Genomic DNA, 222,540 nt, shown 5'->3' with positions numbered 1-222,540 from the left:
GGAGTCCGTGGACATTTTTAAGTCAAGACTTAAAACCTATTTTTATTCTCTTTCTTATGAATAGTTTTTATTTTTTTTATATCTGTTTTATTCTTTTCTTCTGTTTTTAATTATGTATTTTAATTTTGAATTTTTTATTATTTATTTTAAATTTTATATTGAACTGTTCTATGTGAGGCGCCTTGAGATGGCTTTTGATATGATTTGGCGATTTATAAGTTGATTACATTGAAACTGAATTGAAAATTGATAAACATGCAGAAATGTGGAACAATATTGTCACCACCTGGTGTACACAGGCCTCAACAACAGCTGAAGAGAAATTATTATTCCAACCACAATGAGACTTGATGCTATCATACATGATGTAGAATCAGTGCCACTTTTTGTTTGTGTTTACAGGTCAATTTTAGTATTTACATTCTGCAAATAAATAACCATGTACATATAAAAATAACAAATATATAATAAAATGCATATAAGACATGGCGTGGCCGCTTTAAAGGCCATGTGGAGGCCAGAGGTCCATGTACACGGAAACGGTACAGGCATGTGTACTCAGCTTGACCCCAGTCGCTGAGGACACATAAGTCCACAAAACGATAGACCACCTCACTGAGTTTCTGCAGAAGAGAAGAGAAAGTAGAGAAGAACAAAAAACAAATGCGGTTAGAATGTGAGTAGGTCTGAGATACAGCAGACTGCTGCCTTGTAGTAAATATCAAAGGTATTAAACCTACAGATTGTAAACTGCAATCAAAACAAGACCAGTTTCTTTGAACTCACTGGCAAATGTCAAACGTCTGTGTTGGATCAGCGTCCTTATTGTAACTGAATTTCCCCAGTAGAGTCCCATTGTCTTCCTTGCTGACATCCGCTGATAAAGACAGAGAACACGTCAGAAAAACAAACTCAAACAAAGTACAGAATTAAGATAACTAATACATTGAGTTTGTCAGCCAACGCATTAACAGGATATCCAGGAGCACAAAATATATTCAACAATTCTGTGTGTAAAGAAACATGGCAGCGCAGTTTTGTTTGAACCGCGATGTGATATCGCGGGATTTTACCACATATGGGGACAGCCGACACAGAGATTAATCCCCGGGCGGAGTGTGGGAGTTTCAGCATAAACCATTCAGCCCGGTTTGGTAAACTTAAAAGCATACTCGCTGTGACCTAGCGGATGTGTCAGTTTAAAATGTGCCGGTTTAAAATGGTTTCCGCTGAAACCCCCATCCTCCTCTCACACTCCACCCGGTGATTAGTCTCTTCCCACAAACAGTGTCAATTCTAACAGGAAAATGGCAGAAGTGGGAGTAAGTCACCATCAAGTCATTCTCAAGTCATCAATTAACAAGTCCCAAGTCAAGTCTCAAGTCAGCTTGCAAACAATTGGTGCTCATTATGACTTGAGACTTGACTTGAGACTTGCTGATCGATGACTTGAGAGTGACTTGATGGTGACTTACTCCCACCTCTGGAAAATGGTGTACTGTTTTGTTTTCAGCCGCAATCACCAAAGCTGTCGCAAAAAGTGCAGGGTTTTTTTTCAGTTCCCCGTGGAGAAGGGAAGATGAAGCAAATGGGAGCAGTCGTGTTGGTAGCTGCGTTCTCTCGCCTGCACAGCCGCCTCAACACGTTTGAGCTCCGGGTCATAAACAAACCGCAACACATGTCCACTTTCCACCGCATCATCACTTTTTCTTTGCATTTTCACTTTGCTTGCATGTAATTTGCCCAAAAACTCAGAGAAAGTGCCGTGTTTCTGTCCCCAGAAGTAGAGAAATTACATCATATGTGTCATATTTGACCACTTTAGCGCCTGCCCTCAAACAAGACTGCGCTGCCCAGTTCGTCATGCAGTTCCACACTTCTTTTCCAGATTCTACATTGTGATCACTCACATAGATCTCAAAATCTTTTGGGGCTGAGTCGATGCGGCCACTGGGGGTGCTGTAAGGAGACACATGGTCGAGCGTCACGTGGGTGATTTTCACTGGGTGGGAAAGAGAAATGAAAAATGGTAAATGGTAAATGGACTGCATTTATATAGCGCTTTTCCATCTGCATCAGACACTCAAAGCGCCTTACAATTATGCCTCAACATTCACCCCGATGTCAGGGTGCTGCCATACAAGGCGCTCACTACACACCGGGAGCAATAGGGGATTAAAGGCCTTGCCCAAGGGCCCTTAGTGATCTTCCAGTCAGGCGGGGATTTGAACCCATGATCTTCTGGACTCAAGCCCAACACCTTAGCCACTAGACCATCACCTCCCCTAAAGGTGGGGAAAAGGCACCCTGGAATGCCCAACACCTCCCTGGGAGCACCCTGCTCAGTGTACCGCTCTCATTGGAGCGTCATTGCTGCTATTTTGGCATTGTGGGATAGCTGGCCCACAGATTGAGTTCGTCAGACTACTTTCGCCTGACCCAGTTTCCGGTTGTTTACAAAATGGTGCTGAATTAGCCGACATGAGAAGATGCTGCTGGATGAGGGTGAGTATTGACTTACGATCATTTAGGCGAAAAAACACACGAGATACACAAGTTCTTGTGCCAAATATCACAATTATCTGGGAACTACTTTTTGTGCAGGAATTCATCAAGGATGTCGGCCACGGGCGCGTACTAACACAGAATATACAAAAACTGTATAGAAGCTCAGCCAAAAGCACCCACTTTTAGCTTGCCATAAGCTAAGATAGTGGCACTCGTGAGAGTGTGCCCTGGGAGCAAGTCAGAGAAGTCCTGAAATAACAGAGACAAAGTCAGCATTAGTGGGAAAATGTAATAAGCTCAAAGTGGACAAAGCAAAATTAATAAAACCCCCACCCACCATCAACATTTATAATGAATTTCAACTGAATTGCAAATCACTCAAAGGAATTAAAACAGACTAAAAAGCTGCTGAAATGAAAAGTTGTACAAATTAATACACACAGAAAATCACTAACCTTTAACTAATAAGAAAGTTCATTTTATGTTAATGTATTACTTGATCTTTATTTGTTGTAATTTAATTTTTGTCACATCATTTTTGTTATTTAGGTTGTATTTTTAGATCTTAAATTTTTAAGTCTGTTTGTTTTCAAATTAATGCTTTTGTTTTAATTTGATTTTTTTGTACTCTGCTTAATTTCTTACTTCTTAAAACAGTGAATGACTTTTCTGATTGTAAGTTAATGTGCAATTAAGAATGAAGAAAAATTACATACACATTGTATTAAAAACTTTCAACTAATTTTCCTCCTGCTGCACATATTCCATCTGACCAAACAATGTGTGTGCTTCATCTAATTTATTTAGCATTGTTCAATTTTTTAAACATTTTTATGCAATCAGAAAAATTAAGTCATAGCTCTTTTCCTAATTCTAACCCTAAACCAACACTTTATCTTCCAGCTGTATCAGTTGGAACCTGTAGGGAGCAAGTACAGATCTTTCTCTTCTCATACAACCCTCATGTTGAATCTTCTGTCCACTGAGACAAGACGGTCTGATTCTGTTCAGTCCTTTAAATTCAGACTAAAAACTCAGCTGTTCTCTTCAACTCATAATTATCTTATAATTACTTGTACTGTACTTCATCAATGGCTTCCCTTTGGACTCTGTTAGTCTCATCACCCATGTGGAAGGATTCAGTCCAACCAAAGTCTATTTCTTGGAAGCTATTCAGACTTCATTGATGTAGAGCAAGTAGCTCAGTGGTTAATGAGCTGGACTGTTAATATGCAGACCTGGGTTTGATTCCTGCCTATTCTTGTGTCCTGAGAAAAGATGCGCACACACACAGTTTATTAGAGGTGTAAAATGTAAGCATTTGTCTCCTGAAACACTCAACGTGTTCCTGATATTTCCGTAGTAACATGAGAGCAATTTCAATTCAATTTGAATTTATTTTCATTTATATAGCGCCAAACCACAACAAAGTTGCCTCAAGGTGCTTCACACAAGTACAGTCTAACCTTACCAACCCCCAGAGCAAGCACACAGGCGACAGTGGTAATGAAAAACTCCCTCTGATGATTTGAGGAAGAAACCTCAAGCAGATCAGACTCAAGGGGGTGACCCACTACTTGGACCATGCTACTGACACAATTTACAGAACAATTCACTAAACAAAATTGCAGGAAATGTTGCCATTGTGCAGGAAAGGAGGGTATAGAAACAGAAAACAGACACCACACCCATCTCTGGATGGAGCCACACCTTAGAGAGAGAGAGAGAGAGAGAGAGAGAGAGAGAGAGAGAGAGAGAGAGAGAGAGAGAGAACAGAATCAGGCATCAGAAAGACAGCAAATACAATATAATTTTCAGCATTAAGCAACAAGAAAAACAAAGGAAATTCTAAGGTGACCACCGGCCACTAGCCCTAAGCTTCGATAAAAGACCCAGAATTTAGACTACAAGTACTCGGAGAGCGCAAACCTCCGCCAAGGCCATAGGGTCACTGACGTCACATGGAATACCCTTTGGCAAAGAGACTTATTCCACGTCGTTTCACGCATCTACCGTCATGTTTCAGATTCAGTGGTTAAACCCTTAGATCTTCAGCAAATGTATTTATAAAGAGAAACTGCATGAACTACACAAGTTTTTTTATTTTCTAATAACAAGTTTATTCAATGAGGAGAACCAAATGCTAAATTATTGTTGTGTTGTAATTTAATTTTTGTTCAGCCTTTGTGACCCGTCTTCATGAAGTTAGATGCAAAAATGTTGAAATTGGCCCTATCCTGCAATGATAAAGAATCCTTAAAAAATTGGTGGATCCAGATCATTACCAAAATTGAATGACTTCTAAGTTAGGCCAAGATACACCCCTGGTAAAAATTTCATTGAAATCCGTTGAGGATTTTTTGAATAATCCTGCTAACAAACCAACCAACCAACCAACAAACAAGCAGACGCGACCAAAAACATAACCTCCTTGGCGGAGGTAATAAAGTTGAGGCCACGGTACGCTCTGTTTCCTAATAAAATGAATAAAAACAGTAAAAAGCATAGAAACATACTATACTAGTATGCTAGCCATAGGAAATGGAAAATAAGTGCGTCTTAAGTCTGGATTTGAAAGTCTTTACAGAATATGATTGTTTTATTACCGTGCCCCTGTTCTGTGGAGATCATTCCACAGAACAGGGGCACGATAAGAGAAAGCTCTATGACCTGCAGACTTTTTATTCACCCTAGGGACACAAAGTAATCCTGCACCTTGAGACCACAAAGCCCGGGCCGGTACGTAGGGTTTAATTAGGTCACTTAGGTAGGGAGGTGCCAGTCCATGAACAATTTTATAGGCTAGTAGCAGAACCTTAAAATGTGATCTCACCAGGACAGGAAGTCAATGAAGAGATGCCAAAATAAGCACAGGTCCACAGTGGCCTCACAAAAAGTAGGCTCCATGTAAATCATTATCTTACGAACGCCATCCAGTGTAAACCTGTGACAAATCAAAATCACTTCACAGAATACACCTGATGGGACAATCCTGGCAAGAAGGTGCTTTAGAGTTATAAAGTTGGGAGAATAGAACTTATAAGATGTGTATGAATGCATTATTACATTATTATGTCTAAAGATTGACTCCATTGTTTGTTTGTCTGTAACAGTTTGAATTTACTTTTTGGATTTTCTGTTGTGCTGCGGATCATGAAGCTGCTTCCAGTGATTAAACATCTGCTGCTCTAAAGCTGTCTTAAATCACTTTGGATCAAAACATGCACCATAAACCTTATATAAATGTACCTGCAATAATATGTTTGAGCGCTTGGTGTCAGTGTTTCCTTTTTACACAGATAAAGAGAAGCTCCTTTACTGTCACTTCTGCAAACTAAAATTAAGATAAGATAAAATAAGACTTTATTGATCTCACAGTGGAGAATGTTCACATGTTACGTCAGCGCTTAAAAAACACACAAGATGGGTGCGAATAGAGGAAAATGTGCAAGGGTAAGCAATAATAATAATACTTGTAACAATACAATAAAATAAGAAAATGAGGTAGAAATAGAAAAAAAATATATATATATATTACAGCCTGATATTATCGGCCGACATAAGCCCTTTTTAAAGTACTCACTATCGGCTGAAATTTTGCTGATAGAACGCCGATAATTTCTCATAAACAGAACAGATACTGAAATAATGTTTGTGTCGGCAATTTAAAATGTCCTTGCACCGTTTGTCCAGTAGATGGAGGTCTGACTCCATTCAACTGAGAGCTGATTACACCCCTGCTTAAATGTGTTCATCACCGGCCCCTGTAGTTTGCCGTCACACTGCACTGATCGGCTGACAAAAGCATACAAGTAAGTTTATAAGGATGTTGTTTAAAATAACTTTGTGATTACATTCACCCCACATTTCTCCTGTTTCAGTTCAACTCAGTTTGATTAACTCAGTTTATGTAGTAATGTGTCAAATGTGCTTAATTGTGTCGGTCACAGCCCACGTTGTGTAGACCTTATTTCTAGCATGAAAAACGTTTGTTTACTGCTAAGAGGTTGAAACATTCAGATTCACTGGTCGTCCGGAAGGGTTCTGGGAATTACTTCTGTTCGCCATTAACCCTCTGGGTCCGACGCCATCGTATACGATGTGTTATGTGTCGGACGCAGCTCGGAGAACCGACCAGCGTTTGAAGGACCCAGTATGAAATAAGCAGAGCACGGTACAAAGGCTAACTGAATTTAATACATAACAGTGATAATACAAAAAGGTGCGGTCTGGTGTGGTGCGCTCCCAGCAGCGCTAACGGTCCGGAGCCAGAAGCTGTTTCGGACCCAAGGACCCCGCCGACACCCCCCAGGTGGCCGCAACAACCGAGTCTGTGAAAGAAGGAACCATTATGTGAGTCCACACTCTACACACAGAACACTTAAAGGTGTACAAACAGCAAACACTTCCTGGCTTGATTGCTGATCAGCTTCCAACCTGCAGGCATGGAACATCCAGTTCACAAAACTCCACCGCAGTGGAAGCTGATACATGACTAACAAACAGCTCAATACAATAAGGTGTGAGGGACACCACATTTACTGACTGTATAACTGTTAGTCACAAAATCTAACGTACCTCAGGAAGTGTGCTGACGAGCGTGAGACCTCACCCCCTCCTCTTTCACAGACTGTGCATCAAACCTGGACGTTTCTCAGCATCCGCTGCTGATGAGATGGCTCCCGAGACGACGATCTCACCCGTCTGGTCACAAGGTCGAGTCTCTGGCAAATACACACTGTGCACTCCAGTCTTAAATGCCAACATGCTCCAATCCATCCAGATGCACCTCAGCTGTGAGTCCTGACGAGTCGCAGGTGATCAGGGTGAGGTCCTGACAGCCTCAGCAACACAGCCACTCAGTCCCAAATGCACGCCACCTGGGAGGAAAACAAAAAGACAAACAAACCGGCAGCCAGGCCCCCCCAGCCATATAACACGATGGCTGGGACCAAGCTTTACTAAATTGTAAATAACTTTTTAATGATATGAGATAGAAACTTACTCTTTTTTCTGAAAGTTTAACTACTCCTCATAGAAGATGTGTGATGACGTGCGCAATGTGAGTGTCCAGTCGTAATTGGTTGTCCGTCACATGGTTTTCCAAAATCCAATCGTAGGGCAGATTTACCTCCCGTGATATGGCAAAGATCATTTTCAGGAGTGATATCTTACTAGTTGGCCTGTTTGAATAGCCCCCTAACTGCTCCAATTGCATTTTTGCATTTTTTGAACTTGAAAATTCTTCTCTGTTGTAAAGTTAATCAATATGAGGACAAAGCTTCCGCTTTTAGCTCATACCTTTTTTGTTAAGGGTCCAAAAAAGAACATTTTATTAATTAAAAAAAATATTGGCCGATTTATCGGCTATCGGCAAATCAGCCGATTTATCGATTATTGGCATTTTTTTTTCGATTCAAATATCGTTATCTGCATCGGCCTCAAAAAATCCATATCGGTCAGGCTCTAATATATATATATATATATATATATATATATATATATATATATATATATATATATATATATATATATATATATACAGTAATGCTTTACTTTGACGTTTCTGTGTTGACATTCTATTTTTCTCACTGAGAACCACATCTGTTAACAACAATAATATGTCACTTCAGAGTAGAAATGTTACAAAGTACGTACTGTGCATAATAAACATTAGGGAATAGCAGTTAAAGAAAATTTTGCATTCTTAAGAACAATTTATAATGGAAATAAGAGGAAATGACATCAGCAGCAGATATACCTAAAATAAAAATAATAACATTCAGCTAATTATAGAGAGCAGAAAATTAAAAAAGACTTTAAAATAAGCCTGCAAACATTCAGTTGCATTAGATTTTGTCATATCAACAGCCAAACTAGGAGCATGATCAACAAAAGTTCTGAAGCCAAACAGGACATGAGGACACACATAAGGTCAAACATTTCAGTAAGGGAAATGCATTTCATTGCATTTTTATTATTTTTTTATTTTATTTAAATGCATATTATAATAAATTCAACCTTGAACTTGAAAATAGCTAGGAAGCCAGACCAGGTGTGATGTGATCAAATCTCCTGGTTTTAATCAGAACTAGCATGAATCAAACTTTCCACATCCTCCATAGACAGGGTCTAATCATTGCTTTGCTACACATATACGTAAATTGTAATCATTTGGATGTTGAAATTCTGAAATTCACCCACCAGACACTTTATTAGGTACACCTCTTCAATCGCTTGTTAACACAAATAGTTAATTAGCCAATCACATGGTAGCAACTAAGTACATTTAGGAATTCAGATGTGGTGAAGATGACTTGCTGAAGATCAGGAGAACGGGCAGACTGGTTGAATGGACGACTGCGTGATGCCATCATGTCAATCTGGACCAACATCTGTGACAGCTGTTTCCAACACCTTGTTGAATCTATGCCACAAAAAAATTAAGGCAAAACAGGGTCTAAACTGGTACTAGCAATAGTGCAGCAAATAAGAGAAAATTTAGAGTGGAATCCTGCAAATGGTGATACAAGCATCAAATTTGGCACTAATATTCCTTAGACATTACTCTTTTGGAAAAAACGATTGGCCATTTGATTTTTCAGTAGGCAGCCATTGAAGAATTACACAGGGGTCAAAATTAAGAGATGCTCCAATCATATTGAAAACTATACCATATTATTTGTCCGATCACAAAGATTCCAAAAAGGTATAGTTTGGACTATCTGTGACTGAATTAGTTATGGGAGAAAATCAGTAAGAATGGTGACAAAGGTCAGTTCCAGTTTGTACAGGGGTCAAAAGTTAAAGTTGCTCCAATTTTGGTAAAAAGTAATGCAAATTATTAGTTGAGTTAAGAGGGTTTTAAAAAGGAATAGTTTGGACCATGTATCATGCTTAGTTATCACGTTACAGGGTAACATGTCACATATCATAGAATCCAATGGACATTGACCTTGTTTGACCTTTACTTTGGAGACCAAGTATTCATCACTGTCAAAACTATTGCATTTATTAATACTTTTGTTTCAACCAATAATTTGCATCACTTTTTTTCAAATTTGGAGCAGCTTTAACTTTTGACCCCTGTACAAACTGAAACTGACCTTTGTCACTATTCTTGCTGTTTTTACCGCATAACTCAGAACATTCAGTCACAGATAGTCTGAACTATACCTTTTTGGAATCTTCATGATCAGGCTAATAATGTGGTATAGTTTGCTATATGATTGGAGCATCTTTTAATTTTGACCTCTGTGTAATTCCTACCTGACCGCCGATTGAAAATTCAAGTGGCCAATCATTTTTTTTCAAGAGTAATATCTAAGGTGTATTTGCTCCAAATTTGGTGCTTGTATCACCATCTGAAGGATTGTTTCAGTTATCTGCTGCATGACAAAGTGTATACCTAGTGAGTCTACGTTGTATTGTGAATGGCTCCAAGTGCATGTTGATGTAAAACATCTTTTCCTCAATGACTTCCAGATCAAAACTTGAAAAAGAGGAATGTGTCGGCATTCATTTTGGGAAAATACTGCAACACCATTGTAAGTACTGTGTGTACTGTGTAAAGCTTTTTGGAGGGATTGACTTCTTTTCTCTCACCACAGAACAGAGCTGTGTCTGCAGAATGGCAATTTGTTTTCCGTGGAGGCTGGAGGTTTTGTCTGCAATTTTTCCCTCTAGTTCCCTTGCTGCTTGAATGATTTTGACACAATGTTTGTTTGTAGCCCTTTATGTGTCGTGTTTGAGGACCAGCTACTGCTGCTGCACAATACTTTGTGTGCAATGAAATGTACCCAAAACTTTTACACATTATTTTTTATTGTTTACAACTCTATAATACGTGTGGGTTTTGTGACTGAATGTTCAGCCGTGTTCTTCTGTTTCACTGATAGAAATAAACCCACAGCGTAAAGACACTTAGCTTTTTTTGCTTCTAACAACTGTGAAAGTTAACAAACTAACAAATAAACAAAACCAACATTATGATACTGTAATTGTTCCCATATGCATTCCAGGTCCTTTGTCTGATTTCTACCAAAATCAATATGGGGATGATAATTAACTCCAGCATTGCACATAAAAGCTTGTTTGTTTGTTTGGGCACAGGTGAAGATCATTGGGGTTAAAGGTCAAAGTTTATATTTTCACTCCAGTGCCCACCAAACTGAGCACATACTGTGTATGTAAGCAGGGGTGGGATGAAGTCACCATCAAGTCACTCTCAAGTCATGAATCACCAAGTCCCAAGTCATAATGACCACCAATGGTCATTATGACGAGGAGTTGTGGAAAAAAACAAGTTTTTTTTCCACAAGCTGTGATGATTCTGAACGGCACACTTTGAATTTTGGATTTGCACAATGCACTTTATATAGTGCATTTTATTTATTTATTTATTTATTGCACGTTAACAATGCGCTTTGATATTTCCATTGTTTAATTTGTTTTTAATTTGCTTTTTTTTTAATGAACTCCTTAATTTTAGATTTGGACATATTTGTTTTCCTCAGGCATTTGGTTGTTTTCTTGTTCGTGATATAGTTTTTAGATCTTTTAGAATTTACATGGCATTTGTTCACCATGTGTGTCTGTTAAATTGTTTGTTCACGTTTTGTGGTATAGTTTATAATGTCAACAGTGCACTTGAGCTTCTTGCACCTTTTTTTTCCAATGTGGTTTCTGTAACTGCAATGGCCAATAAACTAAACTAAACTAAAAAACTAAACAATTGCTTGCAAGCTGGCTTAAGACTTGACTTGGGACTTGCAGATTGATGACTTGACAGTGAATTCGTCCCACTTCTGTATGTAGGTGGGTTCTGGAATTCCCTAGGCGATATCAAATTTACCAATTTCCACCAAACTTGTAACACATATGAAGGTGGGTTCCACAATTGTTAAGGCAAAATGAAATTCACCAAAAAAAAAAAAAAAAAAAAAATCAATCATTGTGGTCAAGGTCATTTGTGCCAAAGGTAAAAATGTTTAAAAATCTGATTTGCACCAAACGTATCACACATATGGAGGTGGACTCTGGAATTGCCCGGCAAGCGCAAATTCACCAAAGGGCAATCATTGGGGTCAAGGTCATGTCTGCCTTTTTCTTGGTCTACTCCTGCCAAGTCCTTTTTGTGATTTCTACTCATCCCAGTGTGCCAATGAATTTTGACCTCAAAATTGCCCTTAAATAATACATTTTGACAAAGGTCAAGGTCAAGAAGTTTGACTTTCACTCTGGGCCAAATATGGCACACACTAATGTGGACTGCAGAATTGCCTTGGCAAGGTTATCCAGAGGTCACGGTGAAGGTCACGGACACTAGGGTCAAATGTCAGATTGCTGTAACCCTGATTGTCATCATGCATACAGATACTATGACTTAATTTTAAAAATTATACTCTGTTCTGTGTCTGACTCTTTACAGAAACTTTCTCTTTACACAGCAGCATTATTCAGAGCGTGTGAAGTGTTTATGCACATTCTGTTTCACTCTCTGACGTGCACTGGTTCAGTGCTCCAAAAATGACACAAGCGTCCTCGGTCAAGTGTAGCAACTCTGCTGCTCGCAATTAATTTGCTTTTATGAAGAAGCAAACAGAAGCTGCAGAAGTTATCTGTAGCAGTGCTGGCCCTGGTGCACAGAACGCCAACAATGGCACTTTAATGAACCAGCCGCAGTCATCATTTGTTTCCAGCTGAAAGCAGATTAGTAGCAACAAGAATGAGAGAATATTCTGTGTCTGAAGTCACTGGGCTGAAAATGCCAGCAGAAGTTAAAAAAGTGAGGGTGGAACAGAAGAGAGGAAGAAAAATGCAAGTAAATCAGATGCAAGTGTTTGTGAATGAAGGACGATATGGACCGATGATGGGAAGAATAAAGATCTTTTCAGGGTCAAACTGTGTTATCCATGACTTGATGTGGAAGCAGCCTTGCAGTCATGAAAGGATAAAAAAGTAAGATACAGAACATTCTTCTGTTCTACTTCCATGAAGCCGATTTCCTCTGGGAGCTTTTCGGTATCAGCGGAGGTTCACACGGTGCAGCAAATATCACTCCAATCTGCTCCCAAGGTTGAGGTGTGATACACGTTTGTCCAGTGCAGAGCCTTTTCGAACAATTCCAAGGCTGCACTTTATATTCCAAAATCATGTGTTTCTAAGAGTCGAGTCAAGCAAGAAATGGTCTGGATTTTTACAGCGTGGCTGCAGTGAAGGCATCTGCAATCGCTACGGATGACATCACCGTCACTAAAAAAATATTATTCATGAAAACGTTCCCATAGAGCCAACTAACACATGCTTTACTTTGTGATGGGGTGTGGTGGTCCAGTCTAGGAGGGGTCCTAATGACTACTTGGGGGGTGGGGTATAGAACAATATCATGTAGCTTCTTGAGTCCACAGCCTTCCCACCTGACCCCGTATTGACCAAAACTTCAGATTACTGAAAAATTCTTTTTCCATGTGTACACACCTTTGAATGACAAATATGAAATAGTATTATAAGCATACCAGATATCATAGTTGATGTTCAAACATATGCAACGTTATCTAGTTTTATTGATACCTGATAATTGTTTAAATAATTCAACTCATGATATTAAGTATATTCAATATGAAGGGGGAAAAATTCTAAAAGCTAAAAAACCAAAAAGAATTATTCAGTTAATAGGATGTTGACTCATGGGGAACCACGGGTTCTAAATGTGGTCATTTGTACGATATACAGAGGACAGCAGACCTTTGGGGAAAATCAGTTTACAGTTTTGCTACATTTTTTAAGTGTTGACATAGAAAAATTTCTTGGGTTTTATGAAAGTCTTTATTGAAGGTTCAATCTGTTTTCAGTTGTCTAAAATTATTTTTTTTCCCATCAATAAGTTTTTTCTGAAGCTGCTTAACCAGTACAATACTCCATGTAAAGAAATTACAAATGACTCAAATTTATATTTGCGCTCTAACAGTGTTCACATTAGATCAAATTTCTTTTCTTTTTTTTTGGCCTATGTGAGGCACTGTTGAGGCACAATTCTGCTGTTTCTTCCAGAGTGTGAACATGTTAATTCTGGGTTTGGAGTCACATGCACACAGAAAATGTCCAGATTTGAAGCTGCTGTCTGGGATGTTAGAGGATGGACAGACTGCTTAATTCTGTGAGAGCTGGAGCAACCTCACAGACTTTTACATGAACAGGCTTGTTTTCAAGAACGACTGACTTCTCAAAAAATATTGGTCTGATCACCTTACTGGTGTCACAACTTGAATTCTTATGAAAAAATACACAAGTATGCCAAAGCATGAAAGTCAGCTCTTTGTGGATTTCAATTGATGCTCTGGATACACAAACACACTGAGACCACTTGCATTTGATTATATGAATTTCAAACATTTTCAGAGTAGAAATAATTATTTCCTCAAACATTAAACAAGATAAAAAAAAAACATTTTGTTATGTCCATACTGTCCGATTTGTATTTTGTTGAAACAAAAATTACAAGTCCTCAACATAGATGGCATTTAAGACCATGAAAGTCATCTTCCTGAGAAAACATGAGAAGGATGCATTTGGTAGCATTGTTAGCAGCCATTTTGGATATTGGCGGCCATATTGGATTTAGTCATTTTTGTGTGTGTGAAACTGAGAATGAGATATGATATTTAGTATGTTATTAGAATGGTATCTAGATATTCTATTTAACATTTAAAAGCATAAAACATAAAATTTCAATTGATAGGGGTCATTTGAGAGGCTGTAAAATTAACAAGCTGCATGATAATTCTATCATACACTGCTTTCAGAAAATATAGTAAGTAGTTGCCCTAATGAATGTAATTTATGGGGTCAGGTCCATACATGATTGGGAAGGTGTAAACTGGTCACCCGACCTCCTCATGGCATGGCCCAGGATGTGTGCTAGTCACTCTGGCACTGAGCTTCATAGATTATTCTGAACACAGCTTCTTCGAACACTAAACAAAGTTGACTGATGATAACAGTTCTCATACATGAATGGGACACTCAAGGGCTTGCACTAACATTGTCTTCATGTAACCCTTGTGCATAGAAATGAGTGTGTTCTTGTTACAACATTTATGTGTGTACAGCAAGAGGATATGAAGGCATGACTTCAACTTTATGCACGCAACAGTGCACAAAGCAGCGTGTCATTACTCATTTCCTGCTAACCCAGTTGTTTTTTCACACCCAGTGCCCATATTGTTTAAGCAGTTGGGTCATGGATCACCAAAAACCTGTTCGAAAGATGAGCCCAGAGATTTTCTGCTATTTTATGCTGCAATATTCAGATTCGTCTGACTTTACAAATTGGGCTGTGCACTACCAAAACATACCTGAAATTTATTAAGTACCAAATACAACCACGTTTCACCCTGCACCCTACTTTGCCATGTAAATGAAGGGGAGTTTGTCATGCACTAAATACACTTGCACTCTGCACTTCAGACTTTACGCTGTAGATCGTCCAGATAAGAGTCATTATGTCTGTTTGAAATACTGCAGGTCTAACTAAGTACCTGCATTTTTTTAAAAGTTCTTTTTTACAGTACCACTCAAAAGTACCAGTAAAACTTTTAACTGATAGTGTAGGCAGCTGAAAACATCTTTTAACAAGTTAAATGTCATCACAAAGACAACAGACTCATTTTTAAATCACAATGTTTATCATAATCAGGTCCATGTAAATACATGCATAATAATAATAATAATAACTACAATAACAAACTTAATCTGTTAAATTCTTTTTAGATCAGTTACTGGATATCAAAATTATTTGTATCAAGTCAATAATACTTCAGTTTGTATTTCAATGGTTTTGCAGATTTTCAAAATATAATACTCAAATTCCAGTGTGACAATAACAGAAGTGCAAATTACAACTCAGCCCCCCAAAACAACTAAACAAAAAGCCCCAAAGCAAAAAACAAAACAAAACAAAACAAAAAAACACAAAACATAAAAACAAAAGAACAACTGGACGACCAGCATTAACATTAAAATAAAACAAGGCCACTCCACTGCAAAGTAAACAATTACATACAGTAAGTTGCCATGTTTTAAACAAGAAAACAGATGCAAATGTCTGTACATTTAAAAACTATTTACAGTTCAGTATCTACAAGAAAACTGTTTCTTCAGCATATTCAGCAGCAATGGACAATCACAACCACCAAAGACAAACAGTATTTCGCAGTTTATCCTCAAACTACAAAAATGGGTAACATTTAGAACTTTGTTCCCAAGTAAACACAATGCCCAGGGTACTACGACATTAAAGGAGACACAAACATAGACTAAGTGCAAGAAAAAAAAAACACGGATTATTACCACAACAGAGAAGACAATGTCCAATGCAAGGAGGAGAATAATGCAAATGTCATTTCAAAGCCCTTTTTTCACTGGACAGAAGAAGAAGAAGAAGAAGAAGAAGGGGGGGGGGGGGGGGGGGGGATATATCACTGATGGAAAATATTTCCCTTTACAATCACCTCCATCTTCAACATGTTACATGCAGGGATAAAAACAAAGAAAAACAAAAAACCCAAACCCTGCATAGGACTGAAAATAGGTTATGAATGACTCTCATGCATTAATGGGTTAATGTGAAATGACTAATCTCGGTCTGCAAACCGTGTTAAGCTCAACGTTCGCGAAAACCTCAGTGGCTCTCCATGTCACTGCCGGTGTCACACCTGAAGTGACAATGCTGAAACTGACGATTCTCCAATCCACATACGTATGTCCAGACAAAAATAAAAGAAAACAAAAATATTTCACTTCAGCGAATATACAGTACAATAATGTCAATGGCAGTGGCACCAGCAAATTTAAAAACACATGCAAACACATGGACACAGTGAAAGAGAAAGTCCACAAGTAAACAGCAGAGGGCACCTGTTGCAAAATGTTATACAAGTTCAACATTTTAACCATCCTGAATTTATCTTTTGAGACTTTATTCCAATGTAAAGGTTTACACAAATAATAAAACCAGTGTACATTAGATTACAGTATCATCAGCATACAGTAGGATGTATCTCCCCCTCCCTGTCCAACATTTGGTACAACCCACTACCTGCAATAGGGTTGATTTCTTCTGTTCACTCGCAAATGCAATTAGCACCAAACTCTACTGAAAATTTCAGTAACAACTATTAAGCAGCTTGAAAACTTGACCGAGTTCAACACCAAATCTCCTCAAGCACAGCCTCGGTGCACTCACTGCATGTCAAAGAACAGCACAAGATGGGTAAACTTGAGGATATTCATAATTTCTGGAAGGTCAGCTAGACCCCGGATGCCCCAGCTGCCATGTGCTTAGCTCAGTGTGACATGGGTAAGCCTGGTGGACCTCGGCATCCAACTTTCATGCTGAACACAGAATTATCCTAAGATATCATGATTTGAGGAAACAGTGTACTCCAAGGCTGCCTGGCATTACGTTGAGTTGTGTCATGCCTTTCTTGGGTCAGACTCAGCTGAGTGTGGGTGGGATTGAGGTGCTTGGGAGTCCACTGACAGATAAATACCACTTCTCCAACTTTTGCCAAGTGGTGAAATCAGCTAGGCTGTACCAAGCTGCAGCTCAGCCCGTTATGGAGCCAAATTTGGCTTGGTGGAACAGCAGCTTAACCTTTCTGCCTTAAACAAGTCACAATTTGTCTAAAGGGATAGCATTATGTGGATGGGAATGACGGCACTTGGAATTACATTAGAATGACCACATTTTAAACCCAAAATGAGGAGAGAAATTGAGAAGGTACAGATATGTTGGATTTGTATCTTTTTCCTGCAGTTAAAACCATTTGCAAGAGATAATTTCAGTAAGTCATGCAGTTTAATGTTCTGCACACTCCCGTTGGAATATAGCAACATGCCAGCCATCATCTTAGGGACACTTTGCAAAAAGAACACAAAAATTGTCATTGCTGTGGATTAACGTGTTTGCTCCAGTGTATCATCCTTGAAAAGGAGCATCATCCATTGTCAGCAGCAACACAAATTTACACATCAAATTGTTCTGCATTCAGAAGCAGCAGACGCTGTGTGCCCCTACGTCTGGAGCCGGAACAGACTGAGATCATGAATGCTTCACACAGTTGCTGTTCAGTGCAGAGAATACGGATGATGAGCTGCCTCATTGTCGTGAGCAGTGTTTTTTTCTGGCTTTTCTTCTTTATGCAAGTCCTTTTTTATCAATCAATCAATCAATCAATCAATTTTATTTATATAGCGCCAAATCACAACAAACAGTTGCCCCTTTTTCCTTTGAAGTTGGAACTGGTAAAGGTAGTTTTGCCTTGGCTGCATGAAAGCCATGTTCGAAATGTTCCCTTTAAATTCATTTGACCCTTTTTAATCTCCAATGGTGCAGACATGCAGTCTGCCGGTAAATAGTTTAGCACTTTTGTACCTCCCCTCCAACTCAAATTTAAGTTAAATTCAAAGTGATGTTAATTAATGCCCATAGAGACAGGTATAATTTTTTTATTAATCTGATGGAGAGCAGACTGTAAGTTTGGAGCTAACTATAGTTGCCATAGTTATTGATTTGTTCACAAGGGTCAATTTTTGTGCTGTATCACTAAATATCAGCAAAACAAATTCAACCAAATAATTATGATCCTTTAATTACCCTCGGAGGAGGAAACCAGTGTGTTGGTCACTTTTGGCTAAGAAGCAGCTGGTTAATTTGGCACAGTCAGTTGTAATTTCTCAAACAGGGGTTTCAATCAGCCAAGCTGTGTTGTTGTGTTTATTTGTGCAATTTTCACTGTCAGATGCGAACTGGAGGCCCACTCGGGGCTGTCAGGGGCACTTGGGAGCCGCAGTCGTAGTCAAGCTCAGCCATTCGCGAGCGTCTCATCATTCGACTGTGAGAATAAGCCCGCTTGTCTGTCTGTCTGTCCCTGAAACTTCTGATGTAGCTCTGTGGACAGAGACATGTTCCATTGTTGTTGTGGACAGTACATGTACATTACATACACACAGCGACGTAAATATGACATAACACGTTATGACAGTGACATCTACAACCATTCTGATGCAGTTATTCTTTATATAATCGTTTAAATAGGAAAGGTGGCACAGTGGGACAAGTATGGACTTGTTTTGCATTGTTTGCATATGATTTGTGAAGCAATGTTGCTAATTTCACAATGTTGATGGCCAAGAAAGCCACTGTTGGGTTTCTTAAGAGAGTCAATTAATGACAGCATCTGATCTCAAATAACAACATGGTTTCTGCTGGATTCAGAACACTACCAGCTGTATGAAACCCAAAGCATCAGGGGCTCATGTACAATGTGTGTGTGCAAACAAAAATATGGCATGCATACATCCATCTCCATGCCAATGTTCAGATGTATCAAAAGTGAAATAACCGTGGCAATGTGCGGTGCTTCATGCAAAAATCCTGGCTGGCGTTCCCATGTTTCAATAGCTATTGTTCCACTGCCAACATACAGAGGTGATGCTGGGAAACTGTCAACAGTGTGAAAGCATGAAGCCATCATAGTGATGTGCACACCAGAGACACACTTATGAACAATTAACACATCCACGTGTTTGCAATTAAGTGGGTGGATATAAAAGCATGCACAAAGTGATGAGGAAAATGGCACTAACAATGTTAACGTTAGAGGACCTTGTGTAAATAGTGTATTCTAATCCAATTACATTTTTTTCTGCGAATCTGATTGGTTAATCGTGAGATTTCAGACCATAACATATCGCATAAATGGTGGCAAAATATTAAAACCATTTCACATGTAATGTATTAGTCTGCACCCTGATCACGCGCTGCTACGCAGATGTAAATCATTGTGCTGTAAACTGGAAAGCGACAGAAACAAGTGCAGAAAGGATGATGCTGAACTGTGTGGATTTAATGGATTTAACTGGATTGATTGATTTGCCGTGGATTTAACTCAATGCAACTGACGAGGCGAAATCTGTGGGTCTGCTCACAGAATTCCTAGTTTGGCATTAAGACGCTGCTGCAACGGTAAGCTTTGATGAGCCGACCACCCCCTTTCACAACGATTCGCTGACTGAATTACTTACAGAAAAATAAACCGTGCAAATGTTGGAACTGGAATAGAATGGGAATGACCCCCTTGTGTCTGATGATTTGCGGCCGTTAATGCTACGTTCGCAAATAACCATTTTAATAGCCAGTAAAACTCATTTTACTCAATTTGCGACCGTAAAATCCAGCATTAACATCTTCAAATCATCAGACACAACAGGGTCATGCCCTAATCAGTGTCAATGTTCCGAACGACACATTTTTTATTTAATCCTTATTTAACCAGGTGAGTCCCATTGAGATCAAGACCTCTTTTGCAAGGGGGACCTGGATATTTCACATGTGCACATTCAAATATGTTGTTTTGCTATTATTATCAATGTGTTTTCTTTTTCTTGATGGTGAGACTCGAGCAGCAGATTCTTAACAAGCCCCAGACTGTCTCGCTGTGTTCAGAATTTGTCAATGAACGCTTGTGTAAAACTGTGAATGTCACAGACCGTCAGTGGCCACGCACCTCACATTTTTAACTTCAGTGCGAGTCTGTGTGTGTGTGCTGTTCTAAGCTGACAGCATTTACAGCCTCACACACACACACACACACACACACGCGCGCACACACACACACACACACACACACACACACACACACACACACACACACACACACACACACACACACACACACACACACACACACACACACACACACACACACACACACACACGATAATTTAACCAGTTTCATGATTATTTCATTTAACAGGGTACCAAATAAACTATCCCTGGGTGTCTCCACATAATTTCCAGTCATCTGTAGCTCTTACTCTGTATAAAATCTTTTCTGTGTTCATGTTGTCTGATGTGACGGCGTGGGGAATCCCTGCTCAAAGGGCCTATTTACATTAAATTGCATATTTAAATAGGGGCATGGCCAGGGCGGTATTTGGTGCGTGTGCCTGTGCATTCAATTCCGCGTTCAGTGGGATGTACAAACGAAACATGCTTGGATACATGTGTACGTACACTTTGAATATTTTTGTGCTTATGCCACTTTCTGGGTTTTAGTGTATGTTTCAGTAAGAAATCCATGCAAGTCTGAACATGAGGCCCAGGTGAATGTGGACTGTTTTGCACAACCTTTATTTAATCTGAATTGATTAAAAAGGATACAACTTCAAAACATCTTTAAAATGAAGACATACTTTCATATTAAATAGGAAATTGTACCCACATAAATACATTTTTACTTTTGGAAAATCCAATTTTTAAAATCTTGAAGTAGAAAAAAAAAACCTTTTTACCCGATGCTTTACAGAGGAAATAATTCGATAAAATCTTCATGACGCAGTTTAAGTGAACAAGGCAGAAAATTCTAATTTAATCAGAAAAATTACTGAGAAATGTCTCATCGTCTAGTTTGAGTCTGTTAGACAAAGGATGGATTTTTTTGAGGGGGTATTTTCAACTGGTAGGATTCATTATTACAGTGAGGATGGGTCTTACCGGGGACAGCACGTCTCCATCAAAGCGCCTCTTGGAGTTGGCCTTGCGGTGGTGTCCAGGCTCAGTCTGGGGAGGGGGCACTTTGGACAGCTGAGAGCTCTGGGTTTGGTGGTGGGGATGTGGCGCTCCCGGGTGATGGTACTGCTGCTGGTGGTGGTGGTGATGGTGGTGGTGAGTATGGGCCTTCTGCTTGTGGTTGGTCTTCTGGTTCTGTCGTTTCTTCTTCTTCTTGTTCTCCTTCTCCTTCTTCAGCCTCTCTTCCCGCTGGTGGATTCGCATGAGCTGGACCCGTCGCTGCTGTCGACTCAAAACAACTAGAGACACGGACAAAAGGATGTTAGTCAAAAAAATCCCAAAACAAAAACAGCATAAATGCCCCATTTAAATAAGGTTTAAAACAACAACAAAAGATAGCCATACAATCAGGTCCATAGGTATTTGGACAGTGACACAATTTTTGTGCTTTTGCCTCTGTATACTACTACAATGGAGTTGAAATGAAACCATGAAGCTGTCTTCTGACAGGCAAGAACTGATTCAATTTTCCATGTCATAGGTCAATGGTCAAAGTCAGGAAAAATCCCTATCTTTAACACTGAACGAATTTTCAAAACTCCATAACTCTATCAAGAAAGATAAAATTTCTTTCATATTTGAGAGTTTTGTGTAGGATGGTATCCTTTAACGACTGACAAAGACTGATCCAGATTACAGATTTTGTGGTCATTTAAATTTAACATGGAAAACCCCATTTAATGTGTATTTTACGTTATAGCCAAAACAAACATGTCCCAATCACTGTCATATTTGAAAGTAAGGTGCAGACTGGCACTCACTATCACCTGACGAAGTTTGATCTGGATCTGATCCGGACTGTGGATTTTGTGGACATTTCAATTTAATATTGAAAAGCCCATTTGATGTACATTTTGCATTATATCTCAATCAAAAGTGCCTCAATCACTGTCATTTTTCTGTTATGGATTTATCTACACCACCAAAATTGGATGGAGGTTCCAATTGTATGCCTGTTTGTCTATTGTCCAGTTATCAGTCAGAAACCATGTGCCAAAAAGCAATGACAAATTGTGCATAGTAGAGATCACAAATGTTCTGCGAAAATTATCTGAAAAAGAATTCACTGAAGAAGTAAAAAAAAAAAACCTGACAACACTAGAAAAATTTCAGTTCAAGTGCATGAACTAAATACATACTCCTGACATTTGATCACATACAATTTATGTTCTAACAGGACTTTGACCTTGAAATTTTTTTCCAAGGTAAAAATTTGTGGAATTGGAAACTAGTGTTGGCGGAGGCTTGCACTCTACGACCATGGTGCTCTAGTATGTTTCTATGATTGGAGAAAATGTGCACAGCACAACTTTTGTTTGTTTGTTTGCAGCACCATTTATATACAGCCTCATGGCAAAGTAGTGCAAAAAAGAAGATGCAAACTTTCAAATGCATGGGAGATTTGAACCTAGATTAGATTTATTTTAAAGTTTGAAAATCCTTCTCTGCTCCACTCCACTATAACTAGTGATGCAGCAACCAAATGTTGCATCATTAAAAGTTTTTCTCCATCAAAGCCACAGAAGCCTACAACTCCTTCAGAGTGGTGAGGTTCTTGGTGGCATCCTTCACTACTCTGTTAATGCAATATTTTTGTTAAAAAATGCTGAAAGCTTTCAATATATGAACATCTTGATTATTGCATTTCAACGCTATAGTATATATTGTGTACAGTAGTCTAGCACAGCCAGACTAACTCTCAAATTGAGAATCAGACATTGACAAAACTCTTGATGCTATTGGACAGACATAATACAACCAAGCAGAGCAACAAAGCATGTGCGGTAGGCAGTGACAACCAGACAGCATCAACAAATATGCAAAGATGGCATGCAGCGTCATAGGTATGCTGGTGAACAGTTGTTGGTTTTGCTGTAAAACCCTGAAAGTCCATGGTGATTTTACTCTTTCAAAAAATATTTTTGAACCAAGCATGCAGTAAATTTGGTTTCCAAAAGACCTGCTGATGTCTGCAGTCCTCAGTCAGTCATCACATAAAGCTCACTCCATATGAGATAGATGCTTGTGACTGGCCCAGCCTGTTTGCAGCCGCGAGTAAAAAGCAGACACAAGAAAATTTCTTTGCAAAGTAATTTTGAGTCTGGTTTACCAGGCGAGGTGTACAGAGGCAAAAGTACCAAAACATTATGTCACTGTCCAAGTACTTACGGACCGGGCTGTATGTCAGGTTGAAATGTTAATGAGAGGAACCGTGTAGTTCCTCCTTTCAGCTGACAAATGGGTAATTTGTGTTCCTGAGCTGCTCAGGTGCCTGACATATTGTGTGTGGGTGAGTGTGTTTCTGTTATTTTCACACCCTTCCCAGCAAAAAGATGATGATGAAAGTCCACCCTGTTTCCATGCGTTGTCTCAGCGCCTGATTAAATGTGTGACAGTTGTCTCAGTCGTTTGATGCATAGTTGCTTCAGATGTTTTTCACCTCTATGATCTAACAGCCAAAGGGTCCAAGAACCCTGCTGCACCTCACGAAATCAAATCGTTTGTTTGGTCTTTTGTTTCTGACTGGCTAACGGGGCGCCATCTGTGAATGACGCCACCCCACCCCCCCCACCCCCGCCTCTGGCCACATGCTCCTGTGTGCCTGTGTGTTCTATGAATGTCCAGACGGACAGACTAAACAAAAAAGACAAACCAAAAACGTGCCGGTTAATTCATCCCTGATAATGTTGCGCATGTTTTTCAATCAGCTGTCAGACAAATGAGTCCCCTCTCTGCCCAACTCGGGTGCCCCAGTTTTCATCCATCCTGTCCTGTCCGCCCATAACCTTTCTCGGGATACCCGCACCATGGTGTCACCGCTATACTCTCATCCTTTTTTGATCAGTGTGGCACATGTCTTCAAATAAGGATTGTGTTAAAAATATACAGAGAAACATATATTCACCTGTTACATTTAAAGCTGCAGTGCATAGGATTTAGTGTCATCTAGTGGAGAGGTTACACATTGCATTATACCACTGAGTGTCACCCCCCTCCACATTTTCCCTTCTTTGTTTATTAGGATTCCTGCTCCATTGCCTTCTCTTGTGATAATATGTGTGATCTACGGAAGTGTATTGCATTCACTGGACAAAAAAAAAAAATAGACCGCTGATCTCGTAATTACAGAATTATGAGAATAAGTCACTTTGTTTGGACGTGTTCCCTGTACCATGCTAATCTACAGGAAAAAGACAAATTTTATGTAAATAACTTCAGATATTTTATTGTTTGTGAGCCCAGTTGATACTTTGAAATGTGAGTAGAGAAGCTTGAATCTTCGACTGGACTGGGTTGCTTGACGTGAGGACATTTCGCTTCAAATCACAGAAGCTTCCTCAGCTAAAATTCTTGCTCTGGTAGTCTGACTTCTGTCTTGACTCTTGTAGAGAAGAATAAACCAGAAGCCAACCAAAGATGGAGTTTTTTAACCTAACCAGACCCCACCTACCGAGAGGCTGACTGCTATAGGCTAGTGACTAAACAATAGCTCTAATTAGCACCTATTGTGCTCTAGTTAGCACTCTCCTAATGACAGGACGGAAGCCTCCCCTGATGGCTCCCTTGACGACTCTCTCCTGATGACGTGAATTACTCATTACCATGAACAAAAGACTGAAACTGCTACCACATTGTAAACAGGGGACAAAGCGTGTCTGAGACCCGCTCTGCGGTTAAGGCTGGGTTTCAACTGTTTTACAAAGAATGCTTCCTTGACACCTCTCTCAAACCATTTCTTCTCTCTGGCTAAGATTTTAACTTCCTTGTCCTCAAACGTGTGGTTAGTGTCGTTCAGGTGGAGATGAACTGCAGACTGAGGTCCACTGGCGACCTCTCTGCAGTGCTGGTATAGCCTCTTGTGTAAAACTTGCTTCGTCTCACCTATGTAGTGTAGTAGCTGAGGAAGCTTCTGTGATATGAAGTGAAACATCCTCACGTCAAGCAACCCAGTCCAGTCAAAGATTCAAGCTTCTCTACTATGGAAACCACCTGGACAACTGAGAGCCTACACAGAAACTTTGAAATGTGAGCACAGCTCTGTGAGCACTTTTGATTTAGTTTAAGTGAAAGTCACAAAGCTGTTAAACTTTTTTAAGGATGCGTCACTTGAGTGTCTGTGGTACATTTTTAGACACAAACATCTGCTTTTAAGACTCTTGGTAACCTATATGGACTGAAAATGTTCTCATGTCTTGAGCAGGAATATCCGTAATGTTCATGCAACGTTTTTGCACTGATTACCGAGTTATCAATTTATTCCTACCAGCAAAGCATCTTGTGCAGCCATCATGATACCCAACATTTCTGTGTGCACCAGCTTAGGAGCCACATGACTTTCTCTTACGTGTCCAGATTAATCTGGTTGTAGGAAGTGGGGACTGACGGACGGACAGACAGACAGACAGACAGACAGACAGACAGACAGACAGACAGACAGACACACACACACACACACACACACACACACATATGCATTGGTGGATCCATTTATTCAGGATTGGCAACTAAATAAATAAATAAATAATGATGGTGTTAAATGGCTCACCAACTGATATACACAAATATTTAGTGACAACGGAAAAAAAATCTATTTCTCTTGGTTTCAGTATCTCTAATCTCTGAAAAATCGCCACCTGTCAGGCATCTAACTGGAAGCTGGATAATTAAATAATTACCCATGATGCATGAGCAGCTAGCACTTTGCCACAACTGCACATCATGAGCCATCTCTCCACACAAAATGAAAAACAGATGCAGATTATCTTTATTATACATAGTGTTTTTGCTCCAAAGCAATTTAAAATTGAATTATTGGAAATGGAAAAAGGCAGTGAGTCTGGCAGAAAATGTGAGTGAAAGAAGGAGAGTGAAGGAATGAGGAGTGCACGGTGCTTCCTGCACGGAACCATTATACAGTGGAATTTGCCTGCAAAGATCGGCAATATTTGTGATGAATGTATACAAAGGTACACAATGTAGGTAGAAACATATAAATGTGATTGTTACTTTTATAGTAATCACTGTATGACAGACAGACAGACAGATAGATACAAAATAATATTCAAGCACTGCAATTCTACAACCCCTGGCAAAAATTATGGAATCACCGGCCTCGGAGGATGTTCATTCAGTTGTTTAATTTTGTAGAAAAAAAAAGCAGATCATAGACATGACACAAAACTAAAGTCATTTCAAATGGTAACTTTCTGGCTTTAAGAAACACTATACGAAATCAAGAAAAAAAAATTGTGGCAGTCAGTAACGGTTACTTTTTTAGACCAAGCAGAGGGAAAAAAATATGGACTCACTCAATTCTGAGGAATAAATTATGGAATCACCCTGTAAATTTTCATCCCCAAAACTAACATCTGCATCAAATCAGATCTGCTCGTTAGTCTGCACCTAAAAAGGAGTGATCACACCTTGGAGAGCTGTTGCACCAAGTGGACTGACATGAATCATGGCTCCAACACGAGAGATGTCAATTGAAACAAAGGAGAGGATTATCAAACTCTTAAAAGAGGGTAAATCATCACGCAATGTTGCAAAAGATGTTGGTTGTTCACAGTCAGCTGTGTCTAAACTCTGGACCAAATACAAACAACATGGGAAGGTTGTTAAAGGCAAACATACTGGTAGACCAAAGAAGACATCAAAGCGTCAAGACAGAAAACTTAAAGCAATATGTCTCAAAAATCGAAAATGCACAACAAAACAAATGAGGAACGAATGGGAGGAAACTGGAGTCAACGTCTGTGACTGAACTGTAAGAAACCGCTTAAAGGAAATGGGATTTACATACAGAAAAGCTAAACGAAAGCCATCATTAACACCTAAACAGAAACAAAACAAGGTTACAATGGGCTAAGGAAAAACAATCGTGGACTGTGGATGACTGGATGAAAGTCATATTCAGTGATGAATCTCGAATCTGCATTGGGCAAGGTGATGATGCTGGAACTTTTGTTTGGTGCCGTTCCAATGAGATTTATAAAGATGACTGCCTGAAGAGAACATGTAAATTTCCACAGTCATTGATGATATGGGGCTGCATGTCAGGTAAAGGCACTGGGGAGATGGCTGTCATTACATCATCAATAAATGCACAAGTTTACGTTGATACTTTGGACACTTTTCTTATCCCATCAATTGAAAGGATGTTTGGGGATGATGAAATCATTTTTCAAGATGATAATGCATCTTGCCATAGAGCAAAAACTGTGAAAACATTCCTTGCAAAAAGACACAGAGTCAATGTCATGGCCTGTAAATAGTCCGGATCTTAATCCAATTGAAAATCTTTGGTGGAAGTTGAAGAAAATGGTCCATGACAAGGCTCCAACCTGCAAAGCTGATCTGGCAACAACAATCAGAGAAAGTTGGAGCTGGACCAGCTCTACACGCTCCATCGGGTGCTCGAGGGTTCATGGGAATTCGCCCAACCAGTGCACATGTGTTTTGTGGATCTGGAGAAGGCATTCGACCGTGTCCCTCGGGGCACCCTGTGGGGAGTGCTCCGGGAGTACGGGGTCTGGGGTCCTTTGCTAAGGGCTATCCGGTCCCTGTACAACCGCAGCAGGAGCTTGGTTCGCATCAAACCTGTTTCCAGTGCACGCTGGCCTCCGCCAGGGCTGCCCTTTGTCGCTGGTTCTGTTCATTATTTTTATGGACAAAATTTCTAGGCGCAGCCAGGGTGTAGAGGGGGTCTGGTTTGGGAACCACAGAATCTCTTCTCTGCTGTGTGCGGACGATGTGGTTCTGTTGACTTCGTCAAATCAGGACCTTCAGCGTGCACTGGGGCGGTTTGCAGCCGGGTGTGAAGCGTCCGGGATGAAAATCAGCACCTCCAAATCCGAGGCCATGGTTCTCGACCGGAAAAAGGTGCTTTGCCCTCTTCAGGTTGGTGGAGTGTCCTTGCCTCAAGTGGAGGAGTTTAAGTATCTCGGGGTCTTGTTCATGAGTGAGGGACGGATGGAGCGTGAGATCGATAGACGGATCGGTGCAGCATCTGCAGTGATGCGGTCGCTGTATCGGACCGTCGTGGTGAAGAGAGAGCTGAGTAGGGGGGCAAAGCTCTCGATTTACCGATCGATCTACGTTCTGATCCTTACCTATGGTCATGAGATTTGGCTCATGACCGAAAGAACGAGATCGCGAGTACAAGCGGCCGAGATGAGTTTCCTCCGCAGGGTGGCTGGACACTCCCTTAGAGATAGGGTGAGGAGCTTGGTCACTCGGGAGGAGTTCGGAGTCGAGCCGCTGCTCCTCCACGTCGAAAGGAGTCAGTTGAGGTAGCTCGGGCATCTTTTCCGGATGCCCCCTGGACGCCTTGCTGGAGAGGTGTTCCGGGCAGGTCCCATTGGGAGGAGGCCCCGGGGAAGACCCAGGACACGCTGGAGGGACTATGTCTCTCGGCTGGCTTGGGAATGCCTTGGGGTTCCCCCGGAGGAGCTGGGGGAGGTGTGTGTGGATCGGGAGGTCTGGGCGGCTTTGCTTGAGCTGCTGCCCCCGTGACCCGACTCCGGATAAAGCGGAAGAAAATGGATGGATGGATGGATGGAACGGAGCATTCATGAACAGGTACAGTAAATCTTTCTATAAACTAGTATTCTCTGGGCTGGTAACATTATAGCAGTGGGTTAGTCCATCTCTGCCAGCTTATGTACACAATAATTTAAAAAACAATAAATGTTATTATTTGTAACTCACCAAATTAAAAGAATACATAATGATGACAAACCTGACTGCTTTTGGTGAACTCTGATGCACAGGCTCAATCAAAAAAGTAATTTTGTTTTGCCTACATAACATCCTGTAAATGTGTCTGCCACTTTGGTTAGTGGAATTATTGAAAATTACAAATTATGTGGCTCTACATACATGAAGTTTTTCTGCCTCCTCAACAATGGGCATGCAAAGAGTTCATCGCTGCACTCCATCCAGCTAATAACAATTTATGCTAACAACTGTGGGGAAAATGTTTGATAAATAGATAGAACATTTTGCTGGGGATGGTACCAAAACTTTCTGTCAACACAGCAGATTAACGTTGGCTAAGTGGAAACACTGCACTATGAAAACTTTGCCTGTGTTTCAAAACATTGTTTGGCATCAAAAGGAAGACATCAGATGCTCAGTGCCTCAATACATCTCCACCTGTTTCCGAAAAAAATGTTTTGAAATGTTCCAGTTGATATGCTGTCTCCCCCAGCACACAGTCTGTATGTGCAGAAGCACAGATGTTGCTTTTTCCCCGAGTTTAGTTAATAAAGTTATGAAATAATGAAAGGCATCAGAGGGCTGATGCATACCCGCCATGCTCTACACACCACAATATAAATGTACTATTATACATATATATATATATATATATATATATATATATATATATATATATATATATATATACATTCACTAGCCACTTTATTAGGGACACCTATTCAATTGCTTGTTAACACAAACAGCTAATCAGCCAATCACACGGCAGCAATTCAATGCATTTAGGTGTTCCAGACGTAGTGAAGATGACTTGCTGAACTTCAAATTGAGTGTCAGAATGAGGAAGAAAGGGGATTTAAGTGATTTTGAACATGGCACGGCTGTTGGTGTCACACGGACTGGTGTGAGTATTTTGGAAACTGCTGATCTACTGGGATTTTCACACACAACCATCTCTAAGGTTTACAGAGAATGGTCCAAAAAAGAGAAGATATCTAGTGAGCAGCAGTTGTGTGGACAAAAATGCCTTGCTGATGGCAAGCGGTCAGAGGAGAATGAGTAGACTGGTTGAATGGGGGGCTGTGTGATGCTATCATGTCAATATGGACCAGCAATTCTGAGGAATGTTTCTAACACCTTGTTGAGTCTATGCCACAAAGAATTAAAGCAGCTCTGAAAGCAAAAGGGGATCCAACCCAGTACTCGCAAGGTGTACCTAATAAAGTGTCCAGTGAGTGTCCAGGAGGTCTGCAATGGCTTTTTTTAAAAAACTATATATGACATCAACATTATGAAGTAATTCATAAAAATAAGTCACAAATGGTGATCGATATCTGCTTCAGATGATCCATTTAGGCTTCTTGGTTGCTGAGATATGCAAAACATTTTGGATCATGTTTTCCTTAACCTGTGACCAACCCCCCCCCCCCCCCCCCCCCCCCAAAAAAAAAAAACAAACAAACTGCAAAATCTAATCAACTCTAGGTATCTATCCATGTAATATCCCCATCATGACATCAAGACTGTAACCACAGCAACACACATCCAGTATTAATATTAACACAGCACAGTGTGGCACTCCCCCATTCATAGATTTTTTTCCATTGTCTTATCTTTTGTCAAAAAGCAAACATTTTTGTGTCTGTGTGCACATACAGTATGTGTGCAATGGTTGCATGTATGTATTATAAACAAGGCCATGCCATCTGTGTTGTGGTTGCTTTTGGAGCAGATTAAGCCTGTTTCCGTCAATAACACTTTGCTGGCAACACTGTTGTCGATGCCTACAGACTCCGCTTCCCACCCACACACATGCAAACGATGCTTCAGTTTCTCATATGATTTTGGAAGCAATCAGACTGCTTGTTTAATAATGTGACGGGCTTATCAGATCAAATGAAGCCAGCTTTTACTGCAGTACCATCGTATCATTCTGTGTACCAGCTACGGTCTCCAAGGCTACCATAAATCAAAAGCAGAAATATCAATAGATATAGTGCATTCATTTATTTTTGCTTCCTTATTTTTATTGGATGTATTGTTACTTAGTTTTTACCAACACTCTGACCAAGATTCAACAACAGTTTTAAATGTATTCATGTCTCCAGAGTCTGCGTCTGGGTGCAGTGGCTCAGGGTTGTTATTTAAATACACTAAAATGTTGCATGTGTGTGAAGCAGCGTCACTTACCCTCTGCGTGAGAAAATCCCTCTGCGGTCACTTTCCATTGGATCAGCACCCCAAGGAGGCTCAGGACAGGCCACACCCCCATAATGACCCACGTGAACCAGCACACTGGCCTCTTCGGTGCCACCTGCAAATGTTCATTATGATTCATTGCAATGTACATCAAAATTTCTAATGTAAATATGTTTTGTATTACAAAACTGGTGTTTGATAACATTTCACCCACCAACAGCAGCAAAGTGATTCAATTAAATTTATTACATTTATATAGCACCAAATCACAACAAAGATACATCAAGGCACTTCACACAAGTAAGGTCTAAACTTACCAACCCCTAGAGCAAGAACACAGGCAGCAGTGTAAGGAAAAACTCCCTCTGATGATTTGAGGAAGAAACCTCGAGCAGACTGCTACAAAACAAAGGCTCTTTAAAGAGCAACTACTTTATTATTTGAAAAAGCTGTTTCCTTTTAGATTTTAACATTAAATAAATGAATGAATCATTAAATATGTCCATGAAGTCAAAGTTCAGTCAAAAAGACATTTGCACAGGCAGAAGAAGCCCCACCCCTACTGTGCATAATTTCAAAGTCACAATCACTACAATAGTCAAATTCATATTTTAGAAATTACTCTGTTCTGATTACAACATTAAAAGCAATCACATAGTTAACTAAGACATAATTAATGTTTAACGAACATTAATAATTAACGAACACCATGTTCGAGCACAAGGGTGTCCATAAGTGCACGTGGCACCAGGACACCCTGAGCCGGAGGTCGATGATCGACTTTGTAGTCGTATCATCTGACCTTCGGCCACGTGTCTCGGACACTCGAGTGAAGAGAAGGGCAGAGCTGTCGACTGATCACCACCTGGTGGTGAGTTGGATCCGCTGGGAGGGTAGGAAGCCGGTAAGACCTGGCAGGCCCAAACGTATCGTGAGGGTCTGCTGGGAACGACTGGCGGAACCCTCTGTCAGCTTACAAGTGTTGTTAGGGACATCTATAGTGGCTGTAGCACTGTCAGATGAAGAATTGGACAATTTTCTATCACGATTTTTCGTCGGATTCAGAAAAGCAGATCCATGCTTCCACACGCATACGCTTCAGTCCATAGTGACTCTCACTGGCCTCAGCAGTGTGTCAACAGATTGCTTATCCCACAGTTTCCTGTTTCAAGAAAGTAACTGTCTAATTTTAAGCAAAATATCAAATGACAAGGATCTATTTAGGTGTAATATAAAACAAATAATGAATGTTTTCCATTTGTGCAATGGAAAGAATACTGTACTTTCATTCAACTCATGCAAATATTCTTTTGAATTACACAGGGGTCAAAATTAAAAGATGCTCCAAACATATTGAACATATTGCATCACTTTTTACTAAAATTGGAGCAACTTTAATTTTTGACCCCTGTACAAACTGAAATTGACCTTTGTCACCATTCTTGCTGTTTTTACCCCATAACTCCAAAACATCCAGTCACAGATAGTCCAAACTATACCTTTTTGGAATCAGACAAATAATGTGGTATAGTTTTAAATATGATTGGAGCATCTTTTTTGTGTAATTCTTCAGTTTACCTCTACCTGTTTGCCTACTGAAAATTCAAGTGGCCAATCAGTTTTTCAAAAAAAGTAAAGTCAAATGAGTACTTGTGCTGAATTTGGTGCTTGTATTACCATTTGCAGGATTCCTCTGTGAATATTTGTTTATGTGCTGCACTATTTTCAATGCACAAATGGAAAGCATTCATTATTTGTAACATAGTTACTGTGCTAGTAATGCATGAAGTCATGCATAGGTTGTACATGAGTAGCTCATATACTCTTACTGTAAAATGTTACCAGTAAATTTTGCACATTCATGTATTCATTCTGATCCTACACATAAAGCCTGCTGCTGAACACATGAAGCAGCGGTACAGTTGGCTCAGCTACAGTCAGTGGTAGCCCGGAGTTCACTATCTAGTATCTACTTCCTCTGCAAGGTGAACAGTCCTGTAACATATTCAGTAGCACTTATTTTACCTTTCTCTCTCTCTCTCTCTCTCTCTCTCTCGGCCAAAGCAAACAGCTCAATAATATAATCCAGGGGCACACTAATAATGTTTGTTCTGAAAATGCACAGCCAAGCTCCCCTTACTTTGAGTTGTTTGAAATGAAATGAGTCAGTGTGAACTTCAAATATTACAAAGTCCTTCATCTTTCAGTTTTCTGAACAGCAAACACACCTACCCACAGTCTCTCATAGACGTAGTGCACCAAGGCGAAAAGCTCTATAAAGTAATCCACAGTGACGGTGATGATGGCAGCGCCAAAGGTGGCGGTGGAGAAGGTGACAAAGCACCGCTGCCATTGCAGCGTGAGGACAGCAAACAGTGTGCCAGAACCAAGAAGGATACCCAGAGGAACCCACACTGTCTTAGGATGGTAGAACTCCTCCATTGCCTGTGAAGGAGAGCAATGCAGAGGACAGCTGTGCCTTAGCATTAATGCAGTGTGAAATCGAACATAACTACATAAAATTTCAAGTGGACTGCATTTCTATAGCACTTTTCCATCTGGTGCTCACAGCAACTTACAATGATGACTCACTTTCAGTCATTTACACACACAGGTGCATATTAGTGGCATTATATCCCAGGGCTCTCTTCAAGATGGTGGCCGTTCCCATAATTGCGGATATCTGCACCTCATGAGCACTTGGGTGACCAGGGATTGCCTCGAGGTATGTGCATATTTCTTGTCACAAAATTTCTGCTACAGTTTTGCAGGAGGCACATAGGAGACTGAAGCCTAAATTTGACTTTTCTTGAAGGAAAATTGCTGTGACTCTTGATGAAACAGACAAAAGTTGTAGTGTGTTGTACATGGGGCGCTGTGGTAGGTCGCTTGAACGCATGCGCAGCTTTTGTGATACCCGGATGTAAAAATTGAGACCCGGGTAGTTTTTGGCTTTCCAGAGCTTGGAGGTCCATGTCGTTGCTCTGGGACATGTCTGCCACTGAAATTACAGATTACACTTAAATTTGATAAATATTTAGAAATAATTTGATTGTCGATATGCCTGGGTACTGCTGGGCATCTGACTGCAAATCGGACACAAGGAAACAAAAAACAAAACAAAAAGCAGGCCTCCTGCAGCAGAGATGGCTTCATGGCATTACATTTCACCCATTTCTACACAAAAGTCGTCAAGCTAAATTAAGATATCAATGGGTGAAGATGTGTCATAGGGATGACAAAAAACAGCCAACTTACATACGAACGACTCGCCATTATGGGCAACTGTTCTACGTCGCTGGTATTCCCGATCATGATTGCCGTCTTCTCTCACCAACAGGCCAATCTCATCTGCTCTCTCCACCAAATCTAACAGCTCCTGCTTTCTGTAATCCGTAATCAAAACATTCTAATCTTTTTGATACTCTCTGATGCTTTTAATCATCCATTTCACAGCCATGACGATGCTTCATCTACCTAAACATAGATTCCAAATGGCGCCGTGGTTTGTTGTGCCCAGCCAGACATGTTGTTAGGTTGGGCGTGCATGCGCAATGCTGTGACGTACTGGAGCGCCCCCTAGTATCTTCGAATGCGGCTATTATTTTAGAATTGTCATGGATGGCTTGATGGTTTCCCTTACTGGTCTCCTTTTTGCATGGTCACATTTTTGGTAACTGCGTACTCCAGACAGATTTACCATACAGTACCCAACCCTCATGAGGTCCAGCTATGCATTTTTGTCCTGTGTAAGGTACAAGAGTTTCACAGCTTTATTTCAAAAGAATTATTCAGTTAAAACTAAATCTTGTTGCCCACTGCAAACAACATTCCATAAAAATAAATAAATAAATAAATAAATAAATGTTTCTGATCAAAAAGAGAAAAGAAAAAAACCTGCTGTGGTGTGTTGTTTTCACCCAGGACAATTATATATGGAAAAAAGCAAAAATTGCAATACTTTTGTTTTTATCGTTCTCAGGAGGATACTGTTAGTATTTCTTATTGACTGACACATATTCTGGATACTGGACATATTCAGTGAATTTTTTCTGTCTTAATCACCAAACCTGTCAAATAAATAAATAAAAAAATTGATGTTACTGAGCAATAACAAAAATGCTTTCAAAAAAGCATTTTGTTTTGTTATTGCTCAATAACATCACATTTTTTATTATTTAAATGTCATTATACAAAATATGGCGGAGCTGGGGCCCCACCCTGGAACCAGGCCTGGGGTTGGGGCTCGCGCGCGAGCGCCTGGTGGTCGGGCCTTAGCCCATGGGGCCCAGCCGGGCTCAGCCCAAAAGAGCGACGTGGGCCCGCCCTCCTGTGGGTTCACCACCTGCAGAGGGGGCCACGGGGGTCGGGTGCAGAGAGGATTGGGTGGCGGTTGAGGGCGGGTGGCCCGGCGGCCCGGTCCATGCTCACAGCCGCTGGCTGTTGGGACGTGGAATGTCACCTCTCTGGGGGGGAAGGAGCCTGAGCTTGTGCGGGAGGTTGAGAGATACCAACTAGAGATAGTCGGGCTCACCTCCACGCACAGCTTGGGCTCTGGTACCCAACTCCTGGAGAGGGGCTGGACGCTTAATTTTTCTGGCGTTGCCCACGGGGAGAGGCGGAGAGCTGGGGTCGCAATGCTTATTGTTCCCCAGCTCAGTCGCCATGTGTTGGAGTTCACTCCGGTGAACGAGAGGGTCGCGTCCCTACGCCTTTGGGTCGAGGACATGTCTCTCACCGTTGTCTCGGCCTACGGGCCGAGCAGCAGTGCAGAGTACCCGACCTTCCTGGAGTCCCTAGGAGGGGTACTAGATAGCGCTCCGACTGGGGACTCCATTGTTCTCCTGGGGGATTACAATGCCCACGTGGGCGGCGACAGTGAGACCTGGAGGGGGGAGATTGGGAAGCACGGCCTCCCCGATCTGAACCCGAGTGGTGTTTAGTTGTTGGACTTCTGTGCTAGTCACAGTTTGTCCATCACGAACACCATGTTCGAGCACAAGGGTGTCCATAAGTGCACGTGGCATCAGGACACCCTGAGCCGGAGGTCGATGATCGACTTTGTAGTCGTATCATCTGACCTTCGGCCACGTGTCTTGGACACTCGAGTGAAGAGAGGGGCAGAGTTGTTGACCGATCACTACCTGGTGGTGAGTTAGATCCACTGGGAGGGGAGGAAGCCGGTCAGGCCCAAACGTATCATGAGGGTCTGCTGGGAACAACTGGCGGAACCATCTGTCAGCGAGGTCTTCAACTCCCACCTCCGGGAGAGCTTCTCCCAGATCCTGGGGGAGGTTGGAGACATGGAGTCCGAGTGGACCATGTTCTCCACCTCCATTGTCGATGCGGCTGCTCGTAGCTGTGGTCGCAAGGTCTCGGGCGCCTGTTGCAGTGGCAATCCCCAAACCCGGTGGTGGATATCGGAAGTAAGGGATGCCGTCAAGCTGAAGAAGGAGTCCTACTTATCTTTGTTGGTAGGTGGGACCCCAGAGGCAGTTGACAGGTACCGGCAGGCCAAGCGTGCCGCAGCCCGTACGGTCGCAGAGGCAAAAACTCAGGTCTGGGAGGAGTTCGGGGAGGCCATGGAGGAGGACTACCGGTCGGCCTCGAAGAGATTCTGGCAAACCATCCGACGCCTCATGAGGCGGAAGCAGCTCTCCACCAGCACTGTTTACTAGGGGTGTCGGAAAAAAAATCGATTCACGTCCGAATCGCGATTCTTATTTATTACGATTCTGAATTGATCCAAAATGTCCAAGAATCGATTTTTTTAAAAGCATTTTTTAAACATAATCTTGCTTACTCGCTGCGTGTACTGTTTGTCAGGCAACAGCTTCCGTACTACAGCATCCCTGCGAGGGGGGGGGGGGGGGTGGTCCGGCGTGCTTCAAACACTTGTGCGCTGCAGAGTTCAGTGGCTGTAGCTTAGCATCGTGGACGAAGAGCTAATTCAGCCAGCACCGTCTTTGCTGAAGGCAAATGTTGCGGCGCACTTTGGATTTTATTATTTGCTGCATAAGAAGGAGCTTGACATGACTTATGTAGAGTGAAGAATCTGCAAAATGAAAGTCAAGTACTTCGGAAAAACTTCACATCCGCAAGCCCACATGCTCCGCTATCACCTGGAGGTAAAAGAGGGGAGCAGCAGTCTCTGCAGACTACTGACCATCGCTTCGCTAAACTGCCAGCCAGCTCTGAACGAGCAAAGCAGATAAGTAAATTTACATCTAGAAACACTTGATTAACCTTGTAAAGCTGCATTTTCTTAAACATAAACATTTTTTAAGTAATATAACTATTTCTCAGAGCTCTTTGAATCAAAAATCGATTCCGAATGGAATCATCACCCCAAGAATCGGAATCGAATTGAATCGTGAGTTGTTGTACGATTCACATCCCTACTGTTTACGGTGTGGGTGGGGAGCTGTTGACCCTGACTGGGGATGTTGTTGGGCGGTGGAAGGAGTACTTCGAGGATCTCCTCAATCCCATCGTCACGTCTTCTGAAGAGGAACCAGAGACTGGGGACTCAGAGGCGGACTCATCCATTACCCAGGCCGAAGTCACCGAGGTGGTTAGAAAGCTCCTCGGTGGCAAGGCTCCTGGGGTGGATGAAATCCGTCCTGAGTACCTTAAGTCTCTGGATGTTGTGGGACTGTCTTGGCTGACACGCCTCTGCAACATCGCGTGGCGATTGGGGACAGTGCCTCTGGATTGGCAGACCGGGGTGGTGGTCCCTCTGTTTAAGAAGGGGGACCGGAGGGTGTGTTCCAACTACAGGGGGATCACACTCCTCAGCCTCCCCGGTAAGGTCCATTCAGAGTACTGGAGAGGAGAATTCGACCGATGGTCGAACCTACGATTCAGGAGGAGCAGTGTGGTTTTCGTCCTGGTCGCGGCACACTGGACAAGCTGTACACGCTCCATCGGGTGCTCGAGGGTTCATGGGAGTTCGTCCAACCAGTCCACATGTATTTTGTGGATCTGGAGAAGGTGTTCGACTGTGTCCCTCGGGCACCCTGTGGGGAGTGCTCCGGGAGTACAGGCTCCGGGGTCCTTTGCTAAGGGCTATCCGGTCTCTGTACGGCCGCAGCAGGAGCTTGGTTCGCATTGCCGGTAGTAAGTCAAACCTGTTTCCAGTGCACGTTGGCCTCCGCCAGGGCTGCCCTTTGTTACTGGTTCTGTTCATTATTTTTATGGACAGAATTTCTACGCGCAGCCAGGGTGTAGAGGGGGTCTGGTTTGGGAACCACAGAATCTCTTCTTTGCTGTTTGCGGACGATGTGGTTCTGTTGGCTTCGTCAAATCAGTACCTTCAGCGTGCACTGGGGCGGTTTGCAGCCAAGTGTGAAGCGTCCGGGATGAAAATCAGCACCTCCAAATCCGAGGCCATGGTTCTCGACCGGAAAAAGGTGCTTTGCCCTCTTCAGGTCGGTGGAGTGTCCTTGCCTCAAGTGGAGGAGTTTAAGTATCTCGGGGTCTTGTTCACGAGTGAGAGACGGATGGAGCGTGAGATCGATAGACGGATCGGTGCAGCATCTGCAGTGATGCGGTCGCTGTATCGGACCGTCGTGGTGAAGAGAGAACTGAGTAGGGGGGCAAAGCTTTCGATTTACCGATCGATCTACATTCCGATCCTCACCTATGGTTATGAGATTTGGCTCATGACTGAAAGAACGAGATCGCGAGTACAAGCGACCGAGATGAGTTTCCTCCACAGGGTGGCTGGGCGCTCCGTTAGAGATACGGTGAGGAACTCGGTCACTCGGGAGGAGCTCGGAGTCGAGCCGCTGCTCCTCCACGTCGAAAGGAGTCAGTTGAGGTGGCTCAGGCATCTTTTTCAGATGCCCCCTGCACGCCTCGCTGGACAGGTGTTCCGGGTGCGTCCCATTGGGAGGAGGCCCCGGGGAAGACCCAGGACGCGCTGGAGGGACTACATCTCTCGGTTGGCTTGGGAATGCCTTGGGGTTCCCCCGGAGGAGCTGGGGGAGGTGTGTGTGGATCGTGAGGTCTGGGCGGCTTTGCTTGAGCTGCTGCCTCCACGACCCGACTCCTGATAAAACGTAAGAAAATAGAAGGATGGATGGCATTATACAAAACTGATTTGCTTGCATTTATTTCTGAACGTTTTAAAAAGTCAATATCGTGCCTATAATCCTGATGCAGAATGTGCGTATTTTGCAGGTTAGCAATAGTCAACACCTTTAGATTCATGCAAAGATATGATCCATGCTGGTGTAAGTAGCAGTGGCTGAGTTTGAGTAATGGTGCAGTTTCTGAAAAGTTTGCTCACCACCAGTGAAGCCACTCCCACCAGCAGTCCCAAAAGCAGGCCGACCATAAATAGTCCCACGCTGCGAACCAACATGGTCACCAGGCCGCACAGCGTCCCGATACCCAGGCCGATGCCTACTGAGGCCTCCACACTCAGCTGGGTGTCCATCACCCGCTCCTTGTAGCACAGCATGAAGATGACCACGGAGCCGAACATAAGGCCCGTGAGAAACAGTACAGCCTTGAAGCATCGATAGCCTGAAGGAAAAACACAGAAACAGGCTGGTGACATATTTATAACACAAAGAAACACAAGAAATAATAATAATGTTCTTAATTTTACCGAAATTCTGTAAAGTTTATTTCCATGGTTACACGATTTTGTCCAAATTAAAATTGTTTGAACATCAGCCGTTTTAATCTCCTCACCCACCGCTTCCACATTTATTAGAATTTGTGTTCATTTTTTTCTCTCCATCTCTCCCTTTCCTTCTCTGACTGGACTCCAGGGGACCCGACAACAGATTGTTATCTTTGTGTAATCAAGCACTGCACAGCTGAGACCGACTATCCTCTTCTTGTCCAGTCTTTTGTCTGCACTCCTCTATTGTTGCCCCGTCTCATTCATTTGATGCAGCTCTTCCAGCTTCTTTTAATCTGTTCTATCCCCTCATGTTTGTTTTCTGGATGTCATTTCAGTCTCCTTGAATAAAAGTAAAGCTAACAGTCGCTGTATGTTTCACAACTGTTGTATTTAGAGCAATTTAGAATTACTAACTGATCATACAATCTGCAGTGATCACACAGTTGTCATCTTGATTTTATCCTGTAGAAAAGCTGACATTCTGTTCCTCTGGTTTGTTCACACAGATGCAACATTCAGGATCTGTATCCTTCCACGTATGTGTGAGGATACAGTTGCTTCCATGTAATGTTGTAATTTTTGTTTAATTTTGAGGTCACCAAACTGCAACATCAAGCCACTGAATGAAAGGCATCAGAGGACTGACACATATCTTGCACATCACAATATAAAATACAGCTAAATATACATATGTCTCTCCAATCACATATTTTGCTGATCAATATATGTATGTCAGCCTGGGTGTATTTCAGACAAAATTTTCTTTTACCTTTTCTTTGAGCTTTGCCCAAAATACCCAAAATCTAAACATAGAGGGGGACTATAAATGCCTTTTTGGAGGAAAAACAACTGGTAATGCGTTTAAATTAACTTTTATTTTACAAAAAGAAGGTATCTAAACATTTGTCTCTGTGATTTTGCTGCTTGTAACTACTGCCATTTTATGAAATGCAATGATTAGGCTCAAAATCATTATTTTCCAGAGAATGTTCAATATGCATCCTTGTATGTCAGACACACGTAAGGCTATTCTCATTCAGCCATTGTCAGGGAAGTTGCTCCATGGCAAAGCAAAAATCTACCAGCGTCACTGTAGATCTGTCCTTGTGTCTCTGACTAATAGGGCATTTCTGGTCCTCTTGCTCTCTGTGGTATTCAAAAATCGACTTGAAAGATGTACAATAAGGAATGAAATGAAATAATTTAATTCACATTTTGAAAAATGAAGAGTGAAGATTTCAGGTTGAACACCCTAAACGACTGCTTCGTTTGGTCTGTCAGTGTCGATGTCAATTATGCTGCAAAGCTAGTATGATGTGTGATCTGCCTGCAGACAAAAAAAATATGGTATCTTGATAAAATGTAAAAAAATGCTGGTTAAATACAGCCACCTGTGACTTACAATGATGCAAACAATATAATACATGGAGAAACCTCCACCAACACTAGTTTCTAATTCCACAAAATTTTATCTTGGAAATTTTTTTTCAAATTCCTGTTATAAGTGGCGTTTCATAATCTAAATTAGATGTGATCAAATGCCAGGAGTGTGTATTTAGTTCAGGCACTTGAATCGCGGCCTTTTTGTGGTGTTTTTTTTTTTTTTTTTGGTTTCTGAATTATTTTTCAGATAATTTTCACAGAACATCAGCTATCTCTCTTTTTTAGCACGTGGTTTCTGACTGATAACTGGAAAATAGACAAACAAGCATAAAATTGTAACCTCCATCCAATTTTGGTAGTGTAGATAAATCCATATCAGAAAAATGAGAGAAAAATTTCCTTTGGCTCAGAGCATTCTCCATATTAATGTGATCTTCCTCTCCCCTGTCCCTCTTTTTTTAGACATCATTCCTTTCTGTGTATCTGTTTTCTTCAGGCTCTACACTTCACCACTCTTTCTTTCACTGCTCATCTTTCTCATCATCACATCATCCTACTGCCTTTTCTTTTGTTTGCATGCTGTCTCCTCCAGCCATCACAAAATCCATCTCGTTTTGAACTCAGTGTGTCTTCTGTCTCTTTTTTCTTTTCTCCTGCATGCTCCATCTTTCTGTAAAAGAGCCCGGCATTTCTGAACAAACTTTGTATTTCTGACTTGATTAAATGACAGCAGCAAGAGGGAAATTCTTTTCCCCACCGACCCCCATTAAAACAATGCCACATGCATGAAATGTGACTGTGGGATTTTTGGCGATTGCTACTTATGTGTGTTTCTCATTTGTAGAACAGAGATTTTATTTATTTTTATGACTATTTCCACAGCTAGAAAACACAGTCTGGCACTCACAGTAGAAATATATTAAATTATTATTTATAATTATTTTCTAGCTTTGTAGCTGAGATTTAAAAAAGTATTTTTTCTGAATTAGCTATCAAACTAAAAAAGACAACAGATGGTGAAATCATGCTGTTCTGCTTTTGACATCTTGTGACATCTTCACAGTTAAGACTTGATGTTAGTAGTTATAGAATTCAGCTTCCACACTTGTTTAAACATCAGAACCAATTTAACGTTGGCAGCTGCTTGAAATATTAAGTTTTTCAAATTTATTTATTTATTTTTTTGATGAGCTATGACAGATCATTTTAGTCCAGCATTAAGACTAAATAAAAGCACAATAGATGACTGTCAAATCACTGTCAAAAGGGGGAAAAAAGCTTTACATAAAAAAATACATTCAGAACACAGCTACAACCAAATAAAAATAGGGCTAAATAGAAACAATCCTGCTCAAGTGAGTCTGAAACATCTTCCTTTGTACAGTGTCAACTGATCTCAAGTCCAGTGGAAGAAGGTTCCAAAATGAATCAAGGAGTGATGAACCACCAAGACACCCACTCAAAACAAACAGATGAAGGTTCCATAAAGAGGCTTCTGACCATACTGAGCCCTGAAAGTGGTTATCAAAATCTAAAAATGAAGTCGGAATTCATGGGAAACCCATGCAGAAAAGTCAAAATTGGTGTCACATGGGACCTCTGGGAAGACTTCCTTTTGTCCAAGGAGGCCTTAAGCTTCTTTCCCATTTCTGATTTTTGATACATGAAAGAAAAATGGGTTGCCTGAAATCGGGTGGTAAAAGTAGCATTTTTAGAACATTATGAGCAATATTCATAATGTTGGGAAAAACTGTGATCCAAAAAAGTGAATAATCAAATTTACCTGGTGCAGAGTGTGTAAAAATAGTTGAAAGTGAAAAATCGGGTACAATATGCAGTAATCAGGACCTATTGTTCTCTGCAAAATGAAATCCATGAAAGGCATGTCATGCTCTTCAACGGAAGACAGTTTTTTTGGAAGGTTTAATAGAGAAATATGACCTTTTTGGAAAAGTGTGGGGGGAAAACACGGGGAGAGACATGCAAAAAACCCAAAAACAAAACAAACATAATGTAAATCTTATGTAATCATATATAAAATAGTAGGTAATAGTAAGAACTGTAATTACATGTAAATTTTGGATATGATTTTGAAAACATTCTGCCTGATTTTCTCAATTTTGAAATTAAGACGGAAATTGGGGCCAAATAACGGTAATGGGAGACAGACTTGAGGGCCCCTTCACACATAACACTATTGAAGCCGACGAGCACATGAAGGTGAATCAAATGCCATTCATGAAAAATCAGAGCTGCCTCTAATACCTTGTACACCTGTCGCTACAACCATTTGCGCACACCAGCAGCCAAAAGACGAGAGAATGCCCTGTAAGAGCCCATTTGATCTCTCTCTCGGCAGGTGTCGGCCAAATTTCAGGTGTCATACACGAACATCCATTACCACTTGTGGAGCACTTAGGAAATGTGGTGCCATACACACAATCAGCATGAAAACAGAGAGCAGGTGACTGCTTTTGAGGTAGCTGTGAAATTTGTCTTAAGTGCCCCACGAGTGTGGCATCAGCAAGCAACACACGCGGTGTGCCAGAGTGTTGGCTCCCCCCTCAACACGTGGTGTCCGTGTGTATCGCACATGTGTTGCTCCTCCGCTCCCCCCCACCCCGCAATGTGTTTTGCGCTCCCCCAACACGTGGTGTGTGTGTGTGTGTGTGGGGGGGGGGGGGGCACACTTGCATGAAATGCTGATATGTATGTACAGACATGATCACATGTGGGACGGCCAGCCACGTCTGAGCGCACACAGAACACCAAGGTGCCTCTCAACTGATCGCCACACACTGACAGTTGGAAATGACAATGATATAAATAAATACTACAATAACTACATACACAATTCCATAAGAAATATCTAAAAAAAATTATCACAGAGCAAAGAAAACGAGAGTGACACTTTGTTCTGTGGGATGATCAAAAAAAGTGGGCGTGTCTGTGTGAGCCGCTGCAATTGGAATCTCTGGACCCGGACAACATTTACCTTGTTTTGGAGGACATGACATAACAACTCTACACCATGAGGCGTGTGCATGCTATCCTCATGTAGAAATACATAAAACATACATCGCCTTTGGCATGAGCTGGAGCGGCCGCTCAGCGCGCACACTGGCAAGCTGCTCCATGTAAAAAAGACCGTCTGTTCATGTGAACACTCAGCTGTTGATTTGAATGTCACGTCACCCACGTGAGCTCTGGTCAACATGGTGCGCTGCTCACTAGACACGCACGTGGGGCCGGCTGGACACGCGTGGCCAGCAGATGTGGACGTGATAAGCGCGCACTGCGTCATTCATGTCATTTCATGACTGTACGTCTATGACACGGGTCATCTGCAGAGGAACAGAAGGTTCATACTTGTATTGTTCGTTCGATAAGAGGGATTCAATAAATTGCGGCTTTTTTTTTTATTGGTGTGTGGTTTTTATTTTTTTCTGCACAGCAGCAGCGTGATGTGGTGCAGCACGTTCCAGCTGTTCACACTGTGTTCGTTCATGCGCGCGAGAGTGCAAGAAACAGTTGCCGTGGTATTGTGCACGCCTGCCCAGCCATGTAGGTTTCATGGCTCCCCATTTTGTTTTTGGTTCGTGGATTTTTTTTCTGTTTTCTTCTATTATGTGTGAAAGGGCCCTTAGTGATGCAGATGAGCAATGAAATGCAATACTCCAGACATGACTAAACAAATGCATGTATAATCGTTACCACTTCCGACTGTGATACATATTTATTATCCACTCATCACCTTGGGACACTGCCTAGCATCCAGTTCTCACAGCCATACAGTAAGAGAGGACCCTAAAGATGTGGGCTTTCATTCTTCTACAAAGGTATCAACATCACCAAACACTTCTGTCTGGAAACCTTACAAATACATGAGTTCCTCTCAGGAGTTGGGACATGCACGTCATTGCTAAAATAAGTGAATTTGTCTCCAGATTGAACACTTTAACAGGATATAGACACATTTCTGATGGCAGAGTCCAGGAAGCAATTTGCATTAAGTGACAATTAAATGTCAGATATCCAACAATCTTCTAGTATAGATAATTTGTCCACATTCAGAGTCAAATGCATAATCAGATATTATCTACATAGCAACGGTATGAGACATACTCAAGATGTGGCCAGCAAGACCCCAAAACACCCCATTTTGCAGCATTAAAAGAAGTTTCCTCATCATGCAAACTATGTGGACAAACTCCAAACTAGATCAAAAGTGCTTAGCGAGCACAGCCACACCAAATCCACAACAATGAATGAAAAAAGAAAAATGGTACATGGGTTTTTACACTGTCAAGTTCACCAGCAATAAAATATCTGCATTTATTTCCCTAAAATTGTCCATTTTCCAGTATATTAGCATGGGACCTGGTATTTGACCATGACCTCTGACCTTAGCTGTTGACCAATCCAAACCAAAATGAAATCAGTTCTTTCCATCCATAGGCTCAATCTGCCAAGGTTGATCAAAACTGGCCTAGTTGTTCCTATGATATCTTGCTAAGATTCTTGCAAATATATGGTAGTTACGGTACATAAAGACTGCTACTTTGTTAATAAACTATCTGTTTCAGCCTGACCCATCCTCTCCACCAATTTACATAAAAAGTGCTTAGTTTTAAAGTAATCTGGCTAATGAAATGACAGAGAAATGCAAAAACTACAATTCTGCTTTGTGAAGGTAATTATCATAAGCAGACCCAAGGCAATACAAGGCTTTAATTGTACCTTTTTACAGAAATTACAAGCCATTCTTAACAGAGTCATTATATTTTAGTGTTCTCCTGCTCATTGTCCTAATAGAGATATTTTGCAATTTTACAATTATTCATGTGGTATTTAGTCAATTTAACCATGAAAGCAATTCCAATCTATTTTAATTTTTTATTACTCACTAATGTTAAAAGATAAATCACAAATTTTAGCCACAGTTTTGTACATTTAAGACGACAGTGTGCAGAATTTAGGGATGTTTACTAGCAGAAGTGAAATGCAGCATTCATAACCATCTGTTCATTATTGCAATATCCAATCTACTGGTTGCTAGGGCAGGCTAACACATTTGAGAACCCTCATGTTTGTTAAACGGAGAATCAGAGACATTGCTTATCACAAGAAAAAGCAAGCGAGCATGAATCTCTGACGGCAAAGAAGTGAAAAACAGAAGGAAAACAAGATCGTGACCGGCACCAGCATAATGCAATCTGCAACCTCAACACTACAACACCAAACACAATAAATCCTACACACTACAGTTTTATGGATTTGCTTTTTTTTATTGTTATGTATGTCACTTTGCAGCAAACCACATATTTTGCAGTTCTGAACTGTTAATTTACTTAATCATTTTAACAGAGGTATTTTACTTCTGCATGCTGTAATTGAGCAGCAGCCCGATGCAAACAGCTTGTAACCAGGCATCACTGCAGACCTCTTGATTCAATTATTTATGGATTAATCTTGACTCTAATTACTTTACATCCAAGCTCATTGGGATGACAGCAGGAACTTGTTGCCCCAAAAAGAAAAAAGCACCTCATGTAACAACAGAGTGCATGCTTTCAGTGCCGCAGTAGAAAAGAGCCTGGCAGTTATTTACTTTATTCTTTTAAAAGCAATGATGCAATGGTCAGTTTGCTCTGAATGGATAAAAAGAAAATGAAATGTTTACTTCTCTAAGTAACATGACAGCAGGCTGTCCCCTCTCAAGTTTGTGTTTCTTCAGTAGGCATGATGACAGAGAGCTGCTATGGGGGTACGGCAAGAGATATGAAAGTTCTTTGTCATTTTAATCGAGAAGAGTGCAAGATGAATCATTTTACTGTGGTGGAACACATTATGAGGAATATCTTACAGGAATCCAACAGCAGCTTACAGTCAGTAGAATTCATTATCAGCCATGAAACAGTAGAAGCATTCTGCACAGCTCCCAAATCAATACACCAGCAGAGGTGAATGAACCCCACAATGATAGGAAAATGAGCAACAGCAGAAACTTTAAGAATTGTATATAAAGCTCAACTCCACAGAGTTTCAATTTCATATATATATATATATATATATATATATATATATATATATATATATATATATATATATATATATATATATATATATATATATATATATATATATATATATATATATATTAGGGGTGGGCAAAAATAAAAAATCTTAATCGCATTAACTCAATGACTTTCTGTGATTAATCATGATTAATCGCATGGTATATGTGAAACCCAAAAATGAATTCAAAAGCCGCTTAAAAGCACAGTTTTATTTGAAAATGTAAATGAACATTGCATAAATTTGAAAATGTAAATTTCAACTGAAACACACTAATGAAATCAAATATAAAACCACTGGTAGGTCATTTGTTATCCTGTTTCATATCAAAATAACAATATTCATGTCCATGACTAAATGTACTAAAACAAATACATCACAATTGTACACATACCACAATTTGATATGTGTACAATTGTGATGTATTTGTTTTAGTATATTTAGATTTTGTTGTGATTTGGCACTTTATAAGCCAATTAAACTGAATTGAAATTGAACATTTTATTGAGTCTTAAAGTAAATAAATATGAATTTGGTCACTGGATCCTTAAACTTTGTACATAATGAACTCTACATGGTGAATCCTTGATCTCTGGACATAAATAGGAATAAACAAAATCTGTTTTTCTCAAAAGCATTTCCTTTCAGACATTGGCATGAATGTGTTTCCATATATCTGAGCTGAGCTCTTACAGCTGCTGTGCTTCACTTCAGGATGTAATTTGAAAATAAAATACAGCACATTTCATTTTGGGAGGGAAAAAACGTTTTATTCGATTGTAGTTTCTTGTCTGTATTACATTTGGAAAGAGGTGTCATTTTATTTAAAGTGGCGATTCATTTTGAAGTTATTAATTCCGACCGGACTCTGTCTCAGCCGCGCAGCGTTTCGAGCTATGTGAACGGAACGGAGGACGATTCAAAAGTGACTGATGATATTTTAATGGCTTTGCGAGGGGTTAAGAAGTGGCTTGCCGTTTCTGAAGAGCAGCGAATCAAAGAATCAACGAGCTACTGGATCGAAGCATTGCTTCAATGGTTCGTGGTTTCAAAGTGGAGCCGCGCTGCAGAAATAGTTTATTACAGACCAAACCCTGAATATCCGACTTTGTTTGTACGTCCGTATGACTCTGAAACTCGGAAAAATCTGTATAATTTACGGACTATAGGTTGACACGAAAACCACCGAAAAGCTGTGTTCACCGCGGGGACACGTTCGGCTATTCGAGATTATTCAAGATTTTTTTTTTTTACCGATGACGAACGATGCGTAAAAAAAAAATTTGACCGATGCAGCTGCATCAGTCCAAACTGGTCTGGATCCGGGCCTGATCCTGTAGAACTTTGTACCGAAAATGTCCATTCAAAAGTTCGGCGTCTTTCTGCATTTTGTTTTGTTGTGCATTGCATAGCCTGTACTTTTCTCGATCCTCGTATCGTTTTCTGTGTGAACTCAGCTATCAGCAGGAAGCAGCAGCATAAGCTCGCCCCCGACTGACGCTTTCAAAATAAAAGGCAACGAGCAACAGTCATAAAAGGCTAAAAAAACAAACAAACAAAAAAAACGCAGCGTTATGACCTCAATAATTAACGCAACGTTAGCACGTTAACGTTGCCCAGCCCTAATATATATATATATATATATATATATATATATATATATATATATATATATATATATATTTCAAGTTTAAACCCCTGAAATATTCAACAACTTACAGCAGCAGTAAGGCTTTTTTAAGCTTTAAACTAAATGAAACAGTGGTTCATTTTCAGAAGTGAGAGAATTGACCTGTTTGAGTAATCACAGTAAAATATACAACAGAAAGGGAGACTAAAATTGGAATTAATCAAGAGATAGAATGTGTGGCTGGAGACAGTGCCAAAACGTACATCATTACATGGATAAATACGACACAAAACATACATAAGAATAAGAACTTAAACCAGAATGAAAAAAACAAAAACAAAAAAAAAAACAGAATGCATAGCTGGACATCATGTCAAAACTTTCTGTAAGCAAACTCAAACTAGAGTTTGTTCTAGAGTATTTCAAAACTTGTTTCGACACAATGTTCCAAAGCCAAGAATGAAACATCAACATGTGGACAAAGATTAGACAAAACAGACATAATGTGAACATTAAACCAGTATTTAACAAAAGATAGAATGTATGGCTGGAGATAGTGCCAGACTTTTCATAAGCAAAAAACCTGTTTCAAATACCGTCCCAGAGTCTGTATCAAAAAGAAGACATCTTAATGTGGTCACATATTAGCCAAAATCTCCAAGAGAACAGAAAAGTAAAATCAGAATTCAATAATAGATAGAACGTGTGGCTGGAGATAGCACCCAAGCCTTTCAGAAGTGATGCTATCTTGAAACACTGCTCCGGTGTATTTGAAAACCTTTTTCAAACAATTGCTCCAGAGTCTGTATCAAAAGGAAGAAATCACAAACTTTGTCAAACAGGGTGTCTGCACATCATCTGATTTAAAACATATGCTTTAAAACATTCCAGTTGATTTGGTGTTGAAACTTTAAAACACAAGTGAATGAACTGGGATCACACTACTGTATTTCTGAATTTCAGCATCTGTACATGAACTAGCACACAAGGTGCTTGTTGAAACAGGCTGTTCATAAAATCCGGCAAGTGTTCATGGCATCTTTAGAGACAAGCTTCCATGTCTACTGGATCGCATTTTCAAAGTAGAGCTTGGACTGTTTCTTCACTCACCAAAGAAGCAGTAGATGATTCCAAAGAGGCAGCACATGGAGCAGACCACCGACGGCACAATTTCATATCGCCTCTCGATCTCCTGGTCACACCTCAGCCCCACCTCAGCCAGGCCCAGAAGCTGGCTGGTGGACGTCATGGTGACTGAAGTGGTGGAGAGGACAGTGTGGGAGGGGCCAGGTGGTTGGTGTTGCTATGATGGGATCAGTGGGCTTTGCCCATGGACATGTGCGCACCTGAGAATGGAGGAGACAGAGTGAAAGTGATGGAGACAGAGGAACGAGTGATTATCGATTGTTCATTTTAAGCACTCGTCCATAAGCACTGACAGCACATTAAGTAAGCACTATAATTTTGAAAAAAGGAAACAGCACAACCACTCTGACACGCAGGAGGAAAAATGTAAATTTAGCCGTTATTATTCACACTTTCCAATTAAATAAATATGCTGCAACAAATTGCTATCATTATTTTTGAAGTGTTTGAGCAAGAGCAGAAAATCTCCAATAGACAGATCAACAGGATGCATTTGCATAAATTTGCAGTTTGTATGAAGAGTGCAGCAAAAGCACAAGAATGTTTCTGAAAAGTTATTCTCTAAAAAAAACAAACAAAAAAACAAACAAACAAAAAACAAACCAAAAAACAAAAAACACTGTGTCATCCCTTCGGCTGAGTTCTGCTAAAAAAATCTATTTGTTTGTGGCAACCCAAGATGCTCGTCTTATAACGTTTACTGGACAAAGTGTGCTGTACTGCCTGAGCATGTAGGACAAACACTACAAAGTGCCCCTATCAGCCAGAGAAACACAACAGCAAGTATTGATTGTTGAGGCTCCAAGGTGATGGGTGATTTCTTTCTTTTAAAACAAAACAAACAAACAAAAAACTGATGTTTTCTTGTCCAGCCAACTTGGCTATATATGTTTTTCTAGTATGAGTAACAGCTGGCTCACACCATTAAGAATACGTAAAATTGTTGCTGTGTTACAGAATTGCTTCTTTTTAAGACACAGACTATTTTGACTATGCATGCAATCCGAGTGGAGTACCTGCAAACACGGACACACCAAATGACCAGAATGGAATGTAAGTGTTCCAGTTTAAAGGCACCAGAGATTACAATGGAGATGACAGGGTTCAGAGGAGGAGACATTTCATCTCTGAGTTGTACTGCATGGCATGGTGGCAGTTTGTGGTTGTGTATGGAACTGAGAAAGTTGGCTGTGAAGGCACTGAGGGTAAAGAAGGAGGTAGTAGTTGTTGAGGAATCTGTAACCAGGTAACACAACGCCTGTGGTCTAGTGACCTTCAGGCTGCTTACAGAGGAACTGAAGCACTGCATTCATATAAACCTGCACCTCATCCGACCACAGTTACGGCAAGTGACAGCACGGTTAATGGATGAAGTGCATACCACCCAATCTCCAAAGGTGATAAAACACCTGCTTGAGGGTAAAACTGCAGAGATCTGTGGTACTGGGGCTGAAATTATTTTGGTAGGGTAGGTAGGTACAGTAGTGTTCAGAATAATAGTAGTGCTATGTGACTAAAAAGATTAATCCAGGTTTTGAGTATATTTCTTATTGTTACATGGGAAACAAGGTACCAGTAGATTCAGTAGATTCTCACAAATCCAACAAGACCAAGCATTCATTATATGCACACTCTTAAGGCTATGAAATTGGGCTATTAGTAAAAAAAAAGTAGAAAAGGGGGTGTTCACAATAATAGTAGCATCTGCTGTTGACGCTACAAAGTCAAAAATATTATGTTCAAACTGCTTTTTTAGCAATCCTGTGAATCACTAAACTAGTATTTAGTTGTATAACCACAGTTTTTCATGATTTCTTCACATCTGCAAGGCATTAATTTTGTTGGTTTGGAACCAAGATTTTGCTGGTTTACTAGTGTGCTTGGGGTCATTGTCTTGTTGAAACACCCATTTCAAGGGCATGTCCTCAGCAGCATAAGGCAACATGACCTCTTCAAGTATTTTGACATATCCAAACTGATCCATGATACCTGGTATGCGATATAGGCACAACACCATAGTAGGAGAAACATGCCCATATCATGATGTTTGCACCACTATGCTTCACTGTCTTCACTGTGAACTGTGGCTTGAATTTAGATGTTTGAGGGTCATCTCACAAACTGTCTGTGGCCCTTGGACCCCAAAAGAACAATTTTACTCTCATCAGTCCACAAAATATCCCTCCATTTTTCTTTAGGCCAGTTGATGTGTTCTTTGGCAAACTGTAACCTCTTTTACACGTCTTTTATTTAACAGAGGGACTTTGCGGGGGATTCTTGCAAATAAATTAGCTTCACACAGGCGTCTTCTAACTATCACAGCACTTACAGGTAACTCCAGACTGTCTTTGATCATCCTGCAGCTGATCAATGGGTGAGCCTTTGCCATTCTGGTTATTCTTGTATACATTTTGATGGTTGTTTTCCATTTTCTTCCACACTTCTCAAACGTTTTAAAGCACGTTTTAAAGCATTGGAGATCATTGGAGATGAACAGCCTATAATTTTTTGCACCTGCGTATAAGTTTTCCCCTTTCCAATCAACTTTTTAATCAAACTACACTGTTATTCTGAACAATGTCTTGAACGTCCCATTTTCCTCAGGCTTTCAAAGAGAAAAGCATGTTCAACAGGTGCTGACTTCATCCTTAAATAGGGGACACCTGATTCACACCTGTTTGTTCCACAAAATTGATGAACTCACTGACTGAATGCCACACTACTATTATTGTGAACACCCCCTTTTCTACTTTTTTTTACTAATAGCTCAATTTCATAGCCTTAAGAGTGTGCATATCATGAATGCTTGGTCTTGTTGGATTTGTGAGAATCTACTGGTACCTTGTTTCCCATGTAACAATAAGAAATATACTCAAAACCTGGATTAATCTTTTTAGTCACATAGCACTACTATTATTCTGAACACTACTGTAGGTAGGTAGACAGATAAATAGATAGTAGGGGTGTAATGATACACAAAAATCATGGTTCAATACGTACCTCGGTTGAGTTCATTTTCAGTACAGTATGGGAACAAAATGCAAAACCAAAATTTGCTTGTTGTTTAAACAAACAATTTATTGTAACATTATACAAACAGAAAAATAAAATAACTGCACAGTGGTTCCTGGCAATAAGTTAAATAAAATGTTCTCAAATAAACAACAAATGTATGAAATATTACAAAAATAAGTTCCTAGTAAACAGCTTTTGACAAAACCTTTCCACAAGTAAAGTGCAGCACAGCAGTTCCAGCATGAAGCCCTGTTCAATTTTATTCAACCTTCATATTTTTTGCCAGAAAAATTAACTTGTCCAAAACTGTCACATTCTATAAGGAATTTTTTAAAGAGAATTAATGTTAAAGAATCCCTTTACTTTTGTAAAATTTATTTTATTTTATATCTCTTACGATTTATAATAATACTGGAATATTATTGTGGCCTTAACTGTTCATTTAATGTTTATTAATATATCTTTTTAAATAAAGTTTTGAAAACAAAAACATTTTGGGATAGGCAAAAAAGTGAGTAAAACCATCTTAAAATATTTAGAAACACAAATAAACTTGATTCTTGGTTTGTTTATTTATTTTGCCAAAAAAAATTGGCCATCACGTATTAAAATAAAATAACTTCTCAAGGCCAGGTCTTTTCAATCTGGGGACTATTTAATCACAGCGCAGCAAACGAGGTCAGTAGGCTGAGCGAGTCTGAGTGAGGAGGATTGTAGATATCCCTCTGCTCAATGCTTTACAGGCTGCTGCAGGCAGTGGAGGAGGGGGACACCTGCTGCCACTTGGTGACAACAGAGACTTTCACTTTTAGTCACCAAACATCAGAAAAGTCTCTGGTAATGCCAGGAAAAGTAGCTAGATTTGTCGCTAGTCGCTTTGGAGAAAATAAATCGTTGAGGGTTTGGAAAAATCGCCAGATTCAGTGAGAAAGTCGCCAAGTTGGCAACACTGAATGTAAACACACGCAATGCAAACTCATCCGTGAACAGCTCTGTACCGAACCGAACGTCCCGTACCAAAACGGTTCAATACAAATACACGTATCGTGTTGACTCTCTCGAGAAAGTGAAAGGTGTCTGATTGGATTGCACCAACTCCAGGTGTAACACTGCTCTCTGTATTGGCCAAGGTACTTGCAAGGGTAATTCTTATTAGGATTCAGTGCCAGCTGCTTGCTGGTAGGCCACTGCAGCAGTTTAGATCATGGCCAAGAAATAAACCACTGCTGCATCTTAGCTCTGAATGTCAGTAGAGCTGAGTTGGTTTATTCAAAGTGTTTGATTTGGTTAATCATGTTACTTTTTTCAGGCTGAGGATTTGCAGAATCTCCAATAAGTTGTTTGATACCATAGCTGGCCTACACATGAGGACTGTGAGTGCCATGTGGGGTGCAGGCAGAGTCTCCGGTAACTTTTTCAGTGTGGACTTTGACTTGCAGATGATAATTTGATCTTTATGAAATCAACGGCTGCCCCTGACTGCAGTATTTCAGAAGGTGAATCTTGCATCCAGTCTTTAAAGGGTTACTGGACTCAGCCATCAGCAAGTGTTTCTATTTGTGGTGAAAGTGTCAAACTCACTGAGTGAGAGATTGTTTATCTTTGCAGCGATAATCATGTCTCTGTGAGCTCAGCATATGAGCTTGAACAGGGTTGGGTATTGTTAAGAAATGATTCGATCCACCGATATCAATAGTCTTTTTGCTTAACGATTCCCTTATCGGTCCTTCAGAGCAGCCGTTGTTTTTGAGGGTGTTTGTCGACAAAATGATAATTTCTCTACACTGATTGCAGACCCTGCAGTGGATCTGTAATCAACCACTTCTGCAGTGCGACTCCACTTTGAAGCGTGAACCAATGAAGCAATGCTTCGTTCCACTGGCTCGTTGGTTCTTTGATTCGCTGCTCTTCAGAAGCGGAAAGTTCGCTTCTTAACCCCTCTCAAAGCCATTAAAATATGTCAATCGTGAGTCACTTTTGTGTGGATTAAAGTCACTAACTAGGACTCTTGTTGCAGTTAAGAAACGAGAATCATCCTCCGTTCCGTTGGCACAGCTCCAAACACTGTGTGGCTCTCTGCCGAGACAGAGTCCGGTCGGATTTAATAACTTCAAAACGAATTGCCACTTTAAATAAAATGACACCTCTTCTAAATGCTGTAATACAAACTACAATCGACTAAAACATTTTTTTTCCTCCCAAAATGAGACATCCTGCATTCTTTATGAATTACATCCTGACATGCAGCGCAGCCAGCTGCAAGAGCTCAACTCAGATGTATGGAAAGACTTTCAAGCCAATAATGTCTGAAAGGAAATGCTTTTGACAGAAACTATAGATTTAGGTTATTTCTATTTATTTCCAGAGATCAAGGATCCACCATGTAGAGTTTATTATGTCCAGAGTTTAAGGATCCAGTGACCAAATTCATATTTATTTACTTTAAGACTCAATAAAATCTTACTGACATAGAAAACCTGTAAAGCCTACTTTTAGTACACAGAAAATTCACAAGAGGTATCGATAAGGGAATCAATAAGGAATTGGATCGATATCGATAAAATCTTATCAATATCCATCCCTAATGCTGAATGGATACAACTCTTTTATGCCGGATGCCCTTCCTGACAACTCCACATCAAATGTAGCAGGGGTGGGGTTTGAACCGGGAACCTTCCGCACTGAAACCAAGTACACTAAGCACCTGGCCATCTTAAAAACTGCACAATCACGCACCAATATTCATCAATCAGCCTTTGTTTATGGAAGATTTTTTCCATATTTTAATCACACCTATGATCAGCAACTAGGTGTGTGTGTGTGTGGGGGGGGCTGTTGCAACTCCCTGGTCTCAAATCCTCACCCCACCCCCCTCCAAATCTGTCACTGTCTAGACAATGGAAAAGTTCAAGAGGTTGCATATCACCTGGCTGTGAGAGATATCTACGTACTTTTTGGAGGTTGGGCTCATCCCACCGCACAACACTAACACGTGGTTAGGTTCCGAAGCAGCTCAGACAGATAAATAAATCTGTATTGTTAACATCTGTATAAGAACAAGACAGAATTCCAGGTACTGAATGTACTTTTAACACAGCTTCTTCTTCTTACACCGTCTATCAACATTGGGCACAATGACCAAAAACTTGTAATATGTGCAATCACTGAAAAATGCAATAACATGAACATTTGTCTGGTGGACTGGTGGTCTTCCTGGGCGGTTACCATTCAGGACTCGCTGCAATTCTGTTGAGTTATGAATACAGTGGTCCCTCGCTATAACGCGGTTCACCTTTCACAGCCTCGCGGATTTTTTTAGTCCAATTTTGCATGCTTTTTTTTTTTTTTTTTATTATTGCGCATTGTGTTCTGCATCCTCATCAAGCAGGCCGGTCGTGGCACCGCAAAGGGAGAGTATGCGCATTGTGTTCTGCATGTCTGTTTATTAGAATCTTCTCCTTGCCCAGAAGAAAAAAGAGCACCAACAACTACCCGAACTTCATTCGGAAAAAGACACCTGCATCAAGGTGTGACTCAGCGGAAAAAGACGCGACAGCGGCGAAGAGGCGCGATCAGAGGAACTGTGAAATACTGGTCAGTCACTATTAATAATTTCTTATGTGTCCAACCTCGTAGGTTGATCGTTAAAATTAAATTCTTTAGTTCTAAAAGCCATCATAATTATTTGTAGGAAAACGTTCTATTTTTATTTCTCAAAAAAAAATGTTTGGGCCTGAAAACAGGTTGGTCTTATTTTTCTACTAAGGTTTGAACTTTGAGAGTGTTTACACACGAGAGAAAAGTGAGAAAATGTTAATGCCTGTTTGAGAAAAGTGTATGAAGTGTGTAGTGAGGGGTTTTACAGCCTTAAAACGTCTATAATAATTGTAAAAAATAACGCTGACTACTTTGTGGATTTCGCTTATTACGGGCTATTTTTAGAACGTAACTCCCACGATAAACGAAGGACCACTGTACAGTATTGGTATCAGCCTTACACACCATTTAATGATCAAAGTTAGCTGTGTCTACATCTGACAATAGCCAGAAGCAAATTCTATGGTATGTGGCTGAGCTCTTGGAGAAAGGAGGCGAGGCACTCGTACTCATCACACATTGGATCCCAATCGCTGACTTTACCAATACACCTCTAACTGGCATATGTGCAGCATTACTTTATTCTGTTCCATCATTATTTTCTGAAATATTCTTTCATGCAGAGTTCAGGTTTGCTCATAGTCACGCCATCACTTTAAATCCAGGAGTGCAAGCGAGCAATCTATTTCCATATCTCCACCACCAAATCCTTCCTTTTCTCTCTATTGTGACTGCGGGTTTACTCCAGCTTGACCTGCAGCGATCAATTAATCCTTCCTGTCTCTATTAGGTCAGTCAGTCTATTAAAGTGTTGCAGCGTGTTATACATTATATTTGCACTTCAAAAGAAGTAACGATTTCCAACATCAGGAAAATAGAATGAAAAAAGCGGTCTCATAGGCTTTGTAATGTTAACAATGTGAAGAATTCTAAACAATTTTTACAAAACACCTCGGTGTTATGCATTGATGTGGCATCTAAATTGGGATTATTCAATATGCACACCTACAATGACAATTAGTTTTTCTGTAGCCATGACACGATGGCTGGACGGCTGGACATGAGGGATTTTCTATTTCTGTAGGTTCCCTGTGCAGCCATGGGGCACCGCCCTGCAGCTTGGAGACATATGCTACCAAAATGTAACTCTACACATTTATTCACTTGATCACATGTTTAATTTTAGTCCTATTCACAAATTGAGTGAGAAAAAAGAAAAGGTGTTCTTGTCACACTTGCTGTGAGTTTTCAGTACTGCTCATACTTATGAAGAAGCCAAACCTGTGACTTTCATTTGTGGTATTTCTATCAACATTATTCTCCTACAGATTCCAACAGTGTTAACATATTCTACTGACACTATTAAAGAGTCAATATTTTATCCATAAAACTAAAGCCAGATAAATAAATTTACATGATTTATATTATTTTTCTGGCTTTATGTAATTACATACACTTGAGATTGCCATTTTTTCCACACTATGCAAATCGAATTAACAGCGAGGATTTTGCTGTGAACTTTCATGTCACTCAAATAAACACAATATGCTTTCTAGCTCCCGGAAAATTCATACCAACTGCAAATGTTATGCTATAAATGATAATGCTGTGATTATTCCCTCCAGCAAGCACTCTTTGTTGTTTCTGTTCGTGTTGTTGTCTTTGGCTATGTGACCCTCTCCCCCCCAATTTTTAAAAAGTAATTTAATTGATACACTTAATTTTTAGCAAATATTTTTTCATATAAAGTGGTTGAGTATTTTCAAACGAAACACATTTGTGAAAGAACATATATTTTTGACCATTATATTCAATTTCAATTTCACCACTCCCATCTCTGGATGGAGCTGCACCTCAGAGAGAAAACAGAATCAGGCATGACAAAGACAACAAATACAGCATAATTTGTCAGCATTAAGCAACAATAAAAACAGAAGAAATACTAAGGTGATCGCTGGCCACTAGCCCTAAACTTCACTAAAAGACCCAGACTTTGGATAAAGTTCAGGCCGCGGCCCGCTCAGTTTCCTAATAAAATTAATTTAAAAGAGTAAAAAGCATAGTAACATACTATGCCAGTATGCTAGGGAAAATAAGTGCATCTTAAATCTGGACTTAAAAATCTCTACAGAATCTGACTGTTTTATTGACGCAGGGAGATCATTCCACAGAACAGGGGCACGATAAGAGAAAGCTCTGTGACGTGCAGACTTTTTATTCACCCTAGGGACACGATGTAGTCCTGCACCTTGCTAGTCCATGAATAATTTCATAGGTTAGTAACAGAACCTTAAAAACTGATCTCACAGGGACAGGAAGCCAGTGAAGGGATGCCAAAATGGGTGTAATGTGGTCAAACTTTCTGCTTCCTGTCAAAAGTCTGGCAGCAGCATTTTGAACCAATTGGAGACCCCTAATGCTGGACTGCGGTACACCAGAAAATAGAACACTGCATTAGTCCAATCTAGAAGAGACAAATGCATGGATCAGGGTCTCAGCATCAGGCATAGACAGGATGGGACGAATCTTCGCTATATTTCGCAGGTGGAAGAAAGCAGTCCTCATAATATCTCTAATGTGGAGGTCAAAGGACAACGTAGGATCAAAAATTACCCCAAGGTAAAATGGACTGCATTTATATAGTGCTTTTCCATCTGCATCAGACGCTCAAAGAACTTTATATACTCAACAAAAATATAAACGCAACACTTTTGGTTTTGCTCCCATTTTGTATGAGATGAACTCAAAGATCTAAAACTTTTTCCACATACACAATATCACCATTTCCCTCAAATATTGTTCACAAACCAGTCTAAATCTGTGATAGTGAGCACTTCTCCTTTGCTGAGATAATCCATCCCACCTCACAGGTGTGCCATACCAAGATGCTGATTAGACACCATGATTAGTGCACAGGTGTGCCGTAGACTGTCCACAATACGAGGTCTGTCAATAAAGTATAGATCCTTTTTATTTTTTTCAAAAACTATATGGATTTCATTCATATGTTTTTACGTCAGACATGCTTGAACCCTCGTGCGCATGCGTGAGTTTTTCCACGCCTGTCGGTGACGTCATTCGCCTGTGAGCACTCCTTGTGGGAGGAGTCGTCCAGCCCCTCGTCGGAATTCCTTTGTCTGAGAAGTTGCTGAGAGACTGGCGCTTTGTTTGATCAAAATTTTTTCTAAACCTGTGAGACACATCGAAGTGGACACGGTTCGAAAAATTAAGCTGGTTTTCAGTGAAAATTTTAACGGCTGATGAGAGATTTTGAGGTGATACTGTCACTTTAAGGACTTCCCACGGTGTGAGACGTCGCGCAGCGCTCTCAGGTGCTGTCGTCGGCCTGTTTCAAGCTGGAAACCTCCACATTTCAGGCTCTGTTGATCCAGGACGTCGTGAGAGAACAGAGAAGTTTCAGAAGAAGTCGGTTTCAGCATTTTATCCGGATATTCCACTGTTAAAGGAGATTTTTTTAATGAAAGACGTGCGGATGGATTGCAGCGTCGGCTCGCAGCCACCGCGACGCTCCGCCACAGGAAAAACACCTCCGTTGGAAGCCTTAAGGACAAGTTGGAACATGTCCAGCTGTTAAACAATTTCTCATATACTCACTCCACTGAAAGCCATCAAAAGCCGCCTGGATTTTACAAATGGTTATCAACACGGAGGTGTTTTTCGTGTGCCGCCGCACCGCGCCGGCTGCGTCCCGACGCGCGGACCCGTCCGCACGTCTTTCATTAAAAAAATCTCCTTTAACAGTGGAATATCCGGATAAAATGCTGAAACCGACTTCTTCTAAACCTTCTCTGTTCTCTCACAACGTCCTGGATCAACAGAGCCTGAAATGTGGAGGTTTTCAGCTTGAAACAGGCTGACGACGGCGCCTGAGAGCGCTGTGCGACGTCTTGCACCGTGGGAAGTCCTTAAAGCGACAGTATCACCTCAAAATCTCTCATCAGCCGTTAAAATTTTCACTGAAAACCAGCTTAATTTTTCGAACCGTGTCCACTTCGATGTGTCTCACAGGTTTAGAAAAAATTTTGATCAAACAAAGCGCCAGTCTCTCAGCAACTTCTCAGACAAAGGAATTCCAATGAGGGGCTGGACGACTCCTCCCACAAGGAGCGTTCACAGGCGGATGACGTCACCGATAGGCGTGGAAAAACTCACGCATGCGCACGAGGGTTCAAGCATGTCTGACGTAAAAACATATGAATGAAATCCATATAGTTTTTGAAAAAAATAAAAAGGACCTATACTTTATTGACAGCCCTCGTAAAAGGCCACTCTGAAAGGTGCAGTTTTGTTTTATTGGGGGGGACACCAGTCAGTATCTGGTGTGACCACCATTTGCCGCATGCAGTGCAACACATCTCCTTTGCATCGAGTTGATCAGGTTGTCAATTGTGGCCTGTGGAACGTTGGTCCACTCCTCTTCAATGGCTGTGCAAAGTTGCTGGATATTGGCAGGAACTGGTACACACTGTCGTATACGCCGGTCCAGAGCATCCCAAACATGTTCAATGGGTGACATGTCCGGTGAGTATGCCGGCCATGCAAGAACTGGGACATTTTCAGCTTCCAAGAATTGTGTACAGATCCTTGCAACATGGGGCCGTGCATTATCCTGGTGCAACATGAGGTGATGTTCTTGGATGTATGGCACAACAATGGGCCTCAGGATCTCGTCACGGTATCTCTGTGCATTCAAAATGCCATCAATAAAATGCATCTGTGTTCTTCGTCCATAACAGACGCCTGCCCATACCATAACCCCACCGCCACCATGGGCCACTCGATCCACAACACTGACATCAGAAAACCGCTCACCCACACGACGCCACACACGCTGTCTGCCATCTGCCCTGAACAGTGTGAACCGGGATTCATCCGTGAAGAGAACACCTCTCCAACGTGCCAAATGCCAGCGAATGTGAGCATTTGCCCACTCAAGTCGGTTACGACAACGAACTGGAGTCAGGTCGAGACCCCGATGAGGATGACGAGCAGATGAGCTTCCCTGAGACGGTTTCTGACAGTTTGTGCAGAAATTCTTTGGTTATGCAAACCGACTGTTTCAGCAGCTGTCCGAGTGGCTGGTCTCAGACGATCTTGGAGGTGAACATGCTGGATGTGGAGGTCCTGAGCTGGTGTGGTTACACGTGGTCTGCGGTTGTGAGGCTGGTTGGATGTACTGCCAAATTCTCTGAAACGCCTTTGGAGACGGCTTATGGTAGAGAAATGAACATTCAATACACGAGCAACAGCTCTGGTTGACATTCCTGCTGTCAGCATGCCAACTGCACGCGCCCTCAAATCTTGCGACATCTGTGGCATTGTGCTGTGTGATAAAACTGCACCTTTCAGAGTGGCCTTTTATTGTGGGCAGTCTAAGGCACACCTGTGCACTAATCATGGTGTCTAATCAGCATCTTGATATGGCACACCTGTGAGGTGGGATGGATTATCTCAGCAAAATAGAAGTGCTATCACAGATTTAGACTGGTTTGTGAACAATATTTGAGGGAAATGGTGATATTGTGTATGTGGAAAAGGTTTTAGATCTTTGAGTTCATCTCATACAAAATGAGAGCAAAACCAAAAGTGTTGCGTTTATATTTTTGTTGAGTGTAAATAATGCCTCTGTTGTGTGTTGGGGGGTGTGGCTGGATGTTTTGGTGTTCTTTTCTTTTCTCTTCAGGTGGCATGGAAACTGATTCTTCTGTGGAGAAGGTGCTGGCTGAAGAGTCCTCACCCTCATCAACATCATGTGAAGCACCTGTGACTGGTGCTCACATGCAACCTTAAAGACTTTCAGCTGAAGCAGATAATTGGATGGCGTTCTGCATTTAAGTCATGTGTGATTCAAGCAGAACTGCCGGGAACCCGACCTTGTGATGTTCGTTTGTGAGACGCTGAGGACCGCGCCTGGGTTTGACACATCGAGCCCGTGAAGCAAGGAAGGGTGAGGACACATGCTGTCAGCACACATCAAAGGTGATTAAGTGTTTGACTAATTGTTGATAGTAACTTGGTGTTTTGTTGCGCAGTGTACTTGAATTGTGGTGAGAGTTGTGCAGTTTGCTTCTCACTGCTGTGGCGTGCAGGATAAGTGATCCTCCACCTGTTGTGAGAAGCTGCTCATTTGCATAAAGTTAAAAAAGATACAGACCTGAATGTGTTGCTGATAGCGTGTGTCTTTTGAAAGATGTTGTAACTGCTGACTTACCTCACCTCTTCTTTGCTTCACAGAGAGTCGGTTTGTCGTGTCCACCTGGGGGGTGTTTGGCGGTGGTAGTGGGTCCAGGAGCGCCGGGCTTTGATCCTTGTGGGCGCTGGAGAGCGTGCCAACAGTCACTCCACCAGAGGGATGCTGGTTTTGTTTTTACACCTTTTATGCACAGTGGGGGTAATAAATATATTGTTTTTGGAACCGCTTTTCTGGTTATTTGTAGCGCTGGGTTCCATCTGACGCAGGTCTGCTCCTCAACCCGCGCCGACACATAACAGCCTCACATTCACACATTCACATTCAAGTTTCCTCACTTTGTCAGTGTGATGTATGACACATGATTCTAAGCTAAGCGTTAGCTCATCAAATTGATGCTGACATACCTTTGACTAACACACAATCCTTCCACCATGTTTAATCCATTGAGTCCAAACAGAAGTTACAAAAAAGAAAAAGGAAGTTGGAAAAAAAAAACTGAAGTATATGCACTGCAACTTACGAAAACGCCAGCAAACAGAAAAATGCTGCAAAAGCACACAAAACAAAACAGAAGCTGAAAAAACTAAAACGAAAAAAAAAAAAAAAATCAAAACGATCACAGGAAGTCCTACCAGTGGCTAGTAAATGCTAGCCTAAAGGACAGCACAGAGGCTCTGCTCATGGCAGCCCAAGAACAAACCCTAAGCACCAAATCCATAGAGGCAGGAGTCTACCACAGCCAACAGGACCCAAGTAGCAGGCTGTGCAAATGTGCCCCCAGAGCACAGTCCAGCACATAGTAGCAGGATTGCAAGATGCATGCTGGGACAGGTGATGGTCTAGTGGTTGGGCCTGAGACCAGAGGATCCTCGGTTCCATTCCCAGCCTGCTGGGAAATCACTAAAGGCCCTTGGGCATGGTCCTTAATCCCCTAGTTGCTCTCGGTGTGTAGTGAGTACCTTGTATGGCAGCACACTCACATCAGGGTGAATGTGAGGCATTATTGTAAAGCGCTTTGAGCATCTGATGCAGATGGAAAAGTGCTATATAAATCCATTTGGGACAGAGTACACCAAGAGGCACAGCCAACTGTCAGGAATCATGTACAAGAACATTTGGGCTGCATTCGGATTAGAATTCCCCAAGTCCCGAAGGAAAGACACCACCAAAGGTGGATGAGAACAACAGGGGTAAAGTCCTGTGGGACTTCAAATTCCAGACGGACAAGCAGCTGCTGGCCAACCAACCAAACATAGTGGTGGTTCACAAGGGGGAAAAAAACTGCATTGGTGATCGATGTGGTAATCCCAGCTGACCGCAACATCAGCATGAGAAAATAGAGAAGTAAAGGTAAAGTCCAAAGTGGTCCCAGTGTAAATAGGACCTGCCACTAGGAGCTGTCACCCCCCAAATTGGAAGAGTGGCTCCAGCAGATTACAGGCACAACATCAGAGGTCTCTGTCGAGAAGAGTGCAGTCCCAGGAACAGCTAAGGTACTGCACCAAACCCCAAACTCCCAGGTGTGTGATAGTGGACCCAAGCTTTAGAAACACATATACCTACCACTTGCCTCAGGGGTGAGAGGGAGATAATATATATATGATCATGTTTGACCTTCACGTGTGAGTTTGACTTTAACAAATCACTGAATCCTTCATTGATTCATTCATTCCTCTATGTAAGGTCAAAATTTAATCAAAGTTCTTTGAATCCTACAGTATCTTGACACTCTACAGCAGGGGTGGGCAATTAATTTTTACAAGGGGCCACATAGGGAACCTGAATTATGTCCGAGGGCCACACCATCGATAACTCGGCTGTCTCCCATTACAAATTTTTTACAAAAAATTACCTATTTAATAGCTTTTATAGGTAATTTTTATTATTGTAATAATATGTAAATATTTAAATATACCTAAATAAACCTCTCTGATTTGCAACACACAAGCTTGACATTTTTAATATATGTAATAATAATCACAGACCTCATGAGGGCCGGACAGAGACATGCAAAGGGCCGCATGTGGCCCCCGGGCCGCAGTTTGCCCAGGTCTGCTCTACAGTATAGCACACAGTCTAAAGCATGTAGCCCAAGCAAAGAGTTATACAACTCCACTTTGCCATTAACTGAGTGAAAAATAAACTGCAGGGACCAAACAGTTTGTAGTTTGTCCTTTAATTAATCGTAGGTGTGTTTTGGGTGAAACATTAATTAGATAAATCCCATTACTCTCATTTGTTGCTCCACATAAGAGTTTGTGGGAGCTTGAATCTGCTGCATTGCTAGTTCGACTGTGGACTCAATAGGTGATAGAAGTGAGAGCTTTTCTCTCAAGGGAACAGATCTGCATTCAACGCATGGCAGGACACAGCAGATTATTTCCGTGAAGAGTTCCCAGAGGTGAAGGACTTGAGTGCAGAGTTCGTACAACACCTCCATGTCAGTCCACCCGATCTCTTACATATCCCAGCAGATGCAGACAGGTGCTTCTCCCACACTGTGACAGTATTATTACAGAATTACAAGATGAATTATAAATCTAACAATATGTGGTCAACCAGCCACTTCCAATCCTAGTTGACACTATCAATTCAATCAAATTCAATTAATTTTATTTATGTAGCATCAACTCACAACAAAGCTGCCTGAAGGTGCTTCTCACGAGTGAGGTGTAACCTTACCAACCTCAGTATCCACAGTATTACAGATTTTCTAGTTCACTGCACCATCCACAGATAATTAAGTAGGTGTGTTTGGTAGCTCAAGAGCCATGGGACACCAGTTTGGCTAATCTGGTTTTAGTAGAGGAGAGAGTTGTGCAGCATCGTGGGACCCAAGGACAAGGATTATGCCATATAGAAGACACTGCGATCTTCTCTCTGTAAGAAAACAGGATTGTGTGCATATGGAAAATGGGTGACAACAACAAACAATGTAGATAGAATGTAGATTTTTTTTAACAAAAGCTACATGTACACTGTACCAGTACATCATTTACTATATGGCGATGCAATTTACACTAACCACTACATTAGCAAAACTACACAACCTACTATGTCATAGTATGACACAGCTGAAAATTTGGGTTGTAAGATTAAAAAGGCAACATGTGACATATAAATATACTGTTTATTTACCATTCATTATTACATCACGGCAACTTGAAACATACATGTTCAACTGTTATGTTTATGTCTTCAGTGCCTGGATGCATCAAGAGGTGATTTCAGCATCATTAGGTTGTTCGATACAGGTGTCCTCATTTTCAAAAATGTGTTCAATTGGATTAATTGCATAGATTCAATTCAATTCAGTTTTATGCCAAATCATAACACAAGTTGCCCAAAGTGTTTGACAGGAGCAAGGTCCAACATCAGCGGACCAGGCTCAGTGGGATGCCCCACATCCAGGCTAGCCCAACCAACAACAGAACAATTAAGAATGAGAACAATTAACCTATTAAAACACACACAGGAACAACAATGGATTAATAAGCGAAGAGGTAAAAATATGAATAAAAGTAAGCCCACATGTGTTGTATAATAGAAAGTAGGTACAAGAGATGAAAAGTCTCTGTGACCTGCTGACTTCTTCACCTTTGGACCACATAACAGTACTAAGAACGCAGAGCACAAACCTGGTACATATTGTGTAAGTAAGCCAAACATGATACCATTAATCCATGTCAAATTTTGTTTGATATTAACAGTACCTTAAAATCTGACCTCACATAAACACGAAGCCAGTAAAGGGAGTCCAAACCTGGATAAATATGATCAAACGTTCTTCTCCTAGTTAGGACTCAAGCCACAACATTCTGAACTATGTGAAGACCCATAATGCTTGTGCATGGCAATCCAGAAAACAAACCAGTACATGGTGAATTGTGTTATTTTGGACCTCTAACATGCCAACACTAACACTGACACTAAGACTATTTAAGCAGTGGATCATTATGAGATACGGTATAATGTTCAGAAACACAGGCAGAATATAATATGTGATGTCTAACTTTTTTCTTTTAGTTTGGTGCAGCTTAGTTGGATCATAACCCGATGATGTTGATGTGACACATTGTCCTGTGCAAGTGTATTCCCAGAGCCTTGCTGTTTGTCAAGTACCTCAGATATACATATCTGAAAAATACAATGATGCTTAAAGACAAAAGCTTTGACTGGAAAAACTACATGACATAAATCAATCTTAACTTCACAGAGAAGCAGCTGTGCTGATGTCAGTGATATCTGACAAAGAAATTGAACATCTTCAATGCAAAAAATCCACAGTCATCACATTCATCCCTTTTTGCTGTGTGAAATTCTACTTAAAAACAACAAAGTTCAGAAAAATGAGCTTCTGTGCATAATGCTTGTTCGAATTCTCAGTGGATTCTGAGTGCTGGAAAACACTGTGGTCAGAAAGTAATTTTCAAAAGGAAAACTCAATCCCTTTTGAGTGGCTACAGGACGGCACTCCTGGAGCACAAATGTTTTTGAGTCCAGCTCACAGAGCTTCATCAGTTACAATATTGATTGACAAGAGAAACTCAGCACTCCGAGTGTGGTTTATCTCACATCACATTGCTACGCTGCAGACGTCTGATTGTACGCCACATGACATTTAATATCCTGACAGGCTGATACAGATAAATATTTAATGGCATCACTGCAATCCCCTGTTGTGGAAACAACTTTAAATTCCTGGAAAAGTTCAACTAAAAGGGTCATAGCAGATTCAGTGTTGAGCTGCTCGTTGTTTTGGCACATATTTTACACCTAATGTGCTTTCTGACACGATTGCAGATGTACAAGAAGAATGGATGGCATTGAACTGGGGCCCTTATTGTTTTGAGGAAAATGTATGAACTGTTTCTGGCACTGCATATCAACCAAGATGTATTTCTTTTTTCATGAGGCTCTTTTACATCTCATCCCTGCTGAAGGTGCAAATTGGGCAGCGCAGTCTTGTTTGAGAGCGAAAAAAAACAAAAAAAAAAAAAACACACACACTCGCGACTGCTTCTATGATTGCATCCGAAAACAAAACAGTACACCATTTTTCCACATGAAGTTATGTTGTGTATATATTGCACAATGGGATTGGCAGTCCCCATAAGTGGTCAAATCCCGCAATATCACGCAGTGTTCAAACGAGACTGTGGGGCCCTATTAAACAAAGAAAAGAATTTGTGACAGAAAGAGAAACAAAGTCAGTGTTCAACGCAAATGTCAGCGGAAGAGTAAGTTGTTGGTGTAATATCATACTGCTGTGTCTTAACCCTCTGGGGCCGACACCAAGCTTTACTAAATTATAAATAACTTTTGAATGATGTGAGATAGAAACTTACTTTTTTTTTGCTGAAACGTTAACTCCGCAGACTTTCGAGCCAGCCATCAGCCATCTTTGTACTCCTCATACAAGCTGTGTGGTGACGTGTGCAATGTGAGTGTCCAATCGGAATTAGTTCACCATCACATGGTTTTCCAAAATCCAATCGTAGGGCAGATTTACCTCACGTGAAAAGCCAACGATCGTTTTCAGGAGTGATGTGTTACTAGTTGGCCCATTTGAATAGCCCACTGGGTGCTCCAATGAGTAAATACTATTAGTACATACTCAGTGCACCCTGCGCCATTACGCAGTGATCAGTGAAAGCAGGAGCACACGGAGAGCCTCCGATGACAATCTCACATGCTCAAACAAAGAGTGTGTAACTATCAGGATTGCTAGACTAGTTTGCATGTGAATGTTACTGGATAACTCTGTTGCTTTCTCTGCGTAAAGCAGTTTACCATATCAATGGACAACAAAACGCATAGACCATTTTGTATATATTGTTCAAAATGTGCATTTGTGTTTATTGTTTGAACCTTTTTGTTGTTCAGTCTTTCGCACAAAACCTCAAATTACCTTTATAAAGTGTCAAAACAGTTGTTTATTATAGTTTGCTGTGTGTTTTGAATAAATGTGTGTGGAAAATGTTTGCTTTATTTTTTCCTTGCCTATTTTTGATTGTAAACCTTTATTACACTTATAAAACACAACAAAAACATATTCTGAAAGCACAGGTTGTCCTAAAAAAAATAAATATAAAACTTGATTGTGGGATGCAGGGAGAGCTGTTAACAGCAATAATAAAACATTTATGCCAGGCGAGTGAACTGTCCAAAAAATGCCCTCGGACCCGAGGGTTAAGTGCTGCTGGGGTTCATGTCCATGAATGCATCATCTGACGCAGATGAAAAAGCACTATATAAATGCAGTCCATCATTGAATAAACAATGACTTCAAAGCACCACATGAACGTACAAAGAAGATTCTATCAGTTTGTGTCCTGTGGTCGGCCAAACAGCATTATCTCGTAACCACAGCAACCGCAGACAGATGACGTGCACAGTAGAGATCTGAGCAGGAAGTTCCCAACAAAGAAAAACAAAATGTTATGCAACAATGTTGCATATTGTCTGTTGCCATCACAACCATCAGCGGTGCAACAACTCAGCAATTAGGAAGAGTCGTCGTCTCCATGGCAATATGAGCGTCAGTCCCCAGCCATCTGGACATATTAATCAACTTTTTGATAATCATATGACAGCAACTACAACATACAAAAAAAGTTTTTTTTAGAAAGTTGGAGTGAATTTTGATAAAAAGCAAACAATGTAAAAATATTGAGTGCTCTTCTGTTTTGCAAGATGGTGGGTCAAACCTACAAATATGACAAACTGTACTCTAGGCTCAGCTTTTATAGATCATGACTTTTGAGCACAGTGACATTTCCAGATATAACCTTTTGCACGTAACCATGGCAATGTGTGGTCCCACCCGGAAACTGAACATTCTTTGAATGTTCATTGAACGTTTGCAAACATGGCATGAACATCGGATGAACAAATGAGGACAGGTAATGTTTGCATTCAAACATTCAATGAACATTATACAAACATTCACAAACACCATATGAACAGTTGAACCAGAACATTAAATGAACATTTGTAGAATGTTTGAATGCTAACATTACCTGTCCTCATTCTTTGTTCATATGATGTTTGTGCAATGTTCCTGCTCAATATATCTACAATTTTGTGATTTTTCCTATTGAGAACTAAAAATGTAAAACAAACTTTATAAATGTTTTAAAATTCAACAGGTTTTAGTCAAATAGTAAATTGCAATGTATTCATGGAATTCACATATAAAATCAATAATGCAGAAACTTTTGAACTCACAGATTTAATGATGGAATTCATCTTTACAGAATTAAACATCATGCTCAAAAATAAAGCACATAAAATGAAAAATTTTCAACTTTACAGAAGATTTCTTACATGGCATACCACCGACACTACTCCAAAAGATGTTCAGACAAAAGAATAAATCTTCGAGAAATAATAATGAAACCTAAAAAAAAAAAAAATTCATCTATTGATCTACAACCAACTACATTTTAGGAGCAAAAATAAATTCAGCTTACATCTACATACAGTTAATAATACTTTATGATATTTAAGAGCAAAACTGTGGACAGTTTTAAAACAAGCATTACTCTCAGTAAATTCCCTGAGAAAATTCTTATGAAAGAAATAGAGTTTTTAATCACAGATTTGAAGACTCAGTATGACATTAGTCAGATACGACAATGCAACTTGCTGAACACACATTTTTAAGAGCGAAAATGAACAGTTTAACACAAACACATTACAATCAATACATTTCCTGAGGAAATTCACATGACAAAACACTAAGTTTTTATCACAGAAGTATGAGTCAAATACGACAATATAATTGAACACAATTTTTAAAGCAAAATTGAAGTTTTAACACAAACACATTACAATAAAATTTCCTGAGGAAATTCATGATAAAAAAATATACAAAAATAATAATTTATTAATTTAAATTAATGTTTGCTCACCAGAGAAAAAGTTTCTCCAGAAGTAAAATTAAATTTTATCAAAAATATTCCATGTAGAAGGCAAATTAAATGCTGCTGCTAATCTGCTCATAAGCTTTGATATTATGAAATATAAACACAATGCTAAAATACCCTCAGCCGTATGAGGATTGTCTTCTTAATAGTTACTTAATTGGTATCGCAGTGCAAAGTGTGTGTGTGTATATATATATATATATATATATATGCCCTTTATTGTGTTATCTGTGTATCTCTAATATATTCGCCTCTGTATGTTTATATTGGTGTTGTAGGATAAACTGACATTTTAATGGCATCCAAAGGAGATCATGCGTGTGCACATGCATGAGCTTCTGAAAAATGTGGAAGTTACCATCGACCACAGGATGTGTGCACTGATGTCTGCGAGATGTCTTGTGTTATCAGGTTGTGAAAACAGCATTTTCCGTTTTCGAAGTGTTTTTCAGTAGCTTTACATAATATATGATAGACATGTTAGATTTACACGGAAATTAATCTGTTTCGTAGCAGATTCTGCCATGTTGAATTAGCAGCCAGAGAGAGACCAGACGTCACGGTGCCTCTCTACTGTGACTGGGTGTCACCCCCCCAAAAGACAGATTTGCTAGACTGTTAGTTTCTCAAACCTGTAATCTGGGTCAGGAAGAAGTTCAGGATGGTCCCGTCTATACTTCTTCTGCTTGGATAGGACATCTTCGGATTATGGCACAATTGTATAAATGATGATTGATGTGATATTTATTGCAGCCTCCATAACAACTCTGTAAATTTGTGGCACGTACCTGGCAAGGCTGCCGTTGACGGTTCCTGACTTGCCCTGACTGCTGAAGCACTGCCAAAGATAAACAGGAGCTGTAGCGTACAAGCAGCCCCTGACAATGCTTGTTACCATATTCTTCCCTTGTTCCATTCCAGGGGTGTGTGCAGTCAAGGCATTGATTAGGGCACTCCTCTGGTGCCTGGTTCCCTTGTCCTCGCCATCAAGTCTGTCATTAGCACTCTTGAGCTGCAAGCTGAACATTTCCATTGTTAGTCATAAGCAATTATATATACTTTCCTGTTCAGATACTGTATAATTTGAGCAGCATGGTCATAACTGGTATTCAACTCAACTCCTTATTGGACAGACCCTCTATTTTTAACAAGCTGTTTATTTGCTTGCAGAATTTTTCTCAGGTTAGTTATCAGCGAGGTATACCAGGTGAAAGCAGATCAGACAAAAATGATTAATCCTCTATACCCAACGCTATTTGTGTAAAGGGCCTTTCACACTGCATGCTTTGGAAGTGTCAGAAGCATCACAAATCGGTCTAAAAAGCATTATTTTCAATGAAACACGTAGCTTTTTACAGGCATTAGAAGTGTCGCGTCAAAAGCTGAGCTAAACAGATGCTTCTACCAGGAGTGTGCGCATTCCTGCTTGTCAACAGAATGACATTCAAAGTTCAACCCAATCCAACTTTTGGCGCTCTGAACTGTGACAAAGCTTTGCACTGTCCAATAGAAACATGTTGGGTCCAAACATGGAAGACTCCTGGCAGAAACCACTGATCTCTACAAAACAGAAACGTGTCACAGGACTGCTTATTTATACAGAGCAGTTTTCTGAAGAAAAATCCTTGCAAATGTTTAACCCCAAAAATAATTTGATTGTGAAATCAAATTGCTATATTAAAGCTTTTTCTTGGTTCATCGACACATATACAACATGGTGATCATTCAGCTTTCCTCTGGGGGGAAAAAAAACAAAAAAAAAAACAGTGAAAATCTCAGCCCCCCTGCTGCATGCGTCGCGTCAGGGCGTAGGGAGGCGTTGACAACGTGACTGACGACACACTGGGAGTTGTTGCCTGACGCGTATAAAGCATGCAATGTTTAGTTGCTAGTTTACATAAATACAGCATGTCTATAATACACTGTGTGTAAAAAAAAAAAAAAAAAAAGCAAAACTTTATTGAAGTGAAGAGGACCTAACAAACAGAAAACACATTAACTCACTTCTTTGAGTGACTTTACTGGAAGCCCCATTACTTCCAGGCACTGCTTGTAATTGGTTCAAGCCCACACTTCTGGTTTAGCTGGCCAACCTTCGGATAATCGTGTCAGCAGCGTCCACACTGTTCTCTCTCCTGGTATGTCTGGGAACCGACACTTTCAGGGATGGTCCAAGGATGTAGTGCATCAACTTTGTCATTCAGCTGTTCGATACTGTGAATGATGTCATTCTGCTTCTCCTGAAACACAAAATGTATATAGATCCACATGTTACAACCTTAATACAGAAGTTGCCACTTTTTTTATTAAATCCTATGCTTCACAAATGATTAAGCCAATGCTGTTGACCTTTCATCATGAGCACAGACAAATCTGTGAATGAACCGAGTGATGAAAGTGAGCTATGGGTAAAAAAAACAAAAAAAAAAAAAACAAAAAAAACTTGAAAGATCCTGACAAGGCCCTGGCGGGGTCTGGTGGTTGTAACCCAGAAAAATGTGAAATCTCAAATGCATTCTGGTGCTTACTCAGGTCTATTCCAAAAGAATCTCCAAAAATTAATTTTGTTGGCACAGGTCAGTTTTTCCACCCCAGATAAGGTGGAAACCTCAGTAGTACAGCATAGAAGTCCTCATGTTTCAAGTGTATGGTACCACAGACAGTATGCACACACTATGCAAATGAAACATTATGCAAGGGACACAGAATTTTTTATATAAGAAATTCTGAAACTTTATATTAGCAATAAATAAATGTTTATTGAGTAACAGGGCCTGTAAATTATTTCTTTAAGGAAGGAAAGTTAGCATATACAACTTCATTACTGACAGATTTTACTCTATTTTCAAATTATATCCCAAACAGAACAAAGTATTTCTTGCCAGAAATGTTTGAATATTTTGCTTGCTGAACATGAATTTTAGAATCTACTGGCACAAGACACTATACAATCTTATTTAACCATTATAGTACAAACCTCTGCATAATCGGGCTTATGTGAATCAACTGCAGGCAGACGCTCAGATGGAGGATTCACTGATTAAACAACTCTTATGGCAGCCGGCGTGGTTGCTGTTGGGGGGGAAAACAAGCATCCAAAAATATTATCACAAGCTTATCTTCATAAAGTCTCTTTCTGGGCACTTACATGACTTAAACTTCAAATGCGTCAACACCTAATAAAAGAGTCATGTTTTAGTCAAAATATTAATTAGGCCTGTGCCTCTCTGTGGCTAACGTTAGCTCCATGCTAGTCAAAAATGTGTTGGTTTGGTTCCCATTAATCTATGGCTGGCATAATCAAGCTTCAAGGAAGTTTTATTATTTCTGGCTAAAACGAATTTGTGCTCACATCAGGTTCCGTTACCTTCTTTTGATAGTCACAGCGTCGATATCACGGCACAAAGGCCCAGCCATTTGAAGCTAGCTGCTACCTCATGGGTAGCTATGTGGTGGTTCTTTGTGAGGAATCCCAGTCGACGAGCATCCAGCGTTAGTCTCCTCTTCTGCTCTCAATGGTCTCTTAATCACAGTATAGAGACTGAACAGGCGAATTAACCTGTGGAACACAAACTTCTATTTGCTAAAACAGAACTGAGTTGAGTGCTGTAACTCAGCTAAGTCTTCTTCTTCTGCTGTTAAACAGCGGGTTTTAACCCAACTCGGTGCACTCCTGCCACCAACTGGTTCGTGAGCACCACTGCAAGCAACTGTGAAGCAGCAAGCATATTAACAAAATAATTTAATAGTAAATAGATCTATGTACAAAAACTACTTGAAATAAAATGAATTCATTTGAATTGTATCCTCTGATAATGTTGGTCAAACATGTTTTAAAATAAAGCACTATAGTGTTTCAGACGTTCTGACCCAATTATTATAGTAGTTTTGTGAGACAGCATTTCTCTGAGCTGATAAACCTGCTCTGGCTTTACCTTTAACCACGAAGGAACCAAACACTTATGCTAGAAATTTGTTAACTTAATTGGCAATACATGAATGTATAATGTGATTACAGGAAATTATACACAATGATCACTGATGCTTTTTTATTTATTTTTTTTTATTTTTACCAGAATGAGTATGTTGCATTTTACATACAGAAATGATTTTATCCAAGTGTTACAATTATATTGTGTACAATGTACATATTTTACCCTGGATAATTATAATATCATGCCTCACTGCAAACATGAATTAAGCAGCTGATATTAAAGGAATCAGAAAGCAAGAAATATGTTCTAACAATTATGTGGTAACAATTCCCACCAAACATTGTTCGACTGTGACATGAAGTCATCCTCAAATGAGGCCTGAGTGAAACACTAAACCCTGGACAAATGTTCATTCTGGAAATGTGAAATTGAGTTGATTTCTGCCACTGTAACGTGTGTGACTGTTATATTCATCTCATGTTCAAACATGTTTTTAAACAAACATGTTTGAACTGCAAGTTGTGAAGTGACCAGTAAAAAATATTATTTGTCTGTGAGCTGTTTTATTTAAATGTCAATGCTTCCTGCTCATGCATGTTGAAAACATTATTTTGTAAATCAATTTTTAATAACTTTAATGTTTTTTTTTTTCTTTATTTACAAAAATGCTAAAGATAGGGTTTTTTTTTTTGGTTTTTTTTTAATTTGGCAAAATGTATGTAACTCAGGTCTGTGGGACGTCTGGATAATAAGCTGCCATTGCAATCTGTTTCCATAAAAAACATTTTGGTAGCTGACAACCACAGTCTGTAGTGATGTAAATTATTTTGCAAAAATTAATATTCCAATTAACAGTTTGCATGTTTATGCAAGTTGCACCAAGACATGTTTCGGAGTTAGCTTTGTCAATTTATTACAGTAATCTTGAAATTATACAGTATATTCAGTAGGCCTGAATAAATCATAAATCGACAAATTCTTGGTTACCATGGTAGAGTGCTTAAATTATTTCCTATTGTTCATTCTACCTATGTTTGCACACATAATTTAAATGGAGTCCAACATTAACTTTCTGTATGCCGTAAATTATATTTAATGTTTTCCTATAATGTGAAATTTTACACACACACACATATACATACATACACATATATATACACACACATATATACATACATACATACATACACACTTTTATTTAGAGGCAAGCTTTACACATACAACATGAACATTATGTGAATGTTGAACATTAAGCATACATTCTATGAACATTTGATTGATTTTTGCGAATGTTTCCTTACATGTTTGTCTAATGTTTGCTTCCATGCAAACATTAGACAAACATCACAAACATTACATGAACATTTGCAAACTTGCTGAACAGTAAATGAACATTCTATGAATGTTCAGTTGATGTTTGCAAATTTTCACCTCCATGCAAACATTAGACAAACATCACAAACATTACATGAACGTTCACAAACTTGCTGAACAGTAAACAAACATTCTATGAACATTTGTTTGATGTTTGCAAATGTTCCCTTCCGGGTGTGATGGATTTTGTTCCACCAAACTACCAAGTCTAAAGTAGTTTATTCCAAAATTGAAAGAAGATGTCGATTTAAAAGGAGACCATATTAATTTGAAAATAGCAGTGATGTTTCAAATTATTATTATCGTCATCATCATGAACATTCTGCTGCTTCCTCTCAAGGTGAAAATTTGACTTTTTTTTTATTTGGAAGCATGTCAAACACTTCTGAAAACATGCAGGGGAATGTATTGCATAACAACACACCAGCTATAACTGGTTTGTGTTACTGTAGTTATATCTGGGATAAATTCTCCAACTCTTTAACAGTACTACAGCAGTAGGTCAGGTCAGGTCTGGGAGCAAGCATTGACGATGCACATTAGTGCATGAACCACACTACAGAACCAACCCGGGTCCCAGATAGTAATCACAAATGGTCCATCCTCACAACCCAAAAGTAACCAACTATCTGCTGCAGCCAAGTGAAATGCAGCCATCCCTGTGGACTTCAGCAGCTGAAAACAGCTCAAAAGAGACATTTATAGCCTCTTTAAAATAAATCAGCTGGCTCAAACATAAATGTAAAATATGCCTCAGCCATTGGAATTTGTTTATTAACAAAACCATTCTGGGTACGACTCCTTTGTATTTGTCTTCTCTTTTTTACAAGGACACATGGATGTCACAATCTACGGCATATACAACCCCTGGCAAAAATTATGGAATCACCAGCCTCGGAGGATGTTCATTCAGTTGTTTAATTTTGTAGAAAAAAAGCAGATCACAGACATGACACAAAACTAAAGTCTTTTCAAATGGCAACTTTCTGGCTTTAAGAAACACTATAAGAAATCAAGAAAAAAAGATTGTGGCAGTCAGTAACGGTTACTTTTTTAGACCAAGCAGAGGAAAAAAATATGGAATCACTCAATTCTGAGGAAAAAATTATGGAATCACCCTGTAAATTTTCATCCCTAAAACTAACACCTGCATCATATCAGATCTGCTTGTTAGTCTGCATCTAAAAAGGAGTGAACACACCTTGGAGAGCTGTTGCACCAAGTGGACTGACATGAATCATGGCTCCAACACGAGAGATGTCAATTGAAACAAAGGAGAGGATTATCAAACTCTTAAAAGAGAGTAAATCATCACGCAATGTTGCAAAAGATGTTGGTTGTTCACAGTCAGCTGTGTCTAAACTCTGGACCAAATACAAACAACATGGGAAGGTTGTTAAAGGCAAACATACTGGTAGACCAAGGAAGACATCAAAGCGTCAAGACAGAAAACTTAAAGCAATATGTCTCAAAAATCGAAAAATGTACAACAAAACAAATGAGGAACGAATGGGAGGAAACTGGAGTCAACGTCTGTTACCAAACTGTAAGAATATCCTAAAGGAAATGGGATTTACATACAGAAAAGCTAAATGAAAGGCATCATTAACACCTAAACAGAAAAAAACAAGGTTACAATGGGCTAAGGAAAAGCAATTGTGGACTGTGGATGACTGGATGAAAGTCATATTCAGTGATGAATCTCGAATCTGCATTGGGCAAGGTGATGATGCTGGAACTTTTGTTTGGTGCCTTTCCAATGAGATTTATAAAGATGACTGCCTGAAGAGAACATGTAAATTTCCACAGTCATTGATGATATGGGGCTGCATGTCAGGTAAAGGCACTGGGGAGATGGCTGTCATTACATCATCAATAAATGCACAAGTTTATGTTGATATTTTGGACAATTGAAAGGATGTTTGGGGATGATGAAATCATTTTTCAAGATGATAATGCATCTTGCCATAGAGCAAAAACTGCAAAAACATTCCTTGCAAAAAGACACATAGGGTCAATGTCATGGCATAGGGTCAATGTCAATGAGCAGATCTGATTTGATGCAGGTGTTAATTTGGGGGATGAAAATTTACAAGGTGATTCCATAATTTTTTCCTCAGAATTGAGTGATTCCATATTTTTTTCCTCTGCTTGGTCTAAAAAAGTAACCGTTACTGACTGCCACAATCTTTTTTTCTTGATTTCTTATAGTGTTTCTTAAAGCCAGAAAGTTGCCATTTGAAATGACTTTAGTTTTGTGTCATGTCTGATCTGCTTTTTTTCTACAAAATTAAACAACTGAATGAACATCCTCTGAGGCCGGTGATTCCATAATTTTTGCCAGGGGTTGTAGATACACATTCCTGAATGTTCCCTCACACCAGTTCCTACTTTCACTTCCTGCTCTATTTAAGCCCTCTATTCCTCATGACTCTGCCAGTTTGTAATTTTTTGTGTTGTTGCTACCAGCCTTTCACAGTTCTTGCTTGTCGTTTTCCCATGCCATGTTTTTGAACCTAGCCTGTTTTTTGATTGCGATTACCGTCTCATCATTTGGATACTGCTGCTGTTTTTTGCTTGCTTTTCTGTGCACCAACCTCTGCCTGTTTTTGAATTAATCCTTTTTTTCCCCTCACACAATGCATCAGAGTGAGTCCTGCATTTGTGTCCTTTCTTTTTGTGCCAAAGTTCATGACACAGCCAGACTAGATAATCACTAGGCGCCCTTGGGCAAGGTCCTTAATTCCCGAGTTGCTCCCGATGTGTAGTGAGGGCCTTGGATGACGACACCCTGACATCGGTGTGGGAGTGTGTGAATAGGTGAATGTGAGGCATCATTGTAAAGTGCTTTGAGCTTTTGATTCAGATGGAAAAAGCACTATAGAAATGCACTCCATTTACCCAGTGAGTATTATTTGTGTAAACCATACTACGTATTTTCCACTAAAATATTGGTTCCACTTAATATTGTAGCAATGTTGCTGGGAGTCTACAGATTTATGTTGGGGCATCAACACTGTCTAAAATACAAGATAAAATATAGCTTGTAACAATGTCAAAATCAAAACAATGTCAAAATAATGAGTTGGGTCAAACAGCAATTTGGGGTCCCTGATTAATTTAAATTGAGTACTAACTGCTATTTGGCCTCAGTGAGTATTGAGGTACAGTAAGGGGTCATTTCATTGAGACCAAAAGTCAAAACACATGTTTCTGTTCATTTTCAATAAAAATAATCAGTATGGTCAAATAAGGACTTGGGGGTATCTGAGTAATCTAGTACTCATTGTTCTCTAGGCCACAGAAGTTATTGGAATACAGCAAAGAGGGATTTCATTGGAATCAAAGGTCAAAACATGTTTCTGGTCATTTTCACCAAAAACAAACAAACAAACAAAAAAACAAAACAAAACCAAACAAATACAATCAATCAGATCAAATCAGAATCACAATACTTTATTAAACCCCGGGGAGAGGGGGGATGCATACATTTTGTTCCATGTGCTCCATACAAATAGCTAATTTATAGTAATTAAAATGAAAACTATCCACTCTTTGGCTTCTGTGGTTACTGGAGTACAGCATGGGGTGTTTTCCTCAGGATCAAAAGTGAAAATAGGTGTTTCACATAATTTTCCACAAAAATAATCAACTGGACACAATGGCAATTTGGGGTCTGAGTAATTTCTGCTTATGACCTGTTTTGGGTCTTCAAGGGTTAAGCTCGAAGTAGTAGATGAAATTTACTCGTTTTTGGCTGTTTCCATGGCAACACTTCACTATCTGATAATGTGATCCATTAGAACCATAGAAACATCTATCATGAAAATAATATGAGATCAATTTTAACACTATACAACTAGCAGTTCCAGAAATACGGAAGAATGACCGCACATATGTACACAAAGGTGGATAGATGGACAAGTGGAAAAAAGGTGTACTGGTACTTTTTTAACAAATAGTGTCAATTTTTATGAATGTTTGGCTTGAGAGTATGTGAGCTGTGCAGTGAAGCTAACATATAAATGCTTTCAGTACTCCCCACTGACACACAGCGAGCACTGACTCGCACACCAACACCGCTGACACAAATCACTTCACATTTGCTCGGCTGTTTCCCTGTTCGTGTGCCACTGTCAGCCTGACAGGCCAATAATGTTAGGTTAGATATCAAAACCACTGGCAGTGTAATAACCTTTCTGCGTACTGATGTGCTCCCTGCTGGAGTTTTGCTTCCATTCCCTCCCATCTCCAGATGAAATAGTCAGAGTAAGGTCACAGATCAAATCTGAGCACTGCAGGCGCAGTAATAAGGTGTTTACGAGTTCTGCTGCTCCACACCGCTTTCTATCTGTGTTTGTCATTCACAACACAAAGTGCCATTTTAAATCACCAATCTGTTTGTTTTTGTGAGTGTGTAAAGCTTTTTTTCTCTCGACAATGCTCTGAAAAACAGATTGCTCTTCCTAATAATCGAATGAAATGAGCAAACTCGGAGAAGGACAGGGGAAAAAGTGGGTTTGAAAGCATGCATGTGTGTGTCTGCATGAATATTTCAGAGGCCACAAGCTGAGTGGTGGCAACAGAGCATCAACAGAAGCAGGGCACACTGTTCTCGATGGCTGGAGAGAAAGAGAGAGAGAGAGAGAGAATCAGGAGTCAGGAACCTGAAGCCAAAGTTCAGCACAAATGCAGCAGGATACTAAAAATCTAATCTTGCAAAAGGTCTGGAAACGGGATGAACAAAGCTGAGTTCTTTTTTCCGAAAGATGAACCAAACTGGTTTAGATCAGAGCCCTCTGGGTGTGAACCCGCACACCTGCTAAATGACGGACACTGCAAAAGGCTGTGATTTGTCGCTTCTGCTTTCACTCCTTCCTCTACCGTCACATTTTAAAAGTTTTTGCAGTGCACACGCCAAATACATGTCAATCTTGGATCAAATACATTTGGCAGAAAAGTCTGCAAAACGTCACAACACAGAGTCGGAAAAAGATGCTGAAATGACCTGCAATTCATGGAGAAAATTGTACGTTCTGTATCATTGGTTTGGAGGTTGATGATTGTATAAAGAAGGGACAAATTAATCCAGAAAAAGCCACTGTTCCTGCTGTAAATTGCATAAAGACACAATGGAGAATTTTGAAAGGGTCATGCGCACATCAACGGTCATGGAGTTGCAGAAGCATAAATCAGGTTTTAGGATTTTAAGGTACCACTCAAGAGCAGACTCAGGAAAAAGAGTGACTTGACCAAATGTAATCTTCTTAAAGCACATAATTAGGGATGAGTATCGAGAACTGGTTCTTTTCAAGAATCGTTAAAAAATGATTCGATCCACCGACATCAACATCCTTTTTGCTTAACGATTCCCTTATCGGTCCTTCAGAGCGGCCATTGTTTCTGAGGGTATTTGTCGGGAAAATAATCATTTCTCTGCATTGATTGCAGACCCTGCAGCGGGTCTGTAATAAACCGTTTCTGTAACAGCTCCACTTTGAAGCTTGAACCAACGAAGCAGTGCTCCAACCCGCTGCTTCATTGGTTCTTTGCTTCAATGCTTTTCAGAAGCAGCAAGTCTGCTTCTTAACCCTTCTCAAAGCAATTTAAAGATGTCAATCCTGAGCCCTTTTGTGCGGATTAAAGTCACTTACTGGGACCCTTGTCGTATTGAGGGCAACAAACGAGAATCATCCTCCGTTCCGTTTTCACAGCTCCAAACACTGCGCTGCTCTCTGTTTGAGGAAGTTTGAGGAATTAATAACTTCAAATCAATTCGCTGTTTTAAATCAAACGACACCTCTTTCCAAACACTGTAATAAAAACAATAAACTACAATCGACTAAATGTCCTCCCAAAATGAGACGTCCTGCGTTCTTTATGAATTACACTGCTGCTGATGTGCAGCGCAGCCGGCTGAGCTCAGCTCAGAGGTATGGAGCGACATTGGTGCCATTAACGTCTGAAAGGAAATGCTTTTGACAAAAAAAACAGATTTTGTTTATTTCTGTTTGTGTCCAGAGATCAAAGATCCACCATGTAGATTTTATTCATGTGTAAAGATCAAGGATCCAGCGACCAATTTCATATTTATTTACTTTAAGACTCAAAATGTTGTTGACATAGAAAACCTGTAAAGCCTACTTTTAGTACACAGAAAATTCACAGGAGGTATTGATAAGGGAATCGATAATGGCATCGATATTGCTTAATGATATTGAATAATGCTTATTTAAGGCAGGAGGGGTTTTTTTTCTTCAAGTGAAGTTTTGACCTGGCCATTAAATGAGGCAGGTCCCGATTCAAGGTCGCGCTTTTCATCAAGGAAATGTGTAAGCCTAAATGGAGCTGGGGATTCTAATCTTTTATACACATGTAATGGATTTTGTCGGTTTTATACATGTAACAGATTTAGATTATAGCTGACAAAATTTGTTGGTCCACCTGAATCCATTATATGTGAGTTTTACTGTATATTTCATGAACTGATTTTGCTTTCTAAAATTTTTAAATGTGGTTTAATATAAATTGATGACAGTATTCACAATATTTGAAATGACATCTTGCACTTTGAGCTTCATTTCTTACATAACAGAAATTATTATTATTGCTGTTATATTTTATGCAGTTTGTACATCTTTGTCAATTAGCAATATTGGTAATACACAGCGCTTGTTTTTAACTAATTATTAAGAATTATTTCAAATTTCTGTTGGCGTAAAAAGTATGACTAAGCATTTGTGTAGATGTTACTTGAGCTTATTGTTGACATGTTTTTGTTCTTTAAGTTTGTCTGCCCTTCATTTTTTTCTTGTTCTATGTGGACAGTGCAGATATTTTCATACAGAACTGAGACAAACCACAAGATTCCTTTGCACACTTGCTGCCTGTCCACACCTTCTGTTGCTAGTGCAGCAGATAAGTGAGTATTTACAGAGAAATCCTTCAAATGGTGATACAAGCATCTAATTTGGCACAAGTAGGCCTTAGATATTGCTCTTTTGAAAAAACAATGTCCACTTGAATTTTCAATAGGCAGCCGGGTAGGGGTCAATTGAAGAATTATACATGGGTCACAATCTAAAATGCTCCAATTATATTGAAAGGTATTCCACATCATTTGTCTGATCATCAAGTTTCAATAAGGTATAGTTTGGACCATCTATGACTAAATTCTATTGGGGTTATGGGGTAAAAAATAGCAAAAATGGTGAGAAAAATGAATTTCAGTTTATACAGGGGTCAAAGGTTAAAGTTGCTCCAATTTTGGTAAAAAGTGGTGCAAATTATTGGTTGTGCTAATAGGATTAATAAATGGAATAGTTCTGACTATGCTGAGTGCTTGGTCTACAAAGTAAAAGGTTAAACAATGTTGACATCTATTGGATTCTATGACGTGACATATGTGACCCCGTAACATGATAACTAAACATGACACATGATGCAAACTATTCTTTTTTAAAACCCTATTAATTTACCCAATAATGTGCATAATTTTTTTCAAAATTTAGAGCAACTTTAACTTTTGACCCCTGTGCAAATTGAAATTGCCCTTTTTCACCATTCTTGCTGTTTTTACCCCATAACTGCAGAACATTTAAACATTTAAACTAGAGCCCGACCGATATATCTGCCGGTCAGTATTATTGGCCGATATAAGCCCTTTTCAAAGTACTCACTGTCGGCCGAAATTTTGCCGATAGAATGCCAATAATTTCTCATAAACAGAATAGTTACTGAAATAATGTTTGTGCTGGCAATGTAAAATGTCCTTGCACCGTTTGTCCAGTAGATGGAGCTCTGACTCCATTCAACTGAGAGCTGATTACACCCCTGCTTAAATGTGTTCATCACCGGCCCCGGTAGTTCGCGTCACACTGCACTGATCGGCTGACAAAAGCATACAAATAAGTTTATAAAGATGTTGTTTGTAATAACTTTGCAATTACATTCACCCCACATTTCTCCCGTTTCAGTTCAACTCAGTTTGATTAACTCAGTTTATGTAGTAATGTGTCAAATGTGCTTCATTGCATCGGTCACGCTTTTTATTAAGCCCACGTTGTGTAGACCTTATTTCTAGCATGAAAAACTTTCGTTTACTGCTAAGAGGTTGAAACATTCAGATTCACTGGTTGTCCGGAAGGGTTCTGGGAATTACTGCCGTTCATCATTAACCCTCTGGGGCTGATGCCGTCGTATACGACGGCTGGGACTAAGCTTTACTAAATTGTAAATAACTTTTTAATGATATGAGATAGAAACTTACTTTTTTTTTTTTGCTGAAAAGTTAACTCTGCAGACTTTAGATCCACCATGGGCCATCTTGGTACTCCTCACAGAAGCTGTGTGATGACGGGCGCAATATGAGTGTCCAATCGGAATTGGTTCTCCGTCACATGGTTTTCCAAAATACAATCGTAGGGCGGATTTACTTCACGTGATATGGCAAAGATCGTTTTCAGGAGTGATATCTTACTAGTTGGCCCATTTGAATAACTCCCTAACTGCTCCAATTGCATTTTTGTATTTTTTGAACTTGAAAATTCTTCTCTGTTATAAAGTTAATTAATATGAGGACAAAGCTTCAGCTTTTACCTCATACCTTTTTTGTTGAGGGTCCAAAAAAGAACATTTTATTCATTTAAAAAAAAAAATAATATCGGCTGATTTATCGGCAAATCAGACACTTTATCGATTATCTGCATTTTTTTCCATCCAAATATCGTTATCGGCATCGGCCTCAAAAAATCCATATTGGTCGGGCTCTAGTCCAAACTATACCTTTTTGGAATCTCTGCAATCAGACAAATAATGTGGTGTAGTTTTCAATATGATTGGAGCATCTTTTAATTGTAACCCCTGTGTAATTCTTCAATTGACCTCTACCTGTGTGCCTATTGAAAATTCAAGTGGACACCCTGTCTTTTCAAAAGGGTAATGTCTAAGGTGTATTTGTGCCAAATTTGGTGCTTGCATCACCATTCGAAAGGTTTTTTCAGTTATCCGCTGCACTATATAACGTTTCCAATTCAGACAGACAGAGGACGTATTCCAGTGCACGTGAGAGTGAGAAACAGCAGTGCTGATGTCATGGTTATGAACAGGATGAATGTGTTTCCATCTAGTCCATCTGTCGCTGCAGAAATTTTATGTGTGTGTAGTGAGAGGAGGGTGTCGTTTGGAGGAGGGGAAGCAGACTTAAAGACTCAGAATCTGCTTACGATTCAGGACAAATCTGACATGAAAAGCAAATGGCAAAGAAGTGTGATGTAACAGCTGTGCCGCTGCGGGTTTAAGACGCTGTGTAATGAATTACTTTTACTTCACAAATCACTGCAACATCATATCAGTGTCTTCAAGAGGATGATGGTTTGGTAGCTTCTGTATAAACGCTGTACAGGCAGAACATGATCCATCACACAGGAGAACGCTCTTCACTACAGCACCTATGCTGTAAATAAAGCAGCTTTTATACCACTTAAACTCACTAACAAGATGTGAAAATGTTCTAATGCAGATGAGATTTTAACAGGAGGGAGCTAAAGGCTTTTTTTTTTTCCTGACTACTTAACATGCTCTCAAAAGGAAGTTTAGCACTAAGAAGACAAACTTTCATTTCACGAATGTTAAAAACTGTAATTTATGTGAATGATTTTCCTCACTCTGAATAAATATGAATAAAACACAAGCGTGCCAGATGGATCCAAGCTCCCTGGTCACTTTGGTTGGCATAGAAACCAATAAGGCATAAATAGGCCTGCTTTAAGGAAAATATCACTACTGCTGCAGCTTTTGTCTTTCAGAATAGTGACAGTACCCACGGGCGGCTCCAGAGATTTTTTTTTTGGGGCACATAGGTGGAGGTGTAGGTCAGGGGTGGTGGCCAAGTGGTTAATGCGCTTGGTTTCAGTTCAGAAGGTTCCGGGTTTAAATCCCACCCCTGCCACATTTCTCCATGTAATGTGGAGTTGCGTCAGGAAGGGCATCCCGCGTAAAACTTGTGCCAGTTCAACATTCAGATCCACCTTGGATTTGCTGTGGCAACCCCGAGTGCAAACAAGGAAGCAGCTGAAGGGACTTACTTACATAGGTGGAAGTGTGATTGTTCAGTGGTGTGATGTCCACTTTAAAATACATTTCAAGTACTTACCAAAAGCATGTGGTTAATTCATATAAATACATAATACTACAAGGTGCATACCTACAACTGGCTGATTTATTTTAATTTTGCACTTACAGCCATTAAAATCCTCATTTATATACAGGATAGCAGGGGTGGTGGCCAAGTGGTTAATGCGCTTGGTTTCAGTTCAGAAGGTTCCGGGTTCAAATCCCACCCCTGCCACATTTCTCCATGTAATGTGGAGTTGCGTCAGGAAGGGCATCCGGCGTAAAACTTGTGCCAATTCAACATGCAGATCCACCTTGGATTTGCTGTGGCGACCCCAAGTGCAAACAAGGGAGGCCTGGTGTTTAAAGCTGTAGTTCATACACCAGGCCTGTAGGTGGCACTGTAATGCTCCCACAAAAAACAGAGAAGAAGACCATAAAGCATGCCCATAACTAAGTTGGTTCCACTCCTTCAGCCAATGCAAAGGAGTCGCTATTGGGTTATTTGGTCACGTGACTTTTAGTCAGGATTCTTACATTTTGCTGATTGGCTGAGACATGCAGCTCTCTGATTGGCTGCAGCCTTTGTTTATAATGTAGCACTGGTACCACAGTCTCTGGAGGAGTAGAACCAACTTACATTTTCGGCGGTTACGCCACAGCCAATCACAGAGCGTGGTGTGATAGCCAATAGCGGCCGGCGTATCAGATGGACCAATCACAGCCATGTTTTCAAAAACATGCTACCAGTCTCTTTGTATAAGAGACTGTGGTACCAGTACTAGCCCATAACTAATGTAAGCGCTAATGAACGTAGCAGGCGATGCTACAAGTTTACAAAGCCACAAAAGTACTTTTTATCGGATTACTTGATTAATCAATAAAATAATCAATAGAATACTCTATTCCAAAAATATTCGATAGCTGCAGCCCTACTGTTAACATTTATGCAGTTGTTGTCCATTTGGCTGCCCCATTTTTGTTTGGGGTCGCCACAGCGGATACAGCCAGATCTGCATTGGTATTTGGTACAAGTTTTACACTGGATGCCCTTCCTGACGCAATTCCAGTGTAACCTGGAGAAAAACACACACAGTTGTTGGTGTTCCAAAGAGCCTCCCGTCCAAGTACTAACTAGGTCCCGCACTGCTTAGCTTCTGAGATCTGATGGGATCAGGCTGACACAGAGCAGATCGGCTGCTTTCTAAAATGTCTCTACTCCAACACAAGCTTAGATTATCCACACAATTTAGCACTCCTTATCCAGGATCTTAGTAAATCAGGCCCAAAGTGTGTGAAATGTGTAAACTCACTCAGTTGACCCTGAGCAGTGGATAAATATTAGTCAATAAATATGATAAACATATATCAGAAATTATGCAAGCCCTTTCCATTCATGAGCAACACTCCCACTACATAATTTTCCATAACACATTTTGAGGCTTTTCCAATGGATTATGAATTTCGGATTACGGATGGGCAAATGTTATGCTAGGCCGGGTTTTAAATGATGATATGGTTCTTGTTCAACGGGTAACATTTACTGTGGCAGGAGATGCTCACTCATGTCGACACACCTGATTTCACGCTCTCTGGGGAGTTTGACTCAGGAACCATTTATCATTTGACTTTTGCACTTCCCAGGACTTGATGCTAGGAAAATTGATTTAACTTGTTCGATCATCTCTGTTGGTTCTATAGGACTGATACAATATTTTGTGTGCTATAAAAACAGGGAGCTGTAGGACTACATTGGTTAGAGAATGTGAAAAACTGAGGCTAAATAAGATTTTAAACAAGAACTGTGAATTTTCTAGTGGGGTGAATGGAATGTATTTCTATAGTGTGTTTCTATAGTCTGATATAGAAACTCAAAGCACTTTATATTGATAATGAAGATGACTGGTGCTGTTTGGAACTAAAAACGTTTTAATGTAGATCGAAATGTAAAAATTCTCATCACATGCTTATTCACCCATTCACAGCAATGTCAGCATGCTGAGATCCAAAGTCAGCAACTGTACAACAGGAACAATTAGGGGATTAAGGACTGTGACAAAGAGACCTTGGTTTTATTGTCTGATGGGGAATTGAACTAAAGATCCTCTGGTTACACGTCCACCGCTCAAATCTCAAGAACTTCACCTTCCTTAGCTCAAACTACCTATTATTTGAAATGATCTAAATATTACTACATACTGAAATTACTGGGGTCTACAGCCCAATCAATAATCCAGCCTAGACCCGTCTATGGTGGTACCTACTTTATAATAGCATTTTACAAATTCACAACAATAGTATGCAATGTTAGTATGGATAAACCAACACAATCATATACTATATATTAATAAGTTTTGGTCTTAGCGAATTTTCAGCTTGTGCATGGCATAATTTTGTGTTGTAATTTGAAAAGCATTACTCCTTTCTGTTGTGTTTGTTTTTGTCTTTCTTTTTATAACAGTCAATCAAGTCCTAATCACATGTAACACTGATTTAGCATTTAAAGTCCAATTATTCACAATGGACAAATGTGGGGGAGTCACACATTTTTATTTCTTGAGGAAATTTAACAGCACTCTCACACGCACAGTTTTCATTATTGCAAAAAATTGTATGAAAATGCTGTTTCTCGGACGAAGCGCCACAATTTGTAGATAAGAAATAAATGCGTATTATCAAGTTAGTACACATTCAGGAGCATTTCAGGGGCAAATTGAGTTAAACCAGTGCTTTAAAAGGGTACGTCTCTGCGGTAAAAATACACTTAATCTCAATTTAAACAGTTAAATTGCCTTTCACAGCTTATAAACTTTACTACCTCCATTCCGTCTCTGCAGCCAGATAAGCTCTTTAGGTTCCCATCATCATCCACACATCTGTTTATTCCTTCTTCCTTGCATCTTCAAAATAAAAGGAAACTAAACAGTCTTAGCCTGGGTCATTAAGTTCAAACGCAACGGGCCAATTTGTATGTAAGATAGCACACCGTTAACTTTCTTCTCACCCCCTCTTTCCCTTTGAGCAACAAAGACTATTGAGATGTCTAAGTGACCTAGAGACAAGCACACACATTGTGACTTACAGCCACGCCATCATCCAACCACATTGCACGTCCGTATAAAGGGTGCTCTGTCTGTACGGGCCGCCCCATGATCACGAAGAACACACGAAAACACCCACATAGACCGAGGATCCAGAGACTATTCTCAGCCTCACCTCCTCTTCCTCCCTCGCTACACATTCATCCCCACCCCATTCACCAAACTGCCCATTCAGCAAACTATTCATAGAGTACCACAAAGACGTATTAAGAGTTTTGTGTCCACACAGTTCATAGCGCTTACCAACCTGGACCAGAAAACCATGCAAGTGTCAGGACAAGAGCGACAACTTTGGCTGTCTCGCATATTAAGAGTCAATGGAACACTCAAATGGCTGAGCGAGTCATTTTGTAAAAATTTGTAATGCATTTCCAGTAGGGCTGCCACAATTAGTCAACTAGTCACGATTACGTCGACTATCGAAATAGTCGGCGACTAATTTAATAATTGACCTCATCGTTTATTTTTTCAAGCTTTGTTTTTCTCTCAAAACTGCTGCTCTATCTTCCGCTGCCTTTCTGTCCTTGACGCACATACACAGTGGTGGTAATCCAGGTTAGCCGTGATGTCACCAGAAAAGTTATGCCCAAACAATATACAGTAATAAGTCTACAAGTAAACAGAGCATATAAATCAAAAGGGCGCTTCAGTGTTAAAATCAAATATCTGCTAAGTCAGCAATATGGATCAGATGCAGATCAAACTTTGTCAGTTGATAAAAGATACCATCCTACATAATGCTCTCAAATATGAAAGAAACCTTGGAAGAGACCTTGGAAATGGAATCACTTCTTGTTTATTACGATATGAATCTTCAGTAAAATTTCATAATGATACATGAAAAATTTGTGGGTTACAGGCTGTTCACAAACAAACAGGCAAAAACACAACCCCCTCTAACTTCACTGGAGGCAGTAATAAGAAGGACTTCATTTCCATCTAGCAGATACTCAAAGCACTTCACAGTGTTGCTTTAAATTTACTTCCCCAGCCAAAGCCAAGGCCTTGTCCAAAGACATAGACAGGTAGCACCATTGGGATTCAAACCCAGGTCTACTTATTGGAAGATCTGCTCCTTATCCACCAAGCTACCTGCTTGCCCATAATAAGCCATAAAGTTCTTTATTCTTCAATTGTACAGCTAACAGTGAGACTGAACACTGAAATTCCTGCCCTACTTTGTGCAAACAGAAGAACTGATTTCTAGTACGCCTGCTAATGTGAGCTTACTCTGGATGGCTAACATCAAGCAAACAGCAAGTTGTAGAAACACTTTTCTCAGAATTCATTGGTCGACTTATGTCTACTTATGTTACTGACTTGCTTGACATTTATCATAGCATTATTACATGAAGTACTGGCAAGCTTCAAGATTCTGTGAACAGTGTTGCAGTGCTCAAAGTCCCAAGTGATCTTAAGTGTGTGTGTACATATGTGTGTGTGTTGGTGGCCTCAGCATTGATCCTTCTCTAAGCCTTTACCAGAGCTGGTTGCCTGCAGGTGAGGCGACAGGGGAGTAAAGAGGCTTTCATCAGATTAAGTCTCATTCTCTCACTTTCTTATACTCCTTTCACCAGTGTCATTTATCTCTCTCCTTCTCTCAGCCACTTTGTTCCCTATCTGTCTTTCTCTCTTGCTTGGCAATAGACCTACTTTAAGCCGAAGACTGATAAATGTCCCTTGAATCACATACTGAACCATTTGTCACTTTCCAAATGTCCACCAAAATCCCCTGACCAAAGTGGTATGAATGCACAGCTAGAAAGAAACAGTTCAACACAACTTTCAGTGCAATTAAAGGCAACACCAATGTAATTACACATTCCTGATTGCAAGCAGCTCTGTGGGAAGGATTCACAATCTATTTGACAGACGGGAAAATCACTGAGGGGTTGATCACAGTAATATGTGGCAGCAAATTTTCAGACCAAACAGCAATTAAATTCAATGTCATCTGTCACGAACAGTGGATTTGCTGAACGTGTTGTAAGTCGCCATTAAACCTTGACTTCAACTTTTGCTGAATAAAATCAATCAAAAGTTGAGCCAATCACCAGCTACCACAGGCAGGTGACAAAGCAAAAACATTGATAAATGAGCAGAGAAACATGACAAAGCCCCCATCTATAGGTTTAATGAGAATGAAGATGCTGTGAATCACAAGCTATAGTCACAGACACCAGATCTCAACCCAGTTCAACACATTTTCTTAAGAAGACAAATTTCACCTTCAGCTTACCAGAAGGCAAGACTGGAGACTATATCTGATCTGTTTTCTAGTATGACAGTCCTTCTCTGTCCGCCCCACCATGTAGTTGTAACTGATGATGCAATAAACCAAACTTGCAATATCCCCAGTCTCTCCAATCACAGCCAAAGACATCTGTCACTGCAGAGCTGTCATGGGTGTATTGGTAGCTTCCCTCATTAGTCTCATTCTTGCACAGACAGTTGTTGAGAAGTGCCGACTCCAGATAGATCTACCATTCATTTGAAAGACTGTTTCAGGAAAGTTACACCGATTTGCTGAATCAATGCCAAGGTGCAATGAAGCTGTTTGTGTAGGATGTGGTGGCTCAACTAGTTAACAAAGACACTTCATTTTGGTATTTCCTTTGTCATTCATCTGTACAGTGGTTCTCTAAGTCAGGTAGTATGTACCATTAAGCTGCATGCCAGCTCCCATAAAAATAAATAAATGAAGAAAATAGTAGTAGTAATAATAATAATAATAATAAGATGATAGATGTTATGTAGCCAAAATGGCTAAGCTTTTATATTAAGGTCCTTGTTAGTTACCTACCTAAGTGTTAGTTACCTGGTAATAAGACCTTTATAAAGTCTTATTATCATTATTGTGTGTTGATAAGACTGTATACGTTTTAGTAATAGCATCATAAAGGTAATTATTCTTTGTTTACAAGCTACTGATTTTACTTTCGTTCTGGTAGCTATAAAATTCGGAGTCGAGCTGCTGCTCCTCCACGTCGAAAGGAGTCAGTTGAGGTGGCTCGGGCATGTTGCCCTGGACGCCTCGCTGGAGAGGTGTTCCAGGCACGTCCATTGGGAGGAGGCCCCGGGGAGACCCAGGACACGCTGGAAGGATTACATCTCTCGGCTGGCTTGGGAACACCTTGGGGTTCCCCCGGAGGAGCTGGGGGAGGTGTGTGTGGATCGGGAGGTCTGGGCGGCTTTGCTTGAGCTGCTGCCCCCGCGACCCGACTCCGGATAAAGCGGAAGAAAATGGATGGATGGATGTTTGTAAATACCTAGTTAACTGCTAATAAATGCATAATTAAGTATGTATTAATCTCAATAAAGCAACAAAAAGCTTAGTAAAGATCAAATATTGGCTTGATGGGTACATATGTTATTCTCAGTAAATATCTAATTGGCTTGAGGAACAATAAGATATCCAGTTGCAAAACTCTTAGATTCAGTAGCGGGTTTCGGTACGGGTAAGCTGGGCAGCCGCCTGGAGCAGCATTTATGTGGTGTGACACCGTGGGCACGAGCACTTAAAAAAAAATCTCCACGGCAAAGTGGTTTACTTGTCACTGTGTGTGGAACTGGCAAATTGGCACCCCTGCACAGGTACCCTTGCTTGCTGAGAGGTACACAGAGTGTGAGAAAGGGGAGGGGACAGTACACCTCCTGGTTTCTCTAATGGAAGGCACGGTTTTCTGAATTGCACGGTGCATGAATTGTGTGAAATGGCTAATAAAAATAAGTGATACAAAATGATTATGTGGTCACCTAAGTGAATTGGTTTAGTCTTCTGGTTGTGAGTAAGGTGGGGAGGGGGGGGGATCAACTGACTGTCGGGTGACAAATAAACAGATGGACAGAAAACAGTCAAAGCCATTAGGTAACCAATTTTGGAATAAAAGAAGAGAAGAAACCAGCAAAGGATAAAGGTATGCAACTGTGTTCTCTCTGTATGATTACAGTATCCATGTCTTCGTGCAGCTGTAACACGTTTGTTAACCTTCTTGGAATGATGCGTATACAACAATAATTTGGTCTTATCTCAACAAACACAACATCTAATTTCATCATAAAACTGTACTCAAAATGGTCAAAGAAATTGTTTTTTAAATTATTTTACACACTGCTCAATGACATAAACTGGACTTTGTCAGAGTGATGCACTAATAATAGTAACACTACTACTACTGCCAGTAAATTATTTATGAGACACTGTGAGGTTATTTATGTCTATCAACGTTGGGCCCTGAATTTTCATATCTGTAGACAGTTTCAAAGATGAACATTTGCTATTTGCTACAACTCTATTTTGTGACAAAGCATAGTTTCACCAGTCATAACTAAAAGTGTGCCAAGCATAGAATTCAAGACAGTAACCAAGGAGCTTCCTCCCTGAAATACAGATTAATATTATAGCATCTAATGACTGACATTTAGCATGTAAGGGCATGTTTATTCAAATTTGCAATTCATGGATTTTTTTGTATAAGAGTTATACAATTGCATGGGCAATTCCAAAATATTTATAGTCAATTCAATCAATTTCAATCAATTTTTTTTTTATATAGCGCCAAATTACAACAAACAGTTGCCCCAAGGCGCTTTATATTGTAAGGCAAGGAGATACAATAATGATGTAAAACCCCAATGGTCAAAACGACCCCCTGTGAGCAAGCACTTGGCTACAGTGGGAAGGAAAAACTCCCTTTTAACAGGAAGAAACCTCCAGCAGAACCAGGCTCAGGGAGGGGCAGTCTTCTGCTGGGACTGGTTGGGGCTTTTATTATTACTATAGTAATAATAAAATAAGAAAAAATGGCTTTGTGCAAAATTGTGTGGGTTTTTGTTGGGGGGGGGAGGTGCTCAGATGGGGTCTCGCCCGGGGAGTAATTCAGTGTAGAACCGTCACTGCTTAGATTACTCATTAACAGGTCCTTACTACCAGGACTTTTGTATTAAATATTACCTTCATTTGTTTGTTAAAACACTCTCAATAACAGTACAAACCACTTAGCCCAGCCAATTCTACGGTGGCTGAAAGAGGCCAAAATACTTCAAAGTTAAGGCAACACTAGCAAATGCAGAAAACATTTACCAATACAAAACAAATGCACCATTCAACAATAGGTAGTAATGGGCAGAAACCACTGTATTGCGAGTAATTCTCTTTTGTTCTGAAACTTTGCAAAACTTTTTGTGAAGTTGCGACATGCATGTACGAATGCAAGTAATGCAAGTTATATTGACATATGTTCTCTGCAAGGATTTTTGGTAAAATTTTCAAGATTTATAATTTTTTTTGTTTTGTTTTTTTTGGTGCATTTATCTGTTGTTGATGTTCATGCATTTGTGTTTTCTGCTTTTGCTGGTGAGGATTTCCTTTTAAGGGCCCCTTCACACATAGTGCGAATTTGGTCAATTTGCACAAAGTGCGCATGAAGCAGGAATCGTGTGCAAAATGTGTAAAATCGCAGCTGCCATGTACACCTGTTGCTACAACTATCTGCGCACACCAGCGGCTGAAAGACAGAGTGTGCGCTGTGCGAGCCCAATGAACCCTCTCACTGCAGGTGTAGGCCAAATTCCAGGTGACATGCATGAACATCTAATAGCGCTCATTTGGCACTTAGAAAATGAGTGGCCATTCGCTCTATTAAGATGACAACAGTCAGTTAACAATCACTGTCGTGCTGGCACTGAAATTTGTCTAAGTACCCCACAAGTATGGCTTTGCAAACAGACAGTGACACGTTGGTGTGTGCGCTAAACTGACACAAGGTGTGTACACCGACAGAAGCGGCTGTGGAGATCTGTCGTTCTGGAAATCCCAGCTGGACAACACGTATTGTGTTTGGACGGGAATGGACTAACAACTGCCCACTGTGACGTGCCTATGTCTGCTTGCTGTCATCACGTGGACAAATCAAATCATATAACACATTGCGCGCGCGCGCACGCTGCAGCCCATTGACAGGATGCCCCCAGGTTGAAACGGACCGTCAGATCACAACACGCAGCGGGCGATCTGACAGTTACGTCACCCAGGTGAGCTCTGTTTCACATGACGTGGTGTTAGCCCTGCTGGCACAACACGCGTGTGGGCTGGCTGGACATGCGCCAGACAATGTAGACATGATGAGACGAGCAAACTGCTTCTCATTCATGTCATTTCATGACTGTATGTCTGTGACCATGGGTCATCTACAGAGGAACAGATGGATCATATTTGTATTGCCCCCTTCGTAGGAAGGATTCCATATAATGCAGTGATTTTATATGGTGTGTGATTTTATTATTTTTTTTAAATACATCCATGTCTTTCCTGATATCACGCAGTTTCCTGCACCTTTCATAGGCCAGCGATGGTAGCTCAGTAGTAAAGTTTCTGACTGGCAATCAGAGCTTTTGGAAAGCGCCGGTTCAAATTCCGTGGGTGACATGTATTTTTTAAAATTTTTATAGAAGCTACACGATGTGGTTATACATCGCACTACTGCTCACACTGTGTTCCCAGGTGCATGAAACCGTTGCAACATGTATTTAAAAAATTTTTTTTTCTTTGCAGCAGCTTTGTGATGTGATTACACACTGTGCAGCTGCTGGCACTGTGTTCCGGCGTGCACGAGCTGTCGCACTGGCATCATGCACGCCTACCCATCAGTGCGATGTTTCGTGGTGCGCTCATGCGAGCTGTTCCAATGGGAGTTGCCCTGAGTTGTACATATTCACACTATGTGTGAAGGGGCCCCAAGTGTTGTACCTCCCACTAGTCACCATACAGGTCACTACAGAAAATTAATAAATGAGTGCCACATTTAATAATTTTTTTTTTTAACCGGAGCAGAAATACAAAATCAGCCAGGTAAAATCAATTTAACCAGACTGACTTCAAATATGAGTAAATTAAGTATTTTTTATAAAATGTTTTGGTGGTTTTGTGTTGAGTTTTGTAAATGAGGAAGCGACTGTCCTGAAAGAGCTTCATGTATTCAGAGCGGGTGTGCCATCTAGTGTTCAAGAGATGAAACTTTCGCCGCTGACCATGAATTGATTTAATTCTTTCACCAAAACATCAAATCTAGGCTTAATATATGTACCTTCCGGCAAATTGTACCAGTAGTTTTGAGATCTGCATAATAAATGTTTTCAAAATTACATTATATCTGTTTTTTTTTTTGTCAATTTTATTTATATATTTTGATCAATTTACCTTTGCTAAGGGACCCATTCAGAAACACATTATAATTTTTACACTTAGGTTTATATCATGATATGTAATTTAATTAATTTGTTGTTTTATGCTGTATTCTATTGTTTTATATAGTTGTGATATGTTATATTTTCATCTGTGAAAAGTGCTATAAATAAAATTTACTTACTTATATATACAGTTACCATGAAGGGATTCAATTTATACCGTGATATGTATTTTAGGTCATAGCCCTAGCGCGTGCGCATACACACACACACACACACACACACAAAATGATGCGCTCCATTGACCAGTTCAAATAAATCACCCACCACTTGCTTCAGAAATAACACAATCTGCATTGTATTTTAATTTTAGGTTACATTGTAGCCTGGCATCACTGCCTGACAACATTCAGTGGTGAGTACAATCTATATTGTTTTTTAAGTTTAGCTTTTAAAATTAGCCTGGCAACAAAATAACTGAGCAGTCAAATCCACTATCAAGCAACAAGCTTAAGATGCAGTAATGAGATAAGAACCAAAGCAGCCAAATAATACCCCTATCTCCACAAATGAATCTGATTATTCACTTTTGTGGATTAAGATGCTCAAACCCTAACTGGTCATAGTGTTCTACAGCACTACTACAACCCCTGGCAAAAATTATGGAATCACCGGCCTCGGAGGATGTTCATTCAGTTGTTTAATTTTGTAGAAAAAAGCAGATCACAGACATGACACAAAACTAAAGTCATTTCAAATGGCAACTTTCTGGCTTTAAGAAACACTATAAGAAATCAGGAAAAAAAAATTGTGGCAGTCAGTAACGGTTACTTTTTTAGACCAAGCAGAGGGGAAAAAAAATATGGAATCACTCAATTCTGAGGAAAAAATTATGGAATCATGAAAAACAAAAGAACGCTCCAACACATCATTGGTATTTTGTTGCACCACCTCTGGCTTTTATAACAGCTTGCAGTCTCTGAGGCATGGACTTAATGAGTGACTCCAACTTTCTCTGATTGCTGTTGCCAGATCAGCTTTGCAGGTTGGAGCCTTGTCATGGACCATTTTCTTCAACTTCCACTAAAGATTTTCAATTGGATTAAAATCCGGACTATTTGCAGGCCATGACATTGACCCTATGTGTCTTTTTGCAAGGAATGTTTTCACAGTTTTTGCTCTATGGCAAGATGCATTATCATCTTGAAAAATGATTTCATCATCCCCAAACATCCTTTCAATTGATGGGATAAGAAAAGTGTCCAAAATATCAACGTAAACTTGTGCATTTATTGATGATGTAATGACAGCCATCTCCCCAGTGCCTTTACCTGACATGCAGCCCCATATCATCAATGACTGTGGAAATTTACATGTTCTCTTCAGGCAGTCATCTTTATAAATCTCATTGGAACGGCACCAAACAAAAGTTTCAGCATCATCACATTGCCCAATGCAGATTTGAGATTCATTACTGAATATGACTTTCATCCAGTCATCCACAGTCCACGATTGCTTTTCCTTAGCCCATTGTAACCTTGTTTTTTTCTGTTTAGGTGTTAATGATGGCTTTTGTTTAGCTTTTCTGTATGTAAATCCCATTTCCTTTAGGCGGTTTCTTACAGTTCGGTCACAGACGTTGACTCCAGTTTCCTCCCATTCGTTCCTCATTTGTTTTGTTGTGCATTTTCGATTTTTCAGACATACTGCTTTAAGTTTTCTGTCTTGATGCTTTGATGTCTTCCTTGGTCTACCAGTATGTTTGCCTTTAACAACCTTCCCATGTTGTTTGTATTTGGCCCAGAGTTTAGACACAGCTGACTGTGAACAACCAACATCTTTTGCAACATTGCGTGATGATTTACCCTCTTTTAAGAGTTTGATAATCCTCTCCTTTGTTTCAACTGACATCTCTCGTGTTGGAGCCATGATTCATGTCAGTTCACTTGGTGCAACAGCTCTCCAAGATGTGATCACTCCTTTTTAGATGCAGACTAACGAGCAGATCTGATTTGATGCAGGTGTTAGCTTTGGGGATGAAAATTTACAGGGTGATTCCATAATTTATTCCTCAGAATTGAGTGATTCCATATTTTTTTCCCTCTGCTTGGTCTAAAAAAGTAACCGTTACTGACTGCCACAATTTTTATTCTTGATTTCTTATAGTGTTTCTTAAAGCCAGAAAGTTGCCATTTGAAATGACTTTAGTTTTGTGTCATGTCTGTGATCTGCTTTTTTTCTACAAAATTAAACAACTGAATGAACATCCTCCGAGGCCGGTGATTCCATAATTATTGCCAGGGGTTGTATTACCATAGATTACATAGGCTTTCATGCACCGATTGGGTATATGATTGTTTTCTGCACTAAAAAAAAAATACCATCTGGCATTAGAAATTTACAATGGGAGACCATCTAAGTCACATAAAAGGATTGTATTTCTTCTTTGTTTGTTTTAATTTCCTCATTGAAGTGTCTTTCACATTGTCTGTTTCCAAGCGGTCAGATACACACACACACAAACAATCTACATGTGCTGTTGTGTGGTGTTTGATGAATGGAGCAACCACATTTATGTGCAAACGGATGACTACGGAGGCTGAGGCAAGTACAATACACCAAAATCTTCATGTGAATCCATACCAAAGCAACATAAATCCCTCATTGCTCTCTTCCAGTGTTCAGCTCATGGCTCTGTCTCTCTGTAGACCCATCATCACTGCACTGAACCACAGCTATATTCAGCTCTCCACAGTAAATATGAGGACTGGCTACAGATTCAACCTCTTTAAAGTTTGATATTAATCAATTTCGGATGATGGAGGAGTTATCTGTTATTACGTCAATAAGTATCAGTTCCAGAAGACAATCTCCAAATGCCAAATGGTCTAAATGAACAGCAACAAGTTAAACAGTGAGCAAATGGCATGTTAATACAAAATGTCAATGGGATCATAAATTACTAGAGTAATGGAGTTGGTGTTCAAACAAATGTAATAATTGGGTTGTTACGTCTGATGTACAGTTGACCTCCAACAAGTGTCTTTTCATTCTTCAGTCAATAAGGTTCTATTTATTGTGCCAGCTGAGTGCAGTTATTGAATAGGTGTGGCTATGCTACTATTAATTTCAACATTAGGATTGTGTGAGAGGTACAGAATGTGGTCCCATTCCCTTTGTGCTTCTTTCTGCTAATGACTGTTTAGTATAAAATAAAACCTTCAGGAAATAATAAAGATTTCACATTTCATGCCCCCATGGCCAAAGGTAAGATTTTTAAATTAAGTTTTGTTCATATATGTCCACAAACCCTGAGGTGTTCAGCTTTTGATGCTATAAAAAGTAAATAAAAAAAAAAAATCAGGCCCCAGTTTCATAAAGCGGTTTAATCTTTTAGTCTACTAAACTCAGTCGACTAAGGTTAGTCGCCCAACATTTGCCATCTAATCTCTGTTTCACATCGACAGCTAAACTTGTAGATTAGCCATCTAATGTTAGATGGCCATTGCCAATAAATGCCTCCAATGCATGAGAGTTTAGTTTACTTCCAGGTTGGTTGTCTGCTACAAACGTGGCCTAGTCTACTACACCATAGGAGAAATGCTCCCGGCCTTGTTATCCATAAACATCTCCAATGGATTATTCCGGTCCCAGATCACCCGCTCCAGCCACAAGGCTTTCCTTCCTTCCTGCTACATCAATTTGTGGTACAATATAGCTGCTTTTTTTTTTTCTTTTTTTAGGAAAGACACTGAAGTTTTGTTGACTAAAATAAGATTGGCCTCCTTTGTAGCATGCTAAAAACATTAATTGGCTAACACAAAATTTTAGATGACTTAGCGCTTTGCCTAACAACTAACATCAAAAAATTAGTTGACTAAACAAGATTAGACCCCTTTATGAAACTGGGCCCAAATATTCTCAGTGGAGAAGCTAGAAACCTAAATAATCTATTTATTTATTATGAAACATTTCATAATGAATCAGCTGCACAACAGTGCCTCTAAAACTCTCATCTTCAAACCAGAAAACACTGGGGACCATGCACTATAGTTTTGCATTTGCACTGTCACAATGTCCACCATCAAGTAGTTTTGTGCTGGGTGAATGGCTGGAGGCCAGACCCGACCCACGTTAGGTCTGGGATCATGTGCTGCTGCCACATACTTGCCCCTAGATAGTAACTACCCAGGTAGACAACTGGCCATTCCCACTTCTCAAAAGTAACCATCTGTCTGCCACAGTCAGCTGAAATGTAGATATCCTAACTGCCTTCTCCATCTGCTGGGGTCCTCAACACTAAGGCACCTGTATGCCGGATCATGCCCAGAGAAACACAAAATGGGTCCAAAATTCTGAAGCTTACATTCCCTCACAATGCAAGTGATAGCCCAAGTATACTGGAATGATTTTTTGCTTTGAAATAGTACAATGGATGTCAATGTTTGGTCTGAAAACAAGATTTCAGTACAGCATTAACCAATATAATTATGAATCAGAGCCCCTTTGCTGAAGACCCTAGTAGCTAGACAAGGCCACTGGGATGCTCGCATCAGATATATGCCTGTTTTTGAGAGATCAGGACAGATTGTGAGTGATTACCAATTGGAATCCAGAGCAGTTCTGAGGGTGGTAGATTCAGCACCAAGCAGCACAAGGGTATGCTTGTAGAGCTGACCTCGCCTGTCTTTTTGAAAGACTTATTTATAACCAGAACAGTGGCTGATTCATTTTTTGTTATGTAAATGATATTCATTTGATCAAAAACGTTTGGCCATGTGGAACCGGTTGCCCTATAGTTTTGTTGATGATACTGTATTCACATGTAGCCCCAACTGTTCCTTCTGTAGAGAATGAGAAAATATTCCCAATACTCCCATGGAAAACCTCAACAATAATATCAGCTATTGTTGATAATGTACCTTGTGTGACTAGAAAACTAAAAATGTTCATTAATGCCACAAAAATACATTATCGCATGGAGTATCTAAGCAAAATATAATAGATTTTTTTTTTACATTTGTCACTTTAATTTTGATAAGTTCAATTCAACTGATTTATACAGCACCAAATCACAATATAACCCCCCCCCCCACCAAAGCATGACACAACAAAGGTTTAAACCTTGCCAACCTTTTTTGAGCAAGCACATTGGCAATAGCATTTTTTTTTAATATAGGAAGAAATCTTAAGTACACCAGACTCAGTTGGGTCGCCATCTACTTTGACCAAACTAACTAAATAAATGAAAGCTAAACTAGAAATGGCCCAACATCCAGAGAAAGAAATGTTGCAGCTAAAGCCTGGTTCACACGGCAAGATAATTAGGCTGATATCGGACCCGATCTTCCCCTTCCGACAAGCTTAAGGACGCCCCGACAATCAGGATGATGCTAAAGATAATCTTCTCAAATATTCCTGCCGTGTGTGGTGTGTTAAGAGCGCTCTGATCTACTTGGAAGGACGTCTGGGGCGCTCCGATTGCAAATCGGGGATAGTCAACATATTGGATCGTCTTGGCCCGATATCACAGCGTGTGTTGTGTCCTCTGACCACAAACGAGCACGCAGCCTGCTGAAGGTGATGTGAAGCCAATCAGAAAGCGAGGCGACGGACGTACGGAGCAGAAAATAAAATCAAAACAGGTGTTCTGACTTACCAGAAAGTCCGGTGGTCATGCTGTCTCCACTCCTTTAAAGAACGTCTTTTCATTTTCCTTTTGTATCGTTTTTCTTCCCTCTGTTTTAAATAGTCCACAAACTAGCTCTGAAGTCACATTTCAGGTTTTTCAATCTCAGGTTTTGGAAACCTACAGATAATTTTAAAATCCTGCCGTGTGAACCAGGCATTAGCAAAGAAATAATTCTTGTAAAACATTTTGACATTGTTGGCCTTCGCTTATCTATTTTTATCTAGTCTCTTTACCTTAAGTTTTAATAAGAACCAATCAGCTGTTATTAGGCAAATTTTGGGAGCTGTGTCTTGGCGTAACTGCTCAGAAAATGCCCAGGGCTGTGAAATGAAAATTGTGAAATCCGAGGAAAACTTGCAGGGGGTCTGGGGGGGGGGGGGGGGGGTACAGCTCCCCAGGAGCCGGGGTCTAGGGCCCTGTGGGGCCACAGAATTAATTTTTTTTTTAATGATACTTTTTCAGCATCTCCTGGAAGAACAAATCTCAAAATTAGTGGATATTTAAATGATCCTATATTCAACCTTTTATTTGATTTGTCAATGATGATGTTGAAATAACAGAATATGACTTGGAAGTAGGTCCTGGAATGATTTTCCTTTTAATTGTAAACCAAATTATGCATTAACTCAGAACAATTAAACTACATGAAATTCATGAAGACTTCAAAAACCACAACTAAAGCTTGTAGAATATTTGGAAAATCAAGGTAAAATATCTATACCTTATAGTAAAAAGTCACATATTCTTGTGTAAATTCATGCAGCCTAAATCCATTCAAAGCCACAATGTGTTTTTTTTTACAATGAAAGAAAGTCTAGATTAGTGAAAAAAGTCACATAATCTTGTCTAAAATCCTGTTTGAACAGCAGAATGTTTATTTTCCAGGGAGAGAAAAATTCTTACCGTGTTTTCCTGAGAGGGCACAGTTCACTTTCCCGTTTCTTTCAGGTCTGTTGATGAAGCCAGCGACAATTCCACGGATTCTTGTCCTTATAAGACTTTTTCAAACAGTCTTTCTCGCCATCTTCTCTCTGTGCGATGTCGGTCCATGACACAGACATGCTGCACAAATCTTCTTTTAAAAACTTGAAAGCTCTAAAACTTTGGGATATCCACATGCTAAGTTTAGCTGTGGCGTCGCACAGGAGCCACACAGCGTCGCCGCAGTAACCAACCAGTCCTGCTTTACGACAACTGCCATAACGGCTACACTTTGAGTGGCATTTTTCCTCTGCGAAACTCTACGGATTCGAGGAAACTGATTTGTATCTGTAACACACAGATCAGTGTCCACGGACTTATAAAACTTACATGACGTCGTAAAAAAAGAGAACGCTTTGCGATAAGCATTTTAAAAACTCAGTGATGTTCACGATTATTGTTGCGTTTGTGTGCCAAATAAATTCATTCATTCATTAAAGAGTACATCACTAACACCCCACCCCCCCTCCCCATGATGAAATCCGCGGAATCCCGCGGATCCGCGGAGTTTTCACAGCCCTGAAAATGCCAGACATGGGAACAGACTTCAACTTATTACAGAGCAACATTCTGTGTGTGCTTGATGTGTGTTTGAAGGTGATGGTACATAAAAAATTCAGAGATCAGCAGGAAGAGGGATAATTTGTGGCATAACCATTTGTTTTTTACTCAGGGCCCCCTCAAAGGTAAATCGAAGCATGAGCCCTGGCAGTTTGTGCATCAGTTTGGATGAGGGGGAGAAGCTCTTTCATGATGTCCCAACACAAACGCACTGAAACACTTACGGTATAAACCACTGGATGCCTACACCGTGTGAGCCAGACACAGTTAAAACTAGCCTTTGTCACAAAGCATTTTGCACACGAAGTGCATGAAATGCTCAAACGAGGAAAGTGATGTTCAGACACCATGCTGTGAGTGGAATGAAAAACAGAAACATACATCAGACAACTTCTTTGAGCAAGTATTTATGTGTATGTGCATACACCAGAGGGAAGGACAGCACTGGTGTGTATTAATAGGATTATGATCGACTTTTCCCCTCTCTTCCCCCCTTCTCATTCACTCATCCCTTCTGTTACTTCTCCTCTGTCCTTGTTATCTTTTGGCTCTCTCTTCAACTCTTGTCTTGTCTTATCCTCTCGCCAACCCGATCATTCTGATTGAGCTGCTTCCCATCTGACTTCTACTCTTTCACAGGAATTCTTAGCATTTTATGTTGTATTACTCCCAGTCCTGGGGCTCATTTATAAAACATTGCATAGGATTTATACAAAAAGTGAACAAAAAGTACAAATGTCATTTGAAAATTGTATAGACACCTACAAGCAAACCTTCTTTAAAAATGACACAGTACTTTGTGTGAACACTGATGTGGCTAATATCCCACCCTCTACATGCCCACATTCAACCACAAATAGGGAGGGAAAACACCTCATTAATATTCCAAAATAAACATGAAGCTGGAAACATATACTTATAGTATTGTGGCAAGATAGAGGAAGACCAGGAAAAAACCTATTTCTGAAACAGAAATCAAGGCACTTGTATGTATACAATAATTGCTGTGAGTGGCAACACTAAGTAGTAAGTTACAAGCCCACAAATACTTTTGAAGCCAACCATTCTTAATGATTATTCACTCATGGTGCTGCAGGTTTCTTCTGAATTTTGGCATTACAGTCCCTTATGGAAATAACTTCCAGAGGCTATAACAAGCTCACCACAAAAACCAGCATAAAACTTTCCAAATAACAAAAGATAATTATTTATAGTTACACTTGTCCCAGAATCCTTTACATTGCTGGAATGTAATGTGTTATTCAGATAAAATCTTTTGTAATTATACAGAATTTGTTTCATCCCAGGATAACAGGCAGGACTTCACAATTTGTCCAAATGGTGGCAATAATCCAGTCATGCCAACCAATAATATATTTACATTTCAGCCTCTGCAGTGCCAGACAGCACTGATGAAATATTAAACATGTGAACTGATAGATCTAAGTCGACTTATATATTTAACAGTTGAACAACTCCTCTGGAATAATTATGAACAACAGGGATTATATTATTATACATCCCACAGCATGACTGGGAGACTAGTCAAGATTGAGGAAAAGATGAATGCAGCAATGTACAGAGACATTCTGGATGAAAACCTGCTTCAGAGTGTGCTTGACCTCAGACTGGGGCAAAGGTTCATCTTTCAGCAGGACAATGACCCTAAGCACACAGACAAGATATCAAAGGAGTGGCTTCAGGACAACTCTGAATGTCCTTGAGTGTCCCAGCCAGAGCCCAGACCTGAATCCAATTGAACATGTCTGGAGAGATCTGAAAATGTCTGTGCACCAATGCTCCCAATCCAACCGGATAGAGCTTGAGAGTTGCTGCAAAGAATAATATGCAAACTGCCCAAACATAGGTGCCCCAAGCTTGTGGCATCATATTCAAGAAGACTTGAGGCTGTAATTGCTGCCAAAGATGCATCAACAAAGTATTGCGCAAAGGGTGAGAATACTTATGTGCATGTGATTTCTTAGTTTTTTTTATTTTTAATAAATTTGCTTTTTTTTTTTTTAACTTTTTCACATTGTCATTATGGGATGCTGTGAGTAGAATTTTGAGGGGAAAAATAATTTACTCCATTTTGGAATAAGGCTGTAACATGTAAATGTGGAAAAAGTGAAGCACTGTGATTACTTTCTGGATGCACTGTATATGTGTGTTATTAACCGGATTTGAATCTGAGTTATCATTCACTCGCAAACGGCATCATTATATGTGTGATGCTGCCATTTACATTTTAGCCCTCTCTAATATGTCTGTACACATGGGTCAGAGTTTGCATACATATCAGTGCACTTGTTTCCCAAGCAGAAAATTCCTTGTTCGAGACCACATCTGCTCATTCTCCATGTAATGGAGTTGTATCAGGAAGGGCATCCTGTGTAAAACTGGTCAAATCAATGTGCAAATCCATATCAGACCTGCTGTGGTGACCCCAAGTGGAAAAAGAGAGAGAAAAAAAGAATAAATAAATACATAAATCAAATCTTACAATATGCATTAAAATTGTTGTGTGCATTATTTAGGTCCTGTTTATAAATGAAGCCCCTGGTTTTTCCACAAATCAGAACTGGTCCATCAGTCTAACCTCTTTATGCATCATCCACATTATTTCCTGCCCTGAACTCATCATTTTCACTCATTCTTTCTTCACCTACACTTTAAATCACTCCATTCATCAGCATCTCTCTTTTACAAGCACAACAAATTGTGCTTTTTGTTGCGGAATGGGCCTGTCAGACAGAAACCCCCATAGACATTCTGCTGAGTGTTGAGTCTGAGTCTTCCTGGCTTATGTTTACAGCACTTACATAACCCATCGTCGCAGCACTGCATAGTGAGTGTGTCGACACACAAACTGTCCACGGAATGTGCATTTCTGTGTGTGTGTGAGACAGTCTGTCTCCATGGTACCCATCCTTCACTTTAACAGTGATTTTTATTAAAGCGGGCAGCATGTTTTGTGAACACTGGTGGACGATTACAGCATTCTTTCCTGCTTGTAGTGAAAAAAAAACACTGGATAGTGTTGACTTTATCCTCCCACATACTGCACAGGAATAAATGTTTGCAACACATATCTTCAAGGGGTCACAGTGTGCAAACTGTGTTTTTTCTTACTGTCACAGTTAAATATAGTCAGGATTTCATGCTTAACAGCATCACTATATAGAGGACCAAAAATGAATTAATGTTTAAACAAGTATTTATACATTTATACTGTTTTAATTCATGTTTGGTCCTCCGACAGATAAAGGTCAAAGGTCAAGGTCTCTGGGAAGTACTTTTTGTAAAAATCTTAAGAGGGCAGTAAGTTCTTCCCTAATTGCCTGATTGTCATCAAACTCAGTATGTGTGTTTGGCATGGTGACCCCAAGAAGACTATTGATTTGGAGATGGGTGGGGGGGGGTGTCAAACCATCAAAGGTCAAAATCACTGAACTTTACTTTGTAAAAACCTTCTGCAAAAAAGGTGTCATTCATCAATATTAAACTTAACATTTGCCTAGGGTGCCATGAGTTACCGTAGACTCTGCATTTGTGTGTGCATATACAGTATAAAGATGCATGGCCTCATTGTTTATGGTATATTTTTGGCTGCAAACATTATTTTCCATTTTTAAGGTAGATGGCATTATTAGTTTAATTTGAAATTGTATATGACAACATGATTCCACATATGAAACCTCTCTTAATATCTATTTTTGTCACTGTGAGAAAGAAAAACGTCAAAACGGAGCATTACTTTTGATTTGTGGCCAGATTCCCATCAACTTTGAGTCAGTTTGGATTTAGCCTGAATACTGAGAACTGCTGGGCTATTGATTTATAGTTACATAACTAAGTCCCTAACTAAAAACAAGCTTTTCAAACAACAAAGGACCTCATTAGTATAAATTTTGCCGAATCTCATTTTTTCTTCCTGTTTTTCCCTGTATTCTTACTGTTTTCTCATTTCGATCCCTTCAGAACCCCATAAAACAGCACTTGTCTCCTCATGACATCAAAACATGTCAGTGGCAATGAAAAAAGAAAAGAAAAAAGAAGCCACTTTCCATTTGCTCAGTAACATATGCTCTGATGCCCTGCTGGGGGTAAACATGCATGACCATCCCAACTGTTCCAGCATAGTTACCAGCAGTCAGTATTTGCACACTGAGCTGAATGTGAATGGGTGAATGTGAAAGGCCGTGCACATTTTGCATGTTTAAAGTCTAGCAGAGGACTTACCAGGATAAAAATAAAAAAAAAGAAGCAAACTGAACTGCCACCATCAGACAAAGGAATGTCATTTTACTGCTCATCACATTCCTTGTAATTTCATAAAAATATGAATGCTAAAAAGTGACACAGACGGAAAATGTATCTGCACGTAACTAATGTATCTGAGGCCGATCCATATTACCAACACATTTAATTCTTGACCCAAGAATCATCTCAACACAAAATTTAGTCACTGTTTGAGCACAGTAAAATCACCACTGTTATATTAACACTGACAGTGTTAGTTTTACACTGGAGATTTTACTGTGAGATATTTCAATTGCAATCAAACGAACAAAAGAACACATGAACGAGGACAATCACAGAACCTCCCCCTTCTCCTCTGTCATTTGTTGGTGGTAATAAAGATAACATATACAGTAGTAGTATATACAGTACATCTGCTGATTTATTTCCTTTCCAAACCTCAGGCTTATAAGATCCCTGATTCATAGTTCAGCATATGAAATACTTCTAAGGTGAGTCGTTTTAAGCTTTTTTATGGCCTTGCACAGGAAGAATCCTCGTAGGTCGAGCCAGCACACTCTCCCATACATTAATGTACTAAACAAAAGCCATGTCAGTAAGCAGCAGCAGCACAGTGGCTTTTAAAAGCCTCTGCCCTCCTTATTCATGCTCCCGCACCATCTTTTCTTTTCAAGCACAGCTCTTGAATTCATTTGGTTCCATCTCCTACTTACCCATCATGCCATCTGCTATTTTTTAATGTTTGGACAAGGTCAAAATTACCCTGAAATCTGAATTTTTTTTTCATCAAACCGGCAGAAGTTAATGAGGGCCAAATATCAATGTGGAAGTTGCTTCCTCTTCCTCCCCACCGTCACACTCTTAAATTTTATTCTGCCTGACTGCTCATCTCATAACTCTGCTGTAGCAAAGCCTTGGCCAGTGACTGTAAAATTAAACTCTATATACGCCCTATTTCAAAAGCGTCTTGTTTCTTTCACCGAGGTGGTTTTCACTCTTATTTCTGACCTTTATCAGTCTGCACATTTTATCCTTGTTTGTGTGTGCAGTTTTAAAAATGCTTTTCTTGTGTTGATGTGTACACCTGTTCTGTGCAAACATGAAAACACGTGTGGTGTACTTTAACAAATGTCCATTCTTAAAGGGGCAGCTTTATAAAAGTAAAACTTATATACTGTACTTTTCACAGATAAATAGAATCTGGTTCATGTTAAACATCCTCAAAGTCTCGGAACTATGTGTCTGTGCATGGAGAAACTGCACTGTTTTAAACAAACATTAGGCAGTAATGGCTCATTTTCGACTTGAGTAACATATGTCACACAAATCTATATCCGCTGGTCTGATCTGTGGGAAAAAAGATGGACAGACACATCCTTTCCAAAAGGGTGTGTGTGTGTGTGTGTGTCCTCTCCATTTAAATTGACAGGCACCTAAATAGCTCATTACTTACATATTTTGGGTCATTTGTTCTTTTTGGGATGCAAAAACTTCACTATATGTGAAGTACTTTTGGCTACAAACTCTATTATCAGCTTTTAAGACCAATATTAGATTCCTGAAAATGTCTACAATATGGCCTAACAGTGCTCTCTTTTTTGTGACTAGGTGTCCCACTAACTCTGTTTTCAGAATCAAAGCAAAGTTTCCCTTCTCTGTCACTCCTCCCAGACCCTGCCTCCTCCTCCCAAAGCAGAATGAATGGCAGTTACAGCCTTTCACCAGGCCTAACAGCTCTCTGTACGGGAAACACAATTCTAGTCTGACTACATTCGTGGTCAGATGCATTTTTAACCATAAAATGTGATTTCTGGATGTATTTCTGGAAAGTAGCTACAGTTCAAAGTTGCAAAGTTTGCAATGCAAAGTTCTCCATATTGGTAGAAAAAAAAATCCATGTTACGATTATCTTATGAATGAAAAACAATTAGAATCGGTTTCAGAAGAAAGAGACCTAGGAGTGTTGATTTCTAAGGACCTATCCTTTTCCCGCCACATTGTTCTTTGGCTAAGGCCAATAGAATTCTTGGGATGATAAAAAGGGCCTTTTTGTTTATTGACAAGACTCCTTTCTTCTTTTATACAAAACGTTCGTTCGTCCTCACCTTGAATATTGTGTGCAGGCATGGTCACCATATTTGCAGAAAGACAAAAATATTTTAGAGAAAGTACAGAGAAGGGCCACTAAGTTGGTTCCAGAATTTAAAAATTTGCCTTATGAGGATAGGCTCTTGCAACTGGGTCTCACAAGTCTTGAAGACAGATGAACCCGAGGTGATTTGATTGAAATATATAAAATTTTGCGTGGCTTTGAGAATGTTGATCCCACTGTATTTTTTGAAATGAAAAGGTATACAGGCCTTACAGGTCATGAATTGTGCTTGGAAGTTAATAGATCTAGACTGAATGTGAGAAAATTTTTTTAGTAACCGAGCAGTAAAGATTTGGAACAGTTTGCCATCTGAAGTGGTCTTATCCTCAAGTATAGATATTTTTAAAGCAAATTATGATTTGTATTATACAATGAATGTCACCAGATTTTAAAACTGTTAATAGCTGTTTTAATTGTTATGTTATGATGTGTCGTTATATACAATCATGTATACAAATATTTTACACAATAAAATGAATTATGAATTATTAGTTCACCATCTTAAAAAAAATCCCATAGCTGTGCAGTAAATAGTGAGTACTGCTGTCTCTTTATGAAAGTGGGGACGTGCACCCGTTTCACAGGATGGGACTCATATGCAGTAAACTTGCACACGTGGTGCCATGCACTAAAACAGGGTACGGAAAAGCTCAGAGCACAGACGGAGTGCTGCTTAATTCTCTGTACAGGACGTAATTAAGCATGTAAAACTTAACATAGAAAACAGTTGTTTGCTGCTATTCATAATTATACCCCCAGTATTTGGAGCTCTTTTCATTTTTATGTTGAATTTTAGCTGAGATTAATGAAACAAAACAAAAATAAAACCACTGGGATGTGGAAAAAGACCCCCCCCCCCCCCCAAAAAAAAAAATCTGTGTTGAACAAAAAGAAAGGAACAAAAGCATGGCAACATATATGCAGTGGTCCCAAGCAAGAAGGAAGCGTTAGACAACGAAAAGGAAACGCCAAATCTTTTCTTACAATTCTGGTTGGTAAACGATTAGATCCATATATTTGGAGAGCCAGATAGCTAGGAAGGAAAGAAGGAAGGAAGGAAAGTCACGTGACTCAGCTAATCATTTGGCAGTGTTTACATGCTGTTCAAGCCAATTATGCACGCTGGTATGAAATCGGCAGTTTAACGTTCCTTAAAAGATTCAAAGCTACAGACGTCATGAAGGATTTCATTTGTGTGTCATTGACACGCGACCCGCTGTGGGGTCTCCGAGTGCGTTCACGCACGAGATGCTGCGCTTTGAAAACAATAGAACGAAAACAATAGCAGATCTGTCATTTTGGGATTGTACATCGGCCACATGTGTCATTTTCAGCGGAAGTTACCGTGATGGCAAAAGGCTGAACCGCGCATTTGAGTGACTGGGGGGATTATTCTTCATTATTTTTATGTTACACCTGAAAGAATGAGAGTGAACAAAGAAAAGTCACTTACCTTGAAAACGCGGCATAATTCATGTGATTTTACCACGCAGTTCGCTGTCCAAAATTATATTTTTTTTTAAAGGAGGAAAAGGGACACCGAGCCTCTTCTTATTTGATTTGGTCAGCTTGACAAATGAGCCATGTTCGGTCAGGTTTGGTCCAAAACCACAGAACAACTCCAGAGAGCAGTAAAGACGAGATAAAACAACACTCAACTCCTCTTTGTTCGTTTCTACTATAAAAGGTTCGGTCTCCTGTTGCCCGTGTGTCGGTGTCCTCGAAGGAAGCTTTCTCTTTTTTAATTGTATGTGTCTATCACGCCGCTAATTATATCCTCTCACACGACCAAGACGTGCGCTTCCTTTGTGCGCGCGCGCTCTCTCTCTCTCTCTCTCTCTCTCTCTCTTCATGTTGACAACGGGTTAAACCATTCCCGCAGCGCGAGAGGGGGGGAGGACGATAAGAGCTATTCGTGTGATGGGGGGGCGTTGAACGAGCTTGGTGGCTCGTGGACAAATGTTAGTTGTTTTTTTTTTTTGTTTTGTTTTTGTCGGCGATAAAATAAAGAAATTAATTAAAAAATAGGAAAAGATGGACAACACGGAGCAAGAAAAAAAAGAAGAGGTGACGACATGAGATGGGCGGCAAGAGAAAAGGGAAGGAAAGGAGAGGTGAAAAGGTGCTGTTTGTAAATACACCGCGAAGGAGGGAAGAGATAAAAAGAAAATAAATGTGCTTTAAATTAGGAGTTGGCGGGTTAGTTTTGCCAAAATGTGACACTTGTTTGTCTGAAAGGAGCAAAATTATCGCCCGCTAAAACGCCCTTTCTGCTCACGTGCAGGCACTATTTTTGGAAATTGCGCTCCTCGTGCTAAAATTCTAAATGTCACGTGCCTCGCGGCCGTTTAAAGATAAAGTATGTTGGGCGGTTTGTGTTGTGGTGGTGAGCGGTGTTTTGTTAGGCAGTCGGAGGAGCGGGGTGATGTTTCAGCACCTTGGACAGCTCACATGTCAGCCAGCCACCTGTGTCAACACACAGATAACAAAGAGCTGCACAATGAGGAGAGTGTTATGAACACACACACACACACACACACATATATATATATATATATATACTCAACAAAAATATAAACGCAACACTTTTGGTTTTGCTCCCATTTTGTATGAGATGAACTCAAAGATCTAAAACTTTTTCCACATACACAATATCACCATTTCTCTCAAATATTGTTCACAAACCAGTCTAAATCTGTGATAGTGAGCACTTCTCCTTTGCTGAGATAATCCATCCCACCTCACAGGTGTGCCATACCAAGATGCTGATTAGGCACCATGATTAGTGCACAGGTGTGCCTTAGACTGCCCACAATAAAAGGCCACTCTGAAAGGTGCAGTTTTATCACACAGCACAATGCCACAGATGTCGCAAGATTTGAGGGAGCGTGCAATTGGCATGCTGACAGCAGGAATGTCAACCAGAGCTGTTGCTCGTGTATTGAATGTTCATTTCTCTACCATAAGCCGTCTCCAAAGTCGTTTCAGAGAATTTGGCAGTACATCCAACCAGCCTCACAACCGCAGACCACGTGTAACCACACCAGCCCAGGACCTCCACATCCAGCATGTTCACCTCCAAGATCGTCTGAGACCAGCCACTCCGACAGCTGCTGGAACAATCGCTTTGCATAACCAAAGAATTTTTGCACAAACTGTCAGAAACCGTCTCAGGGAAGCTCATCTGCATGCTCGTCGTCCTCATCGGGGTCTCGACCTGACTCCAGTTCGTCGTCGTAACCGACTTGAGTGGGCAAATGATCACATTCGCTGGCGTTCGGCACGTTGGAGAGGTGTTCTCTTCACGGATGATGCAAAGGAGATGTGTTGCACTGCATGAGGCAAATGGTGGTCACACCAGATACTGACTGGTATCCCCCCCCAATAAAACAAAACTGCACCTTTCAGAGTGGCCTTTTATTGTGGGCAGTCTAAGGCACACCTGTGCACTAATCATGGTGTCTAATCAGCATCCTGATATGGCACACCTGTGAGGTGGGATGGATTATCTCAGCAAAGGAGAAGTGCTCATTATCACAGATTTCGACTGGTTTGTGAACAATATTTGAGGGAAATGGTGATATTGTGTATGTGGAAAAAGTTTTAGATCTTTGAGTTCATCTCATACAAAATGGGAGCAAAACCAAAAGTGTTGCGTTTATATTTTTGTTGAGTATATAAAACATGTTTGTCATTGCATTTTTGCAATGAAATTCCAGTGGCACTTTCCAAAACAACACAGCAGCAGCTTTAAAAGCAACAGCTTCACAGGATGGCAAGACCTTCTTAAAATACCCCCCCCCCCCCCCCCAAAAAAAAAAAGATTAATAAATCTCTTTTCCCTTTTTCCCCAGGCTACAGCTCTGGGGGAAAAGCTGTTCCTTAGCCTATTGATCTGTGTCCTTATAGTGCGGTACCTCTTCCCCAACAGCAGAGGGGCAAACAGGTAATGTCCCGGGTGGCTGTTGTCCTTGCAGATGGCCCATGCAAGCGCTCACAGAGTTTAAGTCTGGGACCTCAGCAACTACAATCCTCTGTGCTGTCTTCACCACCCTTGTTCACACAGCTTTTCCGTTCACTGCCGTGCAGCGTCTGTACCACACTGTGCAGCCCTGACATAGAATGCTCTCGATGGTGCTTCTGTAGAAGTTTCTGAGCAGCTGCCTGTGCAGCCAGACCAGCCTGCTTCAGCTTCTTCAGAAAGAACATCCTGTGCTGGACTTTTTTCACCAGATTGAGTGTGTAATGTCCATGTCAGATCCTTGGTGATATGGGTGCCAAGAAACCTGACTGATTCCACCCTCTCCACCTCTTCTCCGCTGATGTGTAGTGGGGCTGTGAGACTCCCTTGGTCCTCCTATATATGTATGTGTGTGTGTGTGTGTGTGTGTGTTCTGCAGTTTTTCCTATTATGAGCTCACTGAATAATGCAGACACTCATAGGGATAGTTCAGGCATATATGCATTTCCCCACAGTATAGGTCAACAGTAAGATGCTGACATTTTGCCACATTTAGGTCATGTGCTGCACTTTCAGCATGTGCGTGGGTCCACACGCACATGCTGCATAGTTTTAAGTGAACATCTAGCATCATCTTGATGAAATGCAGTATTTTCCTCATGTCAGAAAAAACCCCAGTGTAATGCATTTCACTCATTCTGTTTCGACTGAGGTGCATGGTATCCAGGGTTCAAAAGGTCAAGTGTACTGGGTATGGGGTGTTCTGTATGACATCAGGAGAGCCAGTCTGCAGAGTTTCAGTCCTCCACCAAACTGCAGGTGTTCCCAGAAATAAGCAGGAATGAAGGAAGAAGAAAAAGAAAAAGAAAAAAAACAAGGGCGTGAAAGGGCTTAAACAGACAGCCTTGTGGTTACTGCATGTGTAAAGACCGTATAGTTGCATGCACAATAAAGCAATAGCGCCACCTTGTGGAGAGTAAAACAGCTTGTTATGGAACATGCTTTCCTTGAAGAACGAGTTTTGTTTTTGTTTTGTTTTTTGTACAACCCAAAAGACTGCTATTGTTCAAAAGTGTTCCACTCACCTTTGTTGATTGCTTTGTTTGTGTGCTATCCTTTTGTGAAAAATAAGTTTAGGAATTTAATCCACGAGAGTCAACAAGGCAACTATCCCAGGAGTAAAAACATTCACTTTATGCTAAAAAAAAAATCACAGTATAATTTCAGCAGTATTATCTGTTTGTTCCCCTTAGTCACACTGATGCCTCATTTATGTAATTTCGTGTTCTAATTGCAAATGTCAACCAAGAAAATACAGCAACAAATTAATAATAACAATACTGCACCTCATTATTCTAATCATTATTACAGAATAAATTGCAGGCTCACTCATACAGACTAGCAGGTAGTTGAGTGGATAAGTTGTCAAGCCCTGGCCATCTGTAAACCTGGGTTTGGATCCCATTCATGCTGCCTGACTGTGTCCGACATTGTCTCAGTCCACCCAGCTATAAATGGGTATTGGCCTTTGCTGGGGAAATACAGTGTGTTGGACTGGCACTTGATGCTATGGGATCCAGAGATACGCATCAATTGTCCTCAGGGCATAGGACCTGCTTCTTCTTTGATACAGTTCTTATTTTTTTTAACGGTGTTTTGGACATTGTTCTGTCCATGGGCGCAATTTGGTGGGGGGTAGGGGGGGCATGTCACCCCACCTTTTCAACCAGGGGGGACAGAATATGGTATGTCCCCCCCACCTTCTGACATATATGTATGTACTTGAAACATGCTATGCCAGTCTTATGTGCAAACCATGTCAGAATAGTATCTTTGTTTCTGCAAGTTTGTATTTTTAGCAGCATTGACTTGTTTACAACACCTCTTTCTTGCTTATCACATTCGGAATTTTCTGGGACTGCATTTGCCCAGATTTGAAACCAAAAATAGTTGCCTCTAGGGACTAGTGTCTACACAGAAGTATCAATGGACCATATGCTAATTTACTAAATTCTGAAAGTTAGAAAAGGAAATCAGAAAAGCTATCTGGGACCTCAGAAAGCCCATCTGCAATTAATGCTTGATCTCCAAAATCAGTCTATGCAAGCAAAATTATGTTCAGTACGAGTGTTGTCATTAGTGCCACTTCGAAAATTAAATTCACGATAAGTAATTTATCCTAAACTTATGATCTGTTGTTTTTTCAAACTTATGCAAAAACCAGTCTCGAGAAAAAAATACAAGAAGAAAGAACCCATTATATTTTGATACAGATCCAGATCAAGGGGCAGGTCCTCACTTTGATCCCAAATGCCAAACTTTGATCCTGAGTTCTTCTATCCGTATTATGAGATTAAGGAATCAGGAATCAGCATCTAAATTTAGTAAGCGGGCTAAAAGTTTAGAAACATGATCAAGAATAAGTGGTGAGGATCAAAGGTCAATATCAACGTGGAGTAATCAGGATCAGAAGACATCAACCACAGTGGCGGCTCTAGGAAATTTTTGTTGGGGGGCTGAGAGGAGCTGGGGTAAAAGTTGGAGGAGCTCCACAAAATGTCATTGAAACGAACAATATATAGTAAATTGCTTTATAAATACCAAGGTATACGTTTTAGTCACCCGTGCTCCTCTAAAATGTGGTATCAATGCACACACACATCACTTAGAATGATTGCAAGTTCATTAAACCTGCACATAAGTATACAAACTGAATTCATTGAAATGGTGCTCAAGACAATGCATGGATTCAATCTTACACCAATCGTCTATATCAAAGATTTATTGCCAATTTGATAAAAGTAAGTAAAAGATATAGCCTGTCAGTCGCTATTCAAATTATTGGCAGAATTATTGGGGGGCTGAGGGGGAGCTTGGCTCATTATTGGGTGGGCTTAAGCTCCCCCAAGCCCCCTCTTGGTGCCGCCACTGGTCAACCAAGATTAAAGGCAGTGATCAGGATCAAAGTTAAAGATCAAAGATTAGTGATTAGGGCAAACTAAATGATGAGTAATCAGGGCAAAGGTCAATGAAAGATTATAAACCTGTTTTAGTTTCAATGGTCAGTGATCAAGATCAAAGTTCAGCTATCATGATAGCTGACCTTTGATCCTGCAGGATCAAAGGTCAGGAACATGATCAGAACTCAGCCATGGGAATCAAAGGTTTGAAGGTCAGCAATCACATTATAAATTCAGTGATCAAGGTCAAAGCTGAGTGACCACAATCACCTATCATGCTCAAAGATCATTGATCAGGATCAAGATTAAAAGTGAGTGTTCAGGACTGCATGACCACCGACTCCTGTGTACCAATTTGTGGAAAACAAAAATAATGTCTTTTCAGACAAGGGCAGCCCGTCCATTAGACTGCAATAAAGGTGAGACTTTGGTTTTGGGTTTAATTTGTGCTAAATATGGCTGTAGGGGCTTGGCAAGTGCTTGTGTCCCACTGATTATTAATCAGTTATCAAGGTTTTGTAGGAAAAACATTCAATATTGAAAAGCCACAAGTAAAAGACGTGTAAATTTTTTTTTTTTTTTTAACACGACACGGGTTTGCTGCCAGTTTTAATGTATATATTTTCCTGGCGTGGACGCGCAGAATGCCTCTGCGCCTTTAAGAGCATCTCTGACAACGCATCCTCCTCTGTCACGGACAGGCGCACCGCAGCTCAGCCGCGGAGAATATTCCACCGTTCTTGCCCCACACCATAAGATCGCAATAAGACATTTATCTCCGTCATTTCCCATATTTGGACATTGATGAGTTTAATTCGCCGGTGGCCGTAGCGGTCCATCCGATCGTTATCGCGTTGCTTTCCATCCTCCTCGCACCCAAAGGCTGATCTGCGCGTCAAGATGGCTGAGTTGAATTTGGGGAAGGGGCTGACTGCAGGGAAAGTGGCCAGTAACGTTCAGAAAAAACTAACCAGAGCTCAAGAAAAGGTAGGAGCTGCTCACAGACGCCTCGGTCTGTAAGATGAGAACGCTCAGGCCTGCGAGCCGCCAAACTCCGGTGCCGCATCCGGTGCCAAGGCGCAGTGTCGCATCACGACCTCGCCGTGATCAGACGAGCTGGTGTGTTATATTTGATGTGCGCTGCGGGGACGCACTCTTGACTTTTGTCAGCGTGCGCACTCGCCCACTCAGGTGCAGCTGTTTCACCTCTGCAGGCCTGTTTGACTGTTTTTAAATTCATTCCGGGTGGGCGCGTCACGCGTGTCTGACATATGGCGCGTGATCTGTTTCGCGTAACTGCAGCAGTAGTGATAATAAATACATCCACGCTACAACTAAAGGACAAGTGATAGTTGAAGGCTGAGCGTTCATGCACCTGCGTGTTATGCATCAAATGTATGACAGGGGGCGCTATTTCTCCATCTAGATATTCAGGGGCGCTGACAGAGAGGCTGTTCACGCCTTCACAGAAAATCTAAAAGTGTGATGTGTTTCTGCTGTCTGTTTGCCAAAAAAAGTGACCGCCAGTAACGGTTGATTTAATTGACAGGTTCTTCAAAAGCTTGGCAAAGCCGATGAGACCAAAGATGTCGCCTTTGAGGAGGGAGTGATCAACTTCAACAAACAATATGTGAGAACTGTTCCCCTAATGCACCCATAAATCAATTCACTTGTTAATTTCATGAGAACAGACAGAGCCTATACTGTGTAAACGTGAATAAACCTGAAAGGTTAAGGCAAACAGCTGCACATAAAACGATGTACCACAACATGGGAGAGATATATTGCGTTCCATTTGTACTTGAAAGTCAGAACTGACCAGTTATGCCCTCAAGGAATCCCCCATGAAGTCAGAGTTCCAACTCATCACCTAGTTTGTCTTCAATCACAATCCAAGATGGCTGCTCCTGGGCCATACTAAAATACGACATGGATAAAATGGGGCAAAATGGGTACTGATAATCTTGAAATGGAAGTAAAATGTAACAGATTGAACCAGACTGACTCCAAATAATTGCTTTCATTTAATTGTTTAGCTTTTGTTTTTGTGAGATGCGCTCAGTACATGTAGTAGGGGCAGGTGCGCCATCTGGCGTTCAAGAGATGAAACTTCAGTCAATGGGTCAGTCTTCTCCATTTTGCTATGTTTAACCCCCATTTCATTATAATCAGTCCCATTTCTCTTAAAAATAATTGAATAAAAGTAATTAATTGGATCATTTAATCATATTTGGAGTCTGTCTGGGTCAGTCTGCTCGATTTTGCTACATTTTACCCCCTTTTCGTAATTATTAGGTTCCATTTTGCCCCATTTCGTATTTTAGTATAGCCTCTGCTCTTAGCAGCAGCAGTATAGCGAAAGCTGTAATTTTAAATATTTTTTTTGGCACTTCTGTCTTTTTTGTGTACAATTTAGTAAACCAGGCAGAGATTATTGTCCTACTGCTGTCTCTGGACATGTTACTGCAATATTTTTATGTGTGAAATGCCACCTAATGTGCTGTTTGTCCACTGGTGCCACTAATATTGGCTAACCCTGTAGAAGTTGCTAACAGCAATGACTGGCTACACTGCACTACAAACCGAGCGGTAAATTAAAACACTAATGTAAGTTCTGTGCTGTCTGTCCTCTGTTAAAAAGTCTCTTTGGTTGCTCTCTATTCCAAAATCTTGGAGACATCCTGCTTTTTTTCCCCGACTTGTGGGGCTGTGTGGAAATGGAATGCGTTTTCCTCATTTGTGATGCCATTTCCAGTTTTGACTTATAACTTTCAAAGTAAATGGAGCACAGCAATAGGCCAAAATATGCAGTGCATCATGAGAAATTGCAGATATCGGAAAGCTGGAAATGAATGATCCACCATGTTTTTGTTTACTGTGTACAGAAAACATCAACAACTCACAGTTGCGATTCCAGCTAACTGTTTTCATTCCTTTGTGATAAAATCTGTAAACGTTTTCATTTGTGAATTTGTTTAGTGTTATTCACATTCACCACACATCAATTCTCTCCACCATCTTTGCTGCCCACGCTAATGTCAACGATGACACAGAAAACACCTCTCACCAGCAACCGCTTGCAATGTACAGTACTGTGAAAATGCAAATTTACTCAGCTTAGTTTGACAATAAAGGCACGTCTAATGATTCACAGACTTTAAATCGTTAGTCAAATGAAGTCACATTTGAAAGTTCAATATACTTAATAAGTTTGTTAAATATGTCTACAGGCAAAATAGAGTAAGAATTGCCTTCCCGTCTTTCCTCAAATAATTTGAATGTCAGCATCTTAACTCAAAAACAAGTTGGCATACAGGGGTAGTCAGGGACCAAACTACCAACCCCACAGTTTATGGACAACCTGCTCCACATCTTCACCAACAGTCAGCCCACAAATTCATCATACAGCTTTGCTATACATCCATTTTGTTTTGGTTTTTCCTGTTTGTGTTGGATTGTCACAGTATATCCAGCGCGTTGGATGCCCTGCCTGAAGCAGCTCCCAGTATACAAGGAGACTGTGGCAATGGTGGGCTTTGAACCCTTGACCATCTTGCCAAGAGGTCAGGGTGGTATCTCCAGTGATATAGCATCCATTCGGTGCAGGTAATTAACTGTTTGGTGAATATGGCAGGTTTTTCGTAAAGGTTGTTGGTCCAAACCTTCAGTATTTGTGTTCATCAAAGTGTGGATGTGAGCTGAAGTGGAGTGCTTGTTTTCAGAGCAGAAGGTTCCTGATTTGAGACCCCTCGTGCCCATTGTCCAAATCATGTGGAGTTGGGTCAGAAAGGGCATCTGGTGTAAAACTTGTGTCAAATCAACATGCAGATTTGTATCTGATCTATTGTGGTGACTCCAAGTGAAAATAGAAAAGGTGAAAGCACTGTTTTGTTTTGTTTTTTTTGTTTTTTTTACATGAAGCATACGTATGTTGGTCAGACTGTCTAGTGTGATTCTGAAAATCAAAAGAGTGGTGGTAAATATTGCCTTTAAGTGTGACGTAAGGTGGAGGAGAAAGAAGATTTAGAGTGAATTCGATGAGGTGTTAGAGTGTATACCCAAGGAAAACAGAGAAGTGTTTGGTGCTATCTACAATGGGCATGTTTGTGAAGGATGGTGTGAGGCGTAATAACAGTGAGAGAAATTTTGACGAGCAGATGGTGGTGTATTTTAAAAATGTAAATGACTGTGGTGAAAATGCATTTTTAGAAGAAGGCGGATCACAAAGTGATGCATTATGCTGAATTTCCATTATGATGTGTGTGGCAGATGGTAAACTAGTTATATTGTTTTCAATGAGAAAATGAGAGAACATTCCACCAGTGCTGACTGTGAAGGCATCACTCACACTGCAATGGTACATGCTTTAGGGCCCCTTCACACATAACACGATTGAAGCCATCTAGCACACAAAGGAGTTGAATTACATGCCATTCATGAAATATTGGAGCTGCCTCCATTCTGTAAACCTGTCGCATACAACTATTCATGCACACCAGTGGCCGAAAGACAGAGAGTGCCCTCTGAGAGCCCATTTGATCCTTCTCATGGCAGGTGTTGGCCAAATTCCAGGTGACACACACGAACGTCACATCCAACACCACTTTCTGAACACTTAGAAAATGTGTCGCCATTTGCTCTGTTAGCGTGAAAACTGTGAGCAGGCGATCACTGTTGAGCTGGCTGTGAAATTTGTGCCCCCACGAATGTGGCGTTGCAAAAAGCAACACACATGTGGCATGTGTGAGGGATCATACTTGTATTGTCCAATTGATAAGAGTGATTAAATATTGGACATTGCAGTGTTTTTTTTATGGTGTGTAGTTTTTATTTTTGTTTCTCCACAGCAGCTGCACAGTGTAGTTCTACACGTTCCAGCTGGTTTTATTTTTTTTTTATCTCCGCAGCAGCAGTGTGATGTGGTTCCACACGCTCCAGCTGCTCGCACTGTGTTCGTGCATGCCGTCGCAGCAGGATTGTTCACGCCTGCCTGACTGTGTGTCCCTCCCAACGTCAGCTCGATGTTTTTGGGGTTTGCTCATTCGGGCTGTTTTGCCATGATTTGCCCTGATTCCTACTTATTTGTATTATGTGTGAAGGGGTCCTTAGACATGTAAAATATATATTTATTTTCTGATTGCTGCAACAACAGTTTCAAACTGGATAGTCATTTACCTTTAATAATGGTGAAAAGAGGGCAGCACGGTGGCTTAGTGATTAGCACTGTTGCCTCACAGCGAGAAGGTCATGGGTTCAATTCCCGTGGCCTTTCTGTGTGGAGTTTGCATCATGTTCTCCCCGTGTTTGCGTGGGTTTCCTCCCACATCCAAAGACATGCGGGTTAGGTGGATTGGAATCTTTAAAATTGTCCGTAGGTGTGTGTGTGTGGGTGTGTCTGTGTTCATTTGTCTATTTGTGGCCCTGCAACAGACTAGCTTCCTGTCCTGGGTGTACCCCGCCTCGCGCTCTATGACTGCTGGGATGGGCTCCAGCCCCCCGCGACCCTTAATTGGACTAAGCGGTAGAAGATGAATGAATGAATGGTGAAAAGACACAGAAATTAGTCATTTTAGTGCACATACTTTGAGTTTCTATGAAACAAACAGAAATGGTATATACAATTTTATAAAGAGAAATTAAATGAGCATGCTTTAATCTAGCATTGTGCAAATATTGATAAAATGTTGTATTTTCCAATTAAAAAATATTTCCTTTCAAATAAACATTGCAGAATTAATGCCTTTCATGTCATTATAGCTTCTGCTGCTGCGGGTGATAATGTTTCTGCTGCAATGACTGGTATGATGGTTTTTCTACCATCAGGATGTGAATGCAGCATTAGAGTGGAGGACGGTGCACACAGGTGAACTATATGTTATACAGGAGATACAACTTGAAAAGATTGTAGACTGTGGCAGACGAGAGTGTAGCTAGGTAGCATCACATGGATTCTGTACAATGACTTTGGAGGTGAAGAAGAAAAAAGAGAGGACAAAGACCAAGGATCAGATGGTAAAAGCTGAAGGAGGAAGATTTTTGTCTGATATTCTGGGAACAAGTAAGATGGGTGCTCTGCAGTAGTGAAAAATATGCTGTTTGACTGGACAGCCACTATAGGAAAAGTGGTGTGGGAGACACTCATCAAGGTACTTGGTGTTACATCTGTACACCAGAAGGAAGACAAGGACATGTGCTGGTGGAATTAGGAAGTACAAGAAAGTAAACGAGGAAAAAGTTGGTGAAAAAGAACTGGGATCATCAGAGAGATGAAGAAATGGGACAGGAGTAAAGGGAGATGTGGTGTAATGTGTAAAGAGGTGGAAAATCAAAGGAAAGGGCATGTAGAGAGCTGTATGGGAAGTTGAACATTAAGGAAGGAGAAAACAACCTTTGTCCTTTGGCCAGACAGAGGGACAGAGGTGAAAAAGATGTGTAGCAGATGAGGGCGATAAAAGATACAGATCAAAATGTGCTGAAAAGTGAGGAGAGTGTGTTGAGAAGTTGGAGAGAGTATTTTGAGGAGCTGATGAATGAAGAAAAGGAGAGGGAGAGAAGGTTAGATGGTGCAGAGAGAGTGAATCAGGAAGCGTGACAGATTAGTAAGAAGGAAACAAGGACAGCTATTAATAGGATGAAGAGTGGAAAGGAAGTTGTTCCCGATAATATGCTGGTGGGAGTGTGTGGGTGTTTTGGAGAGATGGCAGTGGAGTTATTAACCAGGTTGTTCCATAAAATCTTGAAATGTGAGAGGATGTGTGAGGATTGGAGGAAAAGTGTTTTGGTATTGATTATCAAGATCAAGGGTGATATGCAGAGCTGCAAAAACTACAGAGGCACAAAGTTCATCAGCCACAGCATGAAGTTGTGGGAAAGAGTAGTAGAAGCTAATATGGTTTCATACCAAGAAAGAGCACTACAGATGCATTATTTGCTCTGAGTGTGTTGACGGAGAAGTCTAGAGAAGGCCAGAAGGAGTTACATAGTGTGTTAGTGGATTTCGAGAAAGCTTCTGACAGTGGTGCAGAGGAGTTGTGGTATTATTATGATGACATTGAGATAGTCAGAGATGTATGTGAGGGTGGTGAAAAAGGACAGTGTGTATGAACTCTGTGTGACAGCAGTGAGGTGTACACTAGGAATGATGGATGAGTTCAATAAGAAGGTGGGATTGCATCAAGGATTGCCTCTGAGCTCTTACTTGCTTTCTTGTTTTCAGTAGTAATGGACAGGTTGATGGAGAAAAAAAAAATCAAACAGGAGTCTCAATGGACTGTGATATTTGTGAATGACATTGTGATGTGCAGGTTGAGGTGAGCCTAGAGAGGTTGAAATAAGCTCTGAAGAGAAAGTGAATGAAGGTCAGTCAGCACAAGAGTAGTGCACAGGTGAGGTATCGGGTGTCGTTGCAATGTATCGAGGTGGTGCAGTTGATGTGTTGAAATAGTTGGGGTTAACTGTGTGGTAGAGAATGTGAGAGATAGTTTGAGCATCTGCAGACGAGGGATGCTGTGCATATCTGGAGAAGAATACTGAGGATGGAGCAGGAAGAGAACCCAAAGTAGAGGTTTATGGATGGCGCGAGGGAGGACATGCAGGTTGTTGGTAGGATGGGGGAAGATGCAGAGAACAGACAGAGATGGAGACTAATTAAGTTGAAGAAGCTCAAAAAGTCTGTGCAGTTTGCCGCTTATCTGGATCATGGTGGCAGCAGACCAAGCAGCTCATTCCACACTTCCCTGGGATCCTGTGGTGTTCCCAAGCCAGCTGGGAAATATAATCCCTCCAGCGTGTCCTGGGTCTTCCCCGGGGTCTCCTCCCAGTTCGACGTGCCTGAAAGACCTCCCTAGGGAGATGGCCAGGGGGCATCCTCACCAGATTCTTGGTTTGTTTATTTATTTTGCCATTAAAATTGGCCATCAATTATTCAAATACAATGACTTCTCAAGGCCAGGGCTTCTCAAAGTCTGGGGACTATTTAATTACAGCGCAGCAAACGAAGTCAGTAGGCTGAGCGAGTCCGAGTGAGGAGGATTGTAGATATCCCTCCGCTTAGCGCTTTACAGGCTGCTGCAGGCAGCGGAGGTGGGGGAGACCCGCTGCCGCTCGGTGACAACAGAGACTTTCACTTTCAGTCGCCAAACATCAGAAAAGTGTCCAGTAACGCCAAGAAAAATAGCTAGATTTGTCACTAGTTGCTTTTGAAAAAGTCGCCAGATTTCGCAAGAAAGTCGGCAAGTTGGCAACACTGAATGTAAACACATGCAACAAGAAATTAAATTTATGTTAAACAAGAAATTAAATAATTAATGAAATTATTCTGTATCGAATAACTACATTAATGACAATTCTGTCATTTGTAAAAAGTTAAAATATAACACATAACTTTTAATAATGCACTAATTCTGAAGTTTTGTAACAAACATACACAGATGCCAAAGGGATTATAGGTAAAATAGCCTCCACTAACACTGATTGGTTGATTAATTCTATGTAAAAACAAACACGTTAATGTGATGTGTGTGTTGGTTTACATACAAATGTGCTTTTGGAAAATATGCCATTTTTTTCATATGTAAAAAAAAGCCATTTGCAAAAGGCATGCTTGAACCACCTCAACTGGCTCCCTTTGATGTGAAGAAGCAGCGGCTCTACTTTCTGTGCAGTTGTTTGCCTTAAATTTGATAATTTTTCAACATTAAAAAAAAAATAGTGTATGTTGCCTTTCTAAAGTCAAATCACTACACATTCATATGCTCTCAAGAAGTTTGGATTATCTGAAAGTGTATTTATTGGAAGTACCTGCATTCTTATTTTGTGTTTTAAACTTCTTTTTTAATCTCCAGACTGAAGGCAGCAAACTACAGAGGGACCTAAGGGCATACCTAGAAGCAGTTAAAGGTGACCAACACAGCCCAAACAGACTCCTGCTCTCTGCACACATGCACCAAGATATAAAAACCAATGTTGTTGCCTTAACCTCTAATGGGCCACTAATGTAGAAGTATGTGTGTTGTCAGCCATGCACGAGTCCTCCAAGAACCTGCAGGCGTGTCTGGAGGATATGTACGAGCCAGACTGGTATGGCAAGAACGAAGTGGATTCCATTGTGGAGGTCAGAAACAGTGCTCTTGGCTGTGTGTAGTTTGCAGGTATTGTTTGCATGTGTGAAGGAGAAAGGACAAACTCCTTACAGAGGTCGTAGTCAATTTTTTTAGCTGTGCAGATGATTTAATCCTCATTCACAGCAGCTCTTTTTAAACTAGCAGTGCAGACAAAAATGTGTTGCTGCATTCGTATCGTCTCGTTCAGGAACAAAATGTCATCCTCAAATGATTCTTAGGTTAAAATCAATTTTGGTTCAGGTCAGGCTGAAGACGGGCTCCTAAACTAGAAAGTAGGAGGCGTTGCAGCAGCTATGCTAAGAATGCAAAAGTTGAATTGTAATTTGCGTGGGAATAATAAACAATACTGCTCGGCTGCAGCTCGTTCATCATTATTAAGGCTGGTAATATATTTTTTGGTGGAAAAACATCAACAACAAGAACAACAACAAAAGCTGACAAGCTGAATAGATTTTTTTACACCACAGATGACAGCCATCTCTAAAATATACAGAAATCTCTGTCTTGCTCTTGGGTTCCTTGTCAACAATGAAAGCGCACAGAGGCTTTGTTTGTGTGTGTGTCTAAAAACTGTCACTTTTGACAAATTGTAAAATGTATCTGTCATTTCTTCAAGAGTGAGAAGAAGCCATGAGGTGTCAAATTCTGGGCTCAGCTCTGGGTAAAATTCGACATCTCAACCTTTTAAAAGTAGCCATCTATTTGCTGCAGCGAGGTAAAACACAGGAATCTCCTTGGCCTTCTGCAGCTGCTGGGGTCCCCAAGAAGGGGTCACATATGTGCTGGATCAAGCACAGAGAAATGGGCCACATGACCAAAATGTCGTAGGTGATGTTCCCTCACAAGGAAAATTATACTCCTCATCTTCATCTCCCAAAGTAGTTGCTTGTTTGACATAAAGTCACTGGACTCAAGGACCCTCTGAAGTGACCTAGTACCAAATACATCTGTACATCACCAAAGATCACTTTTTGCTGTCCAGGTCTCGCAAACCATACAAGTAAGACAGGTGGCACCAGGACTTAGACCTTTGTTCTAAGATATTGGCATCACCAAAGATGTTTGTCCAGCAACCACATGACTCCATAATATAGGGTTGCCAGCTTTGGGACTTTGGATGGAGTGAGACTCTGTGCGCACATAGCGTGCGCCAAACATTTTTGGTAACCCTAATAAAAAAACAAAAAACAGTTCTCGTTTACTAAGAAAAATAATAATAGACGGGAAACTCTGATTCTTCTCTCCTCCTTCCTTCCTATTTCAGCAAGCTCATCTACAGGCATGTGAGAGACAAATGAAAAAAAATGCTTAAAATGGGTGGAGGTGAAGAGGGCCGTGATTGGGGGGGTCTGGGGAGGTCCCCAGATGCTGAAGGGTTTTAGCCATGCTAATGCTCCCCAGAACCATTTTCTGCAGTGAATTTGCATTGAGACATAGGGAAGATGGAGGCAGCTATTTATCCAACTCTTTACAAGCTGGACAAAATCTGTCTTCATATGCCAGCAGCTTCTTTGCTGTGTGAGTCTTCTCCAAAACTGAAGAGAAGGAACAGACTCAAGCAGAACACCACTGAAATGATCTTGCTTTTGAATAAAAACAAAAAACCTTTTGAAGCCCCCAAATCCCCTTCATTTTGTACAACTATGTTCATAATTTGTGGTACTTGCACAAAATTTCACAATTTCTATCTCTACTACATACAGTATTTTATGATCACACAATCAAAATGTAACAAGTATATCATTGTCTTTAAATGAAAATATACTCAAAATTTTCAAGATGCACATCGAACCTTTATTACTGTATTTAACATACATAACAGTGCCTGTTTCATTGTTCCATGCAAGTGCTATGTTAAAGATTGGCCAGCAGATGTCGCCATATGTAATTGCATCAAAGGCTTCTCAACACTGAACCATTTGGGTACAATTGTTTCCTATTGATTCAGTAGTTCAAAACGCTTCAGTTTCTCTGTAATAATTTAGCAAAAAAGTGCATCAGTGGCCACATTTTTTTAGAGCATGTGCACAGATAGACTTAACATCATGAATACTTGTGAACCAGGACAATAACGTACGACATTTCATCCATCTATCTATCTATCTATCTATCTATCTATCTATCTATCTATCTATCTATCTATCTATCTATCTATCTATCTATCTATCTATCTATCTATCTATCTATCTATCTATCTATCTATCTATCTATCTATCTATCTATCTATCTATCTATCTATCTATCTATCTATCTATCTATCTATCTATCTATCTATCTATCTATCTATCTATCTATCTATATTAGGGGTGTAATGATACGCAAAAATCACGCTTCGGTACCTCAGTTCTGAGGTCACGGTTTGTTTCATTTTCGGTACAGTATGGGAACAAAATGCAAAACCTAAATTTGCTTGTTGTTTAAACAAACAATTTATTGTAACATTATACAAACAGGAAAATAAAATAATTGCGAAGTGCTGCCTGGTAATAAGTTAAATAAAATGTTCTCAAATAAACAACAAATATATGAAATATTATAAATAATAAATTCCTAGACAAAACAAACAATAACAAAACCTTTGCACAAGTAAAGTGCAGCACAGCGGTTCCAGCATGAAGCCCTGTTCAATTTTATTCAACTTTCATATTTTTTGCCAGAAAAACTAACTTGTCAAAAACTGTCACACTCTATAAAGAATTTTTAAAAGAGAATTAATGTTAAAGAATCCCTTTACTTTTGTACACTTTATTTTACTGTATTTTCTATTGCTGTTTGTTTAATGTTTGTTAATACAGCTTTTTAAATAAAGTTTTGAAAACAAAAACATTGTGGGAGAGGCAGAAAATGAGTAAAACCACCTTAAAAATATTTAGAACCACAAATAAACTTGATTCTTGGTTTGTTTATTTATTTTGCCATTAAAATTGGCCATCAATTATTAAAATAAAATTACTTCTCAAGGCCAGGGCTTCTCAAAGTCTGGGGACTATTTAATCACAGCGCAGCAAATGAAGTCAGTAGGGTGAGTGAGTTCGAGTGAGGAGGATTGTCGATATCCCTCCGCTTAGCACTTTACATTTTGCTGCAGGCAGCGGAGGTGGGGGAGACCTGCTGCTACTCGGTGACAACAGAGACTTTCACTTACAGTCGCCAAACATCAGAAAAGTGTCCAGTAACGCCAGGAAAAGTCGTTAGATTTGTCACTAGTCACTTTTGAAAAAATAAGTCGTCAAGAGGGTTTGGAAAGTCGCCAGATTTAGCGAGAAAGTCGGCAAGTTAGCAACACTAAATGTAAACACATGCAACACGAACTCACCCGTGCACTGCCCTGTACTGAACCGAACGTCCCATACTGAAACGGTTCAATACAAATACATGTCGTTACACCCTTAATATATATATATATATATATATATATATATATATATATATATATATATATATATACGAGGGCTGTCCGTAAAGTATAGGTCCTTTTTATTTTTTTCAAAAACTATATGGATTTCATTCATATGTTTTTACGTCAGACATGCTTGAACCCTCGTGTACATGCGTGAGTTTTTCCATGCCTGTCGGTGACGTCATTCGCCTGTGAGCACTCCTTGTGGGAAGAGTCGTCCAGCCCCTCGTCAGAATTCCTTTGTCTGAGAAGTTGCTGAGAGACTGGCGCTTTGTTTGATCAAAATTTTTTCTAAACCTGTGAGACACATCGAAGTGGACACAGTTCGAAAAATTAAGCTGGTTTTCAGTGAAAATTTTAACAGCTGATGAGAGATTTTGAGGTGATTCTGTCGCTTTAAGGACTTTTCACGGTGCGAGACGTCGTGCAGCGCTCTCAGGCAGCGTCATCAGCCTGTTTCAAGCTTAAAACCTCCACATTTCAGGCTCTATTGATCCAGGACGTCGTGAGAGAACAGAGATGTTTCAGAAGAAGTCGGTTTCAGCATTTTATCCAGATATTCCACTGTTAAAGGAGATTTTTTTAATGAAAGACGCGCAGACGGGTCCGCGCATCGGGACGCAGCCGACGCGGCGCGGCGGCACAGGAAAAACACCTCCGTGTTGATAACCATTTGTTAAAATCCAGTTGGCTTTTGATGGCTTTCAGTGGAGTGAGTATATGAGAAATTGTTTATCAGCTGGAGATGTTCCAACTTGTCCTCAAGGCTTCCAACAGAGGTGTTTTTCCTGTGATGGAGCATCGCGGCGGCTGCGAGCCGACGCTGCAATCCGTCCGCACGTCTTTCATTAAAAAAATCTCCTTTAACAGTGGAATATCCGGATAAAATGCTGAAACCGACTTCTTCTGAAACTTCTCTGTTCTCTCACGACGTCCTGGATCAACAGAGCCTGAAATGTGGAGGTTTTAAGCTTGAAACAGGCTGATGACGCTGCCTGAGAGCGCTGCGTGACGTCTCGCACCGTGAAAAGTCCTTAAAGCGACAGAATCACCTCAAAATCTCTGATCAGCTGTTAAAATTTTCACTGAAGACCAGCTTAATTTTTCGAACCATGTCCACTTCGATGTGTCTCACAGGTTTAGAAAAAATTTTGATCAAACAAAGCGCCAGTCTCTCAGCAACTTCTCAGACAAAGGAATTCCGACGAGGGGCTGGACGACTCCTCCCACAAGGAGTGCTCACAGGCGAATGACGTCACCGACAGGCGTGGAAAAACTCACGCATGCGCACGAGGGTTCAAGCATGTCTGATGTAAAAACATATGAATGAAATCCATATAGTTTTTGAAAAAAATAAAAAGGACCTATACTTTACGGACAGACCTCGTATAAGGCAATGTATGTATGCAGTGCACAGCTAATCAGCTAACTGAAAAGTTATCTTTTACAAAGCTAAACCGATAAACCACCCAAACATTCGGAAGCTACAGCTAACCGATCACCGATAATTTTCAAAATTGATTTTTAAACCACGATCACAAACCCAAACAATAAATCACCACTTCTGTCTTTGTGCGCTGTGCCCCCTGCTGGAAGCTGCTGTTTACTACATATTTTACTCTACCACAGCAAAAAGAGCCTGACCACCAGTTATCACCAAAAAAAAAAAAAAAAAAAAAAATCATTATTCCTTAACCACATACAGGAGTTCCACTGTGAGGCAGAGGTCTTGGAAAATAAAGCAGTTTTGACGTATAAATGAAATTATTCTGTATAGAATACCTACATTAATGACAATTCTGTCATTTGTACAAAGTTAAAATATAACGCATAACTTTTAATTTTAAATAATGCACTAATTCTCAAGTTGTGTAACAAACACACACAGATGCCAAAGGGATTATGGGCAAAATAGACTCCGCTAACACAGATTGGTTGATTCATTCTATGTAAAAACATACACATTAATGTGATGTGTGTGTTGGTGTACATATAAATGTGCTTTTGGAAAATATGCCATTTTTTTCATATGTAAAAAAAGCCATTTCCAAAAGCTAAAAGTCAAGTTGTGATTTGACAACCGTCTGATATAACCTGATAATACTGCCATGAACACTCCTGGCCAGTAGATGGCAGTAGAGACCATGAAATCTTGCCAAAACAACTATTCCAAATAATCCATGTCTGCTACATTTAATCTGCGTGGAATTTAATAAGCACAAATCGAATTTCACTCCCCCCTTTTTTTTAACTCCCCCTCGAACTGCCACCTTATCGTGGTGGGGGAGTTTGCGTACCTGGTTGATCCTAGGGGCTATGTTGTCGGAGTCTTTGTGCCCCTGGTAGGGTCTCCCATGGCAAACAGGTATTGGGGACGGGTCAGACTAAGGACAGTTCAGAAGCTCCCATGACCAGTATGAAATCAAGGACTGAGACATCGCCCATTACGGCGGAGCCAGGGTCCCACCCTGGAGCCAGACCTGGGGTTGGGGCTTGTGCACGAGTGCCTGGTGGTCGGGCCGTAGCCCATGGGGCCTGGCCGGACCCAGCCTGAAAGAGCGATGTGGGCCCACCCTCCTGTGGGTTCACCACCTGCAGAGGAGGCCATGGGGATCAGGGGCAGAGAGGACTGGGTGGCGGTCGAAGGTGGGTGGCCCAGAGGCCCGTTCCGCGCTTACAGCCTCTGGCTGTCGGGACGTGGAATGTCACCTCACTGGGGGGGAAGGAGCCTGAGCTTGTGAGGGAGGTTGAGAGGTACCGACTAGAGATAGTCAGGCTCACCTCCATGCACAGCTAGGGCTCTGGTACCAAACTCCTGGAGAGGGGCTGGGTGCTCCACTTTTCTGCCGTTGTCCACGGGGAGAGGCGGCGGGCAGGGGTAGCATTGTTTATTGCTTCCCAGCTCAGTCGCCATGTGTTGGAGTTCACCCCGGTAAATGAGAAGGTCGCGTCCCTACGCCTTCGGGTCGGAGACAGGTCTCTCACTATTGTCTCAGCGTATGGCCCAAGCAGCAGTGCAGAGTACCCAAACTTCTTGGAGTCCCTGGGAGGGATACTAGATAGTGCTCTGACTGAGGACTCCATTGTTCTCCCGGGGGACTTCAACACCCATGTGGGTGGCGACAGTGAGACCTGGAGGGGGGTGATCGGGAAGCATGGCCTCCCCGATCTGAACCAGAGTGGTGTTCAGTTGTTGGACATCTGTGCTAGCCACAGTTTGTCCATCACGAACATCAAGTTCGAGCACAAGGGTGTCCATAAGTACACATGGCACCAGGACACCCTGAGCCATAGGTCGATGATTGACTTTGTAGTCATCTCATCTGACCTTCAGCTACGTGTCTCAGACACTCGGGTGAAGAGAGGGGCTGAGCTGTCGACCGATCACCACCTGGTGGTGAGTTGGATCTGCTGGGAGGGGAGGAAGCCGGTCAGACCTGGCAGGCCTATATGTATCGTGAGGGTCTGCTGGGAACGACTGGCGGAACCTTCTGTCAGTGAGGTCTTCAACTCCCACCTCTGGGAGAGCTTCTCCCAGATCCCGAGGGAGTTTGAACACATGGAGTCTGAGTGGACCATGTTCTCCACCTCCATTTTCGATGCGGCCACTTGTAGCTGTTGTTGCAGGGTCTCTGGTACCTGTTGCGGCGGCAATCCCCGAACCTGGTGGTGGATGCTGGAAGTAAGGGACGTCGTCAAGCTGAAGAAGGAGTCCTACTTGTGTTTGTTGGCAGGTGGGACTCCAGAGGCAGCTGACAGGTACCGGCAGGCCAAGCGTGCTGCAGCCTGTGCGGTCACAGAGGCAAAAACTTGGGTCTGGGAGGAGTTCAGGGAGGCCATGGAGGAGGACTGTCAGTTGGCCTTGAAGAAATTCTGCCAAACCGTCCGACGCATCTGGAGGTGGAAGCAGCTCCCCACCAACACTCTCTACGGTGTGGGTGGGGAGCTGTTGACCCTGACTGGGGATGTTGTCGGGCGGTGGAAGGAATACTTCGAGGGTCCCCTCAATCCCATCATCATGTCTTCCGAAGAGGAAGCAGAGACTGGGGACTCAGAGTCTGACTCATCCATAACCCAGGCCGAAGTCACCGAGGTGGTCAGAAAGCTCCTTGGTGGCAAGGCTCCTGGGGTGGATGAAATCCGTCCGGAGTACCTAAAGTCTCTGATGTTGTGGGTCTGTCTTGGTTGACATGTCTCTGCAACATTGCGTGGCTATTGCGGACAGTGCCTCTGGATTGGCAGACCGGGGTTGTGGTCCCTCTCTTTAAAAGGGGGACCGGAGGGTATGTTCCAACTACAGGGGGATCACACTCCTCAGCCTCCCCGGTAAGGTCTATTTCAGAGTACTTGAGAGGAGAATTTGACCGATAGTCGAACCTCGGATTCAGGAGTAGCAGTGTGGTTTTTGTCCTGGTCGCGGCACACTGAACCAGCTCTACACCCTCCATCGGGTGCTCGAGGGTTCATGGGAGTTCACCCAACCAGTCCACATATGTTTTGTGGATCTGGAGAAGACGTTCGACTGTGTCCCTCGAGGCGCCCTGTGGGGGGTGCTCCGGGAGTACGCGGTCTGTGGTCCTTTGCTAAGGGCTATCCAGTCCCTGTCCGCCCGCAGCAGGAGCTTGGTTCGCATTGCCGGTAGTAAGTCAAGCCTGTTTCCAGTGCACGTTGGCTTACGCCAGTGCTGCCCTTTGTCACTGGTTCTTTTCATTACCTTTATGGACAGAATTTCTGGGCAGTCAGGGTGTAGATGGGGTCCAGGTTGGGAACCACAGAATCTCGTCTCTGCTGTTTGCAGACAATGTGGTTCTGTTGGCTTTGTCAAATCAGGACCTTCAGCATGCACTGGTGTGGTTTGCAGCCGAGTGTGAAGCGTCCGGGATGAAAATCAGCACCTCCAAATCCAAGGCCATGGTTCTCGACCGGAAGAAGGTGCTTTGCCACTTCAGGATGGTGGATTGACCTTGCCTCAAGTGGAGGAGTTTACATTTCTCGCGGTCTTGTTCACGAGAGAGGGACGGATGGAGCGTGAGATTGACAGACGGATCGGTGCAGTGTCTGCAGTGATGCGGTCGCTGTATCGGACCATCGTGGTGAAGAGAGAGCTGAGCAGGGTTGCAAAGCTCTCGATTTACAGAACGATCTACGTTCCAACCCTCACCTATGGTTATGAGATTTGGCTCATGACCGAAAGAACAAGATCGGGAGTACAAGCGGCCGAGATGAGTTTCCTCCGCAGGGTTTCTGGGCGCTCCCTTAGAGATAGGGTGAGGAGCTCGGAGTTGAGCCGCTGCTCCTCCACGTTGAAAGGAGCCAGCTAAGGTGGCTCGGGCATCTTTTTTAGATGCCCCCTGGACCCCTCGCTGGAGAGGTGTTCTGGGCACGTCCATCAGGAGGAGGCCCCGGGGAAGAGCCAGGACACATTGGAGTGACTATGTCTCGCTGCTGTCTTGGGAATGCCTCGAGGAGCTGGGGGAGGTGTGTGTGGATCGGGAGGTCTGGGCGGCTTTGCTTGAGCTGCTGCACTCGCAACCCGACCTCGGATGAAGTGGAAGAAAATGGATCGATGAATGGATGGACAAACCGAATTTCAGACATCTTATATATATTACTCTGGAACAAAGATGACAAACAGTGTTGTAAAGGACAATAAACAGGACGTTGTAGAGCAAACAGGAAGCGATTGCAGCTCACAGTAAATCCAATTGAAAATAATGGAGAAGCAACCTGAGCTGCATCTGGCATTTTTACATAGAACAAACACAATAACAACATCTATAAACACAGAGAATATATTCATGAGAGTTTTAGGCACAATATACAAAGGGTTTAATGCTGTTTTCCGTGTGGAGCCTGATCAGAGCATCTCAAATTCATTTCTCCTGTCCTGAACTATTACAGTACCCATAATGCACTGCGCACACACCATGTCCACACTAAAATGTTTAAAATTAGTGCAATCCTTTAAAACTAAAGCTTCAGATGTATATATATATATATATATATATATATATATATATATAAAAGTAGGAAATGGGGGATTTCAGAACATACAAATGTTAACTAAAATTTTCTTTTTAGTTTAAATTAAAATGTTCTTTCTTTCTTTCTTTCTTTCTTTCTTTCTTTCTTTCTAAAAAAAAAAACTGTTGGACATTTGACTACTGCAGCACATGTACTTGATTTTTACCGTTTCAAATAATATACAGTGGAATAAAAAATTGGGGAAGCATACACATTTCTACTTTCACATTTTTATTTTTTGTGACATTAGTTTAACAAAGAGAATTCAACTTTCTGAATATCAAAAATCCTTAAATGCATGGCCATTGAAAACAAATCTGTACAACATGATGTAAATCAAATACAAGTAACAAAGCCAAAATAAGTCATTGTATCGCTATTCTTTCATATAGTACAACTAAAATGTCACTTTTACAGCCAGTTTTATTTAACAAATCAGAGGATGGATACATGAACATCTCCAAGTGAATGGACTGCATTTATATAAATCATTGCAAAATACAGTATAAACAGTAAGGTAAATCTGTCTGGAGTAGACAGTTCTGGAGTAGACAGGGGGAGGCCACCAAGATACCTATGGCAACTTTGAAGGAGTTATAATATTTTGTGGCTGTGATTAGTGAAATTATTCATAATGTAACACTTATTTGTTGTGTCACCATTCAGAATATCAATGTAAAATGGAATACAGGAGGAATTATCTCCAAGAAAGATTAAAATCTATGCTCAAGACTCATGTGTCTTTTTGAACAACAACAAAAATCTTTCCTCATTCCACTCTATCAGGAAGCTGGCTTCACTTTTCAAAACTTGTTTAATTGGCAGTCTTTTATCCAATCTGTGAGATACATGCCCCTCAGCTGCACCTGCTACTTTGGAAAAAAATGGCCCTGATTTGTGGATTTATTTGGATATGCTGGGCATAATTAAAATTACAGTTACCATTCTGTAATGCTGAAACACAGAACTGATCAGGTCGGGTGATGTTCTGAAAGTTGATTGTCTTTTTGTTTGACCGTGCTGTAGGACTGTGATGTTCTCTGGACAGACTACCACCAGAAGTTGGTTGACCATGCACTCATCTCCATGGATACATACCTGGGCCAGTTCCCTGATATCAAGGTAACTATGCAGTGCCCACACAGCTTTCTTTCCACATTCTCATATTGTAAAGTTACCAGTGTTTTCAGTGATGTTGATAAATTAATAAAATACAGTGGTCCCTCGCTATAACGTGGTTCACCTTTCGCGGCCTCGCAGTTTCGCGGATTTTTTAGTGCAATTTTGCATGCTTTTTTTTTTTTAACAGCGCATTGTGTTCTGCATCCTTATCAGGCAGGCGGGTCGCGGCACCGGTCGACATCACAGCAATTGCTCTCACTGCCTCTGATGCGCTATCTGCGGGCTTGGTAAACGCAGCAGCGTGCCACTCATTTCCTCTCTGCTGTGTGGAACTGCGCCAAATCTGGCAACAGGTCCAGAGACTACGCTCGCTGTTTTGATGCGGATGTTGACCACAGCCGCAGAGCTCCATGGCCACCGAGAGAGGACTTGGATTCTTTGCGGGTCCCGCAGCCGTACCCCCGGAGGCAGTGAGCAAAGGGAGAGCATGCGCATTGTGTTCTGCGTGTGTCTGTTTATAATCTTCTCGCACAGAAGAAAAAAGAGAGTGTTTACACAGGAGAGAAAAGTGAGAAAATGTTAATGCCTGTTTCAGAAAAGTGTATAAAGTGTGTAGTGAGGGGTTTTATAACCTTAAAACATCTATAATAATTGCAAAAAATAGCGCTGACTACTTCGCGGATTTCGCTTATCGTGGGTTATTTTTTAGAACGTAACTCCTGCGATAAATGAGGGACCACTGTAGTCTCAAGTTGTTATAAAAACTGCAATAAAATCTTTTCTTTGCTCATAACTGAAAGTTCAAAAACTGTCAAAATGGAATCGAAGATGCCATGTTATACATTTTTTGAGAAAACTAATATACTGTTGGTTAGGACGGTGTGTGTGTGAGTGTGTGTGGGTGGGGGGGGTCCATTTACCAGCTGAGCAAATCTCACAGAGAAGGCAGCATTCCAAATAAGGACTTTGGTACATATGTCAAAGATGTCTAAAACAAGTCACTGCAGGCCTATGTTTTTCTTTTATTTGTAGAATTTCTGCATTCATGGATATGGAACTGTGGAACATTCCACATGTTCAACATGAAATCCCAGCTATCTTTATCTGTAAAACCAATTTTTTATAACTTGATCCCTTTAACTCCTCTGTTACTGCCAGGCTCGTATCGCTAAGAGGGACAGGAAGCTAGTTGACTATGACAGCGCCAGGCACAACTATGCTGCCACACACAAGGCAAAGAAAAAGGACGGAGGCATTAAAATCACCAAGGTAAATTAAATGATCATTCCAGTGTTTTGGAAGTTAAATTATTTTTGATGTTCATCATTACCTGTGCCATGTTTATTTTTGTTCCCTTTCAGCCTTCCTCTTTGTTGGAGAGAGCCACTCCATCTTGGGCTCAGGGGATTTTGTCTGCACACAATGTAGCTCAGACCAGCCTGTCCAGGAGTCAGGTACACATACATGCGCACACACACGCACTGAGAAAAACATGCTGTGACCAGCAAAAGATGTGTCCTGCTGCTCTGAGATACAATGTGGATTTTGTGTGTTTCAGGCAGAGGAGGAGTTAGAGAGAGCGCAGAAGGTGTTCGAGGAGATTAATGTCGATTTGCAGGAGGAGTTACCGTCCCTCTGGAACAGGTTTGTTATTAGCGCCATAACTGACTTCATTGGTGCTCAGCGGAAATTAAAATGGACATTTTTAGCTTCCATTTCTTCCTAAAACATTTCTTATTTTGTCTCTTTTGTCTCTCTGTAGTCGCGTTGGGTTTTATGTGAGCACGTTCCAGAGTTTGGCCGGATTTGAGGAGAAGTTTCACAAAGAAAAGAGTAGGGTGAGATTCAGAATGCCATCAGAAGCAAACAAATCAAAGTCATTAAAAAAAATCAATGCTATATGTGTATATATGTATAAAAACCTCAATGTAATCAATACAATCAATTACAATCAATTTTTTTATATAGTGCCAAATCACAACAAACAGTTGCCCCAAGGCGCTTTATATTGTAAGGCAAGGCCATGCAATAATTATGTAAAACCCCAACGGTCAAAACGACCCCCTGTGAGCAAGCACTTGGCTACAGTGGGAAGGAAAAACTCCCTTTTAACAGGAAGAAACCTCCAGCAGAACCAGGCTCAGGGAGGGGCAGTCTTCTGCTGGGACTGGTTGGGGCTGAGGGAGAGAACCAGGAAAAAGACATGCTGTGGAGGGGAGCAGAGATCGATCACTAATGATTAAATGCAGAGTGGTGCATACAGAGCAAAAAAAGAAAGAAACAGTGCATCATGGGAACCCCCCAGCAGTCTACGTCTATAGCAGCATAACTAAGGGATGGTTCAGGGTCACCTGATCCAGCCCTAACTATAAGCTTTAGCAAAAAGGAAAGTTTTAAGCCTAATCTTAAACTAGAGAGGGTGTCTGTCTCCCTGATCTGAATTGGGAGCTGGTTCCACAGGAGAGGAGCCTGAAAGCTGAAGGCTCTGCCTCCCATTCTACTCTTACAAACCCTAGGAACTACAAGTAAGCCTGCAGTCTGAGAGCGAAGCGCTCTATTGGGGTGATATGGTACTACGAGGTCCCTAAGATAAGATGGGACCTGATTATTCAAAACCTTATAAGTAAGAAGAAGAATTTTAAATTCTATTCTAGAATTAACAGGAAGCCAATGAAGAGAGGCCAATATGGGTGAGATATGCTCTCTCCTTCTAGTCCCCGTCAGTACTCTAGCTGCAGCATTTTGAATTAACTGAAGGCTTTTTAGGGAACTTTTAGGACAACCTGATAATAATGAATTACAATAGTCCCAGCCTAGAGGAAATAAATGCATGAATTAGTTTTTCAGCATCACTCTGAGACAAGACCTTTCTGATTTTAGAGATATTGCGTAAATGCAAAAAAGCAGTCCTACATATTTGTTTAATATGCGCTTTGAATGACATATCCTGATCAAAAATGACTCCAAGATTTCTCACAGTATTACTAGAGGTCAGGGTAATGCCATCCAGAGTAAGGATCTGGTTAGACACCATGTTTCTAAGATTTGTGGGGCCAAGTACAATAACTTCAGTTTTATCTGAGTTTAAAAGCAGGAAATTAGAGGTCATCCATGTCTTTATGTCTGTAAGACAATCCTGCAGTTTAGCTAATTGGTGTGTGTCCTCTGGCTTCATGGATAGATAAAGCTGGGTATCATCTGCGTAACAATGAAAATTTAAGCAATACCGTCTAATAATACTGCCTAAGGGAAGCATGTATAAAGTGAATAAAATTGGTCCTAGCACAGAACCTTGTGGAACTCCATAATTAACTTTAGTCTGTGAAGAAGATTCCCCATTTACATGAACAAATTGTAATCTATTAGACAAATATGATTCAAACCACCGCAGCGCAGTGCCTTTAATACCTATGGCATGCTCTAATCTCTGTAATAAAATTTTATGGTCAACAGTATCAAAAGCAGCACTGAGGTCTAACAGAACAAGCACAGAGATGAGTCCACTGTCCGAGGCCATAAGAAGATCATTTGTAACCTTCACTAATGCTGTTTCTGTACTATGATGAATTCTAAAACCTGACTGAAACTCTTCAAATAGACCATTCCTCTGCAGATGATCAGTTAGCTGTTTTACAACTACCCTTTCAAGAATTTTGAGAGAAAAGGAAGGTTGGAGATTGGCCTATAATTAGCTAAGATAGCTGGGTCAAGTGATGGCTTTTTAAGTAATGGTTTAATTACTGCCACCTTAAAAGCCTGTGGTACATAGCCAACTAACAAAGATAGATTGATCATATTTAAGATCGAAGCATTAAATAATGGTAGGGCTTCCTTGAGCAGCCTGGTAGGAATGGGGTCTAATAAACATGTTGATGGTTTGGATGAAGTAACTAATGAAAATAACTCAGACAGAACAATCGGAGAGAAAGAGTCTAACCAAATACCGGCATCACTGAAAGCAGCCAAAGATAACGATACGTCTTTGGGATGGTTATGAGTAATTTTTTCTCTAATAGTTAAAATTTTGTTAGCAAAGAAAGTCATGAAGTCATTACTAGTTAAAGTTAATGGAATACTCAGCTCAATAGAGCTCTGACTCTTTGTCAGCCTGGCTACAGTGCTGAAAAGAAACCTGGGGTTGTTCTTATTTCCTTCAATTAGTGATGAGTAGAAAGATGTCCTAGCTTTACGGAGGGCTTTTTTATAGAGCAACAGACTCTTTTCCAGGCTAAGTGAAGATCTTCTAAATTAGTGAGACGCCATTTCCTCTCCAACTTACGGGTTATCTGCTTTAAGCTACGAGTTTGTGAGTTATACCACGGAGTCAGACACTTCTGATTTAAAGCTCTCTTTTTCAGAGGAGCTACAGCATCCAAAGTTGTCTTCAATGAGGATGTAAAACTATTGACGAGATACTCTATCTCCCTTACAGAGTTTAGGTAGCTACTCTGCACTGTGTTGGTATATGGCATTAGAGAACATAAAGAAGGAATCATATCCTTAAACCTAGTTACAGCGCTTTCTGAAAGACTTCTAGTGTAATGAAACTTATTCCCCACTGCTGGGTAGTCCATCAGAGTAAATGTAAATGTTATTGTAAATGTAAAGTCAATGTACAGTCTTTTATTGACCTGTGCCAAGGAAGTTGTGCTCCCATCAGTGTGATTTTGTTGCGTTATTGCTTTGTTAGCAGAACCACAAAAATATAATAATAAGCAGTGGTGGGCACAGCTAACCAAAAAGTTAGCTTTGATAACCATTAATCAGATAACTGAAAAGTTATCTTTTATGACGATAAACCGATAAACTGCTAAAAAATTTATCTTTATTACAGATAACCGAAAACCGATAACTATTAGTATTGATTTGATGTGGCCACATCAGATTACAGTGTCGGCTTCCGACAAACCAGTTTCACTTTAAGCGCCGCAGGGGCTGCTGGGTAAATTCAAGGATGACAAACACAAAGAATGCATGAAAAATTAATAAACAAACAAACAAAAAATAAAATAAATAAAACCCCAAACACTGTCATCATCTTTCAAAAGCAATAAAACATAGCATTAGAAGTCACAGTTCATCTCGGTATTAGATACATCGTCATTTACGAGCTTTGAACCCTGCTACTTAAACAACCGAAATACATCCATTAATGCATTGATTGGCAGAGTAAAATACAAGTAGTAAATATTAATTCTTACCTGTTAGTTTCAGTGGGATTCATCTGAATAAATAATCCACATAAAGCGTCCTTTTTTAAAATCCAAAACAGTGTCGAAACGTGATGAAAAGTCTCTCCCTCTGTACACACAGCTGCGCCATGAGAGCTCCTCTCCCCCACTGAGTCTTGGCAAATAAATTACAGCCACAAAGAAATAAAATAAAATAATGTTGAAATTAGTCTGTTTTGTTTTTGTGTCGAGTGGACAAGTCACTGTAATGTCCAAAGTGAACCTGAACTACACTACCCACAATGCCCCCCGCGTCGACCGGCCAATCACGTTTTGCGCTTAATGATGATATCAGCAAGCAACGGGCAGCCAGTCTGCTCAGTGGCTATAAACACAACATAAATGGACTAAAATGTTTGATTTTAGGGTTTACAAACATTAAACTTTACCAGCAAAGAAAAAATCAGAACTAAATTTATCGGAAGATAATTGGTGGTGGTTTTAAAACTTATCTGAAAAGCTAATCTGTGACTGTGCCAACCCCCCCAACACACACAAATGACATGTAAGAGTGCGGTGTGTCCCCCCTCCAAACACAAATGTGTCCCCCACATACACACACCATCATCCAACAATGTCAGGTGTGGCTGCGTGTCCCATAGTGCGATTGCTGTCCAGTGCAGTGAGCAGCTGGAACAGCTGACTGCTGTGTACTCGCAGCTCAGCTGGAGGAAATATGTCTTGCCATCAACAACATAAACAACACTCCAGCCTTGCACATGTGTGGGTGGGCTGTCATGCTCTCGTCAATTTCAGCTGACAGCGGCTCAGTGCACATGACGTGTTAAATTAAAAACATAGAGAACAGGACAGTTAAATAAATACATCCAACAATAACTACATACATAATTACATAACAGATACATAACAAATAATCACATTACAAAGGAACAGAGAGTGAGACTGTGGTGTTTGAGTTGAGTTTATTCGGTAAGGTGGGCATGTCTGTGCGAGCCGCTGCTGTTGAGATCTGTGGACCTGCAAGTCACAGCTGGAGAACAGGTCCCATGTTATGACGGATATGACCATACAACTCTCCACCATGAGGCATGTGCATGTGCTTGATGTCCTCACGTGGAAATACATAAAAACATGTATCGCCTTTGCAACAGGCTGGAGCGACCACACAGCGCATATTGGCAGGCTGTGCCATGTGAAAAGGACCGTTTGATCATGAGTACACTCAGCTGTCAATCTGAATGTCACCTTACCCACGTGAGCTATGGTCCGCATGATGCGGTGTCCCTCAGCGTGCCACTCACTGGACACACGCACTGTGCCAACTAGACACGCAGGGCCAGCAGACGTTGACATGATATGAGCGCACTGCGTCATTCATGTCGTTTCATGTCATTTCATGACTTGACGTCTATGACCATGGGTCTTATACAGAGGAACAGAAGGATCATACTTGTATTGTGTGCTTGATAAGTGGAATTAAATATTAGAAATTGCAGTGTTTTTTTTTTTGGTGTATGGTTTTTTTGTTTTCCCGCACAGCAGCAACGCAATGTGGTGCCACACATTTCATGTGCTCGCACTGTGTTCGTGCACACTCATACGCGTGCACAAAACCGTCGCTGCGGTATTATGCACACCTGTCTGACCGTGTGTCCCTCCCAACAGCAGGTGGAATGTTTTGCGTTTCCCCATTTAATTTTTTTGTTTGCAGTTTTTTGGCTGTGTTCTGCTTCTTTTGCCCAATTTTGTTATGTGTGAAGGGGCCCTAAGATATGGAATTTTGGAACACACAGAAGCCCTGCACAGGGCCGAGGATGAACAAGAAGTCTGTGGGGTATAGAGCCTTCTCCTTCCGTGGTCCGACTCTTTGGAATGATCTACCTGCTGTTATTCGGCAGTCTGACACGGTGGAGACTTTTAAATCAAGACCGAAGACCCGCTTTTTTAGACTGTCTTATCATTAATTTAATTTGTTTGTGTTTGCTTTGTAATTTCCTTTTATTCTTCTGTGTTTTATCTTTTTATTGTGCTTTTCTTGCTTTTAATTTTGATTTTAGATTAATTTGTGTTGTTGTGAATTGTGTGAAGTGCCTTGGGGCGACTTTGTCGTGAGTTGGCGCTGTATAAATTAATAAATTGAAATTGATTGAAAGTGAATTTTATTGAACACGCACATTTTCAAGCCAATGGGGCTATGACTGAAAGGTCGGTGGTTCGAATCTGGCTCCCAACCAGTTAAGAGTCTGCATACTGCCGTTGTGTCCTTGGGCAAGACACTTAACCCACCTTGCCTGTGTATGAATGAGGTGGTGGTTGGAGGTGCAGAATGGCAGCCACTGGCTGTCAGTTTGCCCCAGGGCAGCTGTGGCCACATTAGCAGCTTACTACCACCAATTTGTAAATGTGAGAGTGAATGAATAATGCAACTTGTAAGCACTTTGGGTATCTTGAATAAAAAGGTGCTTTATAAATCCAAATAATTAACAGTATTGGTATTACCACCTTAAGTTCAGCAATTTTTATTTTATACTGTTGGAACAATTTGTCAGTTAACCAGTTTGAAACACATAACTATCAAGTATTTTGACAATTTATGCATAATGTCATTTATTTTGAAAATCTTCCAAATTTTATCCCCCCCACCCCCAAATTTTCAAAATAAAAATTTTTTTGTGCACCATTTACATTCTCTTTCACTAATTTTAAAGCTACCCAGGCTAACCATAACCTGTTTCTTGAAAACATTGTGACATGTCACTTGTGGTCAACAAGCCATTTCAGGTCAACATTGTAATAACAGCAGCATAGTTTTTATACAGTATGCTAATATAGATACATTATGTTAATCGCTAACAATATACAAACTGCTAAAAATAGATGCAAACTGATTTCATACACTATGGCTCCTTTAAAACAGGATATGACCAGTTTGGTTGGCTGGTTGATTTTTTTTTAAACAACGCTAAAACAATGTATAACTGGTTTTACTCATGACATTTAAATGAAATTGCCAAATTTGAGACAGTGGCTGTCAGCAGCAACTAAATACGAGATCTGTCAATAAAGTAACGGTCCTTTTTATTTTTTTCAAAAACTATATGGATTTCAATCACGTGCGATTACTTCAGCCAACCTTGAACCCTCGTGCGCATGCGTGAGTTTTTCCACGCCTGTTGGTTGCGTCATTCGCCTGTGGGCAGGCTTTGAGTGAGCACTGGTCCACCCCTCTCGTCTTTTTTTTCATTGTTCAGGAATGGCTCAGAGACTGCCGCTTTGCTTGATCAAAATTTTTTCAAAAACTGTGAGGCACATCCGAGTGGACACTATTCGAGAAATTCAGCTGGTTTTCGGTGAAAATTTTAACGGCTGATGAGAGATTATGGAGTGTTTCTGTCGCTTTAAGGACTCCCCGCAGAGCCGCAGGGCGCGCCGCGCCCCGAGCCGCCGTCGTCAGCCTGTTTCGACCTGAAAACTTCCAAATTTAAGCCTCTGTTGACCCAGGACGTCATGAGAGAAGAGAGAAGTCTCACAAGAGGTCGGGATCAGCAGTTTATCCGGACAGTCCACTGTTAAAGGAGATTTTGTAATGAAAGATGTGCGGACGGATTCGCACGTCGGCACCCAGCTGGCGCAGCGTGGCGCCACAGGAAAAACACCTCCGTGTTGATAACCATTCATAAGATTTAGGCGGATTTCGATGGCTTTTAGTCGAGTGAGTATCCGAGAAATTGTTTAACAGCTGGGCATGTGCCAACTTGTTCTGTAAGGCTTCCAACAGAGGTGTTTTGCTGTGGAGCTGGGCCATGAGCAGCTGCGCACCGACGTGCGAATCCGTCTGCACGTCTTTCATTACAAAATCTCCTTTAACAGTGGAATGTCCGGATAAACTGCTGATCCCGACCTTTTGTGAGACTTCTCTGTTCTCTCACGACGTCCTGGGTCAACAGAGGCTTAAATTTGGAAGTTTTCAGCTCGAAACGGGCAGACGACGGCGGCTCGGGGCGCGGCGCGCCCTGCGGCTCCATGGGGAGTCCTTAAAGCGACAGTAACACACGCATGCGCACGAGGGTTCAAGGTTGGCTGATGTAATCGCACGTGATTCAAATCCATATAGTTTTTGAAAAAAATAAAAAGGACCGTTACTTTATTGACAGACCTCGTATGTCTTAGTGACATTAGTGCTTTGGCATATTGAGGACTGCGTGGAGTATTGCATTTGACTTAATAGACAAAATGTTTAATTGTTAAAAAAAAAATAGAAAGATTCAATGGTTAATCACATGAAAATAATTAATTACAGCCCTGCTCTCTAAAAGATGGACTCACAAAGCACCATACTGAGGTAATATAAAAACCTTTTGGGGCAGTGTGTGAAAGACGACTTGGCTGAATTCATTTAGTTATATTGATTGTTAAAGGTTTTTCTCTGTGTGTTCAGTTGGATCAGGATTTATACAACGTCCTGGAAAAACTGGAGAGCTCAGACATAAACAGGTTAGTGAGCAACACAGCCATAAAAAATCAGATTTTAATACAAATTTTAATTTATACTGCAAAGTGACTGTGATACCTTTCTTTGCACATTAATATCATCTGTGATGTAGCTCAGTTTATTTTATTAATGTACACTTTGTATTTAAAACAGATCAACTAATTTACTAAATCAAATGTCATTGGCATATGGGCACCAATGCAAGTAACAAAAAATGTATTAATTGTGAGATTATTTCTCAATACCTGTTCTAGTCACAGTCCAAATCTTCCCATTGAACATTGAAATCTGGATGAAAAATATCATGAATCAAACATTTTTAAACTTTTAACTTTTTAACCTGTAAGAACTCGATGTGGCTGTGACTTAACAGTCGTTAACGTCTAACCAGCATTTTGTGTAAACACACAAAACCCCCACATTTAAGATATAGCAGGTCTGAAAAGTATTCGACATGTATTTTACCTATGTGTTGTGCAACCTTTCTTCCTCATGTCAGAGAACAACATAAAGCTGATCCAGGCACTGTGTTTGTCCTAATAGCGCCATTTTTCCTTGGCACTACTTAGAAAAATATCAATAAATTTTGGTCTGGCGCTGTTGTTTAAACCATGCAAAAAAATGTGTCCAAAGGCACGAACATCGAACCAGTTATTGCTCTCACAAACACTTTATTTACAGGCCATGTCTGTGATGATAAAACAAAAAGGATCAAAGTGCAATTAATTCAGATTTTTAAAAATGTATGCGTCATATGTGCTGTAAAAATTAATCTAAAGTAATATTTTTTTGGCAGTCATATATACGTATATATTAGCCTTCATTAACCTGTTATTGCCACGATTTGAAACTGCATGCTTCTTATTTTTCACACAATAATACTAAAGATAAATTAACACAGTCATCGAAGCTTTAAGAACAAACAAAATGACATACATTAACCTGACCCTCCTTGCAGAAAGACAGGTAACCACGCCGTCTCATCATCTGGAGCAAACAGGAGGTAAACGCCAAACTACAACTGTGCAGCGACTGTGGTAACCATGGTGACAAAAATCTTGTCTGTCTGTTTGAGCGTCTGTCTGTCACTCAGTCAGTCTGCAGGCTTGGGATCGTTGAGAGAGATCTTGTGCTTGACTGTTGTGTGGATCCACGGATTTTCTAATCGGGCGTTGTGAGCTCAGAACTGTAGATACGTAGGAGTGGGGCAGAGGTGTGCCTTTTAAGCTGTATCCAGCAATACTGTTGCATAGCAATCATCTCCAATCACATCTCCCTGAACGCAGACTCTATGAAGAAAATAAAGTGGGAATCAAAGCATATATACCTCCAGAATTTGGCAGAAAGGCCAGTTTCTACTTGGATTAGCTGTAATGGGGACAATTATTTACTTAATATCAATGCCAGTGTGTGGTGGATGACTCGTGTTCACAGGCCCGGCGGCAGAAGAAAAATATTAAGGGGGTGATGAGTTTATCACAGGGGGCGGGGTCGCCCCCCCAAAAAAAGTGCGCACCGGAGGGTACCTGCCTCTGAGCGTGCGTAATGAATTGGGTGCACTCCTAGAAAGCTCGTGTATTTAGGCTAAACTGTTGTAAGAGACTGACTAAGAGTAAAGAGTGATGACAGTATTTTTTTAATTATTATTTGAACGTATAAACCCTCGGTCAAGTGATCTCCTGCATACCACAAAACCAAACCAACAACTTATCTGACACGAGACAGTAGATTAACCCCACATACAGCCCTCCATCACAAGCGCAAACACAGCGCAACTGGGCATGACAGTCACACAACGGGTCAAAGATAAACTTCATGTAGATGTACAGTGGTCCATCGTTTATCACGGGAGTTACGTTCTAAAAATAGCCTGCAATAGGCGAAATCCGTGAAGTAGTCAGCGTTATTTTTTACAATTATTATAGACGTTTTAAGGCTGTAAAACCCCTCACTACACACTTTATACACTTTTATCAAACAGACATTAACATTTTCTCACTTTTCTCTCGTGTGTAAACACTCTCAAACTTCAAACCTTAGTAGAAAAATAAGACCAACCTTATTGAAATTATTAATAGTGACTGACCAGTATTTCACAGTTCCTCTGATCGCGCCTCTTCATCCTGGCGCCGCGCCACTGTCGCGCCTTTTTCCACTCACACCTCGCTGCAGGTGTCTTTTTCCGAGTGAAGAACACAGTTATGGGTAGTTGTTGGCGCTCTTTTTTCTTCTGGGTGAGAAGATTCTTATAAACAGACACGCAGAACACAATGCGCGTGCTCTCCCTTCGCGGTGCCGCAACAGGTGTCCCGTCATCTCGACAGAACACCGGCCTGCTTGATGAGGACGCAGAGCACAATGCGCTGTTAAAAAAAAAAAAAAAAGCATGCAAAATTGGACAAAAAAAAATCTGCGAAACTGTGAGGCGCTATATTTTCCAGTATTTCAATTTAAATTTCAATTTATTAATTTATATAGTGCCAAATCACGACAAAGTCGCCCCAAGGCGCTTCACATAATTCACAACAATTATTATATAATAGAATTATTATATAATATTATAATATTATATATTATTATATAAAATAATATATTATAGAAATACTTACATATATATATATATATATATATATATATATATATATATATATATATATAAGTATTTCTTTTTTTCTTTCTTTTTTATTTTTGATAACTCTCACATCTGAGGGGGCGAGGTTGACGACGTGAGGGGGCGCCCCCTCGTGGCGCTGGGTCCGCCTGTTCATGTACACTTTGTATGTACAAACTTTTCCTGTCCAGAAAACCTCTCACTTCTGACTTTACTATCTAAGTATCAATCTGTCAGTTGGTGGTGCTCTTGTCTCTTAACCCTCTGGAGTCTGGGGTATATTTGGGTGATTTTGACTACTTTTGGTTTTACCTTCATAATTCAGCTTAAAAAAAATGTTTACTTTGCCTTGTTTGGTGTCATTTTTTTAGCACCTGTGTGACCTTACAGTTTTTATTCCATTTTGGCATTCTATATTAACACATGAAACCTAAATTCATGCAAAAACATGACATTTGAATATGAAAAAGGTTGTTTTTTTTACTGTGAAAACCACAAACATCTTTAGTGAACCATTTTTATAACTTAGAATGCAAATAAAAATTGTAAATTTCAAAAATTTGCAAAAATGTAGCAAAAACAATGTTATATACATCTATTTGCATTAAAATACAGGAGTGCTTCAGGCATTTTTTGTACAGCAATTTACATACAATAACATGCCACACAAATTATGTTTGTACTACTCAGATAAACAATTCAAAGCAAAGCAAATCAAGACTTCTCTGACTTTTATTGGTTGGCTCTGGAATGGCCTGATACTTTGTCATTCCTGCTGTGGGTCACTTGATGGCATCGTTTGTCCCTGGTGGCATTTTTTTTCTCTCAAGAACAATTCCACGTGGGGTCCACCAACAATCCACGTGGAATCGGTGGTTTTGATTGGTTTGATTGGTGAGCGTGTTTTTCCACCAATGATATAGGAGAATATGTTTCAAATACATGGGTTTATGATTAATTTTGGATTGGTTTAGAGTGTGTGTTTAACACCAAATCATAAAGAGGCAGTCATGGTTTCTCTGACCTTGAAACTGCTTCAGGCAAAGAAAAGGAAAGAGAGAAGTCTATTCGCATGCATATTGGAGGAGCACACGAACGGAGAGAACTGCTCCACACACATTACCATAATAATGCAGCAAAAACCTTCCAAAAATTATTGGGAGGAACGCTTAATTAGGTCATTTGATTTTTGACGCGAGGGCGCGTCAGTTGACTCCAGAGGGTTAAAGGGAGTGACAGGTGGAAAACTAATTGGATTAAATTCATGTCATGCTGAAAATACGCCTGTGACGATCCCTATACCTTACTTTGTGCTACCACAAAAATAGCATAGTGGAGTTGGACACGCCCCAAATGCTTTTGCACTATGCACTGTAAACTGAGCACTATAGATGATCAACATAGGCTCCATAGTGTTTAGGTTTTAAAGTACTACCACTTGTTGCCAAATAGAGTTGCTGAGTACAGCTTTTAGTTGCCTGTTTATGCCAAACCCATGACATATCTACAGATTTGAGGTTTTCATGAAATAATATTTTCATAATGATAGCAGATGCCACTATCACTGCTGCTTTTTAGAATTTGCAAAGGTCACAGCCACAGACAAAGTGTGCTTGCATGAGCTGTAGGGAGAAAAAAAATGCAATAGTGCAAAAAGAGGCTCACTTATACTGCATGAGCTCTTGCAACTAAAACTTCTCTCCACTTGGACTTTTACTGAGCATGCCAAGTAACTTTTCTCTAAACTGTAACTTCTCCTTCCAGCTTTTTTGAACCTTTCCTGCAAATCCTCACCCTCATCTTCTCATTAATTAATCTCAATCTTTCCTTTTTGTCTGTCTGACTATCAGTGGTAAAGATGAATCTAACCACACTCTCAGGCCCGGAGGACCACCCCCGATCCCTAAATCGCCATCCAAGGTAAACATCCACACAAATAGTAGATCAGAGCTGCACCATAAATTTGTGCATGTGTAATTATGTTGTAATTAATGACATAAATACATGTCAGTTCTACTCCTGTGATATTGCACCTCCTGCTTTCCCGAAAGGCCTTACAGATATTCTGTTCTGAAACAGATTTACTTTTTCTTTTTGAACATTTTTTTTGAACAGCTTTTTTTAATACAGTAATGTTAAAACAAAATTCAAAGTACTGTACAACAGTGTATTTCACATATGATATTTAAATCTATATTGTATTTCAGTATTGATAAAAGTAATATGACCAATGAGATTAATAATACTGTTTTCAACATGCATTGTTTTTCTAGAATGGGGAGGAGTTACAGTGAGGAAAATAAGTATTTGAACACCCTGCGATTTTGCAAGTTCTCCCACTTAGAAATCATGGAGGGGTCTGAAATTTTCATCTTAGGTGCATGTCCGCTGTGAGAGACATAATCTAAAAAAACAAATCCGGAAAACACAATGTATGATTTTTTTAATAATTTATTTGTATGTTACTGCTGCAAATAAGTATTTGAACACCTACCAACCAGCAAGAATTCTGGCTCACACAGACCTGTTCATTTTTCTTTAAGAAGCCCTCTTGTTCTGCACTCTTTACCTGTATTAATTGCACCTGTTTGAACTTGTTACCTGTATAAAAGATGCCTGTTCACACACTCAATCACACTCCAACCTGTCCACCATAGCCAAGACCAAAGAGCTGTGTAAGGAAACCAGGGACAAAACTGTAGACCTGCACAAGGCTGGGAAGAGTGAATCTACAATCGGCAAGCAGGTTGGTGTGAATAAATCAACTATGGGATCAATTGTAAGAAAATGGAAGACATACAAGACCATTGATAATCTCCTGTGGGGTCAAAATTATCATGAGAATGGTAAACAAAAATCCCAGAACTACACGGAGGGACCTGATGAATGACTGCAGAGAGCTGGGACCAAAGTAACAAAGGCTACACACTACGCAGAGAGGGACTCAAATCCTGCAGTGCCAGGCGTGTCCCCCTGCTTAAGCCAGTACATGTCCAGGCCCATCTGAAGTTTGCCAGAGAGCATATGGATGATCCAGAAGAGGATTGGGAGAATATCATGTGGTCAGATGAAACCAAAATAGAACATTTTGGTAAAAACTCAATTTGTCGTGTTTGGAGGAAGAAGAGTGCTGAGTTGCATTCCAAGAACACCATATCTACTGTGAAGCATGGGGGTGGAAACATCATGCTTTGGGGCTGTTTTTTCTAGAAAGGGGACAGGACGACTGCTCCGTGTTAAGGGAAGAATGAATATGGGATTTGAGATTTTAAAGCCAAAATCTCCTTCCATCAGTAAAAGCATTGAAGGTGCAACATGGCTGGGTCTTCCAGCATGATAGTGATTCCAAACTCACCACTCAGGCAACAAAGGAGTGGCTCCATAAAAAGTATTTCAAGGTCCTGGAGTGGCCAAGCCAGTCTCCAGACCTCAACCCCATAGAAAATTTGTTTGGGGAGTTGAAAGTCCATGCTGCCCAGTGACAGCCCCAAAACATCACTGCTCTACAGGAGATCTGCATGGAGGAATGGGCCAAAATGCCAGCTAGTGTGTGCAAACCTGGTGAAGACTTACAGGAAATGTTTGACCTGTCATTGCCAACAAAGATTATGTTACAAAGTATTGAGTTCAATTTTTTTGATTGACCAAATGCTTATTTTCCACCATAATTTACAAATAAATTCTTTAAACATCCTACAATGTGATTACCCAGATTTTTTTTCTCTTTTTGTCTCTCACAGTTGAAGTGTACCTATGTTGAACATTACAGACCTCTCTCATCTTTCTAAGTAGGGGAACTTGCACAGTCAGGGACTGACTGAATACTTTTTTGCCCCACTGTATGTATATACGATTTGTATATGGCACGATTTGTGTTCTGGGTGAACTTCCACAGCGATTAAGCGATCGACACCAAACTTGGTATGGTGATTGGGGGCACCAAGGTGGACGTCTTTGGGGCCCTTGTGTTGAAAGTGCCCCATAGTCAAAGTGCACGTATACACACATACACTCACACGAGATTAAAGCATAACAAACACACACACACACACACACACACACACACACACACACACACACACACACACACACACACACACACACACACACACTACATTAAACTATCACACACACACACATATGAAAGTAATAATGATTAAAGCTGAATTCTGTAATAGATAAATAGATAAAGAGAACAGATTAAAGCATTAGCCCACTAACCATAAAGAATTAAAGTGAAAGTTCTTTTTGTCTAAGATTTCTAGCAATAATGATTAAAGCTGAATTGGTTGTCCAGTAACCATAAAGAATTAAGTCAAATCAAATCAAATCAATTTTATTTATATAGCGCCAAATCACAACAAACAGTTGCCCCAAGGCGCTTTATATTGTAAGGCTAAAGCCATACAATAATTACAGAAAAACCCCAACGGTCAAAACGACCCCCTGTGAGCAAGCACTTGGCAACAGTGGGAAGGAAAAACTCCCTTTTAACAGGAAGAAACCTCCAGCAGAACCAGGCTCAGGGAGGGGCAGTCTTCTGCTGTGACTGGTTGGGGCTGAGGGAGAGAATCAGGAAAAAGACATGCTGTGGAGGGGAGCAGAGATCAATCACTAATGATTAAATGCAGAGTGGTGCATACAGAGCAAAAAGAGAAAGAAACACTCAGTGCATCATGGGAACCCCCCAGCAGTCTAAGTCTATAGCAGCATAACTAAGGGATGGTTCAGGGTCACCTGATCCAGCCCTAACTATAAGCTTTAGCAAAAAGGAAAGTTTTAAGCCTAATCTTAAAAGTAGAGAGGGTGTCTGTCTCCCTGATCTGAATTGGGAGCTGGTTCCACAGGAGAGGACCCTGAAAGCTGAAGGCTCTGCCTCCCATTCTACTCTTACAAACCTTAGGAACTACAAGTAAGCCTGCAGTCTGAGAGCGAAGCGCTCTATTGGGATGATATGGTACTATTTCTTTTTGTCTAAGATTTCTAGCAATAATAATTAAAGCTGAATTCTGTAATAGATAAATAGATAAAGAGAATAGATTCCATCCATCCATCCATTTTCTTCTGCTTCATCCGAGGTCAGGTCGCGGGGGGCAGCAGGTCATTCAAAGCCGCTGAGACCTCCCGATCCACACACACCTCCCCCAGCTCCTCCGGGGGAACCCCTAGGCATTCCCAAGCCAGCTGCGAGACGTAGTCCCTCCAGCGTGTCCTGGGTCTTCCCCGGGGCTTCCTCCCGATGGGATGTACCCGGAACACCTCTCCAGCGAGGCGTCCAGGGGGCAGCCGAAAAAGATGCCTGAGCCACCTCAGCTGGCTCCTTTCAACGTGGAGGAGCAGCGGCGCGACTCCAAGCTCCTACCGAGTGACTGAGCTCCTCACCCTATCTCTAAGGGAGCGCCCAGCCACCCTGCGGAGGAAACTCATGTCGGCCGCTTGTACTCTTGATCTTGTTCTTTCGGTCATGAGCCAAATCTCATGACCATAGGTGAGGGTTGGAACGTATATCGATCGGTAAATCAAAACCTTTGCCCCCCTGCTCAGCTCTCTCTTCACCACGACGGCCCGATGCAGTGACCGCATCACTGCAGATGCTGCACCGATCCGTCTGTCGAGCTCATGCTCCATCTGTCCCTCTCTTGTGAACAAGACCCCGAGATACTTAAACTCCTCCTCTTGAGGCAAGGACACTCCACCAACCTGAAGAGGTCAAAGCACCCTTTTCCGGTCGAGAACCATGGCCTCGGATTTGGAGGTGCTGATTTTCATCCTGGACGCTTCACACTCGGCTGCAAACCACTCCAGTGCACGCTGAAGGTTCTGATTTGATGAAGCCAACAGAACCACGTCGTCCGCAAACATCAGAGACGAGATTCTGTGGTTCCCAAACCGGACCTCCTCTACACCCTGACTGTGCCTAGAAATTCTGTCCATAAAGGTAATGAACAGAACCGGTGACAAAGGGCAGCCCTGGTGGAGGCCAACGTGCACTGGAAACAGGCTTGACTTACTATCGGCAATGCGAACCAAGCTCCTGCTGCGGTTGTAGAGGGACCGGATAGCCCTTAACAAAGGACCCCGGACCCCGTACTCCTGGAGCACCCCCCACAGGGCGCCTCGAGGGACATGGTCGAACGCCTTCTCCAGATCCACAAAACACATGTGGACCGGTTGGGCGAACTCCCATGAACCCTAAAGCACCCGATGGAGGGTGTAGAGCTGGTCCAGTGTGCTGTGACCAGGACGAAAACCACACTGCTCCTAATGAATCTGAGGTTCGACTATCAGTCGAATTCTCCTCTTCAGTACTCTGGAATAGACCTTACCGGGGAGGCTGAGAAGTGTGATCCCCCTGTAGTTGGAACACACCCTCCAGTCCCCCTTCTTAAACAAAGGGACCACCACCCCGGTCTGCCAATCCAGAGGCACTGTCCCCGACCACCACGCGATGTTGCACAGATGTGTCAACCAAGACAGTCCCACAACATCCAGAGACTTAATTTACTCCGGACGGATTTCACCCACCCCAGGAGCCGTGCCACTGAGGAGCTTTCTGACCACCTCAGTGACTTCGACCTGTGTGATGGATGAGTGGGCCTCTGAGTCTCCAGTCTCTGCTTCCTCTTCGGAAGGCATGACGATGGCATTGAGGAGATCCTCGAAATATTCCTTTCACCACCCGACAACATCCCCAGTCAGGGTCAACAGCTCCTCACCCGCACTGTAGACAGTGTTGGTGGAGAGCTGCTGCCAGAATTTCTTCGAAGCGGACCAATAGTCCTCCTCCATGGCCTCCCCGAACTCCTCCCAAATCCGAGTTTTTGCATCTGCGACCGCACAGGCTGCAGCACGCTTGGCCTGCCGTTACCTGTCAGCTGTCTCTGGAGTCCCACCTGCCAACAAAGACAAGTAGGACTCCTTCTTCAGCTTGACGGCATCCCTTACTTCCGGCGTCCACCACCGGATTCGGGAATTGCCTCCGTGACAGGCACCAGAGACCCTGCGTCCACAGCTACGAGTGGCCGCATCGACAATGCAGGTGGAGAACATGGTCCACTGGGACTCCATGTCTCCAACATGTTGACTCCAACATGAGTTGAAGACCTCGCTGACAGAGGGTTCCGCCAATCATTCCCAGCAGACGCTCACGATATGTTTGGGCCTGCCAGGTCTGACCGGCTTTCTCCCCTCCCAGCAGATCCAACTCACCACCAGGTGGTGATCAGTCGACAGCTCAGCCCCTCTCTTCACCCGAGTGTCCGAGACACGTGGCCGAAGGTCAGATGATACGACTACAAAGTTGATCATCGACCTCTGGCTCAGGGTGTCCTGGTGCCACATGCACTTATGGACACCTTTGTGCTCGAACATGGTGTTTGTGATGGACAAACTGTGGCTAGCACAGAAGTCCAACAACTGAACACCACTCAGGTTCAGATCGGGGAGGCCGTGTTTCCCGATCACCCCCGCGTGGTCTCACTGTCGCCGTCTACTTGGAACAGAACAATCGAGTCCCCAGTCGAAGCACTACCTAGTACCCCTCCCAGGGACTCCAAGAAGGTCGGGTACTCTGCACTGCCGCTTGGCCTGTAGGCCGAGACAACAGTGAGAGACCTGTCCCCAACCCGAAGGTGTAGGGACGCGACCTTCTCGTTCACCGGGGTGAACTCCAACATATGGTGCCTGAGCTGGGGAGCAATGAGCAATGCTACCCCCGCCCGCCGCCTCTCCCCGTGGGTAACGCCAGAAAAGTGGAGCACCCAGCCCCTCTCCAGGAGTTGGGTACCAGATCCCAAGCTGTGCGTGGAGGTGAGCCAGACTATCTCTAGTCGTTACCTCTCAACCTCCCTCACAAGCTCAGGCTCCTCCCCCCCAGCGAGGTGACATTCCACGTCCTGACAGCCAGAGGCTGTGAGCATGGACCGGGCCTCCGGGCCACCCGCCCTCAACCACCATCCAGTCCTCTCTGCACCCGACCCCCATGGCCCCCTCTGCAAGTGGTGAACCCACAGGAGGGCAGGCCCACGTCGCTCTTTCGGGCTGCCCAGTAACCATAAAAGATAAATAGATAAAGAGAACAGATTTAAGCATTAAATTATTGGTTGCCCAGTAACACACACACTCAAAACAATACCTCACTCCCCTTCTGGTTGTGAAGTAACAAGGCTACAAAAATCACCTACAAGAAAAAGGCCTACTTTACATATGACTGCCTGAACAAGCTGACTGACTGAGTCATTCACTCACTCACTCTTTCACTGACTTACAGATTGACTTACTCACTGTTTGACTCACTCACTGACTGACTGGTTGACTAACTTACTGACTCATCCACTCACTGACTGACAGACTGATTGATTGACTTACTCATTGACTGACACACTGACTCAATTATGCCCATGCTTGTCCTGCAAGACAAGCATGGGCATGTATGCAGAACAATACCACTGTAAATATTGTAAATATCTGTGCAGTTTACTGATTTATTTGTTGTAACATTTCTGTGTATTTCTTCCTCTGTTTTAGCTAAAGCCAGCAGTGCCTCCCCCGCCCAAAGTGACGCCATCTAAGGAAATGAAAACAGAGAATATCATTAACCTGTTTGATGCTGCAGCTACTCCTGACATCAGCGTCTCCTCCCCGACACAGGTGAGTGGGCAGCTGATGTCCACCGGCTGTGGGACATCTCTTTAACATTCCCCTCCGTCCTCACATACAGCTCAGAACATTTAGGTAATGCTTCCTCTGGCCTGCTCCTCCTCCTCTTTCTCCTCCTGACTCTCTTGTCCTTCCTTTCCTGGCACACTCGGTTACACGCCGTCAGCCAATGAATCCTCCTGTTCCTGTTGTTATCAGTTTGACAGTCCTGCAGTGAGCAACCTGTTGGACATGGACCTGGACTCCCTTATTGCAGCAACCAAAGTCTCCGCGGTAACACAGGTGGATGATTGACAGCATGACAGCATAAAGACTTTACACTGCAAGAAGTGCCAGGCTTCACAAGTGATTTTATCTTTGATTGAGAGAGCTTTTAATATGATATCAAAGTTTAAATTAACCTGTTTCACTATCATAGGACTTTTCCGCTGAAACTAATAGTGCTTTCTGATGCACTTAAATAAGCTCCTTGAATCTGGATGCAAAATGAAGTCACTTGTGACGGTGCCCTGGACTGAAGTGTTCCCTGTTCTGCTTCGTGCAGTTTATAAAACATTGGGTGGATGGCGGCATGATGATCTGTAAAACTCTTCTTTTATTGAACACTAATTTGTGCTTCGACTCACACAAAGCATGAAATTTTGACTGTCGCCCTGCTCTGCTCGTACTTCTTTCTCTTCAGAAAGCCTTCTGAATATCAGAATCATTTGAGTTGTGTGTAACTGACAGAAGTTGTAGCGCTGTTGAATGAGCTAACAAATTGCTCGGCTCACTTGGAAATGTTCACACCGTGTGTTCTCAGGACTCTTGTGGATAGAGATATGTCACAGTGTGGTCAGTGGTTCATTGGTATGTACAAGCTGACATAGATAAGCGTATCCAGGAGGGGGGCCAAGGTGGCCCATCCCACCACTGCACTGTAACTGTGCATTTCAGAAATTTCCAAATGGGATTACATGACTACAAATGGTAAGAACAGCAAAAGAAATAATGTCATAAGGATCTGAATTTGAACCAACTGTGAATGTAAAGTCATAAATTCATAACTCAGTTTAAAGTTCTGTGTAGTCAAATTATAGCAGTCAAATTTAAAAAAAAATTTGAATGAAAAATACATTCATATTCAAAATGCCATTTTCATTACTGCACAAATTCAAATGATAGAATTCAGTTTGGAAGCCAGTTCTTATTAAAAGAAATTCAACATGGGGAAAAAAATAATCAGACAACAAAACCAAATCATACACACATATACATACAGTATATATATATATATATATATATATATATATATATATATATATATATATATATATATATATATATATATATATACACTTAAATTTTCAGATTGTCAAGGGTTATTAATGCATTCTTCTTTTTGGTTGTCTTGCATTTTACTATAATTTCAGAAATCGGTCTGCTGTCAAGTGTTTTTAAGCAAACTGAACATTACATTTTGAATGTTTCATTGTGAATTTTTTCAACATGAATTTTGCACCAGACTGTTTTTATAGGGTTTTTTTGTGTTTGTGTATTTTATTTTATTTTTTTTCCTTCCAGCTGGATGTTACACTTGCTTTTTTGGTATCAGAATTCAATAAATTAAACTGAATAACAAGAACATACAGAACTTGAAGTTTTAGATTTGAATTTGTGACTTCCAAGTTCATCTAAATTCAGATCCTTTTGGTGCTGTTTTTATTCATTATCAGATTTTAGAATTTTGCAGTGGAGTGTTGCCTACAGTCAGACTGCACGTAAACAAAATAAGTACACCGGTGGTTATGTCTTCTGAATTTTATTTCATTACATTTGGGTGTTTTGGTTTTTCTTTAACAAAGCATTGCTTGTAACCTCTTGCTGAAGAATTTTTTGCTGTGGACTTGTTGATTTTGAGCATGGGGACCTGCACTGGACTAGTTGTATTAAATGCAAATGATGTGCAAGATGTTTAATACTGTCTTCTCATTTTGCTGTTTGTTGTGTTTTCCCCACAGCCTGAAAACTGGGACTCGTGGGTAAGCACCATCATCTTCATCCCCATCAAAATAACTACAGTATTAAGAAAAAACATTATTGTCATTATAATTATTATCTTTTTCAACATAGTCCTTTTTTTCACAATAACCATCATTATTGGACTGACTATGTATGCTTGTATTATGCAAATGCATTCGAGAACCCTTGCAAAGTTCTGCTTCACAAATGAAGGAATTTATTATAGCTGTTTCTGTCTGGTGAACCTCTTTTCCCCCCCACATATAGATATTAATAATCTGTTTGTTCCCAAATCTGTTTGTGTGTTACGCTTCTGTCTGCAGCGTTTGATGTGACAACAAGTGCAACGCTGTTAATGTCCGACACAAACCGAACTTGGGAATGTGCATGAGTCAATTCAGTTTCAGACTGACATTCCACACAACTTTATATTATTAATTAACCACATATATTGAGCTACAACATTTCAGTGACGTGCAGCCTACACAGGACTGATCAATATCTGTTAAAGAGGTCATACAGTGTGCAGTCTTTTAGGGCCCGGTCACACGGTACACGACGATAGCTGAATGAAGAAAAAAAAAGTCACAAATCGTCAAGAAAAGTGGTCAAATGAGCCGGCACTTCTCCCATCACCAAAAGGCCTGCGAGTCCAGAGCGTATAAAAGAACGAAAACCGAAACTGACAAAAGAAAAATGAAGCGATCGGCGACCTTGACATGCTAAACAAAATCAAAAAGAAACATTCATGATGACGTGACTTGACAGCGGGTATTAGACCGAGCGCCAGCCTGTGATCAAGTCTGCAGCCAGCCTGTGGTGTCCGCGGCACCTGTAGCTGTGAGATCAGGTTTGTCTTGTCAACAGGTTTGTCTTCACTACAACAACATGTGCGCACACGGCTGGATCGTGCGTAAATAGTTAAAGTAGTTGATAAAACGTTTTTACTGTTATTGTTTCTGTATGAAAACGTTGCTTTACAAAGTTGGATGACGGTATGGGAACTACACAAACGATGAGGAATTGTCAACACAGAAAGCAAAACTGGATACAGACAAATTGAGGTTGTCGCCAGGATTTGTTCACATTTTTGAACAGTTTGAAAACTGTAACAAAGTGCCAGTTTCAGGAATGAAGCTTGACGACAGTTAAACGCCGTCTCCGAAAGTCAAGCTAAGTCCAGATTTCTTGTTTCATTTTGACTTTGGTGTTCTTCGTTAGTGCCGTTTGACCAGGGCTTTACAGTCTAACATGGTTGGACTTTAATGTTAATTATCCTAAACATAGGTTTATGACTTTTCGTGTTTGCTTGTTTTGGGAGGGTTTTTTTTAGGTCTCTTTAGCAAAATTTAGGTCTAAAATAATGCATTTTATACTTGTCACGGAAGTTCATATCTGGACTCCTGCTTGCTATGTGTGACACGCCCACATATTTTATGGGAAAGAGACAGAGAGACACCCATGTCTTAACAGAGACAGGGCGTGGCCAGCAGCTCTTCCTTTTCATTTAAAACAAGAGACAAAAGAAACAAACAAAAACATTGTTTGTAAGGACATTTTTGCAGCTGAAATTTTGAAAATTCAAGGTCTGCACTATCAGACTTTGTAACATGAAATGGAAAGTGCTAGGCTCAGACACAGAGTGGAGTTGTTCAAAAAGGTTTACTGATGAAACAAGCAGGGTTTGGTACACCAAAAGGCAGTCCAGAATAAGCAACAGTAACAAGTTCATCAGGCAGACGTCATGAAAACAAGAGGCAAGCAGGACAAGTAAAACACTTGGAACAAGGCTGGAAGCGAAGGCATGAATCACAACGATCTGGCAGGGAACAGGTGGACATGGTGAGGCTTAAATACAGGAAGGTGATGAGCAGAAAATGAGGAACAGGTGTGAGGAGAAAAATCCAGGACGTGAGAGTGTAAAGACAGAGGGACACGCCCATCATCAAGCACCAAGTGACAGACAAGAAAAACAGAAACAGAAAACCCCAAGCAGAAAAAGACAGACAAGAAAATCATCCCACCGAATGTGATCAGAACCAAACACTGTAAAAGCATAACAGAAAAACAAGAATCCAAAACACCCAATCCCTGACATGCAGAAAGGTCTGTTTGTTTTTTGTTGTTGTTTAATTTTTTTGAGTATCAGTGTAGTTTCATTTTACGTTGCAGTTATGCCAGTGCACCAAAGCTGCATATGAGCAGCAGGTTCCTATATGGGCAGTTGATTGATTTGTAGACTGGCATGTGTCAGATGCCAGTGTGTCATAAATTCCAAGGGAATTCCAGTGGGAAGGTGCATTTTACTTCATGTTGTTGCTGTTGTAATTGAGTGTAAAGCTGTATTTCTGACTGCAGTTTATTGTTGAGCCGACATGTGGACATATGATAACTTGTGCAACATGTGTCACAGCCTTGATTTTTACAGGACAGACGCAGTGAGAATGTGGTAATTTGTGTGGTGCGATGTGATTGTAATCACGTATTGGATGATCATGCAGATGATAAGAAGGTACTGTGCCCTTAACACTAAAATATTTTACTTCTACACGATTTATTTCATTCACCCATGACCCACCCAGTTAATCTGAGTTTTTTTTTTAATTACTTGGCATGCTCAACACACATGCTCAACTCCTCCTTCTGGAGAGCCATGATGTGATGTGCTTTTACATCCACAGCTGCAAGGAGACTGGCATTGAGATCCAGAATTGGCCAGAATAAATACACTCCAGCCGATGGTTGTATTTAGATGGCAACAGATTTGCAACAGATGGCAACAGATTTGCATTGTTCCCCTATTTGTCATAGTTATTCACTGCATCCACACCTATATTATAATAGCCAAGGGGCCTCTGTGTGCATGTGTGTGTGCATGTGTGTATGTGTGTGTGTGTGCGTATGTATGGCTTCAATCACACAAAAACCGGGAAATGCTGACATATGCAGTTTGGTATACCTATGTATTTTGGGTCAAGGATGAACACTGCGAAAACGGAAAGTTGATAGGACAAATATTTTTGATGAAATTAGTAATTATAGCTAACCAGTAAACAATGGACACTGTGCTGCAATGCACCATGGGAGTTCAGGTTTTGAGGTTTTAAATGTTGTTATTGTGGTTCATGTTAGTTTAACAGTGTTGTTAGTGTTATTGATTTACTGTGTTTGTCATTCAATTAGTTTAGTCAGTTTAGTTAAATGTCATGTTGCTGTTACCATTGAGTGAAATGTGTAGCGGTTTTATGTCTTCCACCACCATCTCTGTTTGTCACATTAAAATCACTTGCTTACAGCAGCTGTGCGTGCATGAAACTTCGATCATAGGAAAACTGTGGAGAGCTGACATTTGCCTTTCAGTATGCTTATGTATTTTGGGTCAAGGATGAACGCTGCGAAAACAACGTTTTTCGCAGAACATTGATAGGACTAACATTTTTGGAGGAGCTACGGATATTAGCTAACAACACTGAACAATGGTTGTTGCTAACTACTTTCTGGACTCACACGCCATTCCTGCAGAAGTCATCTTTATATTAAAAGTGTGAGTGATTTTATTTAATACGTAAGACCTAGTCACCATGTTCGACTTGCCAATTTCAGGGAATCATGGTTGCAACATGACAGCAAGATGAGCACATGGTCCCACTAATTTGGGTCATGCCACAGTCTCCAAACACTGTTTTTCTTGGTGTCACTGAGGAATTAGTGAAACATATAAAGCCAGGATTTGTGGCCCACCTTAGGTCAAGCCTTGCCTTCATGGAGGATTTATAAATTCTGCTTTTGTGAAAGTCACAGTCTGCAGAGCTGAGTAAGTTTATTTATTTATTTTATTTTGTAGGCTCCTGCTGACATATATTATCTTGCTAAAAGGGTGTACAATATGACCTCTTTAAAGATTAGTGATGTAAAAAGTTCTAAAATATGTGTGCAACAAATCTGATGAAAATGTTAATGAAACATCAAGTCTGTGTGAAATGTAATTGAATTGACCTCCTTTGTTTCTGTTTTCCTTCATCTCGCTGTTCCACTGACACAAGTCATTTTACATGTTAAACACGTTACAATGACTCACACAGGGAACAGTTATGTTCGTTCTGCAAGCAGAGTGAAGTTGCTCATTGAGGCTGAAAGCATTATACAGCTTCCAGTTGATTACTGAATTGATGTGAGACTGGAGAATTTATTAGAGCTGGTGGGCAACTTCACCGACTTTTGCTTACAAGGTCTTTCTCCGACATTAACCAACCTTTTTTGGTGCATCCTGTAAGAGTGATGTGTCTCAACCACCAAAGGGCTCTGCTGCATTAGAGCTTGAGGAAAAGGGGTGAAAGGAAGACACTTCTGCTCTTACAAAGTACATTTCTTCTTTCTCCATCTGAATATAGCTGTAGAAATATCATATGTGCCCGATAACACACAGTGAAGGACAAACATCTATCTTCTGATGGGAAAAGACCGAAAATATTTGCATTTTCTGCCATATGCTTCCACCCTTCTTTATCATTTTTTAAAAATCTGAACCACTTCTTGAATATCTTATTTTTTCTACATCCACATTCTTCAACCAATGATGATGATGGTGATAATGACATGACCTCTGCAAAGGAACCTCTCCCATTGGTGCCCGTCATATTGCACCAGTTCACTAAGCTGCCACGTGCCTTTGAAAATGGCATATTATGGGAAAACATGCTTGACTTCAAAATCCACAAACCCACATCCAAGTAAAAAAAAAAAACTTTTGATTTGACATGTTTTAGCCATGTGACTACAAAATGGACATTACAATAAAAACAAAAGACCAAACAATTCCAGAAACAGACATTTCAACACATTTGCCAACATGAAAATAAAAGCAAAGGAAAAAAACTGTAGGAAAGGGGCTGATAAAATCTTAAATCAAATCTCTATAAACACAGTTGCTTAATGTAAAACCCATACTCATTCATGAGCTACATTTATACCTCCCTGACCAAAACCAGTCAAGTACTCGTTGTATTATTGGGTATTTGACTGGATGGGCAGGTTTGGTGTGTCAGGTGCCAGATCCAGTCAGGACTTATGTATATCAGCAGTTCTTCTGCCCAAAAGGTCAATGCTCTCATCACCAAGCCACCAAACCTTTGGTTGATTTGTTTCCCCAAATTGCTGCCTGAAAGATGCAAACACAAATCATAATTTATACACAGTAAAACTCGCCTAAACTATCATCGTAGAAACCAGACACTCGCATTCAAAGGGCAAAAGCAAAAGTCCCAGTGTTTTTGTATGATTTTCCATATAATAAACACTGTATATAGTGGATTGTGTATAATGGATTTTCGCTCACATCGGGCAAAATTTCCCGTCCCATCGCAATGTACAGTAGTGTTCAGAATAATAATAGTGCTATGTGACTAAAAAGATTAATACAGGTTTTAAGTATATTTCTTATTGTTACATGGGAAACAAGGTACCAGTAGATTCAGTAGATTCTCACAAATCCAACAAGACCAAGCATTCATGATATTCACACTCTTAAGGCTATGAAATTGGACTATTAGTAAAAAAAAGTAGAAAAGGGGGTGTTCACAATAATAGTAGCATCTGCTGTTGACGCTACAAACTCAAAACTATTATGTTCAAACTGCTTTTTTAGCAATCCTGTGAATCACTAAACTAGTATTTAGTTGTATAACCACAGTTTTTTACTGTGGTTTAGCACTACTGTTTAGCACTACTATTATTCTGAACACTACTGTATTTCCTGTGTCCAGTCGCAACAGAGGTACGAAATGAAGTACAGCACTGACACTAGCTGATTCAAGGAAAGTGGGTACCGTATTTCCTTGATTAAAAGCCTGGGCATTTATTTTCTTCAAACCATACTCAGTCCCGGTGCTTAAACAAGGTAGGCCTTTATTCAAGGTTCGAGATTATTAATAAAATGCTACTTGCTGCCTCCACTATAATATGGTCTTAAGGTTCACACATATTCCTGGCTGTGGCAAACCAAAGACAATCACTTTAAATCAGAGCCATCTGCATGGCTGCGAACACTCTCCATAGCCTGACATGCACCTGCTAAATGATGACGACCGCAAGGTCTGTGATTGGCCACTTTTCCGGTTTCACTCCTTCCTGTCTCGTCATATTTTAAAGGTTTTTGCAGTCTGTACACTGATTACATTTCAATCATGGATCAAACACAGGAACGTTTGGCAGAAAAGTCTGCAAATATGACCAACTTTACAAAAGACAGTGAGAAAAAGATGCTTAAATAACCCACACTTCATGGAGGGAAATTACATGTACTGTTGGTTTGGAGGTTGATGACTGAATAAAGAAGTGGAGCTCATTGAGGGACAAACTGATCCAGAAAAAGCCACTGTTCCTGCGGTAAATTGCATTAAGACGTGACGGAAAACTTTAAAAGGCCCTTTTTAAAAACGCCATTGCATGGCCACAGAGTTATGGAGTTGTATAAGCATAAATCAGGCTTTAGGATTTTAAGGTAACACTCTGCAGCAGACTTAGAAAAAAGAGTGGCTCATCTAAATGCAGTGGTGGGCACACTTCCGATAATCTGATAACAGATAATTATCGAAGATAATGTTTTCATTATCGGATTATCTTTTTAGATAACTTTAAAAACCATTATCGGACCAATTATCTTCCGATTAATTTTTGTCCGATAACTTTTAAACCGATAAACAAAGTAAACAAAGCTGAACAGCGACAAGCATTTTTAAAATTTAAAATCAGTTCAGCACCCACCTGTTAAAAGTTTTGTAACAGACGCACAGTTATAACCTTTGCAAACAGACGAGAACTGCTTGTATGAAAAGCATCTCAATCCTCTGCAGACAAAGGAGAAACGACCAAAAAAAAAAAAAAAAATTCCTTTAACACTATACCAATATGCTGGCAATATCACCTAAGTCATCCAGAGGCATACATTTTTAACTTATGGTTAAAAAAAACTAATTTTGGACAAGTTATTTAAAATTACTGTCATGTCTGAAGTTTTATAAAGTGAAAATATCAGATATATGTTTTAGTTTTAAAGTAATGTGCTAATTTTTAAGGTTTTGTGAGCACATGCTGTGCCCCACAGTGCATTATGGGTACGATGATGTAATCTCAGTACGTCACGACAGGACAAATGCATTTCAGACACTCTGTTCAGGCTCCACGGACAACAGCATTAAAATCTAGTGCCTAAAACTCTCTTGAATATAGTCTCTGCGTTTATAGACGTTGGTTTTGTATTTGCGTTTGTTAAATTCCACGCATTTTAAATGTAGCAGACAGGGATTATCTGGAATTTTGTTTTCAAGGCCTCTACTGCCATCTACTGGCCAGTAGTGTTCATGGCAGTATTCGCCCTAAGTACTAAGCATCTGGGAACCAGTAGATGGCAGTGTTCTATTTATTTTGACCCCGGTTATATCAGATGATTGTCAAATCAACTTTTTGGCTTTGCAAATGGCTTGTTTTTTTTTTTTTTACAAATGAAGTTTAAAAACAAAACAAAACAACAGCAAAATAATAATAATAATAATAACATAACAAGCCAGCTCTGCAGTGTTTGCACAGGCACAATGCAAGCGTTTGGATGCTTGTAGCTTTTCAGCAGCAGGAAACCCTCACGATGGCCGCCGACCACAATAATATATCAAACATGTTTGATTCTCATTCGACCATACGATCGGCGATCAGGAGGTGGTCGTCAGATGTTGACCGCAGCTTGATACTCCATGTACACTACACGATGCAGGACGCACGATTAACTTGAAACTCGGTCCAAAAAAATTCCTGCATGAAAAATCATCTCGCACAGTGTAAAACACATTTTACAACATCATAAAACATGCGCACATTCTCTCCACATGCAAAACATTTTGCAATGACACTTCCAGGGCTCCGTAAAAATGCCTGTTTTTACAAATAAAAAATGGAATATTTTGCAAAAGCACATTTATCTTTAAGCACCAACACACAACAGACGTCACATTAACGTGTTGGTTTACATAATGAATGACTGAACCATTCAGTGTTTAGCAGAGGCACTTTTACCTAGAATCCTTTGCGATCTGTCTGTTTGTTACAAAACCTCAGAATTAGTGCATTATTCAACATTAAAAGATATATGTTATATTTTAACTTTGTACAAATGACAGAATTGACATTAATGGAGTTATTCTATTGGTATTAATATTATTTATAAATCAAAACCATAACTCAGCATGACTTTATTTTTCAAGACCTCCGCCTGACCGGAGCGTTGTAATTGAGAGAATTGGAATAGAGAGCTGGCTTTATGGCTGCTCTTGGGCTGCTGCTGTGCTGGGAGCGCTGTAGTAAACAAGAGCTTTCAGCAGGAGCAGGAGCAGGAGCAGAATATTGAAAGAAAAAAGTGTGGTCTCATTGTTTGGGTCTGTTATTTTTAATATTACTAGAAGCTATTAAATTTGTTTTACTAGTAGTTGTAAATGTGCCAGAGATGATAATGGAATTTATCGGTTATATGTAACCTCTGATACATTTTTGGGTGGTTTATTGTTTTATCTTTATTAAAGATAACTTTTCAGTTATCTGATTATCTGTTATCAAAGTTAATTTTTTGGTTATCTGTGCCCATCACTGTCTAAATGTAATCCTTTTAATGCACATAATGCCTGGTGTTTATTTAAGGCAGGTGCCTTTTTTTTTCTCAGATGAACTTTTGTCATTAAATGAGGCAAGAGCTTCCAGCAGGAGCAGAATGTTGAAAGAAAAAAGTGTGGTCTCATTGTTTGGGTCTGTTATTTTTATTTTATGTTTTATGTGTTTATTTAAGGCAGGTGCCTTTTTTTTTTCAGATGAACTTTTGTCATTAAATGAGACAAGAGCTTCCAGCAGGAGCAGAATGTTGAAAGAAAAAAGTGTGGTCTCATTGTTTGGGTCTGTTATTTTTAATATTACTAGAAGCTATTAAATTTGTTTTACTAGTAGTTGTAAATGTGCCAGAGATATTATTGGAATTTATCGGTCCGGATTCAAGGTCAGGCATTTAATCAAGGAAATACGTAAGCCTAATTGCTGATGGGGATTCCCAGTAGATCGTTTGGTACCTCCTGACTGTAACTACGTAATCCGTTACATACATGTCCATTTTATACTTATACTAAATTTTGTCAGTTTTATACATATACAGTAGAAGATTTTTGAATACTGTTTGCATTTTCCAACTACAGTAAAACTCGCATATAACTGATTCAGGTGTACCAACAAATTTTATACATACAGCAGATTTCAATTACAACGGACAAAATTTCCTGGTCCACTTGAATCCATTATATGCAAGTTTTACTGGAGTTGGAAAATGTAAATAGGAATTCAAAACCTTATGACAGTCTGCATTCACATGCAGGGCACCCAAACCTAATTCCTGTTCAAGCTTGGGTCTTAGGAGGTAATAGTACAACATATGTAAAAAATTTTAAGGCAATGGGCAAAAACATCCAAAACCACCAGTTTTGTCTCATTGTTTGAAGTCCTTTACCCTTACATACCCTTTTAATACCTCTAATCCCTTGTCTGTATCCAGTATTCTCCATATTAACCTCCCAGTAACAACATTTCCCAAACGTCATTGTCATACAAAAATTCTTAAGAAATGAATATACTACATGTTAATTTACCTCAGTATATTGATTCATGAATAACTTACCCATACGTTAAAACACCCTTTACTTCCAATGCCTCAACCCTTTATGACCTCTGACACGTTCAAACTTGACCCTTGCCCCTTAGCCTGAGGACAATGGTGCTGAGAAAGAGGACAACCCACTTCGCTATGACCCTGTGGCTGCTGCTGCAGAAGCCTGGGGGGACGAGGGATCGCAGCCTGTCCGCTATGACCCCATAGCTGCCGCTAATGAGGAATGGGGGGATGATGGAGCCAAACCAATTTACTATGACCCCATGACTGTGGCCCAGGAGGAATTGGTGGATGATGCAAGCCAGCCAGCCCATTATGACCCTATTGCTGAAGCCCAAGAGGGCTGGGGTGATGATGAGACTCAGGTAGTCATGGAGAAGCCCGCCATGGAGGATGATACACCTTTAGCCGAACTGCCGGTGAATATCACAGAGGAGGAAGCCACCCCAACTACTATGGATGCTACTGCTGATGCTACTGCTGCTACTACTGATGCTACTGCTGCTGCTGCATTGGACAGTGACGAGGGTCAGGTAACCAGGGAATAAAAAAATGGTGAGATGCATCTGGACAAAAAAGGATGGATGCATTGACGCTTGAGTTGGAGTTTTGAGCATGGGGTACAAGAGAAAACAGATGATGCAAAGGTAGATTGTGAATGAAAGACAGACGATTTAAGATGCATCTGGATGGATGCATCAACTCTGTCAACACCAAAGCAAGCACAAAAGTTGCTTTTTAAAAGTATATCAGTTGTTCACTAGTAATTCATCTTCTGATATCTATGCAGTTCTGTCTGAGCATTTAAAGCATACTGTATATCTGCATAAATTCTTGTTTCCGCCATATGGTGTTGCCTGTCTTTTTGTCTGTCTTTGATGTGTCTGTTTATTCTTCTTCCTGTGCTCTTTTTTTCTTTTAGTCCCCCATCTGTCCCTGTCATGACTTCTCTTCATGTCTCTAATATCTTTTCATATTCCAGAATGACTCTGCACCAGCTCCTGCAGCAACAGAGGAAGAAGCACCAAAACAGGAAGTGAGTGCAGAAAGGATATATTATTATTATTATTATTATTATTATTATTATTATTTTCATCATTGTGTGTCCATGGTGAGTGGATGAAGCCAGCAAATGTTAAGAATTTTCAAGTTCTTTCGGCTGCTCCCGTTAGGGGTCGCCACAGAAGATCAATCGTTTCCATCTCACCCTGTCCTCTATATCTTCCTGTCACACCAACCATGTGCATGTCCTCCCTCACCACATCCATGACACCAATTCATTTTATTAGGAAACGGAGCGGGCTGCGGCCTCAACTTTATCTAAATTCTGGGTCCTTTAGTGAAGCTTAGGGCTAGTGGCGGGTGATCACCTTAGTATTTCTTTTGTTTTTCTTGTTGCTTAATGCTGACAAATTATACTGTATTTGTTGTCTTTTTGATGCCTGATTCTGTTTTTTTCTTTTCTCTCGGTTTGAGGTGTGACTCCATCCAGAGATGGATGTGGGATCTGTTTCTGAAACCCTCCTGTCCTGTGCACCGGCAACATTTCCTGTATATTCGTTTTGTGACTTGTTTTGTAATTTCTGTTGGTAGCATGGCACAAGCAGAGGGTCACCCACTTGAGTCTGGTCTGCTTGAGGTTCCTTCCTCAGAGGGAGTTTTTCCTTACCATTGTCGCCTGCGTGCTTGCTCTTTGGGTTGGTAAGGTTAGATCTTACTTGTGTGAAGCACCTTGAGGCAACTTTGTTGTGATTTGGTGCTATATAAATGAAAATAAATTGAAAAACTGAAAATAAAAATTGAAAACACCACATATTTCCTCTTTGGCCTCCCTCTTCTCCTGCCTGGTGGCTCCATGCTCAGCATCCTTCTCACTATATACTCTGGGTCCCTCATCTGCACGTTGTCCAAACTACCTCAATCTCGCCTTTTTTACTTTGCCTCCAAACCGTCCCACCTGAGCTGTCCCTCTTATATGTTTGTTCCTAATCCTGTCCATTCTCGGCACTCCCAAAGAAAATTACCACCTCCAGCTCTGCCTCCTGTCTTTTTTTTAGTGCCACCGTGTCTAAACTGTACAACATAGCTGGTCTCACTACTGTCTTGTAAACTTTCCCCTTAACTCTTGCTGATATTCTTTGGTAACAAATCATTCCTCCCACCTTTCTCCACCCACTCCACCCTGCCTGCACTCTCTTCTCCTCCTCTCGGGCAGTTGACACCAAGTATTTAAACTCATCGACTTTCACCACTTCTACTTCTTGTAACCACATTATTCCACTGGGCTCCCTCTCATTCACACACATGTACTCAGTCTTGCTCCAACTAACTTTAATTCCCCTTCTCTCCAGAGCATATCTAAACCTTTTCAGGCTAGATTCAACCTCCTCTCTACACTCACTACAGATCACAATGTCATCTGCAAACATCATAGTCCATGGAGACTCCTGTCTGACCTCATCAGTCAACCTGTCCGTCACCACTGCAAACAAGAAAGGACTCAGAGCCGATCCTTGGTGTAATCCCACCTCCACCTTGAATGAGTCTGTCCTACCTACTGTGCATCTCACTGCTGTCATGCTATTCTTGTACATGTCCTGCACTACCCTCACATACTTCTCCTGCCACTCCAGACTTCCTCATACAATACTACAACTCTTCTCTTGGCACCCTGTCATAAGCTTTCTCTAAATCCACAATAAGCAAACTGATTTTAACCAAATCACATGAAAATTTTGCATTAGCATAACATACATGTTGGAACACTTTTTAATATTTTTTAAACATTCTGAAATTGGGTAGAATAATGTAACAGATTTGCCATACTTTATTGTATTTATTGGAAATATCACAAGAAGTCATTGCATATATGTAAAAGCTACTTTTTCTGTTTGGATTTCCTGTGCCTCTGCATTTGACACTTGTTAAAACCTCAGCCTAAATGTGTATTTTTGCAATTAATTAACGTCATTTTTTTAAAAGCTAAAAACATCAAAGTTAACCACTTCTTGATGCCACTGAATTGGCAAAATGTCATTACAACCATCTAATAGCAGAAAGGGGTCACTGCATATTTGCCTGTGTGCATGTTTACCTCAGTAAATGTTTTAAAACTACAAATTAAGCAGGGAGTGACTCAAAGTAGCCTTCTTCCTTTCTACAATGCTGCTTTCCACTACGTCCAAGCTAGTGGATCACTAGCGAGGGGCGTGTTCTTCTGCTTACAATAGCAACAAGTCCCTCATTAACAGTCCACTTGCATGAACTTACTGGAGAGCAGCACCAACAAAAAAGAAGAAGACTAAAGTAAGTTGAGCCCAAAAACATCAAAAAAAAAAAAAAAAAAATTAGGGCTCTCCTCTAATGTGTATGTGTGTGTGTGTTTTTTATTCTAGATGCCTGAACCAGAAGCCGAACCAACCACAGTCACGCCAGCATCAGAGGAAATGCCTCCTGGCTTCATGTTCAAGGTAAAACAAGCTGCCAGTGGTTTGTTGAACATATTCCTCCAAAGATGGTCTGTATGTGCAGTTTTTTCAAATTTGCATTTAAATAATTCAGGTCCAGGTGATGCATGATTATGCAGCCAATGACACGGATGAATTGGATATGAAGAGTGGTGATGTGGTGCTAGTAATCCCCTTTGACAACCCAGACGAACAGGTACAAGTGTGCACACAGAGACACAGCGTACACTGAAAAAAGAACCAGTTTAAAAAGTTGTTTCAGTTGGTAACATCTAAATGAATTAAGTTAATTCATTTACACTCCGTTTACACCAAGTCCACGATGTGTTGCGATCGAAAAACAGCCTCTGCTCACCGTCACTCTCACTGACTCCCACTGGGGTTGCAGGCTGGTCACAATGGGGTCTTCATGGTTGGAAAAAGATCCCTCTTGGTCGGCATCACTCCCCATTGGTCTCCAACAGGTGTGCCAATGTATTGAACTGTTTAAAACACTTGCACAAGTTGTGCGACCGGTTAGCAGATACATGGGTCCCATAATCAGTCTTGATAAACTCTCATGTCTCAACTCACTCTCAACCTGATCCTGTGGGTCCTAATAGACTCTCAGTTGACTCTGCATGGGGTTGCATCAATAATCATGAATATTAATATATTTTTCACTTGTACAATTTAGTTGCAATGCAGGCTTGGTGTAAAGGCAAATAACAGACCACAACAGAGACAAGCCAAGACTTGTGAGAGCTGACAGAATGTCATGATCTTGTAGGTCGTAGATCATTAGATGTTACCAATTGAAACAATTCATTTAAGTTGGTTCAACGACTGTATTCTCTTTTCTCTGTGACAGTGGGATGATGGTATTTTTAATCATCTCTGTGTTTAGGACGAGGGCTGGCTGATGGGAATCAAACAGGACGACTGGCTACAGAACAAAGAAAATGCTGTTAAAGGGGTATTTCCGGAAAACTTCACCCAGAGACTGTGAAACAAAAGGACAGGTCATCTAGCATCTCCCCTTCTTCAAGTCTCTCTTCCTTCTCTCTCTCTCCTCTCTTGCTCTCTGACCCTGTATATCTTTATCAGGACTTTGGCCATTGTGGCAGAGCTGAAATCACACCATTCTGAGGTCTGCTAAACTGGGCTAAAAGTGGATCTTTGCATTCCTGTGGATTTCTGCCAACATTTTACAGCCGTAGCTACTGCATAGGTTCCACGTTTTACTGTCTTGCTGCAAAATTGCGCCCGGGAGAGTTGCTGGGAACTTGTGCGATGGCTACCACTGTATTTAGTTTCTAGCGTTTCTCATGTTTCGTCATACACTTTTCCCAAACATAGTCAATCAACCCTGACTGGTGAAATGTCGATTGAGATGAGCTTCAGTCCATCTGGTGTTGACGGATTAAAAGATGTGTAAAATTATTAAATCATGCAAACTGTAGCAGAGTAGCTCTTACTCAGATATACAAGTAAACCCTGAAATCTGTTTCATGATAATGATATTATTATTATTTCATAATATTGCTATGATATTATTCCGACAGTCTTTTTAAAGTTTGAGGTCATACTCAAATTAAACAATATAAGAACTTTAATAATCCAATTAACATCAGCTACAACATGATAGCTTCACTTTAACTACAGTAAAGTATGAAAGATGAATGCTTAAACCTAACTCTGTCATGTCAAAGTGTGGAAAAAAAATTGGGGGAAACATGGAATTTTTTTTTCAGTGACTCGTTACATCATATAGATTGGTGTCAAATTATTTGCAATATCCTGCAGATAACTCCTGTTTAGAGAGGGCTGGTGGTGGGATAGGCCCTCCAGCCAACTTGAAAAGGGAGAATGGCACTCGTTATGTATGGAAGGACAACACCGGTTTGACCATCATCTCTGGAAAAGAAGAAACTACTGGACATCACCAGGGAGGTTGTCTCTGGAGGGTGGTGACTGGTAGGGGATTGAGGGATTGTCTACTGTGCAGTGGCACCCAGGTACAAAGGACGTGATTAATCAAGTGGGCACCACTTGGAAAGCGCCAGGTTGCAGTGATGGTGCTTTTTCAGGTCTGCAGACCTGGACGTGGCATGAGTTCAGTGGGTATAGGTGTACACCTACTTTGTGTCTGGTTGCTCCAGTGCTGAAGCAGACCAGCTCCTTTTGATGATGCCAGATATCACTCCTCCCATATTATGAGACTCAGACTGAGACCGTCTTTGGCTGCCTTGTCTATTGTCTCAGGGTACATTCCAACTGCATTGAGGGATATACAATTCATCCAGAAAATATTCACTGTGCCTCGCTTTTTCTACAGTTTGTTACATTACAGCCTTATTCCAAAATGGATGAAATTCATTTGTTTTCCTCAAAATTCTACACACAATACCCCATAATGACAATGTGAAAAAGGTTTTTGAGATTTTTGCAAATTTATTAAAAATAATAATTAAAAAAACTAAGAAATCAGAATGTACACAAGTATTCACAGCCTTTTGTTTTGTCAAAATTGAGCACAGGTGCATCCTGTTTCCACTGATCATCCTTGAGATGTTTCTACAACTTAATTGGAGTCCACCTGGAGTAAATTCAGTTGATTGGACATGATTTGGAAAGCGCATCACCAAACACCTGAGGCAATGTGTGTCGCATTGCTGCTATCTCTGCAGGAGAACAAAGGTCCTGGTGCTTGCTACTAGTATTACTGTAGAATCACAAGACTTCAATAACTGAATATCTTTGGTAAGAAATTTCTACCACTAGAATGACTGCTAGAATGACATTATGTCACATGAGTGATTACTTATCAAGACATCTATGAGGCATTCTATTTGCATTGTGAGAGGATGTCAGGTACAATGCTACGGTCATCTGGCGTGGTTCCCTGAGCATGATCCAGCATATACGTAGGTATTCCAGTATTGAAGATCCCAGCACCTGAAAAAGATCAAAGGGACACTTACTTAATACTTGGTTAAAACCAGAATTGTGGAGCATTTTCAGGAAAAATGATCAATTGGTTTAAACAGAAAACTGGGGTCTGATTAATTCAATCCTAAAACCTACTGTTCAGCCTCAGTGGTTTTGAGATCTGACGTGCATGCCTTTTTTGGTCTGTTACCATGTTAATGCATCACTTTATGACAAAATATAGAAAGGCAAATAATTTGACACCAGAATTGAGATTTTATATATATGTCCAGCCATTCCTGAAATATGGCACAACATCCACGCAAGGATGCACAAGCGGAATATAGTGCAATAATCCTAACCTGTGTTTTTTTTTTTTTTTGGGTCGGTTGGAGGGGTCAGTTGACTGGGAGTCTAAAAATGGGCAGGCAAATTATCTTGCATAATATTGTGTACTTTGCTTGGTCAACAGATTTATTGTTCCCACAGAGAAATTAAGGCTCCACTATCTGGAAAATAAAAACCAAAATCGACTGTATATTTACAGCTTGCCTGCAAGTTGTTCTTTTAACAAATTTCTCTCTTTGGCATTATTCTGTTTTATTGCCATTATAAATATTTCAAAGCTCTATTTTTGTGATGATAAGACTTTCAGCCATGTTGATTAATGCTCTTGAGTTTGATGACAATGATCTTGAACATGTGTGGACAAAGAGAGCCTGTTATGTCAGAAATGATCAATGACTGAAGTTTTTGTTTGTTTTTGAAGTATTGCCGATATTTGCATTTGTGTTTCTCATGTCCACTGAGCAGAGCTAAAACACCTGGCACAGTCTCCCACTGTGTTCTGTGCAATACGTGGCTTTGAAAAGATAATATTCCAAATCTCGCTACCCCAAAAATAATTATTTCATTTGCCCGATTTCCCTCTCTAAAAGTTTCCTTAGACTCAAATGTTGTGCAGAAGCAGGGTGTGACATCATGTGCATCTCTGATTGCACTCCATGGTCTCAATAAATCTGAAATTCAGAAAAATTATGACACACCAGTGACTGCTGCTATTGGAGACACTTTCCTCACTTCACTGCCTGGTTTTAGATGAGAATATGTCTTGGACCGTTTGTGTTCAACATAATATGTCAGGAAAAAAAAACCCTCCAGTACGTCTATGCTACATCTGTGACACAATAGCCATGTTTTGTGGTCTGGCCAATAATTACACTGCATCCAGAAAATATTCAAAGTGCTTCACTTTTCCACATTTTTATGTTACAGCCTTATTCCAAAATGGAGTAAATTCATTTTTCCTTCAAAATTCTACACACAATATCCCATAATGACAACATGAAAAACATTTTTTCCCCCAAATTTATTAAAAACAAAAACTAAGAAATCACATGGACGTAAGTATTCACAGCATTTTCTCAGTACTTTGTTGATGCACCTTTGGCAGCAATTACAGCCTCTTCCAACTGTAATAACCGTATTCTTGCATCTGACCACCCTGAGCTTTCTGTATGAACATCTGCAGCACCTTTCTGCACCACTGGCAACAGTTACAGCCTGAATATGATGCCACAGGCTTGGTGCATCTATCTTTAGGCAGTTTTGCCCATTCTTCTGTGCAGCACCTCTCAAGCTCCATCTTGTTGGATGGGGAGCGTCAGTGCTCAGCCATTTTCAGATCTCTCCAGAGATGTTCAATCTGATTCAGATCTAGGCTCTGGCTGGGCCACTCAAGAACATTCACAGAGTTGTCCTAAAGCCACTCCTTTGATATCTTGGCTTTGTGCATAGGGTAATTGTCCTGCAGAAAGATGAACCGTCGCTCCAGCCTGATGTCAAGAATGCTCTGTAGCAGGTTTTTATCCAGGATGTCTCTGTACATTGCTGCATTTATCTTTTCCTCAATTCTGACTAGTTTCCCAGTTCCTGCCGCTGAAAAACATCCCCACAGCATGATGCTGCCACCACCATGCTTCACTGTAGAGATGGTGCCTGGTTTCCTCCAAACATGACACCTGGCCTTCACACCAAATAATTCAGTCTTTGTCTCATCAGACCAGAGATTTTTGTTTTTCATGGCCTGAGGGTCCTTCAGGTGCCTTGGGCAAACTCCAGGTGGATTGCTATGTGCCTTTCTAAGGAGTGGCTTCTGTTTTGGCCACTCTGATGGTTGTCCTTCTGGAAGGTTCTCCTCTCTCCACAGAGGAATGCTGGAGCTCTGACAGAGTGACCATTGGGTTCTTGGTCACCTCACTGACTAAGATCTTCTCTCCCGATTGCACATTTTAGACCAGCGGCCAGATCTAGGAAGAGTCCTGGTGGATCCAAACTTCTTCCATTTACAGATGATGGAGACCATTGTGCACATTGGGACCTTCAAAGCAGCAGAAATGTTTCTGTACCCTTCCCCAGATTTGTGCCTCGAGACAATCCTGTCTTGGAGGTCTACAGACAATTCCTTTGACTTCATCCTTGGTTTGTGCTCTGACATGTGTCAACTGTGAGACCTTATATGTAGACAGGATTCCAAATCATGTCCAATCAACTGAATTTACCCCGGGTGATGTGCAAAAGTCTAAAAAAAAAAAACCCATTTTCTTACATTGTCATTATGGGGTATTTTGTGTGGAATTGTGAGGGAAAAATTAATTTCAACCATTTTGGAAAAAGGCTGTAACATAACAAAATGTGGAAAAAGTGCAGTGCTGTGAATACTTTGTGGATGCACTGTAGTTTATGTGTTCGCACTGAGATTGCCAGATTGGTGACTTTACTGCTGACCTTTTGGATACTTCCTCGAATTTGTACTTTAAATGATTATTTATGAAACACAGAAATGTGTTTCTTGTAATGCATCAGCTTTGTGTTTTTCACTGTACTACAAGTAGGTTAAATATCCAATCAATATGCTAGTTAATATGTTGATAATCAGGATACCAGGGTCAATCTATGTCAGTTCAGACACAAGTGTTGCTGCACATCACATATTTTGCCCAAGCTTTATTAATATGTTATTTGGGGCCAAATAAATAAATGAATGAATAAATTAAAATTAAATTTGCAAGATTATTGTGTATATATATATATATATATATATATATATATATATATATATACAAATTCAGTGAATGCATTTTAGAGAACTTAGCATTTGTTCCCAAGTAATATATTAAATATGAACAAAATCTGAATCAACACAGACTGACCCACAAATGCAGTTTTAAAAAGTGACAGCAGTAATCAGATTCACCAACGCTTTAAAATCCAGTACCAGTGTCAGAGTCCTGCTGAGTACTACTACATGACTGTTAAATTCATTCATGACAGTCTCGTAGCTTTATAGCCTTCATTGTTTCGATTGAACTGGTCTAGTTGATGTGGAGTGGGCTTTTTTTGTGAAAATGGATTTAAATATGCATTAGCCATGCTAGCTAAGGGAAGCTAGTCAACAGTCTACAGCAATGAGAAGCTGCTGTCAGTATTGCGGTAGCTGTAATGCTAATTAGCATGAAACCTACTCGGTCTGATTATAATCAGATAAATACGTGAGCCGGCCTCATTCCTTTCTGATACACATGCCGATAACAGCTCATTCTGTTTACACTGAGACAAATGAAGTCAAATGCAGATGAATCTGAATATGCACCAGAGCAACTTCTTTTATTTTTGTATGCTGCCAAGCAGCAACTGCATATAGCCTAATGTAACTACGACAACGTAATTGCCAACAAGTGAAGATGTTATGGAGTGTTTTGTACTTCTGTCAGGTTTATTCATCTCAACATAGCCACATAGCGAGTTAAAGTGTCACACATTCAGTCATTCATCCGTTCACTGACTCAGCAGAGATTTCTTGCATTGTTATTCAGACGTAATAAATGTGTGTGTGTGTGTGTGTGTGTGTGTGTGTGTGTGTGTGTGTGTGTGTGTGTGTGTGTGTGTGTGTGTGTGTGTGTGTGTGTGTGTGTGTGTGTGTGTGCGTGTGTGTTTATGGGATGGTGAAGAAAATAAATAATTTATATACCCGGAGACATGTTGGTATTATAGAAAAAGATTTGTGATTGGACGATGATGATTGAAGTATTTGTGAGTTAGTTTTGTTTTGTTTTTTGTTTCACAACAGGCTGGTATTATGGTTCCGGGTGTTACTGTGCATTTGATGTGTTTAAGTGTAATTTCTGCCAAGCTGTGATGACAGATACGAGATACGTACATATTCTATAAAGACATTCATATGTGTGTGAGTAACTGTGAGCATGCTGACTTCTCATGTGTTGTTATGTGAACACCCTTCATTTAAAGACGGTGATATTTGGGCCACTTTTGAGGCACTTGAAACAGGCACTGATTTTTTGTTTTATATGGATTTATTTTGGTAATCTTTGTAATGGGATGGTGGGTAAATATGTCAGTTTTGATTCAATTTGCTGGCAAAAATTGTCCATCAGCCTCAACATGTTTCTGGTGTATCGTGGTCCAAACTAAACGTGATTGCATGGAGACGGGGTGAAATAAAGGTGAAATTCTAACCGCCAGACTCAGGTGTGCAAATGTTTCAACTGTCTGCAGTATTTATGGGATACACATGATTTTTTTAATGTGTGTTTTTGATTTAATATATGATCATTACTAGCATTATTTTTTTTCTTTTTAAAAAAATATTATGGTGTGTCACCTGGGTCTGGTTCTCTATTTTCTTTTATGGGAAAGTCTCCTGTAATGTGCTATGGGATATGAAAAATGTTTTTTTCTTCCTGTACCTACACACCAGTAAGAATAAAGATTACGTCAATCTCCTTTCCCTCAATGATGTATTTATTTAGTTAGTTAGTTTGCCCATGAATTGCTAGATTTTGGCATTTTTAATCTGTATGTTTGGGGATTGTCATTTTATAATAGGAACTGGTACCACAGCATCTCCAGTCATGCATTTTTAAAATATCAATAATATGTAATGTAGCATGGCAGCTACAGTAACTGTTCATGTGCAGTAACATCATTTATTGATTAGAGAGGTCATATACAAATGCAGCAACCCCTGGTGTTGAAAAACGAAGGCAAAGAGGCAAATCTGGCAAGTTCTTGAATGGCCACCTGAAGCAAGTTCCAAATGCAACTCATTTCCCGTAGAAGCCCATGTTAAATTGCCCAATTTTCCTGTAGAAATAAATATGTTTACAGCCTGGTATAAAAAGCACTTTTGGTATCTATAACAACTTTCCCCATTCGTGATAACTATATCAGAGGAAGCATTTTATAACCAAGGTTGGGTAGGATTACTTAGAAATGTAATCCAAAAGTAATCAGATTACAAGTAATCCAAATGTATGTACATACATACATGTAATCCACATGTATTCTTTCAAAGTAATCCTACTCAGCCTTGTTTATAACTCATCAGTTTAAGCTATTTGGACCCATAAAACTATGAGTAACTGGGGTTTGCTCTGAGTGGCAGTTGTGTGCCAGCCAGCTAAATCCACAACTGTGTTAGCAGTGGCTGCTAGCTGCTGTGAGCTTGACTGAGTTTGTCCTTTCTGCACACGTTATTATAAATATCAGGGATAATATGGCTTTCTGTGTGGTTAATTGTACCAATAGGCTATCTAAGAGGTCTGTGCTGCAGTATTCTCTCTGAGTGAAATTTTACTCTAATTGGCATATCAACACCAGTACCAGTAATTAGCACGTATTGAAAGCTTGGTGAGACTATTTTTGTAATACCTACACCTACCCAAACCAAGACATAGAGAGAAAGAGAGAGGAGAGCATATGACCCCTTCTAAAACTGCTTGTGATTTTGTTTTATTTTATATTTTTGTGAAGTACTGGGCACATACTGAGGTGATCCATTCTATTAAAAAGTCTCAATCTGCCACTTTTTTGCCTGTTATAAATGGAAAGAAGGTGGTAGTTACGCCTCCTTCTGTCTCTTCAGATGGGGAGTGTCTGATCTGTAGCATGCAGAGTGACACATTTTGCTTTGTGGGTGTGTCTCAGCATGCTAATATGGAATTTATAAAATGAGCCATTTCAGCCCCAGATTTGGGATAGTTATATGTTCACAGGTGTCAAATTAGGGATTTTACGGATTATCCCTGCAAGCCACAGGACAAGCATCAAATTAGTGAGTTGAGTAAATCAGCAAATTTCAGCAACTCTGTGAAAACTACTCTAGATTCAGTTCTGTCATTTTAATTTCTGATAGATACAGCTGAGGACCAAAAAAACTCCTATTTTAGGCCATGTTGACATATTTTAGCATGCAAAATTGCCATAAAAAGGTCTATAAAGTTGCTTGTCAAGCCTTGTTCTTGATTGTAGATTCATGGTGGCCACTAGGGGCCACTGTTACTTGCTTAATTTTATTTTAGACACTTAAAAGTAGATGAAAACCTTAAAAAAATCCTTTATTTTCTTTCACCTAAATAGCGACACTAACCACACAAATGTCAAAGTTACTTAAGGAAAAACTATAAATATGTATATAAAAATATGACTCAAAAAATGTAGTGACACATGGAACAATCCGTATAATAAATGTGTTCTGCTCTACTTTGCTCAGCCATTTCTTTTTCTGTGTGCATTACAGCAGCCTACAGAGGGCGCTGTGTTCAAGGAGAAGCTGTCCGTCCTGGGGAAAAAAAAAGACAAAACAGTTGGCATAAAGAAGAGAAGAGTGTTAATGTGCGCTGCTGTCCATGGTGCTGAAAGTCTTCTGCAGCCCACCCTGTAACCACAGTAATAAATTATCTATCTATCTATCTATCTATCTATCTATCTATCTATCTATCTATCTATCTATCTATCTATCTATCTATCTATCTATCTATCTATCTATCTATCTATCTATCTATCTATCTATCTATCTATCTATCTATCTATCTATCTGCCAAATTATTGCAGCATCTTGGGAAATGTACTTTTCTATTTCAATAATAATAATCTACATATTTTATTAATACAATAAATTAAATTATTATTAAATGGAATATATTTTACACACACACACACACACACACACACACACACACACACACACACACACACACACACACACACACACACACACACACACACACACACACACACAAGTATAGTGCATCCAGATAGTATTTACAGTGCTTCACTTTTTCCACATTTTGTTATGTTACAGCCTTATTTCAAAATAGATGAAATTCATTTTTTTGGCTCAAAATTCAACACACGATACCCCATAATGATGATGTGAAAAATGTTTTTTCTGAGATTTTCTCTATGGTAGAGTGGCCAGATGGACGCACCTCCTTAGCAAAAGGCAACCTGATGTAGCTTGAGAGGTGCTGCAAAGAGAAATGGGAAAAACTGCCCAAAGATAGGTGCGCCAAGCTTGTGGCATCATATTCAAGAAGACTGGAGGCTGTAATTGCTGCCAAAGGTGCATCAACAACATAATGAGCAAAGTGTGTGAATACTTATGTACATGCGATTTCTTACGTTTTATTTTTAATAAATTTGCAAAAATTGTAGAATTTTGATGAAGAAAATGAATTTACTCCATTTTGGATTACGGCTGCAACATAAAATGTGAAAAAAATGAATATAAGTGTGTGTGTGTGTGTGTGTGTGTGTGTGTGTGTGTGTGTGTGTGTGTGTGTGTGTGTGTGTGTGTGTGTGTGTGTGTGTGTGTGTGTGTGTGTGTGTGTGTGTAAAATCTTACTTTACTGAACAAGCATAACAAAACCAAAAGTTGATTTTAATAAATGGATTAATCAGAAAGTTTTTTTCTGTTGTCCAATTCATTCTTTATGATTTGCATTCAAAAAAGAAGAAGAAGCAGATAGTTTGGTTTTACAAATAAGTTTATGTGTCAAATACAAATTAATATTAATAATATATTTACATTAGTGTTTAAAAATAAATCTTTAAATAATTGTTTATCCTGACAATAGCTTAATATACATATTTGACAATAGTTTGAGCACACAAATGAAATAATGCCTTTGAGATTCTATATGAATTGCAATAAACAAAAATGAAAAACAAATAAACACCATACTCAGTAAGTGTCTTCTTGAAGAATGCTTTGATATACAAACAGACTGGTTTATTATTTAGCAGAGTGTGAACAAAATATTTAATTATGTCCACTCAGGTCTCTATCACAAGATTAAAATGTATTCCCTTATCAATATAAATCTGATTCTCTATGCTTTTGCAAATATGGATCTTATTTCTGACAGCAAAAGACAACACAATGGAGATCCATTAAATTAAAGCGCATATCATTACAAGTCAAGATGAACGATAATTATTGTTATTTAACATGATGCATAGTGTTGCCCAATACAGTAGATAAATACAGCCTGAGTGAGGTGTATGCAAGAACAACTTAGGTACAACTAACCTGAAAATTCAACAATGGAAAATGTTTCACAAAGTTAGATATTTTAAATAAAATACCTGATAAAACAACAATGTATAATGAAATCAGATGACATAAATGGAAAAAAAACAAAACAAAAAACAGCTTGACACATTTGGCCAGTGTGCAGATCTTTCTGCATTAGTAGCTGTCAAATACTCACATGTCCATCACATGCTCAATCATTCCCTGCCATAACACACTCATAAAAGAACAATAAAATTCTCTTCAGGTGTGGAGCTCCATGAGCATATTTGTTCTTTGCAAGCACCAAACTGGTGGACATCATCTGTTTTCCAATGTGTTATTAAGTCAAAGAAATCAGTTTTAATACAGAGTATTAACTCTTACAATGGTACTGACAGTACAAAGAGATTCCTTTGTTTCTTTCTTGTTTGCTTGATTTTTTCTTTCCTTGCTTCCTTCCTTCCCTCCCTCCCTCCTTCCTTCCTTCCTTCTTTCCTGTGCTGTATTCCTTTCATCCTAACAACAGACAATCTCAGATAATTTGTTTTAATTATCACCAAGGGTCATATTACAACTTGTCAGCAAGCTGTTATCAGTCACCAGATATTTTAAAAACACATTAAGGTTCGTAGCCGTAAATACCACATTGACACTGAGATGATTCATCCAAAAACATAACAACAATAACAAAAACAATAATAATAATAACAATAATGATGATAATAATAATAACAATAATAATAATAATAACAGCATACCATGAATTTCAGGTTTTTAAGAACTTGTTTTGTGATTGTTACTTTAAAGTTACTGTGTGTAGGATTTATTGCCATCCAGTTGCAAAGTTCCCTACCCCTCATTCCAGGGTAGGGAATGAGGTCTTGCCCCAAGTGAAGGAGTTCAAGTACCTTAGGGTCTTGTCCACGAGTGAGGGGACAATGGAACGTGAGATTGACCGGAGAATCGGCGCAGCAGGGGCGGTGTTGCATTCGCTCTGCCCTACTATTGTGATGAAAAGGGAGCTGAGCCAAAAGGCAAAGCTCTCGATCTACTGGTCAATCTTCGTTCTTACTCTCACCTATGGACATGAGGGTTGGGTCATGATGGAAAGAACTAGATCGTGAGTACACGTGGCCAAAATGGGCTTCCTTAGGAGGGTGGCTGGTGTCTCCCTTAGAGATAGGGTGAGAAGATCAGTCATCCGTGGGGCCAGCTGAGGTGGTTCAGGCATCTGGTAAGGATGCCCACTGGGCGTCTCCCTAGGGAAGTATTCCAGGCATGTCCAGCTGGGAGCAGACCCCGGGGACGACCCAGGACTAGGTGGAGAGATTATATCTCCACACTGGCCTGGGAACACCTCGGGATCCCCCAGTCAGAGGTGGTAAATGTGGCCTGGGAAAGGGAGGTTTGGCACCCCCTGCCGGAGCTGTTGCCCACGCGACCCAGTCCCAGATAAGCGGTTTAAGATGAGTGAGTGAGTAGTTGCAAAGTTACAGTATGCTATCGCTGGTCTTGGATTTGTTTCTCTTCATGTGGATTCATGCTTCCTTGTCTTCTCTTGTGATATGCAATAACTTTGCGCCTCCATTTCACAAAAATGAGGGTTCTCAAACTTGTTAGCTTTCATGAGGAACCAGTAGACAGTTTACCGGGGAGCAACCACTCTTTTTTTTTTTCCTTTAGCTGTCTGGACAGGTTGAAACACACAAAAGGCAGTATAAGTATGTCCCTTTAGGGCTTTTGGGCTACTACATCCTACACACTGTAGCTTTAAATAGAAAGGACCTTCTGCTTAACACATTAGATTCCTTTCATAGAGAAAACAAACTGCGTGGGCGTGTCTTACAGTGAGTATGTTGAACTGAGTGAGCAGGACTTCCAATATGGGCTTTGTAACATATGTTACAGAATTCTTAAATAAGCTGTTTCAAACCTATATTTTGCTTGTAGTATGGTAGACCCTATCTGCACAGTCACTGAGTGCTTTAATAGCAGCAAAATATCACTAATATTTATCTGTATATAGATTTATTTGAAAAAATATTTTCCACAATATAACCTCTTTAAGTAATTTTCCAGTATGTCTCAAAATGTATATATAGTCAGTGAATTAAATATAGCACCTATATTAAAGTTAATATCTAACTGTTTCACTTCTGTGCTTACTTTTTAAAATACAGAGCAAAAAGACTTGAGCACCTTCTTCTGATCTGGGAGGTGCTACAAGGGGAAACTGATCACTCCTCGAAAAACAATAATCCCAATAATAAAACAATAATAAAATTTGCAAAAATGCTAATTATTTTTTCATTCATGTTTTTGTATTTGTAGTATCAAAGAAACATTTGTCAGTATCAATGTGGATTTTTGCTATTTCTGCTGTAGGTGTTTGAAAGTTAAAAAATGGCTTTGACTGTCCATAAATCTCAAGCTATTCACTTCAAATTGAAAAAAAATAAATATATATATATATATATATATATATATTATATATATATATATTTTAAATCTGTCTTTTTCTTTCTTTGGCATACACTTTTTCACACACGCAGCAAAGGATGTTTGAAGTACATCAAATACGATTACAGTTCATGGAAAAAAGCTCGTCTCTCTGTTGAGCTGTCTATCAGACAACCGCTGTGTTTTGTGCTTTTCCTGGATTTTGGTGGGTGAATGAATCAGTCACATGTCTCTCTGTCCCTCCTATCTGTGTTCTTGCTCAATTCCCCAGGGGTGGAAGTGTTGGGGATCCAGCAGGCTTTGCCCCACCCTCTGCAGAAGCTTGGGGTACCAGTGCAGCCCGTCCACCTGTGGTTCTGAAGGTCCCATCAGGCTGTAGAAGAATCGCAGTGGGGCCATGACCCAGTGGGCCAAATGGTGCATGTCCAGAGCAGCGTAGCAGGATGCCAGCACACCGTTCACCACGATAGACCCGTGCTGGGTTAGCGGGGCAAACAACCCGGTGCTCCTTTGCACCGCCACATACGTCACAACGGACAGGGTGAATTCCGATCCTGCTTTTCCCCGCGATGCGAGTACACACTGTCCCGGCCGAACATCACTGGCAAAAACTGTTCTCAAACCTGCTACACCCGCAGAGCTCGGCCCGCCCCGCTGTGTGGAACCTACAAAGGGAACTTCAGCAGCCTCTGCTGACCTCGACCTGCTCAACTCACCGGGGCAGTCGGCGACAAAGACGAGATGTGCAGCGGTGAGCGTAATGTTTAGTCCTGCGTTGGTTCTGATGATATAAAAGGTCTTTGTGACATTGGGCTGGCGATCCAGAAAAGATAAGACGGGGCTGTAAAGAAGTGGACCCTGGCCATCTGTGGATGAGGAAGCAAGGACACGATCGCCGGGGTGAAGGTCACGTATCTGTTTAGTAGCTCCGCCCTCGAGGAGAACTGTAGCATCGCCGGGGAAACAGCCGCCAGTTTTTGCTGCCACAGAATGTTCTAGAGGGAACAGAATAGATAAGATTAATTTTATTCTATTTGTTTTATATCTTCCAAGGAGGATGTTTGTGACTTTGTGTGACTTTTTGTTTGACTGATTACTAAAAGGATGACCAGTAACAATGAGCCAATTCTTACTGAAACTAGGCAAAAAAAAAAAAAGTGGTTGTTATAAGAGAAGCAAGTGGTGATTTGGACCTGGACGTAAACTGAAGTAGTTCATACCTTTTTCTTTAAACTGTCCCAATAGAATTAGTGTAAAACTTGTGTACACATCTCAGCAAAAAGAGTATGTGTGTGTGGCACAGCTGATTTTGTAATCAATTTAATTCTGCTCTTTTTTTATATCCTGTTTCCAGTCAACTTCTTTTATTTCTTTATTCACTTAAAGCAGTCATATTACACCATTTAATATTACAGCTAATATATCTATATCTATAGCTAATATAAAAATGTCTCTATCTATCTACAGTGGGGCAAAAAAGTATTTAGTCAGTCACTGATTGTGCAAGTTCTCCTACTTAGAAAGATGAGAGAGGTCTGTAATTTTCACCATAGGTACACTTCAACTATGAGAGACAAAATGAGAAAAAAAATCCAGGAAATCACATTGTAGGATTTTTAAATAATTTATTGGTAAATTATGGGTGAAAATAAGTATTTGGTCAATAACAAAAGTTCAACTCAATACTTTGTAACATAACCTTTGTTGGCAATGACAGAGGTCAAACATTTCCTGTAAGTCTTCACCAGGTTTGCACACACTGCTGGTATTTTGGCCCATTCCTCCATGCAGATCTCCTCTAGAGCAGTGATTTTTGGGGCTGTTGCTCGGCAACATGGACTTTCAACTCCCTCAACAAATTTTCTATGGGGTTGAGGTCTGGAGACTGGCTAGGCCACTCCAGGACCTTGAAATGCTTTTTACGGAGCCACTCCTTTGTTGCCCGAGCGGTGTGTTTGGGATCATTGTCATGCTGGAAGACCCAGCCATGTTGCATCTTCAATGCTCTCACTGATGGAAGGAGGTTTTAGCTTAAAATTTAGCGATACATGGCCCCGTTCATTCCTCAACACCTATCAGTCGTCTTGACCCCTTTGCAGAAAAACAGCCCCAAAGCATGATGTTTCCACCCCCGTGCTTCACAGTAGATATGGTGTTCTTGGAATGCATTCTTCTTCCTCCAAACACGACGAGTTGAGTTTTTACCAAAATGTTCTATTTTGGTTTCATCTGACCACATGATATTCTCCCAATCCTCTTCTGGATCATCCATATGCTCTCTGGCAAACTTCAGATGGGCCTGGACATGTACTGGCTTAAGCAGGGGGACATGCCTGGCACTGCAGGATTTGAGTCCCTCTCTGCGTAGTGTGTAACCTTTGTTACTTTGGTCCCAGCTCTCTGCAGGTCATTCATCAGGTCCCTCCATCTAGTTCTGGGATTTTTGTTCACTGGTCTCATGATCATTTTGACCCCAAGGGATGACATCTTGTGTGGAGCCCCAGATGGAGGGAGATTATCAATGGTCTTGTATGTCTTCCATTTTCTTACAATTGCTCCCACAGTTGATTTATTCACACCAACCTGCTTGACTACTGTAGATTCACTCTTCCCAGCCTGGTGCAGGTCTACAATTTTCTTCCTGGTGTCCTTCGACAGCTCTTTGGTCTTGGCCATGGTTGAGTTTGGAGTCTGACTGTTTGATGCTGTGGATAGGTGTCTTTTATACAGATAACGAGTTCCAACAGATGCCATTAATACAGGTAACAGGTGGAGGACAGAAGAGCTTCTTAAAGAAGAAGTTACAGGTCTGTGAGAGCCAGAAATCTTGCTTGTTTGTGGTTGACCAAGTACTTATTTTCCACCATAATTTACAAATAAATTCTTTAAAAATCCTACAATGTGATTTTCTGAATTTTTTTTCTCATTTTGTCTCTCATAATTGAAGTTTACCTATGTTGAAAATTACAGACCTCTCTCATCTTTCTAAGTAGGAGAACTTGCACAATCAGGGACTGAGGGACTGACTAAATACTTTTTTGCCCCACTGTATCTATCTATCTCTCTCTCTCTCTCTCTCTCTCTCTCTATATATATATATATATATATATATACACAGTATATGCCTCCTAGCATCCGCCCATCTAAGGGAGACGATGGTGTAGCGTCCAGTTTGTTTTTTACTGTTTTTTTTTTACACTTTTTCAATTAAATTTTAATTTATTTCATTTATATAGCTCCAGATCACAACAAATATATAATATATAACATAATATCTAATATTATATTATAAATATATAATATAATAGATATTCAGCACCTCACATACACCGAAACGTGCATTAAAAAAATGTAATGAAATCATCAGATCTCTAAGAAAGCGTCTTTCTGTGCCTGTTGCTTTAAATGGAAAAGAACTACTGGTGGCCACGCCCTCACAGAAGGGGCATCTCTTTCCTTCTTACAGAGTCACTGTCTACGTGTCACGCTGAGCACAGAATGACTCACAGAGCAGGCAGTAAGTACTCCAGATATGGACCTCTGCAACGTACGTCACAGAAGTCTAAAACGAGCCATTTCAGGGCTAAATATGGCTTGTGGTAAGAGAATTTCCACAAACACAGCCACAGAATTTTGTGACATTGTGGCTAATTAACACAAAACCCAAACTATATGTAGATGTTAAAGGTTGACAAAACAGATTTTGCACAATATGACCCCTATAAGTGTCAAGAAGGACTGAACTGACAAGTCAGAGCACAAGAAAAATCTTCCCCAGGGCAAGTCTACAAGTAAATCTAGGCCATTGATGAGACTTTGACACTGACTCAAGGACAACTTTATCTCAGAGGTGGATTGTTAACATATATTACGGGACAAGTGTTCAAAGTTTGTCTTTTCTGCTTCCCTCTGTGGAACCACCTCACACCCAGAGTCACGTGCATTCATAAGACAATCCTCTTTTGCTTTGCAACTATGTGTTAATATGCATTTTAGTGAATCAACACTGATGCCAGTACTTTTTAAAGATTTGTTCCATGCACACAAAAGTATGGTGGCCAGTAGGGGCCAACAAATGCAGAAACCATTTCCAAATACAAAAGCACCTGTATCAATGTGAAACAGGTAGTTGCATTAAAAAAATGTTTCAAAGTGAAAAATGCCTCCAAACATAACTAACAGCACATGTTACAGTTCAATTTGATGACATATTTGCTGCAAATTTAAACGATTCACGCAAAGGTTGAATGCTTCTCAAGGTCACACAACACTACAGAAGTAAAAACAACACAATGGAAGATTCTGCTGGAGAAATTTAACTGGTTTCTACTCTTTAGTTCACTGCAATGAAAATAAGTAAAACATGAAAATATAGCTAGCATTAGAATAAAATCATGACTAAAGTAAGTAAATAAACTTCCACAGCTTTGTTGACCAGGCAGTGATACACCAAAAGGTCTGTATTTTATGAATAAATAGTAAATGGACTTCATTTATATAGCATGTTTCCATCTGCATCAGACTCTCAAAGCGCTTTACAATTATGCCTCACATTCAGCCATTCACACAAACACACTGATGTCAGGGTCCTGCCATGCAAGGAGTTCATTACACACCGGGAGCAATTTGGAGATTAAGGACCTTGCCCAAGGGTCCTTTGTGATTTTCCGTTCAGGCTGGGGTTTAAACTGAGGATCCTCTGGTTTTAAGCCCAACGCTTAACCACTAGACCATCACCTCCCTATCACAGAGGTGTTTGGTGACACTGATATCTTTGCAGGCGAAGGAAGGTCCAAGTCTTAAGAGCCCTGGTGCTGCCTGTCTTGTTGTGTGGTTCTGAGACTTGGACGCTAACCAGTGACCTAAGGCGGTGACTGGATATCTTTAGTACTAGGTCTCTTTGGAGGATCCTTGAGTACCGCTGCAATAAGGAGTATCACTTGCATTGTGAGGGAACGTCAGCTACGTCATTATGGCCATGTGGTCCATTTCTCCGATGCAGGTGCCTAAATGCTGTGGACACCAGCAGGTGGCCAAAGGGATGCCCACGTTTCACCTAGCTGCGACAGATAGATGGTTAATTTAAAGATGTAGGTGGTTGCCATCCAATACCCAAGGTGGTTCTGTGATGTTGTTTTTGCAACACAGCACACCACCAGCACATGCTCCCAGACTTGACTTAACGCCAGTAAGCACTTTAACTCTGCCAAGATAATCCAAGATAACCACAATGCTGATTAAACAGCATGACTATTGCACAACAGTGAATTGGATTGGTCATAATAACTGTTATAGCCCAATATATATATATATATATATATATATATATATATATATATATATATATATATATATATATATATATGTGTGTGTGTGTGTGTGTGTGTGTGTGTGTGTGTGCATGCTTTTATTACACAATACACAGATGACACAAGTTTATTAGGATGCTGACTGCAGGAATGCCCGTCAGAGCTGTTACCCGCTAACTAAATGTAGATTTCACTATACATATGACACCACCAAAGGTGTTTCAAACCAGTGCCACCAGTGCAGAGACCATGTGTAACCATGCCAGCCCAGGACATCTGGCTTCTTCATCTTTTTTCAAGAGTGACTGCACATTTTCAAGCGACCTTTTATTCTCAGTTGTTAAAGGCACATTTGTGCAATAATCTTGGTGTTTTTTCAGCATTTTCACATACCACACCTGCAAGGTGGATGGATTATTTTGGCAAAACGGTGGTGCCCATTAAGGCGGATTTTAACAAATTTGTGAGCAAAATTCATGAAAAATAAATATTTTGTGTCAACAGAAGAAGAAGTCTTCAAACTTGGCAGCAAAAAAGAAAGTGTTGCACTTATATTTTTGTTAAGTATAGTCTCCAAAGGAAGTAGTGTTACATTTCTTGTAAGGCTTATCACTGGAAGGTCACTGGAATGTGATTTAAGGACTAACAATACTAAAATAGGAGAAAAAAGCAGCCCTCCTTCTGCTATTTCTCAGATAAAGGGACAGTTTACTCCTCCACGTTCCTTTGGAAAGTCCAACTATAGTATCTAGTGATTTTGTAAAACCACTTGGGCATGGTGACATCAAAATGACGTGAGCAATACGACAACAAAACAACTGAAATATGAATGTTTGTGATTCACTGGACCTCGGTGACTCATTCACAGGATGTGCACTTGATTTTAAAATAATGTGGCTCTTTAAGAAGCCTTGAGACAAGGTGGTAAGAAGAGGTAGTCAGCAGGAGCTAATGGATAACCAGCTGATTGTATCACTGCAGTCCGAGCACGCCCCGGGGTCACACAGACAGGAAAGTACACAGACCTGAGGAATGGGATTACAGCAGAGTGTTGTACGGTCACATTCCCATTCCCTGGTGGATCCACACACGTGAAAACGCACCCTGTATACCAGGTCGGATCTCAGAAATGAATAATGGACCTTATAGAATGAGCAGGCATGGAAAGAATAAGCTGGAATGTAAATACAGTGAATAGAACACAATAGAAGAATTTTTGCCTAACAGCAGTATGTGTGGGTGTCTTAAGGCAGTCTTAAAGAAGCCAAATATTTATTCAAGGTGTGTGTGTCTGTAAGCCTGAAAGCTGTGACTGGGAGGTGATAAGACCCGATAAGAGATCTGAGAGAAACCCAGTAGAGGAAAAGCAACGGCGAAACAAGGAGGGAGTTAATCATCTTACAGCCGAGACCAACTGCTCGAATGTAATTTGGCATCAAATAACTGGCGGTGCCAGACATAGGTAAATGGATTTCTAAAATGACTCAAAAGTCAGAATAGCTTGAGGTGGAAGAGGTCAAACTATTGTTTCACTTTACATCCGCAGCAACTTCGTGATTTGTGGAGAACACAGACGTGTGTCACAGACCCAAACCAAGGGAGGTTGGGTCCAATCAAGGAAGTTACTTCATTTTTTAATTTAGGTTTATTCAAAGTTATTATATGGAGTTGATGTCATCAACTGGGGATGCTAAATAGCCTGACATGGACAACCTAACGCCTCCACTCAGGTCCGTAAATATTTGGACGGTTGCACAATCTATGATGCATTGCTGTCCACCAGCACATTGGCGCTGGAATCAAAAAATGGAGATCTTCTTGGAGTGTAGACTTTTACTTTCAATTCAAGTGGCGGAACAAAAATATCACATTTATAAATTATGTCCATTTTATACACAGTCCCTCCAGTTTCAAAGGTCATAAGTAATTGAAGTAAGTCCTATATAGGACCTGAGGTCCATTGGTGCCGGTGCTTATCCCCAGATTCCACATTCACCAGTCTCTCCCGGGATGGAACGCTAGTCCAAAACAGGTTACTACTCCAGCTGAGGCTGGTACCCATTTACATCTGGGTGGACTGAGACAATGCAGATGAAGTGTCTTGTCTCAGATCACAGACAGGTAGTGTGACCAGGAATCAAACCAAGATCTACATATTGGTAGCTCAACTCATTATCCACATTTACAGGTAGTTTTCTTTGGACAAGTCAGTAGGTGAATACATGAACATTTCCAAGTCTCTGAATATGTTCTGGACTTTATTTACATGAATTGTTAAGAAATGAACGGCATGGTACTGAGTGATAAATCTGTCTGGAATAGGCGGTTTAAAAAAAAAAAGAATGACCAAGCAAGAAGGGGACTGCTGAGGGAAGGGACCAACAGAACCAGGAGTTATAGGCTTCTGTGGAAGTGAGTGGAGAAACTGGGGATAGTGCAACTTTTCCTTGTTGTATCACCAATTATAGTTCTTCATGGTGCATCACATCAAAAATCTAACTTGAACATGAATTTCATTTGCTGAAGGCAAAACTGAAGAAAAGAATGTCCAAAGAACAAGTATATCAACAGCTACAGAGGAAGCCTGGTAGAACCGGAGAAGAAAACAAATGTTGAGACATATCTGTGATTTTCACACGTCACATAATCTGTGACTTTAAAAAGGTTTGCAACCAAGCAAAAAAAAAAAAAAACAAAGTAAACAACAACAACAAAAAACAAAATTTAAATTGTGATTGTGTCAATTACAATTTATTTTCATTTATATAGCACCAAATCACAACAAAGTTGCCTCAAGGCACTTCATACAAGTAAAGTTTTGAGCATGTACAAAACTTTCTGACTGACTCACTGCGCATCAACTGACAAGGAAAACATTTAACAAACTGTGTCGCCTTCAGTTAATGTTGCTTTCTTAAAGAAAGAAAGAAAGAAAAAGTATAATTCCCAAATACTCTAATTAAAGTTGAAATTCTGCATGTTGAGCACATTTTTATGATTTATCACCAATATGTTGATGTAGGCATGGAAAATAACAAAAAACATTATCAGTGCCTAAAATCATGTCTGCTTGCATAACCCCCCCCCCCCCCCCCCCCAACCATGATCCTTAATTGGAGTAGGCGAGTATTATGAATGAACTCTCAAAAGGAGACTGTGATCACGAAAATAAAAAACTGGGGGATATTGTATCCAACTTATTGTTGTTACCTTGAGCAGCGTGAAAAACGGCTGGATGGATTTCCTTCAATCTTGGTGGGAATATTACTTGGGTCTATATCTCCAGGTGATTAAATTTTAGAGTAGTTCAGCCAAGGAAAACATAGTTCTCAGAACACCTTTTTTGTACATCTCAACAACCAATAAGACAACATGAATGATCTAAAGCATACACTCACCCACTGGTCACTTTATTAGGTACACTTGTTCAAATGCTTGTAAACACAAACAGTTAATCAGCCAATCACATGGCAGCAACTCAAAGCATTTAGGCATCTAGAAGTGGCGAAGACGATTTGGTGAATTTGAAGTTCAAACCAAGCATCAGAATGGGGAGGAAAGTGACTTTGAACGTGGCATGCTTGTTGGTGCCAGACAGGCTGGTCTGAGTATTTCAGAAACTGCTGATCTGCTGGGATTTTCACGCATGACCATCTTTAGGGTTTACAGAGAACGGCCAAAAAAGGAAGATATCCTGTGAGTGGCAGTTGTGTGGACAAAATGTGTTGTTGATGTAAGAGGTCAGAGGAGAACAGGCAGATTGATTGAATGGTCGACTGCATGATGCTACGGACCAACATCTCTGACGAATGTTTCCAACACCTTGTTGACTCTATGCCACAAAAAAATGAAAGCAGTTCTAAACTAGAAGCACTCGGACAGCGCAAACCTCCGCAAAGGCCATAGGGTCACTGATGTCACATGGAATACCCTTTGGCAAAGAGACTTATTCCACGTCGTTTCACGCATTTACCTTAATGTTTCAGATTCAGTAGTTAACCCTCTGGGATCCGAGGGCATTTTTTGGACAGTTCACTCACCTGGCATAAATGTTTTATTATTGCTATTAACAGCTCTCCCTGCATCCCACAATCAAGTTTTATGTCTTTTTTTTTGAGGACAACCTGTACTTTCAAAATGTATATGCTATAGTTGTGTTTTATAAGTGTAATAATGGTTTACAATCAGAAATAAGAAAGGAAAAAGTAAAGCGGTAATTATTTTCCATGCACATTTATTCAAAACACACAACAAACTATAATAAACTAGTAACACATCACTCCTAAAACAATCTTTGGTGTGCCACGTGAGGTGAATCTGCCCTACGATTGGATTTTGGAAAACCATGTGACGGTGAACCAATTCTGATTGGACACTCACGTTGCTCATGTCATCACACAGCTTCTATGAGGAGTACAAAGATGTTGGACGGAGGCTTGAACGTCCGCAGAGTTACCTTTTCAGCAAAAAAAAAAAGTAAGTTTCTATCTCATATCATTAAAAAGTTATTTATAATTTAGTAAAGCTTGGTCTCAGCCATCGTATATGACAGCATCGGCCCCAGAGGGTCAAACCATTTGATCTTCAGCAAATGTATTTATGTATAAAGAGAAACTGCATGAACTACTCAAGTTTTTTTTTATTTTCTAATAACAAGTTTATTCAAAGAGTAGAAACAAATTCTAAAAAATTATTGTTGTGTCATAACTTAATTTTTGTTCAGCCTTTGTGATCCATCTTCATGAAGTTAGATGCAAAAATGTTGAAATTGGCCCTATCCTGCAATGATAAAGAATCCTTAAAAAATTACTGGATCCGGATCATGTTCCAGATCATTACCAAAATTGAATGACTTCTAAGTTAGGCCAAGATACACCCCTGGTAAAAATTTCATTGAAATCCATTGAGGATTTTTTGAGTAATCCTGCTAACAATCCAACCAACCAACAAACAAACAGACGTGACTGAAAACATAACCTCCTTGGCGGAGGTAAAGAAAGGGTATCCAGCCCAGTACTAGCAAGGTGTACCTAATAAAGTGGCCAATGAGTGTATATCAATCACCAAAATATTTGTGATTGATTGGTACATATTCAAAAATGCCACAGCAGATGCATGTATATATACTTGCACATTTATATTGCTGTGTGTAGATGCACAGCAATATAAATGTGCTGTGCATCGTTCTTATTCTTCTTATAACCATAAACCTAATCCTGGGTTCTAAAGCTGAGGGACAACAGCCTGCTGCATGCGCACAGATTGATGTCTGTAGGATTATGGATAAAATATTGTCCATAATTTTTCATTAGACACCATACAACCCGCTTCATGAGAATACTTTGCACAGAGACCGACACAGTTTGTTAAACTAAACAGTGAGCAAAATGACAAAGACGTCAAGTACAAAAGTCATTCGTGTTACGCAGATCAGCACTCTCAAACAAACACACACACACCCACACACATTCACAGATGTACCATCCAACATCCATCACATTTCCATCTCTTACCTGACTTCACACTGCAGTGAATGTGAGCTTTGGACTCGTAGTAGACCCAGTCAAATCCGGCTTCTACAGCCAACCGTGCCAACATTGCATACTTGTTTCTGTCCCTGTGAGGGAGAACAACAAACAAATCAGCAAGTCTTGGTTCACTTGTTTCACTGTAGCAGCTGAACTTGAAAGTATCTGAACACCCTTGGCCCCACCCACTCCCACTGGTGCAGCGTGAACCTGTCAAGTTCTGTGTCACATTTGGGCCACTGGCATTTGCAGTCCTTGATCTGATTTGTATCAAATATCTGGCAACATGGCTGCTGTGGGAACACCCAGTACAGATCTGCTCTGTTCCGATTGTTGCAAATGTAGGATTCTTACCTCCTATCAAGAAGATCAAGTTTTTCAGCCAGCGTTTGTCTGGTTGTCTCTTAGCAGGATATCTCAAAAAGCATGAAAGGATTTCAAGCAATTTAGTTGAGCAGATGGATAATGGTCCAGGACATAAGTGATTCAGTTTTGGTGGTGATCCAGAATATGTTCTGGAAGTGAAATCCAGAAGAATATCTGTCACATAGCAACATTTATCTCAGAACGTTGTGAGAGGATGTTGATGAAATTTGGTGAGCAGAAAGATAACGCCCCAGAAAATGTGTGATTTTATTTTGAATTTGAGCTGGAATATATGTGCTCACTGAATGCTTTTTATTTTTATTTTTTAGTGTTTTGTGGTATTGATTTGGGCCACTTACTCATGCAGCCATAAATTCAAATCTGATGTGTATTTGCTGTGTGGTTAAGCTGTGATAACAATCTGATCAGACACGTGATAATCCACAATCATGAAGTGTTGAGAAAAATTAGATCCTGTGAAAAACCATATTCAGGTCACTTCTGTTTAATTCAATTAGATCTTCTCCCAAATTGATTTTTTTTTTCAAACATGCACAAACTATTCTTATGTTTGGCTAAAACTGTAGTATTTCCACAAATCTTAAATAATGGATGAACAAACTGTTCCAATTTGGGGAGAATTTTGCTATTTGATACATGTGAAATAATGATTATTTGCATGACTCATTACAAAACTAACTCATTAACTTGTTGCCTGTCTGTATGTTTTTTGTCCACATAACTTTTAGGCATCATGATCTGCTTCTTTGCTAACCTGTCTGAGGTGGTGATGTCGACGGCTCGTCCCTCGTAGTGCAGTGAGTCCTCTGAGTGGTGACCGTCCTCGTCCCAGCCCTCAGTCACTCTTAGTTTAACACCCGGCCACATGTTCATCACAGAGATGGCCAGAGAGTTTAACTTGTCTTTACAACGCTGAGGACGGGAAAGGAAGTTGTTAGTAAAGGTTTGGCAGATGTAACTCCAGAGACAAAAAAGTGGAGGCAGAATAGAAAGACACCAAGCAGAGGTCACTGTGTGGACAGAGACTTCAGATCAGAACATTTATGTGTGAGGCAGAGGAAGAGTGATTGTGGAAAGGGTCAGAAGGAGGATATGGACAGAAATGTGATGAGGACATAAGATCAGTGTAAACTTTAAACACACGGTTACGCATGCAAACATGGCAAGTGAGGTCAAACCAGCAGGTCAAATCACTCACTGACAAGCCATTCGTGTTTCGCTTGCGAGGATTTAACAGTCCTCCACAGCAGCAGGATGAATGAGCAGTGGGAATCAATTTGCTCAAATGAAATTATTTAAATGGTATAAATAAACAGGTATCATGGAAGTTGTGCTGAAAATCTTTCCTTCAATTAATGAATGGCTTTGGACGCCGTGCGTAAATTGTGCGTAATTTGGTAAACCTGCACCTTAAAGACGGCAAACGGTAAACCTGTCGTTTAACACTAATATTACGTGATTCTGATTTCATTGCCAGTTGGTTTTCTGTCTGATTCAAGCGTTAATCCAGAGTTTTGCGCGCCTCCAGGAAGCAGCGGCGGCTGCCGTCAGGTAGCAGCGATCCAACGCGCAGACAGTCAATGAAATCAATGACTTGTGGGTTTAAACATTGAACTGACGGCAAACATTCAGCAGACACCGCGGCTTGTCCTGCTAAAGTAATTCAATCCATTCTGCTGCTCCGCTGCGCGCAGATGCCAAAGAAGGACTAGGAAAAGAAGAGGCGCGCGTCCCGATTCCTGGAGGTGAGTCTTCAAAGTGCGATCAGCTGGCTACAAAAGAGCTTTGAAAAGCCTTGTTTGCTCTTCTCACCTGAGTCATGAGTCTGTCGGCGCCCGTGTTCTCCTCATCCTTGAAGATAATGTCTGTGTTGTAGTTGGGCGTCAGTTCTTTGAAGCGCTCGGAATTGCGCGTGATTTTGCCCTCGGGCCGCCCGCTGGCTCCGAGCGTCTTCTCGGCCACGTTCGGGCTGAATTGCTTGTAGGCGAGCGGGGTGAGCTTCTTCGGGAGGCGCCTCTTGCCGTACCCCCTCCCCGGCCCGCAGCCCTCCGAGGCAGGTGTGAAGAGGAGGACCGAGGCACACAGAGAGGCGGTGAGAAGGAGGAAGGAGATCCGCATGGCCCGGGAGAAGGAGGGGGAGGGAGGACTCTCCCGGGGGACAGAGATGTTCTCAGTGCCTCCCCGGTTCACTTCCCGACCCCATCGTCCGTGACAACATGTCGTGCGTAAACTTCGGATCAGAGGGGCTCATTTAGACCACGTCCTGCGCTCCAGGAACCACCAAGACCTTTATAGGGACTCCAAAGTGAGTTCTCCGTTCCCTTCGCCAGACACAAGCGACAGTCAGCGCTGCAGCTGTAAAGTCCGAGTATTTAAACAAACAGGTTCAAAGTCGATCTGGTGGTTGAGAGTTAAAGAGAGAGAGAGCGGTTGCTGATATCCAAGTTGCAATGTTGTGGTTTCTCCCACTTCTCTCTCCCTCCCTCCCTCTCTCCCTCTTTTCCTCTGTTCCTCCTGCTGTTTTCTGGGTGCCCTCTTTGGACCGAAGGATTCTCTCCATATGCAATAAGCTGCAGCTTTCCAGCTGAATTGAAGGGATCTGAGTGATCCAAAACGATCTGTTGCCACTTAAGACCGCACCCCTGCCAGTCCTGCCCTCCTCTCCTTCTCTCCTTCCCTCCCTCCCTCCCTCTCTCCTCTGCCACCCTCTCCTCCCCTCCCCTCCTGGGCACAGGGCGCGTTGGAGAGCCCTGTTCACCGGCAGCAGTGCGCACATGCTTTGCCCTTTATTGCAGCCACTTCACATTTCAGGTTATCTTTCCATCTGAGTCCTTGACAACTAACCTCTGTGTGCAAACTACCACATTTTTGACAGTGCAGCCAGTCAGAAAGAAAACGGAACAAACGGATTTACTGGATAATTCAAACAACTACAGTCATGTAAAAATGTTTTTATGACGTCAAATTAAAAAGGCTTCTTTAGACATTTAAAAAAAAATCATGCCCTTTAAACTCACATTAAAAACTTATCTCTATATAATGGCATAAATTAAATGAAAATATTAAAGCTTAAATGATGTATAACACAAATAAACCATCACTTTTACAGCCAGGTTTTTTTTAACATGTTGGGGGGTGGGGAGTGGGGTGGGGTGGGTATATGAATTCATTCAAGTCATTAAATATGTCTTGGATTTAGTGACCCTGCAAGTAGGAGACTGTAGTGAGGGAAGCCACAGAGACCCACGGGGACTCTAAAGGAGTTATAGCATTCTGTGGCTGGGATTGGAGTATTTGTGCATAGTACAAGTTTTGACTGTTGTATCAACAGTGACACATCCATGACATTCATGGATTATAGAAAAAAAAACTTTCTTTAGAAGAAGAGTTGAAAATTCAGTTACAGTTTGCCCAAAGGTACATGAGAGACATGTTTTCTTGTATGAAAATCCATCTTTGCTCCACTCCAGCATGAAGTTGTCACTGGTGATCCAACAGACAAATGTTGCACTGTGCTACTTTCTCCAATCACAGCCACAGAAGCCTACATCTCCTTCAGATTCATCACGACTGGTTTGGTGGCTTCCCTCACTAGTCTCAATCTTTTATGGTCAGTCACTCCATTTTTTTTAACATTGCATACTGTTCTTTTCTTTTTGATGTCATTAACTGTCAAACTTGTAAATCTTAAGGGTCCCCAAACATTTTCTCATGAGTGTAAGTTAACTGGAAAGGCACTCAGCGAGAGATAAACCTCCACAGACACAATAACAGCCAACTCTTATGGCCTTCACCAGCAGGAAAGCATCAGAATAATTTATTCCAAAGCTGTAAAACCTGATGAGTTAGTGCAACTCAGATGATTTGGGAAAACAGATTGCCTTGAACCCTTTAATTTTAGATAACTCAAATAATTTAAGAATGCAAAATTATTCTAATGAAGTACAATAACCTTGATTTGTGTTAAATTCTATCAAATGCCTGCTATCATCTTTATGCAGATGATACTATAATATATTGTTGTTCAAACTCAATTACACAGGCATTTGAATTTTTTCAGTCTGCTTTTAACATCATGCAGTGTCATGTGGAGAAATTCAAACCCGTCTTGAATGCTGAAAAATCCAAAATAATGTTGTTGTTTTTTCAGTCACCTGTTTCCTTGGAAAATATACCGTTCATTAAAACTGTCCGAGGTAAAAACTCTTGAGCTAGTCAGCAGTTACAAGTATTTGGGATTAATTATTGATACAGAGCTTTCTTTAAAAGTTCATCTTAAACACTTAATTTCCAAATTAAGGGTGAAGCTTGGCTTCTTTATAGAAACAAATCATGTTTTTCGGTAGGAGCTTGAAAGCTCCTGATAACTGCTACCTTCTTGCCTATACTGGATTACGGTTCAACCAGTTGTTTACAGTCTTTGACTCTGATGTACCATTGTGTTCTGAACTTTATCACTGGTTATAGGCTGCCTCACCCATCACTGTGAGTAGTATGCTAATGCTGGCATGCCTTCTTTGAATGTCAGGTGATACACACATTGGATGACTCTGGTTTACAAGGCTATTATTGGGTTAGTTCCAATTTATTTATCCATCTTACTTCAGGGATCTGAAAGCCGTTATGCTTTGCACTCAAATGACATGTTGTGCTTTCATTTACCTTGTGTTCACACTGAAACGGGAAAGAACGCTTTTAGTTTTTCTGCTCACTCTGATTGGAATGTCTTCCAATCTGAATTGAAACTGTCTGGATTGATTTCTCTGAACGCTTTACACCCTATTTTAAGAGACTGTGAATGGAAGTGTTTTGAACACTGCCTGTGTTTTTAAATTTTAAATTGCCTTATCTTATATATTGTTATTATGACCAAACTGTTTTAACTGTGAATTGGTTGTATATTATTTATTTAATATTATCTTGATGTTGTTAACTTGTTTCTGCCTTTCTTGGCCAGTTCACCCTTCCAAAAAGAGGTTTCAATCTCGATGGAGTTTTATTTGGTTAATTAAAGGTTAATAATAATAATTCAATTAATTCTATTTATGTACACAGTACAAAATCACAACATAAGTCACTTCAAGGTGCTAAAGAAGCCATGAGCAAGGAGAATGCTGAGACTGCAATGTGTTCATGGTTGCATATGATCAGAATGTGTCCAATTATTGTTGGGAGCATGAAACAGGAGCATGAAAAAAAGTGTGAGACTGGGGTGATCAGTACACAGGTGAGCATCTGTACAGAAACAGTTTTTCAGAAGGGAACAGCAAGAGGTTACCAAAATAAACAAACATAGCGGTCCTACCATGCAAACAAGTCCAATATCCAGCAGACATAAGCCGGTGGTCAAAAAAAGACAGTAACAAAAAGGATGAACAGAACACAAGAGAGCCTGGGCAGAATACAGTCTGGTGAGAAATTACGAGATGAGTGCATCCTTTAAAGACCACTCACTCATCTTCAACCGCTTTTCCAGGTTCGGGTCACGGGGACAACAACTCCAGCAGGGGACCCCAGACTTTCCTTTCCCATGCCACACTGACCACCTCTGGTCCAATGAAGTTGGGACGTTGTGTAAAATGTAAATGAAAACAGAAAACAATGATTTGCAAATCCTCTTCAACCTATATTCAATTGAATACACCACAAAGACAAGATATGTAATGCTCAAACTGATAAACTTTATTGTTTTTGTGCAAATATTTTCTCATTTTGAAATGGATGCTTGCAACATGTTTCAAAAAAGCTGGGACAGTGGTATGTTTACTACTGTGTTACATCACCTTTCCTTCTAACAACACTCAATAAGCATTTGGGAACTGAGGACACTAATTGTTGAAGTTTTGTAGGTGGAATTCTTTCCCATTCTTGCTTGATGTACGACTTCAGTTGTTCAACAGTCCGGGGTCTCCGATGTCATATTTTGTGCTTCATAATGCGCCACACTTTTTCAATGGGCGACAGGTCTGGACTGCAGGCAGGCCAGTCTAGTACCCGCACTCTTTTACTACGAAGCCACACTGTTGTAACATGTGCAGAATAGTAGAGAAGCTTGAATCTTCGACTGGACTGGGTTGCTTGACGCGAGGGCGTTTCGCTTCAAATCGCAGAAGCTTCCTCAGCTAAAATTCTTGCTCTGGTAGTCTGACTTCTGTCTTGACTCTTGTAGAGAAGAAAATACAGAAGCCAACAAAAGCTGGAGTTTTTTAAACCTAACCAGACCCCTCCTACCGAGAGGCTGACTGCTATAGGCTAGTGACTAAACAATAGCTCTAATTAGCACCTATTTTGCTCTAGTTAGCACCCTCCTAATGACAGGGCAGCTGTCCCTCCTAATGATGGGACGGAAGCCTCTCCTAATGGCTCCCTTGATGACTCTCCTGATGACGTGAATGACTCATTACCATGAACAAAAGACTGAAACTGCTTTGACCTGAGTACCCCATTGTAAACAGGCGACAAAGCGTATCTCAGACCCCCTCCCCGGTTAAGGCTGGGTTTCAACTGTTTCACAAAGAATGCTTCCTTGACACCTCTCTCAAACCATTTCTTCTCTCTGGCTAAGATTTTAACTTCCTTGTCCTCAAACGTGTGGTTAGTGTCTTTCAGGTGGAGATGAACTGCAGACTGAGGTCCATTTGCGCCCTCTCTGCGGTGCTGGTATAGCCGTTTGTGTAAAGGTTGCTTAGTCTCACCTATGTACTGTTCATAGGTGAGACTAAGCAACCTATACTACTATCTATCTATCTATCTATCTATCTATATATATATATATATATATATATATATATATATATATATATATATATATATATATATATATATATATATATATATATACACACACACAATACTATACTATACTATAATACTCGTATACTACTCACATAAAAAAAACTCGTATACTACTCACATAAAAAAATCTTTATAACTTTAATCATGTGAACACAACCACCACACTGTAAAAAATAATAAAAAATTTGTTGTTTTAATGGTTAAAAATAATATTTAAAAACAATAAACTTGCAGCTGTGGTCGCCAGAATAATTCTGTAAAAATATCGCAAAAATATATAAAACCATTCCAGAAATACTGCAACATTTACAGTATGAAACTGTTATAATATGAAAAAAAAAATAATAATACAAGTAGGTACCAGTAGCCTTGAAATATTCTGTTTGGGAAGCAAGCACCCTAACTGACTAATGGTGGCTTAATTGTGCCACAATTCCATTGTGTGGTGTGAAACAGTCTGAAAATATAATGAACTACAGAATCCATTTTATCCTGTTGATATATAGATGACTCAATTCTAAACAGACATTTCTTTTTTCAGAACTTAGAAGATGAGCATACCTTGTGTAAATGCAGTATAAATATGTTAATATGGCAGTATGAACATACAATTTATTATACTTTCACAGTAGTTCCAGTTGTGCAACACCTCACAGTGGTTCAAACAATGGGCATACTTGTCTTCTAAGAAAAATATCCCAGGTTCAAGGCTACCTGAGGCCAGAGTTGTGTTAGGGGAAACCAGATCAACATGTGACCCCATGCCAAACTTCCTGTGGTGACCCTGAGCAAAATGGGACCAACACAACAAAATTTCATTGAATGTTCAATGTGTAACAACTGCATTTAAATGCTACGGAAATTATTAGTTCAAAAACAACATGATAACATTGATTTAGCAACAAATGTATTCTGCTTTATTTATGGATTTAAAAAGTACAAAAATGTATCAATTACAACAGCATTGTACAGTAAAATTTGCAGGTTCTGTAAAGGTGTGTACATATAGTGCATCTGGAAAGTATTCACAGCGCTTCACTTTTTCCACATTTCCTTACACCCTTATTCCAAAATGGATGAAATTCCTTTTTTCCATCACAATTCTACACACAATATCCTGTGACAAAAATGTTTTTTTTTTGTTGTTTTTTTTAGATTTAGCAAATTTATTAAAAATCAAAAACTAAGAAATCACATGTACACAAGTATTCACAGCTTTTGTCATGAAGTTAAAAATTGAGCTCAAGTGCATCCTGTTTGATCATCCTTGAGATGTTTCTAATTAATTCATTAATTAATTGGTAATTTGTTAATTGTCCACCTGGGGTAAATTCAGCTGATTGGACATGATTTGGACAGGCATACGCTTCTCCCACAGCTGACAGTGCATGTCAGAGCACAAACCAAGCATGAGGTCAAAGGAATTGTCTGTAGACCTCTGAGACAGGATTGTCTTAAGGCACAAATCTGGGGAAGGGTATAGAAACATTTCTGCTGTTTGAAGGTCCCAATGAGCACAGTGGCTTCCATCATCTGTAAATGGAAGAAGTTAAGCTAAGAAGTTAAGACATAACAGAAGGACCTTAGTCAGGGAGGTGACCAAGAACTCTGTCAGAGCTCCAGCATTCCTCTGTGGAGAGAAAAGAACCTTACAGTAGGACATCATCTCTGCAGCAATCCACCACTCAGGCCTGTATGGTAGAGTGGTCAGATGGAAGCCACTCCTTAGTAAAATGCACCTGAAGGACTCTCAGACCATGAGCAACAAAATTCTCTGGTCTGATTGAACTTTTTGGTGTGAATGCCAGGCATCATGTTTGGAGGAAACCAGGTGCCATCCCTACAGTGAAGCATGGTGGTGGAAGCATCATGCTGTGGGGATGTTTCTCAGCAGCAGGAACTGGGTGAACTAGTCAGGATTGAGGGAAAGATAAATACAGAAATGTACAGAGACATCCTGGATGAAAACCTGCTCCAGAGCGCTCTTAACCTCAGACTGGGGCGACGGCTCATCTTTCAGCAGGACAATGACCCAAAACACACAGCCAAGATATTGAAGGAGTGGCTTCAGGACAACTTTGTGAATGTCTTTGAGTGGCGCAGCCAGACCCCAGACTTGAACCTGATTGAACATCTCTGCAAAGATCTGAAATTGGATGTGCACCAATGCTACTGTTATGGTTTAGAATTTGCCTTTCCCTTTCCTTGTGTGTCTTGTCCTTTTCCCTCCATGGTGTGTCATGTTTGTATAAGTCTGTGTTCCCTCCTCTGGCCTGTCCATCTGATCCTCAGCAGCTACTATGTATACCCACCTGCAACAATCTGCAATCAAGTCTCTGCAGGATTTAACCGTGGCTCAGACACCCAGATGCTGCTGATTCTTTCAGTTTCCATTGTAGTACTGACATGTGAAGACAGCAAGTTTTTCGTGTTTTGTATTTTTGGTACTGTCTTCCTGAAACTTCTGCTTACCTTCTTCTGTAAAAAAGCTGTTCTGCTTCCAGGTTGTGTTTGCACTTTGCGCCCTATCTGTCAGCTCCTGGGTCAACCCCTAAGCTTGTGGCATCATATTCAAGAAGACTTGAGGCTGTAATTGCTGTCAAAGGTGCATCAACAAAGTACTGAGCAAAGGGTGTGAATACTTATGTACCTGTGATTTCTTACTTTTTTCTAATAAATTTGCGAAAATTAAAAAAAAACATTTTCATGTTGTCATTATGGGGTACTGTGAGTAGAATTTTGAAAAAAAAAAAAAAAAAAAAAAGAATTTCACCCACTTTGGAATAAGGCTGTAACATAACAAAATGTGGAAAAAGTGAAGCCCTGTGAATACTTTTTGGATCCACTGGATGTTTATTTTGGCAACCACAGCAGTACAAATCCCCCAAAACTGGTCTGTGCGTTCATCACAAACAGCACATTAGCAACATAGTCCCATCACGCACTCATACAAATCAGCTCATTTCCTCGATCGATTGATCGTTTTTCGACTGACGTACGAAAAAGGCCACACACACAATTGTTTGACAAAACTTGTGAACAAACGAGTGGCTGGATGTCTGATTCTCAACAATTCCAAGTTATCCAGACAATTATCCAAATTTATTAGCAATATTATTAACTTTATAGCCATTTCTGTTAAACTCTACAAACTACGTGTAATTTGCTGAACGTGTGTGTGGCTGCTGGCTGACCCGTGCACAGCAGTAAAACCAACCCCTCCAAATTAGCTCTTCAAATATTTGCCCACAGAAAATCAGCGGTCTCACCCCCTGTTTCCCAGTGCAGGCTCATTTGAATGAACTGAACTGTACAAGACTGAGGGTTTCCACATTTTATGTTTTATTATTTGTGAGTGTAAACACCATAAAGTATTTTTGCTGCACTAACGTTTTTCATGTCTCCCGATGGAACAGAGAAAGGCAAAGAGACAGATTCACACATAGTAAACAGCCGTCTATAGCTGTGTTTGCCTTTTGGCCGAAATAGAACATCAAATGGCACTTGTGTAAATTCATTAGAACTTTCCTGCTCTGGAACACACAAGCCAGTTCAATGAAATCAAAGTTTGTCATACATGCACATGCACACATACGTAGGTCAATAAGTCGAAAATTTTCATAGAGCCTTCTTTCACTCTGCCAAGGATGTGATAATAAAATATTACTTCATCATACAAGTGTGGAACTGCATTTCTTTTCACACTGTAAATCCTGATAGGTTTGTCCAAATCTAACAGTTTGGGAAACTTGTTTACCTGAAACTATTCAAGTTTCTGAACTCAAATAAATTAACCATTGTTTTTTATTTTATTTAAGGTCAGTTCCTGTTGAATCATTTCTAATAATTCTCTTTATTGTGTGGAATTTAATAATTTTCAATATTTTGCATTCATTGATGGTATTCTGTTGCCAAAATTTTAAAATATTTGAAATATTAAATTTCATCAGGCTGAAATAACTCACTTAGATGTCCATATATAACATCCCCACCCACCCACCTTAGGTTTTTGCAGTATGGAGGTCTTTGTAACAAGGTTCTGTTGTTCATGATTATGCTCCTTCAGCTTTTACTCAAGTTGGAACTTGGAGGAACTCATTTTAGTTAATTTAATGCTAATCAGACAGGTTAATCATTCTTAATTAAAATAAAAATATTATTGAGCAAAGGGTGTGAATACTTGTGTACATGTGACTTCTTTGTTTTTTTTTTAATGCATTTGCAGAAATAAAAAAAGTTTTTAATGTTGTCATTATGGGGTGTTGTGAGTAGAATTTTGAGGGGAAAAATGAATTTACTTCATTTTAGAATAAGGCTGTAACATAACAAAATGTGGAAAAAGTGAAGTGCTGTGAATACTTTCCGAAAGCACTGTAAATGCTACAGAAATTATTAGTTTAAAAACAGCATGATAATATTGATTTAGCAACAAAATATTGCGGATTAATTTATTGATTTAAAAAGTAAAAATTTTGTCAATTACAACAACTTTATACTGTAAAAATTGCAGGTTCTGTAAAGGTGTTTACGTATTTTATTCTGGCAACCGCAGCAGTACATTCATTCATTCATTCATTCATTTTCTATACCTGTTTACTCCAATCAAGAGTCACATGTGGGTTTACTGACTGTTGATAATAAAAACAAACAAACAAACAAACAAAATGACTGCTGATGGTAGCTCAGTGGATAAAGAGCTGGTCTACCAATACAGTATATTGTCCTGGGTTTAAATCCTGTTACCTGTCTATTCCTTAAATTAGACAATCTTCATTGTCTCAGTCCACCCAGCTATAAAAATGGGTACCAGCCTTGGTGGGCAAGTAAAAGTGAGGCATAATTTTAAAGTGCTTTGAGCATCTGGTTGATAGTAACCCGTTACAGTAATTAAAGTAAATACAGACAGTAAATACAGTCCTTCTTCATGGTTCAGTCATTTACTTTGTCAACTTAAAGATGGAGTCCCTTTTGAATTTTAATAATTTAAGTCAGAAAAATGATTTTCTTCTGCACCACTATAATTTTGTTCCTTAGTATTCATATTAAGGATTCACATTCTTTATACCACCAATATGATTAAACTTCACCTTGCCAGGAAACAATTTAGGATTTTGACCCATGTGGGTTAAAATACAAAGACAAGATGCCATGATGCATTGTAAAACTTTGTTTCTCAGCATGCCATCCAAGGGCATACTGGCATGTTAGCATCACGCAGCAGAAGAACTATGGTAGACCTCAGTAGACCGAGAATAACTGTTGCTCACAACAAAAGAGAACTCTTCAGAAAGGGCAGAGTTTACCTTGTTGCTATGGATGATGTCATGTTTCTTTCTGTGATAGGATGACACGCCTCTTCAGTGTGATCCAGACCAAGACCACATCTTTTGGCCAGACCAAATTTTTGGTCCTTTGGTCCGGACTGTTGTCTGAGATGGCTTTCACTCCTGTTGTTTTGGTTCACACAAAGCTTAAAAGTCAAAAAGTCTCGAGCAAACAAGTACGCTCAGTGTCTGACAAATAAAGATTTGAGTTACTGCATTAAAGATCATTGGTTCAGTCATTTTGTTCCCATCACTCTGTTCTTGTGTCCTTGCACAAGATACGGAAATTTTATGTTATTCACTTTGCATCAACACATTTCACATGAAAGCATACGAGAGCGGAACTATATATATGTAAATACGTACTTGAGCACAAACACGTGTTTTCCTCTAAGTATCAACATTTTGTGGGTTTCTGTGTCATCCTTCCTTTGAAGACCATAAATACAGGCGTGGCTCCAAGCAGGCCTGCTGCCTATTCAGCGTGGCTGTCAACAATGCCTCAGAAGTGGTCACATTTTCCCATTTATCCATCCCTCCCTTCATCCATCTGTCTTTCAGTGCCTCAAGAAAGGACACCATGGCCTTTCATGCAGGCGATATTCTGATCAGACCAAATCAAAGTTCAGCGTGAACCCCCCCAACTAGTAAACCTTTCATATCACTCTGTCACCTACCAACCTGTTGCCTTCTTTGCCTTAGAGTACCGCTTCTTTCTTTGCTCAAATGGTTTGCATGCTAAAAGGTATGAGCTCAAACACAAAAACTTACCACAAATATATATGCAAAGACGCAGAGTGCACGCTCACTTGCTCAAAGACACGCACACATACACCAGGCGAGCCGACAACCCAACCAGACATCGAGCCACCGTTCATTGATGTTTGTTAAAGTTATTAATTTTCTCTGTGAAATAAGAGGCCATGGCGGCAGGACACAAGGAGATGGGTGCCAGCCCGAGAATCTCTCTCTGCTTTCATCTACTGACAGTGGGACTCTGTGAGTCTGCAGCACAAGGCCTTCACATGGGCACCGGGGTTACCATGCATACCCAGGCCCTTTACCAACAAAGGCAACGAGGGGGAAAGAAGGAAGAAGTGCCAGATGAAAGGAAATGACAAGAAGGAGATAGCATAGAGATACGGAGGAAGAGATGGAATGAACTCGACAGGGATGATGGATGATCAATCAGGGAGAAAATAAGAGAGCGTGACAAAACTTCAGAGGGAATCAAGGAGAACATTTCCAGATGCAAATGAAAACAGAGAGTATGCGATAATGAGGTGAGAAACCAGGTTTGAGAAGTCACACATTACTTGTAATGCGATTACATGGACTGGAAACCAAAAATATGTTAATGTTCCATGACAGTTGCAAGGGGGGAATTTGTAATCTGATTACAGATAATGTTTGTAAAAATGGGAATTATTATCTGAATTATACTATGTGATTTTCTACAGTACACACGGACACAACATATTTCTTATTACTGGGCAAGGCAGGGTAAAAGTTAATGCTGCCGGAGACAGACTTTCTGTATGTTGCAAGCACTCGCACACCAGAACAATGCGAACTGGAAATGGGTGGGTTACTCATTAGTAAGTGCAGTTTGTGTCAATACAGCACAGAACCTGCTCTGTTAAATAGTAGAAAAACCATCAAGTCATTATAAGATCATGTCAGGTCTAGGACTAGACGCTGTGCCACACCCACACATTTATTGAACTGCTCTGGGTCCACATTGACAATTACGCAGGTTGACCAGCAGTAAATGATAAATGGACGGCATTTCTGTACACCACTTTACCATTTGATGCAGATGCCCAAAAATGCATTACAATGATGCCTCACATTCACACTTTCAAAAATTACACAAATCTTATTGAGTTTCTCTGTCTGACAAGGTATCCAACTGAGGATCCTCGAGTCACCAAGTCTACCTAACTGCAAGACCACCACGTTCCACATTCCATACTCACCTGTAAGATGCAGGAAATTATCTCCTGCAATCAGATGATGCTTGGGCATCTCAGGGCGGCATGGTGGCTTAGTGGTTAGCACTGTTACAAGCAAGAAGGTCGTGTGATTGCTTCCAGCCTGGTCTTGTCTGTATGGCATTTGCATGTTGGGTCAGAGTATCCTTTGGTCGTTGGGGGAGTGAGGCGTGTTGTCTATCACATGTACAGCGACTCCTGCTGGCCTCCGTCACACTGGCACCTGAGTCCAAGAACTCAATCAAAGTCTAAATCTTAGTCTTAATCCATGACCGTCCTAATTCTAGACACTCCAACTCTTCATTTGTGGAGAGTTTATTACACTCAGAAAATTACTAAATCTGTCACGAATGCCATATTACTCAAGAACACCACAAACAAATACAGATTAACATCAACACTGTGCAAATAGTGAAATTAGCCATGTCAAATAATGAATCCAATAAAAACACAATTACACTCTGCGGCTGCATGGAACTCAGTGTGGAACAGAATACATAAAAGTATTAGCCAAGTAGACCACACCCATAATTTAATAATTAATAATGAAGTAATAATAATAACAAATAATCAATTAATAATTCACTTAGCAAATGGGTGTGGCCCCTTTTCCCATTTATGGCCAAACCATCAGAATAATCATTTTTGCCATATGGGGCAGCCTTTATATGTGATGGCTGACTCAGTGAGGAATGGTGCATTGCTATTTTCAAAAATGTATTTTTGAATGATTGAAAAACTTTCTGGATTTTTGCATTTATAATCGCAAAACTGACACCAACATACCTACTATGCTGTACGCCATATTTGCATGTTCGTTGACATCTGCCTGGTTGTCGCTCTGCATATGTCACATGCTTCCTTGCTCTGACTGGTTGTATGTCTATCCAATAGTGTCCAGAGACAGTTTTGTGTGCATCCAATGGAAATGCCCCCTAAGAATGAAACATGAATGGAGAAGTACCAGACTAAGTCTCATGCCAGCCGACAAAAATATATATATGAATGAAATGTTTTGTTCATGCCATACAGTAAAAGATCAGCCCAGTCTCACGTTTTTTTTTCGTGCTCCCGTGACGAAATGAGTAAAATTTTTGTGACAGAGTTTTTTTTGAACTCACTATTCCTAACCCTACTCCCACCCCAAACCCTAACCTTAACCATAACCGACTCTTACTCCTTCCCCCCATCCAAACCATAATCACCCCGACCCCCCCGCTTCACTTTTAATTTCATGCAGCCATCGCGGAATGAATGAGAATGAATTCATGCTGCCGTGATGAAAATGAGGCGCTTTTCGTCACAATATCACGAACCAATACATTAATGTATATTTCGCGTTGCTGAAGCACAACTTGCTGTGAGACCAGGTTGTAAAAGACATACTGTTTTACTCATTTACTGATGTTCTTTTCTTGTCTGTATCAGACATTTTTAAAAATAACCCACTAATCATGTTAGGAAATAGAGCTGAATGGAGGAAGGTGTAAGATAAAATGTTGAGGAAAAGATGGGAGAGAAGTTGAATGAGAAAGCCAGAATGCCAGTGAATTCATGGCACATTAGCTGGTAAACAAGTAAGTTTGGGCTTGTTTTGCAGTCAGCGGTAGCTAGCGTGTCTGTGGCTTGTGGTGGATCGCTGTAATGGGGGTTAGAGGACATTATGCTTAAGGTAACAAGAGCTGGTGGCTAAAACCGCTATCCCTCTTCCTCCTCATGTGCCTCCACACTTAAACTTCCAGCACAAGACCACAATAAACACCTAAAGCAGCGTCTTTATGTACTCTACTGTCTCTTCCTTCACCAGTTTCCAAAGATAAGGACACAAATTTTGACCTCATGCCTTCCTGCATGTGCTTCATTTGAGCAGTTGCACACATTTTTCCTTATAGCTAACATCCGTTGGCTAGTAAACTCATGTTTAGAAGCTAAACTGTAGCTAATATGGCAGCCAACAAAAACCACAATGACCAAATCTGTCTATCAACGGTTTTAGAGTCACACCAAAGCCAGTCTTGCTAAAGGCCAGTTCAGTGCAGAGTGTTTGGTTAGAGAGGACGCAGAAAGAAAATAAAAGCAGGATGATATAAAAGTGGAGCACAGGCTAAATGTGTCTCTGAGTTAGCGGGGTAGGCTAGTCACCGCACTGCTAAAACAAACAAGGAACAGCCCAGGAGACTGAAGTTCACAGTGCCGTGACACTTAACACACAGACGCACGTCTACCCGCAATAACATGCTCCTTCACATACACATACACACACACACTCACACACATATACATATGTACACACATATGTGCACAAACAGGTATGCAGGTATCCACAGGCATAGGCCATATATAGCTTAAACACACATTGCACAACATTTGTACAAATGCAGTATAATAACTTGCAATAAAATGCTCATGTGTACACACTCGGCCTCTTAGAATCTCTGCCCTTCACTGAATAGAATAGAATATTTACTGACTGTTAACCCCATTTAAACATGGTGAAGTTGTTTGAGATTATGCAAAACAGAAGCTATTTAAAATGGTAATAATTCAGTGGTATTAACTCCCAGTTGACAGATATTAAAAAAAATGTGCAGGTAAATTCAATGTGGGATTTAACAATCAATTCCTGATCAGCTTCTTGTGTGAACAAAAGTAGGCCTATACAGATTTTCAACTGCTTCCCTTGTTGCTATGCAGATTTTGATTTTATGATGCCAGATATGACATCATAACATTGAGATTTTTGCAACGCAAAAGTATCAGAAAAACATGTTGGCATTGATAAGAAGAACTGATCATATCTGAGGCATAAGATTCCTATGAAAATTTTGGACCCTGTTCTCCTGGAAGGTTGTCATCCAAGACCATGGGAGGTTCCGTTGTATGATGGATGTGGCAATGTATGGCACCAGCACATTCCCCCAGACTTGACTTGACTTGAAGTATGAATGTGATTTGGGTTATAAAAATGTGAAATTGTGCCTTAAGCAGGGACTCTGTGACACATTGGTCCAATAGTGTGAGGCCCAAATGATTCCAGCTAGCACAAATAGCTGTTGCTTTGAGGTGTCATGCATGTCATTATGTTCTGGCTTACCTTGACTTGCTGAAAGCGCGCCATGCCAAGCTTGCAGAAAAGTTGCACTGGATCTCATTTCTCCTAAATTTTGTAGCATGATCTCAACAGTAACTGAACATTTTGACCACGTTTGCATGGTTTTTGCAAAGTGAATTTCTGCAAGTACAGGTGTGGCTAATAAAGTGGCCACTGCATGTAGTCACATGCTTTTGTAATTGTAGACTTGCTTTAAAAACGTAGATGAAGACATGAGTCAAACATGTGCAAAGTATCCTAATAACAAGTCTGCAAGCTTGTTAATGCCAACAATAATGTATCCAGTGTTCCTGCTGTATGCACTCCATGTCAAATAAGAGATATTTTTTTTATCCATCACTCCATTGGTTTCTCTTTCTCTCTCTCTCTTACTCTCTCTCTCTCTCCCGAGCATGTGCCACATCTGTGGGCTCTGTGGTGATGTTTCTATGCTCAGAATGGATTCACCAGCTCAAAAACGTCCTTATTATATTTATATTTTACTACACCACAAGAAACCCATGCCAGCTGTGCTGCAGAACACTGGGCAGAAAGAGGGAGAGAAAGTAGAGGAGAGAAGCGAAAAGGAAGGAGGGGGGGAAGATGACCGATGGAAAAAGAAGCAAACAACAAGGAAAACAAAGTGAGAAAAGGCGGTAATGACAGAATAAAGCATTACGGAGTAAAAGATGGTAGAGTGGAAGAGAGAGTGGCGGATGGATGAGTGTGTGCCCTGAAATAGACTGTGACAATATGATTACAGCGGGTGTTCAAATGTAAACATAGAAAAGGATGAACAAATGAATGGACGGCTCAGACGTGTGCGTGTTGAGTCAGGTCACTCTTTTACTTTTACGCACAGCCACGCTAACCGGAATCAGAGAAAAACAAGGCCGAGTGACCTCTGATGATTGGAGCGGGAGGGAGGAAAGAGGGACGTGGTTTTTGGGAGAGCACAAGATGAGAGAGAGTCGGAGAAGGAGCAATTAAGAGGGATGAAGGTCACAGGAGGGTAAGTGGGATGACAGGAGGGGAAATGACTGGAAGAAAGGAAACATAAGATGAATAGCTGTTTGTGGAGTTTGGTAAAAGAAGACCTATTTAGTTTCTAGTTGGTCCAAACTACAGGTCCACTTTGTTCCTTGGAACTGGGACCTAATCTGGTACTCTATTTTGGGTCAGACCCCAGTTTACTGTCTCAACCCTGTGATAATTTGTCTAATACTCCAGTGGATCAAAGTGATTTACTGCTGAGTCTAGTGTGGTGTATGAAGGTGTAAGAAGAACAATTATCTGTCCCTACAATTATCAGGACAGGCATAGGATTAATAGTATACAAATAATGAATGTTTATGAGCTCAATAGTATAAATATTTCATGAAGTGAAAGCTGGAACGTACCATTCAACTCAGGTTCGCATCGTTGAATGGTACATTCCAGCTTTCACTGAATTAAATATTTGTTCCATTGAAAGAATGTAAAAACATTCATGATTTGTTTTATATAACGACTAAAATAGATCCTTGTTATTTGATATTATACTAATTTATAAACAATGGAAAATGGACTTACATTTGGTGTTCTATTAGTGCTTTGACGTCAACAGTCCAACATGAACTTTAAATAGGAGTCCAAAAAATAATTGTGACGATGTAGTCTGTAATGCCGTGCACGGACTTTGTGTACTTTCAAAAAAAAAAAAAGAAGACTTTGTCTCCTTCTCACTCCAGCGAAAAATCACATCAGAAATTTGTCTAGCTTTCATCCTAACTTCATTTAACAGCTCTTCATGCCTCCAGATGCCTTATGGTGTAGTGGATTTGTTGGTGTGTGTTAGAAGAATTAGCACTGTCAGTTAGCTTGTTCACATTGCTGTCTGTCAGCAAAACAAGCTCTGCCGTGTTTAGCTAAACACCGCCCCCTCTAGTGTGTGTGTGGGCGGTGTTCACAGTGTGCAATGGTACAAAATGTATGGAACCAAATTGCACGGTAAATGGAACGAGAGACACAAAGCACCAAACAAATGACAAGGATCCACTCAGCCATTATATAAAATCAGTTAGCAGACCTGCAAAAATTCATCTCTGAAAATTTGGGTTCAAATATATGCAGGTGAGGACCAGTGAATCTCCTATTTTGTGCCATGTTTAACCAGCACAATGACCATAATTTTAAGAAAAAACAGACCATGGCAAATTTTCCTCAAATGTGATCAGACTGTTTCGAATGCTGTTTTGACACCGTGAGGATATCTAGAACACAGTCAGATTGCAGTTACAGTCCATCTTGACTGCTGTATGATATTTTTCCACCTCGACTGTTTTGAACATTAGCAAAACATTCGGACTGGCCACAGAAATTTGTCCGAATGATTGGAGTGCATGCAGATTGCTGTCTGAGGTTTTCAGTGGCTGTGCACCGACGCTCCCCATCCAACCTGATGGAGCTTGAGATGTGCTGCAAAAAGGAATGAGCAAAACTGCCCAAAGATTCATGCGCCAAGCTTGTGGCATCATATTCAAGAAGACTTGAGGCTGTAATTGCTGCCTTAGTTGCATCAATAAAGTATTGAGCAAAGGGTGTGAATACTTATGTACACGTCATTTTTTAAAATAATGGGGTTTTTTTTTCATATCGTCATTGTGTTGTGAGTAGAATTTTGAGGGAAAAAAATTTATTTACTCCATTTTGGAATAAGGCTGTAACACAACAAAATGTGGAAAAAGTGAAGCGCTGTGAATACTTTCCAGACATACTGCATGTCAGGATGGTTCTGAACTCAATTGTTTTTCTGTTCCATTACAGTCTGATGTGATAACAGAATGAATGATGCCAGTTAGTGATGACAAAGATCAGTTAATCATATCAACTGGCAGTTTTGTGTGTCAAAGTCCAAGTATGAAAACCAGCTCAGGCTATCAATCTAGGTCTCCACCTTGTTTCTCCGGGGTGTTTATGACTCTTGGTTGAATAAACTGAGGGGTCCATCTGACTGACTCATTCTGTGTCTCATGACCCATTATTTAAATCATGACAAGACCTAGTACCAAATACATCTCAACATTGTCTTTTACCACTGGTTAGTGTTCAGATCAACAACCACACAATTTCAATTTATAACAAGCCAAATCACAACCAAATTTGCCTCAAGGCGCCTTCCACAAAACAGTTCAAAATCAAAATTAAAATGAGTGAGTAAATTAAAAGATTCAAATACACAATTAAAAGACACAAGTAAAAGAATAAAACAGACCAAAAAAAAAGCTATTCATAAGAAAGGGATTAAAAATAAGTTTTTAGCCTTGACTTAAAAATGTCCACAGAATCTGACTGACTCACGGTCGAAGGGAGACTGTTCTATAAAGCGGGTGCATTATAAGAGAAGGCTCTTTGACCTGCTGACTTCTTCTTCACCCTAGGAACACATAGTAGTCCCACATCCTGCGACCGCAAAACCCGGGCCGGTACGTAGGATTTCACCAAATTGGCCAGGTAAGAAGGCACCAGTCCATGAACAATTCTATAGGTTAGCAGGAAGACCTTAAAATCTGCTATTACAGAGACAGGAAGTCAGTGCAAGGATGCCAGAATGGGTGCAATATGTTCAAACCTTCTGCTTCGTGTCAAAAGTCTGGCAGCAGCATTCTGAACCAGCTGGAGACCCCTAATGCTGGACTGTGGTAACCCTGAAAATAGGACATGACAATAATCCAACACCGTGAGATAGGAAGACCCTTTAAAGACTTGGACCTTTTTTCCATTCATACAAGAACAACAACAACAACAAAACAAAGGCAGGCCTTGGCAGAGGTTAAAAAAGCAACTGGTTTATGTGCCTATCACTTTAAATGAAATAAAATTTGCTGCCGATCATATCCTTCTCCGTGTTTTGAGGCAGTGTCACTGTTTCTCTCCAACAGATCATATGGGCATCTTTGGTTGGTTGATTGGACATGTCTCATTGAACAAACAGAAGTCCAGGTATGTACATCAAAAAAAATTGGCAAAACAACGCATTTTTGGGTTAAATTTCGTCCCGAGCAGGGGAGTTTTTGCATGCTGAGAGACAGAATTGTTGGACCCTTGGGGATGTTTAAGATTAAACCCCAGACATATGTATGTGTAAAATGTACACAAAAATGATTTTACACAAAAAGAAACCTTTTGTTAGAGATTGGAAATTCACTGTTCAGTAACAAGTCTACAATGAACTACAACCTTTCTACCAAGACAATTTTGGTACTGGTGTCAAATTTTGAACCAGTTCTTTGTGTTTCCACAAGTTCTCACCCCAAAAATGGCTTCCAAACAGATTCCAAAGTAGCACCCACTTCTTTCTGGACCAGGAGAAAGTATCAGTTATGTATATCAGTGGGTGTGGGTAGGTTGGAGAGTGCAACGCCTGCATTTGACAGTGTTCATGCAAATTAATCCTTTGTGATTCACTGATAATATATTCGGAAACAGTTATGACCTTGTCTTTTAGGTGACCTTGACTTTTCAAGGTCACCTAAAGCCAAAGGTCAGGTAACCAATAGAAAAGTCATATATGATTTTATATACGGGGTTGAAATACATTTTTTAACCTACTTGCACTGGTGGTAGTAACAAAAAAATTACTTGCACCAAAAAAGTTACTTGCACAACCAAAAGTCAGTCTTATATCAACCTTAAAACTCCTCCTCTGATGTGTCAGACTATTCCTCTCTGGGGCGCGTTTGAGGGGAGAGCAGCAGCAGACAGTTTTTGTTTCACGTATGCGCGCGAACGAATCGTCCGTGAAGATTATTTTGTTTATTAACTACACAGATGTATAATAAAACAAATGGTGACTGGTTTATAACACAATGATGACAGAGTTTGAGGGGAGAGAGAGTGAGAAACCGCAGCGGCAGCCAGTTTTTTTTTCTTTTCTTTGTTCACATGTGCGCGCATGAATGGGACAGGAGGTCCTCAAACTGGAGCTCCTGCAGCTCCAGTTATTTGCTGCAGCTCCTGCAACAAATAATGAAACTCCCCGAATTGGGAACGTCTCATGAGAATGTTGTGAACCCAGGGACAGCGCCGCTGGCGACGTTTGTCAGCTTTCCACAACAAATAGAGCACAGCAACTCGCTCCGTGTGTGAGTGTCATAAAACGCAGGGAAGACGAAGACAACACACTGGAAATTGTTTTTTTCTTTATTTATTCCTTTATTGGTTCATTCTACTGGCGCTTATAGTTGATAAAATTTGCATATGTGCACCGCTCGAATAATATGTGCACAAACTAGCACATGCACGTACTAATTCGACCCCTGATATATGACCTGGAGGTTGAGCTGGAGTCTGTGGTGGAGGTGTCAGAGAGGAGGATGCTGAGGAAACTGCTCAGCATCATGGACAACACCTTCCACCCCCTGCATGCTACATTGACGTCCTGTCAGAGCACCTTCAACCATAGACAGACCACAAAGGTGCACCAGAGAACGCCACTGGAGGTCTTTCCTACCTGTGACAATCAAACTGTATAATTCCTCCCCCTCCTGCAGGATGAACACATAATGAACAGAGTTATTCAGTTATTCAGTTATGTGCAATGTCCATCTTGTGCAAATGTCTTCCAGTCATTTCACATAAATTTGTTGTGCTTATTGTTAAAAAAAAAAAAACACATTGTTCACTGTCAACTGTTTCTGTACACTGGCAAAATAATTTCCTTTAGGATAAATAAAGTTGATCTCATCTCATCTCATCTTATTTCATCTCATCTTATTTCATCTCATCTCATCTCACCTCACCTTACCTTACCTTATCTTTGTTAGTAGTAACCACAGGTTTTGACCACTTACTCAAAATATCCCAATATCATTCTCAATATCCCACATGGACATTTGGCTAAAATTTTGACCTTGGCCTATTACCTTGATATGAAATTATTTTTTTCTTAAAATCCAATCAATCATTCCACCAGGTTTGGCAAAATTACTGTTGTGTGGGCCGCCGAAGAGGAGGTACTGCTGTGTCTGTTCTTCCTGCCAGCAGTACCAGATCTGACAGCCGGAGGCAGTGGCCACCTGGGGACCCAGCGCTTGGTGACTCCGGGGTGCTTCAGATCCGGTGGCAGTGGAAAGCGTGTGGGATCCGGCTCTTTCCTGGATGGGCGTCTTCTAGCTTCGAGCCTGCCCACACGTCACCGTGACTTATTGACTGTTGATCCCAATTGTGCTGTCTGTTGCTCTGCTGTGCACATTCACAACATTAAATTGTTATATTTTGGCTTATTCCATTGCCCGTTCATTTGCGCCCCCCCTGTTGTGGGTCCGTGTCCCTACACTTTCACAACAGGATTTCTCGGCCAGCGTCATGGATCCGGAGGGGCGTCAGTCATCGTTTGAACCGCCAATGGAAACACAGGGTGCACAGGCGTCGGCAGGAGGCGTGTTAGGTGAACTGCAGCACATCTTAACCGCCTTCACAGCTCGGTTGGACTTGGTAACCGAGCAGAACGTTATACTCAATCGGAGGATGGAGGCCCTCACCACCCAGGTGGAAGCGCGCACTCAGGGCGCTGCTGCAGCACCTCCTCCAGCCGACCAAGCACTGAATACAGACATTCCAGTGGTGATTCAACGAACCCCCCCATCCCCTGAAGCATACATAAGCCCTCCAGAACCGTACGGAGGTTGTGTCGAGACGTGCGCGGACTTCTTAATGCAGTGTTCGCTCGTCTTTGCACAATGTCCCGTCATGTACGTGTCAGATGCCAGCCGGGTGGCTTATGTTATTAATTTGCTTCGAGGAGAGGCACGTGCATGGGCTACGGCGCTCTGGGAGCAAAATTCACGGCTCCTAACGACATATACTGGGTTTGTGAGGGAGTTTAAACAGGTGTTTGATCATCCCAACAGAGGCGAGACCACTTCGACCGTGCTGCTGTCAATGAGACAGGGATGTCGGAGTGCAGCCGAGTATGCAGTCGACTTCCGCATCGTGGCTGCGAGGTCCGGCTGGAATAACGTTGCACTCCACGCCGCCTTCGTAAACAGACTGTCTCCAGTCCTGAAGGAGCACCTGCTGGTTAAGGATGAGCCGCGGGATTTTGACGGGCTTGTCGACCTGGTTATACGGTTAGACAACTGGTTAGAAGAACACCGTCGGGAGCGGGGCGAAGGGTTTGGCCGGGCGCGAGCCGTCCCTCTTCCTTCCGGGTCCGAAAGGGTGCCGCCGTCCCCACGCTCCACAGTCAGAGAGCTCCGTGGAGCCACAGCTCCCCCTGCTGATGAAGCTATGGACACGAGCAGGGCTAAAGTAAAATCACATGACAGACAACGGAGGCTGGCTCGCGGAGAATGTTTTTTCTGTGGCTCTAATGAGCACATACAAAAGCGGTTAAACTTCAACGCCCGCCCTTAAAGACTGGGTTAAGGGTGGGCCATAACATCCACGCGGGGAAAGCCCGTAGATCAGCACGCATCCCAGTGACGATCCTTTGTGGGGATCTTACCCTTCACGCTCAAGCACTGGTGGACACGGGGTCTGAGGGGAATCTGCTGGACAGCAGATGGGCCAGGGAGGTAGGGCTCCCTCTAGTGGCTCTACCGTCACCACTGAAGGTACGGGCACTAGATGCCAC

General features: G+C 40.6%; 3 protein-coding genes and 3 long non-coding RNA genes across 7 annotated transcripts; 2 read left to right on the top strand and 4 right to left on the bottom strand.

Annotated features, from left to right (window-relative positions):
* Window positions 1–17,936: 17,936 nt before the first annotated feature.
* On the bottom strand, window positions 17,937–111,589 carry LOC117524461 (transmembrane protein 198-B-like). Its single transcript, XM_034186252.1, has 7 exons — window positions 111,503–111,589; window positions 49,900–50,135; window positions 39,354–39,592; window positions 33,293–33,505; window positions 31,052–31,175; window positions 21,068–21,381; window positions 17,937–18,460 (listed from the first exon to the last, which is right to left on the bottom strand). The coding sequence occupies exons 2-7, from the start codon at window positions 50,036–50,038 to the stop codon at window positions 18,308–18,310; spliced, it is 1,182 nt and encodes a 393-aa protein (XP_034042143.1). The 5' UTR covers window positions 50,039–50,135; window positions 111,503–111,589; the 3' UTR covers window positions 17,937–18,307.
* LOC117524462 lies at window positions 29,669–39,262 on the top strand. Its single transcript, XR_004564778.1, has 3 exons — window positions 29,669–30,087; window positions 35,823–35,827; window positions 39,250–39,262. It is a non-coding gene; the product is annotated as an uncharacterized LOC117524462 (long non-coding RNA).
* Window positions 111,590–117,654: 6,065 nt separating the features above from the next.
* On the top strand, window positions 117,655–173,989 carry LOC117525376 (myc box-dependent-interacting protein 1). 2 transcript variants are annotated; one of them, XM_034187224.1, is made up of 19 exons: window positions 117,655–117,957; window positions 118,520–118,600; window positions 125,814–125,868; window positions 125,988–126,082; window positions 136,543–136,638; window positions 137,797–137,907; window positions 138,000–138,092; window positions 138,197–138,282; window positions 138,401–138,476; window positions 146,269–146,324; window positions 147,281–147,325; window positions 150,784–150,853; window positions 157,460–157,582; window positions 159,592–159,612; window positions 169,376–169,816; window positions 170,266–170,319; window positions 172,679–172,753; window positions 172,845–172,946; window positions 173,637–173,989. In XM_034187224.1, exons 1-19 carry the CDS (start codon window positions 117,871–117,873, stop codon window positions 173,736–173,738), a joined length of 1,869 nt encoding a protein of 622 aa, XP_034043115.1. In that variant the 5' UTR covers window positions 117,655–117,870; the 3' UTR covers window positions 173,739–173,989. The 2 variants fall into 2 exon arrangements, with proteins under 2 accessions (XP_034043115.1, XP_034043116.1); XM_034187225.1 differs by lacking the exon at window positions 169,376–169,816 and having other exon boundaries at window positions 117,657–117,957.
* A 2,423-nt stretch (window positions 173,990–176,412) lies between these two features.
* LOC117525379 lies at window positions 176,413–176,698 on the bottom strand. Its single transcript, XR_004565028.1, has 2 exons — window positions 176,662–176,698; window positions 176,413–176,602 (listed from the first exon to the last, which is right to left on the bottom strand). It is a non-coding gene; the product is annotated as an uncharacterized LOC117525379 (long non-coding RNA).
* A 9,840-nt stretch (window positions 176,699–186,538) lies between these two features.
* On the bottom strand, window positions 186,539–199,839 carry LOC117525377 (indian hedgehog B protein-like). Its single transcript, XM_034187226.1, has 4 exons — window positions 199,534–199,839; window positions 198,476–198,633; window positions 197,320–197,423; window positions 186,539–187,492 (listed from the first exon to the last, which is right to left on the bottom strand). Exons 1-4 carry the CDS (start codon window positions 199,837–199,839, stop codon window positions 186,741–186,743), a joined length of 1,320 nt encoding a protein of 439 aa, XP_034043117.1. The 3' UTR covers window positions 186,539–186,740.
* Window positions 199,840–209,484: 9,645 nt separating this feature from the next.
* LOC117525378 lies at window positions 209,485–211,296 on the bottom strand. Its single transcript, XR_004565027.1, has 3 exons — window positions 211,284–211,296; window positions 209,962–209,963; window positions 209,485–209,603 (listed from the first exon to the last, which is right to left on the bottom strand). It is a non-coding gene; the product is annotated as an uncharacterized LOC117525378 (long non-coding RNA).
* Between the last annotated feature and the right edge of the window lie 11,244 nt (window positions 211,297–222,540).

This window comes from Thalassophryne amazonica, chromosome 14 (genome assembly GCF_902500255.1).
Source record: "Thalassophryne amazonica chromosome 14, fThaAma1.1, whole genome shotgun sequence".
NCBI classification, from domain to species: domain Eukaryota; kingdom Metazoa; phylum Chordata; class Actinopteri; order Batrachoidiformes; family Batrachoididae; genus Thalassophryne; species Thalassophryne amazonica.
This window is presented reverse-complemented; position numbering and strand designations above follow the sequence as displayed.

Excerpts from the sequence above, each read along its gene's own strand:
- LOC117524461 (XM_034186252.1), bottom strand. The coding sequence starts at position 50,038 with ATGACGTCCACCAGCCAGCTTCTGGGCCTGGCTGAGGTGGGGCTGAGG. Across the intron at positions 39,593-49,899 it reads AATCATCTACTGCTTCTTTG|GCTATCGATGCTTCAAGGCT; the intron begins GTGAGTGAAGAA and ends TTTTTCCTTCAG. Across the intron at positions 31,176-33,292 it reads ACGTCTATGAGAGACTGTGG|GTGGCACCGAAGAGGCCAGT; the intron begins GTAGGTGTGTTT and ends GAACATTTGCAG.
- LOC117525376 (XM_034187224.1), top strand. The coding sequence starts at position 117,871 with ATGGCTGAGTTGAATTTGGGGAAGGGGCTGACTGCAGGGAAAGTGGCC. Across the intron at positions 159,613-169,375 it reads CTGAAAACTGGGACTCGTGG|CCTGAGGACAATGGTGCTGA; the intron begins GTAAGCACCATC and ends CTTGCCCCTTAG. Across the intron at positions 172,754-172,844 it reads CTCCTGGCTTCATGTTCAAG|GTCCAGGTGATGCATGATTA; the intron begins GTAAAACAAGCT and ends TAAATAATTCAG.
- LOC117525377 (XM_034187226.1), bottom strand. The coding sequence starts at position 199,839 with ATGCGGATCTCCTTCCTCCTTCTCACCGCCTCTCTGTGTGCCTCGGTC. Across the intron at positions 198,634-199,533 it reads CCGACAGACTCATGACTCAG|CGTTGTAAAGACAAGTTAAA; the intron begins GTGAGAAGAGCA and ends TCCCGTCCTCAG. Across the intron at positions 187,493-197,319 it reads TCACTGCAGTGTGAAGTCAG|AACATTCTGTGGCAGCAAAA; the intron begins GTAAGAGATGGA and ends TGTTCCCTCTAG.